Source organism: Poecilia formosa, unplaced genomic scaffold (genome assembly GCF_000485575.1).
Source record: "Poecilia formosa unplaced genomic scaffold, Poecilia_formosa-5.1.2 Scaffold9, whole genome shotgun sequence".
Taxonomy (NCBI): Eukaryota; Metazoa; Chordata; class Actinopteri; order Cyprinodontiformes; family Poeciliidae; genus Poecilia; species Poecilia formosa.
Genome location: NW_006799948.1, coordinates 2,570,663 through 2,810,101, shown reverse-complemented (window position 1 = coordinate 2,810,101; position 239,439 = coordinate 2,570,663). Strand labels below are relative to the sequence as shown.

The following is a 239,439-nucleotide window of genomic DNA, read 5'->3' as shown; positions in this document are numbered from 1 at the left end:
CACACACACACACACACGAGGTTAAAGCGTCACGAGCCCCCATCATTTTCATTTCCCACCTTCAAACGCTACCCTGGTTAGATAAATTGTGACATTTGCTGTGATTGCTCCATCTATTTGGCCAGTGCATAATTACCAGAGAGTTAATTGGCTTTTATACATGCTTTTTCAAATGGCGGTTCAGAAAGTATTCATTACCCAACTCACAAATTCATAGAAACCGACTCTCTTTACTTCAAAGATGCGTCATAACCAGCATGAAAAACTATTAAACTACTCTTCTTCAGACCTTTTATCTGCCTAATGGAGAGCAACATCTACAGGAGGTCTTTTTTTTCTTTTTTTTTTTTTTTTGCAGGTGGATCTGAGTGAAATATTACGAAAACATGCCTGTGGTGAAAAAAGCTGCTCTTACACTGGGGCCATCACTGTAGGTGGCTCTTCCACCATTTAGCAACAGGACTTTAATGTTTGCTAGTGATTAATGAGGGCTACCGTGAATATTGATGGCCTCTGTAGTGCTAATGAATCTAATAGGAGTGACGGCACATCTGCACCACGAGGCATCAAATTTATTTATTTATTTTTTTGTTGCGAAGCTCACCTCAGACAAATAAAAGGACGCTCCTTCTGGCCTTTGCGCGTTCGCTTCTTTTCGATAAACGCCGTCCGTTCCCCTCCCACATCGGCTTCTCGATCCATCACTAAAATGACCACATGCATGTGAATATCTCATTAGCTCCCGCATCGATCCGACCCAGCCGCAAACGGCGCGTCTGCTGCTTCATAGAGGAAACTGTAGTGAGACAAAAGGGGGAGGGTTGATCAATCAGCAACCCAGGAAACCAATCATCTGTTTGGGGCGAAAAGGCTCTTCCAATTAGTGGGGAAGCTCTCTGTGGAGGCGGAAGATTCCGGTTCAGTCTGGGTTGTTTTTTTGTTTTTTTTTTACAACAAGCTCAGTCACACCTACTATTACATATAAGTGGAAATTAATCAGGGAAAATAAAATGAACAAACCTCACATCATGAAAGCATTTCTATGATGGCAAATTTAAACCAATCTAAAGTGATTGGTTTATCACCACCTGATTATACGATACTAGCTAATCAGCAGGACTCAGAAGAGAGAGAGAAACTGGAGTTCAGTAAGACTTCACATTTATTTATTTATTTTTCTTTGACGCATAAGCATAGATGTAGATGTAGGTGACTAGAGACAGAGCAGACATAGGCGAAGGTGTTTCCACCTACGATACAGAAGTTTTCAAGCGCTTGTTTTGAGGAATATTTGACCTATTCTGTGTTTTCTTGCGTTCAGAAATTAGATCTGCTGTGTGTCCAAAGATGAACACGTTGGGTTGACTTGAGATTCCAAACTGTGATGTGGACTGCAGTGGACTGAGAACATCTCCAGGATGTTCGGTGCCTCCTTTCCGTCGCCCTCTGGACAGACTTCTCCTCGACCTTTCGAATCGGCAAGCAGGTACAGACAGTGGTGCTTTGTGAACTATGATAAACACAGACAATAAGACAATTTTAATGAAAAATAAAAATAAAACTTAGAATAAATTGTTACTATTAGGTTCTTTCATTATTCACTGAAAGGGAATCATCTGGATTTCCAAAGCGAAATAATGTCCAAATGTTCTGAGCAGTTGAATCTTACCAGCAGCAGATAACTCTCTTGATATCTTCGTTTAGTAGAGAGTCAGGTTTGTTGTTTCGAGATGCAAAAACTGGTGGTTTCAAAGTGCATTCTGTTTGTTAATATAGCCACAATTAAAAAAAAAATCAATGTTTCTGCAGTTGTTTAAAGAAAAGATTATTACTCCTACCCACAATAAAAGTAGGAGGTTGTCCGCCACCAATAATCTTCCAATGTGAAACACACTGAGTGCACTGTTTTATGTTTGATGTGAGTATAAAATTCAAATTCAACAATAATTAGATATTTAGGCTTTTATGCTGCTTTCCTATAATGTTTATTCACTTGATTAAATATAATCAAGTTAATAAACTTGATTAAACTATTATAGGATAAAAATCCTATAATAAACTTTTTTTTAGAAATCTGCAAGTTACAACTTGATTTACTCTTAAATTGGAGAGTATCGGTTTGTTTTGGAGCAAGGATTTATTTCTCTCTCTCTCTCTCTCTCTCTGTCTCTCTCTCTCTCTCCCTCTCTCTCTCTCTTCTTCCTCCCTCCCCCCCCAAAAATTTACATTTTTCAAATATCCCAGATATAAACCTGACAGATTCTGTTTGCACATTCTGGCATTCTGGTTTAGCAGTAATTGCGATGCAGAAACAGGAAATAAAAGCACATCAATTTCAGCAGGCACATGCTGGGAGTGATGGTTGTAGGAAAAGGCAGACAGGAAGAGGTCTGACAAAATATGTGAGCGCAAGGAAACAGACAAATTGCTTTTGACTGCTCGCTCTTTGACGAGTCGAACTAAATCTGCCACAACATTTCGACTCTTACATTCCCCGGAAACGCGCGGGATAGGGCGTGTTTGGAATTACAATATTCTTCCTCAAAAAATGCAGGCATGTGGGTGTGCAAATACTCATCAACTTCCCTGTAAACACTTAGCAAATGCTCATCCTCTAAACATTTTTATTACAAATATGACACCAAGGTCAATTTCGTTTTATTCCATTAGGAAAAGCACTGGTGCCTATGCTGTCTAAATCATCAAATTGTTTTTTTGTTGTTGTTTTTTTTTTCCAATACCTGTTTATTTAAAGGTTTCTTGGAAGCAAATCTTGGCATTGTATATAGGGTTAGCAGCAGGGATTGTAAATGCATGTTGACATTTTCACTTTTCAGGGGAACGCAGCTGCCTGTAGGTATACTGGCTGGCCTACGTGCAAGTTTGTAACTGTAATAGGCTGATAATTCAAACATATAAAAGTGCCAGCAGCAAATAGAACATTTCTGCTGCCAACACGGAGCCATAAGTTTTATTATGTCTTAGCTTAGATAGAAGGGAAATTGGGTATTTCTTTGCAGGAAAGGAGAGAGAGAGAGAGAGAGAAAGAGAGAGAAAGAACAGAAATAACAATTTAACTGTTGTCGATATAAATCTAGAACAAACCAGAGCCACTGGAGAGCCATTGAAAGTCATTATTTAAGCAGTGCCATCCCACAGTGCATACAAGAAATTAGTCGTCGTAGTAAAGTATATTGATGCTGAGAATTGCAAAAGTGCAAACATTTTTACATTTTGCCCCAGCATCATGTTGCTGTTTGTTCACAAGTGTTTTTCACTTTTATCCTTTTGGCTTTTTTCACTCAGTCACACAGATCAGTTAGAATTCAACCTTTACCTCTAGTATAAGTGATTTGAATACTTTCTAAAATTTGCTACATTTCAATCGTTTTCATTTCACTTTTCATTTAGTAAAGTAGATCTTTAAAATCTACTTTACTAAAACATGAAATAATTTTGGTTCTCTGATATGTCCTCCAATACTAAAAGGAAGCGCAAAACATAACAATTAGTTGGTGATGAAGGTAAAAAAAAAAAAGAAAGGAATAGTAACTTTACGTCAGAATGGATTCTAAGGTGACATCTAAATCTTTTTCCTCAATTATCACAGCTAAGAAGAAGCTCAGAATATCGACAAATGTGACATTAAGTTTAGCGCTGTTGCTAAGCTAGCTAAAGATGTTTACAAACTGAAATGAAATTCTTGCTCTAGCAAAATGCCTTTAACCACAAAGCTTATGACATTTTATAACTAAGTTGTAACAATATCTTAAAGAACACATCAACATTAGCTCTCTTATAAAGCGCACTAATCGGTTGCTGTTTTTCCATGAGCTCGTCTGGTGACGTAGCCTGAAGGTAGCATTATGAAACAGTGAGTTTTTGAGCATGTGTTGTGTCTCTGTATGAGACTCAGCCAGACTTGAAGGACGAGAGGAAGTAGCTTTTGAGTTGTGCCCCGTTTTGTGATGGAGTCGGATAATAATGATCTCATAAGGCTAACTGTGAGAATCATTAGATTCAAATACTTTTTCTGTCAGCATTTTGAATACTTAGCAGAAAAAATATTATTACAGAGGGACCAATATCAACAAAGGCCTCTGCCTCTGAGCTTATTAGCAAAAACCCCAACATTTTGAACATCTTTACTACTTGTGGAGTGACGGACAACAACGACAAAGCACTATGACCATAGCAAATCTGGTGATAAACTCCTGACGTCACTATATTAAGTAATTGCTTTTTAATTTTGTAATTCCTTTTAACCCAACATTTGGAAGAGCTAATTTAGTTTGATCAAGCCTAACCTAATTAATTCTACATAAACAGTTCCTTAGTCTGTTTCTATTGAGTTTAATCAAAAATATTTAGTTTGAATTGGTTAACAAAGTAAAATAGCACATTTTCTCAAGATTTACCCAATTTGGAACATTACATTAATGACTAAGACGTTTGATTAAATTTAAATAATTTAATAAATATTTACTTCCTTCTTAAACTAATTAGTAGCGTGAACAATAAAGGCAGAAGTTCACTTTTGATAACATGTAAAACATGGCAGCGATATGTTTTTCCAGGGCAAAAGCAGAAGTGAAAATGAGTTGATGTCATGAAATGAATAAAGTCAAAAATGCCAGAATATACAATTGAATCGAATCTATATGGTGGTCATTGAACTTTTAACATAAATGAATCTACCCTAAACCCGCGCCTCCGTTTTCTGTGAACTTCACCATGAAATCTCAGCCTGCCTCGCAACGATCCCTGCAAAATTAAAATTAATTCACCACCAGCAGGAGCAGGAACGTTCGTCTCTAAAGCCTCAGAGTGAGCTCCGATATCTGCCTCTCAGCAGATGGCTTCTTTTAAACAGAATCAGGTGGGTTAAATATTTGAAGATTCAGTGAGAAACATAATTTTTGCTTCCTCGGAGCGGATTAAATCACAACAGTTCCGCGGTCCTTTTCAGGCAGGGATTTAACTTTAATCCCCAAAGGTATTTTTTTCTTCTTCTTCTTCTAATATAAGATGGTGTGAATGCAAGAATTCAAACAAAAGAAGCCAACCTATCTGTCAAAGTAAAATGGCTGTCAGTGGAGGAGGAGTATAAACAGCTGCAGGCGGCAGTGAGAGAAAACAAAGAGATCACGGAAATATGTGCGAATGGGACAGACAGCGAGGGAGATGAGAAACGAGACAACACTCGGCTTATTCAGTCATGTATGTAATCAAATCACCAGTTGTGAAGAAAATAATAATAATAATAAAAGGAAAAATATGGCAAGTGTGCACGAGCTCCTTTAATCACAACAAACATGTGGGCTGATGAAGTCATTTCGTGGCCTTGCTGGCTGTCATGTTGTGTTCCTCTGAGCGTGCAGTGAGGGGATCTGAAGCTGCAACACTTCTGTAGTTTTAGTTGTTGAGATGATTTAATGTAGTTCTTTTTTTCTCTTGAGTTTCTGCGACACAAAAATGAGCAATTTTGAATGTTCCCTAAGAGCCTGTTTGTACCGTTCTGCCGTTCATCACATTCGTCACGTAATAACGGCAAAATTTCAAAGTATTTGTCATACATCAGTGAGTGAATCATTGCAAAGTGAAAGGAAAATATGTGGTTTTTAACATGTTGCAAATACAGAAAGTGTGCCAGTGATTTACATGCAGCCCAGCTGAGTCAATACTTAACTCCCTTGCTGACATATTGTTTCAGCATTGCACTATATTTAGTACATTTGATCAACTTCCACCAATGTCCCTGCAAAACAAAAACACTCCAGCAGCTTGTTTTTACCACCTCCACTTGCTACTTTCAAAACAATCTTGGCCTTCTCCAATTCTTCCATGGCACTTTTTTGCTGACTAAATCCACATGGCTTGTTTTAAGCTTGAAATTGGACAACTTTTGAATTTCTTTCAATACGTCTTGTCATTTCTTCCAAAACATCCAGTTTCTGGAGCGCACTCCAACTCTGTGACATGAGTAGTGGTTCTCTGCAGCTCCTGTAGAGTTACCAACTGTTTCTCTAATAAATGCTCTGTCTCTGTTTAGATGAATGGCCATGTCTTGGAAAGTTCATAATTGTCAGATGATTTTGGAAGCAATTGAATACGCTCATGTTCAATTAACTAGAATGTGTTCCAATGAGGAATGCTTGTTAGATTAATGTACCTTTTGAGAATGAAAATTGTTTAAGCAGACATGCTTTTCATTAACACAGTCACTTTTCTGAATTTAAATGTTTTAAAGGCTTAAAATCATCAGGCTTTGTGTAAAATATGTGGATAAAGTGTTTCACTTAGTGACCTGAGTCACTAAAATACATTAACTTTCAATAATCCATTTGAGTGGGTGTGTGTTTTTTTTCTCTTTGACTTCCTTCACTTTTGAATTACTTTGTTTTTGCCCCATGAAAACCTGATCATATTCATGAAAGTTTTGGTCTCAGCCTTATTACACTCTGTGCATATGGTTTTGTACATCTGTTTGCAGAGCAGTCGGATTGACTCTGACCTGAGCGTTACCTGAGAACCACAGTATGTCATATTTTAACTCCCTTTGTCTTTGACAGATGGCTTGGCTCTAAAAGCCTTGAGTCCGCGGTGCTGAAGGCTGGTCTGATGTATGAGTGTTAGGTCCTGTTTGATAAATCCACAGTGTCACTCTGCCTCTGACAGCCATTCATCATGCTTTGCTTTCTCATGTGAAATGTTCTGTGTGCTGGATAATTCAGCGAGACAAATAAAAAGTGAGTCCTAAAGCTCAGGCTTTGCTCATTCCAATTCTGTCAACAGGACACAGTGTCCCTTTCTAAACATGAACAACGGTTGTAGCTGTAGCACAGTGTCTATATTCAGACCAGCTAGAAGGACGGACATGTACTTAATGAGGCAACTAATGACTTCTGGTCCTCTGTTGCAGTGTTTTCTGTTTCCTGTGAAGGTTATAGTGTGACCATCCAGTTCAAGTCCTTGGACCTGTAGTTTCTGGTTGTTGGTCGTTATCAATATACGCTCACGGGTACACACACAAAAATAACACCTAGTTGAGTTCTCAGAAGGAGTGGTCAATTAAAGCCATCATTTTTTGTTAAAATGTGAGCTTGTAATAGATATGTATACGTTTCCAAGTCTAAAATAGGCACAAAAAACATAAATGGTGGCACCACAAACTCAGCAAACCCTGTTATAAGCAGTTCCCTAAACTTAAACAGTCAATCAACACAGTAACACAAAAGTTACAAGACAAAAGAGGCGTCTGGCGGTCAAGGTGAGGGTCTTGCTGCAAAGCCCACATCCATGAACATGAGTTGTTTGGACCCTCACTGACAAATTTTATTTTGTCACAAAAATCTAGTCTCATGAGCAGATGTCTGTGATAAGCACTAGCTGAACCTAGTTGACAGCAACAGAGGACGAAATGTTTTGCTGCCAATAGAGTTGACTGGGAGGGTAGAGTTCGTACTTCGAAAGCCTCGACAGGACTTCAAAGTAATTGGAGGTTCATACAGTGTGGCTTTGTGACATACAATCTGAGGTCATCTGCAATTGTCTCCCAATCCCATTTTTAGTAAGGCACAATGTCAGCTTGGCACAATTGTTCTCCCTCTGGGTGATTTTGCTCGGATGAAACTTCCAAGTGTGCGTCCGTTGCAGAGCCGGTGGCCATCCCTACAGCCCCATATGCTGTACAGCTGAAGGAAACAAGCAATTAGGCTATCAAACTCCACCTTCAAGTTCTGTTATTGCTTCCCAGTATGTCGATAAGCCACCTTCTTGGTCTACTGACCTTCACTGTCTGTTTTAACTGTTGGGCGTTAAAGAAGCTGCGTTTAACACCCTTGCCCTACTCATGATGTCATTACTAACGCCCTCTAATGTCTATTCTAAATTAGCCACTTCCATCCATTTCATGTACCTCCTTTATCTTTACAAGTTCACCAGGAGGATGGTGCCTACAGATCATGAGGGCTGACCACTTTCTTACAAGTCAGAAAATTGACATAGCATGGCTTATTTTCATATTTTCTTCTGCATACTAAGCTGTAATAAGTTACAAATGAAGACACGACATGCTTTACACTATTCCAGTTCCCACTGATAATTAGACACGAAAAGACAAAGACAACTGTTTGTAAAAGAAACAATGACATTTATTATTTTTTCTTAGCGCTTTTCTCGATTAGTTTGTTGTGCCCATTGATCACATATAATACAGTTAATATAAAAATGGCTTTTTGACTTTACACCCAAAGCAATAACAAAATGCTTTCTTAAAATATGTATGCTAAAAATACTGAGAAAGTATTTCCACTAAACATACTGGGAGTATAGTTTCTGATTCTGCAATGATGGCATGATCATGTTTTGCTGTGGTTGACAGATTTCCTCAGTTCCTCTTCCTCCTTTCTTCATGTAGTTCTTGTTGTAGGCACTTACCAGGATTTAGCAAACCACTCCTTCAAGAGACAGCGCATCACTCACTTCAGTTTTAATCAACCTCTCATATTAGTTTTAGTTGAATGTATCCGCATTGTCTCCCAGTCATCGTCGTAATGAGAACTACAAAGCATAAACAGCCATTTGGCAAATCTTCTCTCTAGACACTCATTTCATAGCTGAATTTCATTAAGCTTAATGTGAAGCTGTAATCAAAAGTAGTTTGCTCCTCTCCTTAATTTAAAACCCATTTAAACTTTTCACATACAGAGGATTTGTCATTACATCAACATAATAGAATATATAACAATATTTTCAAGAAAAAAAAAAAAAACAAGAATCCATCTTTTAAATAGAAAAATGGGGTATAGTTCATCAAAAGGCTTACACCATAGTCACTGGTATTCGTCTACTCTACTAAATCTCCTTTCCCATAATAGACAGGTGTTATTACTGTTTCTCTAACTCGTCTATGGATGTTTGACAAAGCACAGACGGTATTGCTTGGGACCACACGGACAGTTCCACGATTCTGAACACATTTAACAGTCAATTACAAGAGAGTTGGCCACCGTCTTCGTCTCGGCTTCCTTTTCTCTGCCTGCGTTTCTGGGTGAATTTGAGCTCGAGTTGGTGTTTTTGCAGTAGAGACCCTTTCCCGTTGACGACGGCTTGGTTCCATGTAAGATTCACAAAGCCACCGCATCGGGCGGGATGCCATTTAGTCCTGTTAAGTGTTTCATCCCATTTATAATTATAAATTTTGCCAGTGTGTTTGAGCTGGGGTTTTTAGCCACAGGTATGCTTTTGAAAGCATAAGTTCGCCTACCCCTGCTTATGGCATTGTCCATTATCTGTAGTTAGTACGAGACGCCATCCACAGCTGGACTTTTTAAAAGGCATTATCAGATACATTTATGACTGTGGCTTTAACTTCCACTCCGCTCGGCACACCCTTACCCGAATCCCAAAGCTTTGTAAAGAAAGAAGAGTGCAGCCCAGTAGCTTCCACTGGTGTAAGCAATGCCTTGGAGTCGTATCTCCTTATATTCCCATAAAAGTAGCGGTTCCTCAGAGACGCATAAAAAAACAGACATGCCAATGAAACCACTGCCAAGAGCACTCCAAAGACAGTGATTAGTGCCGCATCCCATTTTGCTGTGTCCTTGGCTGCCAGCTCTAATCCCTTAGTGGTGACATTGATGCATTTGGTGTCATGGTCGTAGTGGATGCTGCGGATATCCACACAAACTTTGTACTGGGTGGCAGGGTGGAGATGAGAGAGGTTGTAAAGCTGGATGTCCGAAGGAACCCTGGTGCTGAACGCTGTTGTGGGATGATTCAGATCAGATAGTGTGTACCATTTAATACTGGGGGCCAAAGAGCCAGGATGACCTTTCCAGGAAACAAGGATGAAGTTTGTCCCCACTGATTTAATCACAACATTCAGGGATCCACTTGCAAGTTGAGGAAAATATCCATTCACCTCTACCAAAACAGATTTGAGGTCAGCTCCAACCAGATTGTGCGCGACACAGGTGTAAACACCTGCTTCATTTTCGGATACATCGTAGATGTCGAATGTTCCTTCTGGATGCATATAGAATTTGTTAGACATGGAATTCGGCAGGATCCTGGTACCAGACGGGGTAATCCAGTAAATATCTGGCTCCGGTTCAGCAAATGCCCGACAGTGGAGTGACACAGAGCTCCCTTTGCCTGCCTTTATGTGTCCCGGCATACTTTCAGGGGATATTAGCGGCAGGCAGATTTCCATCATCTCCCTGAAGTGCACCTGTCGAACATGTTGACCCTCGTACTCTGGAGGTTCTACGCAGTACAATGAATCGGGCTCCATGAAGCGAATGTTGGTTTTGTTCATGTTCATCCAGCGAACTACACAGTCACAGCGGATAGGGTTGCTGTGCATGCTGACTTCTCTGAGATTCGGAAGAGACTCAACGGTTATCCTGTGGAGGGCGCTGAGAGCATTGCCGTTTAGCATGAGGGTCTCCAGTCGTGGTAGTTTGTAGAAAGCATTGGGGTGGATGTAGGAGAGTTTAGGATTGTTGGTGGCTTCGATTTTGGTTAACTCAGGGAGGTTATTAAGAGCAAAGCTGTCTATGGAAATTAGCTCTGGCATGCTGTTAATCCCGAGTTCTTTCAGATGCAGCATATCGACAAAGTCTCCTCTTTGTATCCGGGATATTGGGTTTTTATTTAGATCCAAAAATTTTAGATTTTTAACATTTTTCAGGGCTGAATGGGGGACTTCTGGAAAAATATTATCATAGAATGAAATGCTCTCCAAGTTATCAAGGCCTGTGAGTGCATTGTCGGGTAGCTGAGACAGGTTCATTCTGGTAAGAACAAGACTGCGGAGGTTTCCTAGAGGTTTGAAGTTCAGGTCGTAAATGGAGAGAACCGGGTTCTCACCAATCATTAGGATCTCCAGATTCGGCATGGGTTCGAACCATTCTCTCTTGATAACCTTCAGCTTGTTAGAGTTGAGATGAAGACGCACCAGGTTACTTAGACCCTGAAAAGCCATTGTGGAAATAGAAGAGATGAGATTGTGATTCAGGTAGAGCTCCTGCAGGTTAACCAAGTCGGACAGGCATCGCTCAGGTAACTCCTCTATCCAGTTCTCCTCCAGATGAAGGGACGCCAGCTGAGAAAGATTTCCCAAATGGATGTCACTGATAGAAGATAGGTTGTTTTGTGATAGGTCTATCTCTGTGATATTAGCCAAGTAATCCAAAGGTTTGACAATCTTGGCAACGTTGTTTGTTTGCAGTAATAGAACTTGTGTGCCCACTGGTAATCTTTCTGGCAGTCTAAAGAGTCCCACGTCATTACAGTCCACCGTCTGCACCTCCATGTACACTGAAGTAGGAGAAAACCAGGGTCTAATTTCACACACACAAAGCTTCGGGCAATCGGGTCCCACCTCAGTGGCTACGGCAAGAGACGCCATAGCCAACCCAATGAAGAGGCAATCAACAAATGACATGTCCTTCATGTTGAACCTTTTTCCCCTCCAACAGAAGTTGGTCTTCTTAGATAAAGGGTTTTCAGTTGTTGCCTTCATGAACAACAACTCATTTGCTGCTGCTGTTGCAGAGGCGACTGACTCAGCCCCCTCACCAAACCCACCACCACCACTGGGTTCCCTCGGGGGGCGGGGGGATTATGTCCTGCTGTATGGGTGTCCTTGAATGTAATGGCCAATAATTCAATATAGCTTCCAGTTTAAGGGTTTGGAGCCAAACTTGCAATACTAACAAAAAAGTAGGAGATGGGGATAAAAAGGGAAAAAAAAGGATAGATCTTACTCTATATGTTAGTATTACTTAAAGATAAATGCCCTCTTTGATTGTCTTCAGTAGCTTTGAGATTCCACAGCCCAGTCCATTCCTACCTGCAGAAAACAAACAAGACAGAGAGAAGAAGAGCTTTTAGTATTGCACAACAATGGAGGTGGTCAAGGAATGTCATGAGAGAGGGATTTGGGCATATTGACATTTGTTATAGGCACACTGATGCATGTTGACATTTATACATGCTCCCTTCAAGACTTAGAACAATGGATTCATATCTGCTTGACCTTCTAGGCTTAATTTCTGAGATGTACCGCATGTGCCCTTACGGTATGCCATTCGGTCTTGACGTCCGGAGGGGGAGGGGGTGTGAGCCTAATATTAGTTAAAGAGAAAGCTCATTAAGATTCTTAAATGGCAAACATCCGAGGGCTAAACCACCAGGCCTTTAAGGGAAGCTGCACTGAAATATGCCAGTCGCTATAGCAACAAGTAAATGGGCATCCAATCACAAACATGATGAGATGGGTCGGTGGTAAAGGCAAACAAAGCTTTTGACCCAGATCCAGTTTGCACCTGTTTGATAGAGGACACAGAAATAGCAGGCTTAAAAGTTAAAATGTTCATGCTGTTCTCTAAATATATGTGAAAGTCACACGGTGCATTGGTGGGCAAATGTTATTGAAGAATAGCAAGCAATAAAGACAGAGTCGCAATTTACATGCAAAATGAAACCATGAATATTGAATACCAAAAGATATGAGATGATTTATCCAGCCAAATATGGTATGGTTGTAACTGTTCAACTTTTACTGGACTACCAAAAGACTAATCTATATTCTACTGATTTTAGTAGTGTATTTTATGAGAAATAGTAACTGAACGAGAAGTAAAAGAATTATTCTTCTCATCATACATCCACAGAGCAATGAGAGTAGGAACGGCCTCTCGGCTGCATTCGCTTCCTGTGAATATCATTGTCCAAACTTTTTGGAGGCTTCTGTTCATTTAATTTATGGCATAGAATATAATAACTGGGGTGGGGAATAATCATTGTTATTCCTTTTATTATATTTTCAAGCCTGATTAATCTTTTGTTGTTGAGAAACAACTGTCCCTGCAGTACAACTAGAGGTTAAATATAAGAGGCCACAAATCTAATAATGCTCAACAAAGGACTCTGCATTAATTTATATTGATGTGAAATGTCTTATGTTTTGATTTTCCATGTCATAACTTAACCCATCAGTATTTTTGATTTTTGCCAAAATCAAACACTGGCGGTGGTTTAATTCATTTTATTTTCTAGAAAACTTGAAATCTATGCTTAGCTGGATCTGAAGTCAGATTTGCATTTTAAGCAAATACTGGTACACCTGTAATATGGTCCTACATTACAATATTGAGCCAGTTTGAGGTTACAGATGGAGCCAATCACTAAAAAAGAAGTTTGAGAGTAATATATTGAGATGTTCAGAAAGAATACAAAACATCCCCAAACAACATGTAACCTGAGAAAGTTTGTAATTTTAAATTAAAATGTGTTCAAGTAGAGAACCCAAAAGTGCTAGACATCTTTTAAGTACCTTTCTACAATCTACATACATTGGCATTGAAGTATAAGAAGGAAATACCGTTTTCAGGCTGTAATTAACTCCTGGTATTAAAACAATGACTAGACAAAACACACAAGACTGTCCCTAGGTGTCAAATTCAATGCTAAATCAAAAAAGAATTCAACCTTGTATTACTGGGGCTGCGGGAAATTTGTATTTCTTAGTCAAAGCTTAGCCTTCATTAAGAGCAATAGAAAGCAGCATCACTTCTCATGTTTGACACACCTGAATCAAATGAATGATTCATTAGCAGCCCTCTACAGAAACACATGACCTTCCCAGGAGTCAATTAAGCCCTTTCAATCAGCTGTGTGGGAGCTGGGACACATGTAAAGAAAAATGCAAGCCGCCATGCCTTCATGTTACAGGTCAGTGGCATGTGGGAAACCCTACACCTTGGAGCGAGCTTTGTCCTCTAAATTCATGCATTGAAAATCAGTTCTGTGATGACAAAAGCAGAAAACTAGAGAAACATTTTTAAACAAAAGGATTTTAAATTACACCGTTTAAACCAGTTTTGTTTAATTTTAATTTTTTGGTACAAAGGACTTTTTTGTTGCCAAGAAGTTAATGAGATTGGTACATTAAAAATATTATGTAAACTGGATTATTAAAATTGGCTCAAAAGATGCATCAAAAACTGCCAAAAGACTAAAAATATTCCAAGTTCCTCAACGACTTTTTCTTCTAAATTAAAAAGTTTTCTTTGAAACCAATACTGTTTTTGAAATATTTTCCACAAAGTGGAGAAAAAGGTCGAAAAATTTTAACCAGAAACAACACTAGCTGCTGCTGATGATGAAATGGTCTGATTTTATATAATTGTAGCAAATTAGTTCAAGAAATGAAGCCATTCTTGCCATTCTAAAATAAGGTACTTTTTTTTTTGTTTTTAACAAAATCAAACTGTGGATAATTTGTATGTTAGTTTTACAAAAAAAAAACATGAGCATTACTGTAATGATGCAACTTTTATAGAAATTGGTATTTTTCTATTTACACATAGGCATTTATTCACCAAATGTTTTTGAAAATGTTTACATTTTTAGATAAATTTCTATGACTAGTTATCATTGCAGAGAATTAATGAGAAGAAAACTGAGTATTTACTTTTTCCTTTCAAGCTGTCTCTACTGGAAGATTGCTTGTGAGGGGATGGTAGACTTGCTACGCAGGAGTTTATATGAAAACAGTTGAGTGGTTTTAACAGAATACCAGTCATTGGACCTTTTATACCACATGTAATAAAACCGAGCCATAAAGTCCAAGATTTTGTTCATCTGACATGTAAAAGAAAATATTTCTCAAGTTTTTTTAACATGTTTGTTTCTTGCAATGTCTTACTTGTTTTATTAGTAGTATTAATATTAGTATTAGTGTTTCTATCTTAAAATACATACCACGGATGCCAGTTGGCTACTTATTTAATCCAGCTAACCTGGCATCTACAATTTTAACATATTGACTACTATGAATGCAAAAGTACTCACAATACATGACACAAAGAGCTTTTCCTATTAGGGTTATAAACCTTTCATTTACTGGTCCCAGTACGCCAAAAAATAATTAAAATGGATTAAGATCTCCAAAGCCCGCCACACCAAACCAATGCAAGAATGACCCTTTTTTGTAATCCTGCACATTAGTTTTGAAACACCAGTGCAGAAAAAGTTCCAGTGCTGAATCTGCACTTTCCAAATAATCGTTTATTTATGTGACTTAGCCATATAAGTGCACTAAAATCAATGTTAAATTTACTACTACTACGAATTACAAAAGAGTAAAGAGAGTCCTCACCACTCCGGTGTCTTTCTTGGAGATTTTGAGCTCTGGGATTACTGCAAATTTTAGAATTCTAAATGCTTTGTCTGATAAAACCTGAACGAATTGATTCTTTACTGAGTTGAGGTTCATAAAACTTGGATGTCATTTGTCAAACCACAAGAGGCTTAAATGAGATTATGGCCAATAAAATGCCAAATAAAAACCAAACAGACATATTTTTTAAGAGTTTGGAATTTGGCAATTTTTTTTTTTTCTCAACTTTGTAAGAGTTGATAATGGTTGACTGCCTTGTTGTTTTAGGCAGGATGGAACAAACTCACAAGGGATCGTTTAGTTCTCAAAAAGAAATTGCCCTCTTTGTTAACGCCTTTTCTTTTTGAAGCCAGTGCGAAGATGCTTTGCATTTGCTTGTTTTTGCTAATGTAGTAAACTATGACCATGAAATGAGGAATGTGCCTTATTGTGATTTATGCCTACCATTACACCCCTATTACCTACCCACTACTCTGCTGCAGCGTTACGATTTTATGATTGTATTCTCTGATTATCAGTAAATGTTTTTTGGCATGAAACCTTTGCCAGTGGATGCTGTTAAAATTAAACACGTCTCATAAGTGTCTTAAAGATGATGAACATTATGGCGTTCTGTTAATTGAGCTTAAAAGTGCTCATCGAACAGGATATCGTTTCAGGAAGTAACTGGAGCTACAATTGCAGCGCGTCTTCTTGATGCACGTTAGGCCTTCATTGTTTCCTTTTAATCGGCCGCCTCTCGCACGCCACGGTTGAAGTGCAGCATGCGATTTATCATCTGTGAGTCTGAGCGGATGGTTTTGATGATGCTTGTGATATTTTGGGCCTAAAAGATCGGGCCGCCGCGTTACAAGGAGCGGTCAAAAAGAGACGGGATGAAATGGGAGGAATGAAGGAAGCTTTGAGAAACGATTTCATTTCATCAACAGTTCTGTTTCCACCTCAGTGGCCACAGGGGAACTGTGTGTGTGTGTGTGTGTGTGGGTGTGTGTTGTAAGGATCGGGTAAATATGATGGCAGCAGAAATGTCTCCCCTCTACCACGTCCGAGCCAACGCTTTATTCCTGGAGCTGTATTCCAGCATCGGCTGGATTCTGGTGTGGATGGGCAGAGGAGGACATGGAGCCAGTGAAATCCGAACGAGGGCTGAGGGGAGCGGTCAATGGGGGTGGTGGTATTATTTTTCAAGAGCGCCTGGCACTTCAATAAGCTTCTACACCCTGAGCATTCTGATAAACAGAGCTTAGCCTCTCTCCCTCAGCACTCGCTCCTCGGTGTAGGTTATGCGGTTGAGCTGCACCCTGAAAGCGCGGCACAGATGCTGTAATTCAGCCGACAGTGTTCGGGTCTCACCTGTGCTCGCTTTGGCTGTTCTTCTCGCTAATAACAATCGCCGGCAGCGTAATGTGGCGGGCTTAATTGTTATTGCTTTGGCAACAATCTGCGTTCACCACAGGTGGCTCTAGCAGGGTGTGCTATTGTTTGCTTAGCCAGGGGTGTTAATTGGGGCGGGGGGATCAATTGTTCCCGAGGTCCGCGGGTCACATTACACCATCAGATTCTGGCCTGGCTGGAGGGACGGACAAGCAGATGATGTGGCGGCCAGTAGCGGTTTTCAGACATGGCAGGAGATTAGGAAAGAGGAAGCATTTGGTTTGCCTGGGTTGTCTTCTGCTTTGTGTAGAGTGCTGGAAATCCATGATTGGATTAGGACACCCAGAGGACAATGTGCCATATGAGGTGGTGGACGTTTTAATGTTGATCAGCTAGGATAAATTCAATTAATTACTCGACGTTGTAGTTCATAACGTTTTCCTATTTTAAAAATGGCTTTGAAGAATCCCTTTAAAAACATAATATAATCCCGTTTCTCATTAGTAGTTGCAAGTAATCAAAATAATCAGTGATTTCTTACGGTAAAACAGCTGTTACTCATTTTTGTCTGTAAATTAAATGTTTCCTGATTCATGCAAACATATCCGTAACATACATATTTACCACTCAAATTGTGCTTTAAGGATTAGAATTTTTATTTTAAGATTACAGAAAAATGTAAAGCTACATCTGCAAGGCGTATGACTAACTTGAGGTTTAATTGTAGTTTCTCTGGAGCAAAATCTTGGTTCGGAGAGAGTCACTGCCTCTGACTTTCCATTAATGCCTCCGCTATAGAAATGTTTAGATGTACATATATCATGCTAAGGTAATGTAAATAAAAAGTGATTACTTGTCACTTTGTTACTGTTGCACAGAAATTCCCCCATTGTGTTATGGTAAGGGATATTTCTATTCTATTCTATTCTATTCTGAGCCACTCCCAACCAACTAAAACCTGAAAGTTTTAAGCCACAGATCCCAGATTTTACAACCCCTATTTAGAATATCAATAAACTACAAGTTCACATACTCAAGTGCACTTTAATCAGTTCAAGTTGAAGTATCCAAATCGTCTCCAGGCGTCTGAGCGCATAATTTGGTGTTTGGCGACGACATTATGCAGAGCCAGGCAAGGAGGCAGTCTGTGTTCCAGAGGCCCTGCACTGTGACTGCTGAGACTGTGGACTTGTACAAACCTATTAGTGAAGGTCCAGTCACAGCCCACCCCGCTCCATGCAACGCTGCCTTATACAGCTAATTCCCACAATCCGCTGCTCGGTTGGCGGTAATTGAGGCAAAGTCAGCTGGGAGGGGGAGTGGAAAGATCTGGAGGACAAAAGGACTTGTAGAGGAGGAACTCGTCTTAGTTTAAGCAGCTGTACAATAACCCCCGGTGGCATTTTAGGGGGGGCTGTTGTTACGCAGAAAGAAAAAAAAGCAATACAAGTGATTCAAAAACGAGTTAAAGAAACGGATAAAACGAGGATCTCCTGGCGGAAGAGGAAAAATGTTGCGCTGTGTTTGGCAGTAAGTGGCTCTGCAGCTGTTTGACAGGGAGAAATGTGGTTAATATGGCCGGGGGAAAATCGAATCCTAAGATGGATGCTTGGGCGTTTGTACGTAGAAAACCTCCAGGTATAATCTTCTGAGGTCCACAGATACATAATCAGCACCTGGAAACGTAACGGAGCCCGTTGGAGACGGGGTCTCTGCTAACCTAATCTCCACCTGCACCAACACATTAAAGCTGAACTGCAGCGTTTGTTTAGGGAGCCCTTTTATAGGTCAGGCTAAGGTGTTCACTCATGGAGCTAACGCGAGTTCCCAGGTGTCAGAGGGAGGAAAGTGGGGGGGCAATCACTCTAACCACGAACTCTAAAGCAACTCCATTACAGTAGGAGGCTGACAGGTCTAGCCCATGGGCTTTTTCACTTTGGCCAGAATTAACCCGTCCTGTGAACATTACAGGAAACAAGCTCCTTGCATCTGGTTTGTTCTGAGGAAACCTTAACTGTGTGAATTGCTGCTGGGTCTGCTGAACACTAGTAGATTCAACCACTGGCATTTGACACTGCCTCCTACTCATAGTTGCCTTTAAATCCAACATAGACAGAATAGATTTGCATTGGACAAGTGTTAAAATCTATCAGGCAGTGCCTTGCTAATGTATTCATACACAATGACCTTTTGTTATACGGTTGCAGTACAAAAAACAACTCCAAAGTACTTAATTGGGTTTTTATGTGAGCAACGCAAAGAAACACATGAGTGGAAAGACGGTTATAAACAAAAAAAACTCTAAAAAGCTTGGCCCTCGTCAGTCTAAATAAAATCTAGTGCAACCTAGAGATGAAGAATAAATCAATATCAATAGATTTGTCTGACAGAATATTCAGCAATTTCACTGAACTCCAATCCAGAACTGCACAGCATTCTGGGGGATGTAGGCAGAGGGAAAATTTTAGCCACTCAACTTCTCACGGGCAGCTAAGCAAGGCTGGCGGCATCAACTGACTCACTCGCTCTTTGGTTACCTAGCAACAACCTGTTGAGGAACTTGCGCAGCAGCAGTTTCAGGTTTTGACATCATGCCTGATGAATGCTTAAAAATAAAAATAAAAAAACAGCAGCGTGGAAGGAATACTGTGGATAAAACAACTAGTCAGTAATTGTCAATATCAACTAATATGAAATGCTATACGTTTTCAGCTGTATTGTCCAACTACAAAATGTAATAAAGTCAAATATGGTAAAGTTCAAGGGGAATGAATTCTGTCGCAAGGCACAACGCCTACGCCTACACACTATTCAACAAAATTCTAAATATTCACGAGCCAAACGCTCCAACATGCAGCTATCTGCTAGAACTACAAAGCCAGTGTAATACTGAGCAGGGTCCCTCACGCCGCGCAAACAGCTCTTGCCCATCCGGGCGTAAGGGAGGCACCTCCGGTGGTGTCTCGCCGTGTCCGGAACAGGGAAATTGAGCTGAGCGCTGCGTGCTGGGACCACGTTCTGTGACCGCTCAATCACATTGGGGTCGGGGGAGTCTTGAAGCCAGGGCGCTGCCTTGGGCTGCCTCGTCGTGCCGTTGCTGTAGCGATCGTCGAAGCTTTCAGGGAATGTCGCTGCCTCACGGGGGGACGGGCACCGAGAAGTTTTTCTAGGTTTGTATCTTTTAGTGGCTGGTATGTGTCAAAGAGACAGGGTTTCCCAGCAGAACAGTGCACTGTAACAAGATGATCAATGCTATTCACTTGAGCTGTCAGGCTATAATGCTTTGGCTGATTGCTGAATTCACCTGGTAGATGCAGGACTGATGGCCTGCAGGAGCTTTCTTTTTCGGTTCTTGTTTGTCTTGTGCACCATTTGAAGAACAAATATTAAAATAAAGAATTATGTTTTACATGTACCTTTTTCCGATGTATAACCAAATGAAATAACTGACAAAAGTGAAACCGATTGTGAATTCTGCCCGTTGCCGCTCAGAACCATTGTTGGGTTTATAAATGGATCACAAATTCTTCACGGGCAGGATGATTTATATATTTTTATCGTAATCAATACTCTCCAAATCAGCAAAGCATGAAACCTTTCTCTGCAGCAGCTGTGCTGTGATATATTTTTTGCCAGGAGCAAGAAATAAGTGAAGCAAAATGCACTTGTCAGATCAATTCTCCAGCTAATTTCCCTCAAAGGGTTTAAGTCTTTGTAATGACAGGGTCATTGCATCAGCGTTACAAGTAGGCATGAGCTGGTTCCGTAATACGCCACAGGTTTAGAACCACTAAAATTTAGTGTCTCACCATTTTTATGGTTTAAAGGATGTTGAAGGCATCAAGTTGAATGGAGCACAAAGCAAAGTCATAAGTTGTCAGTGAGCTTTGTACCATGGCTGAATGAATGCTTTAGGAAAGCGGCTATGATGGGAGAAGTCGGGGGAAGATTCCCAAGTAAATTTACTAATGCAAAGCACATGATGATGTGGATGGCAGTGTGAATTATATTTCTATTTTTATGTCTTTTATGTCTGTATAAATTGCAAAATGAAATAAAAAATGTGACCAAAAATAATATTTACCCACTTGGATTAGGACATGCTTCTGATAAAAACACCATTTTTAAGGTAGCACCTATTGAAAGCAACCTTTAGCAATAAGCTAAGACAGCTAGCATGACTTTGCAGATCCCCCTGAAACTCAGACTCATTGCACACAAAGTGATATCCTCTAATATCATTCTATTTCTGTTAATATTGATGTTTATGGCTCGAAGCAAATGTAAAATTAAAATACTGTATTTTCCTCAAGATGAGAATATGAATCTTCAATGCAGAAGTATTACACACCCAGCACAAGAAAAATAAAAAAAATAAATTACTGTTAAAGAAGTTTGTTGTTAAGAGTACTGGATCCAGGCATATTAATGGAAAGTTGAATGGAAGGAGAAACTGTGGTGGAAAATTGCAAAAGCAACTAAGATAACAGCAACTTTCTAAAGCTGATCCATTCAAGAATTTGGGGTATTGTGACGCAGCGTGGACTGTGGCTGGAGTCGGAGCTTCCTGAGCCGCCACCACACAGACAAATCACGAAACTATCAAACTTCTTGTTTTCCAAGTTAAGTGTGTATATTGTGCATAGGTGTACTTTTTAGTAAACCACATTTTGGGTTTCAATGTGCTGTAAGCCATAATCATGGAAATAAATTGAAATTAGTGAGAAACATTACTCTTTTTTTTTTTTTTCAAAGAAATGCAAACATTATTGCAGTAATGTAATAAAACCTTAAATTTAGCCCAACTCACTACTTGTAAACTGCAACATATTGAAATATGTAACTGTCCATAGGCCCATCGTTTCATCATTATATTTTTTAACGATTAAGTTAGAATAATGTGTCAGAGGTCAAACTTCTGGGCTCTTCCCTCATCAAGGCTGACGTGTTGTGGCCTGATGCTTGTTTTTCTATTTGTTTCCCAAAGTTATTCCTCTAATAACTTTCACAATATAATTTCTTAGCCTGCAGATAATTTGCTCCCATCTGGAGAAGGCGCCGCACTTACTTGGCCAGCGCTTCCTTTAAGAGGCTCACCCCTGCTGTCAAGGTGAAAGGCTTTTCCATTCACATCTTGGCAACGCTTCGCTCGCATCCCCACCAGGCCACCTCCATTATGCTAACACTGGGGCTGCAGCGGACAGTAATGGCACAAATACAGTTTGATTAGAGACCAGTGAGATATGACCACTTTAAATTAATGAGTGTGCTCGCTAAGGGGGGCAGGAAGCAGCGGTCCTGGTGACTCTGCAGTGCTAACTCAGGAAAGCCCGACTCGAGTCATCTGGGCGGCCAAACAGCCGGGCCGAACTGTTTGTTTTGTGCTCTTTATTGAAATGAGTTATAAATCCTCTCCCTCGCTTCACGGCACTTGGATGAGGTGTACTGAAGCGGCGACATGGAGGTGATTACTGTGTTGCAGGTTGGCTACTCATCAATGCGGCACATGGTCGCGAGTTGACCTGTCGCTCATGTGAAAATAAAATCTTGTATGGTACAACGCATCGGATCTTTGGGATACAACGGGCACAGATGAGGGGAACGGCACACCTGCCCTCGGGGGAGCTGATTATGAAGCCTGCACTGTTTAAGTGGCAACAAGGCAGTATCGCATCTGCCGAGGCATTACAATTGCTGTGGTAAAACTGGGTGGAAGACATAAAGGTCAGATGCAAGTGGAAACTGGGGCACAACAGAATTGCCTCCTCCTTTCAGGAGACCAACCGATGTACTGTGGGGATGCTTCACTGGGAATTTTGATCCACTGGTAATAAGCCTTGGAAGGTTTTCTTCAAGTCACCCCCCACCTCTTTTTCAGACTCTTGTTCTGCCTTTTTGCTCCCTCATTCGACTTTTCTTATGGTAATGCCTTCTTTTAGATCTCTGCTCTTTTCCCCCCTAAGCTTTCTCACATTTGTCTCTGCTATTTAAACCCTGATGGTTAAAAAAAAATTTCTCCCGACATTAGCATTATTAGCCATTAGCATCACGACCTGCACAGGCAATGAGCTATGGAGAATGCAGGCGTTGCATTCGTACTTGCGTATCCATGTTTCTGTCTTGTGATCTGCACACTCCTGTCGGCCTAATTCCCTCGACAATGCTTGTTACCACTGCAAGACTGAATCCGTTCTTTTGCGAGAATTTCAACCAATCCCCACGCTGGAGTTATTTCCTTGGTTTTTACAGATCCCAAGGCATTCTCAGGCCAGAAGGGATGTAAAGTCCCTCCAGTGAGTTTTGGGTCTGTGCTGGGGTCACCTTAAAGTGGGATGTGCTAAGAAAACCTCTAAAGAAAGTTTTAAAGGAGAAATTCTTGTCATCTGCACAAAATCTGCACTCTTCTTAGACTGAGTCCAGGTAGCCAACAAATTAAGCTAATTTCAGCTCCTTTTGTTCTGGATTCTGTTCTTTTTGTCATAATTGATACTTCATGAGCATAGTTGAGGGTTGGGGCACAGATTCAACTGGTAAATCAAAAGCTTCAGATGGATAGACGAGGCCCCGTTCTGTCCACCTAACGTTCAACTCCATCTTAACGCTCATAAACAACAAGACACCATTTGAACTCTCTATGAATCAAGTTGTAGAATTGACCCTGATTAACAAAAATTTTCATATTTAAGCAAATGGCACATTTCAGTACATTTGCCAACAGAAATTTGAAATAGACGTTTCTCCTCTGAAACAAGCTGTAGAAAATAGCCAAGGGTTAGCTAGCTGGACCTCTTTGTTTCGTCCATTTTTTTCTATCATTTTTGTTTTGAAGTGGACACTTTAAGGTTTGAACAAATTATTATTTTGTTTTACATTGGCTAAATGTCCACTGTGTTTCACAAAGGGAGGATGTCTTCCAAAACAATATAGAGCTACAGACTGGAGCTGTTCAGTTATGGGGGAAAAAGTCTACCTGCATTTTGCAAAATATAGAAATTGCAAGTATTTTAATATGAAGAACTTCTAATATGGTTCAAATGTACTGATGAAATAGAAAATCTAAAGCTAATTTTTATTTAATTTCTTGATATTTGATTATACTGCTCATTTTTGAACCACATCAAATTTAAATTCTGTTTTTTTTTTTTTGTTTGTTTTTTTATTGCACAGTGAAAAGCATTTGAAAATTACTCCCACAGAGATGTAACAGACGTATTGCCAATCAGTAAAAGCATTTGGTGTGTATCGTTGCTGCCATTAATGGCACAAGCAATTAAATGGCTTTAGGGTGGGGGTCTGCAACCTTCATGCACAAAAAAGCCCCCAGTGAAGCTCAATAGATCTTATTCAGAGCCACAAATGCAGCATTAACTTTTGAAAAAAGACAACTTGGAATTTGTGATAAATATCTACAGTGTAGAAATTTTAATTTTTAAAAGCACTCCCATTTTATTTCCCAGAACCTATAGATAAAAGAGGATGGACACATTTATTCTAAGGGGTTTTGATATTTGTGGATTTTTTTTTTTTCCAAATGGCCAGAAAAAGAGATTAGCAAAAGTATTACAAGTACTTTTCATTTGCAGAAATTAAATGCAAATATGTGGAGGGGGGGATAAATAAATAAATAAAAAATAAAAAAACTGCTAAATCTTTATTTTTAGCCAAAGTTATTTTGAAGAGCCTAAAGAGACACTTGATGCAGACTCCTGGTTTAAGGAGTAAATGCTTTTTCACATAAGGCCATGTTTATTTGGATCAAAACCAGATTTTATTGTAATTATTCTGATCATCTTTCGCTGAATCTGAAACTGATAAATTTGGGACAAAAGGTAAAAACACCATAAATCTGTAAGGAGGCAAATAGCATCCTAAAGTACTGTATATCACTTAGTTATATAACATAACTGTGAATTTCTTTATGTTGGTTTTTGCAGATGTTTTTTTTTTATAGTTTCTGCTTAACACAGAGGCTGAGAGAGGAAGACCTGCAGCTTGATGTTACTAAGTGTATACGTTACAATCATACATTTTTTTATTTAATAAATTCTCCTTATGGCCTTAAGCTGGCCAGAATATGTAGTGTTATCAGGCTCGTTATACATTCACAGTAAATCCGGTATCGGGTGGACGGCTTTACCGTCCCTCCCGCTGCCCTTCACCTCATTGATTTACTATTATACTTTCTCAAAGGTAAGCGAGAGTCCATTAAAGCGAGCCTTCCGTGTGTCTGTGCATAATGAAACTTGCAGCATGTGTCTAAGTTCCCGTGCATTCCATGAGTGAGCTGATGGAAACCTTTACATCCGCGCTTGTGCGGCCATGAATCAGCGGCACGTCGGCTGTTAATGCAAAAATCGATGTTCTAAATTAACCACAGGAACCCCGTCTCAGATTTTTCAGCCCCTCTCCCTGGACAAGACGCGCCCTTGGGGACGGGGTGGCGGGCGGCTGAGCGAGGGAGAAGTGGCAACGTGCTGCACCGGTTCGATGCTAACAGGACATGGCAGATGTACAAATGTACAGACAAAAAGATGCCAACACTACATGCAAAAAAGGGAGGAAAAAATTCACTCATTCTCCTAGTGTATGCTCAGTGCTGCACACAGTAACCGAGCTCTGCACACACAAACACCCCACCCGTCCGCCCCCATCCCGTCTAATTCGCATAGTGCTGCATCCATTAAAATTAAGCCAAGGTATCCAGCTTAAGGCGGCTGCTGATAAGGTCAAAGGCATAGTGAGCATTGCAACACTCATTTCTCCCCCAACATAGTCGGACCTACTCTTGACAAAAATCTGCATAATGTTTCATGTATAGCTGCTAGCCAGGAGTTGAGAGAGGGGAGGCGTGAGGGGAGCCAGTGGCATATCCCTCAAAGTCAGAACCAAATTGAATCTGCAGGTGCGAATGTGGCATGTGTGCTTGCCTCTAAGATGCACAGCTATCTATATTTATATGAATAAAATATGGCTGGTCAAGGGGGCCACCAAGCCTGCAGGGAATAAGTTCCTGTGGCAGACAGAATCAATCATTATATGCCACTGAAATGCGTTTATCGCAGGCTTGGACCTCTTTATTATGATTTCATGGTGTCTGATATGGGCTTTCTCCTTCTGTTAATGTTCCTCGGCTAAAACAGACAGAAGGGCACCGCTTCCGAGTCCGACTCGGGATTTGCTGAGCCGCAAGAATTTATAGCCCGACTCCGACGCGTTTGCGCGGACGCATCCATCTCGACAGAAACGCGTGCGTCGGTCCCTGCGGCTTCATCGATACCCGACAGCTGATCCAGCACCTATTCATTAGCGCGGCGACGTGGCGGATGTGTCAAAAGCGAATGCAGAACAGATGGAGAAGCACAGCAGTGGACTTTTTAGATGTCCTCCTCCTTCTTATGCTTTATGTTTTGACGCTGCAGTACGGGCGTATGCCTCTATTATTCCCACGTTCTGATTATAAATCTGCAACTTAAAAAAAAAAAAACCCTGATTAGGCAGCAGATAAAGGCATTAATTTAGCTTTTTGTTTTTCCTCAATGCATTTAAATAGTCAAAGCTAAATTCCTAAACTGGAAAAAAGAAAAGCAAAGTAAATGTCAGTGGACACAAAGGAAGCATCACATCCTATTCTGACCTTTTGATACAGAATAAAAGCAGCAAAATGTCATGGATGTTGCCATCAAAGCGTGTTTTGATGTGCGGCTCTTTTGCATTCCAGCTCTCCTCCTGATGATTAATAATAATTTAGACCCGGTATCCCGTCCATCCGCTCCATCTGAACCCTGTTCCTCCACCTACAGTCCTGTGACTCTGCTGTTTGCTCTGTTTTGCCGAGCTACTGCGTTTGCCTGTGAAAAGGATGCTATCAGAGCGATCACGCTCGGCTGAACATGCTGATCCCCCCGAAGACGTCTTCTGAATACGTTACGCAGTTCACTCAGAGCTCTGGTAGATCCCCGGGCATCTCGTTACCGCCATTATGGAGGAGGGAGGACATGAGGGGAAGAAGAGAGTCGTGTGAATCGGACAGCACCAGGCTGGGCGAATTACCAGCAATAAAGGTTGGAAGACGTTTTTTTTTTGTTTTTCAAAAAGGCTTTATAAAACCTTTCAGCATTCTCTTCAAATGATGTAAGAAGACAAGATGAGTGTTGGAGAGCCTGGCATTTCCCACCGGATCTACGGAGAATAACATATTTCAGCTTCTGTGCACTGCTGGTCAGCTGGCTGGAAGATGGCTATGAGCGTTGATCAAAGAATTACACTTTGTTCAAGCTGGAAATATTACCAGACCAGACAAACCGAAAATAGAAAAAAAAGTTTATTTTTTCTTAGTTTTGCTTTAGACCAAATTATCATACCCTAATAATCTCATACCAGCAATGCCAACTTAAAACAATCACCATTTTGATAGACTAAATGAAACACTTGCTAAATTTTGTATTAGTTTTCAAAAAAGCATGCTCGTTGCGTAAAACACCATCCAGTTGCTTTGTGCTCAAAAGTTGGATTTTTTTTTTTTTTTTTTAGTTACTAGTACGAAATGCAACAAGAGCGCCCCCTGGACTCACAATTTCAACTAGAACAGCTGGCAGCCAGTCACTACAGTCTCCCACAGGTCTGTATCTTATTAAAAATGGAGTGAGGTTTCAGATTAAAACTATATATTAGGACTTCTGATGAATTGCCACATTGCTTAATGGAGCACATAAAAGTGAGCTAAAGATATGAGGCTTCTATTACTAGCAGCCGTTGCCACCAAAACAAAAGCAACTCATACTGTTGTTGCTTTATCTTGAGCTATATTAAAGGAAAAAAATGCTTATTACACCTAATAGGTACAAAAAGGAACAAAAAAAATGTATATACACCCAAACATATGCAGAAGTATACATATAGTAAAAACAAGTCAACAAATTCATGGTTTCTATAATATTATATTTACCTTGAGAAGGAGTAGAAAGAGGACAAACCAATTTACACCTATTCCCTAGTTGCGTATATAAATTGCGTGGCTGTGTGTTGCTGCTTGTCCAGTTTGTATCAAAACCGATTCTCAGGTGTGACATTTCCAGATCAGAGTTCTGATCTGTCAGATGAATCACATGTATTATAACTGTCCTGCAGTTTTAGAGAGCAAACACAAGCATGGCTGATAAGTTGGCCAGCCTGCAGCCTGCTGCTGAACAGAAATAACCCTTATGGAGAACCAAACTGGCAGTTTTAAAACTTCATTAAAGCTGATGGATATTTCTCTTTTGCTTTCCACAACGGGGAATTGTAGTGTATTCGACAAAGGGGAGTGTTTAGCAGGAGCTACATTTGTCTTTCTCGCCGGTGAAAGAAAATATCTGGCGGCCTGCTGTCAGCCAGCTGACCAGCAGTGCGCAGCGGCGACAACTTTAAACCGCAGACATGTTAGGGGGGGGGGGGATGTGTGACTGTTTAAGCTCTCTTTAAGCCAGCTGAGTGGCAGTGCACAGCAATACTATAATTACCCCTTTTAGCCTACGAAAACTCTGGTTCTTCATTGGCATCTCCGAACAATTTTTTTTTTTTGCAGTTTTCAAACTGACTTTCAAAAATATCAGCATACGTATACAAATACACACTGAAGCTGCATCAGGGAAATAAAAGGATGAAAGAAGGAAAAAAAAAAACACGGATTCAACTGACTTGCACTACAGAAGGTTAAAGTCCTCAAACTCCACTTCCAACCAACTGTGGCGTTCAGCTGCCCACACACACACACACACATACACACACACACTCGTAGGGAACCTGCTGCCCTCTTGCCTATAGAAAGAGAAAAAAAATGAATATGGAACACCCACACTGTGCTGCCTGTCATGCTCGTAGAACCCCCTCCCTCCCCCCCCAGACAAGGCACTGCAGGCAAAACACCTTTTCTCCCACCGCGGCTCTGTTCCCTTCACACACAGATCAATAGGCAATTCGCAAGCCCACTCACTTAAAGAGTATGACTTGTTGTGAACATGTAATATTGATTTGTTTTGAGCAAATGTGGCAAAATTAATGAAGTTAAACCCATCACTGTTTATCACTGTAGAAGAAAGAAAGGGGGGGTGAGGTGGGGTGGAGGGAGGTGATGCAACAATGTAAATGGATGTTGAGGTTTTATATCTCATATTTTTGAGAGTTCACCTTGTAAATATTTGCTTCAGAGGTTAACTTAAAAAACCAAAAACCAAAAAAACAAAACGGTTACAGGTTTCCTGACGAACGTGGGTGCAATCCGTGGCCTCGTGCGCAAGTCCAGGTTATCCCAGCAAAGCGTAGTTTTCATGTAAAAGCGGCTGCCTCGGGTGAGTCATTTGTATCATGCAGGCCAAAATCGATTGAATTCACAACTGAGGAGAAGCAAAAACCCAAATGGAAGAGGGGTGGAGGGAGGGGATGTCATACTCATTGCCCTCTATTCTAAATCAGTATCCCTGAAAGATTCAATAGGATTTCAGTGTGATGGTGTATGTGGGGTGAAGGTGTTGGTGGTGGGAGGGGGGAGGGGGGTGGAATTAGTGGGTGCCATCCCGCTCTCTGTTTACCAACCAGATCCCTGGATGCGTGGACGTAGGAGGGATGATGAGCAGGTGATCAGGTTCGTTGGTGACGGTGAGTGCTTCTCAGCTGCCGTGTTAATTACGTAAAAAGCCAGAGAATCCAACATGCCAGAGAGCGGCGAAGGCAATCTGTCCAGCACGGAGGTGCTGGGAATGCCAAATCTACTTAAGTAGTGTTTTTTTATCATTATTATTATTATTTTTTTTTTAGTTTGTATTTAACAGAAAACAAAAATAAATAAAGAAAGAAAATAAAAGGAGCGAGTGAATTGTGTGTGCTGTGGTGACGGTGGTGGGGTGTTAGGCACCGCTCTATTGATTTTTTTTTTTCCTAAGATGCGTCTGGTAGGCGACACAAGTCTTTAGTTGGTTTGACTTGTTTGCCTCGGCGCAGTCCGAATCTGCATCATGCACAGTTGCGCAAAACAGCGCGTCTACAGCGATGGGTTCGAGGGCCAGTCATCCGCCTAATTACTGTGCACCGCTTTCCCCGCAAGCGCCCACCACCACCACCTCCTCCACCACCTCCTCCACCCTTCTTCATCACTACATGTCCGTATTTTAAATAATAATTTAAAAAATCGTTCTCCTGTGAGCTGAAGCGTTCTGCATCAACTTGGCAAAATGCGCCAAAAGGAAATGACAGAGGGGGAAAGAAAAAAAAAAAAACTTACCCGGTTCAACCATCGTCGCATTCAAAGCGCCGCCCGTCTATATTCCCATCTCAACCGAGTGAGGAGGAGAGGAAAAAAAAAAGAAAACAACAAAACGAGGAGCAGGCAACAATGTGTGGCCGTTTTCACGCCGCTGAAGAGAAATCAGTTCTCTGCTTTCATCCGACAGAGGGGGGCAGGTGGCGAGGGGGACGCACGCAAATAACACGGGCTTCTTTCTATGAGGCAAAAATGTTCCAAAAGCAGCAGCAGCAGGAGGAGGAAGAGGAGGGGGATGAAGGAGAAGTGCGGATACAGCTTCCTGTGTTCCCTGTGCCCTTCCCTTCTCGTCTTCAGAGCGGCCGATCAGCGGCGCATCTCTTCCCTCGATCAAGTGTCAGGCGGACCACATAGATGCGCCGCCGTCTCCTCGGCAGTCATTAATATGAGCACAGAACCTCCACCCGACTCTCTGGCGCAGGCGGCCAATGGCGTTAGCGGAGCGGGGCAAGCTCCGAGCAGCTTCCCCGCTCTGATTGGCCGAGCGGAGCCGCCAGTCATCTTCCCCCAGAAAGCCTGTTCTCTCGTCTGCCTTTCTCCCGTTTGGAGGTGAAAGCCCGCTGCAAAAAATGTCAGTCATCCGAGTCACTTCAGGAGCCTCTGAAAATGGGGTTTGATGATGAGCATTCAAATTAAACATGTTTTTCTTTAATGATTATTTATTTTTTCATTTATAATTAGCATTTTTCTCCTGCAGATATGCAGATTTTTTTATGTAGCTCAAGTATTAGATGATTTTATTATTTGCTAAATAATGAATGTTGCTATTGAGCCAAAGTTATGCTAATGACCAGAAATGCTAGCTCTATTAGCGTAACTTTTGATCAATAGCAACATTTATTATTTTGCAAATAATAAATTCATGTAATACTTTGTGGGCTCCAACTGCAGGATTTTAAGTGACCTATTTAAGAAAATGTAAAAAAGAGCGGAAAATAAAAATTTCATATTTTCATGACTTGTTTCATAACCTGACATTTAGGTTATAAAACTTGGCAGGAGAGATGTTGGAAGCTGTACATTTGTTTCCAGTTACAAGCAGAGCATTTTCTGTGTTTAGTCAAACGTGAAAATTCAACATGCCGACATGTAATGACGAAAGTAATAATTGAAATGCATTACATTTTTGATGGTTCGTGTCGATGCGCAATTGTCTTACAGCCGTTTACTGAATGTGTTGCTACAGCGGTCGTTTATATGCCACATTTGAATGGGTTTCTAAAACCAAGTTATTTAGCATGTCTTTTTTTTTTTTTTAAGGTTTTGGTCTTTTTCTTATTACCTCATAAAAAAAACATAAATTTGTATCATTTAGGGTGGCACATTGTAACCATCTAGATGGCCGATGATTGAATTTTATAGAATATGCTCAGTTTCTGCAAGAAAATGTGGGCATTTGACCATAATTATTATTATTTTTGATTTGAAGAAGAGTTTAATCTTATTTTGTAACATTCTAAACCTAGATTAGCACCTCAGCCAATGAAAACAGAGTCTTAAAGTCTTCAAAAATACTTTACATTAAGTTTTATAATGGAAGTCTTGAGCATTTTTATGATTGCTACCACAATTTATCGGACGTTATTAACTTGCATGAAGGGTGAACTAATATATGAGGATAAACACATGGACAGACATTATTTGTTTACATGCCCAAAGTTGAGTTTTTGGGGGATAAAATGGTAACCATGGGATACTAAATGGAGTACATATTGGTGAATGGGGGCATCAGTAACCCAGAGCCGCCACCAACACAACTTCTAACAACATAACACTAGTTACTGGAACAATGACAATGAATAAACTGATAAATGTATAAATTGAAATAATTTAATAGTAATGTAATAAAATAGAGTTTGGGAATAAATTAGGATTCTTATCTCTAAAAAAAAATACAAAGTAATAATTTAATCTAAACCCAGATGAGGTACAATCCCCTGGCTTCCTGAAAGAGGCAATTTGATGTTCACATTTTTATCCTTAGAAGTTTCTGTTGAAATGAGTTTGAGTGTAAGCCCTTGAATTTAAATTTCATTCCAAGTATCTGAGATGGCTTAGGTTCATTCTGACTGTATTAGAATGAATTAGACTGAATGGAACAAGCTGGATTGAAAAGTAATGAATTGAACTGCATATAATTGGATTAAAACATGACCTGTTGGCCTTTTTGTAGTGTCCTCGAATAACTTCTGGTGTGGATTGGCACTATATGAAAAACAAAACTGAACTGAATTGCATTATTGTGCATCAGTTTTCTTTTGATCCATTTTTATCCTCTTGATGTTTGCAGTTCTGGCAGTGCTTACAGCTGCAAACATGACATTCAATCTGACAGATTCGCTTCATGAAAACACAGAAGCTGCTGTAGCGGACAGCTTCTTAATTAATTATCCTGCTGTCTAGTGAAGGAGGAGGAGGGAAAAAATCAGCATACAGTGTATTGGGAAAGTATTTGCTTTGCTGATTTGATTTAATAAGGGGAAAAAAAGCTATTCAAACCAACCTGGGACAATTTTGGAAATATATTTTCCTCTTTGTTAAACTTTGAGAAAGAGATTAACCTTCTTTTTCAGTTCAGCTGCAGAAGTCACAAACCTGATTGCTGCCCAACTTCTTAAAATACAAGCGGACTACATGAAGTTAGCTTATGGATGTCAGAAATCAACACATTATGTCCCATGCTAATGAAATTCAAGAACCGATCTCAAGCTGGAAACGATTACAATGCTGTTTATTAACTACCAAAATTACTCCAAAAGCACATTTGATAACTCATACAGGAGGTAACTAAAAAACCCAAAGCAACATCTAGAGCTCTCCAGACTTTGCTTTCCCAAAAGTTAAGGTCACTTTTTGGGAAGAGAAGAAAAAAGTTCTTTTGAAGTTGTGCATCCCGTTATAAAATAAAAACACATTTCAGAAAGCTTTCACACATACAGTCGAACATTTTGGTGCTAATGTGATGCAGGCACCAAAACAGATTTCCTGTTTTAGGACCTGGTTGACGTTCTGCAATTGGTGCAAGCATAAATTTGGTTATTTAGCAGAATAACCTGAAGAAGAACATCCATCCCTCACTTTGATATTGAAGCCCAGGCCTGTTTGAGTTACACTTGAGCTTAACTCAAGTGTTGAACTTAAAGAATAGCAAGTTCAACTGTAATAGGCTAAAAAAAAAGAAAAAGAAAAAAAGAAAACGGATTTCAGATTGGCTTAGTCTGAAATTATACTGATATGCCATGGTGTGAACTTAAACAGGCTGGTTATGAACAAATAGCATCCAAAGTGGCTCAATTAAAACAGCTCCATCTGCAGTTAAAACAAGTGCTTGACAGCAGTTGTTCTCTCTCAGGGTGACACAACCTGGTGTTCGGTTTTGGTGGTCATAACTGTTTTACGCAAGGCCGGGTTGCTTTTTCCTCTTGCTTTCTACAAAGTGGTAAATAGATTTTAACACCGCAGGTGACGTCTTTCATTAGCATAAAACGATTCAAGGACTGAACCACATGCTTCTGTTGGCTTTAATTTGTGCCGTGCAAACACAAAATCTGTTGGAGAGGAGCTAATCTTTCTGCACTGATACCACATGTTGACAAATTACTTGACGGAAAAAAAAAAACAACAACAAAGAACAGAAGATGCAAACTGTGGCCATATGGTCGCCAAATCTCCCCAAGACTGATGAGACGCATACGAGAGATCTGGACTCCTTTCTACCACGTGATTTGTGAACTTTCCAGATCTCAAGCAGCCGGGGCTGATATCTTGTTTTGCTGCTTTCGCCTTGACAACAGCAGCGCTTTTGGAGCCGTTTGCCTGCTGTCTCTGGCAGGCCGCTTCGGCGAGACGACGCTGGAGACGGACATTTTTTGCAGTGCGGCAGAACGGGGAAGAGAGGTGTGCAGGCAGGGAAGAAAATGGATATCTGTACCTATTAGCTCCAGAGCTCGGGTCTCAGATCCCGGGAGGATCCCTCAACACAATGTTGTACAAACTGATGTTCCTAGAGGTCAGGTGGGGTTATCTGCACCGCCGAGGAGCAAGACATAAATCATCTGTCACCTGGAAGGGTTCTGATCCAGAATCTGTTGTAGCTGCTGATTTTTTTTTTTTTCTTTCCCCCAAACACTTTATCGATGTTAATAACATGAAACCTTAACACTGATTTTCACCTGTTTTCTTATCTACAGCATCCTGTTTTTTCTTCAGGGAGTTCTGGAAGGTTTTCTAGGCCAGTACTCACTCCTGGTTCATTTTTCAATTTGCTCTACAGACGATTTCAATTTCATGTAAATTGTACCATCTCGTTTACTCGTGATTTTTATGAACAAGTATAGCATAAAACGATTCAGAAACGCCTCTAATGGAATGAATCTCTAATAGATGAATCTCTGCCTCAGGTCATGCACAACCAAACAGGTGATTAACCATATTTAGAAAATGGGTTAATATTTAGCACGTCTTCTCTCTGCATTGTAAATGCTGCATTTATCATGATAACTGAAACGTGATACTTCCAAGTTGCTGTAAGATTCAAATATCCATCTTTAATAATAATACTTGGGTGGAAAAAAAATAATTTTAAAGCTAACAATCCATAGAGTATAAAAGTAGTCGCACCCATTAAAAACTCTACATTTTGTCTTTTAGCTGATGGACAAACGCATCTTTGGGATGTCATTACTGAGGTGTATGCAACTGAATACTTTTTTCAAAATTGCCCAGAGCACCACTGTTTTGCACATGCCAATTTCAATGTAGGTCAGAAAAGTTTTAGTCTCATCGGATCAGAACAACATCACATCTTCTAAAATTAAGCAACTTATCTTTTTCCCGTGCAAGTCAGATTTTTCATGAAATAATTATTCGTTTATGTTCCTGTACTGTAGCCTGGGAACCCTCAATTTATTTATGTAGCAAATCAATTTCCAATAATCTCAACAGATTCTAAACTGGTTTTAGATCTGGACTTTGACTAAGCCATCTTAACAAGTTTCAATCTAAAAGCATTCCTTAGCTCTTGGGGTATGTTTGAAGTTGTCCTGCTCAAAGATGACCAACTGGTCAGAAATGAACTGTACTGCTGGTCATACTGAACCACCTGAGTTCCAGATTTCTGCTGCTCCTCCAGAGCTACAGTGGGCCTATTGGCTGGTGCTTTGATTGAATAATCATGTCCTGTTAGCTTTGCAATGAGGTCAAACCTTTTCATTTTCATACAATAGATTAACCAGTGCTCTACTAACTGTGCAAAGCAATTTATTATGTAAAATGTAACTTTTGTTCTATATTCAGCTGTACATTTGTCATTAATGCCGAATTGTGTTTAGCTGCAGATGAATTATAAGCAGAAGGGTTTTTTTTAACAACTTTCCCAATTAGTTGCGTTTCCTCCATTTTATTTTTTTTTGTCTTTCCCATGTTGAAGAGAAAAGTGTCACAATATGTGTATACCTCAGGGAAACATGAAAAAATAGATTACTAATTAAACGTTCCTAGACAGTCAGACCAAGTCGACGTTTAAGGCAGAATTTACTGTGCTTCATTTATTTATTTTTTTATACTGGAAACAAAATAAAGCAATACCGATTCGTTGACATGTGACCTTTAACCCAATGAATAATATTTTGTCAGTGTGGAAGGTTGCCGTTACAGCAATAAAAGCTCAGTTTCGAAAATGTAGAAAACTCTTTAGCGATTGCGATGAAGTCTCTCCAAAACATTCAACCTGAAACAGGAAAGGTTTTAGCAGAAAGTTTTCAAAATATGAGAAAAGGATCAACACGTGTCGGAGTACGAGAGTGGAATAAATCCGACCTGCTGCTTGTATGAGGTTCAGTGTTGAGCCAAACGAGCTGCTGCTTTTGTTTAGCTTTGGGTGTTTATAAGAAGAAAAAAAAAGTCTAAGGTTTTATTGACAGAAACACAAGCCTTCTGAAGATGATTCATTCACAGATAAGAGGTCATCTCTTATACAACAAGAAAATAAAATAAAAAAATCTTCAAAAGTTACGTTTCAATGCTCTTTATCCTCATAAGTGATATTAACTTCAAGCATGGATTCTTCTGGTGGGCAGAAGTTGTTCAGCTCGCTCCCACTTTGCAGCTTTTGCTTTCTTTTCCGTCAAAGAAGGTCAACATGCTCCCAGGGTGAGCTGCGTACACTTGCTTCATTTTGTTGGAGTGAAGATATACTCCCTGACAGAAACATGGAAAAACTTTCACACGAGCAGGGCTTTAACCTCCTGCACCGTGAGTCATCTTTTAGCTTTTTATTTTCGATGCGTGTTAAGCAGGCTGTGTATAATTGAGGACCCCGGTTTATGGTTTCTTAAAACAGCAGTTTGGCTTTGTTATCCGTGTTTATCCCGGTATAATTGATGAGCAACGCGATCATTAATTCAAAAACTCCTTCTGTTCACAATGAAAGGGGATTTAAAACAGTGATGATTAACGGTATTGCATATCTGCTTTACTTGGATGACAATGTTCAAATAAAACCTTAAAAAAACCCATCTGTTTACATCTTATATTCTTATCTAATTTAAGCTAAGCATAATATGTGTAGCTTCTGATTAGGCTACTGAATTACATACCCATCACTCATGAAATAAAACTTAATCTCTTGGAATTATCATTTATTTTTATTAATCAGGGCATTTTTCAAAATATTAAGCTGATGAGTTCAAATGAAATGATAGTGAAAGTAATTTCTTCCAGTAAGTATTTTATTATTTCTATGTCTACAGAAAACAAAACATAAAAAATAAAGCAAATTAGCTGTTTCGCACAAATTGAACAAGTTTAAAAAAAAAATAAATAAAAAAACTGGAACTAAGTTGAACAAAAGGTTTAGAAGAGAGACGGGAGAAATAAAAACAAAAATAAAATCTTGCCCATTTGGAGCTAAATTCAAAACTTAGTTACAACTTCTGTGCAGCGCATGATCGAGTTTCAGCTTTTCAAAATAAAATGCTGAGAACCAGAAACAAACAGCACTTATTGACCCAGCTGTAATGGAAATAAAAAAAAAAAAACAGTTAACTGTATTTAAGAATTAGCTTTTAAGCACGGACGATATTGGAAATATCAAATATAGGCCTTGTACAGTTTGAAAGTCCTCAATTAGTTTGTACTGTCCTGAATGTTCTAGATGAACGGGGCGGCGCTGACGGTTACTGTATCCCGAGCTGAGTCTGCATTTCTGGCCTCTACCGCCTCTTATATTCTGGAGCTTTTCCTGGAGCTGACCTCTAAGATTTCACACCTCATGAAGTCAGTCAAGGGTACACCCTGCGCATCATAAATCGCTTCCCAAAAGTGCTTTGCAAGAGTCGAGGAAGACCAGAAACGAGACGCAACGTCACATTTCTGGGAATTAAATGTGTTTTTTGTTTGTTTTTTCTTCCTCCTCCTTTTCGGGGAAGGACTTTCCTTCTTTTCTGTTTTCAGCGCAGAGTTTTTAGACCTTTCTGAAACGTCCCTGGGTGACATTTTGCGATGTGTTCCGCAGAGAGGGAGCGAGCGAAGAGGTCGCGGAGGGCAGAGGAATTTATTGACTGCATTTCACGGCTATAAATGAGTCTTTTACAAGTGACACAAAGAAAATGATCCGGCCTTTGCCGAAGTGGCCGAGATCCATAAACACATTCCACACACTCACAGCAGTCATGACAGCAATCACTTCAATTAAATGCAGCCTTACTCAATAGCGTGTGGCTTTGCTTTTGATAAATAACACAGACGAAGCCACAGAAGAGGAGAAAGTGAGTAAAGCGCACCAATGCCTTTCTTTCTCTGAATTCCTTATATTCTTCCTTCAAGCTAAATCTTAAATCCCCCCCAGGCAAAGTCTGAACAATCTAAATTTGCATTTTTGTATTCATCACTATGTTCGCTATCGCTGCTTTTTATATGTTTTGTAAAAACCTTAGATTCGATTCAGCACTGTAGAGGGTCTCCCGAGAGATCCCCGTCGGACCAATCATCTCCAGAGAACAGCAGCGTAGGGGGAAGACGAAAAAAAAGAAACGTCTCCCATATGCTCCACATTGTTCCTCGAACAATCCATATCCCTCTGAAAATCCCACGACGAGATGCTAATGCCTTTTCCTCAGACTGCCGCAGACTGAATATACTGTGATGCTCTGCTCTGTGGAAGGAGGGAAAGCAATTTCTTTTAGAAATGGGGTTTTTACAACGCTACATTGCTTCAAACTTAAAAAAGAGGAGATTTCCTTGCACAGCCGTAAGAGCGGTTAAATAGCAAATGTCCTCGGATGGGCATAGACGTAAAGAGTTTTATGTGAACGTTTGTGGTCCATGTATCTGCAGCCTTATTCTTGCTGCCCTCAGTCAGTCTGATCCGTGTGGAGAGCAGCCGAGAGGCGACTCCAGAGGACTATCGGAGAGCTTAATCGTGTACTCCACATGTCTGAACTCTATGGAAGATGTCCACTGCGGATGAGAAGCATAAAAAGTCCTTTTTCTGTCCTTCTTTTTTCTGTTTTTTCCCCCCATGAGTCATCTTATAGTAAGAAACATTAAGAAATATATTTTGTTTTATACTCCATTGTCAATTCATACCCTCATTTCACATCAACCCATTGCGGTTTTGCCTCAGTATTCTCCCATTTCTTTGGTTACGGTTTTGCATTGAAATGAAGCTCCTCTAAATTTTGATACTTTTCATAAATTTGTCTCAAAAACTTGTGATTTATTTATTTATTTTTTCGAGTGCGCTACTTTTATAACACATTAAGAGAAATGAGAGATTAGAATTAGACTTCAAAACCTATTAAAAACACTCAATGCAAAACATTTAAGTGCTGAATGCTGCTCACTGCTAAAATCAGTGCGAGTAATTAACATTAACCAGTATATGCTCACTGATTAATTAAAGCTAAATAAAAAAGAAAAGATAAACATAAACAAACACCAATCTGATCTGCAGACCATGAATTAAAAATAACCAGTAAACAAGAACTGTGACTCCTAATCATTTTCCAATTCAACAACAGATCAAAGTGGAAGCAGAAGGGAAACTTTTGTCTGGCCTAAGTTTGATTCTAATAAATAACTTGATCTATAAAAAGAAAAACAGCCAAAGGAGATAATTTTTTTTAGTGTCTGAGCCTGTTTGTAATCATCCAGCTTCATCAGCACCAGGAAACCTCCAGCAGAAATAGGCAGGACACAAATCGGTCTTCCAAATGGACAATGGCCCTGAGCAACAATGACTGCATTATAGAAAATGACTTGAAATGAATCCCAGTCAACATTTACAGATGGAGCCCATCAAAGTAGGAAATGTGTTACATAACGGGCCACAGATAGTTCTGACCTGTAGGGTTGGGGTGTAGGAGAACTCTGGGTAAAAACTGGGTACTGTTGTGAGTTTTGAACAAATTTTCTTTGACGACTTCTATATCTGTACAAACCAAATGTGTTCCAAGCTGATCCTTTTTATTTGACAAATTCAATAGTGCTCCAGCCTGCGCCTTTACTTCTCTCAGTGCAGTTTCCCTGTTCCCTACCTTTCATGTCTTACACAAAAACAGTTTTTTTTTTACTTGGAAATAAAAAAAAGCTGCCAGAGTAGGCAAATATAAAAGCTTCATCTATTGAGTCATTTCTCTCTACCGCAGTGTTTCAATAAGGAGTGCAGGAAAATCAGGAAGGTGAAAATCTGATGTAAAACACTGTAATGCCCCATGGCAACGCATCAATATTTTCCAGTGATTAAGTCCAGGCAGGGTCACAATAGCCGCATTCCCTTGATTCCATTCTTAGCTCTGATTTCAGATCTACTTTTAGCTAATCACACCCACTACAACAGCGGTGACGTCAAACACTGGCCCTCATGGGTCCTTCTTTGAATAATACTTCAGAGTTGCAGTGCTGATTTTTGGGCCCTGGGTTAGAGGCGGAACAGACGTGCTGCGCTTCAACGGCCCAAAGAAGGGACAAAACTGGACGTTGTAAACATCAGATCTTCGTATTATTAGCAAAGTCATTTCCCTCCCGGTTGTTTGCATTTTCAAGGGAAATAAAACAAAATCGTATCTACCTCAGTGTTTCAATGCGGATTCTAATCTGACCATTTATCTTCTGTCTGTCTCACCCCATTATCCCTGCAACCAGGACAATGTGTAAAAGTTTTTTTGTCACCTTAGAACCTGAAAATGTAATGTATTTCATTGTAATTCCAATGGCTAGGCCTACATAAAGTTGCACATAATTATCAAAATATCATCGGGACCGCATCACGAGGAAGCAACAAAGAGTCTTGCAGTAACTCTGGAGGAGCTGCATTGAGTCCAGCTCAGGTTTTAAAATCTGAAATGCACGCCTCTCGATGGAAAAGTGGTGAAAGTTGATGCCATTGTTGGTGGGTGGGGGGAAACAGGAATAAGTAGTCTTGTTTCAGACTGAGTAAACATTTTGAAGTGGGTGTGTTTTTTCTGTGACTGAATTGGTGCATGGCGCCAAATATAATTCTGTTCTTTGTGATATCATACGAACATGTCTGAGTGTGAACAAGGGGCTTTTTTTCTTTTTTTTTGCTTTTTGCTCTCTACAACAACAACAACAAAAAAAACATCTAGGCCATTTGTGATTGGCTGTTTATTTTCGCTATTGAAGGAGCTGCGTGCCAACACGTCTCCACGTTCAGACTGAAGCAAAAAACATTTGGTTTTCCTTGAGGAGTTTCAGCACGAGGATTTCTCCTGGCTCGTGCTTCCTCAGACTGTTCTTGAGCATCACTCAGACAGGGTCGCAGTTAAAATGAAAATGTGTCGGAGCAAATGGTATGCAGAGTCTTGACTGAAGTGTCAGTACTGTGGATTAGGCCTAGTGCCCTTTAAAGACGTCTGAGAGGCAAATGTGTCATCTCCTCGGTAATTATACTCAAGTGATGGATGATTCGAGAATCTCCTCGAACGATGACCCTCGGTGATTTGAAAAAAAAAAAAAAGAAGCAGCATGCTATGATATGATGCACAATCGTCTTCAAGCTGGAAATAATGAAAAGATCCTATCCTGTTTCGACAAAAAGAAAAAAGATGCTGAGTCAGATTAACATGTTAAAAATGTCAGATTCTTTGATAAAATGTAATGAAGATTAAAGATGCATCATAAATTGTAGTTAATGTGTCTTTAGATTTTTTTTTTCCTTTGGCATGACATGATAAAGACTACAAACCTGTATTCTTAGATTATTAAAAGGAGATAAAAGCAAAAATTTCAGTAGCATCAAAGTTAATCTGTAAGAGACGAAAATATGAAGTAAAAGTAGGTTTTAAAACGGAACGTTTTGCAAGAGCGATGAAATCCGAGCGCGCTTTTGGTCAAAAGAAATATGACAAAACATTATTTGCTGCATTCAGTCGGATTCAGTGGGAGGGCCAATGACATGAGCAGATTAAGATCTACAATTCAGATCTTGAGTTTGTCTTCACTTTATCCAGGTGACTAAAGCTTACCATGACAGTTTTCCCACACATTCAGCCAAAAAAGTCTTTCCTTAGCATAGAAAGAATAAACTATTTAAAACTTAGTTGAAAGTGGGAATAACCAGAAGCACAGCTGAAAATTTTCAAATTACATTCTTATAAGTACCAGGTCAGATTTTTTTATTCATTTATTTGTTTTGTTGGTAACATGGCAACAACGCTGGAGTTAATAAAGGCTCTTCAACGGATATTATGTAGAGCAGAAGAGTTGCAATAACAAAGACCCTTTTTGATTCAGGAAATAGTGTGAAAGGCATTCATTCAGATTCAATCCATTCTCTCCAAGCAATATGCATAAGTTATGAAAAATGTATTTTGTTTTATTGCTCAATAATTCTCCATTGCCTAAAAAAAAAAAAAAAAAAATATTTTGTTTTATTGCTCAATAATTCTCCATTGCCTAAAAAAAAAAAAGATACTACCTTATTCTGTTGCATTACCTTTAGAGGTTGCATGTGCAGGAGACGGAGCAAGGTCAAGGCCAGATAAAATGAAACTTTAATCACCCGACACTCCAATCCAGCCGGAGTGTCTGCGATAATGCAAGGAGAGCAGACAGGGACAACTTAACTGGTAAAACAGGTAAATGTAACAGATGGACTGACGAGGAACAGAGAAATGATAAAGAACGACAAAAACCCAGAGGACTCATTAGGAGCACACTCAAAGGACTCAAACCAGAAGTGAAACTAATGAGGTACTCAAAAAAAAAAAAAGAACTCAGCTAAGACTACATGTAAAAAGACAGACACCCGAGGAAGGAATCCGTCAGAATGAAACGGCAATACCCAGAAGACGGATGGAAACAAGTGGAGGAAGACCAGGAAGCAAATGAATACAGGAGAGAATAATAGGCGAGAGGTTAAAACCCAACCCGTTACGTCAAATTGAGCTTTTTATGGTCACTAAAGGGTAAAGCAACAACAACAAAAATGTTTAACACACAAGTGAGTGACAAACTGATGAACTTAACCAATGAAATTAGTTTGAATGTATTGTAACATTTAATTACGATGCCACTTGGGGGGGTGGGGGGAACGGCTTAAAGCTACAGGTTTCAAGGGTTTGTTGTGTCAGTTTACCAAACCTTTAATTGTAAATGGAAGGGAAGTTTAACGGAGACTTTGAAAAGGTTTCTTGTCCGAGTCTTGTTTGTAGCAACCTACTGAAATGAATGTCTCCCAGAGTCATTCATCATGGTTTCATTTTGATTCTTTACACTTTAACAAAGATAAATTTCATGTTGGTTGCAGCAAAAGCAAACATCAGACTCGTCCTCTACTCTGCAGGCCGTAGTCGACTGGTACTTTTTAAATTTTCTGTCTTGTTGGATTATGATTTCCACAAATTTTCCTCCCATTTACAGAAGCCTCATCCAACGCACCGTGCAACGAACTAGAGGTGAGAAATCACACTCCCAGGCGATCTTTTATCGGAGATAACTTTCAGCCTCCCTGCCTTCCTCCTCATCGGTTTTGCTTCGGCCCTGTTGTTTTTGCCATAAATAAATTGAAATTATTTTGATTTCTACTCTGTTTCTTAAAGAGGTGAAGGATGACGTTGAATTCATTTAAATTCAGGAAGATATATGAGAATTTCATTCAAATAAGAAGTACAAACTGAGATAGACATCCATGGGCTACCTAATATTGTCGTAGCCTTAACTTTACTGCAGCCACTTCAAATTGGTCATTAGCAACTTTTAAATTTGGTCATTGTGTTTTCTAATATGACCAGTGATGTTATTCACACCAGATGCCTGAAACAACCCAAGTTTTCCACACATACAGCAAAATTACAGCAAATTAATCCTCAAATGACATAATGGTTTAAAAAAAAAAAAAAAGATTGGTATGTCCCACGAAAAAAGTATCACGGCTAGTTTATGGTGCAACAATTTTCTTCCCACTTCCAGATTATGACTCCAACTATGGTCACCGAAACGTTCCAAAGTTTAGAAATTTAACTAACTTTTTTTATGTGTTCAACACTTATTCCCTTTACCATGTCACCTAATTATGCTCACCTTCATTTTATGCGCTAATTTCTTTTGCGTACGTATGGGTTGCTGGAGTTATTGTCTTATAGTGTGAAATTTAAGCCAATAGTCCCATTAAAATAGTTTACACTGAAACAAATTATTTATTTTACCTGCGCTATATACCTAAACACAAACTACTACAATTGAATACTGCTGTTGTGGCTGCTGTGGCCTCGCAGTGAGGTCGCAGTGAAATTACACTGTTTTATCAAAAATTAAGTTCTGCTCGCCTTTTAATTGAAATATATATTTTTTGCAGATAAAAAAAAGGCCAGGAAATAGCTTTTTTTTTAATCCATTGTTTTTTTTTTAATCCATTATTAGATGCAGCCAAAAATGCAGGGCTGCCTCAGGGCAGCATGATACCATAGATGTTTAAAACAAAATTAAGAACAAAATTGAAATACTAAATCTGACATATAAATATGCGTTAGCCACATTTCCAGACTTTTAAGGCAGTGATCTTTGAACCCCTCTATTGCCTTTTCTTGCGTTATGACAAAACCTGGATCATCGTTAATTTGCACCTGGGTTGTTGGAAGGAGATGTTTGTTATTCCACCTCATCCTGGTTGCAGGAATGGAGAGGCAGAACCGTGTGTAGACCCACTTCCTCAAACAAGAAGCAACTCCACTAACGGACCGGAACACGACCGTATCAATATGACTCGAGGCCGGACTCATAGTGCTGCTCACCTTGTTTTCTTCTGACAGATGAGTTTTAAAATGTCCAGGCACGTTGAAAAACTGTACTCCATCAGAGAAATGGCTCGGCTCCGGTTTCAACTTCCAGCCTGGAGGGTTTTCTCAGACTGAGGTGACGACTGCGCTGTCCCTATTTCACAGGGTTCAAAAGTCTTTACCTCGCTGCACTTGCACACCCACTCACTGCCAACACTGAGCAAGCTCTGCTCTGTTGGAGGACACAGCTGTGTCCTGGTGCGTCTCTGGAGTGTCTCTGGAGTTTTTGGAGAGCATTAAAATCAGAACATCTGAACACCGTAGCAATAAAAGAGTAAAATATAGATTTAGTTGTGAGTAAACTTTCTTGCCGAACCAGAATATCGTCTTCCATGTTTGGCTTAAGGCAAATTTTAAACAGGACTTCTTGTGTGTTTTTCCAACAATGACTTATTTTTAGACTCTCTTCCACAAAAGGCCAGATTTGTGGAGAGCAGAGCTAAGCATTGAAAAGGTTCCTATACTAAGTCTGAGAAGGGCCAAAAAAGCATTGAATTAAATTTCAGTATGTTAGTTTTTTGGATAAGTAGAGCGATATGAAACTGTGGAACATTTGTATTTCCAGACTTTATTCCCTTTCTTCTGTTATTCCTTTATTCATTTCCTTCTGTATTTCTTCAGGCTTTCCTTCCTTACTTCCTTTTATCATTTCTCCCTTGTTTCTATTGCCATTCCTTCCTTCCTTTCTTTTCCTTGTACCTTTTCCCTTTTCCTTCTGTCCAAACTTCCAAATTTCCTTCCCTCATTCCTTGTGCTCTGCCTTCTTCCTTTCTATTTATTTTTCTTCTTTCTGTGCTTCCTCTTTATTCATTTTCAGTGTCTGTCCTTTCTTCCTTCCCTGGTTCCTTCTGTACCTGTTCTGTTCCTTCCTCCTGATTTTCTTCCCTGTATTACCCCCCATCTCCCCCTCATGCCCATCCATCTCTTTTTACATTGTTCTTTACAGCCTTCCCCTTTTCTTTCTTTTCTTGTCCTTCCCTAATTTCTCTGGTTTTTCCAGGTTTGATATTTTAAAATTTACCATAAAATTGTAGCGAAATTATTATTTAATATCTGAAATGAATGTTAATAACTCCGACAGTTTACAACACGTAAACTGAAAAGCATGGAAACCGTTTCGTTGTGCCGTCAGTACATTCCTAAGCTGTGGATTTCTGCAGAGATATTATTGATCTCCCAACGTCTTCTCTCCTTCACTACATATATATAATCATCTTTCCCATTCGTAATTATGCGCCACTTTGTGTTGCTCTATCACGTGACATCCAAGCAAAACATCCTCACATTTCAATTATTCAGGTGCAAAATATGAAAAGTTCAACACTTTTTCGAGGCGCCGTATGAATACATTGGTTTCAGTCGATATAACGGACCGAGTGTCGGCACGAGTGAATGAGTGAGTCACGCGTCGTTCCACGACCTACTTCACATTCGAGCGTTGGGGCGGTCGTTGAGTGGAGAGGCCAATTCATAATGATCATAAGAAAAGAGATCGTGACATGAAACAAAAGCGAGATCCGCACGCGGTGGCTACGCAGAACCTTGTATGTCCGAAGCAGTTGCATGCGCACACACACACACATACGCGCGCACAGATTGAAGCAGGAACTTGACAACAAAATAAACCCCCGAGATAAACAGTAATCAATGCGGGGAGATTTTAAACAAATCATTTGTGAGGTCTGCTTGTTTGCTGATTGACTCTCTGCTGAACCCTGCCTTCTATTTCTCTACCTAGAGGGACTCTCTCCATTACAAGATGGCAACCTTTTAATTCAGATGAAAGTTATTGAGTTGCGTAAGCTTCTGCCCCCCCCCCCCCCCCCCCTATTGAGTTGCGTAAGCTTCTGCCCCCCCAAAAGGTGCATTCAGAGAGAGCAGCTGTGTGATCTCTCTATGGGGCTTAACTAAAGGACAGTGTACTTTGATGAGCTTTTTCTCGCTGGTTGCCCTCTGGTTTGGCGCTTTATGATAAAAACGTCCAAACAAAGATAACCTTTGGCTTTACTCCGTTATGTTTTAGTGAGGATTTATGAAGCCAAAGCTTCATAAATTAAGTTTTGGTTTGTTTTATTTTTTAAATCCCAATACTATTTAAATATTAGCGTTGTAGTCATATACGTTTAATGCTAGCTGTTTGTCCTCTCATACATCCTTATTGATTTATTTTAGAGCCGTCATTGGAAAGATGTTGCACAAACTTCCCAAATATCCTGGATCTGTGTGGACGCCGTCGACTGAAGGTACCGGCCAAAACGACCACACATTATGCTGCAACATGAAAATCTGAGCTCAGTCTTAAAGTACGAATGCCTAGATGAGCATGTTTAGTAATATTTCACGATGATTGCGTAAGTAAAGCTCTTCCCCGGCACTAGAAACTTGAATACCACATAAAGTATGTCTTTAAACAATCCATTATTTTTGTAAAATTAATAAAAATATATTTAAAAAAGCTGGAATTCAAAACTTAATATACTTAAATAACTCCATTACATGCATGATTGGATTTCCCAAGACTCTTTTTCTGCTCCTTTTAATAATCATAGCTTGCAGCTAATGGAAACCCAAAAATCCAGGTTGTCAAACAATTAGAATATAGCATACCAATAAGAAGACATTTTTAATGTCAGAAATTTTATGTCAATTTCAAGGAGAGAGACACTGATATCCACTGCAAGGAATGTATTGCTCAACAGGTCATTTCATTAGAAGCCAAGCAGGAGAAAGTTTAGTGGAAGGGAAAACTGTGTCAGAAAAATCTATCAAATCAAACACTTGGAGAGTCGCAGTATGATTATCTATCTCATGTAACACGGAGCATATCTTTTTAGTACTGAAATTTCAGTGTTGAGTCTATTTTTTTATTGGTCTTATACGATGTAACACTTTTCTGAAAAACAGAATTCAAACAATGTCCAAGCTAAATATTTACTTTGAACCTGGTTCACGTCGTTGAGGAATAGTTTACTAGCGTTGCCTTTAGTGGTGCTGGTGTTCCACTCAGAGTCTGCGGCAGCTGCCGAAATGTCCGCGTCAACACGACCGCGTCCGGTGTCGAAGCGAGCGCCCTCCCTCCATCGATGCGTTTTGTAGTCAGAAGGACGGCTAACATTTGTATTCCTCCTCATCCTCAACGCGCTGCACTCTCAGCTAAGCCCCGTCTGCAAGCACAGAGAAAAGTTTACTGCATAAAAGCGAAGTTTTTTTTTTGTGTGTGTGTGTCTTTTCACCGTGAGAGAGCTGAGGCGGAGGAATATCGCCTGCGGATGTTTCATATCCCCACAGCCCCGACTGCACCCTCTCTGCACTTCTTCTTCATCTTGTTTTCTTAATCATTTGTCTTTTCCCTCTGTCTTATCGTACCTCTCCTCTCTTCTCCGGCTCCGTCTCTCAGGGTCTAACCTCTCCTTTCTCTCACTGGTTTTTCTTTTTATCCCCCCACCTCTAATACTGTTAACTTCTCACCCCCTTCCTACTTGCTGTCTCTGAGAATGTCTTCCCCTCTCTTTCACCATCTCTTTTTTTTTTCTTCTTCGTCTTTTCCACCTTCTCCGCCTATCTTGGCAAAAGCGCGAGCAGGTTTCAGCGGTTTGCTCGGCGCCCTCGCTCCCTGTCAGGCGCTGCGGCAGCCAGTGGAAGAGGCAGCGCTGTCACAACGGCCCGGCTCCGTGGAAGACGAGGCAGGAAAACACGGCTCTGAGGAGGTGTACGGGTGACAGGTCCCTTCATTGGGGAGTTTTGTGAAATGAGGGAGATGCAGCTTTGGGAGGAAGTAGAGAGAGGAAAGCTACATAAACAGTTTTTTTTTTTTTTTCGTGAAAAAGCCAAGAGATGGAAGTTGCGCACTCCTTTCCAAAGGTCGGCCTTCCGTCAGCGATTCCCTCTTACATCGGCACCAGGATGCAGAACTCAGGAAGCAGATGCTTCTCATTTGCAGCTCCATGTCTGAGTGCATAATACGCTTGTTGTTTGCATAAGCTACATCCAATCCATCAGACGAAGGCTGTGCATCAAGCCGTAGACGAAAGCGGCTCCTGCAGACGTGCAATCGCTTCACGACTCTGTGCGCTGCTGGCGAGCGTGTCTGTGAGCGTGTCCGACCCGTAAAGCTAAATGTTTTGATAATTCAAACGCAGCAGGCACAAGCAGTCCCTCGGCTTCACCTGAATTATTCATTCTTGGCGCTCGGGTTGTTGTTGAACGGTGATGTTAAAAATCAGCACTACACGCTTCCTGAAGTGATTTATTGGATTTGGATAAAACCAGCCTGAGATTTTTTATTTATTTATTTTTTTGCTAGTCTTTATCTCACAAACTTGGATTGTAAAAGTTCTAAATATATCTAGTTTTATAGAGTTGGACCCACATGTGTATATACACTGTATGTACTTTGATAGGACCAGTGTAATGAAGTCATTTTAATTTGGCACACTTTCTTATTCATGTATATATATTTATGGCTTTGTTGTCTTGGGGACCAAATCACTCATTTATACTCATTTATGAACTTCCTGCCTTTTTTTTTTTTGATGATGAAGCAAACTTATGGTGGTCAAAAATAAGTAAATCTAATTTACAGCAGAATCAAAGCATTATAACTTTTGCTCTGTGTATAACTTAAACAGTTGTCCAAAAAACAAGAGAGCACCTCTGATTTAGCTTTTTAACTGAACATTGTTGTTTTATTCTATGAACTACCGACAACATATCTCTGAACTTCCAAGCAAAAATGTAAGATTTATTTGTAGACAAACAGAGCTGTAGTTCTGCTGTCATAATAGCAAGTAGCAAATACTTGTAATAATATTAATATTGTTCAGTTTAGCTCACAACTTGTATGACATACACGTTTTTCCTCTTTTTTTTCTATCTTAAAAAATGGAGAAAACAGAAATCACAAGTCATAGGTCAATATTGAATTGCATTATCAGTAAATCTGACCTTCAAATGCTTCCTGCTTGTTTTGAGTCCTTGATGCTCGCAGCTTTTATCGATGCTGGTTGAAATGTATTGATCCAGAGGAGCAGCAGTCACTCAGTCATGTCTGGCCTACCTGGGGTAGATGCGCTGCAGCTCCATTACCTTTGATGCACCATTGTGGAATAAGTGACATTCATTAGCCCGGACGACTCCTCCACTAGTTGGACCTGTTGTTAAAAGGCTACATGAGATCCTAGGGGGAGTTTCTCAACACGCTTTGATCTACGCTCAACTCCTGGAACAGAGAAGCAGACATTATGAGGGTTTCATTTATGCAGGTAGCTAATTAACATAGTTTTCTGAAGCCAGTCAATGTTAGTCTAAACCCCGTTCGATGAGACCCGACATGGAGATGCGTTTCATTTTGTAGCCCTCTTAGTTCTGGATGACACATCTTTAAAGTATGCTCGTGCTAGGATATATTAAATAGAATTTGCGTAACCTGAAAATTAAGAGTCAGACACTTAAAACATCTGAGAGTAGTCTCGACACACAGCATCTTCTGTGGCTCCTCAGTGATAAAGCAAAGGTGTCTTCACACATTTTAGGTGTGAAGTTTAACCGTAAATATTGTGTTGTTGTCGTCAGACTGTCGGCGACTACAGACAGAGTATTTTAACCACCTGGAACCTGTGATTTACTAACGTGAGGTCAGTTTCTAACCTCACAGGATCCCAGTTTGAAAAACCTCTGTTAAGCTAACAGCTAGCCTGAGCAGAGTCCATTCCGAAGTCGATTTTTCTGTCTTGTATCTAATAATGTACTAAATTCTGGCTGCAAAACGTTATGAAATCCTTGAACGCATTTTGTTATAGTTTCTGTTGTGTTTTGTATTAATAAAATGATTACATTTTCCTGCAATTTAAAAAAAAAAATTGCAGATGTTGCTCCTTTTAAAGAACATTGTCTGTAATAACATTGTGCATTTTGCAATAAATGACCACGAACCAGTGTTTGAGCTCATCCAAATCAATATGGGAGTAGATTGTACACATTTACGTCTTGACCCTGTGTAGATTAGTCATTTTTGACCAACTCATGCCTTTACCGTCAGTGCATAAATTGGCACTTCTCTGAGTAAGATGATTTTATTTCTATAGTTTTTTTTTTTGTTTTTTTTTTGTTTTTTTTCTGACAGGACTAAGGTGGGACATTCTGCTGCAGGATTTTCTGTTGGAGAGGAAAATTGATGGTTTCAGTAAGTCTAAAACCCACCACCATGTTTTATTTTATCATTGGTATAATCTTTTTCTGATCGGCTGTGTTAGTTTCTTGCCATGGAACTCTTCCATAGATTTTTTTTTGTCCAGTCTCATATTGCTTCATAATGCAAGTGAAGGCTTTCCAGACTGATCTTTAAGCCTACTTCATTCTGTCTGACAGTTTCTGTTAAAGTAGTTTCTTGATTCTGCAGTTAAAGTTGCAAACAATAATGCATACACAAATCCCACGCTAAAGAAAAAGTTAGACTCACCAATTAAATGGACGCATGCTCGTTAAAAACCCCGAGTATCCACTGAAAACCCACGCATTCGCTGGAGGAACATGTGAACTTCACAGAGAACGGCCTTGATAACCTTCTGGCTGTGAAACAATAGAACTTTCTACTGGGTCCAGCCTGCAGCCTCCATGAGAAAACTTACAGCGAACTTAAGAGTTTTAAAAACATAGATTGTGAAATTCTACTTTAACTTGTGAAATAATGAAATGTGCTCCCACATTGCTGTAAAAAAAGAATCATTCACTTACCAAAATCCAAATATGGCAAATATAACGGCAAACATTCATTAAAAAGAGAAGCTTGTGCGAGTTAAGTTAAATGGTACACATTGTGCTCAAAGTCCTCAGACAATAAATCCATTACCAGCATTGTTGGCATTTAATTTCTGTTTGCAAAGTCTTTTAATCAGCAAATCGTTTCAGCTCTACGGGGCTCGTTAATCTCTTATTGCCCGAGGAAATAATAAAATTGACATGTATTGTCGGGGTAAAACGAGATCCTGCGGTACTTTCCTTGCCCCAGGGTACCCTCAGAGGTTAATCCAGCCACGGCAGCGCTGAAAAGCTGCAGTGTTGAACCTTTCATTAGGAGGCTGTATAAGATCCGCGGGGTCCCGTGGGGGATCAAAACACACCTGTGCCCCTGTGCACAGCTGTTAGAGGAGGAAGCATCTTTTTTCTATAAATGCTCCCCTCTCTGTCGTTCATTTACACAGCAGTGCTGCTAATGAAGTTAAATCTGAGACGTTAAATATTCAATCCAGCCTATGTGAAAATCTATATTTTATCTATCCATTTTATTTGTGATGTTGATGTTAAACTTTTTTCACTTTGTGCCACATCAAAATCAGAATCATATTTTGATGTGATTCTGAGGCATGAACATAGTCAAGTACAACTTGGAAGTCAAATGAAAACAATGGAGACAATTTGCTATTTACAAAGTGAACGTCTGACCTTTTACATATTTTTTTTATAGCTACTAAAAGATTTTCTTCCACGGTCAGTCTGTAGATCCACCCACGTTTTTGTCAAATCTGACAAGAGCACAAAACTTTTAGGTCGAAAAGTTTAAAACGCTACGTGAAACACCAACACAGAGGTTGAATTTTGGGATCGTTTTTACCAGAGCTCTTTTTTTCCGCATGCTAACTGTGTCCCCTACATTGATTCTGGCAAACTGCAAATAGGACCCCTTATGGCTTTCCCCAAAATAGCTTTCTTTTTTCCACCCTCCCTTACAGGGCTGATTTTGTGGAGTTCACAGCCGATGGTTGTCGACAGAGCTGTGAGCCCTGCAGCTACTCCAGCTATCTTTACCCTCTCGGCTGCTTCTCTGATTGTTGCTCTCTTTGCCTCGTCCATCTGTTTAGATGGATGACCATGTCTTTGTAGAAGGGTTCCTATACGTTTTTCATTTTTCCAGACTCGAGTTTCAAAGCGTTTTCCCAGTTTCTAAAGAAAAATGCAATCCTGGCATGCTTAAAAGCACTGCTTTTTACCATTTTAGCCAGCTTAGATCAGCTCTGTGCCTGGACTGTTGAAAACAACAACAAAAATCACTATTTTATATTCTCTTGGACCTTGAAAACTTGTATCTCTTAGAATAAAGTATGCTAGGCTCAAGACAGGTTTTATGGTTTGTGACTGTTTGGTGCCTTTTATTAAATTCATAGAAAGTAGCAGTTTTAGCTTTTTACCCAGCTTAAGAAGCACAGATCCAACATAACCCAATTTTTTACTTTTACATTTACAAATATTTCATTCAGTCAGTAAGTGAAAAATCAAAATACTAAATGTTCGAATTAACTTGCAGTGTAGGAAATAAAAGAATTGATTAGACCTTTGACATTTACATTGACGACAACCTTGACGAGGATGAAGGGTAGATACTGATCCAGGTTTTATTGGAGTTTTGATTGCTAAAATCAATATACGTGCTTATTGGTAACATATTTGTTAATGTAAGAATTTACATTAACTGAGGAACTTGGTCTTAAAGGACAAAGAAGAGACGTGTTGGGTCATTGTGAGTCACGATTTAAACTGGACTGTCTTCCTTGCCTCTCTGCCTTGTGACCTTTTTGAACAAACCTCTTTACAATCTGAAGGGACAAACGGGGCCTAGTTAGTACCTATAAAAAGCTGTGTTCCTAAGACCCCGACTTAGTCTGATGCCGAGGTTAATTGACCCCAGGCAGTCTGCGTTTCCTCTCTTGTGCCACGGGACCACTCTGTGGCTCTTTCGAACCCAAAGCCTCCTCCAATCCTCTTCCGCTGATCTCCCTCACACTCCTCCATGCATTTTTCACACCTCAGAGAGATGTGCAGAGGTCTGCTGCCGGGGCTCCACCTGTTTACCAAGGACTCCTGTGCCTCCTGGCCGCCCTCATTAGCGCCAGCATGAATACTGATGCTCCGGATGAGTCTGTTGCCATGTCGATCAGAGCGGGTGGCGCGCAGGGTGTCAATTAGGGTTGCATCCAGGAAATGAAAACCTGACTCAAACAGTTAGTTGGTAAGTGACGGGCAACAACAACCAGTACATCCAAGAAGCACAACACCTGGATGACTATGTAGGAAGCTGATATATAATTCCGTACGGACCGAGAGATTTATGAAGGCTACGAGTTTTGTCTCTGCAATCTCAGTTTCGGATATATGCGAAATATACTACAGTGACACACACGCTGGCGAAGCCTCAGCTTTCCTTTTTTTGGCGGCTAGAGATTTTCAAAAAGCTTTCATTCTCCACTGTGATAATTACCCACGCTGCTCTCCAATGGCGCATTTGCATAATCATCATCAGCCATTCATGGAGGACACACAAAGGATTATAATGAGGCAACAGAGACACAAGGAGCGATTCGGGGAGGGGGGGAGGAACCAATGAGTATTCACCGTGAGAGGGATGTCATTGTCGGTTGATTTTGTTTGGAGAATGCCACGAGACAGGAAGAGGAACATTCCACGATAATCTCTTGAGGTTACGGGAAGGGGGGTCGACATAAACGCTCTGGTCATTTCACCCCGAGACTGAAAGCTACAGCCTATAATGAGGTTGTATATTTAGGTGGAATTAAGGGAGAAGTGAGACAGAGAGAAAAAAATCCTCTTATCCTTTAGAGAGCTTGCTTTTTGCAGCTCTCGCAGAAGGCAGACACAGCAGGAGCTGTCAGCTTTACCTGCCTTTAAATCCATAGTTATTTCTCCAAGCTTTGTTGTACCTGCTGCAGCATAAGCACCTTAGCAGAGCCACAAATGTCAGGTAGACCCTGCTTCTCCTGCACAATGTAGATTAGAGCGAACTTTGCTTAAGACGATGCCTACACACTTCCAAACCTAAGTGTGAGGTGTTGCCAAGCGGGCATCTTTGGATGTGTTCACACCCCTTGGACTGTTTGGCATCTTGTCAAATTACAACCACAAACCCAGTCTGTGTTTTTATTGGGATTTCAAGTGACAGACCAAAACAAAGTAGCACGCAATTGTGAGGAGGAAAGTTTAGGACAGTCACTTACTTAGTGGAGGAGCTCCAAGTAAGTGTCTGTCGGCAGTACGGCGGTTGCTGTTTGGTCTTTTTGAAGGAGTTAGAAGAAGAAAGTCATTGTTGAAGCGTACAACAAATACATGGAAGCAACAGTTTTTCCAAAGATTTTGGACTACACCAACACCCTTACCACACCATCCTCATCGTGAAGTTTGGCGGGAGGAAAGATAACCGAGCTTGTACCCAGATATGGTTTAGATGGAGACATGTTTATGTTTTTACAGTGACCTCGTCAAAATCAAACGGAGAATCTGTGGTAAAATGTGATTTTCACGAAGTCTCTCCAGTCTGTCAGAACCTGAGATATTTTTGCAACGATTTTAGTCCCAAAATGTCCAATTCTGGTACAGATATACCCCTAACGACTTGAAGCTGAAAAGTATTAACTGGGGAGTTAATTGCAAATTCACAAAGTTTTAGAGTTTTATTCGCAAAATAAAAAATAAATCAATCAAAACTACATACGACTTTGTTTTGCAAATATGCCCTACAGCACCGGTCTATCACAAAAAAATAAAATGCACTGCATTGACGTTTGTGCTTATAAGAAGACAAAATAGGATGCAAATTGTTTTTGCAAAGCACTATATGTACACATACTGTAGTTCTTGTGGGTGTAATGCTTCTCTCTCACTCTGGAGACTTGCCCACACTACTTAGACATTTTCCTGGAACGGGCATTGTGGAGGAATAAAACAGCTGAAGTTGAGTGCAGAATTTCATTTTGAAATGATCTATTTTTCATCATTTTAGCGAAGGAAAGGATGCCGTTTCAGAGTGCTTAGAACAATAGGATGAAATGGGAATTCAAGGTACTCCGGTAGTGTAGATCTCCACAGTCATCATGGATGGAGAAACAACATAAATCATCACTCCAAAGGTAATAAAAGTCCATTTGTCAGAGAAGTCAGCAAACTTCCCATAGTTCCTCCAGGTGTCTGGCTCCCTGCCAGAAAAACCAGCAGAGCAGCACAAAAGCTCAGGCTATGATATGTGTATCTGCAAGTATATGACACAGTCTCTTCTCTGGCATTCCTAATGTGATTAAACCGCAGCAGTTAATGCAATAATCTCGCAACAATGCACAGTATAATGCTCCAATCAATGCCAATAAAACTGCAACCTTTCCTCCTCCTGGTCCTGCCAAAGCCATGTAAGCTATCAAGTGTGTGTTTGCTTTCCCATCAAATCTCAATTTCATCTCCAAGCATGCCAGTGCAACAAATGGGAAAGAAGGGGTGGATGGAGGACAGGGGGAGGAGGGGGCGAAATAAAGGGGAAAGCAGCTCTGTGAATCAGATGAAATGTAGAAATATTGGCTTATTTTCTCTCCTTCCAGTTTATTGTCATACAAAAGACATTCTGTACCTTGGCTCCCAGGCGCTGCCATCAACGTCCGTCTCCTCTCACTTTCCTCCCGTCGCTCCGTGGAAATCTGTCAGAGAGGCAGGAGAGAACGAAACGGAGAGACCTGGCAGTGGCGCATACAGAGGCCTGCGTAGATGGCGGCAGGTCTAAGTGCCATTAGGCTGCATAATTATAGGACTGTCTCGGCTGCAGATTGTACTTTTTTCGGCGGTCATGCAGCCCTCCTTAGACATTGACAAGTACGTGAAGGGAATTTTTTTTTTTTTTTCTGCCTTTTTTTTTTTTTTTTTTTTCTGGCATTTAAATTCATTCAATCGCAGTCAATCATTGCATGACAAAACCAAAAACCACCTAAAATACAGTCTGATATATTAATATAAATGAGGAATGCTTTCTCATATGATAGTGGTGACAAAGTCCCCATTTGGAGCCCAAGAAGAAAACATATAATTAGTTGTTTAGAAACATTTTTTGTGTGTGTGTGTACAATAGTCTTTTTTTTTTTTTTTAAAAAAAGAAGCTTGTCCTAGACGAGACGCTTTCGGCCCCAAGCCGATTTCCCATTACAACCTGGTTCCAAAACAAGGTTGCTAGTCTTAAGTTAAATGCCTAACTTTTGCAGGATGAAATCGCACATTCTCATTTATTCAATAGAATTACAACACATACACACACATTCAGTAAACTAAGATATTTATTTTAGGAACTTTATCACTAAGTGAAACACATCGTATAGATTATTTACACACGGATGGATTGAGAATCTTTAATCTTCTGTTAATTATGATTTTCTGCTTCCAGCTAAGTAGAAGTCAGATGAGAATGGGCAGACTGAGATGATATAAAGGCAATAAGTAGCTGGAATATTTCCTGGTCCAATGACAGTAGTGTCAGATTTTTGGGTGCACATTTCCTTTGACTTTATTGCTTTGTTTCTGCTCCGATATGCACCGTCAGCTTCGAGACCAAGGACTTTAACAAATCAAATTTAAACTGAAATGATCGCAGTAGAGCTGCGAGAGCATCTGAAGGATAATCAGATCAAATCTGAAGAAGATGAATACAATTTTGCGTAATCAGATGCTTCAGTAAAGAAAGGTATGCTGGAAAACGATTCCAGAACAAGCCCTAAAGTGAGGAAATTTGGGGGGGGGAAATAGTTCCAAAATCTTTGGAACTAATCACCTGCAGCCAAGGACACCAGTAACCAGCTTCCGGGAGCCAATTTTCTACTTTCCGCTCACAATATAAGACCGACAGGGGACTCTGTAAAAGAAGATAGGAAGACATAATGACACTCGGGTGAAACTGGAAGATGCCACTCACATCTCCGACAAATTGACGCCGTGGCAAAGAACACCTCAGAAGAGGCTGTTCGTCTGTGCACTGCCACCTTGGGTCTGAAGAAGAGAGGGAGAATGGGGAACCCACTGTACTTTCTGGGGGACATTCAGTCACTTGTAGCAGATGTCACTGTTATGTCAAAATGGATGTTTTCCGGTGGGTTGTTCACTGAGGTCTGTCACATTTACTGCTGATGAGTCATATTCAAAAGATACACTGGCTTCAGAGGTATTTTCTGAAGTAAAGGCCATCTGATTCAGGGATAATACTCATTATGTTGCTCCCAGATACTAGCACAGTTGGATCTGAACTGTCAGTATTGAACCTGAAACGTTTTTGCAGCATCTTATTATCAAAATGAACCTAAATGTTTCGATTTTTAGCAAATCTGATCATTTTGACTAATTTTTGGGTCAATTATTGCAATCCAGACCTGATTTTTTTCCCCCCCCCAGCTTTAGTTTTGTTTTTTTTAATGTTTTTTTTATAGGCTTTCATTCGTCGGCAGACAACAATGTGGAACAGGGAGCTGGTGGATGAAATAGTAGCTGGCTAAATATGGCCCCTTCATCTGGCTTAACTCTACAAATGGACCTCATTGTCTCGAGGAATTTGATTTCGTGCCATTCTGTGGCCACGCTGCGCCCTCCGTGGGGCCTAACCGCGGCGAGCGAGGCCCTTATCAACAGCGCTCAGGGTGTGGAAATGAGGAATTGAGTTCTGCCTCAAATCAAACCATGAGAAGGAACGAAAGGGAGTGAACAGAACCGAGAAGGCGGGCAAGGAGATGGGGGTAATTCTCCAGATGCTTCCGCTCTCCAACCTAGACACGAGCCACACACATTTCTGCCTGTGTGCACCTGTTCCAGAATACACGAGTGTATGCACGGCGCACGGGCGTCCAATAAAACTTGTCGTGGACACACATGAAAACAAAATCACTGCATAACAATCGGTAGTAAGCCTATTGTTAGAAGCTTTTTCACTTTTTTTTTTTTTTTTGATGTTGGACCCACAGAGTTCTATTTTAAATTATATTTTGTTGGGATTTTATGTGAATCAAGCTTTTTATTCAGCCTCTTACCTTTGATACTCTTGAATGAAGTGAAGTTAAATTTGTTTAGAAGAGAAACTCATAAGAAGTTCTATCATATGAAACATGGGAGGAATAGATCTGGTCAGATGAGACCAAAACTGAGTTTCTTGGTCTAAGACTTGAAACTTAGACCAAGAAATAGCAACTGTAAACATGTAGCTGGAAATACAACGGATTGGTTTAGATAGAACGGACCAGGTATCTCAATATTTGGACATTTAAAGCCATGAAATATCATGCAAGTTTGTCATCTTTGGATTAAATGAAGAACTCACAGTTACCACTGTCCTCTGTAATAGATTATTTACCAGTAGGCACAAATAACATAAAGGCAAAGTGACTTTTTATCAGAAGAAACAAATCAAGTATAGATCTAACAGTCTTCCAGCTGGGTAGATATGTTAGATTTGCTTTTAAAAATTTTAATTCTGAAAACTCGAAACAAAATTGGTGGAAAAATAACATAGAAATCTGAAAAGACTACATTGCAAGCCAATGAAATTGAAATTGAATTGCTTAGTTGCTTCAGTTCCTAGTTTTGATTAAAGCACATGTATGTGATAGAATGGTCCAGTCAAAGTTTGGACCTTAAATCCAGTTAAATCTGGTGTCAAACTGAAAAAAATGTGTTCACAGATGCCATCAAATCTCAATTAGGTCAAGTAATTTTGCAAAAAAATGTGGATGTTATGCAGGTTGTTGTGCAACATACCTTACAGACTGAAGTGGGCTTAACACAAAAACATGCCACACTTTTCAGATTTTTATTTTTCCGACCTGTTGAAAACAATGCTTCCCTTCCACTTAACAAATAGGCTGTACTTTGTGTTGGTCTTTCATATAAAACCGTCGATAAAAGGCACTGTGAAGGCGGCAATAATTGTGTGTGTGACGGTGTGTGAATCAGTCCGTCTCGCAGTTTGCGAGAAACATCTGAAAAACAGCCATCGCTAATTGGAGTCAAGAGCTAGCAAAGCTGGCAGCTAATCGATGAGACGACAGTGAAGGTGAACGTTTGTTACGTTTAGCGTTTCTAAGTTTCCTTGAGCAGAAACCGATGTGAACCGACCAGAAAAAAGAAAAAAACAATTGATCCAGAAGATTTCCAGTCAAGACTAATTGATCCAAGAACAGTGGTGAAGCAGCGCCGCAGAGTTTAGCCCCACAATTAGTCTTTATTCAGATGGAAAACGGCTCAGATTGGTTCTTTCAGATGTAATCCTGAAGACCGAAGTGCTGGCAGTGATTGCAAGTCGGCGCATTTGCATTTATTTTCTGTCACCAAAACTATTAGCATGAGCTGCTGCCAGTAGGATCATGCTACATGCGTCTTCAGACTGCTTTGGAAAACTGCTGTCACCAGTTTAGTTTTTTATTGCGTTTGCAGCTGGAGTTACTTTAGAACCTAATTTGAGGCGGTCAGAGAGAATGGGTTCGGATTCTACTTCCTGTATGTAAACACATTCGCCATCAGCTTTTTAACTTAAATATGTATATTTATATTTAAGATTTTTTTGTTTTTTTTGTTTAACTATATCATCATAAAACTCATTTACATAGCATCCAAGAGTGTAGTTTGTCACAATTTAAAGTGAGGTTGCCTTCGTTGTGATTGCTTTAATTCTTCTTCTCTGGTTTGGCCATTAAACGGAGCAAAGAGCTCAGAGCGGATCGGCTTTTCATCGAAGCCGTTCTGCGGGGAGAGAGACGCTCCGGCAATGCAAAGCATGACAGTTTAAAGCATATCAACCCACTGATCTGCAAAATAAATCTCACCAGGCCTCTCCCCACACTCCATGCTGATTAAAAGTGTGTTTTAGGTGTTGGAGGCGTTTCAGAACGACTAAATGTTTAGTGTGGTGCCGTTCCTGCGGTTCAAATGCGTTTTGATGAGAAATGTCTTCCCCGGGCGACACCTGAAGGTTTCGGGTCACACCCGACTGATATTTGAATCCGTTGACGATTTCAGCCAGAGAATGAATGAAGACAACAAAGCATGATGCAGCCACCACCGTGGTGTTGTGTTTCGGTGATTATTTTTTTAACAATTGGCTCATTTTGATCCTTTTGGCTTCAGCTAAAGAAAAAACGAGTCAGAAAAATCTTAATCAAATTTTTCTGACTGTGTTGCATACTGATGACATTTTCTGAAAATGAATCAAAAAGTGTAATTTTCATGTGTACACCTCTATGACGCCATTAATATATATATATATATATATATATATATATATATATATATATTTTTATCCCTCCAAATAGCTTGTCAGTTGAATAATCTAAAATTTGCAAACTGATAACAATTAGTCATTGAGATACTCATGTGTAAACCAAGAGAAAGATTTCATTTCAGCTATGCTACTGTAGCAATATGGATGTGGTAGCATTCCAGCAGCACTTTGTCTAGTTGAAAAAAAACAAAAAAAACACAATATTTAGTTCCATTTTCCACTTCAGTCAACCCACAAAAAGGTCTTCCTCACTGTCATCTTTCAACTCACTTCTCCCTTCTTTAGCTTGACACCGCGTGTCCTACCAACCAAGAGAGACTCTGATGGGCTGACAGAAGGGTAGACACATCCAGACTTTACAGGAGCAGAGTCAGCAGCATCAATCTGTTGTGAAGCTGCTGCGCCTAAGTCACCTTGAGAGCGCCGTCCATCAGGACAGCGAGTCAGCGCGCTGGTCTTAAACCACCACAGGGCAGCAGGCCAGCGCATCGGGTGCCAAGGCTATGTTACACATTACGCTACGACACGACCAGCGGTTGTTCGGACGATAAAGAAGAGCTGTCGGGGGCTCGGCTCGGCTCGGCGGCGGCGGCCTTTTCCCCACCGCGCTCTGTGGTTATGTAAAATGTCTTTTCTGCACCACCGGTGTGAAAGCTCCCAATCTCATGCTCCAGAAGCCAAGAAGCAGAGCCTTGATTTAGGACATTGTAAAAAACAAAAACAAAATCCAAAATCATGCCATCTGAACAGAGTGACGGCAGGGGAGCGGCGGAGGGGTGGCAAGATTTAGGGACTTTGCAGTCAAATCGGGCCAGAATTAGTTTCTATTTTGCACATTTTGTGCAATTAGAAAGCCTTTTCCACCCTGGCTGGAGCACATGCCACTTTCCATTTTTAATGCGCTGCAAGTAATATAACAGTTGTAGGTACTCGAATCTAACATCCATCCGTCTCCCTCCTACTGGGCAGCAACACACACACACACACACACACACAAGCATACAGTCTCGTAATGATTTTTAGCTACGGGGTGCCTAGCTTAACACGCACAACAAGCAGCTGCACCACAACAAATGATGGTTCCCGTTTCGCAGACATAGAATGGCGCCACATTGATGCAGCTTGCGCCTCAGAGATGATTGTCGCGCGGGTGAAAGGAGCGTCATGTGATTCAGCTGGAGTGCCTCAGTCCACACAGAGCAGCTCAGCTTTCTGCTAATGTGCATGTCAATGCGGGAGAAGTTTCCCATTGACCTTGACCAGGTTTTCACCTCCATTATTGGTGCGTTTCTTTATATATATATATATACACATATATAACAACTGCTAGTGCTGTACGACCCTGAGTGAATGAGGTGAATGGAAGATGGAGTGGCTGTTAGTGTAGCGTGAGGAGTTTCTCCCTGTGGGCGTCGCTTACATGGTATGAAGAGTTCCAGCGCCTGGTATTCGTACCGGCTGAACTTTTTTTTAGCATTTCACCATGTTAGAACCAAACTTTGAATAACAAAGGTTTACAGTGTCATGAGTTAAAATGTCTTCTGTAACAACAGGGCTTTTGTTCATTCACATTCCACCACCTTCCTTTTTCCTGTGAAGCTCCATCCTGCGCTCAGCTCCAAACAGCTCGAAGGTTAGCAGCAGTAGTCACAGAGAGTGATGTTTGAGTTCCTTTTTCCTGAGCTCATCTATTTTTTATTTATTTCTTTTTTGCCAAGGAGTTGCACATTCGTGCGGTGTGTTGGACTGCTGTAGCTTGACCAGCTAACAGGGACGTTTCTCTGTCTCTATCTTCGGTAAATCTCACAGGAAGCCGTATTTCAACCCAGGATTTCAGAGAGAGAGAGAGAGAGAGAGAACTGCCTAATAACCAGGAGTTGCTCTCTGGTGAAAGTAATTGTAGAATAGCTGCAACAGAGAAAAATATACAAAGCACGAGCAAGCACACTCTGGAGACAGCCATACTTCAGAGGTTTGTTGTTCTTGTAGTGTGTGTGCAAACCCACCAAGAAGCCTTTCCCAATAGAATTAAGAAACACGACTTACAATCTTGTCAGATTTGGTTGTGTTAAATGTTTTTGTTTATGTTATAAGCTACGCTACATTAATCTGAGTTTTTGTAGCCTCCCTGCAAGACCTAAAATTTCTCTCTTTGCCTTGCAGTCTGAAGAGAACAGTTGTTGTTTCAGAGGGACCTGCAGACAGAAATGCTGTTGTAGCGGAGACTATCATTCCAGCCGAAAGACGGAGGTTGGGGAAAAAATCCACCTTAGCACAAGCAGAAGTTGGTTCTGTGAGAGTAAACAGAAGCGGGGAGCCGCTCTCCCGTTGGACGCTTGTTGGAAGCTGATGCATGAAAAGGTGCTTCTGAGATTTTGAATCTTTTGATTAGCATTAGCGCAACTGTCAAAATCAACCGAACTCATGTTCTTAGACTTCTGGGAGACAAAATAAATTTCGATAAATGTTTCATTTGTTTGGGAAGTATCCTCCACATTACTGCCAATCCCATTGCAGTCAGTGAGTTTAGAGTAGAACGAATGTAATATCTTTGTTTTTATCTTTGTTTGTGCATTTTTTTAAGCTTCATTACATGACTATTAATTAGATCTTAGCATGAATAATTTAATTGTTGTGTTGCTTTCAACTGTTCCCTGATTTGCAATCTAGTGTAATAATTCTCGATAATCAGGAATTCAGGAAAAATATTCAGATATCTGAGAAAGAGAGAGCAATCTATAGATCCGTAAATGTGTGTTGGAGACCACTATGAATAGGTAAAGCATTCATCCTTAAAATGAACATTCACAGCAATTGATGCATCTTTTCCTCTCTGCGGGACTCTATTGGTTTTACTTTATCGTTCAGGGTGAGAACAAGTGCTACAGAAAAAAAAAAAAACTCAAAACACTTAGCAGCTTGGATTAGTCAGTAAAGTGCGGTTCCTGTTAGACGCATTCATCAACTTTCAGCACCAAGTCGAGCTCTTAAAAGCAAAAAAGCGAGAAACTGCAGGGGCCCGCCTCTAATGACCATTTGGTTTCGCTTAAAAGCAGGTGTAGCGATGATCAGGGGGGACATCTTGAATAAAGTGTGGAACTGAGTCACAGTCTGATTAGGAAGCATATCGTAGCAGTAGGCTGACTAGGCCACTGGTGTCGGCCCCCATCTGGAACCAGGACTGACTCATTCTGATTTGCATACAAACTAAACTGAGGAACTGTAAGGCAGAGAGCAGCAGTCAAGAGCTGTTGGCCCTGATGATGCATAAGGAGCGCAGATTGTAGGCTAAAAAAATATCTGGATGTTGTCATTTGGGGCTGGTGGAATATCTTTGGCTGCGATGGAGTATTTTTCATCAATATGATGTAAGTTGGTTGCATTCAGGGAGGGTCCTTCATGTCAGATTGATTTCGCAACAGACATTATGTTCTGAACGTTGCCAGAATTAACCGTGTTCAGGTCCTGGATTATGTAGAGCGGCGGTAACCGTGATACCAACGCTTCCTTTTGTTTAGCTAAACTAAAATAGCAGAGTAGAAATCAAACAGATGTGGCTCAAAAAGTTAGAGTAACCCGGATCTGTGGATGCTATCAGATCGAACCTGGTCATGTTCTGGATGCAAGTTGGAAAACTGATTTATACCAAATCAGTCAGCAGGGTGGTCACTACTAGAAGCACAAGCTAACAACAATGTGTTTCATCGCATTTTATGGCTTTCAATGCTAAATAAATGTGTCGAGAAACAGGTTAGATATGTGGTTATATGTGAAAGATTTGATGAGGTTTTTACTGCTCTTCGTTCTATTTAAAATGTAGCCATATTGAACCGGTGAGAGAAGTCGGTTTTTAAGTCTCGATATTCTGTTCTTGGTATAAAAAGTTTGACATCCATTCCCCAAAGGAATTAGTGATCTGGGCATCAATTTGGTTGCTTGGTACCACAAATAAGAAATTTAGGAAATATTAGCTTAAGTTTTCTGTTGTTTACTGTCATGTACAGTTGGCAGGAAGTGGACCCAAACTTCTCCTTTGTTGCACACCGAAAATGTCAGTTTTCAAGAAATCTGTTCGATTAGCTTTAGTCTAAAGCTAATCGAAGCTTTAAACTAAAGCTTCGATTTAGTTTAAAGCTTTAAAACTAAAGCTTTATTCCAGTTCCTGAACTGGAATAAACCAGTTCAGGTTTATTCCAGTTCAAGAATAAACCTGAACTGGATTATTCTTCACTAAAAAGTGAATCTTTATGCACAGTTTTAGCGCAGTGAAACAAAAACAGCATTTGTAGGCATAAAGTCAAGCCTAAATGAGACGGTATAGTAGACCAGTCAAAACAGGGCTAGATCATTTTACACTGATTAGTCTTTATTAATGAAAGGTATTTTATTATTCGGGAGAAAATGACTGGAATTCATTCTCAACCCTGATGGTGAAGGGTGCTATTCAAGCAAGAACAGTTTGAGAGTTGGACAAAAACATTCACCAGCACTAGGAAACGTTTCCAAACGCCAATTATCACCTGGGGTTTATGAGGCTCTTCAATGCAGTCAAAGCACAAACTTGGACAAAGTCCTGCAACCCGTCTCGCTTCTTGATGAAAGCTCACCTATTTGTTCCTTCAGCAAAGTGACCGCAGTTAAAAAGCCTGAAAATGACAGCTATAATCTGGCTCCTTTACGGTTTTTATCTTCCTTTTTTCTCTCACCGGAGGACAAGGTGTGACGACGGCACAAAAACATCTATTTAAGCAGATGGCCGTTGTTTTATTTAACGGGCACATTTCATGGGAGTGGCCTGGACTTGCTGTGAAAAAGCTCTGCGTGTCTTTGAGAAGGTTGAGCTCCCCGCTGCTGACCCAAACCTACTGACGAACTAAACGAGTTGCTTCCTAAAACGTGTTCATCACATCCACTGGCACGCACAGGCAGCTTCATATTATGCCTCAGACAGATAGAGGAGCTTCTAAAGACATGAGAAGTAATGAAAGTACAAAATGTATCTGTGCAGACTTCAGACGCCTCTAAAAAGAATAAGGTTTTGTGTGTGTACTGTGCATTTTGGAGGGAGTTAAGGATAAGTGCCAGCCAGTCCAAAATGCATTTTGGTTTATTTTTTTGTTGAGCTGCAATTTTTCTCTCTGCATTAAATGCTTGCTTTGAGGATAACCTTTGCTTTTAAGTGGAAGTCCAGTTTGGTGGAAAAGGGGGGACTTATTTCAGGGTCAGAAATGCACATAAAAGCTTCACTAATACCCAGAGTTGTTGTTTACAGCAGTGGGAGAAAGCGGCTGATTTTTTATTTTTTTTTTTTCCCTCCAGGTTTGAAGCTTATGGGTCTTTGATGCAGAAAAGATAAGTTTAAACCTTTCCAGACAACATGAGGGAACAAATATGGGGAAAGAAAAAAAACAAACAAAAACAAGCAACTTACCGATGAAATAATGGACCTCTTTTTTAAAAGTTAGCCTAAAAAAAGATAAATAAAAAACTCTGTGGCTTTCAGATAATCCACAAGCTGCCTCTGTAGTCGGTCATACCGGGTTCATTTCTGGATGGCAGAGCTCTAATTCATTTGTCTTGTACAGGGCAATGACTTGACCTTGTGGATGGAGATTAATGAAGAGCTTTAGTGGTGATGAAGGCTATCAGGCACCATGTTCCCTTCATTTAATAGAGCAAGAGTTTTACATAGCCAATTATGCCGTTTGCATTCCGCTTGTAAGCACAGCTCTGTCAGGAGGCGCTCAGTCAGCTGTGGTGTATTTGCAGTACTAAAATATCAGTGTCATTCAGACAGGCAGAGCCCACGGTTTTGTCCTGGTTCTCATTTTAGCTTCACTTTCAGCCGGTGCAATGAAGAAATGAGTTGGGGAATTAACCAGTTTGTCAGGATCTGTAGGATGTTGTTTTCTTGGGATGATTGCAGCTTCCTATTTGAGTACGAGGCCTTCTAAGAGGCCGTCTTTTATACAGAAGGTTGTTGCGTAAATTGGCCCAAATAGGAGTTGGATCCAAAACAATTGCAAATATGACGTAAACAATGTCCTGATATTTTCCAGGCACACAGGGCACGTCGAACTTATAGCACGATCGAGTAACAATCTTACCTTCAGTTGTTAAGTTGTTCAAATTTGACTTCGTGATTTGACGCCTTGAAGTTGGGTATGTTTTTGATGAGGGAATGGCATTATAACATGATACGAAGCCCAAAATAGTCGACTTTACATAATAACAATATGATTTGAGCAATTTTATGATTCCATCTCCATAGTTAATTTAAAATTTAAAACCTAGACTTACACTAGTGTACTAGAGTACACTAGTGTAAGTCAGTGGGTTTGTAATGAAAGGAAGCTGGAATAAAACAGCACAGCTATAAATTAGCCCGTACTTGAGCGGTTTTCTTAGTCTTTTATGCTTTGAGTCTCATACTAGCATTTTCCTTTTCACACCTGGTCCTGTTTTTCTTTTTTTAAAATGCGTAATTATTAAATGCTGAAAAAGTACTATTGACTCCTTTTACCACATCAAATCATCGTCTGTTTTGCGAGCTCACTTCATGTCAGCTCCAGTTTTGCTTTCCCCTCCCTCAGCTTCACAATTTTGATTTATGTGACTGGACTCCCTGCCTTTGTGGTGCCTTTTTATTTATTTATTTATTTTTATTTTTGAAGAGTAAAAAGCCTTTCCCCCCTCGCTGCCTGCCTCTGCAATCTAGATCTACTGTCTCTCGCTGCCCAGTTCCACACATCTCATGACAATGTTTCATTAAAAGTCAAACCAGACCCTCATGCAGGAGCTGACTCTCTGAATTCGTGTGTGTGTGTGTGTGTGTGCGTGTGCGTGTGTGTGTGCGTGTGTGTGTGCTATTCTGCCATTAAATGTTACTGTAAAAACGTCCACACCCTTAACAGGCTTTTTGATCACAGGGTACGGAGTGTAAAAGTGCAATTGTGAGCCATTATGACTCTTTACTGCAATTATTGTCAGCCAGGCTCTCTGGGTGTAAGCGCTCCGCTGTGCTGTTATGGGCCGAATACAGAGGGTAATTTTTGATTCACTAAAAACAGGACATAAAATTTTGATCTGTGGGGCACTTTAGCTTCACTATCCTGTCATACGAGAGGGGCCTAAAGAAAGTAATAGATGGTTGCTATACCGGGAGGATGGAGAGATCTGTAATAATCAATAAATGTGTAATTGGAAACTGTCAGTTAAATGTTTTAGTATCCCCGCCGATATCGCTGCCTATGGCGTTTTTGACATAAGATAAAGCAATTCGATTCAAGCTCGTTTGATATACAAGAGCTATTTTCTATTTAACTACGAAGGGGGATTGGAATTGGGTTGCATTTAAAGAGACAGGACACTTTTTGTCCGTGAGTGAATGCTGTGCACTCTTTATATAAATGCACATTTTATTTATTTCTTGTACTACTTTTAAAAATTATAATAAAAAAAAAATATGACGATAAAGACCTGTCCGCACAGACGCGAGTTTCCAAAGAGTGATGCTGTTTGTCTGGAATACCAAAGTGGGATATAATGCATAAGATAAAACTAGTGAAAAGAATGTCTGTGAGAGTGTAAAGTAAAGATTAGCAGCATATGAAGATGATGTATCCAGTGGAAAGAAGGACGAATCAGTGCAGTGGCTTGGAGACTTAACTAACCGGCACTATACAGGGATTTAAAAGTGTTCTCTGACAAACGCAATTTACTTGTAATTCAGTAGTAGAAAATTACTGCTTGTGACAATTGATATAATTTGAAATTTTGTTTATGTGATGGTATTCAGATTAGATTATACAATTTCTACTCCAGTTCTGACCAGCATCGTGGCCAAGTACCAACAATCCTGTCCTCCAAACCTCTGTTTCACCAGAATCTCATTATATTTCCAGGGATTGTTGGGACACTGTCACACAACCCAAACTCAACCAGTCTGGCTACAGTTAGCTGTTGCACAACACGCTGTTTGGTCTTTAAAATTCACATCAGTCTAATGTAACGCATATAGTGGCAGAAAGGAAATAAATACTAAGCAGCACAGTCCCAGAAAAAGTATTACTAAATCTAACTATTGATAAAAGAAAGCTGTTTATTACCTGATTAAGAGTTATGCCGTTATAAATCCTCTTATTACCCATATTTGGTAGTTCTGTCAGGTTTTGATTTACAGATCAAACTGCTTTGTTACATAAAAGTGCATTTTGATAATATTTGCAAGCCAGTGGAGGATATTCATGAGGATATTTCATGCTTTGATGATTGTTTTGGCTTCTTGGTTCTAAAATGTAATATATGCTCTTAGAAATTTAAACCACTACAACAACTAGGCATCCCTTTCCTCCATTGTATCCGTTTACACTTTGTTGATTTCCTTAATGAATCCCTGAGCGTTTTGGGTTGCACACTAGAGTGCCTAGAGAGAACCTATGTTTTAGCAGCAGAGACCCATAGCGATTTAGCATTCTGTGGCATTTTGACTGTTACCATTTTGCAATTAGGCTAATGGAAAATGTCCTCAGATTAGAAGACAAGAGGGACATGTTCCATTAAGCTCCCCATAATGTATTTATATCATCTGGCTTTCACATGTTTAACTCTGGCCATGTTAATGGAATGCCAGATGATGCTGAGGCTGCACTACATTTAAGGTGACATAGTTATAAAACAAGGTTCTGAGTCAAAATGCAACAAAAGGGAAATTTGTATATGCAGAGATACTCTTTCTTGTCTAGAAAAAAGTGATTCCTTGTGATTACACTAAGTTGCGTTGTTGTTGAAAGTTATCTAGCAGGATCAATACCACTTTCATGTTTCTGTGTTGAGTATTATAATGAAGAGACACAGGCAGAAGATAATTACCGTAGTCTGGCAGCAAGGTGAAAAGCTTATTTGCTTCTACTTAAAGCCTCTTAAAATTAAACATTGACACCATTAACAATAAAATGTAATTTGAGCATAAATTTAACATTCATCGCCTCGTCACTAATAGCATTGCTATAACTTCCTGTGTCACATTCCAAGTTAGCTCAACTGATAGTAACTATAAAATGTAAATACAGAGCAATGACCTGTGGTTAATCAGGCCACTGTCCATAAAATCTCTGTTACTGTGAGTGACTAAATGCGGTTGTTTGCTCCCAACCCCAACCACGGACTTTTGTTGACTAATCCCAATCAGCAGCTGTCTTCTTTCTGTAGGTAGACAACACCGACACAGCAGCGAATGCACACATATCTCAATTTTTGTTGACTTTACACAGAGACACGTTTATCAAACCGGCATTTTCTCATCGCTCTTTGAGCCCAAACAAGTCAGTCTGTGCACAGTAGCCGTGGGAGGCGATGAGAGATTGTGTGCGGGTCACTACTTGCAGCAGGAAACGTGCATAGGAAATGTTTTACACTGAGTGGTGCAGCAACATGACTTCCAAAGGGTGACTGATGTCAGGGAAGCATATCAGAAACCTGGTCAGTTCCTCCCAGCGCTGGCTTTGCATCAACGCTGGCTCGCCTTCCTCGGTCCCTGTAGATGGGGTAATGCTCCAGAGCAGGCTCTTAAGTGGAGACTGTGATGCTGGCATCAACCTCTCTGCACTGACAACACACTCTGCGGTTGGGAAGGCTTCTAGTGAGGGCCCGTCCCGCAGCATCTGCTCTTTCCTCTCACTTACTGGATGATTTCTGGGTTGTCGCACTCGATCAGTCTCCGCGTAACCGTGCTGGTGTATCTGCACCTTTCTACATAAGCAACAATTCCTGTCTTTGCATCCCCTGTTGGGGTTTCTGTCACTCACAATTTCTCCACTTCTCTTCACATGCGAGTGCTCTTGTTGTGTCATCGGTTTGCGCTGCTGCCTGAAGCGGTCACTCCGAGTCTGTTTCTTGATTTCAACAACCTGTTCTCTCTAGTTTGTGCTTTCATTTTCAACAACTTTGCCCATTTTCACCCCTTCCTGTGACAAGTTCATTCTTGCATCCTTCATCTGATGATGTAACTGGAAGGAAGAGTAGGAAACTTTCAGTCTGCTAGATTCAAACTCTTCTTATTACCTGTTTGGTATCATTGCTTAAAAGATCTGATATCTCTTCGCAAAGGTAACAGCCACATCCTCGAGGCGTTCCTTGGGCCGAAGGTGCATAGGGTTCCTGAAAATTCTCCGAAGGGAAGCTCCCAGGAGGCTTCCTTATAATTAATCTGTCATACTATCTTTGGCTAGACTCACGGCTGAAAGTCCTTGGGCGCTTGTGTCTGGAGACTAAATGGTTTTGCTCATTGTCCTTTGCAAAATAACTCAACCTCAGTCCAAATGGGTTGAATGTAGATTTTCAGTCCTTACCACAAACTCCATTGGACTTAGGTCTGGACTTTGTTTGGACTATTTGACACATAAATATGATTTGATCTAAGCTATTCCATTGTAGAACTGCTTTTAGTATTTTGCTTGATGCCTTGTCAGAAATGGACTAATCCCTAATCTCAAGTCTTTCGGAGAATCTGGAAGAGTTTAACCCAGGAATATGGAAGTAGCTCCATTTGTCCTTCTGTCTCCCACCATCATCTCCATCCAAATATGGGCTTTTTATTTTGGTCAGTCACATGAAATCTCAATAAATGCACTGAAGTTTGTGCTTCTGTCTTGACAAAACATGCAAACGTTCAGGAGGTATTAATACTTCCATCAAGTTACTGTTTATTGCCAAGGGCTAAAACATAAATCAGCTCTTTTTTTCACCAGAACAGGCCATGAACAATACACCAAGCTACTTGATGCTTTTCCCTTGACGTAAAATGTCTAAAAAGGATACAATGTAAAATCGTTTCTTAAAACCTCTGTGTAAAAATACATTGTGATGAAGGTAGGAAGCATTTAAATTCTCAAAAAGGATCGGTGGCCACTCAGGATGCAAAAACAAAACAAAACAAAAAAGAAGCGGCAGGGCGGCAAAGGGTAAAGGACCTTCTAATACAATGAGAAAGGAATGTATTCAGGTGGGATTTCTAATTCTGCCAGACTGCGATTAATCCCATCAATAAACAAAGCAGAGGTCATCGTGTTTTGGAGAACTCCAATTAGAAAGTAATCACTGCTAATCAGACAAGCTGCTCACCAGCATCTTGGTGATTTCGGCAGCAAAGGGCCCTCTGGTGAATAGCCTGCCCTGCAAAATGAGAACGACCGACCCACACTCTGTGATCCTGTGTTAAGGGAGTGGGAGGAAAAAGAGAGCGAGAGAGAAAGGGGCTAATTAGCGTTGCCATTCATTAGCGACTGTGTGTGATGTGTGCTTGGGTGGGCTGGTGAAATGTGAGTGTTTTTATGATGTGGAGAGAGTGCCAAAAGTCAATGCGTGAGCGCTTGAAGCTGCTTTATCCAAGCCAAGGAATGGCTTAATTTGCGCACCGCCTCTCCGGTCAACCTCCTGAATACGAGTCAAAAGAAGGGGACAGTCACCTGCCTGCAGACCGCCGCAACGTCAGCAGCTGAATATGTAAATGAACAATGACTCAGTGTTTTTACCTAGTGGCTCATAAAACGCTCCTTCCTGCTTAAAGCTAGCCCTCCAGGCTACAGGCCTGATGAGACAAGACTGTCCGCCAACTGATGGGAGGCTTTAAGCTTGCTGCGAGAGAGGAATCATCTTCTTGGCTTGGCAACCGTGTGGTGACAACGAGGTGTCACAACATTGTTGCTCTCGCCAAGAGCCGGTCTAGAGCTAACACCCGGCAAAACTCTTGCTTTCTTATCAGATTAACAGCATTTGACTTGTTAATTGATGAGCTTTAGAGGACAGAGGCGAGAATCTTGAGGTAATACAGCTGTAGCAGAAAGGCGGTTTAACCATTCCTTCAGCCGTTGCAGTGCTTGCAGATTTCTTTATGCATTTTTAAAAGCAGTTTTCAGAAGATTATTTTATTCATGACAGTAAAACATTTATCCAATCTGAAAAAGTAACTTCCTCCTAAACCCGATACAGTGGACACCTGGTATTTGTGGGAGTGCAGGAGATGCAACTGCCTGCAAATAGCTAAAATCTCCAAAAATGCATAGGGCGGCCAATTTTTGGAAATGGAAGCTATCGCAGAAACTAATACAGACTTTTTTTTTATCTCTACTGATAGCTAACCAGTATCGATGGAAATAAACGGCACTTCTGGATTAGCTGATTTTACCCCCAGCCAATAGTATGTCAAGTAGCGTATTTCATTAGTGTATTTCAGCTTCCTAAGTTGGGTTTTGTTTTGAATATTTTATATGCTGTACAGAAAAATTCAAGAATATGGAGTTAGCTTCCACAGAAAAATAAAGGAATAGGTGAATCCGAGAATACTGGATTACAAACAGGTGGGGGTCACAGAGCATGGTGGTTCTGTCTTTGGCAGCAACGACTTTAGTGGGTGTAACTCGCAGTCAATCACTTAGCCCGCTGTGAAGGAATTTTATATTTTTTGCAGAATTCTTTATGAATATCTTAAGATCATGTCATAGCACAGTCAGATCTAGGAGTGGACTTTGACTATACTCAGTTTTAAGCCTTTTTAGCGAGGAACTCTGTGATGTTTGAGCTTAAGTTCATATTCCTCCTTCAGGATTTTAGGCACAGAATCCACGGTTCCTTCTACTGTGGGGAGTATTTGTGCCCATTTTTTGTCTGTTTCTTATTTATTTTAAATTGATCTTAACGAAGACCGGTGAAGCCTACGGGACTTTTTGATGTTCTGGTTCTTTTGTGACCTCCTGGGCGCATCACTGGAACTGGTAGGTCAGTCTGCCCTGGGAAAGTTGACCTCCGTTTGCACCATTTGTGGATGATGACTGTCACTGTGGTTATCTGAAATCCCAAAGTATTGAAAAAAAAAGTCTGTAACTCTTTGCAGACAGATGGATGGTAATGACTTTGCTTCTCTTATCTTCTTGAATTCCTTTAAATATGGGCAGGTTGAGTGGGTTTTTGAGTCTACCTCATGTTGTCAGGTAAGTTCTATTTCAGTGATTTCTTGATTTCTTAACGTTTTTTTTTTTGTTTTTTTTCTTGGATTGGACTAAGTCGGCCTGGATTGCTTCCCCCCCAAATGTAGTGAAATAATCATCTGAAAGCTGATGTGAAACATTTAAATGCGACATCAAAGCAGAAGCTGAAGAAATCTGTAAGAGGGAAATACTTTTTCACAGCACTGTGTGTTCTTATTGATGGATCAACAGCACAGTCCGCCTTTTATCCCCACTCTCCTTTTTGCTCTAGCAGCATGAGGAATCTGTAGGGAACCCTAATCAAATAACTTGCAGGCAATCACGGCTGCCATTTCAGTCATTTTACTGGAATAAGCACAGATGCTGGCTGGGCTCCCTCCTGGGCTATCAGACCAAAACCAGCGTTGTAGGGCCTTACCCATCGCCATTTCCCGTCTCGGCTTCTCAGACGTTTATAGGCTGAGGGGTGCGCGGCAATAATGACTTTTTGTTTATTGCTAACGAGTAACCCGCCAGTAAAAATGGCAGATACTAAATGATTTGCGAGTTTAATTCCTCCACCTGGCCCCCTGATGGCCTATCGTCCCCCACCTACGCTCCAGCACACATAAATAACATGTTAATGATTGGTTTGCGGATAATGGCTTCTGTGGGCAGTGATTTGCTATGGCCATTCAAAGTTATTAGTGAATCATGCCGTAGAAAGTGAGCTGTGATGGCTTTAACACAGATCAATAGGTGTTTTAAGGTTCTTCTGGGCCCTTTGCCTCGTCTGCGAGACGAGACAGAATAACAGGATTCTGATTTTTGCCTTTTGGCTTTTTGAAAGGTTTCTGATTGCGCTTCATCGTGCCATCGACCTGGCTAGATTAATTTCGCGACTCCTTTGTTCTGAGAGAGGTTAGCAGAGGACGGATGAGTGAAGTGACGGTAAACTGCACATACACAGGCGGGTGTAAGACGGCCTGTAATGACATGACATATTTGGTGTAAATATTCTTAGCGTGTCTAAGTTTACGTTGGTTTTGTTTGCCACTAAAAAAAGACTTTCACATGAATTATTAATGATCTGTTTTGATTTGAAATTGACTTGGTTTAGTTTAAAATGTTGGTATGTACATAGAACCAGCGTGACTAACTGAACAGAAGTATTAAAAACTGGAGAAAAGCATGATTGGTTGCTCATGCAAACATAATAACACGATTTATAATAAGCATATAAAGCAGCAATTTGTAGCTTTTAAGAGTTGATGTAGCAGAACTGAGCCCAGACAGCCTCAACTCGTACAACACGGAGCATGTTCCGAGTTCTTTTATCTAAGTTGTTTGAGCGTTTTGTCCACCTGTGGCCTTCATTGTATGCAAAGACAAAATAAATTTAGTACATTTTGAAGCACAAAGATCTACTCTCTTTTTAATATTCCCATAAAAAAATTAATAAATAAGCTACTGAGGTCGGCATGTAAATATAAATACCGTCATGGAAAAACATCCATTTCATGATTGATAAATCAGCTAAAGTGTAAGATAATCCTTCCTTATATGAATTTAACACTTGCTCACAATTTTCCAGGTTAATTTTGACCTCTTCCATCAAATATTTTCAATCTGACTAATGGCTGGACTTTGACTAGATCATTGCAAAACCTTGAGATTTTTCCAGTTTAGTCCCTTCGTTGAATGGTTGATAGAAATGCAGGAAAGATGATCAAACTCTTGAACATTTGAACACCCAAATAATCCCCCCTCTACCACCATGCTTGATACCTGGTATAGGATAATTTGTGCTGATTTGCTGTATTTCTTTTCACCAACCCATGGTTCTGTGCATTATGCCCAAACATTCTCCTCTTCGTTTAAATGAAACATAGCGAAATGACATTCCCGTTGCACAGCGAGGCTAATTCCCATTGCAGTAATTTAAGTAAATGTTCTGAAAGAAAAAAGAAAGGGCAGAGTCACAAAATAATTGGCTGACACAACACTCTTTTCTTTTTTTCTTTTTTTTTTTCATTTTGTTATGTTAGCCAAATCCTTTCCCTGCAGGAGAGTAATGCTTTTCAGCCAGCCGACTTGCTTAAAAGGCTAAAAAGAAATGAAAGAAAACAGAGACTCCTCTTGGCTAGCAGAGCTTCCAGTTGCCTTCTAGTTCTAGCTATTTAGAGCGACGTTGCCATGAAATTTGAAGGCATTCCTTTGGGAAAGTCTTTGTCGCTGAGGGAGGAAAGGAATCCTTCCATCCTTCTTAATTAAAACATGATTTACGCTTAGCCCCAGCTATAAAGTTGCCTTTGATGGTTCTTTTGTCAATTAAAAGTAAGTCCAACAGAAGATTACAAAGCGCTCATTACAAGCAGGTTATTCTCAAGGATGTGCTAACAACTCTGGCTTTCAAGCTGCGGGGCTGCCGGGTGGGTTGGAGCAAGGACACGGAAAGGGGAAGATTTCATCCCTTCACATTATGTAACTCCTATTGAGGGCTCATCTCTCACCTCGCGTTTTCCTCCAACCCTCCCGTCCCTCTTCACCTCCCCAGCGCCCCTCCCGCCCTCCTAACAACCCCCGTGTTTCATGCTCTCATCAACACAAACAAAAGTAGACGTTTCGTAGCCGCTCTCGGACTCGCGCGCCGTGTTTTCCCTTCATGTAACAGACACGGCTGTTATCAGCTGGGAGGTACGCCAGGAGAAAACCTCACGCTCCATTTACGGCCCACCGTCAAAATGCCAATAACAGCACTTATGCACTTTGGAGCTAAAAAAAAAAAGAATGTTAGCCTGTCTGAAAGAGAAGGGCAGCATCAATATTTAAAAAGGAGAAGCTTTTTTAGATGCGTACAGCCAAAAAAGGTGAGCACAGCGAGTTTGGGGAATTCTTCAAAATATAAATTTTTCAAGAATATATTCCGTAGTATTCCTGTCTGAAATTAACACTTAAAGTATCTGGTCATTTTAATCCACAGTTTAAGTTTAAATACAAAAGTTTTCACTAAATTGAATTCGGTTATTTCTTTTAAGTGGGATGGAATGATGTCCTGACATGTTGCTAAGTGGATGAAGCAACAGATGACGGGTGGGTCAATGTACGGACTCGACGCTTAAACTCTGGAAATCCGTCTCATTTTCCCTTTCAGTCCATTTGCACAACTGGAAAACGTTCCCATCATCTTCCGCGCTTCATCAGATATTAATAAAGACTGAGACCAAAAACAAGACGTCGAGCTCCATTCGTCCCCACCGCTGTACCCACAGTGTTCACTGGCCTTAACAGCATAACTGGTACATCCCACAGCGAGGACCACTGGAAATATTCTTCCTGTTAAAACCCACATAAATGGCCTCGCGTCTGAGATTTCTCTGGTGTGAGAGAGCTGTACTGTAATTACTCACATCCCTACATTACTCATACTGTTCGCAGAAAAAGTGAAACCAATTTATTTTCCCCGTTTCTGTGGTTCTTCCTGTTTCGGCTTTAATTGCCCCCTCTGAAGATGCTATCGGATTAAACGTGGGGGGGAGGGGGGGTACTCCAGGAGCTGCTCGATATTCAGCCGCGGATTCAATATTGCTAATTCCCCTCTTGGCCGAGAGAAAACGGCGAGCCATGATTCAGACTGACGGCTCAACAGGAGAGTGTATATTTGAATGAGACAGTAAAATATAAGAGCTCCTATCTCCTGACATCAGTCACCTTGGACCCGTACAATCTTTGACAGCGCAGCCTCACCACTTTCCGGGGGTTTCCTGGTCAGGACTGGCCTCCTCCTCCTCCTCCTCACCTGCCACCCCACCCCCCCGCCTTCACTTTCCTCTTGACGGCTTGTAGATTGAAATGGAAATCGACAAGATCAAATGGGATCAATTACTAAATCTGCTGTTTGACAGAGGAGGCAGCCGGGCTGCCTGAGCAGAAATGGAGAATGGAAAAGATGAGAGATTTCCCGGAGTGGGGCAAAACATCTTTCATGGCTGAGAGGGAGAGAGGGAGGGGGGGGGGAAAGAGAGAAAAAAACAAAAGATTTGTGCACTCGGGTGGGTAAAAGAAACAAGCAACTCACTGGTACGATTGACAATTTATTTAAGGCGCCATTAACTTTACATACGCAGCTTCCAAAAGATACACATGCGCTGCTTTTTAAGACCCCGAGGCTTTTGATTTCTCGAGAACCAGATGAATTGAAAACATTCCGCTTTAAAGCAAAGACATCTCTAGCACGGCGTCGTTGCGCATTTCCCCAACTTGTTTGCCTAATAGAAACAGGAAGAGTATGATGAAGGTGTGACAGCTTAACCTTTTGAGCTTCATGTTAGCCTTTATATAAACCGCCTCCTTACTGTAAGCCGTCTGACTTGTATACGCGTCATGTTGTGCGCGCGCCGCGCGGCATGAAACGTGAGCGTTTGAAAGTTGGGGAAAAAAGTTGTTGGAGGTCAAAGCCAGAGGTTTCCAAATCGGTTTAAGACGTCAACGACTGACCTTTGCTTTGGAGTCATTCTCTCATTCGGGTTTACCTTTTGTTATTTGAATTTGGTTGAAACGCTGGCTGACCTGGGCCGGGCTCCGCACTGCAAAAAAGACCTTCAGATATAAAGATGTTTTTGGGTTTTTTTGCAACTGGCTGTTTCTTATCTACCGTGTCAATTCGTAATGCGAAGGAAGGAATGGTTTCTACTCACTTTAGTAAGTTTTCTCTATTGTGTTTAGTTTTAGCCAACAGTAAGCAAATGTGGTTATAGGACTCCAATGAATAGGATTTGTATAGCAAGAGGGGACATAAAATTGTTTATGTTGATCAGGAAGTCAAAGTCTTTTATATTTAATAAGAGTTAAATTAGGATCCTAACAGATTTCAGAAAATCATCATGTAAAATTACATTTATATGTGAGATTTGAGCGTTATTATGACTATTTATCTTGAGAATATGCGAAAATTCTCAAAACACAGACAAAAATAAAAACCAAACGAATCTCCAATCTGGTACAAAATAGAAGAAAGACAACAGATTAGTCAACTTCCACAACTGAAAGTGACCATACAAAAGGTTGCTTATGTTTTATTTCTAATTACTAATGTTTTATTTCTACCACCTACAGGTGGTAGAAATAAAACATAAAGTATCTAATAAGTCTCTTCTTTTAAAGTTTCCAACATGGACCTCTAATCAGAGTCAGAGTCCTCCCTTTAGAAGGTGATATTACTGCCTGTTTTTTTTTTTTGTTTTTTTTTACATTTTCTTTTCCTGTACATGTTTGAATGAGGTTGGAATTAAGTCAAGGGTTTCCTGGCTCCTTTGTTCCGTCGTGTCCTGCTGGGTTGGATAGAGGACAGGGCACTGAGTCAGCACATCAAGACGGCCGGATGGAAGAGCTGATTTAAACCATGGCCGAACCAGAGCTCAACTTTCATTAACCGTTGTCATTATTCCCCGGCTGCTGTCTGACAGATGGCATTGTGGGAAATCGGATTTTATGGCAGGTCATCTTTCATATCCAATTTCTCTTCCCGTTTGATGAGAAGTTCTCGCTCCAGTCAGATTCATTTTGCCGTTTGAATATTGATCGCACTATGGACTCTTTCTATTCTCCAGCCCTGGCTCTGATGCCTATTTTAAATTTTATTTTTTATTTTATTTTTTTTTAATACTAACATGTACTGCAAGACTTGCAGGACTAAATGTTCTCTCGCTCTGATTTTGGTGTCTGTTCTTAAGTGATGTGAAGCAACGTGTTATAAAAAAAAAAGAAAAAAAGTTGTAAATCTTAAACCCAATTAACTCCTCTGCACTTATTACTTCACAATTTTCAAGTTTGCATAAATACAATCATCGGTAGTAATTACTGTAGGGCCTAATTATCAGAGTGCATTTAAATTAGAGAGAGTCAGTTATGCAGTACAAACATGTCTAATGAGATATAAGAGTACAGCAGAGCCACAGCACTTTTTTGTCTATCTTTTATGAGCAAATACATTGAGGGCTGTTGCAATTAGCTTCGGTCTACATCACCATATCACTTCCAATCCATTGGGAGAACATACAAATCTTTGCAAATAGTGTTCATGCCGCTTAAACTTCTTCCTGTTTTTTTTTCTTTCTTTTTTTCTTCAAACTGTAGCCGTAAGTGTTATGCGCCTCCCAGCTTTGCGCGTCTGGAGACTGGAATTCTCAAATCACGCCACAGATTCTCAATTGGATTCAGGCCGGGACTTTGACTAGGCCATTCGAAAACTCTCTGGCCGAAACCGCCCGTCCAGTGTATCCCAGCCCCATGACGTTTGCCACAATCTCGAGTCATTTGCAGCCTTTACAGGTTTCCTTCCAGTGTTATGTTTCCCACCTCATGCATTACACAATTACAGCGCTATGGAGAGCTGCTGCAGTAACGGTCTGCTGCATCCTAAGTACACAAACGAGCGTTATCGATATAGACGCTGTAAACCATGGCTGCTCCAAACAAACACTGTAAGCTGTTTATGCTTTCCTGCTCTTCTTTACGAAGGTTTTTGTCATATTCTTGTAAATAGTCTGCTTTTGCAAATACACAAAGTTCACTTTTTACATCGTCTTATTACTTTTGTAAATTTTTTAGGAATCTGGTAGGCCAAAACTGACAGCTGAGCATTAAAAAGATTCACCCACCTGAGCTGTGTCTCTCTAAAGCTCCTCCAAACTCAGCCTTTTGCTTTTGTTATTAATTACCCTAGATTAGATTCTTTCTGTCTTTATTAGGTAGATGGAACAGAGTCTCGTGAGATGCAAAACGCTTGGGATTATAATCTAACCTCACTTCAATCCTCTTCACAACTTTATCGTTTTGTGATGTTTCATTTGCCGACTTTTGTTTCTCTGCCGTTCAGAGCAGTTGTATTTAGTGAATCACATAAACATGGAGACTCGTTTACGATTTAGCCAGTTGGTTGCTTTGGATTATATGTGGGATCATTAAAACCCGTATCTGTCACATAGAATCTCTATTAAGTGCTGCGAGCTTTAAAAAGTATAGAAAATATTAAAATGCTTGAAGGGTTTGGATACTTTTTTTTTTTTACAGCGCTGTATGTCAACTTGTCAACATGTCAACTGCAGCCGGTGATAAAAGCGTGCTCCAAGTTTGCTGTGACAGAACCGCTGCCGGAAAATGGACGACCGTAATGAGGCATTAAAATTTCAGCATCGGTGGTAATGAGATGATCTTGTTCTACAAGCAGTGCCTCAGATTTTAGGACATTTGTACAGAATCGCTAAAGCAGCACACATGGTACTGCATTCTGGCTGACAAAATGTTCATACACTACAAAAACAAAAAAAATTACCAGGTTTTTTTTGGGGTTTAGTTTTTAGTACACTTGAAATAAGACAAATTAGCTTACAAGTAACTTTGCACTAAGATATAGAAGCTTGTTTTAAGTCAAACAAGTACATTCTTTTTCTACTTTTTCCACTTATAACAATGCATTTTCTCCCATTTTTATAAGTGAAACTATTACTAATTTCACTTATAATACTAAAAACTACAACTACTATAGTACTAAAAACCAAATAAAATCAATATTAAGGAATTAATCACTGAAAACAAGCTCTTATATTTGGTGAAAATATATTTATATTTTTTGCTCTAGAAATTAGACAAAACTTGCTAAGATTGTGCGTTTTAGCAGTGTGAGGAGCTGTGTCTTTAAATCTAGCAGGAGCCTGAGAAGGTCTTTATCATGTAAATATGAGTTGCTTCAGTGAGGCTTGGAAAAATGGGGCCTTTGGTCAGAATGAGCTTCATGTCATATTAGTGTAAGCGATGGCTCATGTTTGAAGAACACAATTTACTAAAACAACCAGTAAAATGATTTTTTTTTTTTTTTTTTCCCAGTCAGGCTCCGAGTAGAACGAGCCGCCACCGCGCTACAGCCTGTGGGGCGTGACGGGGAAAATTTGTCTTGACGAAATATCGCAATTTGAGGGGTGATCAAGCATAAGATAATGGAAACCTCAATGTGAAAATGCTCATTTCTGAACCCTTCGCTGCTCCGCTGGGCTATGAGGCAAACTGCCATCATGGCGGCACAATGTGTTGAGACAACAACACTTGTTTTCTTTTCCGCTCCCATGATTTCAGTTTCAAAAAAAAAAAAAAAAGCTCAAAGATGGAACCTTGAACAAACTCAACAGGATTTCTTTGAATAGCAAAATGTTGATCTTTTTTTGTTTTCTGCTCTTGACCTTTCTGTCGAATGTTATTAATTTGCATTGGCAATCATCGCCCTGCCTCTGTCGCTGAAAAAGCATCAGTCGGTCCATACAGATATTTCCCAAGCGTTCAGATATTTGTGAACCTGCAGGATTATCCACTTATGGACAAAACTGGCAGGGGTCAGTTGTAAAGAGCCCTCAGCCAGCCTAACAATGCATGAAATACAGAAGTTTCCTTGGTCGACTGGTCTTCCCTGGGGCTAAAGTGGAGGGTGAGCATCACACATAGGGGGAATTGTGTGTGTGTGCGATGCAGGAGGGGAGGGTTTCGTCTGTCTGCTGCACAGGAAAAACTCAGTTACCAGGGAGACCCTAACACCCTTCCTGAGCGTTGGGGCGAGACATCACAAAGTATGTAACAAAGTAGAAATGAGCCGCAGTGGGCCAGAAAACGTCCCCCCAGCTTTGTACCACGGGGGCGGCGCCACAGCTGGATGCCAGGCATCGTCATCCAGGGAAGAGTTAAGAGATATGGGCAAATAAAAGACTTGGATTATCCCACTGTATGCTTCTGTTCCAACTCTCATATTATATGTGTTAATAGAATAGTTTGGCATAGACGGAAAGTAAAAAAAAAAAAAAAAAAGTGGTGAAAATCCAACACATTATATAAAACATGGGTGCACCAAAACCGATGTTCCACAAAAATGCATTTCATTTCTCAGGTTTAGAACCAAATATTACTCGGATCTTAACTGGATGGCGAGCGTGGAAATGGTGTGATAACACCTTTAGTTTCAAGTGTTTCAAAATGTTTGTTTTTGTCTGAGGGGGTAAGCGTGCAGGAAGTTCTTTAAGTCAGCTCGTGAGAACTCCGGTTAATTCTGGGACTTTGAACCGCAGGAACGGCGCAGCAGGAAAATTCAGCGGTTCTGACACTGTTGCTTTTCAAAAACATGGGTATGCTTTACTTCCAGACATGACCTCTGCCTCGTAACAGTGATGGTGGTGTGCATGTTTGGAATCTTCCCACGCTCTACCGAAGTCACGCTGCAAGGCCCTTAAAGGATTTTATATTTAGACATCAAGCACAGGAAGCAGCTCAAACTTCTCTGCTGAGTCATGACTGGATCATGGTGCAGGTCAAAGACTTAAATTTGAAGTTTTACTAAAAATTATTCGTGGAGTTTATTAGCATAAGTGATAAAAAAAAAAACCCATGCATTTTATTATGCATCTTACAGTTACAATGACCTTATCAGAGGTCATTGTAACACTGTTGTGTTGCAGTAATGTAGATGTATCTTGAACCAAAAGACTGTGTATCTGGTGCCTGACAGGATGTGTGCTTTATGAGGGCAAATGCCAGCAGCAGAGAGACCTCAATGCCCAGCTGTCTGGACCTTTTCCGCTTGCCACTCACCTGCTCTGTCTCCATATTTTATTGGATCTTTGAAAATGAAAATTAAAAAGGCCATGAGTTTTATTGCCACGGCATATCCTTTCTTTTAAAGAAATGCCAGAGTGTTAGTGTCAGACCTGCAGTATTTGACTTTGAATAGACGGCGTCGCCACAAAGTATTTGGATCTCTCCTGATTTTGTTTTCTCGTTGAACTTGCCCGTTTAGATCCGGCAGCTTTCAGAAGCCGTAGAAATTGACGTCAGCGGCTTTGTAGTAGCTGTGGAACAAGCAGACAAAATAAATAAATAAATAGAAATTGTTTTATAAATTTAATGTTTTTTCCTGTTAAATCTTTTTTTTTTTCACCTGAAACATTTAAGTGATATAACAGCAAAAATCTGTAGAATGGTAATAGTTGATAATAAGCTGCTTTTTCAGAGATAAATGTATGATTGGTTTTTCAGCATATGGCCGAAAAACTTAAAACCTTCAAAATGTGATGTTGTGGTTAATTGATTCACATGACAACTTGGAGTCAGTATCTTCAAGCTCAAGCAAGGTGTCGTGGAAAGCGACGTTTTCTCTCAAAAGAGAATCTGGATGAATCCTTGTTGGAAAAACATGATAAACGCAATTTCAAAAAGGGAATTTTAAATAAAAGGCAAAAGTGTATGGGTGAGCTCGTTTTGATCTAAAAAGAAAAGAAAAAAAAAAAACCTTTGATAACACCTTCATGATTTCTGACCTCCATTTTGATTCCATAGATAACATTTGCTGCGGTGTTCAGGCTGACTTTGAAGTAAGCTTAGTAGTTCCTACAAAAAAAACCCCAAAAAAACAGACGGATATCAAACCCCGCAGGATATTTTTCCCGTCTCTTCATCGTTTTGGTTTAAATTGATGTTGCTGCGACCTTCGAGAACATTCTTTTTAGTTAACTCAGAAGTTTACAGTCTGTAACAGCTCTTGGTTTTTTTTTTTTTATATATATATATATATTTCACCATGTTCTCCTCCTTGGCTGCCTTTATGCCGCAAAGAATTCACAAGACAAGCCGCCTGAACTTCGGTTCAGCCATCAACACAAACACTTGCTTTCGGGCTGAGTCACTCGCCGAATCGCAGAGAGAGAGAAAGAGAGAGACCCATCAGTTTCTATGTGTAGGAAGATCATCTGGCGTTAAAACAGAGGATTCAAAGGAGCCGCGGCAAACTTTGCAGGAATTTTTCATTTGAAAACTGGCACATCCACTGAGGTGCTTTTAAAAAAAAATTGCTGCTGGGGCTAAATAACCAGGCGCTGGTAAATATTTAATGATTAAGTGATTTTAAAGGGTCTATAATCTTCTGGAACTGTGTAACTGGTGCCAGGGAAACAGCGGGACTGCTTTGGGAGTCATAATAATGATCTCTTAAACTGAAGTAAGGAACGGTGGATTTTGCAGCGTTATTATCTGAGTTTGTCTGACAAATACTAGGCAGAGACGTGGAGAAGGTTTTGCTTTACGTAATCTGTTTTGTTTGACAAACGCAAGGAAGCGACAGAAATAAATTGACCTCAGGTCACCGGTTTCACACGCTGACACTTGAGGTCAATTTAGCGTAAGTTTGCGAGAGAAGAAGAAGAAGAAAAACGGCAAAGTGCACACGAGAGATCTCATCCAAACTGACAGAGGACTTCGTTAGAGTAAAGAGACAGGGCAAACCACTGAAGCCCTTTAAACTGAGGAACAGACACAAAAATCTTCTATTGAGATTGAAATATTCCTCAGCCTCCCAAAAAATGGGATACAGATTGGAAAGAGATGAACATTTTTATCTTCTGTACTGCAAGAACGACGACTAGAAATCGTAAAAATAAAAAGAGAAAGAAAATGCCAGTTTTAGTCCTGAAATCCGAAAGTTTGAATCCGAAAGTTCCAGTTGTGCCTTAAATTGAATTGCAGAAGTTTTGAGTCTGGGGAAAAGTAATGAAATTTCCAAATTAGAAATGTGTTGGAACACCAATTTCCTGACTCGTGAAGATCAAACACACACACCTGTCTTACTCAAAAAGCACGATCTCTTGTCTTTGCCGTTTTGACAACCAGCATAAAGAAATGAGCCTCTTTTGTGTCATATTTAAAGCCTGGAGTCAAATTTATTACTAAATACTAATTACTACGAAGCTTAATGTTAAAAGCTAAAGCTTCAACTGAAACTGTCCTTCAATTATAATTGTTCTTTCTATGGTATTCCCAGATTATTCAATGCATCCTGTTGGCTTTTCAAGTCCTGAATTTTAACATGTAGAGAAAAAGAGAAAAAGCTAACAGCGGCAGACAGGCAGGAAACTCACAGCTCGAGTGCCACCATGCAGGGGTCGTCTTGCATTTTTACAAAATGTGCTAAAGCTATAGATCGGCCTTTTGACAACTTCTCAATGTGAAACTATGCTACTGCAACACAAGATGCACCAATTTTAGAGCTTTTTACGCATCTTCACCAAGAGCATCAATAGTTATGGAGCATGCTGTGTGCATTTACATAATTATGAAATATCAATTCAATAATTTTGCCAATCGAATGTTCAAATCTCTTCAGTGGATTGCTAAAAGGTAGCGACGAGTCCATCTGATTTAACAAAATCTACTGAAATAAATGTAGGTGTAGAAATAAAGGTGCATTCAAATGCAGCAGGAATTCTCTAATTACATCTGTGGGCACTGAGCTACCTGAACTAGCTTTTAGCACTTTTCGTGTTTCGGTAAAGTTTAACTTTCATGCACTGTTATTTGTAAAACGCAGCCTATCGACTTACAAGTGGTACGGCACACACACTGCCTTCTAACGCTCCCGCTTCCTGACATGTTAGCCATAGTACAATATAAATGAGTACATGTGTGCACCATATCTCCAATTACTGTCCAAGACGGTAAAGGGTGGCAGATGATGGACAGCCAAGCCATCTGCCAGTAAAGGATCTGAAGCTTGCAGCAGGGAATCGGGGAAAATGGATTCAGGTGCTGAGGCAGGTGAGAAACATGAGGGAATCTCACCAAACGGGAATTGTCGCAAGCGACAAATCAGCGGCGGACAACACAACCACTCTATCCGTTAGGTGTCCTCGTATTGTGTGGTACACGCGTCACATTGGCGATTTGATCGACGACAGCTTCCCCTCTCCCTCGGCTGCGGTTCTTCTTTCGAAGGGGTGGAAATAAATGAAGAAGAAAAGCACACCAATAAGGACCCTGGTTTCCAGGGCATTTTCAAAGCCAAGACAGTTGGTGGCTGTTGGCACGGCAACGAAGTGTTGCCCCCTTCCAAAATGTGCTGCGTTGTGAATTTACCCCGCTCTCAACATCAAACGGTGTTCTTGGAGAAGGATCATAGAAATCCAGATATTCACTAAGGATGAGTCTTGATGATGGAATAAGGCCACCAGGAAAAACAACACAACGAAAAATGACAGCTATTGATGCTGAACCAACGCATAAGCCCCAGAATATCTCTGCATTAAGACAGCAGAAGTAGCAACCGAGTGGGAATTGAGGTCTGAGTCCACCACTCCCCCTCCCCACTGGTAAGAAAATAATAGTGTTGATTGAAAGCGACTGATACAGAGATGCCACCGACATAAACTGATCTACCTTCCATTGCTTATATAGAACAGTGGCTTCTTGCCAATTGTGAAGGAACTTCCTGTTAACTCAAATTTGCGGTCTAGAGTTTCCTGGAAGCAAATAGATTTTTCTTTTTTTTAACACTTAGACATAATCGTCTTTGTTTCATTTTCTTAGAAGCATTTTGCTGATTCTTACACTTTTTGTGTTAATTGTAAACTGTATTCAAAACACTTCTTATTTTGAAATGGAAACCCATACTTTCCATATGCATCGTCAAAAACAATTTTGACATTGTTTCCTTTGTTTCATTTGACCAAAAGCCGCCTGCTAATTAGGAAGACAGGTAAATATTTATGACTGATTCCATAAGTCATTCAATCCATACATTTTTTAAAACAATTTCCACCTGCTTTCATTAGTGTGAACAGAACAAAAAGTGCTTTTTATTTGTAGTCCATACATACATGTTTTCATAAACAGAGTGAGGACATTAAAATGCAGCCTGTGTAAGCCCTTCCACCATAAACTGCCTATTAATTTTGTACTTTTCCCGAGGCATCATTTCTCTCCCCCCCTACTACCCAAATGCAGCCAACATCGCTACCGTAAATACACCTTCCCTCTCGCAGAATTTAATTATTTTGGGGTAAATTATCACATATGGCATGTGCCCCCTCCCTCCCGTGTTATGTAAGTTGCTCCGTATCCGTGGTTTCTCGGATCTCTCTTACTCAAACTACTTGCTTTGACTCGAATCAGGAGGGAGCTGGTTGGTAGTTGTGGCGCTTGCTGCTGCTGCTGCTGTGTGACAAGAATATGAAATGACATTCAGAACCGTGTTGTGCCATCCTGGGAAGCATCCAACACGTCGTGCCCGTCTTTCTTGCACGCGCCAACCCCCCTAGCGCCCTCGCGCCCCCTCAGGAGACGCGATTATCATGGCGAGCCTTTGCACGAGCAGACAGGAAGCGTGTGTGCATGTGTCTGTGAAGGGATCCGGGTGTTCCCCCGTCCCGGCGGGGATTTCCTGAGGTCAAAGTTATCGCAGATTCGAGCAAACTCGCGCCACGTGTCCGCGTTTCGTTTAGCTCGCTGTACGTCGAATGGACGGTTTTTGTTTCCCCCACCTCTGCTGGTTTCCTGTAAAAACATAATTTAGAAAATGCAGCGTTTTATCTCCCTATGCGTCTGCTGCTACGAACAAGCATTTAGGCCATTTAGCTCAGCAGTAGATCAGATTACCTTAAACATAAACACTTCCAAATCTGTAATTACCTTTGTTTTAATAGGCGAATCACAGAACCTAAAACACAGTAACCCACATATAGAAAATTCTCTTTCTTTCATGCAGGTACGTAGCAAAGCAAAACAAAAACCTACCCAGGGTTACAAAAAAAAAAAAAAAAAAAAGCTGTCCCCACAGTTTAATGTACGTCGGGAAGAAGAAAAGCAAGCGTAGCATTTCCCGTTTATGGTCACATTTCAACGTGCGTTTGTCTCAAACAGCCTCCCGCCACGGCTCGGGGGCCGCATGTGAAATTAAAAACCGCAGGTGACGAGACTGATGCCGCAGCTCAACATGACTTTCAACTGTTAAGCATTGGAGTCATTCATTTGGAGATGCCAGATCCATTATGTGCATGAATCATCATCAGCATGCATTTTCCATCACATTTACTACTCTGGCTGAAATGTGAGTTTTTCTATTTAAGTTTTCCATTACTTTTTTTATTTATTTATTTATTTTCCACGCTAAGGTATTATTTCTCTCCTGTGAAAACGATTTAAATTTTGCAGGACTACATGTTTTGTCCAACAAAAAAAAAACAACAACAAAAAACAGATTGAGTAGTGGGTGTAGTGATAAATTTGCTATAGCGAATGCTCGAAAATATAAATAAAGCGAAAGAAATATGTTGCAGCTGCTGTTGACAAAGCTAACACTTTTTTTTTTTCTTTTTTCTGTGCTGCTATCCGATGTTTCCCCGGAGTTTCAATGAGAATATAAGGTTGCTGGTACGCTATTTTACAGCGCGATATATGAAAAGCTGGGGCCATTCCGAGAATGTTTGCTGTGCACCACACAGAAACCTGCATGAACGTGTAAAATAACAAAAATGCACCACAGTATTTCCTTCTCTTCCCCCTCACACGTTCCACACTCGAGATTCATCCCAGTGGGTGGACAGACTCACTTCCTTATCCGCGCTGCCTTGCATAATTTCCCTCTGCACTGCGTGGGGGGAGCAGGCCGTGCATCATCAGACACAAACTGATCCAAGAGGGGGCCTCCCTCAGATGCAAACCTCCAGAGGAGGCTGCTCTGCCAATCCCCCCGGCGAGTCATCGGCCAGCATTCTGCTCCGAGAGGCGGCATCTGCAGGCGTAGACCCCTACAGCTACAGTTATACAGATCTGCGTAGAGAGGCTCCAGTCAGACGAGGCAGGCCGGCAAGAGGGATGGATTTCTCTCGAGGTCAGAGCTCAAGATACTTGGCACAAGCTCTGTTTCTGCTGCCAGCAGGGAGCTGACCTGCAGGGCTTCAGAGAGCGTGAACTCCGTTGGTCTTTGACTTTTTGTGCACTTGGGTAAAAAAAAATAAAAAAAACATAATCCGTAACACTTAGAGGAGGAAATGGATTTTTATAAATGGAAAACTTTGTTAGCTCCTCTTCCTGTGTTGCTTCAGTGGATCCAGCCTTGCATTTCTTGCTACTTGTTACTTACCATGTTCAGCTTATTTGGGGGTATTTGCCCGATCCTCCTGTTCTCCTGATGTTTTGTTACTTCTCCACTCAACTCCAAGAGTTAATGTTCCCCAAATCTTCTGGATTTGGTGGGGGGAAAAAATTGATGCCAAGAATATAACAAGATTCTTAAGGGCTTTGTGAAAGAAGCGCAGCCCACAGCATCATACTCAACAGTTGTCATTGCTTTTTTTTCTGAGACCCAATTGGAGCACGTTCCATTTAACCTGCTGTCGATTATTGTCATGACCATATCTCAAACCACCACACAACCAAGTGATGTCGATGGCAACCAATGCCTTTCGAGTAAAACTCAACATGTTCATACCAAGTACAGCATTAGTAGCTCTTTGCTGCTTCCTAGTAGTTTTATGGTGTCTTCACGCCTCGTAGACCAGTAGACTCGGTTTGATTGTTGACCAAACTTGCAACATTTCACACTGCACTGTTAGAACGATCCAAGCTAAGTGAAAAGCCTGTTCCCACCCTCGCCTGAGGTGGCGCTGCATCAAAAAGTACCGATGGAAACGACAAAAAACTCCAGACATGAGTGCAACTTCTTTCTTCACAAAATGTCGACAAAAAAAAGAGAAGTGTCAGATTTTAGCAGTTGAAGGATTTCTCTTTTGTCTGTGGTAAAGGCACACAAGCCATTTTTCCTGCTAGCACTAGACATGTGCCTTTGTTTTGGATATATTTACCCAGGATACCCTGCGCTTTAATTCACTTCATGCTTTTGGAGCGGTTATCTAGTTTGCTTGCATCCTCAAACCACACCAGAGTTCACTTCAACTGAACCAAGACCCAGGTGTTTGGCGGACCGGAGTTTTCTATTTTGGTTCTAATCGGATCAATTGTGCGTTCACGTCTCCCAAAACGAAACAGATTTTCTAGGCAAATGAACAGGAAGGAAGTCATGAGTTACTCACAGAAAGTTGAAAATATCAATGAATTAAAACACATTCCACGCAGGCATAAAAATTAGTGCAAAAGGTTACTGTACTCCAGCAAAAATGTTTCTACATCCACATCATTTGCTTCAGTCGAATGTACTAAATTACTGTCAACATATTCTCTTTGCTCGCTGCTCTTTTTAGCTTTTACGCCGGCCGTCCGCTGAGAAAAATTGGAACAATTGGCGAGTTCTGCCGCGGACAGGCTCAATTAGCTGCATAACACTTCCTGCTTTCGCCGCATTTTTTAGGCAAATTTCATTTACCGAAATGTCACCCAGCAGTAAAAGATAAGAATTAGCATGAAAAAAAAAAAAAAAGATCCATGAAACAACTGGACTGATGTTGATTTTTCTCCACCAAATTATACAGGTCTCTTGATTAGATGTAGTTTTATGCAAAGGAGCTAAACTTGTGAATGCTACGCCGAGATTCGGCAATAGTGGGAGGATAAAAACCGCTTTTGTTTTCTAATTTTTATTACAATCACAAATTTGCATTGCCAGATCTGATGAAACCAAGAAATAATAATAACCACTGCCTTATTTAGACTAGAGCACGAACCTTGAATTTTAACTGTAAGCTTAGCCAGATGGGTTTTTTTTTGTTTTGTTTTGTTTTTTTACCTTGAGAGCAAGAGGTATGAATTGTGCAGCTAAATATTAAGTTGCCTTTTATGTTTTATGTATCTGATGTACTATATAACATAAAAAAGTCGGGTCTTCATCTTCAAAGGAACTCTTTCAGCCGACAGGCATCATAAAGAAGATTCACAATAATAGCTTTCCATCAAGCTGGCAGTGAATTCGTGTTGTCATATCTACAACTATCCATTAAACACCTGCTCGCAGCAGTATTCTTAACCTCTGCTTGCTTATACAGGCAACATCGCTCCCCCTCCATCAACATTTAGCACAACAATTCAGCTCTGTCACCTGTGATAGATGCACGTGTTAAAAAAAAAATGCAATATTGGCATCCAAACAATAGGAAAGGCCCTGTAGTTAAGTATTTCTCTAGAGAAGTCTGAAATTGTGCTGTCTCTCAAGGACACTGCAGAGCGAGCGTATAAAAATCAGAAAGAAGAGGTGGGAGGAAAAACGAAAACGGAGATACTAAAATGGAAAGGTGAGCGGGAAATTGCAGAGCATCCCGTTTTGCTCCCCAGCTGTTTACACAGTGCCGCAGAGGTTGTAAATTTTAAGGAGCCGAAGCGTATTGGGCGTCATCTCCGGCACCCATCATTCCAGAAATTACCTCTTTTCTCTTTTCCCGATCTCTCGGGAACAGTGCACATTTCATTCCGGGGATCCCTTTGGACTGTCACTTTAGTGGTGACACTTGAGGGACCCTGTGAAAAAAAAAAAAAATTTAAAAACCGATCTGCTATAGCTAAGGCAGGAGGTGGCTTGGATTGGATGTTTGCTTCCGCTGCCGTATAAAGCCTGGTGACATTTGCCTCACATGGACCCTGCTGCGCAAAATCAAGAGACTCTACAGCAAGAAAAGTCGCAAGATGCCATTTCACTTTCCGAAACAAACCAACACTATATGGAGAGAGATAGATTTTGACCGATGTACACATGGCATGCTAACACTAACCTACAAATTGCATTTGCTTTGACATTTTCTTCACAATTTCTAAAACAAATTTATATAAAGACTGAAATTATTGCTGTCTGTCGAGTGCTTTTAAACTTTGGTTCCATAAAAGGTGACTAAGTTGAGAGAAGCGTCAATAAAACCTGCTAGTTTGAATGATTAGCTTAGAATAGTTCGTCCTAGAGGTCTCTCTGTTTTGCTTTTATGGTTATTTACATGTAGAAGTAGAAGTTACAATATTGACAAATGAAGTACATGAGTAGGGCATTAATTTTCACTTTATATTCGCATTTATTTGTTACAAAAGTTGTTTTTCCTCTGAAACAATAAAACACATCCTTCTTATTCTAGAAACTGTAAATAACTGAGAATTAAAAAGTCCGATTTTTCTTTTCCAAGTGACTAACAAAGGTTCCAAATGTAGCTCAGATGTAAAAGTAGCTCATGAAAACTATTTTGATAAGACAGCCCGTCCTACCCGGAGCCAATCTGTCAAGTTGCCCCGTCAGTATATCTTTTTGATTGTTAATTCTTCGCAAGGTCACATAGGAGATCTGGGCCTTCTTCCTAATGGCTAATTATCCTTGCAGCATCTTTTATTCAATCTGACACTTTGAAGGGCTTTCTGTTGGACCTGTTCCGCCTTCATAATAGTACTGTTTTCTTTTCTTTTCTTTTTTTTCCCACCAATCGTATCTGCGCCTTACATTTAAAAGAAAAAAAAAATATAATAATAAAATGATGCCAGCCAGCTTTTTATTCCCTCCCGTTCCCATCAACCTCACGGGCCCTCCTCTTTTATTCCTGTCCAAAGCGTTTCTGGGGCTGGCAGGATGGTAACTGTAAACACACATCTTCTGGCTCGGCAATTATCAAAGGGGGCAGAGTGGGAGAAGAATTGATCCGCCGGCTCGCAGTACAGTAAACAAAGCCTCTCTGTCCCATGTGTGCCGAGCAATTATGGAGTGCTAGAAGTAGCAGGTTTTGCATGAGCTATAAAAAGACAAAACAGTTGGAGCCGAAAGGTGTCAAAAGCTTAACTTTAACGACGCGCTGTGGTTATTTTTAATATTTTAATTTTGCTTTTAATCTTTTGCGCATCCTTGGTTTGTCGCACAAATGGGACAGTCGTTTCTTTTTTTGTCTGTTTTTTGTTTTGTTTTCAAGGATAATATCATCCGCCGGTGTAAAGTGAATAGCTTTAAAAGGAAAAACTAAATGTTTTTGCCAATTCCCTTGTCGCCTACTGTTCTTTTTTTTTTTCTTTTTTTTTTATGAATTTGTCACTTCAGTCTCTCCTATCCGCCATCTATGTCATTGCATTGTCTTTGGCCCCTCTGCTGAAGCTATTTATGCAATATTTGATTTAGATTGCGATACGGGATGTCCCTGGGCGCCCGGCAGAGATGGATATATAAATAGCATTTAGGAAAATAAATTGATCTTTGATGCTTGTCCTTCAGGGGGAGATTATGTGACATTGGTTACTGTCAACAGTCTGGTCTATTTCTATTTTAGCTCAAACGCCATGGGTGAAAACACAGTCGCGAGGTCCGTCGGAATCAAAACGAAATGGGCTATTACCCTTGAATGTGATTTTTCTGAGGCGTTGGAAATGAAAAGAGGTCTCTCATTTGTGCCGCACTGATCTGGTTATGGCTCTGATGCACATAGTCGGAGAGAACCAGTGAGGTTAACATTTATCAATTGTTAAATATGTTGTGAAATAACAAAGTAGTGAAGATGAAAGACGAAGATGGAAAATAAATAACTGTGTTCATGACGATAATCAGACAGTGTGTGGAGTAAGGAAGATGAAAACAACGGATATTTTAGAATTTTATCCAATGTTATTCTTCCTTTTTTGTGTGCTTTCTTTCTTCCTTCTACACCTTCTTCCTTCCTTTCTTTTTTGGCCCTCCTTTCCTTCTTTTTACATCAACTATGTCTTCTGTCTTTCCTTGTGTACCTCCGTCTGTCCTCCCCTCCTTTCTTTCTTGTCCTTGACTTTTGTTCCTTTCTTCCCTTTTTATGTTCCACCTTTCTTCCTCCTTCTGTCATATTCTCATTTCCTTTCATCCATTAACCTTTGCTCCCGTCTATTTCTTTTCAACCTTCATTCTATCTTTCCATCCTTGTCACACCTCTCTTCTTTCTTTTGTATCTGACCTCAATACTTTCATGTGTTTTGCCTTGTGTCCATCTTCTTCCCTTCTTTGTGTTTTTTTTCCTCATTCTTTCCTTATTTCCCTACTTGTATCCTTCTTGTCTTCCTTGTATCCTAACTTCACTGCTTCCTTCCTTGGATATTTTCTTTTCTAACTGGGTTGCGTCTTAATTCTTGATTCATTCCTGTTCACTGTCATTTTCCCCTTTTTTGTGACCTAACTTTCTTCCTGTTAATGTCTTTTTTCAGGCTTCATACTTAAAGCCAGCCTGTTTTAGACCTTTCAACTGTAAATCAATCATAACCTTGATTGATTTTTATCTTAAGCATAATGTAAAGAATTTGAAGCTACGTAGAAACCCTGTATGTCAAAATCCTTGGTACAGTTATGCTGAAGAAAAGCCTGCCCACAGCATGATGCAGCCACCACTTGGGGAATTTAGAGTCACCAGTTAACCTTGACATGTGATTTTGCATTATGGGAGGGAATAAAACAGCCTAAGGGGCCTTTTCCTAATAAAAAATGGTGCGAGAAGCACAACCTAACATCTGGAAATCCAGTTTTCACTTTTCGGGATCGATGAACCTTGAACGCCTCGTAGAACCTTGACACATGAATGCATAAGAAGAGCTCTCGATATGAGCCCCATCTGATCCCCGCCTCCTCTCTGCACATAAGTAATAGAGATCATCTCTCGCCAGAAGATCACCGTCAGCAGAAAGGCATCACAAGGAGCGCAGAAATTTCAATTATCAATATGCCATTTAATACATCGCCACCAGGCCAAACAGCCCGCCGTCTCGACAGGCCCAAGATGGAGAACGTTATTTCTCAAAGATAGCCGCAATTTGGCTTTTGTAGTGCGGCGCGGCGCTAACCGGCCTCCATCCATCACGCCATACTTTAAAACCTTTTGCTTTCGCATGGCCGGTCGAGCTGCGGCGCTCGCCGTGTGATTACAAAAGCTCAGCGGCCCTCCGAGAGCCGTGTTTGATGTCTGCGATCAAGGAGTAACGAGCACTTTCCTGGAAGTGACGGCGTGGATGCCTTTGATTTCTCATCAGGATGTGGACGTCGGAGCACCGATGCGATTCCTCTTGGACTTTACCTTGGCTTTGAAAGAAACACTAATCCACAATTTGGTACGTGTTGTTTAATCTCGACTCGCCAGGTATTGATCGGCCGTTGATCCAAGAGAACCAGCAGGGTTTTTTTGAGTGGCCTTTTCATCTTTTTCTTCCAGTTTTGAGCTGCGGCTTTCAAGGGGAACAACTACTACCACGCAATTGGCGGAAGATGACAAACTGATAAATTTATAGATCTTAAGGTAAAACAGGCTTCCTTGGTTATATTACTGCTGAACAGGGAAGTTCCTCCATCAAGTTCTACAGTTTAAGAAATACTACACATTCTTAAGGTTAATAATCCCAATTTTATGACTTGTGTACTCTGCTGTAAAATCATATTTTATAAAAAAAAAATACAGGTGATCTAAAATAACACAGAAACCCATCTCATTGAACAAAACGTTTTAATAACTTCTTTAGAATCAAGTAGAAACCTAAAATCTTTACGTTCCTTCTAGGGAAGGAGTCTTTCCTAGAAAGTCAATGTATGTTGTAAATTTTACTAGGATTTTGAATGTTATTGGGTGACAAAACTTAATTTTTGTAGGCCAGCTGTCATCTGGACTTTCTTTATACCTTTTTGCATTTTGTTAGCGTACTTTATGTTGCCAGATAAGTTTAGGAAACTACTTGGTTGTACAGGTCTGGCGGTCATCATGTCCTGGTGGAGCGTAATGTGGGGAGCAATTACTTTGTACATAGGGTCAGGCTATTATCATTGAAAAACTTGAATCATAATTTGAAAATCTGCTTTTATGTTTGCTCAGGTCATCTTTGTTGTTTAATTAAAAGTAATAAAAAGAAAACAGAAATGAAAGAAATGTATGTTTTTGATAGCTTTGTATGTGGCCTGGGAAGATTTTTGACACCAGGTGCTCTTATTTCTTCACATTTAGGTGCCGTTTTTTTTTTTTTTGCTTAATTAGATGCAAAACAACACAATCTGGATGGACATTGTGAAATTTCCAGTCAGCAATTAACTTTAGTATTTGGAATTTTGGTGGAAACCCGAGTACCTGGGGGAAATAACGCAGTTCACGTGCCAGTGTCACGTTGCTAGAAGCATAACCAAAGCTACAAATATTTAGTGCAGCAAAGCAGTTTTAAAAAACACAAGAGCTACATGAATACTTCAGTTCAAACATAGAAAAACAACCGCAGCTAGCTCGTTTTGGAGTCTGGCTGCTGCCGCGCAGCAGAAAAGGCGACGAGTGGAGCGGTAAGTAGCTGCACTCAATCAAACATAAATCCTTTAGGCTGAAGAGTGCCTCCAAAAATTGCGGCTCGACACGACAGTGCCGCATCTGTGGAACACTGAAAGCTCCTCTCTCATAACATCTTGATTAGCTAGAGGTATCCTTTCAGGATAAGGAAGGAGAAAAACACCTGAGCTGCCAGGGGAAGAGAAGCCGAAGAGGAGGAAGGAGATGGGGGGAGGCAGAGCAGGGGGGCTTTGTGTGGAGATCTGAGCGTGTGTATGTGTTGACAGGTAGATGGACAGGTGCCTGTATTCATGTGTCTGAACTTGTCTGTCAGCTGCTTGCTATTCTGGTTGGAGTGTGTAGCGTTTTGTGTGTGTCTGTTGGTTTGGGCTGTCACCACGCTCTGATCACGGTTCCATCTCCAGACTTAAGCCGCCACCATTATGCAGGGAGAGGATTCAAGCATCCGCCGTTCGAGTGGGAACTTTGAATTTTGCATGATTGTGTAACAAAACCACACTGTTTGTACCTCTTAAATGTGTAATTCGTTGCTGCGACTTGCTGTGAAAGTTGAACTGCAACTGAAAAAATAAAAAATAACGCTGGCGATGACTAATGATATAAATATTCATGATGAGAACGAGGAGAGTTTCGGTGCCCGGTCTCATGGTGATTCACTACTCACTTCTGAGGCTTTTCTCTAGAGGTTAAATTTTAAAAACATGCCGGGTTTTTTCATGAAGCCAGAGAACCTGAGCTGTAAGAATTCACAATCAAGGAAACACTGACGCATGTCGATTGTGCCATTCAACGCTTTCCAAGTCTATTTTTGTGGAGCCAAGAGGTCTTTTTATTTTATTTTATTTTTTTTACTATTATTATTACATCTTGTGAAAATCATCATTTCTCGCTAGTCATTTCACTCTGTGCCAAATCATACCCTCATTTTATATTGGCGCGTTGCAATTTCCTCCCTTCCTAGTCGTATGTTGCACCTGTAAACAAACCATTTCGGTGCTCATGTGTTGCAGTTGGGTATTTCCTTGAATATAGGGCGATAAATGCTTCTAAAAACGTTCAACTCTCAGGTGTGATTTCATTCAGTTGAATATTGTTGTGTGATCAATTGGGCCTGTTGACTCTTAAAAGTTTTAAGCTAAAACGATGCTAATTCATTTCCTGGTGGTATATATTATTTATTAGAGTTATATAACCATATTTCCTTACAAAAGAATACGGGTAGAATGTAGAAAATTACTTTTGGGGCAGAAGTAATTAGTTAAATACTGACATACCTTCAGATCAATAAAAGGCCCATACCTGCAATATTAGTAATACTAAATCACCCAATTAACAAGCATATTAATGTTGATAACCTATAACCAAGTCCATATTGGCAAATGGTAACCATATTAAGTGAGGCTTACAAACTCCATCTGGCCAATCATCGCATTGTATGTCACGTATCACGTACTTTCTCCTAAACTTGTTTTGGTCGTCACCTTTAACTGGGCTTACCTCTAAGCCTCAGATGCAGCCTCGTGTCAACTTAGCCCCCAAGGCTAATCATCCGCTCTCCCTGTTCATACAATCACCCAACTCACTACAATATTCAGTCACTTATCCCTTGATCCAATATTCATGAATATCTGGCGCACCAGAGGTTCTTAAATTAACGGACTCATAAAAATAGAATGAGATGTGGTTACCATTTTATAACCTCGTTTGGCATTGATCTTTCACTGGAGAGAGAAGGGAATGCTTACATGCATTTATAATGAAGTCTTGTGATGTGACTGTAGCAAGAATGAGGGACACTGGTCTCCAGACAGTTTTGGATCAAAACCGTAATGACAACTCTAGGTTCAGCTAAAAATAACAGTGATATATGGTCCATCTATGTCTGTTTTGTGAGGTCAGCTACACGAAACATGAATTCCATGAAGCAAGAACTGGTCCAGGTTTTGATTGATCCCAGCTGAAATTTGGGGATGTAAATTAATTATGTTGAGGGCTAAATGCATGCAGTGAGACTAAAGTTTTGCTCACTAACTGAGCCTGAGCCTGGTGTATGTTCAGCCTAACCACCGGAGGCGCCACTGAGCCCTCGTCTGTGTCACGAAATCCATTTCTCAGAACCTGGATGGTAGATTGACGTTTTTTGTTATCATTTTCCAAATTACCAACAGGAAAAAAGACTTTGACTTGGGTACTTTTTATAACTTGGAAGGTAAATAATTTTAAAAAATCACATTTATATTCAGGAAGACTTTTTGAGCTACTCCCTCTGAAGCTCCACCTACATTACATTATTGATATGTGAATAATGACATTCTCTATGCCAATGGTTATCAACTGAAAATTGGCTGTTTCCTTTCTCACACAGACGCGCCATATGACTGTGAGTGTGTGGAGGGGTGGATTTCTTTCCTTCCACAATAAACCGTCTTTGATAGCGATACTTTTTGCCCCAGGCATGCGAAACAACTGGAATCTTGGAGGGAAGAAAGAAGCCAAGCCTGAGGGACAGAAGCACAACAGAGTTCATGGCGCAGTTACTACAGATAAATCTTGCCGAGTCAGCAGCCAGATCATCAAAACGATTCCTGGGAATTTTCTCAGGTGAGACGGTGCCTTGTTTTGCTGAACTTTTTTATATTTTATGTTCTCTACCAAAAGAAAACGTCTAATGGCACAGACCACCTTATGAAATCTCTCTAAATTTAATCTAAAATTTTATTCTCTTCATGTCTGAGCCAAAAGATCAAAAGACTTTATTGCAGCACTTCTACTTGGTTTTAACCATCACGTATGCAGCGCTGGCATGCAGTGGCTTTTTAGAGGCAAACATCAAGTTGTTTTGTAAAGACTAACTCTAGGCAGGCTTTGAGTTTGACTTGTTTTAATAGTTGCATCATAATGTGCAGTTTAAATCTTAAAAAAATCTTTTGAGTGACACACGGACTGATTGTGTCCAAAAACTGAGACTTTCAACTACTTCCATTCACACAGCTGCTTTTAGGAAAGAGTGTTTGAGTCTCTACCTATCACAGCACCACAGGTCATCAATCGATCGACATCCAAATCCAATCCAACTTAATTTAATTTTCAGGAAGCTGCAGCAACCAGTCCAGTCTCCCTGTTCTGATCGTCATATAAAAGAGTAGAAACACCTTTGTGTGTTGTTAGGGAACACCTTCATTTATCACCTCAAAATTCGTTATTTTCCGGTTTTGTAGTTGATTTCGTCATGTGACTACAATGCGTGGGACAATGTAGAAGTGGGGAAAATCATTTTAAATTGTCTGTTTTTTGTCAATAAAAAAGTTTTGATTTTATTTTATTTTTTACTATTAGGTTTTTGTAAGATTAAATTAATCCCAAAATTCAAGTTGGATTAATTGCCCAACCAAAGCTGCATGGTCTTAATTTCAATAATGAACGAGCATTGTACGTCATAAACCCAGGCCTGGCTGAGTCATCTATCCATCCACGCCGAACTGGATCAGGTTGTTGCAGTAGATACTTCTCCTTCTTCAGCGTCTCCAGGTCGACCAATACCAAAAGCGTTTCCTCCTGTTGCGATCGATATTTTTCACGTCGACCTCCGACGAAGCGACTTCGCCTGCTGTCTGGTGCCACAAGCGCGAGCGTTGCTACCTCTGCTCCAGCTCCCTCCGAGACGAACAGAATGTCTTAACTCTGCCAAAGACGGAGCGAGTGTGGGCGGATGGAAGAAGAACCCGGTTCGGAATGTTGGACAAGAGTGACCAATGTGAAAGCTGGTTGGTGCCAATGAATCAGCCGTCTAACGCTGTTGTGATGCGTTGTTATGTTTTGCCAACATCTGCTATAAAGACTCAAGGTTGAATTTGCCTCTAGGGCAGCCGTAATTGCTGTGCATATGTTGTTTGTGCGTTGTGCTGGAGCAAGTTTAATAATAAAAAAAAAAACAAGAGAGAGCCTGTCCTGGAAATAACTTCAGTCACGCATTTGTAGTTGAGTGGGGTAGTAAGCGGTTAATTAGTAAGAATAATTGGTTTTGTACTCATGTTGCTCTTAAGCTGACTGAACACTTTTGACATTGATTTTGCACTGCTTTATGTGTATTTTTACCCCATTTTGCAGCTATAAACTGCTGCGTTTTATTGGGATTTTATGTGACTCACCAATTGAATTTGTAAACAACCCCACTGAGTCGATGGATGGATCTGCCATGATTCCTTACCTGTATGATGCCAATTGTTCCCCAACATTTTCACAGAACGTCAGAATTTACGCTTTACGTTTAAATTACACACAGCCACATCCTGTTTGCTATTAATTTGACACCTGCAGGAAATTGGCTGCACTGGATTTCATACATGGTAATCAGAGTTAGATACTAGACTGGTTTGGAAATTTTTCTAAGTGGACTTTTTTTTTTTTTTTGAAAACTGTTTTGTTTTTTTTGTTTTTTTATTTCTGTCAACATTTGCTTGGGGGTCTGAATCTTTTACGCTCGACAAAAACACAAACTGAGGAGAAATGTAACAAAATAATTAGACTGACGTTTCTACCAAATGAATCCTCACTGCTGCTGAAGCTGAGCGTTGGTGAATGAAATAAAGTTACTGCTGTAGAGCCTACACTGCTAAAGGAAGTTTCACATTTTTATACTTTGAGCTCAAATATAAAACACTCCAGTGGAATCCTAAAATACAAACAGTTTCATCTGCAGCAGTAAGTAAAACCCAATGGTGCAAAAATTCAATAAAAATTCGTATCTTTAGATGTGATTTTTTTTATGTATTTATATGTATGAGCACAGATACATGCGTCACAAGAATCATGCATTAACTAAAGTATTTTTATCTTAAATACTGTTTTTTAAATTAATTTTAATTGCTAATTACACATAGCAATTATGAATTTGTTGAAAACATATTGAAGCTCCACATTACCAAAATAATCCTTTTTTCTTATACGAAAAAAGGATTATTTTTTCGTATAAGAAAAAATAGCCTCCGACTTCTCACTTGTCAGATAACTAAAAACAGTCTGTCAAGAGTCGCTGACATTTTGATTTAGTCCCGTCTCCAGATGTTACCCCGAACTCTTCAGCGTCCCCTTGACCCTAAACTTAGAGTCGTACAGGGCTCAAGTTTTGATTAGTCCTTTAATTTTAGCTACTGCACTGAGTCATTTAAAAACCTTTATCAGCTTGTATTTGAATTACTACATATAACGGTGTAATAGTGTAACAATTAATGATTTTTTTGTTTATTAGTTTAATTTGTGTCACCTAGCATGAAGATCAAATACAAATTCAAATTAACAAAAATGCTAAAAAAAAAACAAACAAACCTGGAGTTGATGTGGGGAGTGGATTGCAGGAGACGTGACTCGAATATGAATCAGAACAGGCGGTCCATCAATCACGTCTTTGAAGAGGTAAATATTAGTTACACAGTGTCATGGACGGGGGGCCCGCCTCCAATTATCTGTAGACGGGCCGGCTTGGCTGTCAGCCGGCTCTGTCCCCGTCAGAGCCGAGCACGAATCCCTTCAGAGAGCCTCCGACTTCTCACTTGTCAGATAACTAAAAACAGTCTGTCCTCGGGGATGGCCACCATCATTCTAATATATGCTGATTTGACTTTATGTTCCTCCGCCAAGGACAGAATACCACCTGCTGGAGGATCGGCTTTCTGTGCATGTTTACGGGCATCTCGACTCCAGGGGCCTCAGCGTGAGCGAAGTCTTGCTGCTCCGCAAGGAGAAACCTGCCCTGCCCACTGCCACACCTCTCCGCTCATTTATCATAGTGACAAGTGAGCGAGGGGGAGCGCATCCTCACTTCCTCTCCGCTCACAGCCGGGCGACATCGCCTCGCTGACAGATGGAGAAAATGAAACGCTGCAAAGAAAGAATGACCAGAGTGTTGGCAAAACCGAGAGTCGCTGACATTTTGATTTAGTCCCGTCTCCAGATGTTACCCCGAACTCTTCAGCGTCCCCTTGACCCTAAACTTAGAGTCGTAAAGGGCCGGGGTTAAAATATTCTCCAAGAAAACGGGGGATTGCTCCAAGAAGCTGGCGAGAATATTTTGTGGAAGTATTTGCTTTTAAGCTTCTACACTTTATCCCTGACCTGTCTGCTGTGTTTCTTACTTTTCAAAAATAGTAAATTTGCTCCCAATAATTTTCTCTAATCGTAGAAAAAAGTATTGCACACCGAGATTCTGAGTCTTTGGACCTTCCACGATGGCTTTTAATAACTTTGGCAAATAATGAAATATGGTTATTTTTAAAAATGTAAAAGTTGCGTTTTTTTCAAAAGGCCAAGTAACCTTCTTTTTTTTTTTTTCCAATAGTTCATGCAACTCCAATAAGTTTTTGTTTGGCTGGACAAAGGGCAAAAAAAAAAAAAATCTCTTTGGATTGCAAAAGTTATAGACCTGTGTCTTTGACCAAAGCAGTTTTGAAATCGTGACCAAAAAAATTTTTTTTTAATTCAAAATAGGATGGAAACATTACGTATTGATTTTTCCTTTATTTTTTTAAACTTGAATACATCTCACAGCGAGTCTAAAGTGTTTTGTAGATGACCTTCAAAATGACTTTGTGCCTCACTTGCAAACCAACAAGTTGCAGAAAGCATTTTTTCAGAGACTTGTTTGCTGACAATAACACCTACATCTTTTTAATTAAAATATTTCATATTTAGTTTTTGAAAATGTTGAAATGTTTTTTTCCATTTTAGTAAAAAATAAATCAATCTTTTGTGGCCCTCAAATACTAAGTTTGCATACCACTGCTCCTATGATAGTGATTTACTTTCTGAATTAGTGTTCTAACACAACACAGTCATTTTACTTTACTGTTTTTAAACCATAAAAGATATTATGTAGGTCAGATGGAAGGTTAAATTCGTCTAAAAGTATCTAAAACGATACTTTTCAAGTTGGTTTTCGTATTTTCTCTACTTTGTGCCTGAGAAGCAGAGATTTGGACTCGCTCTATGGCAGCGCTCCAGAACCAGACATCAGAAGGTTACATTACTTGTGCAGAACACTGCTCACAATGTTGTTTTTATGCTTGTTCAGGAAGATTGCCAATAATACCAAATGGGATCAGTTGAGACGCCTGAGACGAGACAAGACGACAAAATAGTTTCCTCAGCAAAGCTGGCACGAAGGCACAAAATGGAAGTGCAGTAGAGTTAACTAGTTGGGGAGGGTGACACAAAAAGTATGAGCAAATTAACCTCGAGTCAACAAGTTGAAAACAGTTCACTAAATGTTGTGCTTTTATTTTGAAATGGAGATCCACAGGTTAGTATTAATATTCCACATTATTGAGAATTTCAACACAAGCCTTACGTCACCCTCTTATGCTCCTTTAGGTCTTCATCTTAATGCACGGCATTTACCACAACAACCCTACAATAAACTTACCTCCACGCTTTCTGAGATCACATTACTGAGGTGGGCTGACTTTGCGCCGTTTGCACGCTCTCAATGGCTTCCCCCTCTTTTCCTCAATGCTCCTCTGATCGTTTGAAATTCAATTATGCTAATCAGGGCTAAGGTCGGGAACATACAGGCTCGCCTGCTTCTCTCCTCCTCTGCTTCATCTGCGCGCCTTTGAGAATAATTATTCTTAAAAGCGTATCATTTAGGCCTCTTTAGATAGACGGAGTAATCGGTGCACTTTGGAGTGCGGCGGAACCTGCTGCGCATAGGAAAGAACCGAATCGACTGCTTGCGGAAAGTTGTAAAGCAGCAATAGGCATTCGGGTTCGCCGATGGAATTTAGTTTTTCTCGATATTTTTTTTGTGGTGTAATGTTTCCAAAGTAGTGTGGAGAGCAGCCACAGTAAGAGGAAATGATCCGTCTTTAGCCCAGATGGTGGTTGCTTGCTGGATTGCTAGCTTAAATATTCTATCATATTCAGTTTTCATTGATGTGTTATTGTTATTTTTAACTACTTATACAGTCATTTAACCAGCTGCTCTATCCCTGCTGAAGAAAGGAAACCCAATAACATGATGCGGCCACTACCGTACTTCATGCTGGGAGTGTTCTGAGTCTCTGTACCAGAAATTTTACTTCAGATATTTCTCACTTGACATATCTCCATATCAATTTTCATCCAACTGGAGGTGAATGTATTCCTTATTACTTTTATCTTGTGCTGCTATATTTAGTTTTGCATACTTTGTGTAATCCTATGGTAAATTTCAGGGAAGCTTTTTTACTTTTACTTACTTTTTTGTCCACTTTAGCAATTTTTGAAGAAGAAAAAACTGTTATCTTCATGCATTATTCCGAGCTATGTAATATGAAATGGTCTTAATCCTGATTTTAAAACGTACGCCACCGCTTGATCTGTAGCTACATAGCTCGAAGTAACACTTGGCGTCATTTTCTCCCTGATAAATAACTGTATAAATCTAGCCTTTAGTTTTCACATTAGGTTGTCAGCTTAAAGTGGTCTGCCAGCCTGAAATGCCACCGGTCCACGGCGCTCTATTTATATCAGGATAAACATATATAATATATATTCCGGGGGTATATGTTCTGTAATATTATTATATTAGCCGCCACCGCGTTTCGCCTTCATAATCATAATTCTGCAACCCCACTGCTGCTTCCAGACCGTGGGGCTGCTGCCAACTGGCATTTCTTTTCCACATTTGGAGGTAATGTGTTGAATATATTTGTTTAGATCTCTGAACTACGTTCAGGTCCTGTGACAACCTAAAGTGCCACTTGGAAATCCATTCCACTACAAAAAATTTAAACAGATAATGAAGGAAATAAAATAACTCGCTGCATCCCAAATTGTTAGTCTGGATGTTTTTTTTTTTTTTTTTTTTTTTCTGATCTCATGAAAAATAAGCTGCAAAGAAATTCTCCAGGCTTCTCTGAAGGCGGTGGCTGGTTCCCGGCGGCTTAGAGCCAGCAGATTAATATTAGCGACTGTCCCCATCAGTGCGACGGTGTTGGAGTCACTCAGGATCGAGACAAAGAACTGTACTTTTCTTATTATTTTTTAAAGAGGTTGCCCATGTTCGTCTTAGAACGTTTTTGTCTTTTGTTCTGGGAAATGAGCTCAACTTTCGCTTCAAAATGCTTTGTGTATTTAAAAATTGATCAACTCTTAACTATATGATCATTTGGTTCTTTAGAATATATTATTAATATGACTTGTAATTGTTATCGAACAGTTTTTTATGGTGGGGAAGCTTTTTAAAATGTACAATTGGTTTCAGTGTTTTGCAAAAGTATTCACACACCTCCATGCATTTTATAGAGATGTTTTAATATATGGACCAAAACAAAGTGTAAAATATTTGTTTCGTGGAGGGAAGATGATATGCGATATTGCTATGTTTTTATGTTGAATCTAAAAAGTGTGGCCTGCTATTGTATTTAGCCTTTTAAAACTCTGAAATTACAGCTGCAAGTTAATTTGGTTGCAGCACTTTCAGGTTTGAAGGAACATTGTGGATAAATCAAGAAAGGTCACATCACCAGTTTTTCAGATATTTAAAACAAACAAAAAAATAACACTAATCAATAATTTCCTATATTGACTTACATGAAATGCTTATGTCGTCATATGTTTTTCAGTTATATTGCCCAGCTCTATATGTAAGGTTTTGAACCTTGATCAAAGTTTTACATTTTTGCATTTTCTCACCAGAGCTGCTGCTTAAAGTTACTTGAGGTGTCTACTAATTTTATTTAGGTGTGTCAGACTTTAAGAGGCAAAAACACAAATGTGCGCCACACTTTTCTGAACTTTTTCACTAGCTCCAAAAATGCATTGAAGTTTGCGATTATCACAAGTATAACTACTCCGGCACGCAGCTTGGACATTTAATCACCGGGCGATATGTTGTGATATGTCTTCCACAGCCATCATCTTTTATAGCATTTTATTCCTCGAGGGAAACCAGACTGCAGTAGTAGATATCCACGCAAGGCCAGCTGTTTCTGCATGGATTCTTTCTAAACTCAGTGGTCACTTAACGCGATTTATAGTAATGTCACTTATTTACCTCACAGAGCCATGCCTCTTCCTCCTGCTCCAGTTGGCCACAGTGACTGATATCGTTCTGGGTTATCCACAGAGCGGTTAGGCAAGCCGAATTGCCTAATGTACTGTAGAGAACAAAATGTTTGTAAATGTATTATTTGGCTTGATGAGACTGCCTCGGGCGGTTGTGTACTTCCATTGTTTGCCCAAGCTGTGGCTTTCTGTCAGCACTTTGAGTCCATTATCGGCCCTGTAATTTTCAGCAAATAACAAGGAGTTAATGTACAGGCGAAAGCGGTAATGTGGCCAACATGGCAATATCAAATTTCTCAAAGTGAGCCCACTTTAACTGAGTATCTGCGACCGTATGAGAGTTGTAAGCAGCAGTGCCGGGATGTGATGACATTTACGGAGGTGGAAGCTTTGGCCGGGTTAAAGATGCGGAGGTCATTCATGGTGAGTCTGGGCCGCGCGTGCTCAGACCTCCCAAGAAGCAATGACGACTTCAGTAACTCGGCGAATCAGGGCTACAAAAGACAGGAGGAGGGCTGTCCTTGGCTGTGATGGATCGAATAAAGTCAGCCTTACAACAGGGTGATACACTGGCAGTCGTTTCACACAACACTAAATTGCGCCAGCTGACCAGAAGCCTGAATATTTTACAGTATCAGTCACTGTTTGGTGGCTTGCAAGTAATAATAGGAAAGGTTTGTTTTCATGTCTTTCAATGAAGCAGTAAAGACGGAATTATATATGTATATTCTTGTTGCTTCTCTTGTTTAAGGGGAAAAGTAGCAGCCAGGTGTTGCTGTTCAAAGGTACTTGATTGTTCGATGTTCAGCCAATCTGACTGCCAACGTAAAAGCAAGGAGTTTGGTGGTCTGGGGCAAGCAGGCATGTGTTAACAAAACACCACAGTCACTGATTCCACAATCGGAAACGGGTATTTAGAAACAGTTTGAGGTCTATCATTTCACAGGAAGAACGATTGTTCAGTTTGCTGGTTTGGGGTGTACAGCAATGTTTAACACAATGACAAGGTGAAAAAACACAACGGGCGATTTTTGGAGGACAAATTGCTTCTAGCCACCAGTGTAGCGAAGGTTATAAGGATTATTCAGTTTCCTTGAAACACACCAGCATGTAATAAAACAATGACAAGATGGGAGGGTATTGACAATAACTTTAAAAAAGAAATTGTCACCGGCCCATCAGTCTGAGAAGGTTTCCATATAAGTTGAAGGCCTATAACTCGAGGCCGGACTTTAGAAACCTTAGTGAACAAGTTAGAGTTCAATAGAGAAAGATTAAACAGTTTACTTTGATTCTAATCTGCTGTTCCACCTCTTCTACAAGTTTCATTGGATCAAGATCTGGTGACTACAGAGGCCAGTGGAGTATAGAGAACTCATTGACAGGTTCAAGAAGCCAGTTTGAGGTGATTTGAGCTTTGTGATACTCTGCTGCAGGGGGGCATCAGGAGATGGGCACCCTATAGCCACTTTGGCTGTAATAGGTGCTCCCATAAGCCACCATTTCCTCGGCATTTACTCTGACATCAACAAGGCATTTCCACCCACTCAACTTGCCACCCTCAGGATATTGTCCTTACACTTTTTTTTTTTTTACTGACCATTATCTGTAGAAATCAGCCCATCTGATACCAATAACCATGCTCCATTCAAAGAATCTTTATTTCTTTAATCTTGTGCTCAGCTTCAGCTTCAACAAGCCCACTTCTTCTGTATGCTGAGTAATGATTGGCTAGTTTGATAAATCAGCTGAACAGGTGTTCCTGGTACAGTAGCTGGTGATTGTGTTGGATTTCTGGGTGGATCTTTCTGCGGATGCTAGAGGTTGGATTGGCTTAGAAGTTTAAAGAAAAGTCAGGAAAGTGAGACATGTGCTTCGACCACTGTTGCTGTAATCACAGTATAACAAATCCATCTAGGCAGGATTGGCATGGTTAGCAGTAAAGCAGATCGTTCAGCTGACAATTTGACATTTTAAAAGTTGACGCACAAATTGGTTTATGGTTATCTGTAACAGATGAAAGTTTGTGAAAAGAGACATACGTGATAAAATCGGGCGATTCCACATGTAAAATATCAATTAAAAGTGTTACTATTGTTTTTCTTCACTGGATAAATGAATTCAAGTTAAAGGCTGTGTTAGGATTTCCTTTAAATGTTCAACAAGGGAGTATATTCCAAAAAATAAAAGCTATGTAAGCAAATCTTTAACAATGGTTCCTAGAATACTCCAGTACAGTCTTTTACAACAAACTGCTATGATACAAACAGGTTTTCTGCTCAGACCAAGCTTCCATATTTTACTTGAAATCCAATAACTCTGGGGGAAAAGAAAAAAAAAACATGTTTGTGGTTTTATTTGATTTGCAGCATCTGGGAAGACTGGTGACTGAGAAACAGTCATGGGTTTCTATTCGTTCTCTCTGAAAAATCACTTTCACCTTTTTTTTTTTATTCCTTGTCATGTAGATTCCTTTGAGGAGAACTGGAGGACCCTTTGAATTTATTAATAATGTTAGAAAAAAAATCTCTCAAATTTTTTTTTGATGCAAAAGTTGCAAAATCAGGTGAAGCAGAAAATAATAGTTATGTGATGGAAGGGGAAACTATATCTTATCCTGTTTATCCTTTGTAGAAAACTAACTAATGATCTGGAAAAGAACATTACAACAAACCAAAAACAACATGAGAGGCATAGAAAAACAACACATAGAAAATACAGTCATATTGAATCAAGCAGCATATTTTTTTTTTTGCATGTTTGTGGTTTGGAGATTGTGTCTTTTAACACCTTACTTCACGTAGTGTCAGGATTGCTGTTGGTCCTTGTCTTGTTAGGACCTGTCAAAACAAAAGCACTTCCTATTTTTTCTGCAACACAGAATTGAAATTAACTAAATAAAGTCTTTTTTTTTTCCATTTGAACATGTCGCCACTTCCGCACGTGCCTCCACATGCCGAACATGTAGAGACATTTTATTTCAGCTGTGGACTGTTGCTCGATGTCGTTGCTTGGATACGATGATAAAAGTAAAAAAAAAACAAAAAAAAAACCAAGATATTACGACAACCATTGAACAAAGTGGAGCCGTGCAGAACAACACCAGCCTGGCTACCTCTTCTCAGTCTGGCCTACAGCTTGGTCACTCACCGCTGTGGAATGACATCGCATTCCTCAACCTCCATTTGTTGCCAGTCAGTGCAGGTTGGTATGTGCATAGAAATTGCCTTCCCTAGGTTTTGTTCTCTTAGTAAGAAATACACAGCTTCATGCCATCGCACTTCCTACACGAAGGGGTTTTTTTTTTTTTAGTACTGCAGAAATGATTTTAGAAGTTTTGTATGGGTAAATATGATGAAACGTGTGCATTTTCCTTTTTCAGGTGAAGTAAAAAGAATATTACAAATGTCTGAGATTTATTGCCAAGAATCCTTGTTAAAACTATAAAAAACAAATCCCATAAGAAACTTTTGTTTTTTTTTAACCTTGTAATACAAATATTTAAGCCGTCGCTGAATGGGGCTTTCCCAGTATTTCAGCTTTAAATTGTAAAATCACAACGAGGTGTCTTTCACAATCTGGCCACATGGGGGTCAGAGTACTTTAAATGCATTGATACCATGACGTTTTTTCTGATTGTGTGCTAAATTTTGCTGCATTTTCCTGAATAGCTGATCCACCAACATTTTTGCAAAGTCTGCCAATGCATTTACGAAAGCTGGGTATGAAGAATACAACAATAAATTCCTGTTGTTACTGAAATAAGTAATTCCAGAGTACCAAACGGAGTCCTTCTAAGCAATTCTTTGCATAAAGTTATTTAATGACAACTTGCATGAGCGCCTAAGTCCCAACCACAGATGGCAATGGACCCTCTTTTAAAAAAAAAAACCCCAAAAAAACAACCATTTCCACTGGATGTATAATAATTGGTATTTAATTACCTCAGTTTTCCCGCAGAGATGCATAGATCAACCATGAAGAAATGAAAATTTTCTGTGACGTTTGTGAAGCCTTTATGCGAGAGTTCCTCCATTGACTGGCACAGAAGCTAATTTAAAACGAGCAATTCTGAATTATCCATGGCCCAGTGGAGTGGTAAACATGCAGTTTGTAATTGGGCAACAATAACGAATGCTGCATTAAAACTCAGGGGTACATCATTTTGTCCGCCCCTGATAAAGAAAAGGTTTGAATTAACTGTAGGGGAACGCTTGGAAAATGTGCTTCCCACGACAGTAAAAGCAGGCAATTTAGCAAGAGAAATGCCAACGCCAGTGAGTGACAGAGGTATGTGTTAATATCGTTCTAATGCAGCGTGGAGGCAATAAAAACTAAAATTGGATGGGGGCTAAATTCATTTCAGGAAGTGCTGAAAAGAGAGATCTACATCCAAAATGTCACAGCGGATATTGAAAGAAGATGGAGTGTCAAAGGCAGCGCGACCTTGTCAACTACATCAAGGCACCTTGAGTCGCCGGCTATTAATGTATTCCAAACACAGACACGGTTTCTCAGAGACCAGCTGTCCCTGGCTGTAGTCCAGCCGCCAATCATCTCCCAAAGACAAGCGGATTCAGAAGTTGAGCCCCAGGCAGAGCTGAGCCAGGGAACGAGCGTGATGGAGAACCCGCTCGGGGGACATAGCAAGAAACGAGAGGAAATAAAATGTTGATTTCAGAAAGTGAAAGATAGGCTTCAGTGGAGTTAAAGCAACCGAGTCTGCAAGAGAAATTTTGGCCTTTACAGAAACATTAAAAACAAAAAAGAGAAGTAAGTGCAAACAATTGAGAGTTTTATATCAGCATTAGCTTAAAGGACAATCAGAGGAAGAAGTCATTACTCTAAGGGCAAAAAGAAAAAAGCTAGGTTATAGTTTGCACGTTTTTAGAGACATCTTGTGGTCTGAATAAAATTGTACTAAAGGAAAGAAAGAGAATCTCTTGTAACTGAAGACAAAATCCAACTTGCAAAGTATAAAGGTGGATGTATCATTATCGGTGGAGTTTTGCTGCAAGAGTGAGTGTTGCACATCTGAAAAATATGGCAAAATCAGGAAAAAAAAACTTACGTTTTAACATCTCAAGACATCAGCCAGGAAATTCGAGCTTGGCAACAAACAGATCTTCCAAATGAACAATAAGTCGCACGACTTAAAAGGCAGTTTTACCATCTACAAAAAATGTACGCACATCTGACTGTGAATTAATACATTTTATTTATAAAGTGCTTTTCATGACACTCAGAGACACTGTTCAATAACAGAAGCAATAACATGAAATCAGATAGATATTCAACATTAAAAGACATTTTAAATAGGTGATTTTGAGGAGTGAAGTAAAGGGAAGAATTATTTGGCCTTCAGAAAATACACATTTTTGTTGGGAAACGGTACAAGTTTAGCTTGATTTTGTGGTTTTATGTGTGTGCAAACATCTGCTTTTTTATATTAGTAAAATTGAATCAATAACTAAAATGGGGTTAGTCACATATATATATTATTTTCTGACCACCATGTTTTTTTCCTCCATAGCTCTGTCGTGTATTTAGATCAGTAACTGCCATGAGAGTAATTCCTATGTTAAACAGTCACTCCACCATGGTGGTGGTTCACATTCTTGCTCTATTTACTGTTTATTTTTTCAGTTGGAATAAAAGAAGAAAAATCGTCATCGCAGACAGAACTGCTGTGAGACATTTAACTCAGATCTGTCAAAACACAAAAGTATGTCCCCGTCGTTTCACCCCTTGCAAACTGGAAGCGGAGGCTGTCAGAGACGGCAGAGAAGAGGGAAACGGTGCAAACCAAACCCTGAAAACAGGCAGTCTCCAAACAATAAAACAATAACGCTGCAGAGGCAGGAGGTCAGACTAAAACAAGAAGCTAAACATCCTCTGAGCCACGGTTTGAAATTTAATCACGCCTGCGTTTTTTTTTTTTTTTCTCGGATGCGACTGCCCACCTTTCACAGGACAATCCCACACAAGTTCAACCCCAGGCAGATAACGGCTACATTTTGATTTTCTTCAACAGTATCGGCATCTGCCGTGTTTACAGATGCTGTTATTCACAAAGATGGAACGCAACTCAAATTTCACTTTGTTCCCAGAATGTGATTTGGTTGCTTCTCCCGTCTTAGAGTTCAGGATGAAAGTTCATACATAATACAAGATAACAGATAAAATTATTGTATAACTTGATTTTTTTTATTTTTTTTTATTTTTTTTAGGATATTTTAACAGAACAAACTCATATCTTTTTTGGGGGGAGGGGGTTAGTCAGAGGACAGGCATCGAGGTTTTGAACCTGTCCTTGAAACCAGTAGCAATAGCTTCAAGTGGAATGTGACACGTGTCTCGGGGGTTTGACGATATTAATCCATCTGCCAATCACCACAGGCGACCGGTCCACTGAGGAACCCCGAGAGTGTTTATTAATTAAGACGCTGTCACGCTGAGCGTAGAAGTATTTGGTGCACAACAAGACAGTATCATTATCCCGGCCACTAGGCCTGTAGCTGAACGCTTCTGTTATTCAACTCACTTCTTCTTTTTCCCCCCCTTTATCTTGTTGTTCAGTGACATTTCAGGCAGGTTGGTTTATGAAGTAATGCCATCTGGCAGCAGGAGTTTTTCCATAACTGTAAAATAATAGCGTTTTAATGACATAAAAAGAAACAAACGATTTCTGTTGCACAGACATTAATATTCCTCGCTGTTCCGGTCTGGATTGTCAAAGAGACGGTGAGATGTCAATATTTCAGAGAAATGGAGAGTCTTTGATTGAAGGAGGGATGTTGGAAAAGGACATGAACAGAGAACATTTGGATGAACAAATGCCAAAAAGAAAACACAAGAAGATCTTGAAATACACTTGAAGAACACTGAAAAACTGAGTCATTGCAGAAATTCCATACATTAAGTGAAACTGCGTTAGATCAATTTGAACACCTGTTTCTAGTTGTTTTCATTTATTACGCAAGACCATAAGGGAAAAAAATCTTATTCGTTATACTAATGTGTCATGTGTCAACTTTTGCTGATGATATTCTGAAATGCATTACAACATGGACAAAATAAACATTACTTTAACTTAAATTTATCTTAATTTAACACCAAAATCTTAAACTAACTTTGTTGCTTACAGAAGTGATACCGTTCAAGTGTCTACTTGCATTTGAACATGGAGGATGCAGCACACTGAGGACAAAAAGCCCAGTGCGAACCAACTGACTGTTTCTGCAGCTGAAGTGTATAAAGAATGATTTTAATGTGACTCTGTGACGGGGCCTTGGCAGAAAAATGAGGCTACCTTCCCCCCAAGGGTTTCTGTGTTTCAGCTGATAATTGAAAATAATGTAAAAATAGTCATGGACTGCGGACATGGGTTAACTCTCGGAGGACGGAGGACTAAGGTCAAACTCTCTCCTTTTACTTTTAATTTCCCTGTGATTAATTAAACAGCCAGAGTTGGGTGGGGAACATGTTTTACACTTGCTGTTGGATGTTCTTCATTGATTTCAAAAGTCAAATTGATTTAGTAACAAAAGAGCGTGGATTCCTGGGGGTGAAGGAAATTAGACACAAGGGTTACACATAATAATGGTAATTACAGTCTGTCCCACATTAATGGAATGTGATCAAACTTTATTTTTATTCCTTTCTCTTTGTAACTTTACATCTTCGCTCTCCAGATCAAAGCTCTCTAAAACGTCATAAATGAGTGTTCGCACAGGCACGTTATTGCCTCGTCTCCATTGTCTGGGTTTCACTCATCAAAGTCATTAAAAAAAATATATATATACAGACTAGCAAAATATTCTAATTAGTGTTTCAACCTCTAATCTTCGTTTCTAATCTTTAAAACCTTAAAATCTGTGATGCAGCCAAAGTAATCTTGCTTTAATTCCCTCAGTGATCAGCGAAATGTGTATCTGAGTAAAAGCTACAATAGGATTACTTTCTTAATGAGCATAATTACACAACAACACTGCACTCTTCCCTGTAATTGAATTAAAACATGTGATGTAGGCTTAAAATCTGCAACATTTTTATTCTGTCTCTGGAAATGTTTTTTTTTGTTAAGCCACGATTAGAAAGTTCCATTCAAGTTGTTTTACTCTTGTTTCAATCTGCTTGATTATCAGAGTAAGAGGCTTTCACACAGTGTAAGCATCATAATTGTCAGACAACGGAAGATGCACAGTGTGCATCTATAAAACCTAAACAACGGCAAGGTTAGCTAATATGAGAGAAGCGAGAATCTCAACATCAAACGTTCCATCAGTCATCCACATTAAAACCATCCCACCGTTTTGCCTCTGCTCAGTTATGCATCGGCTCAACAAGCCCTAAGGTGCTCTGCGGTATCCGTCACCGAGCCTGATTAGCAGCAGATGCTTTCAACATTTAGGGTTTTCAAGTTCATTACAGCTGATGTTGTTTTGGATTAAAAAAAAAAAAAAAACGTAAAAAACTGAATCAAAACATTGCTTAGTTTGAGTAGAGTGTGGCGCCCCCTCTGGCCTGGACAGAAGAGACAGTTTTGTGCCAAACAGTCATACAGCCATGTCTTCTTCTGTGGTGGGTCTGCCTGAAGCTGTTGTACCTTAGCTTGTCCGTGTTTAATTGGATAATGTTTGGGATACAAAGGTGGCGCCCCAACACGATGCAGAAACACACACACGGTGTTTCGGACGGGGGCTGTCTTGTTGAAACGGCCCTGTGCCAACAGGGTGATAATAATCAGTACCAGGGGTTCTGAGGTCGTACGCTCTGATTTCCCCTATAAAAGGGTAACAAAGCGTCGGTTCCTCCACAATGTCAGCAGAATAGGTCCTTCCCTATTTGGGCATGATTGTTGTCATGGTAATGCAAGGTTTATCCTTGAGAATTACTTGTAGCCAGCTCTATGCTGATGTTTGAAGGCAGTCTTGGGGTGAAATAGTGACCTGATAGACCTACTGATGTCAGTAGATGAGAACAGGGTCACAAGGGTTGTGGAAATACATTGCTGTGAGAAAGTATTTAGCGCCTCATTGACTTATTCTGTTTTGTTACAATGAAAATTCAGTTCCTAGATGACAACGTCATCTAATGAAGCTGCAGTATATAACTTTTGTAAACAGTATATATGTTTTTTTTAAATATATTTATTGTACCTGTTGCCATGTCATGACGGTATAACTTGATAGATAAAATCAAGCTCTTCTGCCTCCTCCTTGTAGTCCCACAGCAATCATCAGAAATACCCCTCTCCTGGTCAGAAATAACCAATCAGAGCCAGGAGGAGGGTCTTAGCACTGTCAATCATGTTTGTGTACGCGCTGGTCAATGTGCTAAAAGTGGAAAAACAACTTAATGTTACAGGAAAACTGCTTGTCCACAATGATCTGTGGCCATGCTAACTCGTCTGAACATTGGCAATGTGGGGAATTAGCTGTAGCATAGCAGAGAGCAACGGAGAGGGTGTGAGCAACACGTTACACCAGAATGATTGACTGCGCTAAGACCCTCCTCCTGGCTCTGATTGGTTGTTTGTAGTTAAGTGGTGTATTGAAGAAGAAGTAGTAGTATTGGAGTATTGGTCTCATATTATACTGTGAAAGTGTGAGTCAGATACATAGGTACTTGAACAGGGAGAACAATGATTGTGGGAATAACTACAGTTCCATATCATTTGCAAACATTACAGTACGGGATGTAAAATGGATTTATGATGTAAGGTGGTTAGAGTGTGTGAGTATGTTAGCTGTTAACTTGACAAAGTAGTTTAAAAAGGCAACATTTTTCTAAGAAGTGGCTTAAAATGTAACCCACAACATAAAACAGTAGCAGAATAATTGTAAAACCTCACACTTTCATCTGTTTGGTATTGTTTTGTGGTGCTGTTAGTTTGTCACAGCTGGAGAAAATGCGGTTTGTTTTAACCAAATAAGTATCTAATAGATGCCGCCGTCATGAAGAAACACTATTGCTATGCATAGTAAATAGCGCACAGAGATGCTGAGGGTGATTGTTGTTTCAGTAGACCGTTGTCTCTCATTCCAGGGACGGACAGGCTCCCTCTCCATGGTGTTTCCCACACCTTGTGAGTTAATGAATAGACTCCAGCACCCGGTTGCAACCCTGACTAGCATTAAGTGGCTTTAGGAAATGAATAGTTAGGCCTTCTCGCCATCTCTTCCCCAGGAAATCAGTGCATACTTATTTAGCATTGGACTCATTGTGACAGAAATAGTCACCGAGTTGACAATTCCGTCCATCGCTAGGCGATCCAGTTCAGATTTTCACATCCTTATGGCAGGGCACATAATGTCCTGAGCAGAGGTCAGCATGGTCAGCCTGACCCATCAGCAGATATATAAAAGGCATAATTGAAACTACGCAGCTCCTACCATTTGGCCAATTTTCCTGCTTTTACCGCAGCCACTTCAACAAACTGACCGATGCCATTCATTATCGCCAGATGTTTTAATTCTGTTGGGAGATTGTTAGGTATTTCCAATTTGTTATAAAATGTGTAATTAAAAAAACAAAACAGAAAAAAACAACAAAACTCGAGCCCATAATGTCTGTGTGATTGACATGAGAAGTTATTCATACACTTTCAAGGTCTCTCAAGCATTTACTCCGCAACACTTCAAAAGCTTCCAGAACACACTGAGTGGGTGCATGATTAATGTCATTTACCACTAACCATCCTTACTTCCTAATGTACGCACTGTAATGCACTCTAACTCTCTGCTCTCATGGAGTTTAAAAGGCTTTCAAGTTGTTGTATTTGATTTCCGCAGGATTTTTAATGTGCCTGCTTTCCAGTGGCAAGCCGCAAATGCTCGGGCCCCCGCTGCCTCGCATTAATGCAGCCTCTAAAGCTGTTGTGAGCCTGATTGAGCAGTCCATCTTACTGCTTTTTTTTTCTTTTTCTTTCTTTCTCCTCCAACATCTCTCAGGCTTAACTAATGCAGGCAAGGAGACATCATCCTTGTACAGATCATAGAATTGTATGCAGCTGCGCGTCAATCCCGGTGTGGTCGAAGTAGCGGTCACGCCGGTGACAGATTCGATGTGCGGACAGAGGCAGAATGGAGTGTAAAGGAAATAATGCTTTGTAAGTGGTTTGGTCTCCGACTTCCAGCAAGATCTGTCAAACTTTTGAAGTTGGCGAAAAAAGAAAAAAAAACCTTTCCAATATCAACAGCCTCTATAATCTACAAACACAGCAGACTGAGAGTTGCTAGCGGGAGCCACTGCTGAGGTGAGATCCAAGGCAACTTCTGAATTGTCAGCTCAGACACACAAACAGGAACCCGCGTACGCACCGACCCTCCCAATCCTTGTAAGATGTAGACTCACCATCAGGCATAACTGTCCCTCCCCTCCCTGCCTGCCTCACTACCCCAAAATGTCTCTCTTCTCATGCAAACTGTAGCAGATAGACTTGTGGGGTTTATTGTCAAGATATCACAAAGACAAAGAGTCAGCCCCCTCTTGGGATGACTGAGCTTGATCAAAGCAAAGCTTTGTTCCAAGTCGAGATCACTTTTCAACTTCTTGAGCTAATGAACAGTTTATACAGCCTAATGAAGTCATCAGTGGCTAGCGAAAGTGACAGTGTTTTTGGTGTTGCTAAACATCACATTCTCAGAATAACATTGTTAAAGTATCGCTTTGCTAGGCGGCGGCGGGGAATGAAAAAGTGGGAAATGATTTCACACTCTATCTCCGCTCCCATCACAAGAACAAGCATGTCAAGGATAATCAATGTTCGCGTGTCTTTGGATCATTTAGTTCCTCCCGTATGCCAGTCGGTTTATGAGAAAATGTCAGATGCAGAAATGTGCAGATGATCTGCCTCCCACATGCTCAGAGCTGTCGCTGTGCTCCCCACCGCCTCCCCCAGCAGTCCACTTGGCCATAATGTTAATGTGAGACAAAGTATAACTGCAGTTGTCCATTAATCTAAGGTTGATCACCATTCATTAGGGGCTGCATACAGGGAGCCCATTGAAACGGTCTCTGTGTTGTATTACAGCATATTACACAGCAGCTTGATGGCCGGGTTTACAAGAAAGCTGCGCTCATATTAATATAATAATTCTTATTCAGATCGGAACCTCCAGCTGTACCAAAATGAACAGTTGTTAGAACAGTAATTATAGTGAGAAACACATTTTATTTTGTAACCGATCCATTTAAAGTTCTATATATGACAATGGATTGTGATTACGGAAAGCAATGCTCTGTTTAGAGAATTAGCTGCCGCAGTTGACTGTGCATTAGTTTAAATTCTAGTAGAGACACCAACATGCTGACTGGAAAGTTAAACACAGATGTTACTTTGGACTAGCATAACCATGCTAACATGATAATTGTAAAGTAAAAGAAATGTTAAAGGCCCATACGTACTCTGCAAGAGCTTTGAAAAGTTGAGCCTTCTTTCTTAATGCCGCACATGTTGATGTACGGTTTGGTTATCATTGAGGGTGGAAAACAACGGACGATGGATGCAGCAGTCCGCATCATTTGTAGACAAGACAAGAGCTACATCCTTTAGCAAGATGTTGCTGACTGATTTCTTTTTGCCGTGGCAAGATGGGTGTTTTTAAAAGGCTTTCATGGCCACAGATGTCAGCGCAACTACTTTCCCCCACAAAATCTATAATCCTGTTGGGTACAGGGAGAGTGACGAAGAATTTATTACTGGCAGATTCTTTGAAGTGTTGCCCCGACTCGTTAAAACCCTCCATGTGTGCAGGGACTAATTCTGCTGCATAGTCCTTCACAGAGGATAGCATGATCTTGTGGACTTGCATATGGGAAGTATACTACTAAGGGCTTCTTGTCCTGCTAATCTGTGTTCTACTAATGTTTGGTATGTCTTGGCGAGCCATGGTATTTTTCTGACAGTAGACTTAAGTGAAGAGTTGTACATTGTGTAGTTCAGCTACTTTCTGGGTTATCTCTAGACTGGACTGTGTTTTTCATCTAAAGGGCAAAAAGATACTGTAATGTTTTTGGCTGTGTTTTTGCAACACAACCAAGCGCATTCTTCTTTTGGCAATAACATGCATTCTCTTCTGAGCTTTAGGAAATCTGAGGAAATCATGAACAGTTCGAAATACAAGTCAGTACTGACCTAACACCTTTAGATATTTTTCAGCATCACTCCGAGTCCCAGCTTGGATCGAGGTCAGCTAAAGAACGGCTTCACCACGAAAGAATGTATGTCTGTGATTGGTCAGGTCAGGCTCCAGAGCCTAATCTGACAAGAAATCTATGGAGTTAACCAAAAAAAAGAGGGCCATGCACAACAGATGCCCTCACAATCTGATAGATTTCGAGAGGTTTTGCGAGGTAGAGTGTTCAAATACTGTCAAAATATTGGATGCCGACAGACTGCAGGGGAAGGAAATCGAATGCCGAAATTGAATCAAAAGGTGATTCAACAAGGTATTTGTTTAAGGATGTGAAACCCGGTTATTGCAGCTGTTTTTGTTTATTTGTATTTTTCCTCCGGGCAGATTGGCCTGTTTTTCAGTTGAACTGTCCAGGAAACGCATTCATTTAAAGGCTACCTGACGATGACAAACTTTTTTTAAACAAAGATGTGTTGACTTCTGGGATCCACTATGCAACAAATTACGCAGCGTTGTCAAAGTGCGTTAATTGGAAGAACAAAAACCTCTTAAAATTTTACTTAACCGTTTCCAATTCTTATTTAGAGCTAGCTTATTTTCAGCTAAATTCATTTTGACTGAGCCTAAAACCAGTTCTAAAGTGTAAACGGGTTCGTTGACGGTCTCAAAGTCAAGTCGTCCATGACGATGAAGCGTGAAGCAAACTCTGCAGTTGAGGAAAATTAGACATCTTCCATTGTTGAGTCATGCACCGAGGATTAAATATGGAATTATTCAATTAATATCTTTGAAAGTCGATGGAGTGAATCCAGAGCAAAGGACACTTTGTGCAGATCCCGTCACCTCTGTTAATGATTTCATGTAAGCCTGAGTTGTAGCGGCTAAACTTAGGTTCGTAAGAACTAATCTGACCTTTTATTAGGATACCAAAGCACAAGGGAATTGTATCTGAATATAAATATGCACATCAGCTGTTCCGATCTGACCTTGTGGGATGGCTCGCCCCGGCAATATGTTCAGCACATATGTTCCTCTGGCAAATCTCGCGAGCATATACAATGCGTTATGCGGCGCTCTTCGAAACACCTTAAACATCTCTGTCATGGTGAGTGAGAGCTGCACTGTCCTTTGGACAAACAGAGAGCTGTACTGTAAGGAAGACTCTGCGCCATCTGCCAATCGCTTTCCTGTAATAAAAGTGGGGCTCGCTCAAACAAAAGGCAATACGTGCTCTCTTCACCGCACTGACATAGCAAAAGAGTGGGAAGTCACAAATCACTTATGGCCGAGAGACAGGTTTACTGCAGCAGTAACTCTCCCCCCGCTCTCCACCGAAGCACACACACCGACGCTGCAGACCGATCACAGCGGCGTAGTTGCTAGGAAACACCTTGGGGCCAGCTCCCTTAGTATCTGACCTGATTAGTTAATTGCAAAAAGTGAGTAAGTGGCGAAATTGCTCTAACTGTCGTCGACTGGCGCGGGCTGAAGCTTTCCAGTATTTTAGCAGGTGATTGATGATTAAAGCGGCCTCGCCGGTTAGAGCGTTTAAACAAATTAAGGCCAAGGAAGAGAAATCATGTACTGTGGTTTGCTGATATTAATATGCATCAGTGCTTCAAGTTGGCAGTGGCTATGATGAGGTGAAAAAGTCCATAAAAAGCCTAAAAGCATTAGCTATAAAACTGACACGGTAGAATTACTTTCAGCACATGTTAAAACTCAGATTTGATCATGTTTAAAAGCTAAAGTAGTGCAGCACTCTCCACTGCAGCCACATTAAGTCATTCATTGATTTGATGGGTTATAGATGCTGTATAGGAGGTGATTCAGGGCCTTTATTGGCAACGTTTTAACTTTCATGCTCACACATGACATTGTGGTGTTTACACAGGAGCTGATATACAATTTACCATATGGGCGACGCAATTCCACTTACCAAAGAGGTCGTAAATGACTGTAAATGTCACTTTCAGGGCGGGTGTGATTATTTTTTTCTTTTTCTTTTTTGCCAGACTCATCCTTCATCAGCGTTCCTCTAAAATATGGGCGGTAGAAGACTTTGACTTGTGCCAGAACATGACCTTTTGCCTCAGAAAGGAGTCATTGGTAACCCAATTAAAAGCAAATGTCACGCTGGTAATTGCGCCTCACAATGTGAATCATCCACGTGGGGAAGCTCACGCTAAGCCCAGGGACAGAGTGATTTGTGACATCGAGGTTTCACCGTCTCATTGCTGCTTGCCGTCCCTCTTGTCTGTGGTGTATACAGTCATTGGTCGTTCACCCTTTGCTTACCTGAGTCTTTGTGTTTTGTTGCGACGGCGTGCAATTGATTACAGTTGCATTGTAGTGTTTAAGAACATCTAGCTGGACAACATTTAGCCTCCTCTCTGTTAATAACCAATAATGTTGTGTTGGAACCACAAAGATGGCTGAAGGAGCCATATAGACAGAAATAATAGCTGAAGCATTATGAACTTCTCTAAACCTTAATATCTACACTTTTTTCCTGCTTATGTGTGAGCTTGCATTAGCACTGTAGCGCAGCTATCTACTATGGAAAGGAAGTTAGAAAAGTCATAACTGAAACTCAAATAAACCATCATTTCCAAGTTACAGATTTAAAAAAAATGATTTGTTTATGATTTAATGTTGCCAATTAATGGCCACTGTAAAAAAAAAAAAAGTTCCCCAGAATATTAGTGATGCTATTCCAAATCAAACCTCTTATTTGTATGAATAGCTAATGGAAAGCATTTATTTAGTAAGAGTGAAAAAAAGTTTGTGTGCCACCAGCTACTATTATGCGTTGACTAAATAAATATAGTACTGAAATAGCCTAAAGTAAAAAAAATAAAAAATTTAATGATTAATTTCCATCACAGCTTATAAGTATGCTTGTCTGTTTTGATGTCTTTTTGTTAAAATTTCCATTCGTAAGAATAAATTAATGTTATGAAACATTATTTCTCTACGTACTGTAAGATTTTATTTATACTTGCCATTCCCAACCACTGTTTTTGGTGGTTATGTCTTGTTGTTTCGACTCTTCATGCACAAACAGATTAAATAGTAATAAATGCCTGATAAATTTGTAAAAACAAATTAAATTTTATTTTTTTCTGGGACACTCTTGCCGCCCCCACAAAATGCCGCCCTGGGTGGCTGCCCATGTCGCCCATCAGAATATGTTACTTCCTTAATACCTTTAATATATTTGAAAATTTTCCCCAACAGTATTTCTAAAATGTCTTCTTGTTCTTGTAAAACCCTAAATTTTTTATCACCCCGCCTTGTCAGATGTATGTATTAATGCCTAATTAATGCTATTTTTCTTTTTCACCGTAATAGTATAAATACTCATGATGGCCTCATTGTGAGGCAGGACAGATCTGATTAGATTTGCTTTTTTACCCTCTCCTCACATCTGATTCAGCCAAAATTATGCCAAAGTATGAAAGGGTTTTGAACCCTGCAAATTTCCTACTACATTTGCCAACAATGCTAATATTTGGAATTGAATGGGTAGGAGCAGTGGTTATGGCCAACACAGTCAAACAGCCTGCGCCACATTTGCTCTATAATAACGCCACACAGTTATTAGAATGTGTCGAGCATTGAAAATGAAAAAGGAAATTACTTCTTCCCTCTGGCAGATGTATTGGAGGGTATGTTTCGCACAATGTATATTAAGTTAAGCCGTACCTATAATAGCAGACAGTATAATCTTGTGCTTGTTATCTGGATTGTCTGTTTCTCAGAGCTAAATGCAAATGTTAAAGCAGATTCGGGCACAGATGGCTGCTCGCCTCTGTCCTACAGCACAGCAGATGGGAGGTATCAGCTTCACAGCCTCACATTCATTTTGCTCTCCATTCCAGTTGTAAATCAAACTTGGAGGATTTTTTCTTTTCCTTTTTCTTTTTTTTTTTTTCCCTCTGTCTTCCTCTCCCTGACACGTTTGTAAAAACCTTCCATTTCTTTTTTTAGCTGGGTTGGCACACATCCTGCTGCCTCATAAATTACTTGAGAAACACACAGCCCTCCAATATTGCATCCTGACTTTGTATTTTATTGTCTCATAATTGCAAAGTGATGATTTAAAAAAAAAAAACAGAAGAAAGAAAATGAATTGCGATACAGTTTAAAGGTTTGGTTTTTTCTAGTCACAGTTGTTGTTTGGGTTTATGAGACCAAAGATAACAGATTGATGTCCATAAAATATGTTGGCACCAATGAGATGATAGCTAAGAGCTAGAAACTTGACCTGCAGTTTCTCAGGGCTTTGCTGGATTATATATATATATATAAAATGCATTTAAAGTACTGTTGATGTGATAGATCACTTTGTAGACATGAAACGTTTTTCTTGGTTCTTCACTTGTAAGACCAAATAAAAACATTTCCGTATTTTCCTAATCTTGATACAGTTTTGGGATCGGGAACCCAATCTGACTTGGCAAGACTATTAAACAAGACAATATAATGACACAAAATAAGACTAGATATTAGGAATGTTTTTGAGAAAAGCTCTTTATTTTTCACAGAGTGAAGTTGAATTGCTCTGTGTATGCCTGCCTCATTCTAAATTAATCCCAGTGCCAAGAAAACAGTAATATTCTATCATGAGGTTCAGGTTTTACCAGCCCGATATGAAATTGTTTACTAAAAATGACACTCCAAACTTATTTTTTTTTTAAATTGTGAAATATTCCTGTGGTTCTGCATCAAAACAAAGTTTTGTTTCATGTGGCATAGTTCCAAAAGTTGCATGTCTAAACATAGTTTGAAACTTCAGTTCAACTGCTATCCGTTCTGCATGCTAAGAGGTTTAAAACAACCCTACATCTGTTTGGTACCGATCTATACAACCCAGAAGGCCTTTTACTGAAATGTTTCACCACGAATACATGCTCTGTTTCACATCTACCTTGAAGCACGCAATAACTTAGACCCATCTCTGTTGTTGTAACTGATACCTTGGGAAGAAGGCACAGAAAAGGAGAAAACATTGACTTTTCGTGGAGTTTTGCACCTTTAAACTATGGAGTTGCACTTTAAATATTGCAGAACGCCTCGAGAGTTTAGGTGTTGGTGTCGATGCGGGGAATTCGTGCTCCGATTGAAATGTTTTGATAGCTTTAGAGCACAACAGGAGAATCCCCTTACCTGGCAGGTTTTGCAGATGCTGTGTTGAACTTGTTTTGAGGAAAATCTAATAATATCTTTGAATAAAAATAAAAGAAACATCGTTTCAGTGGTGTCGATCACAGATGTCCGCAGCAAGCATCCATGCCTTCTCGAGCTGCAGAGCAGCCAAAAATCTGGCGAATGCGCCGGGGAATCATTCAGCGTGACATTCAGCAGACATGCTAATGCTATTTTAAAAGCTAATTTACTGATCATCCAAGTTTGAAGTGTGAAGGGAGTTCTGTCACAGCACGCTTTTCTGGTTTCCTCCAGGTTTTCACTGTGAAAGCAGTGAGCAGTCAGAGGCAAACTTTGTTAATATTGTGCTGGAAAGAAAAAAATACGTTTTCACACCAGTCAAAGGATGAATTATTCTATCAAAAAGTTGCTTTTTTCTCAAAAAGCAAAATGATCTGGCCTTTTGATATCCTGTACTTGCAGGATATATGACATAAAAAACAAGTAATACAAACAATTAATTCTGAAGTACTGACTGAATTATTAAGATTTATGTCCAGACTGTTCTTTGAGATGCATGGATTAAATCTACAGCCACTTCACCACATTGTAAAAGTACTATAACTCATGCTAACTTAATAATTTATCCTCATGGTGACACATGCAATGTTATTCACACCATTAAAAGACTTAAGTTTAGATAAATCATCAGATTTTACTTATACATTCAGATCTCCAATCTGAATGGAGCTAAAAAAAAACTAGGATGATGAAAGACGTGGAGCTCATCACTAAAGATAAAACATCAAAATACCACCGGAAACGTACAATAACGCTGACAGCAATTATAAAAAGGGCTAGATTGCCCACTAAATGTTTTCCAATGATTATTAAAATATGCATATACAATGTTTTGCATGCATTTTTTAAGAAAATGTAAGAAAAAAAAACTAAGAAATTTCACATTTTCCTTAATTATTTTTCTTTTAAGAGATGTCTGTTTCATTTCCCGACAGAAAAAAAAAAACTACTTTGTTGCTTGAAAAATGATTCAACTCCTCAACCTGCCAGGGGTGTGAATACTTGTATGCTTTCAGTCCTGTTGCAGTGGTTTCAGAAGAGATGAAAGTTCAGATCCATGAATCTGAGGAATTAAATACCATTTACTTAGCCGGAGACTCTTGAGCGGCTAATTCTCATTAGCTTTGGCATTAGCCCCTGCACAGATGAGAAAATAAAAATGATTGGAATGCAAATTAGAAGATTCCAAAGCGAAGGCCAGGTCCGTTTTACCTCACTTGATAAGGAGCGATTTTGGAGGATGGAAGCGCTTTAGGATTGAAGGGGGAGGAAAAAAACTAAGCTTTGCCCCTTGCGAGAACTTAAGTTTTATTTACCTGCCATGGTTATCAAGATTTAATGTTGGTTCACCTCCTTACATTAAAGCAGCGATAATCTTTCTGACAACTCTGGCATTAGTCGGAGGGAGTGTCAGGGAAACACTCTGCTGAATTCGTCTGCAACTGTAAGTCTAAATCCATCTGCTAGAGCCCTGCCATTCTCCTATCTAATTCCTTATCGTCTTGAAAAATGAGGACTCGATTTATCGGTAAGACATTTATCCCTTTAAGTGAAGGCCATTGTCATAAGTTTCTTTGAAAGAAAAAAAAAAGCTGAATTTGACGTTATTTGTAGCAGATTGCCAATTTTACCATTTAGTAATTCAAGAGAAGTCTCTCAAGCTTATATTCCTCGAGATTTAAACCTCGGCAAAGAATTTTATCTTCGCTGGCTGATTGTAAATGTGGAAAAATGTGGTAAATGTGGATTGTAAATGTGGAATGTCTTTTGAGACTGCACTGATGAGCCCTAGGATGGGGACTGGATCTTGATGCCGTTTTATCATCCAGTGGAGTGGTTTTAGCCGAGCCGCAGCTCTTCTTCTATAACTTGTCCAGATATGCTCAGCACTTCACTACCAGGCTTTCAGACCCCTAACTTAAACCATTTGGTCACTTCCTACTTCTATTCGAAGCCCATTAACAAACAATATCATATCAGATCAGTTGCATATTAGTTTATTTTTCTATGGATTCACTAAAATGCTAAGATTTTACATGAAATAATTTTTTGTTGTTTTTGTTTCTGCAGTTTTTATTATCTTGATTGCGATTCTGTTCCCCGTTTGGAGAAGTCAGATTTTCTATTTAACTGATAATCAAATAAAAATTATTCTCAGCACCCAAATGCATGTAGATATTCATTGATGTCACCAGTACTACTTGTTACATAACACATTACTTTGGTAATGGAATGTACTTATATATATGTAATATAAAATATTTTCTCGGATTCACATTTCAAGTCTTGATTTCTTGTAATTTTGATGATCACGACTTAAAGAAAAAGAAAACCCAAAATTCAGTTTCTCAGGAAATTTTAATATTACATCGGCATACGTAATAGAAGCCCGGGTTACTTTGATAGCAGCCTTTAAGTCGTCTGCATTGTTGGGTTTGGTGTCTCTACGTCTCCCTCTCCACAATAAACTCTAAGTTCTGTTTGGGCTCAAGCTAGCTTGATGCTCATGGTCATTTCTGCCTGTTGCCTTCAGGCTTTTCAATGCCCAAGTCTGTGCTAATTGATTCAATTTTTTTCTGCGCTCATTTATAGGGTATGAGTGACAAAAACTGATGCTTTTTCAGTCATTTTTTTAGATGTCCCTGTGTATGTAGGTATGTAGGTCCCAGAGGGACGCGCTTGTGAGACTTCATGGTTGCATTCTGATCCAAATGCTTCAGCTTTCTTACTTCCTCTCAAAATGGAGGACCCGTCTCTGTAATCTTGCCCTGAAAGATGGGGTTATCTGATCTCAGTCACCCTACATGGATAATGATCATAGGTGAGGTTTGGAAAATAGATGGAGCAGTAAATCATGAGTTGCAGCCTTTACTAGGAGGCTATTTTGTGACAAGAATGAAGATTAAAAAGTCTTTAAAAACATCCTTGGCTTGCCACACTTATACAATACAAGCTACAAAAGGTTTCAGGCGACACAATCATCTTCTATCAATCAATCAAGTTTATTTGTGTAGCAGATTTCAGCAACAAGGCAAACGTTGCATCAGTCCTAAACTTGACGAGCGCAATATCTTCCTGTATCTAGAAACTTTAAAGACTTTTTTAAAATTGCTTGATTTAACTCTCCAAGATATGGATTGGTTGTGGGAGAGTCTAATAAACCACGGTAGTTCTGAGATGTTAACTTATTTTCACTGAACCTTTTATTTCCGATAGCGATGCACTAACATTCGTGTTGGACAACATTAGTCATTTTTTAACAAATCAGTGTCGGCCCATAAAATAAAACTGGACGGTATGAGCAACCAATAATTATTTTCATCTTGTTCCCATTTGTTTCTGGATGGGGAGAGGACGTTATGTGGTTGGTTTTGGGGAGTTTAACTGAAGCAGGAATCTTTTTTTCAAAGATTATAGTATATCTATTGGTTATCGGATATCGACGTCGGCCCAAATTTTTATATCGGTTGTTTTCCTAATTTCCAATATAAGAGAACATCCAGAAGTGGAAAAAAAATGCAGTTCCATACTTGGCCTCAATTTAGCTGAATAGGTTTCGATGATGATTCTTATTGCTACTGGTTCTTTGGGTTTGTCTTTTCCCAAAATGGTTTTAGATCATGGCTTGATAGACGACGAATCATCCATAAACAGACACACAATGGTGTGTGTATAAGTGTGCTTCTCATGCTGAATCCACTTTACACCTACTCACCAACCTGACTCTGTGACTACTTGTCTTGGCATCTTAGCTTTTTTAAACTCATAATGTCTGTACAATTCAATTGCACTACAGTTAGAGGGAGAAAGAAAAGTTATTCAAAAAGTTGAATAAGTGTCCGTGTGAACTAATACTTTATTGAAACACATCTTGATTTAGTTTCACCATTCATACTTATTAGGATCCTACATCTTGACTTGATGATATTCGTCCCCATCCGACTGTGATGAAGTTTTCCAAACCTATCAGATTGTGAGGACATCTTGTCTTTCTTTGTGGGATCTTCATCTTCCAAACTTGATATAACTTCCCCCCAGTAAGCTCCTCTTGGCAGAGTCATCTGTGCAAAGATATATTTGCAGGTCAGTCCAGATATGCTAAATTAGGTTTAAATCCAAATTCTTCATGCTCCTCTCGGGGACTTGCAGAGTTTTCCCCAAGCTGTGGGATTTCTTTTTTTTTTTTTGTCAGTACACTGTGTGCTTCTATTCTTTTTCAGATGTGTACCTGTGTTCCAGCCTGAGATTCTGGCTTATCAGGTGAAAGCTTTTACTCTATTTTCCCTCATCCATCTTTCCCTCTGAAATCCTCTTGGAAAGACGGCTGTAGGAATTGCATGAATGGGGAAACTAAAGGCCCTGTTGACATGCTTGGCACTCCTGAGGGATGAGATTAATTATTACAATTTACCAGTGTGGTTTTATGAGCTAAAGATTGTCAGGATGTGTGTGTTTTTTTGGGCGGGGGAGGATTAGTAAGATTTATGTCTATCCACGCTGCATGAGTGATGTGTTTGCAGTTCATAAAAAGGTCAAACATCGTGATCAAAGCTCCTTCCAACATTCTGCCTCGGTGCCACAGCTTGAGAGTAATTTTCAGCACAGCCAGCATTCTGTGCGAGTTTAATCAAAATTTGTCCCAAAGATAACATATAAATCCAGGCACATCTAAAGGATCAGGTACAGGTGTGGAGGAATTTAGAACGGGAGGCTTCATTTCAATATTTGAGGCGATGGCATGCTGCTTTTCTGCTGCTTAACGGACCCATCAAAGGAAATTGTAAGGCAGATATCCATTTGTCAAATGAGATCCAATGCTGATTTTGAGGCAGGGCTGCTTATGTGTCCTTTGTGATTTTTATCTCGCTGCTCTGATGTGTTTCAATAGGCGTTCATTCGCTTTCAGTCCCGTCCTGCCTGAGACTTGATGGAAAGTTGGAGAATCCAGTGTGCCAGAAACAGTAGTCTCGCTTCATCTTTCATTATCTTTGCTCGTCTTTCCACCATCTGTCTATACCTCCTTTTAAAGCGGCCTCTTTCTCATCTTGCACATGGAACCCTTGCAAATCTAACCGTCTTTTAATCTCAGCAGCGCAGCATAATGTGTAATAAGTTGAATCTATTCAAGAATGAGCCCATCATCCGTCTACCAATCCAACCTTCTATAAGTTGTCCATCAATTCATCCGTTTTCCTGCCGTTCATCCATCTATCCAAGAAGAAAAAAGTTCACCATCTGTACATTATAAACTTTGGAACTTAAACTACAGTCATTTCCTGACTATAAACCGATGCTTTTTTCTTTTTTTTTCAAAAGCTCTGAACACTTCGGCCAGAACAACAGGTTTGTGCGTGATGAAGAGAACAGCACAAGCCGAAGGGAGATTTGACCTCCGGACGAAAGCGACATTGAGAGAGCGACAACGAAAGAGAGACTGAGGAAGTGTGTGTGAGGCTGTTCGGCTCAGACACTGAACAAGACAACTTTAGTGGTTTTAGTGCGCAGGAGGGAAATGAAGATGGCGACTTATTGTTGTGTTTACATTACAAACATGCGCAAAACTTTGTTGCTGTCCAGCTGACGTTGAAAAGAACCCAATTTTGTGATTGCGTTAAACAAGAAGTGCATTTAAAATCTGAAGTGAATAAGCTTTTTTGTGCAGTAAGTCATTAAAAAGCAAGCTGAGCCGTGATCCTCCTACCACTTCCTGTCGACTTCTTCGTTTCTCCGCCGGTAGTAGCATCCGGTTGTTGATCACATGAGTCTTGTGACGCGAAAGAAGTCTTTTCATCGAAGTTTTGCAAAATGCAGTAATTTCAATATGGCCAAAAAAGGACATTTCACACTCGCGGCAAAACTTTACATTGAAAAAGGAGAATTTTTTTCAAAATGGATGCGTTTCCATTAAGCAAGTTTATTTTCAAAATGTCAAATTTTATACTTTTTATAAAGGGTGTTTACAGTATGTATTTGTGTATGTTACCAGTACATACAAAAAAAATCTGTTTAAATATCTCAGGTTACAACATGCAGTATAGCGCCCCCTGGGGATATGGGTTGGGTTTTTCCTTTTGCTTCATCTCACAAAAAATATTGCATTCTGACAATACTTTTACGATCCCTCACACTAATGCGTTTGCTAGTCAGTTCATGCTGCATCTTGAATTATAGACAGACTTTCTCCTACAACATAAGGTTTTTCCATCTATGTTAATATCTCTCTTGTAAAATATCTTAAGTTTCATATCTTTTTACTTTGGGAAACAAACACACCACAAACTTATGTGGAAAATGCTTGAGGCGACCTATTTTTGTATTTATTTCTGCCTTATTAAAAAATAACTTATCAGGCGTCCTCTAAAGTCCAGGAATTATGGTAATTAAAAAAAAAAAAAAGCAAAGTGTGGAGATCTGGGCATGGAAAGGTTTTGGAGTTATGACATAAAAACTGGAAGGAAATTCTTATCATTCCACATAAGTGGTGTGCTGCATATTCATACAAATATACTCGAATATGAATTGGTTATTACCGTTCAGTTTACATTAAAACATTATATCCGTAACACTGCAGAGTCAGAGTTTAATTTAGATATTTTTAAGAATTACAATTCACCTGGCAGTACGCTGTCAGATAAACCATCAAAAGGCTTTTAAACACTATGTTAATTTAAACTACCAGCCCACTTTATCCATTAACCTTCAGGTGTAATTTGCTTTGGGGGCCATTATGGATTGGTTGTTCCCAGAACGCCCTCCTCAGTGGATATGTTCATCTTAACGGTGACGTTTCTAACCTGTGGCAATCACCCTTTGCTCAGTTGTTTAATTTTGCTTTAATGGTCTTAAATGGCTTTCATTTAATTGGCAGAGGGAGCCGATGCCCTGGGCAAGGCTCTTGAAACGCCGAGCCGAACAACTTTCTATCAATAACTAAATTAGGCTGAGGCGCACCTCTAATGAAAGTCTTGCAACAGTCTGCACAGGAGATTGCAGACGCAGGCCCTCGAGTGAAACAAAGAAACACGGGGCAAAGGTTTACAGTAGACTTTCAGTCGTGACAGCTTCGCCAAGACAAATCATTGCCAAGTGTTTTTATCAGCAGCTGTCGCATCGCACATCCATCTCAGTTTATCTGAACGCTGTCGCACATTACACGATGAGAGTGGGTGAGTGTGACAGGGAGAGTCGGCTCTTCTGTTGGAAGATGCAGGACCTAACGTGTCCAAAATATTAAGTAACCATCAAAACACCTCCGCCGCAATGCAAACTGACGTGGAGCCGGAACATGAGATCATAACTGCTAGGAAATTTTTAAACGAGGGAATAAATCAAGGGAGTGGGTTTTATTCTAACTTAACCGACTCAAAGGTGGAAAGCATTTAGACTGAAAACGCAGTTTAGACTGAAAACAACCCTATATTTCTGCAGATGTTGACTTTTTGACCTTTTGTCAACATTTACCCCTCAAACGTCGCCCTGACGACAGACGAGGCCCTCTGTTTGACCTCTGCCTTGCGTCACTAGTCCGCCGTGCGCTGATTACCAAACCGACTTGGTAAATTGAACTAATCGCCTTTGATTAACTACAGACTTGGGGCTCGCGTTACAGCGCAGACAAAGGTCATTCTTCGTAATGTGATGTGACGTCGCAGCTTGAACTGTCGAGGCGGCGCGCTGCGACGCAGCTCGTGCGTGGACAAAGTGACGGGGTTGGAGGAGCAGAACAGTGATTGAACATCAATCACCGGAAAGAACTCAAAATATTACCTCCTGGCATGAAAGCAGCGTAAAATCAGTCGGAGTTTGTTCAGATTTTATGAAGGCTTAAACATAACTCTGCAGTAGATGCATTATTTATGTAGGAGGATGGATTTATTGTACAGTCAGTTGATGGCAAGCTAGCAAAACAATGCATGAATGGTAGGTGTTTAGAGGTAGTTGAGACAGTTTTAAGGAGAAAGAGGGTTCCACCCAGCAGTAACACAATGTACCAATTAGTATAGACCTTGTAATACAGTGGATTCCCAGTATCCTTAGGGATTAGGGGCCACAGTGGCCCGCAAATAGCTAAATTTTGCAAATACTTGACGCCCCCTATAAATCTCTTATAACTTCCTGTTTTAATAGTTCACATACCAAGGATACACTACTACACATCAATATCCACTGTGAAAACTGTTTTAGTACTGCCGCTTTAAGCCAATACCTGCAGTTTTCCTTATTTCCGCTCTTGGAATTACAGCCAATAAGCGGCAAGAAAAATAAATGCTGCTCCTCGGTTGGCTGCTTTGCAATAGCCAACCGAGTAGCTTTGGGTGTCAGTGGTGCAACAATGAACACCCTCTACTCTGTTCAGTATACTAGGCATACGAAAGACTAGTAGAAACAAAACCATAAAAGTTTGAAAAGTATTGACACAGCAAACAAACTCTCCAGGTATCTCTTACATAAAACAACTGGGTTGAGGCCAATTACAGTATTTACTGTAATCTAAACAGATTTTTCACAACATGAGCACAAGTAGAACAAATAAGTCCTATGTCCTATTAAAACCATTTGTATTTGCATAAAGAACTGAAACGGACTCGGGATATTCTGATTTATGCACAGTATCAAAACATTATCCCCGTTTGATTTTAATTTTTATGCCAGCCTAAGCTAGCTCTCTCTGGTCAGCTTCTTCTGTTGGCAAAAAACTAATTAAGCCCCTTCTGTTATATAATTTCATTGTCTATTATTGTATTCCTAATCTGCATCCAACACAACACATTTTGAAACTACTCCAAAGTTTTAGTTGGAAATAACACACAAGGTAAAAGCTAATTAACTTATAACCCTGAACAAATTGCTTTCTGTCTGCTCCAGATCCAACGATTAAAAAGGGGGGCTTTTTGTTGAAACATTACTGTTGCGGAGGTGCAGGAGCAGCAATGCCAACCATGGGTCTTATCACTCCAAGCACTCAAAGTCCATTAGCGGGCGCAAAGACTTTGAGCTGATTAATTGATTTTTAATTGGCTGCAATGATGGGGCCACTCCTGGCACAGCATGATGGCTTTATGAGGGGACAATTTCACTTTGACAACATGTGGCCGTTGTTATCCCCGACGAACACCCACACAACTTCATCCACACAGACACGGCGAGCTTTTCTGCTCCCCTGAGTGTGGTTGTAACGATGTTAACTGTGCCTTGCTGCTTGTCAGGTACAGGATTATCATCGAAAGTGTACACAGGTTTCCCACCCCGCCTCGATATGTTTCTCTCAGGGGGCTTGGTTGGTGTCGGGAGCCCTTTTCTTCTGTCAGAAGAGACTATTAAACAATCCTTTATTGGACAAGGTCTCAAAGAACAAGAAAATATAGTCTGAGATACCAACATGCGTTATTGGTTTCGTTTTTGCATTTATTCTGCAATGCTTGCTCGGCATCGTATCTGCAAAGCCGCATCTCTTGTCTTGTCCCCAGCATTGTTATCTGCCTGAGCCGAGCACATGTATGCACAAATAAAAAGGCACAAACAATATTTTATCTCCTGACTTTGCGAGTCCAATCTGCATACGCCAAACGTCACCCGGACTAGGGGGAGGAGTGGGGGGTGTCATGTCGAGATGAGTCGGGCACAAAATGAAATGCGACTGAACGCGCCTCGCTATCTGATGCCTCCGAGGCTCTTCAAGGATGCAATCTCTGAGGTAAACGCGAAGCCGAGACGTGATGGTAGTGAGAGCCATAATTCATCACGGAGATGTACGGCGTGGTGTGTGGTCAATTATCAGCGTGGAAAATAGGCACACGGCGCCGACACGCAGGCCGAGGTGAACTTTGAAGAGGAGGTTGTTGGCATTAGTCGCACGCAAAGAAACGGCATAAATAACCACAGTATGCAGGAAATTAGCCGGTGAAGGGAAAGGAAAACAAGCCTTTACAATAATCATCAAGGGCACTTACTGGCGGGGGTATTCTTCATTATTCATTCAAAGAGGATAATCGCGCCTTAATTCCTCTGTACCTCAAAAGTATTGCAAAAGTATTGCTTGTACTTTAACTTTCATATTTTGTCACATTAGAACTGAAAACCTAAATGTATTATTGGGGTTTGATGCGATGGACAAACAAGAAGTAGTGCATAATTGCTTTTGGTAAACACCATATTTTTATCCTCAAAATAAACAAAACAGATAGCAAATTAGCTTAGGCTAGACACGTTGACACCAAATGATACCTTTAAAAAGTAAATAACCAAAATATAACTAATAATCTGTACTAATAACATGGCAATTAGTTGCACTGGATTTCATTAAGGCCTGCTGAAGAAAAATGACAAAGTTCAGGAAGGATCAAATCAATGTCCTGTATCTCTAAAAAAAATGACCTGCTGTTTTTAATATTACTAGTAGCCAATTCCATCTGCTTTGGTACATATCTGAGCTGGAGAACATCGCTAAGTCATAATTACACTTTAAGGCAGCAGAGCTTAATGGCTGAGCGCTACAGAAGCAGCAGAAGCAGAGCGAGGGAGGCCGGATGCCTCTCAGCATTAAGTATCTCTCTTGGAAATTGTGCAAATGAAAAGGATTTTAGCCTTGCCAGAACCTAAACGGGTTGAGGTAAATCACTGTGATCAATAATCCCTGACCTAAAGCAGTGCTTAAACTGCAGCGACATAGGTGCTCACATAGACTGATTTCCCCTGATGCGAACTCCTGCAAATTCACAGTTGGATCCCGCTTGGTTGTTCTTTTTTTTTTTCTTTACCCTATTGGGACTCCCCTCCTCCCACCTCACCCCTTTCCTCCCTCCATAATGTAATGGAAACAGCTTTCTAATCCCTATGGGAGGATAAATTTAGGACACATTCCCATTTGGTGCCCTTCTTATTATCACAACTGGAACTTAATGTGAAAGTTACACTGAAGCGGAACACTGTCGATCAAGAATACCAATAAAGTGCTCTATGTGTGTGTGTGTGTGTGTGCATTTTGTGTCTTTTTGTCCATGTAATTGTTACCGGCATCAAACACACATCAGAGCTGAGGAATTACAGCAGCCCAACAAGTGCTGTTGGAAGAAAATCCTCATTTCAGCCGTCTTTTCCGTCTGCACTCGGCTTCTGCAGGAACTGCCCTGATTTCCATCTTTTCTCCCTGAGTGGGTTCAACATTAATTTTGTTTTTGCGGTGAATATGGATTGGCATTAATCACAGATGATAGAAATTTGCAAGTTTAATTCTGCCCTCTGAAAACTCAGCTGCATGCTGGCTGCTTATGATTACCAGCCCTCCCCTTCGCCACACTGAATTTTTGCAATAAAAAATAAATATGACGGGAAGACGAAAAAAAAGTCTTGATGATAACTCGCTGATTTCAAGTGCTCTTAATGGTCTATTGTCTAAATTTGTCAAGCGCTAAGAGTTGTTTTGTTGTCTCTTGAAATGGTAATTAGCCCAATGCAATCTGTCCTCAAACACCGTATCTACATGACTCAGGCATTTCAGCCAATTTATCTCAAGCTTGTCACAGCAAATGCAGAATGATGAAGGAAATGGTTCTAGCTTTTTATGTACACACAGAACTGCAATCTTTTTTCACAGCAGAACAAACTGTAGCTAATGATTGTTTCTTTTGGATCGCAACCTGGCTACTTTTTAAAAGCTTTTTGTCAAAGTTTTTACATTGTTTTTAAAAAATTGCTCCAAAATAGTGTTAAAAATTCTCTATTTGACAATTAACCCCTTTGCTTTAGTTGGTCAGTTCACCTCCGTATGTAATGTTCTTAGCTAGCGGCCACTTTCCCACTTAAGTTGCGCTGTTAGCTAAACACCAGGTGTGTCAACATGGAAATTCCCTACTTTTAGATACATTTAAACTGTTTCTCTGACATTTCTGGACTTAGTTTTCAATAGAATTCCCCTTTACAGATGTTTTTCTGTTTTAGTTTTATTGATTTCTGACACATCTCAACGATTAAGACTCACTTAAAAAGAATCTGTATGACTAGCTGAAGCTAAAAGATCTTGAAAAGCAATCTGGTGAAAAAAAATTAACAAACTGCAATTGAACTTATTGACATCTGGAATGGGACAACAGAGAATTAAGAAGCATTATCTGCAAATGGACAAAACTACGAAATGGTAGGGAACCGTTCCACATGTGGGCCTGCCAATCAAAATTACTCCGAAATGGAAATATCCACTTTGTGGATATTTCATCCACAAGGTGAAAATATAACCAAGAACAACATTCAAAGCACTGTGGGCCTCAGTTGTCTCGGTAAAGGTCAATGTTTATGATTAAACAATAAAAAAATAAAAAAACAAGTAAACACACCAAAAACCTTTATTGTAGACCAAACTTAGAATCACAAACCCTTCACTGACATTGCAAACAAATCGATGACTCTTTACAAAATCAATAAGACAAACAGACCCCCTGTTATCCGGTTCAGACAAGAATTACTCATCTGGTCACGCTTCTTGTTTCCTATCTATCCTGGCAACTGCAAATAATATATTGGCTGTTCATATTTAAAATTAGTGCTCACATTAGTAGGGAAAATTGACCCTAAGCAATTGTCTGTTTGCTTTCACCTTCGCGTATTCTGATTGTCTGATAGCATTTTGCGATGACACATGCCAGCTTAATCAATCATAACCACTATTATATAATTGCATGACTGCCAATCACCACTGTTGTTATGAGTACAAATATAATTTATGTCTTGCACGCATTTTATTTATTTATTTTTATTTGGCTGAGCGTCTGATTTCCTTGCAATGTAGATAAGACGGATTTAAAGGAATACAGTCGTCTCCATCAGGACCTCCTGCTTGTACCTACACAAAATGTCAAGGTTAGTAAGTATTTAAATGTCAGGATAATTTATCTGGACTTGATTTACAGTTCTTTTATGTTTGATTAATAGGTTCCGTCTGATAAGATTTGATAAATGACAGCATGACAGCTTTATAGATGTTAACGTTTAAATGGTTTATTACACTCCCACCAAGAAAACTGCTTCTAAAATTAGATGTACTTGGTTGGAAGACTTTTTGGGGGGACTATTAATGGATGAAATGTATGCAAAAAGTCTGAAAAGTGCAGCCTGCATTTGCATTACGCCCTTAAATTAGCACTTGTAGAGCAACCTTCCAACTCAGTTACAGGTGCGTGATTTGTGGGGGGTATGCCTTTGCTGCTCCGCACATTCAGGGACTGAATTCTTGTCCCCATTTTAATTAGATTTATAAAATACCTCAATTGAGGATGTGATGTTTTGCCACAGATTCCCAAATGGTTTATGGTTTTAACTTGGTGGGCCATTCTAACACCTGATTATGCTTTGATGTAAACCGTTCCTTTGGGGCTCTGGCTGTCTTAGGTCTGTTTTAACCTCTCTCATGTTTTAATTGTCAGTATTTCCTCTTTCTCTGTTTATCTTTCTTCCAATCAAAGTCAAATGAGCTCCCCAGCCCCTTTTGAATTATTCCTGCAGCATGTTACTGCAACTATAATGTTTCCATTGGGGACGGTGTGTTCAGGGTAACGTTCGGACTTAGTTTTTCTTGATTTTGCAGGGTCCTTTGTACTTCGCTTATTACGGACTTCAAATTATACCACTTAAGGATTTTATTCTCCATTTACCAGCTCATCTGCATTGCAGCTTTGAGATATGGATCATCTCCCGAAGAACCAAATCCCAATCACAAGCTAATTGAGATGTCCCGGTCCAGTAACCGGGATAAAATCCTAAAGTGATTGTGTTGCTCAAATCTGGGTTTGGAATCCTAAGAATAGTTATCCACTGTTGTTGTTTTGTTTTTTTTAATCTGATTTATGGTGAGTGATACACCAACTCTTAAAAAGCTGATTCAGATTAATTTTAGCTTTCTTGCCCATACCTGTAAACTGTCCAACTAAATAGTCAAGCTGAGATGATAGGACTTTTCAAAACCAAACTGTGGCATATGGGCTCAGTTGGATAAAACCAAGAAGAGGCTGGGGTTTTTTTGTTTGTTTTGTTTTTGTTTGTTTTTTTAAGTTATGTAAAATAAAAATAAAAAAACAGTTTAATAACTTAGTAAATTTGAATTGCAGCAGGGGGTGAGCACATTTATTTTGAGTCAGAAAATTAAGGAGCAAAAACATATGAGCTTGCATAATCAGTGTCGTGTTTCCTGCCCCGCCAGTTGCACTCGCACTGAGGGGCGAAGCACACGCTTTTGTCTTTAAACTTTTATGACTTAGAAGTAAACACTAAGTTTGTAAATACCTTCTTTGCTGAAAGTTTCTGTGCAGCTAGAGCTGCACAGAAATGTGTCAGAGTAAACATGCTAACATTAGCCTAGCATTTCAGCTAACCGCCAGATGGAAGGATTGTCAGCAAGAGAAAGAAATGTTTAGTGAAGAGATGTGAGTTGAGTTAGGTGTGTCTTTCGAAACTAATGATGGAGCTATGAACCCTTTATGTGACGGATAGTCAGAACATTAGAGCAGCTTTTATAACCAAGTTAGCTCGTGTTGGAGCTGCGTCGTTAGTCCGCTCTGCAGAAACGCTGATTGGTAATAAATATCTGTTCTTGTCAAGAAACAGAGGAGGCTGCAGAGTAATGAACGTCATTAGTGTGAGCTGAAGTGTAACGATGACAAGTGGTGCATCGTCGTACTGCACTGTAAAATTGCCTTCAAGTTTATTAATTTTAATGAATCATCGGCGTGTGAATCATATCAGGCGATGCCTGTTATCAAATTGCGTGTGCTTGTTATGGTTTTCGGAGTAATTTTCACCCACATAAAGTAAAACCCTCAGAAAACACAAAGACGGTTTTAGGCCGATACTTTAGAAAACACCGTGTTTTCAAAAGTACTGGACGGGTCTTTTATATATTAATTAAATATCTGCAAGGGAGAGAGAACTGCAGATTGAATCCGAAAGTGTGTTGGTCCATGTTGTGGTGGAGAGGCGAGTTATTTCTAGAGGGTCAACAGAGAGTTGGAGGGTGGAAAACAAAATGCAAGTAAGTGTAAAGTTTTGTTACATCTTTAGTGAGGGAAGGAGCTACAAAGGACATGGCTGGGTGAGTAATCCATGTTAGAAAATTGTTTGTGTTCTTGATGATCTCCAGAGGATTGTCTTTCAGGAGTTGATGAGAGGAGCTTCACTAATGAATCGTGGAAGAGACCAATAAACAGCGAAGTGTGAAGAGAGGAAACATAAATCAAAGACTTACAGAGGGCTTTGGACTTCCACTTAGGGTCTACATTCAAGTGCAGAATGACTGCTCCCTATAACCAGCAGCTCCGATGGGTTGCAGGTGAACGAGGTGCAGCTCTGACAGGAAGTAAACTTCCGAACCAGACAAAAAGAATCCAGATCCCAACATTTCTACAAGCTACAGACATAAACAAGTGGGTGAGAAGATGAGAACAATGTCCTTGTTTCTCAGAATTGAAAGGAATCAGTAGTGTTTGTTCAGGGCACCTACTACAAGAACCCTTCACCATGGTGTGGCTTAACCAGTTCTTTCCCAGCCAACCCTGTTCAGATTTGTCGCAATTTGCATATCCTGCATAGTTCCTTCTTGTCTTTTGGAACCGCCTCAGGGGAGGTAGAAGGCAGACTAGCTGGAAATTGCATGGAAGCGATTTGATTGGCAGTAGACCGCATTCGTGGAATCTGTGAGGGGACTGTAGAAGTTGGCGAAATGGCGAGCTGGCAATGATCAAACCTTGAGGTAAAAACCTTTTTATCAATTGTGGCGAAAGTGAGGATACAGTGTCAACTTGCAACCCATAACCGACAACTACACTGAGAAATTTCAGAGAAACTGCCCGCTCAAGGGTACATGCACAAAATTACATCAGTGTTGACCACAGCTCCTGCTCACTGCCAATGGACACAATCCAATTGGCTAGAACCAAACTAGACATGATCCAGCTAGAGTTAAACTTGTTATTGGGTAGCGGTTCAATGTGGGGCCAGTCAGACTTGGAGGAGACCTCAGGAAATAGCCAGAACTTCCTGGTGGATCTTCATATGACGGACGGATGGATCTACTAATCCTATCTATGCTTCATCTTCAGTCGATCTCCTTGTTTTCAGTATTAATAGGATAAATGCCGTGCCGCCTTCAAATTCACATTAATCCCTCAGACTGCGAATGGCTTCGTAGCTCGGCGTTCGTTTTTCTCAAGTTTCACTCCTGCTGATATTTAAAAACACCTGAAAAAGTCAACATGAGTGCATGCGATTCATTACTCCCACCCCTGGGAATATTTGACATTTGTAAATGATGGCTGCCTTTGTTAAAAGCGTCAAAGCCGAGGCGTTCATTGTTGTATCTCTCGCTTTGTAGCGCAACCTCTAATCTCCTTGAAGCACTTCAAAACCGACGCAGTGCCGCAGGTTCGCCATCTCTCCCGCTGCCTTCCCTCTCCTTGCTCAGACTTTCCTCTTGTTTCGCCACAAAGTGACACAGAGCCCCCCCTCATCGCTAGCAGATTGTGTCCTGCAATGGAAGGCAGTGGCAGCTGAGTCTTTTGGATCATTTTTCAACAGATTAAAAGCTTATTCAAATTATGTTTCTGCCTCTCTTATAAACAAGACAAGCTTGGATTTCCCCACAGAGAAGTGCTGGTAAGTAGCTTTGTAAACATTTGGGTCTAGAAGCGCACAAATTGAAGCCTGAGTGATCTACTTCTTGTTTGTGGAAAAAGAAATTAATAAATGCCCACAGACATAAATGGATAAGTCGTTTAGCTGCATTGTTGTAATTGTTTGTGTAATCTGATATAGATTTAAAGTAAAAAAAACATTCCATCATTGCATCAGAAAAACGGAGGAGCGGCACCTAAAATTAATTCGCTACCACGCTAATGTGCCTCGAGCGCTTCTGAACATGGTAAAGAAAAATGAGTGCATTAAGACCCATTTTGCTGAAAACAAAATGTGGCCGAGCAAAATTGCATTTCACAGGCACATTTAGGCCCCCGTGGACCCCTATTAGCTAGGAGCGTAAGAAGGCAATGGACGGAGGAAATTCACAACAGTTCGGAAGCACGAATGCATTAAATGGAGAATTTCTTTGATCGCCCCATTTGTAGGCGGCTGAGCACTCGGCTTGTTATAAAAAATGAATCACGTGTGCTTTTCAGTGGAACAGGCTCAGATCTCCACAATAGCTCAGGCTGTGCTGTACCAGTTTTGCTCCGCTCGTGCGTTTGGCAGCTTGGCAAGTCCCCGTTCTTTGCATATTCATGCGGCGCTCGCAAAGCTCTGACACCTAGCTGCAAACACGGCTGAGGGAAAGCAGTAAGACACTGGTCCTAAGAATCAGGCTGGAGATGTGTTTTGTTGTTGTTGTTGTTGTTGTTGTTTCTTCTTCCACTGTCAGCTAGGTTGTCTGAGTCAGACTGACTGCAGTGGAGTTCAGAAGCGCTACGGTAACAGGAGGCGTCATTGTGCTGCTCCAGCGATGGCTGCTGCTGATGAAAACGTACGCCTAAGAGACGGGAATTGTTTTTAATGAGGTGGAGTCATCCTCTCCCAGGAGAAATCACTAAAGTCTTTTCAGGATCTTTCCCCCCCACTAGGTTTTTACAACAAGAACTAAAGACAAACTTCTCTGCATGAATTATTAAAATATAAACCACTCAGCTTAACCATATTTGAACAGCACCTCTGGAAACCAGAGCAGGAAAAAAAAGAAGGAAAGACAAATTTCAAACTTGTTATAAAATGCAGCGTTTCAACAGAAACTTGAACTGCATATTAAAATAATCAGACTAAGTCTACATTTTTTCTTGGGTTTAGTTTAGGATGGGAGCTGGATAACTGCGCTGAAATTAGCATCTGAATCAAGGTTCTGATTTGGCGCCAAATTTACAGACTATTTTACATTTATTTGAAACTGGATTGTTAATCACCAACTCAACACTGTCAACACTGGACAGAGATTAAAAAAAAAACTATCATGTTTTTGGAAAAGAGCAATTGGAGAATTTTTTATGCTTCTTTTGGATGGAGGGCCACCTTCTATTTATGAAAAACAAAGTGATCCTATAAAAGTACAAAAATATACTTCAATATATGCTGGGGCTGGCTGCCCTATTTCTACCTGCTCTTTACCAGTCTTTTTGCTCTTTTGTTCGAGAGCGAGACATTTTACGCCACCTCTTGCCTGCATCTCTGCAGGGCTTGTGCCTCTTGTGAGATGCTAATGCATCTCTAGCTTAAATTTGGAAACAAATTACACTTTCTACCCATCGAAGCCTGTTATCACTCTATGAGGAAACAGAATAACCCGCTATTTGTCTCTCAGCGCGGAGATTGAATGGAGGGCCGAGTTGGGGAGCGAACGGCAAAGGAAGTTTGAGAAAACCCACAATAAAAAAAAAAAAGAAAAAGGAGAAAAAGACAGAGCGAAGAACACTTGACTGGTAATTTTACTGTCAAACACCCACACTTGTGTGCAGTTTGGGCACAAATTTTTCCTCTAGACACAATGATCGTATGCATGCAACGTTTATGACCTCATTAAACTGGTTTTGCTTTGTGGTGTTCAGACTATATACTTACAACAGCCTGATGCTCCTCTTTGACAAAATTCTGTCACTTACACAAAGACAAAACCAATAACGGAGGAAGAGAGAGAGTGTGTGTGTGTGTGTGTTTTCCAAAGTCTATGACTCAGCTGTTCCTCTTTGTCATACTTGGAAATGTAGCCACCATGTTTGGGAATGTGTAGCAGAGATAACGTAGTTGGAGGGCTGCTGTGCGTGCAACTATGACTTTGGCAGCATAGACAAACAGTAAACCAGTGGGTCTGGTTGCCTTGCAGTGTAAGTGGCAGATTTGGTCCAGTTTGCTTTGGCAGGATGGGTCCAACGTGCTTCAGGCCACAACATTCATAAAGGAGACAAAGACGAGGATGATGAGAGCGAGAAAAACCCTTACAGGAGTCAGAGGTAACCACGGAAACGGCAACAGGGACAACCAATGATAAACCAATACTTTAAAGAGTTAAATCTGTCTGCTGCACCCATAGCAAATATAACATCTACCCTGTTAAATGTTAAGTCTGAAACAAATCAAAGTTCAACATGAATGAAAGTGAGGACGGTGATTTAATTAGAGATAAAAAAAAAACTGAATCAAACTTTGTTGTTTTCTTTATTTAATCAAAGGAAGTAGTTTCGACTCCCTACCACCCGACAGCTGGTCTTACTCCCTTTAGTTGAATTAACTTCATTGAGACGCCTCTTGTAGACGTCTACCAGTCTCTGACATAAGTCTGAAGAAAGTTCACTTTCTGCTCTCTTTGAGCTTTGAGTTTCGACTTTTTTTGATGTATTGCTCTTTTCTACTCACCCCACAGCATCTCAGTGATGATGTGGACTTTGAATGAGCCCGGGACTTTATTTCTTATTTCTCGGCCGGTCCTTGGCTGACTCCCTGCTATGTTTTAGGTCATTGTGATGTTTCAGGGTCCAGGTCTGCTTCAGCTTTAATTTTTTTAAAACGCTGTATTTGGTTAACTTTCATGTAAAGAAAGAACAGCCTGCTTTTGGGGCTATTGTGACATTTCTATGAGGATTTGAGTTTTTCTGCATGTTTATTTTGGTCTTGACAATTTCACTGTTTTTGGAGACTTCTTCTAGTAACTTCCGGTCTGCTTTCAGGGCAAACTCACTTTACCAACCAGACCTAAACATTTTGGCCCTGGTTTTCAAATTATTTTGACATCTCTTTAAGTCATTTACCAAACTCATGAGCTACTACAGTTGTTGTAATGGGCAGAGCACCTCTTTGGATCTCACTATGATGTTCACTCTGTCGTCAGCCATGGCCTCCAAATTTATTGTCCTTCAAGATTACATTCTGTGTACTTCTAGCCATTTTATCTGGGGTGCACTAATATATTTCAAGCCAGAAACTGCATTCTTAAATTCAATTTTGCAGATATTTTTTAAATTTACATTACTTAAATTTCTCAGCATGGGCATATCAATGTGTCTAAGTGGATATGTAACACTTTGCAGGGATGCTAGTGGAGTGCCCAGTTTGCTACCTGGTGTTGGACATAAACTGTATCCAACTTCTACACACAGGTCACCTTAAGGAGTGTTTAGTCCTGTCCTTGAAGTGCATTCGTATTTTTGTTCCTTGATATGTATGACCTAAAGGCATACATATCAAGCAATCTTACAAGACACCAAAGCAGGAGAAGAGAAGCAATTTTATCACTCAATTCAAAGCCGTTTTTATCTTTATACCACATAAATTACATCAATGTGAAAAGTTATTTAATTTTCAGCCCCTATAAAATGCAGAGACAGCTACTTATTAATATTTTATCAGTTTGCTAATGGGTTTTATCAATACTTTCTGTCATTACCAGCCATTTGAGGACATTCATGATCTTGATATGGCCCAAAATAAAAGTAAGTTTAATAAGAAATCACAACATATTCATGTGTTAGCATGGCCTAGTCACTCGTCTGTCTCCGATTGAGATCCCTTCAGTGTTTAGAGACAGCTAACAATGACCTAAAGACATACATATTAAGCAATCTTACAAGACACCAAAGCGGGAGAAGAGAAGCAATGTTTGTGCTTTCCATATCCGGATGACGTCCACTTTGTGATCGGCGGCACCGTGTCACTTCCAGAAAGGCGAATCAGCCTCTATCACCAACGCCTTGTCACCTCGCAGACGCCGTCGCTTCGGCGTACAAGCCGATCAGACGTGTCGCTGCCACTCCCGCTTTCCAGTGCCAACAGACGCACACCTGGCAGGTCTGAGTGACAGCCGCACGCTCCGCATGAACACCAGGCAGACGCAGCTGAGTGACAGGGACGTCACTCGCACAACAATGCAATTAAAAGCTACAATAATTGCCTACATGAGAGTGAGCGAGGCTATTATGCTGTCAAGCGGCTTGAAGGGTTTAAGACAGCGGAATTTGTAAAGGCTCCTGCTTGATGATGGGGAAATCAAAAATGTTCACCTCTGCGGTGGAGACTGCAGCCCCCTCCTCGGCGCTCGCGTTTGGACAATGCCTCCTCTTTATAATCGTCTTTAACAACTGTCAGCAGTGTGTTTACAAGGCCGCTCAATTGAAATAATCCATTTCCTTCTCTTCCCACAAGTGTTGGAGCCCCTCAGAGCCATCTGGTGGTCAGCGGGAGAACTGCAGCGCAGGAAACTTCTCTCCAATTGCAGTAAAAAGCTTCGTTGTGCACCACTGAGCACTTTGACTCTCATTCTTATGAATTATACAGTTCCTTCTCTTTTTTTTACACTTCTTTTTCATCATGTGCCCACTAACAGTAATCCAGCACAACAAAACATCCCGGAATGTACCTTAATTTGCAAAGACTATGTGAAATGGGGCTTGAGGGCTTAAGTCACTCGTGTGCAGTGAATCAATACACTTGTTGGCAAGATTACTCATTGTGCAGCCTGATCATACATATGCAAATGCTCTCTCATGATCCCGGCACAGTGAAAGAATTACAGCGAGCATCCGTCACACTGAAAGACACTGTACCGGCCCATATAATCACTCAGCTGAATTGAGGGCAAGCGGAAAGAAAGGAAGTGTTTTTCTTTCGTTCCCCCATCATCAGTCAAAAGCCGGGGTAAGAAAGTGCTCCCCGTGTACTGCTGCACAGATGCTTATGAATCATTTTCAAAGACTTTTTTTTTTTTTTTCCCCATTTCAAACACTCCATCCGCTGCTGCCCCCTCCTCCCCCCTCCGGGAGCCGTGATCGGGTACAGCTTTTTTGGTAAATATTTGATGGTCCTGGCCTGGCGTATTTGAGAAGCAGAGATCGTCCACGTGGAGTTGTTTTTAGGTCATTTCCGAGACCGTTCCTCTTCCACTTCTTCTCGCCTTGCTTTTTTTTCTTCTTCTTCTTCTTCTTCTTCTTCTTCTTCTTCTTCTTCTCCTTTCCAGCCTTTCAGCTTGCTCCCAGTGAAAACTGCAAAAGGACAGGATGTGATAGGCGGGTGGAGATTTGTTTGAAATTTGCCCCAGTTCAGAGAAAAGGGAATCAAGCATGTTGTCTGTAAGTGTGTCGGGAGATAGCGGAGGGGAAGACTCCTGCCTTTCCATTTCCTCTCAAAGGATATGCAACTGATTCAGGGCTTTTTTTCCCCCCCCTCCTATCTCCACATTAAACAGTGTGCCAACCTCTGTGATAAAGCAGGAAGGTAGAGATAACCTTGAGACAAATGCGGGAAAGGAGCTGAAAATCCATTGAAAAGTTGTAACGTTGTGCGATACTAAAAAACTCAAAAACGTGCCAAACCAATTTACAAAGGAATGACGTGCGCAATGCAAAGAACACTTCAGAGTTGACAGTCATATTTCAGTCAAGTTATTTTCACTCTCCTTTCAGAGCACATTTTAAGCAATATTCAGTTCAACTTTCAATTTGCAACAAATGCGGTTCAATTCAAATGCGGTTGGTTTTATTCCAAAACAGCCCCTCTATGTCATCAGATTTAGATGCAGTCCCACACAATACAATCCAAAGCACATTTTAATAAAATGGTAAATTTCTGGCGATTAGTAGAAAGTTATCCTTGAGGCTGATCAGCTGATTGCAGAGAGTTTATGACTTGGGGAGCAATCCTAAGCAAGCATGTGGCGACGGGAATAGAAACATTCCTTTATAACAGAAATAAACATCCTCAGGCTCTGAACGAACGGCCATCTTTGAATGAGCGCTAGAAACGAGACAGAGTCCGAGTTGTTTCTTACAGAAAATAAAATAAATAGGCGGTACAGAGTTAATGGCTGAAATAATTTCGTTTAGGAAGGAGAGACGGCTAAACACAGAAGCGCTGAACCCGGAGTACTTCCCACAGCAAAGAAAACAGAGTACACATACAGCAATTAATGACATCAATACCTTGATCATTGGTTTTGTTGAGAAAGGCAACACGTAGAAGTGCTTCCTTTGTACAGGAAAGAAAAAAAGCAAGATTACCCGTCGTCAATGGCAACAACCGTTTCATTCAGCACTTCACTCGGTAAAGAAAAAACACAGAGGCCTGGGACATACTCACAATTCTTGGCAGCAATAGTTACAATTAGGGAATAAACACCCAAACACTAATCTACAGTTATTTTCTATGTGAAAGAGTATTAAAGATGGCACATTAATGGCTCAATTATGGGAAATTGAGCCAGTAATTAAACATGGGAGAAGTGAGCCTCCTTCTGTGCAACAACAATTTTATCTGAAGTCAAACCAATCAGACCACGTTTTTTTCCAGGAAAAAGCTAGCTCACTTCACCGCTTTGTTGTCAAACCACCTTTCCTTATTAACACTAAAGACATCCAGGATGATGTATTAAGGCTACCGCTTTCATGGCTTGTCAAGTACCGAGAACATAAGGTGCGCCGTAAAACAGAAGCAAACTCAAAACTGCTACACAGCTTTAATCCTGGAGTCCATCAATCAGTAGAAAGCACATTAAAAAGCAGGAACTGATCTTCCCTCTTTCTAAGCTCTTCTTATCTGATGTTAATGATACAATGCAGCAAAGTGGAACATTTTTTCTTGCTTTCAACTTTTGACATGCCATTTTTAAAATTAACAGGTTTTAAATAATTTGCCGAGATACAAGAATGAGGTCTGCAGTTGGGAAGAAGTAAAATCTAAGGGTGTACTTCTACAAGCACCGTGTACAGGTGTAGACTCCCTTTGGTCGGGCAATCCCTCAGGGCCGGCTGAGAGAAATCCATGTGACAGTCTGCAAGCCAGAGAGACGCAGAAGGAGCGAGAGAGCCAAGAAATGGGCTTTGTTTTGCTAAAATCTGTTAGGGTTTACCTGTCAGCCCCTAGGCAGAAACAAAGTGGGTACCTCATTAGTTTAAAGGAGGAAGTTAAACAGCACATCTGTGTCAGATTCAACTCATTTTTATATTATATCTAAATAAAGGAGCCTAATAACCCTAATTCGGTGGGACAGCTTGACAGTGTGTGCTGAATTATTCTCTGGAAGCAACATTTCTTCTGATAGGAATTAAGATGTCTCCAGAAGAATCGATCCCTATGAAAGACAAGTATTTGGTTTTCAATCAGATATTGTTTTTGCATCTATTAGAAGTGTTTGGAAGATATTTAACAGCATCATCTGGATTTCAATAGCATGAAAAAAAAATATTTTAATGAGATGTGAAACCTGCATTTACCAGAACTGAATATTACCAATGATCTTCTAGCATTTGTTCCTGCTTTGGTTTGCAATCTACGCCATTTAAGATCTGGAATGGACAGTCAGAAACAACTTGAGTTGCTTGGATCATCAACGAGCTTGAAAAGTGCTAAGTTCTCTAATCTGATGAAAAGACTTGACTCGACGTCTTCCAGGCAAGGGACGAGCCATACATCTTTTGGTAACACTTTATTTGAAGGGGTGCACAGAAGACTGACATAACACTGTCATAAACATGACATAACACCTGTCATGAACGTAAAGAAGTCTTTATGAATGTTTACGACAGTTGTCATGAAGTGTCATTTGGTAAATAATGACACTTTTAATGCAAAGTTGCTCTAAAAGTTGCATTGAAAGTCCATTAAAAGTGCCAAGTTTGCATTAAATTATCATAATTTACAAAATCATGCAAAGTTGGCACTTTTAATGGACTTTTAATGCAACTTTTAGAGCAACTTTGCATTAAAAGTGTCATTATTTACCGAATGACACTTCATGACAACAGTCATAAACACTCAAAGACTCCTTCATGTTCATGACAGATGTTATGTCATGTTTATGACAGTGTTATGTCAGTCTTATGCACACCCCTTCAAATAAAGTGTTATCCATCTTTTGTTGATGTAGTCTCAAGGGTCCTCTAGATCCTCCTTTGAACAATCATGCTCAGCCCGGGACTTTGCTGACCGTGTGCGCCAATAACAATTGTCTGACAAGGGAGAGGTCTTAGCAGTATTGCCTGATAGGAATGAAGTTGGCGCCTCTGTCGTTGTGTCCTTGGGCAAGACACTTCACCCGCCTTGCCTGCTCCTCATGATTGGGAACTTTCTCCAATCTTTCTCCAATCATTTCCAAACTGCCTTTAAAAATGACCTTACACACCCTGTGATGAACAGGTGATCTATGCGAGGTCCTCTTGCCTCTGACCCACTGACCATGAGATACACACCAGCTACATCACCTTTATTTAAGGGTAGAGAAAAGCTGGCAAATATGCAACAAGCTTTATCAAAGAGGCTCAATGTGGCAGCAAGAGAAGAGCTCATATCATGTTGGTGTGAGGAAAAACCATTACCATGCTGAAATCTGTTGTCCCATGGGAGGACTGCACGGGTGACGAGACGAGGGCTAACACTGTAGAGGTAGTAGACCAATTTCCATAAAAATGCAGCAATTGTTCACATTTCACCCAAAATCGCTGATCTCACCGGTCCTTTGATGGAGACTCTGTACCGGATTCAATCTGGGAATTTCTCACGAAATGGAGTCATTGAGAGAGTTTCTGATAGGAGAAAAAAAAAAAAAGAAAAAGAAAAAACAGACATTTCGTCAGGATGACTTAACACTTCTTGACGGCACTTTTTACAGCTACATTACCATAGTTATTCACAGTGTTGCTTCTTCTCGCCACCCACACTTCAAAGTGAGGGCGAGAGAAAGAGAGGGATGAGATGGAGTGCATTCATTTTATGCGTGTCTTTGTAAATTGACGTTGCAATATGCTAGCACCATGAGATAGGTTAATGAAAAATCATTATGTAAATCCAGGCAAACACAAATTAGATTCAAATGAGCCAAGTCTAAGGTATGGCTGAGGAGATGTTAACATTTATTTGCATCATGCACTGTCACTGTTTTTGTACTCATTTCTGACTGAATCCCAACAAAAAAACAAATCTTTTTTTGTTCTCTTTCTAAAATGTTCTCGCTTTTACTTCTGTTCAGAGCAACAGCGAAATTGTCTTGTGTTTGCAGATCGTGGGCCGTCTGATTAGGTGCCTCAACACCTTAACTCTGATACATAGCAACTCTGTGTAGGTGTAATGTACAGTATGTGTTTGTGTGAAGACGAGAAAGAAACAGACCTTTTCTTTTCATCTGTTCCTGTGTTAAACATTCGTCTACCACTAACCGAGTTGGGATTACTAGACATATCCAACCATTATGTCATCATCTGTGCTCTTTAATTTAAGAATCCCTGTAAATATTTACATGTTCTGTTGATTTCTTTTGCTTTACTGCATGGAGGAAAGATCCACACAAAGTTGTTACTTTTTGCAGGGTCAGGAAGAAAAATGTTGAGCACAACTGAAAAAGTGACGAAGTGTCTGACATATTGTACAATTATAAATAAAAACGAGAGCTCTGGCGCTGGTGTGGCAATCGCACTGCTTTAATCAGAGAGCAATGCAGTATCTGTCGCTGAAAAAGGAAATATGAGCTCATCTTAAAGGCAGCTTAAAGAAAATAGTCCGGTGACGAAATAGTTTTTTTGTCTTATTTGTCACAAATGGATCGAGTCAGAGATGCTCTCTCTGAGAAAAGCCATTTAAATGTTATTGTAAGGTTACGGTATAAATACGGTAACATAAATTTGTCATCTTTTTTTAAAAATAGAACTCCAAGCTCTTTCGGTCATTGTAAATGAGGTTATGAATGTGTGAATTAAGTATACATACCTTGAAGTAAGGTATTATTCACGGAGGCTGCATACTTCCTCATCACTCAAATATTGAATGATTTATTTTACTTTCCTACTCTACCTTTGTTCAGGGTTGCAGGATGGCTTGGGGCTATCTCAGTTGCTGTCAGGTGAGAGACAGGGCAGGTCAAATGATGATGATTTTATTTAATAAGCAAAAAACCTATGCAAACCTAGCTCCCGCTATATGAAAAAGTAATGTTTTTCTTGTTGAATCATAAATTAACTGTGATTTAGGGTGTTTTCACACCTGGTAGATTGATAGACTTGGTGCGATTGAGACCAACATTTGCTACATTTCCAGTTGGTGCGGTTTGGTTTCACGCTGCACTGTCAAAAAAACGACCAAGAACTGCTGAAGGAAACGAGACGAAAATCTTTGAAGAAGACATGATCTCAAATTTCTTCTTCACAAGATGCAAATAAAAATGGAGTAGCGTCAGATTTGAGTGATTGTAGGATTTCTCGTTTGTCATTGGTGAAAGACCATAAACGTTTTTGCACGTTAGCACTAGACTCGCACATTTTGGGTGACCTGCGCGACAGTTAGTTTACATCCTGTTGGAGAGGTTGGCATTCGCATATGTATTCGAACTGCACAAGAGTTCACTTCAACCGAAACCGAGACCTAGGCTTGTAGGCGAACCTTGTAGGCAAATGAATTAAGAGTTTGATTAAAGCGGTATGACTAGGAAAAAGTGAAATTATTTGTAAGTTGTGTGTCCTGTTACATACACATAGGTGTCAAATTAGCATAATAGTAGTCAAACATAGTGGTGCTAACAAGATGGTCTGGGGCTGCTTTGCCTCTTCTTTCCATAATCCATAGAGCCATAAATTCTGTTTACCTAAATCTCAAGCTTACTTGAGTTTTCAGCAGAACAAAGATCTTAAGGAGGACAGGGCAGTGAAATGACGACAGCATCCATTAGTGCAAAATGGGCACAGAAATAGCGTCTAAAGAATACCTCTGTAGTAGCAACTCTTGTGACGGAAAAGAAACCAACTCAAGCAAACATTAACGGAAAAGATGGGTACAAGTACCTCTCTGTCATATTTAGCAGTGGTTCAAGTATACTTGAACCGTTCAAGTATACATGCGTATGCACATGCCAAAATCTATCAGAAATCTCTGAAAAAGACTGACATCCAAAGGCTTTTTCCATAAGCTGATATTTCCTGTCGGTAAAGTCTTTCTTTAAGCCGACTGCTGCTGGCGCATGTAGCTTTCTGCACCTGCAGCATAATCAGATGTGATGGTTGAAGGCTATTTGTACAGCTGCAAGTGGTGCATGCTATACTTTACAAAGTTTGCACACTTGGTTTAGCTTGTGCTCATTGGCTTGCATTAAGATTCTGCGTCTGAAAGGCTTTAGAGAGAGCTCATTGACAGACGTTGGAGGATGGTCTGCAGGGAGCAGTTCAGCTCATGCAGAGCAGTGCTGTGGGACAGTATTGGGTTACCCTGCATCACTGCACACAGACAGCTGCGGAGCAGTTATTTTTGATCACAGAACAAAATATACCGTAGGTGGATGGATTTCTGCCGCACCAAAGCGTTGAGCACATCATTTCTCAACAAGTACTCCTTTAAAGCCGATCCTCTGTGTATTGGACATGCGGAGGGAGGAACGGCACGCCCCCGTCCTCTTTAATGTCTCGCGTTAAGAACAACGAGGTCAGACACACGGGCGCAAAGCTTCGGATGCGCCTCTTCCCTGAAGGTAGCGACACACGTCGAGCAGCTGGGCTTTTCCCTGCAGTGAGCTGAAATCCACCTGTGATTAACCCCACATTACCGAACCCAACGTGTTATCGTGTGGAATCCAGAGCCTCCGGGCCTGCACTGACTCACAGTGTCGCCTCGTAAAATGCACCATTAAACAATTATGAGGCTCTGTGAGTGCTCCCCCGGACCAAAAACACTATCTACACTATCGGCAGGCACTGTCGTCTTTGGTGGCGGGTAAATGGAGGGGGTGGGGGAGTTGGGTTTCATATAGGTTTCGACTCCTGGGCTGATTATTGCCAATGGATTATTGACTCATAAACTCTGTGCTTCCTGGATCTCCTTTTTAGTGCTTAGAGAAACTCCAGAAAGCTTGGATGCTGTCCAGTATTGACAGCTTGCAAATATTGAAGTTGTACAGGTTACAAGAAAAAATATATCAACCAATCAAGTTTATTTCAGCAACAAGGCAGTTCAAAGTGCTTGTGGATCATTAAAACCCCAAAATTAAAAAACTATAAAACATCATTCAATTGAGAAATTGGCAACAAAAATATAACATTTTGTCAATGATTATGGGTTAAAAGAAACTCTAAACATCTAGGTAGTTTTTTAAATAAAGCAACTTCATCATTTAATAACTTGTCCCTTGACTTGAAGATATATTTTAAAAATACAATATTACTTCCATGTAAAGGAATTTAGGGTTTTGCCGTGTTCCCATAATGCCACATTAAACCAGACGTGACTTCAGTTTGTCTGCGACAGGATGCATCATTTTAGACGTCCTGCTCGTAGCAATGAAGTGGAAGCATTTTGCATCTCCTCAACACAATGTGTTGTTTAGTGAAGATGGAGGACAAGAATATTTTAAACAACTGCTCTGTCTCTGCCAGTGAGGTAGTGGAGAAAGTTCATGACTGCAAAAAATTTCTACTATTACCTTAAGTCTCTGAGTGTGTATTTTGGACTCTTTTAAGCAACCAGACTGTAAAGTTAAAAAGAAATGCATCTGAACTGGCAGACCAAAATAGTTGCACCCTTTCTTATAAAGGAGACCAGACGCTATGTCCGAATATGTATGGATGATGATTCTCTACCTCCCTAATAAAGCATAAAGATGTTGGAAAGAGAAGTTTGGCACCAGATTGAGGGGGCATAACATATTTTTACCTAGTGTTTGGTAACTAGACCAGCTTGAAGGGATAACTGTCACCTTTTCCATCAGGAAATCTGTTCCTTTCCAATCAGACTGAGTTTTTCCTGCAATAGCTGGAATCACCATGATTTTGTTAATTTCATTCATGTGGCAAAAATTCCAAGTTTCCAGAAACTCCACACTTCAATCAACTTTACACCGCATTTTTGCTTTTGTACGAAGCACTCAAGAAGCTTCTGCAGATAGAAAGGACATCTTGGCCTGGTAGAGTAGGTAAGAGGCAGCCTGAATAAGAATGTGCCCCCAGTCCAACTGAGCAGCTGGCGTTGAGGATTGATGTCTTGCTTCAGATCGGGAATAAATGCTGCAGTTGTCTAAAGCTTAGAAGTGCACACTTTTTGAGTTCGTGTTCCCTAGTATAGACGGAACAGGTTGTATTATTTATGTGGAGCTGTGCAGCGCTGAAGGTTTTGTAGCAGTGTGTTTTGGTGAAAAGCTAGCTGATCCAAAAGAAAAAACATTCCTGCTTTAGCCTACCAATTTCTGTCTTAAACTTGATCCTTTGATACTCTGGATGGTGATTGAAAGGATGACATCTCAAATACAAGAAAGGTGGTATTGAAAAGAACTCGAGGTGAAAAGGAAAACTATGAAGGCCATAAAATGTCCCATTCTGAGTTTGTTGCTTACTATGTTGATGATGTTGTGAGCGGCACATGAATGCATACCATAATCAAAGCTGAAAGTGGTTTAAAAAGATGAAAACGATGAAGTATTTCTGAGCGTGTCGGTTCAAGGTGTGTATACTTAAGCGTGTGCTGGCGTAAATTTGAATGCATCCTTCAAAAATGACACAAAAGCTGGCATTTCAGTTACACAAAGACTTCAACATCAGATTTACACTGACATGGATATCTTATCAATTTGATTCAGTTTATTTACATGGCGCAACTTCACAATGAATGCCGTCTCAAGGCCCGTTAGGAAAAAAAAAAGTCAATCCAGTCCAACCGTATAGACAGACTTTTTTTTTTTTTTTTAATTAATGCAGTCGATTTCAGTTTATTCAAATTGGTTAAAAGACTTTCTAAAGAAACTCAGCGGACTCCTAGACGAGCACGTAGCATTGGTGAATTGTTGCTTGCATCGAGTCCTTGACCCTGACTCTGAGTACGCTATGCTAAGTTTTGAAGAACTTCTATTCTGTCACCAGTTTTCAATTCATCATTTTGGGTGTATTCTGCATTTTAGTACATCATCGTATTATTCTTTGTTATTTTTACCCAATTGTTTTGGATCCCTCTGCTGTCAATACTTGCTTATGTTGATTTTGGACACTTTGTTTTATGACCTTTACTTTCCTTATGGTTTGGCCCGACTCCTGTCTGTTTTAGTGTCTTCCATTAATAAATGGTGTGATATGGAGTGGCTATAACTTATTTAAGTATATAAGTCATAATTTGTGACATTTTTTATGAATACCAAGAATATGCCAATTAATTATAGAAAAATAAAAATTGGCAAGATGTAAAATTATTCAACAGCCTGCTTTTAACCTCGCCTTTGCAGGATCCTTGTGAGTTTTAGCGTGAGAGATGTTTCTGCAGCCAAAGCAAAGCTTCAGTGGTTAGTGTAGCTAAATCATCTTTAAACTATATTTCTGGCATTTGTCTGAAGTCAGTTTCAGAAGTAAACACCGGAAGCAGAACCAAATCAAGTTTCCAGGGACTTCTAAAGCTGATGAAACTGTTTTTCGGCTCTTCTGTGTTGCTGTACTTCTGGTTTTGTACTAACAAACTGGATCATTCGCCTGTTATCACCGAGTTATCACTTTAGCCATTAGTCCCTTCATTTCAGGCATCAGCGGTGACGCCCACAAACGGGTCAAGTCGTTGCAGTCGCCTGATTGCTTTTTGAATTTGCATTTGAGTTCCACGTTGCTGGCACAGCACCTCTCTGGGTCTCTCAGGGTGGTCCAGCGGCTCATATCCTCCTACATTATCGGAGCTCGTAATCCTCCCGATAATGCACTATTTTATTGGTGTCAGATCGCCTGCTTGTAAAATGGTATGTTGCCTTCATCACCCCTTCCTCTGCTCCTCCTCCGCCTCTTGTTCTTTATTCATTTGCGATATAAAACATCTCTGTATTTTCTGTTTTGCAAAGGGAAAGAAATGGGTTTTGCGGCTTTCCAGCGACTAGTTGTCATCTTCGTTATGAGAAAATCTGGACATTGTGAGAGAGTGTTCAAGGCCCGTGGGTGTATGCATGTGGACGTTTTAACTCAGAGGAGATAATAAGGTCAGCAGAACAATGTGTAATCATGAAGGTCACAAGTTCAGACCCAGTGCGAAATGTCACGCTGGTAACACTAAAGTAGATGGCCTCTTAACTCGGCAGCGTTGTGCAACTCTTTGGTACAGCAGACACCATGACTGACGCCTTATTATGCTCCCTAAGCCTCAATTACACCATGAAATCTTATCTTCAACAAGTCTCTCCTTCAAAACATCTGAAGGGCAATCGGCCACACAAGTTAGCCGTGATGGGAGAGGAACTCAAAGAGAGGTGGCTGTTTTCTATAAAACGTCTTCACCTCTATTTTTTCTTTTTTTTTTTTTGTTTCCATCATACACATGATTTCATCCACAGACCCTATTAACCCACAGGATGAACTTTCGTTCCCCACTCCGGTCCCCTCATCTCTGTGTGTGATGAGGGAGGAAGGGTCAGGTGTTTTTATCCTGAGCTCAGTGAGGATCTTGCCATGCCGGTCCCCAGAGAGGTGGCGGTAATCGCGTTTTTGAGGGAGAAATCATGGGGCGAGGTGCAACCGGCAGGTCAAGGTCAGCATGTTGGATCTGCAACTAGTCTGCCAATTGAGACTCGAAGACCGCGGCGTTTTGAGAATCCGTGCTCCCTGCACGGTCGGCTTCTTCAGTTAGTTGCAAGGAATGCTGAATTAGAGCCGATCACTTTCGCTCGCGTGTCAGTGGATAAAAAAAAGGCAATGATAAAAAGGTAAGGTTGGATAATTGTGAGACATCAGAACGCAATTAACATATTTATCTGTTAATGACCTTGTTGAAAATTATCTCGTACAGATGCGCTCATGTATCACAACACCAATAACTTACAAGTAATTTAATCACATAATTAAATCTCTTGATCATGTAATCAAAACCATATGGTGCATTGGAACAGCTGTGTATTGTAAGCCAGCCAGTTCCTTAACTCACTGTGTTGGTGCTCCACTAGTGGGAGATGACCACGAGGGGCGCTGCTTCCCCCTTCACACTACACTGTATTTGAATCATGCATTTCATTAAAAGGAATGCTTTAGTTGTTGAATTAATCATCACCAGTGTTTTTGATGTTTCTGTTTGTTGTTCACATTGGGCTATAGTGATAGTGGAGCTGTCATTCTACAAATTTCAGCTTATTTTAAGTCTTAAGTGTCACTTTCTTAAGTTTTTTGGTTGTGTATTCTTCAATGTTTTGATTTTTTTTTTTTTTTGGTAAAATGACACATTAAGAGCTTAAAATCATCAAACATTGTGTCTCTACCAGCTGGTTTTATCTTTGCAAATTCATATGAATTAGCTATTTTATGTATTTAAGTTGTGTAAAAGTTTTACTGAATATGGATTAAATTCAAAAAATGTAAGTTGTGTGCTTTCTGTAGCTGCAACATTAAAGTTGCGTTTTAAATAATCTTGGTATTTGGCAATAGACATGTACTCGCATAAATTAAATATTTCAAAATTAATGGAGTTTTTTAGTCTGAAATAGAGATTTATTTAATTATTTGTCATATTTTGGTAAGGTATTTGTTTTGTTGGTTATAGGGTTGTTTGAATACGTGCTTGGTTCGTTGACCTATGGGGTAGTTAGTGGGTTTTCTGGGTAGTAAAGTTAATTTGTGTCCTTTTGTTAAATTGATTTGTGGATAACTGCTCTCTGTAATCCTTTCCAGACTGATAGATCTCAATTGTTCCTGAATTTCCTTGAATCTCAGCATGTCCTGATTGAGAACAGGTGTGGCAATCATTATGGCTGGGTGGCTAAAGACAGTAAACTCAGGTCATGTTTCAAAAGGTAAATAATAAATACCTTCATTTAAATACTGCATATTCTGTTTACTTTAATATTTAAATTGACTTTAATATTTAAATTGGTCGGATGTTCTGAAACACTGAAGGTGTGACAAACATGCACAAAAATAGTAAATCAGGAAGTGTTACCAGTACTTTTTCACGACACTGTAATGTACTACAGGAACAGGAAGTTGAAAGAGATGTGATGTGAATTAAGTGAGGTGTTATGTCCAATGCAGCGACTTCCAGAGAAGGAAGGAAGTCTGAACGCAGAACTTCTCTGTTGGTTCTTGGATGGCTCTTTCTCTGTTAGTAAATGAAATCATAATTTGAAAAAACGCGTTTTAGATTCACTCTGGTTATCGATCAAAGACATTTTCAATAACGGCAACCAGCAAAAGAAATTTGTAAGCGGGGCAAATACCTTTTCATAACACTGACTGAAGAAAAAGAAGAAGAGCAACAAGTCATGTAAACACTGCAAGCTAAAGGACAAAAGTCAATTTTTGCCTCGTGGGTTGTTGGGTGTAGTTCACGATGTGTTACTTTAGTTTTTTTTTTTCTTTTAAGAAGGTGATGATTTTCACTGCTGACTTCTCAGCACTATAAAAGGTTGTGCAAGTGTTCTCTGGCTGAACTTCACGAAACTTGAAAGAGAGGTCGAGCAGAAGAAAGGGAAGAACCCAATAAATCATGGATCAGTTGCTGTTAAAACCAGGAGGTACGGTATTGGTCTTGGTGGTGCTCTGAACCTCGCAGGTGTTACTCTTGTTTGGTCACACAGCACCTGTTCATTTCCGAGATTAAACCTTCTTGACCCAAACTCCTCTCAGCTACTCGTAAAGAACTTTTGTGCCACCTGCACAAAGGGTTTGGTATTCCAGCAGGATGTTGATCCTGAACACATTTTGAACGGGTAGGTCTGTGATAATACAAGGTGTTTGAAAAGCCCTGACCTCAGGAACAGATTTTATTTTTCTGTTTCAAATTTTACTTGCAGAAAATATAATTTTGAAATGAAGTTTCACAGGGAAAATGAAAAGGTAAACACACCTTCGCCTTAATAAGTGGACATGGCAGCCTGTTGGTGATAACTGGCATCAGTTCTAGGCATGTTTTGCCTTTTAACTGTATTTTTTTTGAAGGGCTAAAGGTCATGTATTGGGTTAAAATTTGGCTAGGCCATTCCAGGGTATGACTGAAATGCAGGTGAATTCTAACATTAAGAACAGGATTCAGATCACTCTTTCATTAAAAAGAAAAAAAAAACTTTCTTTCTTGAACCAAATTCAGTAAATTAACATTTTACTGCACCAAAGCCTACTTTTGGGTAAATGTCACTCGACAGATGTGAGCATATTTATTATAAAATCACAATGAATGCAAAGAGCTTAGTTAATAAAAAAAAAGAGAGAGATAAAGCCTTTACATGCATCAATACTGACCTTCACTGAGGTAGATGAGGTCTGCGGCAATTTACATGTTGCTTTGAGATCTCTTGTAACTTCCTGGATGAGTGATTTTCATCCTCCTAGAGTACTTACTGTCCACTCCTGCTCCATGTTTTCACAGACTTCATGCAGGTAGCGTCAGGATTAGCTGCTGATGAACAACATCTCGTCCTGCTTTATATATCACTCTCTTAAAAGTCAGCTCCAAAAACGCCCCGCAACTTGTCTGCTTTAAGGCTGAGCGAAATGCAAAAAGCCGAGGCTTTTACATGCCATTTGATGAAGAATAATTTCCTTCTTTCCTTTTTATTTCTACCCTGTAGCAGTTTAAAGGAGCCCGAGCTGTCAGAGGCGATCCGTAAGGATTTACACTAAGGGACCGACACGGTGGATGACGAGGGTTATGATATAGAGGTGAAGATGACCGAGAATGAGAACAAGGAGCTTGTCTTTGTAATGGAAATGAATAGAAGTTTAACTTCATTTTTTTTTTCATTTCGTTCTCTCTCTTCTGAGCTCCGGCTACGCTTTTCTTTACCCGAAACACCAAGAAACCCACCGACTCTTTGAAGATCAAATGCAACGCTCCCATTCTAATCCTCCTTCTAACATGATATCTATTTACATCTGCAGTCACACCAAAGCCAAATTAGGATTGCTCACGTACTGGCTGAACTCTTTGCGAATTGCAGAGATCGGCGTGAAAATCTGCGCGTCACGTCAGGTGGCCTTCTGCAAGACTTTGTGATCTACCCTAATATGGAGAGGAAACACAGGGCAAGTGTTTTGAATGCATCATGCCGCCGATGCATCATACCTGATGTTTTTCTTTTGTTTCTTCCCAGAATCTGTCATTAACCTGTTGGAAGACTTGGCAGGTGTCTTTCAACAAAGTCCACCAGGTTTTTTTTTTTTTTTTAGCTAAAGTTTTCTTGTATTTTAAAGAGTTAAGGATGCCGTGTGCTCTTAAAAAGAGCACATTTTCCAATGGCACTTTCTCTAATTTTTCCAATTTTTTTAGAGTGGGATAAAAGACTCATGGAAACTTTTTTAATTGCTCTGAAAATGGCAGGTAAAACGTGTGTGTGTAAACCTGAGTGGTATGTTCACTTGTGTTTCCTAATTTGAAGAATGGCTTATAGAAATCATTTTTTTTTACCATCAAAAAAAAATAGGTCGTCAGTTAAAAGTTGGTTTATTTAAGCTTCAATTAAGATATAAGTAATATTTACTTATATATATACTATACTTTACATATACTTTAAAACACTTTGAACTTTTTTTCTTATACTTTCTCACATTTTAATAGATAGTTCACTTCAACTTTTGCTTGGATTTTGCTTCGTTTCAGTCTATTTCGGCCTGCTACAGGCATTAAAGGTCAAGGTGCTTTCACCACAGCCCTAAAAATATGTCACACTTTAAATATTCACTTTATTCTAATCTCCACCAGGGGCTGTCCAAGTATCACCCTCCATTCACTCATTCATTATTCACCGGTGCATTAATAAAGGCTGCAGGACAGAAGGGAAGCCACGACGTCACATGTTGCTTCACTCCAGTAAAAAAACAAAACATGGTTTTTAAGTAAGAGTCTCTACTCACTTTTCTGTTCGCAACCTGTAATGAATGTGCAGAAACGTTTGAAATCAGATATTTACACACGCTGCATAAAAAATAAACATAACTCTTTAAATTTTCTTATTCTCTCACATTAAATCAGACTAAACGTCTCTGGATCGATTTAAAAAAAAAATTTATTTGCTAAAGGTCTGAGTAAAGATCAGAACAAACTTAAGAAAAAAAAAATTTCAAACAAAGTTTATTTAAAGTAAACTATTTACTTTATTCTTTGCGAATGGGTACAATTTCTCACTAGAAATATTTTGTACCAAAACATTTTCATCTCTGGGTGAATTAACCAATCAGAAGCTTACAAAGCACAACGTCATGACTTTGGCTTTTCCCAATTCTTAAGAGGTAAAACATTTCCCCCAAGTCACTCAATGTCTAGGTCAATTCTGCCAAAAATACTAACGAAATTTATGTAAACGTCTGAATATGAAGAGATTATTCTGGCATTTGGCAGGTGTTTAGAAACAACCATGGTAACCCTAACTGACACAAAATATGAAAAAAATTTACTCCAATCTGTCTCACAGTGACATGAAGCGGTTTTCAGTAGTGTATTTAGACATCTGGTTTATAACATAACTATTATAGCTAAGTTATGGCAACGTGAAGTATAGATTATGCGCAGAACATGCACACATAAACACAAATTTTCTCCCGTGTCATTTTTGTGTTGCTTTTATACCGAACAGATGGCCCTGCTGTCAGCGGACGCAGACATTTCACTCAGCGTTGCGTTTGCCCCGACTTTGACTCTCGTGTGGAAATCATATCAAACATCTATCGGCCAGCCGCCGCCGCCTCCTACGTCTCCCAACAAACAGGAAGTAAGCCGTGACGGAGATCATTTGGTCGTAAATGTCTCGGCTCCGTCCAGACCCCTGATATATGTGCGTCTTTATGGCTGTTGATGCGGCAGCGCCGGGTATCATGGGAACGGCTCGGCTGAACATCTGTAATGGGAGGTGCCAATTATTTCCCAGTGAAAGCTCATCTCTAAGGCATCTTTCTTCGCCGTGTCCCAAAGCTTCATCCCTGGGCTCACACATTGCGTTTTAACACTTTATTTCCTGCATTACATCATGTTTTATGACCAGTTACCATCTCGGTTTCCGTGGAACGAAAGTGTATTTGCAGTTGATGTCTACAGCTAGTTCTGATAGCTCAGGTATAGTGCTTTGTTTTCTTTTTGTTTTCGACAAGTTCTTCCTTTTGTAGACTCTGTGTATTTGGAAAGCCTGCTCGTCTGACAAAGGATTTTGGTTGTAATATGCAAGCCCCGAGCAATAAATAATTTCCACTGATGCATCTTTAAAGAAAGAGCGAATGCTATATTTCAGAGTAATGATGAAAGAATGTACAAACATTTCTCTTCATAGGAGCCGAATTCAGAGTTGCTTTGATGTCACGAAAACCTGACGTCAAAGAGATTTTTACCTTTAAGCCACAATTCTTCACAGAAACGCACTAAGCCAGACTTTTTGACAAGGCTTCATACACTCTTGACTCGTTTCAGCAGTTTGCAGCGAAGAACATCAACTGTGTTTGATTTGTTAGACCCAAAGCTGATGTGACTGATTCACCTGGGTACTGGTTACGGGAGTCTGAACATGTCAATCAGAACCTGAGCCTGGTGAGCCGCAGGAAGAAACCAGATTGTTTTGTTCCTTTTTTTACTTTTAATCTTCCAAATATTGCTCGTGATTTATGGAAAGACGTAATTTTGCACAGTTGAAATTGTCTCGCAATGTTTACAAGCAGTTGATGTTTATAAAATATGTTAATAAAACTCCTAATTTTAGGAGGAGCTTTTTCTCCTATTGCCGATTTCTAGGTTTAATCATGTAGTTCAGGACATAGATCAGTTATTCTAATAATAATAAGCAACAATATCAGACCTGTTTATGAATCTGCAACAAAATAATCACGTAATCTATAAATCTATCAATATGTATGTTTATGTAAACATATTGAGCATCTGATTAAGACATAAACAACATATCTACAAGATGTATGCACTGAATTTATTCCACTTTAAACAAAAAGATTTTCGACTTTAAATATTATACTTTTTACTTCATAATCAAATTCAAAAACACTTTACTGATCCCAAATGGAAATCAAATGTTGTAAATTATATTATTCAAGATTCGTCGAAGCGTATCTGTAGCATCTCCTGTAGCAGTCAGTGTTGCAGTGAATATGAAGAAGCTTCTGACTGAACATACTTTCTTTGACAACCTTACGTAGACAATGCTTAGGTTTCTCCACAATTTCCTTAATTTTATGTATATTCCGTGCGTAATATGAAGTTCTGTCAGATAATTTGCATCATTTGATGCAATTTTTGTTATGCTTACAAGAATATTCATACAGGATGAATCAAATAAAGTAATTATACTACAAACTTTATTTAAAGACAGTAAAAAGTTTGTAATTTTACTGTCTTTAAATTAAAATTAGACCACATTTTTTCATCTGTACAATTGTTTAATCTAAACTGGACTGCTGTAATCTTACTAGGATGTTGCTCCTGGTATAAAAGCAGAATTTATTTTTGCTATTATACCAGGAGAGCCAATAAAACTTTAGATTCATACTATAACAGCAGAAAGCTTTGAGTCATTGTAAACTATAACAGTTGACATTGTAAGAAAACTGTGCATGAAAGGAAAACTTAAATAGAAAGCAATAATTCCTCTTTATTTCCCCTCTCAGAATGCATCCTTCGCAGGTGCTTTTTTTTTTTATTTTTTTTTTTAGAGACACTTAAAGGGAAGGGGAGAGCGATTCGGAGGATTCAAGCAAGTTTTTACTCAGGATGCCTCGGGTGTTTGGTATGTACCCCAACCGGCTGAAAATCTGAGATACCACTCATCCATCATAAATGCACCAGAGTCAGGCTGCAGCAGCCATTAATCCCTTTCAACACAGCGATAATAAACCTTATGGTGACGCCGGCTGCACGCTCTACGACTGAAACTGTGCAGCGTTAGCTTCACGCAAGATGGCAGTGGCCTCTTTTATCTAATTCGAAACAATATGATGAAACGAGAAAACATCGCAGCTTTGTTAAAAACATCAGTATGATGTCAGAGCCGTCATAATTACTTCTGATGGGTTTTCTCTGATGTAACACTTTGGAGATGCGTAATACTGATAAATATGACAGTATGGAGGTTTTTCTGGCCTCAGGCTGTAAAGATCTGAGAAACCTTGATAGAAGCTACAAACTGCTCGCAGAAAGCAAAACAGCCAAAGGCCATAGTGCCCCCCGCTCCTCTTCGTTAGTATCCATATGTACCACTTCTGCTGGTATAACAGCCTCTGTCCAGTTTCTTGAAAACTGTTCCCTCCCCCCCCCTTTTCCTTACTTTCAAGCAAGGCCAGAGCCCTGAGGGGGCGGAGCAAACCAGAGCGTGTGGTTCAGGTAAACACCTGAGCTCACCATGTAAATATAGCAAATAGGGGCATTGTGCTGACTGTAAACTTTTCCCCGAGCCTCTTCATCATGTCGGGCAATCAGACCGATCCACGGAAGGATCCCGCACTCGTTTAATGGGTCTTCCTGAGGCCACGGCGTGCAAAGTGGAATGGCAATAAAAGGCCCGAAAGTAAACAAGCGAGATGAAGAGTGTCGGTTTTATCGCCACATTCATCATCATTCAGAGGACCGGGGGAGATGAACACGTTTTCAGATGAGCGGAACAGGCTGCGCTCCTTTTGCTTCCCTTCACGCCGCTCCTCTTGTTCACTTTCGCGCGGTCAACGTTTCTGTTGCCTCGCCTTAAAAAGAAGCAAACGTGTAGAAAGAGATCAGGAGAGCGCATATGGTGCTCGTTTCTGCATCAGCGGACTAATGCTCTTAAGTTCCCCCCTCCCCTTTGTTCTGAGTGTCATTGTTTTAAAGGTCGAGACAAAGCGGGGCAGTGTCTGTGCGCCGATGCATCATTGCAACAAAAAAAAAAAAAAAAGTAGAACATTGCGCCTATTGTTAGTCACCTCATAACTCCCTGCAACCTCAGCAACATTTCTGATGGATGAAAGGTCGTATTTGGAAATACTTGCAATTCCGTGTGGAATAAGGAGAACCTGTTAGCTTACGGGAATACCCCAAACAATTGTTGTTTTGTTTATAGTTGAGGTGTAATGAGAGGTTGCGGAAAACACACATAATTTTGCTGCCAGTTTTTTTTAAAGAGAAACAGGATCGGACCACAATATTGTGCAACTTTTTAGTTGCATTTGTGGATGTATTTTAAGACAGCACCTCAAACACACCATCCCCATGTGATGGGACATAAAAATTGTGTAAAGATGGAGGCTGAAAGTAGGTGAAGTGAGTGTATTTATCGATAATGGGCTGAAACGCCGCTCAGAGACGAAGAAGCCATGAAAACCTCCAAAAGCAAACTAAAAAGATGGATTACAGTTTGCAAAGGCGCTAGGGAGCAAAGGGAGCAAATGCCTTAATTTGCTCCTGTGGTGTGATGAAACTAAAGTTTCTGGGCATCAACCGGAGAACACAATCGAAACCCTGAAGGGAACGACTGCCTCATGCTGCCAGGTGTTTTGCTACAAAAGGAACTGGTGCACTTCCAAACGTAGATGTCATCATGAGGAGGGAACATTCTATAGAAATATTGTCAATATCCCAAGAAATTCAAAAGGAAAATAATCCTAAACCTACCACCAAATTAGTTTCAAATTGGTATAAAGACGATGAAACCCATTGCCGATTTGTGAGAAGAGATGAAAAGGTTTATGACAGCAGGTAAGGCCTACAGACCTGACGTGGATGCAACAGTTCTCTCCAGGCTCTAGAGGAATGAGCCAATTTTTATTTTTTATTTTTTTGGAAACTACTCTGAGAAGTTTGTGAAAGGATACCAAAAAGATCGTACTTTAAAAGGCAATTATATCAAATACTAAGGAAGAACATGGGCTTTTGAATTTAAGGAATTGTGATTGTCTTCAGGAAAGTTGAAATAATCCAACAAAATCCTCACAGCATTCATTCAGTAATCCTAATTGATCTACGCTGCTGCTTTGTTTGCTTATGCCTTGGGCCTTTTTCTGATTGAGTTATTTTAATGTAAAATGCACGCTAGGCCTGTATGTGGTCTGCTTCTTTTTTTGTCTCAAAATGTTTATGGAAGAAAAGCAAAGACCTTATTTTCTCTTTAAACTCTTTCAGATTTAAGGAGTTCTGCGTAAGTTTTCTGTGGCTATATTTCATGTTTTCATTTTGACTGCAGTGAGTCTTTGCAGGAATTTCTGCAACTTTTTTTCACGTTTTAAAAACAGACTGAATAGCTCGGCCCAGACAAAAAAAAAACGTAGATGGCGATTATGTCTTCTTAAAGGGAGGGGCTTGAACGGGGTATTCGGTGTGGTTTTAACATTGAGTGTAGTAGAGGATCAACTGCAGACTGGCTCCCCTTCCTCTCCTCTCAACCAAACTCCAGAGCTCTACTTTTATCCCGTTAAAGATCCACAGGTAAGCCCCGAAAACACTTTCACTAGCGATACAAAACCTATTTTTTGTTAGCGGAAAAAAATACACAAACAGAGAAAAGATGATGCGACAACTTTTTTTTTTTAAGCAGCAAAACGAGGGCAGACTATCCCACCGTTTCTAACCAGAACATCTTTTGTTTGCTGTTTTACGCCACCGCGGGCGAATTAAAGTCATGTGGCGGCGGCGTGTTGAACTTTTTCGCGTCCAAGCAGCGAAAACGCACAAAGAAAGGCGAATGTCCGCCCCTTTAATGCGCGCTCAGCTCTTTCTGATTGTTATCGAACAAAGTATGAAGGCGAAGCAAGGGAGGTGGAGGGGCTAGAGGGGGCTGTCTGCGACCAACCCTGGACAGCTAGTGGCCGACATGACGCTAAGCTACTGCTACATTCCTGGCAGAATGTCGCACAATGATTTATACTGTTTAAATGCTGTTTGGGCATCTTCCAGGGTTATTGTCCTACAACGGAGTGTAGTTAAAGGGACCATCTTTAACCACTGTAAAAGATAGTCTTGTTTGTCATTTGTAAAATTAATTTGACAATAACAACACAGGTGGGTGTTTAGATGTGATAGATAGATAGAATTTCCATTACAGGATTACAAGAAATGGGCAAAGAAAAAAAAAAGAAGGTAGATATTGCTTTGTTTGTATTTGGGTTGACGACATCACAAGAGGCAGAGGGGGGAAAAGGAGAAAAAAAAGCACCTCCTGGTTAATTCGACTATTAGCCAGTTTCCTACCAATTTTAGATAGATTCTACAACTTTTCTTTTCTATTGTGCATTATTTTCGGACAACTTATTTCCATTTAAAATGGTTATTTTCCCAGTTGTGATCAGTCTGCTCTAATGTAAAATAACTCTATGATCACTGATCAAATCAAAATTAGTTTCAGAAACCTCTAGCTGGTAGATAGTAAAAATTGATAAGGGTGAATGGTATCAGGAAAATGTTTACCTGGAGTGCCATTGGTAAAAAATTGTAGGGATTAACCAACATTTTCCTCACCATTGTCTTCTGTTACCACTGCACAATGTCCCCACCACTCTCTGTGACCTTTAGCCTCTCAGCCAATAAAGCTATACATCAGATGTGAGCTTTAAGGGCAGTAAGAGTCCATCCAACTGGCCAAATATATCATCACGGTGCAGACTTTAAGTTTGTGACATTTGAACTATGACAACGTAGCAGATATTTTGTCCTTTGCTATTGTACTATCACCACAGTGACACAGCAGCAACGACTGCCGGTTTTTATAGATTGGAGCTTCGATTTATTTTTAATTGCATAACTGCAACGTCCCTCAGGCAATACAAATTAATGCAGGACTGGTATTGGCAAACAACTCCATTTTATTTATATTAAAGGAGTCTAATTGTACAGACTACAAATTATGAAGGTGATCCCAATTTTTTCCATAAACATTATGGCACATAAACGACTTTTTATAAAATTTTGGCATTGATTCTGATGCATTAAAATAGTGTTTGATTTGCAAGCTTTTCAACCCAATGTGTGGGACAGAATATTGACCTCTATGCCACAGATAGCAAAGCTATAGCTAACGGCAACAATGATAGTGTTCAGAAATTTTACATAGTATCAGTTTATTAGTATTACTTTGTGAATTGTGCCATCCGTGCATATTTGTCACTCATAAAGTGAACAAGTTCCCGCATTCTACTTGTGTCACCTAAAATAGTTACATGATTTGCCACTACAGTTGCACTGCTTGTAGCCTGAGCTCAAACTATCTTTATATTAACAACTTATCTTGTAGACAGCTTTGCAAGTTGCAACAGCTTTGTAGGAAACAATGTTGTGACTTGAAAATCATCTAAGTTGTTTGGTAACCTTAATTTTCGGTTACCAAGCAATTTTAGGTAAACTGGTCACTCCCCGGTATCTGAAAGACCTTTAAAAGGTTTGAATAGTGTGATGGAACATCACTTTTGCAGTTATGAAAAGACAACCCTCTGAACGCCTGGATATGCCTTTGTACTTGGGATATCCACATGGCTTTTATAAACAACTTGGTTTGAAATGATTGCTGGATATCTCTGACATCTGGCTATTCCAGTCTGCCTTGGTCTTCTTCAAAAAACACTTGTGAAAAACACCAAGGAGTGTTTTATAATTTCCTAAGTTTTCCAGAAATCCATGTAATATCTTCCAATGCAGTTGTTGCAGGGTATTGAACACCTGTCAAGGAGCATTTTTTTGTTGTTGAATTCATGCAGATAAAAAGGACAAAACAAGAAAAACATAATTGAAATATTTTTAAGTTTTTTTTTTTGTTTTTTTTTTTCCATTTAACTGTTAACAGTACATTGCATTAAATAAACAAAATGCTGCTCTGTTGGTGGGAAAGTGTATTTTACAATGAATTCGATTGACTTTCAGAAAGTCTCGATTGTTGCTTTAGTATCTGGGAAATGTGAAAAGAATGCAGCTAGAAAACCACGGATACGTCGGATGTTTCTGAAGGCTTTTTGGCCTCAGAGTACTGATAGTTTTTTGTGTTACTATGTCAGATAAGTTGAGTTGGGGTTTGGAGAAAGCCCCTCTACTCCTTATAAGGTCCAGCTTGGTGACAGATGATTGGATCCATCTCTGAAATTCAGTAATTTTTTAGAGTGGGTCAACATTTTATATCCCGATAGTCTGTGCCAGGAGTTGGTCATTAAGGCCAGTTTCAGACTTTACTGTGTGAAAGAAGACTCCAAGTTCTTGATAAAATAATTATCATTACTCATAAACCAACTTGAGGTTTGTACATTTTGTACATTTTCATCTGTTCCCCCTGATCAAAAGTTGTTGGGAAGTAGTGTAACAATTGATGAGGTGATGCACAGTATTTAGGTCAAGAGAATGAGAGGTTTTAAGAACTTTTTTTGAGAAAGCTAGGAACCTCCCTCTTGTCCATTTTCACAAATATGTAAGGCTCAACATAAAAAGCTGTAATCATTGCAGAATGTTCCATATGTAATATTTATGCCTCTCTAACTCCACATTAGCTCTAATGTCCATCGAAAGTAGTCTAATTTATGTGGTTTTTGCATTACATCTTGTCTGTCCCTCTCAGTTTTTAATTTTTTATTTTGACCCCAGTATCTCGAATACTGCTCCACCGACAACTGAAAAGTGGTTGGGGTTCTGGGTGTTAAGGAGTTCAGTTCAGATTTTATTAGACTGAAGGTACATGCTGTGCACAAGAAGAGAAATTTCTTCTTTCACTTGAGGTGGCAAGAACAAAGTTCTTTCTGACCAGGACGTTTCATACTTCTCAAGAACTGAAGTGCAACATTTGTATAAAATAATTGTCAGACACAAGATGAGAGAAAAGTTCTGTCAAGTGAAAAGAATACATTTTTGTTATTGTGGAGTATGTGTAGTTGTTGAGTAGTGAAGACTTTAGAAAATGGAGAATCCAATGCAGGATATAGACCCTTTAAAGAAACTGTAAAGTTATGTTCAGAAGTTTCAAGGCTGTTGCTAACGTTAGCATTGTCATTAGGTAGCGTTTAGCTGATGGTTTCACAGCTGCTACACACAATATTTAAGTGGTTGGGGCTTCTTGTTGTCAGTTTGCTTGATGAGCAGTTTTTGTCAGTCAACACAATTTGACCATGTGTCAAGATAAGAATTGCAAATATAGATACAACAGGGTATGAACTTTGAACGTCTTTGTCGAGGCTAAATATGGACGGCTAAAGAAAAAAAAAAGGGCTGTTGCTAACATGTTTTTGTCCAAATAAAAACAAGAACTAGGTAAACTTTTGTAGCCCTTAAGATTTCTTTGGAATGTGTAGCTACTTAAATAAGTATTATGTTGGGTTTTAAATTTTTTTAACAAGAATGTGCAAACGCTAAGTACTAAAAAAAACAACAACAAAAAAAAAACCTTTGCTTCGCTGCTTCTGTTGCATTTTGTGAATATACCAAAAATAACCCAGCAAAGTTTTAAACTAGCTAGCAACTTTCCACACATTGCATTTTGTTCACACACCACTTCCCTTATATGTACAACACAGCTGTGAGTTCAACAAGTGCTACTTTGAGCAAACGGTTTCAGTTGCTTACAAGTGACTTTTAATTATAATTTTCTTCTAAACTGTCTTGCCAAATTGCTTATAATTTTCTCCGTGGTAACATGTAATTTCAAAGAAGCTGACACAATATTTCGAGATCCGGTATATGTCATCATTAAATAAGAAGTTTTGTTTTGAGAAATGAGAAACTCTACCCTATTTGCACAAGCACCATCTTGTGGCCAGACTTTGTTTTTTGTTTTTGTTTTTTTGCATGCACAGACCTAGAAGGCTTCCCCTATACAGGCTTGTGTTAAACTGCAAGGTTTTAGCTCAAACCTGTGTTGTACTTTGTACTCAGAATGGGATTGTATAATTGGCCCAATATGATCTTCGTGCCGTGGAATCTGGAGGTAATTGCACGGAGTGATAACAGAGGTTTGGCAGTGTGGGGGCGAGGGCCTGGGCCAGGGTTAGGGCTGGGCGGGCAGGATGTAGGGAACACAGCCATGCATTTCCGGAGTCTGGCTCTGGACTGCCCGGTGCGGTGAGGCCTTGCATTTATTGTACGTAGCTTACTTTTTTCTCCCAATCTGCATTTTCCATCCCATGTTTTCCTTTAATTAAAATTAGACGTCGGAGTCTGGGTTATTTTGCCTCATTCTCATTGCAATCAGCAAGTTGCAGCGGCATGAAGCATGTTTTGCATGCATGAAGTGCATGTGGTTGGTTTGTTATACTTTGATGGCTAATTGAATCCAATACAGTATCAAGTTCCAAAGCAAGAATCCAGCGTTTTTCTTGCAAAGCAGTTGTTGTTTCACCACCACTGAGCTAAAGCAGCCAACCGAGCGGCGTAGTGAAGTTGAAAAATATTGGAAAACTGGCAGAAGGAATCATCCCAACACAAATGACTGGACTGTTCAGTCCTGTTCTTAAAAAAATGGATGGTGAATGTAAACTAGATCCAGCATTAAAGCTTTCCAAATGCGATTCTTGGTATCCTGGCGATTGCATGCTGAGATGTCAGTTCAAACACACATTGTTTCTACACAGCAGGTGCCAACAGACAAGCGAAGCAATGTCAAGCATGTTTTACGTGCTGCGGTGTAATTTCGGGAGGATTTGTTTGTCGTAATGATACGGTTTGAAAGTGATATTCGGCACCACCGTGTATACCGAGAAACGCAACAAATGTGTACTTTTTATTTTATCAGTCATGTCCTTGTCGTCCATGAGCTGTGGTTATTTTGGGAAATAAGTCAGTTTAAGGTTTTAGGGCTGTGTTTTCTGGACAACAGACAGAAGAGGAGAGGGTTTTGGCTCAGTCTTGACTGACGTGCCGCTCAAGCGGCTTGTGGGACCTTGGCAGTAGACTTGAGGCAAACTGCCTTGGAATTCTATACCATGTAATTTGAACGAGCAGCATCCAGAACCGCAGTCTTAAATTGTGTAATATGGTGAGCTTGGATGTACCAGCAGATGTTGGGGCGAATAGGAAATTCAGCACATCGGGGAGCAACGGTAAGCAAATGCAAGGTTGGTAGGCAAAAGCTGGTAACCTTAGATGCATGAGATCCTCACAGTCTGCCACTGTTGAGTAAAAACACCACGATATTAATACAGCAATTTAAAACAAAATGGACAACACATTGTAAATGCTTCTATTTAGGACTTAAAGGTATTAGTTATTCTCATTATTAGAAGTAGGAATAACAAGAAGCACTCCTGATTTGGTTTATTTATTTTTTACCAGTTCATATAAAAATTTTGGCACAAATGTTGTCCAGAGTCCCTGAAAAAATATGAAATGTATATGTTTAACACAACAGGAATAAAGTTGCCAAATTTAGCAATGTTGCCAGTAGAACTGTATGAAAGATTGTAAATATATTATTGTTGTAGTAGTTGTTAGTATCGTAAAGAACTGAATGGACTCCAGAAAATCTTAATTTTATTTGTATCTTATATTCAAAATACTCCTTGTCAGTCTTTTTATAGATGATTTTTTTTTTTTACAGAAAAACACGTAAGCTGGCAAAGTCATTGAGAAACTACATTACGCCCCTTATTAGTGAACACAGAAATACCAACCCTGCTGAGCTCACTATGAGTATTGCAATTCATCGTTATCCCATGCTGTGTTAATATCTTGACCTAATTAGTTTAGCTGGTCTCAGTATTTTCAGAGGGTCCTACAAACTGCATCTTGTCTGAATCATCGTTGGACTCAAAGCACTCACCAAACAGCAACTACATCAGGAAGACCAAGAAATAGCTTGGTATTTGAATATTGCAAGATCTCATCTCATAATTGATCTTTGATTAAAAAAGCAACTGATGCATAGAGTAAAGCTATGTGTTGCTATGTGTCTAGTTAATTAATTGGGCATCTCCTCTGGTAGCCTAACATAAATGTTCCTTGAAGCATTATAGCTGTAGCGTATGCAACCCAAGAAGGCTCTGGTTTCTCCAGGACTCTGTAGAAATGGTTGCTTTAAAACCTTAACTTTTACAAACTTTGGTACACCCTTCTTATTTTCCTTGCAGTTGAGCATGAAGCACCCATACCGGGAAGCATGGTCCAATTGGATGTGCTGGTATTTTCTCAGACTCTGGGACAGGGAATGATTGCTATGGTCTCCTTTTTTTTCCTGCCCTATTATACATTCACCACCAAATCCAGCCTTATTGAATCAAACCACACTTAGAGTAATCTTCTGCAAGCCACAATTCAATACACTGTACAGCATGAAGGCCTTTATAATGATCCCTTCTCCGTGATCGCTCGCTCTCTCTCTGTTTCCTTTCTTTCCCCTAACAAACTCTTCAACTTTGATCCTACTGGCTAAATCAGTCATGTGGACCCAAAAACCTTTGTTTGAATTCCTCTGGGCTTTAGTCACACTCTGATGGAGAGAGTTTGTTAGATCAGCCACTCGCTCCTTTGGTTTTCTGACTTTAAAGTGTGATCATTCAGAGCCAGATTGCCTAATAGGCAGCATGGCACGCCAGTGTTGGTAATTGGCATTTCGGTCCACCATCTGCTAGTTGCCAGATGCCCGCTTTGCCAGAGGTTTCATAGCTTTGGAAAAAGAAACAGACAATTCTATTACTGTAGCTGCACTTTTATTGGGAGATTATTTAATTCACGAGACGGCCTTGGTTTCTATCTTAAAAAGTAAAAACTCCACTCAGAATCACGTAGCCCGGATTTCAAGTGGATGATTGATTGCATGCGAGTGAGGTCAGTGCTCCTGAGCGGCACGTCTGATGTCATCCCTCAAAGATGCATGTTTTCTACCCTTTGTTTCCCAAAGCGGGTTACCCTGAGAAATGTGCAACCTTGCTGAGAGGGGGACATTTAGCCTTTAGGCTTCTTCTCATCTGATAAAACAAGCACAGGAAATGTCTCTGTTAGCTGATTGGCCTCGTGTTTTCATTCGCCGACGTCCCACTGGGACTTCAGATGCGCACAGTGTGTCCCCGTGGCAGAGAAACCACCTTACACGTCTTTCTCCAAGCAGCTATGCTAACTTCATCTTTGCCTTGCTCTCTCTTCTCTGATTCATTTCCACATCTCCTTTTAATTTTTCTGCTTATTCCCCAGTCATTGCTAAAACTAAACAGGAATAATCAAGAGCCTATCAAGTTGGTGTTTAAAACGCTCGTATTTTAGGGTAATGGGGTAATATGGTCATGTAAACCCCAAAGGAGTGTGTGAAAAATACTATTCAGTATGTACACATGACTAAATGAGGTCATGCGTTTACAGAGTTTGGAAGTTTAACCGTTCAATGAATGGAGCAGGAGTGAAAAGAACAGACAGGCGGTTTTCAGGTCTGTTAAAGGCCTGCTGGATTTATACTTGTGGCTTTTACTAATGTGTTGAAGTGTGCACGGTGATTGTGAGGGACAACGCCGAGAAGTCATGTTGGACGGCTGCCACCATGGGAGCGAAAACTGGCAAGAGTGAAATTGGACTAGTATGTAGTAATGATGAAAGTGGGGACTTACCTCATCCACATAAAACAATCATTGTGTCCTTAAATGGGAATTCACATTAGTCGGCCCTCTAATTCTTCCCGGATTTAACCTTTAGATGAGCATGGTTTCTGTTGTAAGAAATTGTTTATTTTAGGTCTTGGAGTAAAATGGGGTGTTGTAACATGTTCTGAAACAACAGCAGGCAGTTGGTATTACATTTATTAGGGATTGGCCATCTTAGTAGTTGTGTCCTTGGGCAACACACTTCACCCCCCCTTGCCTACTCTTGGTGCTCAGAGGGCCTGGTGGTGCTGATTGACAATGTTTCTTCTGTCCGTCTGCCACAGGGCAGCTGTAGCTACAATGTGGCTTACCACCATCATTGTATTAATGGGTAAATAACTCGGTTTAGTGTTAAGTGCTATGAAGTCGTCATACATAATAAAGTGCTATATAAGTGCAGGCCATTTAGCATTTGTGAAAACAGAAAGACAGAAGACATTTACATTTGTAATTGTGGTTTTTGACTGGTCTAGTGTTGCTAGTAAGGCATATGGAGTATTGTTTGATTGATCATATACCTTGAAAAATACTTGAGTCATAAATTTAACCTCTAACTGATGGTGTTTGCAGACCCTAAAACCACTGGTGAGTGCAAATAACGTACATTGCTGTTTTAAATTCCTCGTAGTAAGTTAACCTTTTCTTACTGGTGCTTTAAATGGGACTGGCCTTGGCTAAACAAGCTAATAGGGGCATGTATGTTAGCATGACTACTACTACATGTTTTAAACATGAACCCATGTTTAAAACCTTTGCTGGAAGTTTTTCATGTGATGCTATCAATGTGGTTTTTATTAGTTGTGACTTTCTATTAGGCAAAATGAACATTGATCCAGTCCATTGTTTTTAGATTTGGAAGTATGCTAAAAGTTTTATTTCTTGGCTAACTCCTGCAACAGTTAAGGTTCTTTGTTTTTCAAAAATGCTTGCTAATAATGCTAGCGATAACCATCAATTCCAAACTGGTCAACGGTGGAGGCAGGGCAAGTCTTGTGTTGGCAAAATTACCATGGTAACGCTACCATTATTGAGTAAAACTTGACTAAGACTGCGATTCATTGTGGTCTATTTTGATACGAAGCTTTCTAATGTTAAGCTATGAGTAGCAATACTGTTAGTATGCTCAGCTAATTACCATGATTTCCAAGCTTTTTGTGACAATCACTAATTCTTTAAGCCCCATTCTAAATTATTTTGAAAATGTCCAAAACCATAAATAAAAATTGTGTTGTTACATCTAAACATTAGTGGAAAAAGTGTGCAAACCTGCTACAAATTGTGGGGGGGGGAGCAATCTGTCATGGATATGACGGACAAGACGCTATGTCATGGTTTTAAAAACCATGTTGACACAATTTTTCAGTTCCTAACCACAGGGATTTGTTCGTAGTTACAATGTATTGTGTTGGCATGTTTTTATGTGATGAAGAAATAGACTTTTTTTTTTTTTAGCTTTTAGTATGGTGGTATTCCAGTTCATAATCCAGCTTTACATCCATATCCACCAGCTACAGCTATTTATAGTGAACAGGACAAAAGTTAGAAACTGAGGGACTTCCTTTTACCTCACATTATTCTGTTTCCTTATGGAAACATCTGGCTTGCTAGCTGCTAAACCCTTAATTTCCTTAACTGAGAAGTTGCTGTCACATGGACATTTAGTCCAGAAGTTGCTACTACCACAGTGTAGCAACCGTATGTAGTTTAATTTTTCAACACATTAACTTGCATAAAACAAAAGTGCTGAGGTTAGCCAAATGTTATCTGCTGTCAACAGTACAGTTGTGGAGTGTTTATCTATGTTAATGTGAAAAACAAAGGCCTGTAGTCCCACCAGAAGGTACTTACACCCCTTTACTTTTTCCAATGTTGTTGTTTTGCAGTCATTTTAAAATTGGCTACTGTAGAGTATTACTTTTCTGCGTCAACTAGTAGTGCCCCATAATAACTAGCCAAGAGCAACTTTTTCGAAATATGTCCAGATTTTTCGCAGCCAAGGCTTAGTATTTTCTCCAAGCACCTTAGGCAACTGGGGCAGCCTCAGATCTTTTTAGTTAAGTCTGTGCAAACTTTGTACATCTGTTTTGGGGTTATATTTTCCCATTCTTTTGTAGAACCTCCCAAAAGCTCAGTCAGCTTGGTCTTTCCAGAAATTTACAGGGCCACTTAAGGATATTCACAGGCTGTTCCTGAAGCAACCCCTTTGTTTCCTCGGCCAAGTTTTCAATCACACAACAGTCCTAATATTTCCTCAGAAATTACCATAATAAAAACTGTTCATGCTTGCGTTGCTTCCAAAAGAACAAAGAGAAAATATCCACAATGTTTGATTATTAGTATATTTTATTGATGTGCAAAGAAAACCTGAGAAAATAGAAAAGATGCACTATTCAAATCTTGGATTAATTTGCAACAGGGGAAAAAATGATCAAAACTATCCTGACCCCAAGTGCAAAAGTCACTGCTCTCATTGTTACATGTGGTGTAAAACGAACGCACTGCTTTAGAAAATGAATATACCAACAGTGAAACATGGTGGTGGTAGTAAGAGGATCCCTATGAGGATCTTTAGGATGTTCCGTAATTGAAGGACTCATTAATTTTGCTTTAACCACACCAATAAGTCTGTGAATGGCAGATTGAAGTTCTGGAGTGGCGTAGTCAAAGTCTGAGCTTGTATTTGGTTAAGATACACTGGCATTACCTCAAACAGGCTGTGTTTCCTTAAAAGAAAAAACAACCAAACTCTGAAGTGACTGAAATTCATCCACAAACCTTTGGTCCACACTCAAAGTGCTTCTTTTACAGCTTAATATGAACTTTGTTGGTTGTTTAAGACTCAAAACATTTTAGCAAAGAACCGGCATTAAGTTTTCCTCGTCCTGGTTGGCGCGTCGGGCAGCAGCCCTGTCTGGATTCTGCGTCGGAGTTGCGGTAATTGTTTAACAGTGCATTTATGGAGTGTACTCTTAGTGCCTCCTAATCAGAAGCATACCGAGGTATTTACATATGAGCCTCAGAGGATTGCTCAGGAATGTATTACAAGAGAGAAGTAGAGAGCCGGCACTGGTGGACTACTCCATTGTTGGCCCTTCTTCCCACTTCATATGTTGCTGTCCGGTCTGGTTAAGAGAGGAGGAGTGCTCAAAGAATAAATGAGCATGAAAATGATTAAGGTTGAAGATGGCACGCGCAGAATAGCTAATGCAAAGCCATTTCGAGCTTGACACTCAGTACCGAATGCGCACGGGGACACTGAGAACAAATTTCCGTTAAAAAGCAGAACTCCATCCGTCTACCTATCCGGAGGCCCTTTTATAGATCAGATCGGTTTTGCGGATTCATTTCGGTATGTATTGGGTAATTTGTCAATTTTTCCCTTCTGTACTTTAACTTGGTTCTGGCAAGGTTACAAGGAGAGCAAAAATATAGCCTCAGAAAACCATTTTAATCAGACGGCGCTCCGCGGGGACAGCGGCTGGCATTGGAGTCCTCTTTACCTCATCAGAGCTCTGCCAGCGGTGATTGGGAGAAACACTCAGTCAGGTTTTTATTGAATAACCCCGGCTCAATACCAGAGGGGCTTTACTGTAATAGAGCAGCTCTACAGCCGCCGAGGTGACAGCCAAATGGTACTTATTAAACTAAGGGCTAATTCATACTACATGCCCCTGCTGCAGCTTTAACCTTGTTGGAGGGTTATGGTTTGGTTTAACTGCTAAAGTCCGGACGCTCTGGTAAAACAGACACGCATGTGTGTGTGATTACCCCCTGATCAGACAAATCTAATGTCATTATTTTAAAAGGCTTTGCTAATCCAGCCGGATTCCTCCTTCTCTAGCTGCCGTACATACATGTCAGTGGCTCGGATGCAGCCCTGTTCGAGGATAACAGGCCGTGGGTGCCATCATCTCGGCTTATTTACACAGTACACAGCTCTGTGCACAAATTGAGCATGACATCTAATGGAGTGTGAGCACAGATTAATTACCCCCGCATTCAGACTAATGGCTCCTTTCTTCATGATTAATGATGACACCTGTCACAACGGAGCAAAGCGAGGCCAAAACATACCAAAGACTTTTCACAATGCCGGAATGAGAGAGCTGAAACAAAGAGGCATTAATTAAATTTTTGGTGATTTCCTATAACAGAGTGGGATATGCCTTGGACTGAGACGCGGTACATTTCATATGTTGTCATGCTGCGATTCACAAAAGGTAAACCATAGTTGAAGAAAAGGACAAATTGTTTCTGAAATCTTCTAAAGGCAAAAACCTAATTCCATTTGTATGCCCTGTCCTGAAAATTGGTCTTCTTATACAGCAAAGGCTTTTTCTCACTTATTTATTTAGGGGTAACAGAGTCAACGGACCTAAATACAGATGTCTACAACAATTCTTTTTTGTTGGAATACACCAGTAAATCGTCCCGGATTTTCCTAATTTTGCGAGACTGACAATCGTCTCATTCTTACATGTGAAACCAATCATATCTACCTCCATCAACCGTTATAATAACCCATTTGGTTAACAATGGTCACCTCACTGTTTCCAACTTGGCAAATTTGCTGCCATCTTTATATTTATATATATATATTTATGTTGCTATATCTAAATAACAATAAAACACAAGATGGTAGTAAAAAAAAATTTAAAGGGTAGTACTTGATTTGGAAGGCAATGTAAAAAAACAAAAAAACAAGTCAAATCTGATGACCAAAGTACGCCTGGTAGAGTTTGTCTGAAGAAGTGGGCGTGGCGCCCATTCTGACTGCCCTCATTACACCCGCCTTAATTGGAAACGACGCAAAACCACCCTCCACCCACAATTCCAGTGGAACAATGGGTTCTTGTTACCAAATAATGTGCATTCTGCGTATGGGTTGAGTCAGGCAAAAAATTTTATTGGACTCGGTGTGCCTGCAGTGCCAGTCGCTCCTGCGACAGCCACCTGGGAGACCACCTCTGGAAAATAAGCCCCTATTAGTTCAGGTTAGACTTAATGGCCAGTAATGATACCCTGGCCAAGCCAAACTGTGCAGAATGGCTTTGGGCAGCGACGAAATGAAATACCAGTCACTCAAGCAGCGAACATAAACACAAGATGGGTGGCGGGCTCAATAGGTGCGTCTGTATTTGCATTTATCTGTGCGTTTGAGAGGGGAGGAGAGAAATTTCCCCACCAGAAAACATGGGTGACCCCCACCCCTTCGCCTAAACCCCCCTTAAGGGGAGATTAGTGCTGGAAGCAGAGGAGGAGGGGTGCGGAGGTTGGATGTGGTTTTGGATGTTCTCCAATTTAGCGCTGCTGCCTTGCTGATCCAAATCTAATTTCCACTTTTGCCATTAAAAGCTCAGCGCGACCTCGTCTGAGCGACCAGTGAATCCTCCCTAAGAGCAGCTCTCAATTATTTACAATTTCATGCCTGTCGGAGATATGTGTTATTCTAATAAATTTAGGAATTAAGCAGACTTGCGAGCCGTGCATATATTAACCCTCCAAAGCTGAATTTTCTCCCTAATTTAGTGGTAAATGCCACATCGCGCCTAATGGTATTGAAAGATGATTGCGACTTCCGACGTCTGAACACTCCGTGGTGGAGAATTAACGCGGGCGTCGCAATGAGAAGCGGACCGATGCGAGGCAGTCGCGATGAGCAAAGCTGCGGCTCGGAGGCCTGCTGAGGCAGACTCGCTGTAGGAGACTCATACAGAGGAAGAGAGGGAGCTTTGTTATGTCTCATGAAGCTCTAGGGTTTCCTGGAATTTTTGGCAATGGATCCCGAAATCGCATAACCGCTGAAAAAGAGAAGAATGAGGCCGATGTGGGGTAACTCTCCTTTTAAAACCAAAAAAAAAACAAAAACCAGGCAATAAAGTCTGACAAAAGCTGCAGAGTGCGTTGCAGGTGTTAAGATGACACAGATAATGCATTGTGTACGGACATATTAAGGCCAGGGTAATTAGTCTTGCAAACTCCACCTGATGCAATTATGCAACATGCGTGATGCTGTTTGGTGGAGTGTTTATTTTTTCCTCGACGCTTTATCCCTGCATTTAGAAAGGAAAAACAACAGAACCGTCTAAAGTTCTGCAGTGTAGTAGTGATTTCAAAACTACTGAACTTTCAAATTGTCACGTATTTTATTAAGATTTTATGTTTTGTATACAATGTGACATTAATTGTACTTCACTCTGATAACCCTGAATGAAATAAAGTGCAACAAATTACACAAAAATAAAATTAATTGCCTCGATTCTAAACACCAAGTCATAAAACGTCTGTATGCGCCATCTGTGTGGTGAAGCATGGTGGTGGCAGCATCATGTTCTGGGATTATCTTGTTTTCAGAGACTGGAAAGTTCGTTGGATGACAATACTGGAATAAAATATCTTTTTCTAATGCCAGAATCATAATGCAGTGTTTAATAACCTCTGAAAACGGCCCATTCAAAGTCTACATTCAAAACCTGAATCCAGTTAAGAATCTTTGGCACGACTGACAGCATGATGATGCCACCACCTGAGCTACATTGGAATTATTTTAGATTTTAGTGCTCAATATTTATAATAAGAGTTGAGGGTTCAACGATCAGTCGACAAATTGATCCAATTTCCTTAAAGGCCTGAAAATCTGCCACTGACACCAGGTCACCTCTGCATGTCAGTGGTTAACAGTCTGCCCGCATTGCGACTTTGTTGCTATATTTAGCGACTTTCCAGATTAAAAAAAAAAAAAAATAAATCTATATCAGCCAAAAATCTGAATGAGCGGACTGGGTTTTTTAAAGATCGGTGATTGGCCAGAAAACTGCAGTCGGTGCCCCTATTAAAAACCGCTGGACCGCTGTTGTATCACTGCAGCTTGAAAAGTGAAAAAAGTTAGATGTTTGGATACTTTTGCAAAACTGTAGAAAAAAAAAAGAGAAAAAGGAATCGGCTCTGTAGTGGCTTCACGCTGCTGTCACACAGCAGGAGGCAGCGATGTGTGAAATATGTCCTCTGTAGCTTAAAGCGTCGGTACACCTGTGCAGAGCTTGTTCCAGGTCCTAAGACCCCCGGCTTAAGTGTATCACCTCGAGGGAGGTTTAGCAGGGGCAGAAGACCCGCTTGTGTCCAAGCTGGCTCTCATAACAACAGTCAGCACAGCCATGCACGAAAACGAAAGCGTGTACGATGAGTGAAGTTCAGCCTTGTCGAGCCTCGAAAGGATCAGCGGTATGAGAAGAGTGGAATGTTTTTTTCTTTTTCCTCTTTTTTTTTTTTTTTTCCTCACAGGAAGGGAGTGAGCTCACTGCCACTCAGAGAATCACTGATTCTAGAGCAGTGTTGAAGATTTGATGACTGTTGGTAAATTATCTTAAAGCTGAAGTTGGTGGAATAGACCTTCCACTTGATCAAGGTGATACAGAAATATGTAGTGCAGGTAAATGTTGTATTTTTAATTAAAGAAACTGAATTTGATGAGATTTAAATCATGCAACGTCTTACAAGTGTGTGTGGAATCTTTCTGCTGTTAAAGAAGACAACTGTAATCAGGCTAAAAGGAAAATGTGCTGAAGTAGAATTATATTGAGCAGATCACACAAAGTATCTAATTTTTATATCAACTGGATGTCGTTTTAAGTATGGGATCCATTTAAATTTTAATATCTTAGCCCAAAATATATACAACAGAGGCATTCAAGCAGATTTAGACATATTAGCTCAAAGGTTTCTACACGTAGAAACCAGGGGATTGTGTTCATTGCGAGGGGACAGTGGAGAGGAACAACCACTATTAACAGGAAGAAACCTCCATCAAAACAGGGCTCAGTTTGGGCTGAAAGCTGGCTCAGCCGGACAGAAACACTGATGTTGTTGGAGAATGCCTGCCAAGACAGAAAAGTCAGTTTTTGACGGCGGCAGCATGTAGTTATCTGCTTTTAAGGTGATAGTTTGCTTTGAGTAGAAACATGTGCCTTAAGGGCAAGAGGTCAGATTTAAAATTTAAAAAAAGGCAGACGCACAGTTGACAGGTTATTTCTTTGAAAGCGTGTTGTGATGAAAGCCCCCTCTTGTGGTGAAAATCAAACAAGCCACTTCTTCCTCAGTGGTTCCATGGAGGCAGTGGGCCACACCATGGAAATTCGAGCAGAAGCAGAGCTGACTGACATTTCAGAGCTCCTGCTCTTAAAGTCTAAACGACAGCCCTGTCTTTTGATTCAAAACGAGCAGTACACATCCCTTCAGTGTGTACTGATGGCACATTTTTTGGTTCTAGTCCTTAAGTGGAAAATTTGCAAACTCCTCTGCTTAACTCTGATAAGGCAAATATATTATTAGCCTCATTTCTTTTTACAAGTTGGACTGTTCCGTTTATGAAAAGTGATTTGGCTCTCCTATCTAGAAAGAAGAGAAATGGAAACGTATAAATGTCTGAAAGCTGTTTAAAATGTATGTGACAAAATGACAAGCAGCTGTGGACAAATGGTAATCCTGTATGCTGAGGTGTAATGTGAGTTGGGACTGCAGGGAATTAAAACTGGATGCCGCCCAACCCTTCAACGCACATCCACCACGTGGCAGCTTGGGCCCGAATCTCTTTACTCGCATCCAGTTTTGGATGAATACCGCCGTCTCTCACTAGAGCAAGGGTCTTGATCTCAAATCTATCAGGTTTCCATGCACAATAGGCTTTTCACATAAATAAAAACCATTTTCATAGCAAGACGGAACTGTGTACTTGCTCCACCGTTCCTCACCCAGTGTGAGTAATAGGCCTTCTCAGTCAGGTCATCTTGATGGTCCAGCACCCCACTCACCACCCACCCCACACTTTAATCTCCTCCTATCTTTCTCCAGGAATGCAGGCCCTTATTTTGAAAAATACCTTGTCATGTAATACCCTTGAAAAGGCTTGCAGAGTACCTAAAAAAAAGAAGAAGAAGAAAAAATGGCATTCTACCGCGTGATTTACTCGTGTGCTAAAACAAGGCAGGGAAGATGAGGATTTATGGCATTTCAGGGTAATTTTTAAATAAGTCTTTTTTTCCTTTCTTTTTAAAAAGGGGCATGCACAAAAAAGGCAATACTGTGTCAGGGTCTTCACTCAGCTGTCATGTTTTCAGCAGACTCTCACAGTTTGGGGGCATTGCATCATGCATTGCAGCCTCATGCATGTTTCCATGTAAGGTATGATAGGAAGACATTCTGCCTTTGTGTGGGTTTGAGTCAGCCTCATAAATCACTTCACTGCTTACAATACTTTTTTTCCCCCCCCTCCCTCCCAGCCCTTCCGATTTTCTCTTTTCTTTCTCACCGGATTGTAATTTCTCTCCAGGCTGACGGGGGGAGCCGCCTCCCTGTCCGACGCGAGCAGAGCGCGGCGTTTATAGGAAGCGTGTCAGAGTTGCTCAGCAGATCCATTTTGTTTCCACTTTCTCCTGTAGGGAAACGCATAAGGAACCTCTCAAGCTTTATGAGAAATACATTTTTATGTTCCACTTAATGATTCCAGCCTGTCATGTTATTGCCAATAAACCAGAGGCGGTGGGGCTGCTGTAGATCCCCCTCTGGGGGTTCTTTTTAGCGGTGGACAACAAGGGAAAAAAGTCCGATTTCACCCTCTTACGCTTTAGTTTTGCTTTATTGCCATCAGCTGGATGATCTGTTCTCTGGCCACGGTGTCAGCAGTAGCAGAGCTTTCAGTGAAACTCGCCATATATCAGCACTCTGGCTCCTCCGGTCTCCTCGGTCAGCTCACTTGTAGCAGATTGATGTCCTGTTGTGCAGATGCAGACTTCTGGCCGGGGCTCATTTACTCTGACGGAAGGCAGGTGTCAACGCGGGCCGTCCCGGAGGCGCGAGCCGAGGCTTCCGCTCTCCGGGAAATTGACATGAAGAAGGGATGTGACAGCAGGGACGCAACAAGTGCCAACATGGGTTTTTTGTTTCAGAGGAAAGAGGAAATTAAACCATTAAATGTGCGTCTTAAAATGTCTGGCCTTTTTTAAAATTTTATCTTTGACTAGGTTCGGTTTCCAGAGTGGGTCTCTTGCTGTAGAAACGGTGCCTCTGTAGGCTGGGAAAGTCTGGTTTTCCAGATCTGGATAAGTATGGAAATAAAACGGTATGAGGAAAATGTTTCTATTTCCAGACTTTTACCCCAGAGTTTATCCTATTATCTGAATGTGATGACCCTCCTTCATCACTCCATCATATGTTTCTTTCATTCTTTACTTTCTCCTTGGTGCTTTTGCTTCTTTACCACCTTGTCTTCCCTTCGTTCCTTTCTTCTGTTCTTCCATTCTTGTCATACGTTCCTGTTTTAGCCTTTCTTGAATCCCTCCTTTCCTTCTGTTTTTCCTTAGTTGCTCTTTTTTTTGTCCTTTCTTCCTTTACCTCCCTTTTTATTTCCATGTCTTGCATGACTTTTAAAAGTCTCCTTTTAAAAGACTTGGGGTAAAAGTCTCCTTCCTTTTTCATACCTTGTTTCGTTTTGTTCTTCTTTTCTTCCTTCCCTTTTGTCCTTTCTAGCTTGTGTCCTTCCATTCTTCTTGTTTTCTTCCTCCTTCCCGCGTCCTTCCTTCCTGTCTTTATTTCTTTCCTTGTCTTCATCGCGTTCCTTATGTCCTGTTTATTTTTCATTGTCCCACCAGCTTCCCTCTTGTCTTTTTGCCTTATTCTTATATTCTTACCTCATCTCTCCGTCTTTAATTCTCTCTTTCCTCACTTCTTTGTTTCCTAATCCCCTCTCTTCCCTTTTCTATCTCTCATTGTCCTCAGTTCACTTCTCCAGCTTATTTGCGACTAGCTGTCGGAGCTCTTTCTCATGGCAGCATCGTTGCATCACTATTACAAGCAGGCATGAGCTGGCTTCTGCTTTCAAAATACTCCTCAGTTTTAAACCACTAAAATGTGGCATCACACAGCTACGGCGCTATGAAGTAGTTTTAATAAGACGCCAAAGAGTAGAGTGCAGCGTTTCCTCAGTTTGTATGACGCACATGAACGTTGTGGAGGCGTCAGTCAAGATGAAGTTGGCTGGATGGAAGAGTTTCTGGTAGTGCCATCATTTGTAACAAACAGCCATCGGAAATTAGCAAAGTTAGCATGACGGTCAGCTAAAAGAAGTCTGTTTTCCCCTAAAACATGCTAACAAGCTAACATTAGCCTGTCAGACTTTTCCCTTCTTTCTGTGGCTCCTACTTGTCCAAACCTCTTGAAGCTTGCACAATAATGTTGAAAACCGATCTGTGAACTCCAGTTAACATGGTCCGTATAAACTAAGAACTCTGGGAAATTGAGTGTGGAAAAGTCTGGAAGCACTTTAGAAGTGTGTCGGAACCCCTTCACACTTCTAAAGTGTTTCTGGACACTAGCTTAAATTGTTTCTTCCTGAACAGCTAGTCTTTTCGGATTCGTTTAATACAAAAGTTTCGCAGTATTCTTCATCTACGTTGCCAGGCTCTGTGCTGCCTGAGTGTACTTTTGTTTTCTGCTGGCTTAAACAACAAAACAGAGAAAGTTCCAGATAATTTGACAAGTTTCTTGTAAAATGGCATGCCCACACAGACATTTATTTTGTTGCAAGAGGATGTCACATAGCGAGGCCAGGGAGGGGAAAAGACTAAACGAGGGGGTGGGGGGAGTCCGATAAACAAGCTGTCTCCAACTTAAGAAGAGGACTGTGGCGTTGCAGACGGCCGCTTTTTCACTGAGAGGAATGTGAGGGGCTGCACAGACTCGGGTGGAGAGCTCATATGTGTGAGAGAGAGAGAAAGAAAAGCTTTGGAGTGTGTGTTTTAAGAAAAAATATATATATAGAAAAAATGAAATGTCAGCGACGTGAAAAGATCGGCGTGCCTCTCTCGCGCTTCTCTCGGAGTCGCGCAGGTGTTCGCGTTCATGTGCGCGACCGTGCCCAAACACAGAAGTGTCACGGCGGGTCCAACAACACCATCAATCACACTGTGTTTGAGAGGAAGCCAAGGCTGTGGCCACTATGTAGTGAATGTGAGAGCTCTATCTTGCTGTGCATGCAGCATGCAAGAAAACCTTCCCTCCTTTCTTTTTTCTTTTTTTTTTTTTCCTTTTTTCCCCAGTTTGGTTACGGGAAAAGGCAGCATTTTTTCCTTCCATATTTGGTCATATGGAGCACTGCCAGTGAGCAGTAGCCTTTTGATGCTGTACAAACATCCCTATTTTGTGTGGGATCTGTTCTTTTTGGAATGCTCTTACTCCAATTTAGCCTGATTGTGGGTGTAGCATCTGAAACTGCACTTTTTAAAAGGGACACAAACCCTTTAAAAGTCAAACACTAGAAGGAGATTGGATTGCATTTTATTTCTCTTCTACGGAGAACTTTCCTCTTCGCGTGATTATTTATGATTTGGACCGAAGGAATCCAACTCCTAATGCAAATGTCCCTCTTAAAACCAGCACTTAAAAGTGAGGCAGCGTTTCATAACCTGCTTTTTCCAGCCAGCGGCTACATTGTCTGCTCTCGGACAGTCACTTTATTTGGAGAATCGGATCAGCAGCTGACAAATAGGAATTTATCATTTTGGGTCGGTGGCAAACTTTGGAGATGTTTAAATAAGGTTTCAGAGTTGGCTTTAGCTTTAAAAAGCGTTTGTTTGTTTTGTTTTTTTTTGTTTTTTTTTTGCATTTTAATCTAGTTAAGAGGTGATACTGTGAGTAGTTTAAATAAAGAAGCTACTCTGAGATTCAGATGATGAATATGGTGCAATAGTGAATTTTATTGCAGTTTAAGAGTGACAGCTTTAGGCGTGGTGCTTAGGAACACAATAACAAAAGTGCTTATGATAGTATTTATATCGCTAACATTGTCATAGTTTTACCCCAAATTTTTATGGGATTTTATGTAATAAACCAACACAAATTCAGCATAAAATAAAACTTGGAAAATTGGAAGTTACCAGATTTGTAAATTAGGTCCATCTGAAAACTGACACCAAACATAAACCTAAACGCACACACTCCTTAGTGTAAAGGATGCATCATGCTGTGGGGAGGCTTTTAGTTTTACCACAATTAGATTTAGGTCTACGCTTTGACTGGGACTTTTAAACACATGAATATTCTTGGATATAAATATCAGCTACCCAATGATTTAATACAATTAATCTGCATTTTCCTTTGTTTTAGGTTGTTTTTTTTCCCTTCATTATTGCCCCCACTACTCTTTGTGAACGTTCGTATCTCAGCCATAAATGCGTGCTGTTTAAATTCACTAATTAATGTGACTATGCTATTTGATAATGGCTAGCTTTTAATTTTTTAGTAATGTTTGTGTTCTGAATGTAAACAATGATGATTTTCATTAAAAAAAAAAGAAAAAATACTTTGGCTAGCTTTGAAAAACTTTTAGCATCATTGCAATAAATGCCACAAAGCTATAATTCTAAGAATTATTGAATCCAAGCAGTCTATCATAACTACAGTCTGGGATATATGGGTATTGCAATGACAACTGTGATTTCATTGCATTAATCACTGCATTGTAGCTCTGCATACTGAGTATATTTAGGGCCTTTGTCATCAGACCATGTCTTCAGATTCCACACTTTTTTATATTGATAACTTTTAAAACTGTGTCCATTTCTTCCCATTTCCCAAATATGCACTACTTTGTACCAGTCGTTGACGTAAAATTCCAGTAAACTGCATTGCTTGTGGTTTTATTGCGGGTAAATGTGAAAAAGTAAATAAGTTTCTTTCAGCTGTCTCCAAAAGAAATAGAATCATGATGTCTCTGAACACAAAAACTGAAGAGCAGAGGAAAAAATATTCCAAAAAAGAAAAAAAAAAAGTGAGTCACAATCTAAATATACAGAAGATTATAGCATGTGAAGTGAAGTTGAATTATTTCCCGCACTTAAATACAGGATTAAAGTGCTACATAATAATAATCTGTTTCAATCAAGGCAGTGCTTAAGAAGGTATGTAACTACAAATTTCCATCCAAGAAGAATTCCTTAACTTGACAGATAATTGGCAGAAATATTCCTCATAACATCAGTTTTATCAAAGCGTTCGCTTTGGGAAAGTAAGATGGCGCCAAAATAGGAACAGCTGATTTTCATGGTCCTTTTAAGGATATTTCCAGTGTGTAGGACCTCACTTTGCGTAATTTTAACCATAATTTGTCTTAATGTTTTGGGCCATGGTTGGAAGGTCTGTACAACAAAACATGATAAAACTGGAAACCCAATCTGGCTTAGAGCAGATCAGTGCAAACAAACCCAACATTTGAACATCAGATCAGCTAATTTTCCCCAACTTGTCCACATTATTGTTAGGATCGTGGTGCCGTTTGTCTTCTAGGCCACTGATTGAGTGTTGAATTTAACCCCAGCTAGTTTTGTCCAGCGTATAAAGCCTCCGCGGTATTCCATTGAGACTCTCTTGGCTTTGTGTGTGTGAGAAGATAAACCTCAATCCGCCTGTCTCAGCACATATGATTCACATGGCACAGAGAGGTGCTATGGAATGTGAACCATTGTCTGGGAATGCAGGAGTCTCCTTTTTCCTCACCAAATGGAAACTTGACATCTTTAACCTTCAGGTCTTTTTCCTCATCTTGATGTGAAGTTTTCCTTTGCTGGTTGATCTTTTTTTGTATCAGCTTAAGTCGGCACAGAGGAAACCGAAGAAGGATTTAATGGAGAATTGCGTTTTAATCACTAGATCCTGATGACAATTCGCCTCGGGCGTTCATGGTTGCATTTCACTTTGCGTTGGCATTACCCTCTCAGGTTTGCCTGTAAATGCCGTAGGCTCACGCTTGGTGAAAATTTTCCCCATTTCAGCTGAAGCTTCTGAAATTTGTTTTGGAAGAAGAGCGGATGTATGCGGAAAGCAGATGGCAGTGAGGCCAAGCTGAGCGCTGATGCAGTTGGCCACCTCATATGTTGCATACAAAGTACGGTTGCAGCTGAGGATCCTGGCGTTGGGAGCAAAAGTTTGTGGTTGACATTTGCTATGACAAATCAAGAAAGAAGTTTGGCTCCAGCGAAGGCTTAAACCCTGTAAATTAAGCTGAGCACTCGAGTTAATTCATAGCCAACCATCCCCGCCTCTCTTCATATTTTAGCTATGCAGAGTGTGCAGCTGTTGGTTTAGCTGTGGCGTTGTGGTCAAAGCAGGAAGGACAGTAAGAGAAGTGTGTGTGGGAAAGTTAGAATTAAACTCTGAGCAAAGGCAGTAGAGTTTTGACACAAAAAGATTTTAAAACCCAACACAAAGTGATTGTGAATGTAGCTCAGTGGGTTGGAGTGTTGAAACAAAAAGTTATTGGCCTACTTGACATAATGATTAAACCACAACGCAGCAATTCACAACATGTGACGAGTGTAAATTAAGGTAAAACATTCAGTTTTATGATAAAGAAAAAAAATTACATCTACATTTTTCTAATAAATTAGCATGGTTGCTATGATAAACTTAAACTGACAAGGATTTCAAGCTAACATAATGTAGATAGGAATCTGAGTTGTTGGACTAAAAGTAGAGCTTGATATTACAAAATAATTGAAAGTCACACGGTGTGATACATTTTTAAAATGAAATTTAGACAAAGTACAGAAATAACAGTTTTATAATGAAGTAAGTAAATGGCATTAGCTGTCTGTGAATAGCTAAAACAGCTTAAACCCATTAGGCAGTCTAAACCTAGCAAGCTAACACAAACAACAAATTAGAAAGAAAAAAGTGTAGGACTGTGTCTTGAATTTGAATCATTTAAGGTGTTAATGAAGAAATAGTCTCTCTTTTGAAAAAAAAAATACAATATAAGTTAATAAAGTGTGAATGTACACATACTGAGTATATTAGTGTTGCTTCAGATTGTATTTAGAGTGGCCTCATGAATTTGTGGCCCAAAGGCTGGTGGGAGACTTATCAATTAAAATATTTTACTTTGGAAAAAAAAAAAATTGACTTTTCGCATTATAATATATAAACCCCCTTACACTTGTTTTAACAGCTCTGAGACTACTCTCAGGAGACTCCTTACCTCTACAAGAAATGATACATTTACCCAACTCAAACTGTCCCCAGAGCCTCGGCCAAAACAGCTGTTAGAGCGCACTACCTACCGGCATGAAGTGTCTTCCTCTCATTACGCCTCGTCTTCTTTATTTTACTGCCAAGGCTTTATCTGTGTGATAAAATAACCATAAAATGATCATTCTTTCTTTCCTGAAATACACTTTCTCAGCTTGAAATGAGAAAGATCACTTGCCCTTGCTCTTCCACTTAGGCCTTTCTTTAATATGTATATATACTTTGGTCATTTTCTCTTGAAGGGCTGTAGATTTAACTTTAGTAATTAGTGCACTCTTGCTTTCCTGCAGTGGAACTCCAATTTGAACTGAAATTTCCATCATTGTTTCTATAGTTTAAATTCCAGAGAAAGTCTCCAAAAGAGTAACCCAAGAGGGGTCACCAAGGAACTCAGAACAACATCCAAAGCTTTTCTTTCCTCACTTGCCTAATGTGTCTGCATAAACCTCAGAAAGTACTTAGCTGCACCCCTGTAGAATAATCCATCTTAAAGTAAAAATACTGTCTGAATATTTATCCTGTCAGCATGATGGGGTGCATTCACACCAGTCCTGTTTAGTCCACTTTAGTCAAGCAGCAGTCTGGTTTGTTTGGGGAGGTGTGAATGACTAACTGAACTCTGATTCTACCAAAAAAGGGAACTCTGGCCCGCTTAAAAACCTATGTTTTGGTTCAATTAAAGTGAACTCTATCTCAGTTTGGATTCACTTGGCATTCATATGTGAATGCCAAGTGAACCGGAGACCTCTCCAAAAGCAGGAAGCAAACTATAGCGCAGGGCATTCTGGGTCAATGGAACCAAAACAAAGGCAAGAGTTTAACGCTAGCAGGACAAACGAGAAATCCTACAACTGCTCAATTGTGATTGTGCTCCATTTTTGTGCTTTGTGAAGAAGGAAGTTGTCTTCCTGTCGTCTTTGGAGGTTTGCTTGTTGTTTCCTTCAGTAGTTCTTGGTGCTGCTCCTCTACAGGCCTCTACAAGCGCCTCTACTGTGCAGGCCCTGTTTTACTCAACCAAAACAGGGCATGCACACACAAAGAAGAGGAGCTTTATTGAGGGGGGAAAGGGGCAGATTTTTCAATTAGTTTGAATCATTTGGCACAATGCAGTATGAAAGTGAACCACACCAGCTGAAAATATTAGAAATGTTGCAATTTCTAACATAGAACTGGGTCTATGAGACTATCGGGTGTGAAAACACTCTTTAATGCAATTAAAAAAATATTACGTTGGTTTAGCACTGACTTGTTGATGCACTTTGTCACCTTTGTTCCTTTTATTAACTAACCGCACAGCTGGAAAATCCATAACTAGGCGTAATGCTGGTTTTTGCTCATCCAGTTCGTCTCAGCGTAAACCCCTGCACACACAAAGAAGAGGAGCTTTATTGAATGGGGGAACGGGCAGATTTTTCAATTAGTTTGACTCATTTGGCACAATGCAGTATGAAAGTGAACCACACCAGCTGAAAATGTTAGAAATGTTGCAATTTCTAACATAGAACTGAGTCTGAGACTATCGGGTGTCAAAACACTCTTTAATGCAATTAAAAAATATTACGTTGGTTTAGCACTGACTTGTTGATACACTTTGTCACCTTTGTTCCTTTTATTAACTAACCGCACAGCTGGAAAATCCATAACTAGGCGTAATGCTGGTTTTTGCTCATCCACTTTGTCTCAACGTAAACCTCTGCACACACAAAGAAGAGGAGCTTTGTTGAACTGGCATGTGAAATAAGAAATATGGAGTCTCTTTAAAGTCCGTCTGTTAGAATCAAAGGTGAAATAACATTCCTCACATAACTTCATGACTCTACCTTGAAGATTAATGTGTTTGTGAAGAGATTGCAAGAGAATAGCAAGTCCTCTCTTGTGATAGAAGTTATCCAATCTTGGGAGCATTTCCACAGAACCCGAAGCCATTTTTTCTTTCCCAATCCAACCTCTTCCCTTTTCTCTGGTGGTGCCTCATTCGAGCAACAATGTTCTATTGTTTCAACTCAAGACTTTCGGTGTGTGGAGTCATGATGTGTAATCCTAGTGAATGTGAGGATCGTATCAGCTTGGGTCTTAAGGGCTTTCAAGAGACTGCCACTTAGACGGTGGGTTATGTGCCAGGGTCTGGCGGTCTCGACGGCTAGTAGTTTGACTGGTAAAAAAGCCATTATTCATAGTAAGATAGAGAAGGCAGACAGGGTGAAAGGAGAGGCGAGGAGTGGATAGATGGCGGACAAAGATGGAGAAGGGAGATGTTTTACAGCTGACAGGCATGGGCAGGTTCAAAATGTGACAAAATGTTTACTCTGGCTGCCTCGACTTTATGCCTTTGTTAACTTTTTGCAATGTGTGGGTGGTCCCTTCAGCGATGCACACTACAGTTACACCTCTTGGTTGCTGTAAAGACCCTTTCTCTGGGGACTCGGGTGATTCCTCAAAGGGACAGTCGTATGCATTGCATTTTAATAACGGTTTATTTTATCGCTCTATTTTATAGCAAATTCAGTACAATCCAATCACATCGCCATATTCAATGTTCAGATCATATTACTTGGAGTTAGTCAAATTCGGTTGGTCATGCAATAAAGCCCAGCTAATTACACTGAATGGTGACTTTTGGTAGCACTGAGCCAGGTGAACTTTCTATGGGGAAGAAAATGGAGCTAACCCAAAGTTAATAGCTGCAATAATTAGGAACAATACATATATTATAACGATAAAAAGTTTTTTAAATGGTTTTATTCCCTCTCCCCTTGTTTATTACTCGATAATACTTTACAACATGAATCTCAAATCAACTTACAATGTATTTGTTGCGTCCATCTGTTGATAAATGACAGGTCTTTAAGTCATTTTTTTAAAACTGTGCACATTGAGCAAACAGGCTTGCACCTCAGTTGCATAAATCAAACATTATGTGTAATAATAAGCCCAAATTTATATTTTTTGCGTGCTCGCACTGCTAATATGTTCTCCCTCCCTGGGTGTTTGGCGGTTTATGGTAAGCGTGCGGTGAGGACGGCGAGGTCCTGTCAGGTTTGGTGGTTGTTGTTCTCATCTAGTCTCTTGATTACGGTGGTGTGACTGGCCGTTTCCTACCCTCATCGTTTTCACAAATAACTCCAAATGCAGAGCTAAACATAGACTCGTCGCTCTATTTATTGCGTCTCTTAAGACTAGGGTAAAGCTGTACGGAGGCAAGGTTTTTGTTTACTCTACAGGCTCGCGTGAAAAGGGTTGACGATGCAATACGGGGGGTGGGGTGGGCGAGAGTCTGCAGGTGCTTTTCATATGCATGCATCTGTTTCTGGTCATTAGTATGTGCAAGCACAAAGTCTATAACGCCTCTCCTTCTTGCCTGTTTGCATATATACCTGGGTGGCAATGTCTAATGTGGGACCACAAATGGGAAGATATGGAGGCATAACTCGCAGCATACAGGAAGCTGAGAAGGAAAACAAAGTTTAGCCAAGCTCTGACACGTCTGTAAACAACACGGGAAAAAGTTTTGGAGCAGAGACGGGAGGACAGAAAGAGGGAGGGGACAACTAGGAGGGAAGGAGGAACAAGCAGGCATTTGCTTATTTCTGTCAAATGATTCCAGCTTTGGGAGACATTGTCGCTTTGCATTTTTGCTCGGACAAACGTTACAAGTTACTGGTATGGTGTGAGGGGCAAAAACAAAAGACGTTGGAGGCTAATTCAAGGTACGATGCAGCTCCTTCATGGCTTAAGTCTGTTTTAAGAATCTTATTCTCAGCACCGTTGGGATTTTTTTTTTTTTTATTTTTTTTTTGCTACACATTATTAAAATTGGTGTTAAGCCGCAGCCTACATGTAGCCTGCCGGTTATAGTTTGCTCCATTCCAGTTAGTCTTTTCATAAGAATCATAGATATGATTCAACGGCTCCTGGGTGGTCTCAGGACTCAGCCAGTCGTGTACCAAGTCAGTTTTTTTTTTTTTTTTCCTTTAGATTTACTCCAAACTGATGATGTTAACATCCTGTCTCGGCTTCATCTTCTCTCTCTCTCTCTCTCTCTCTCTCTCCATCTCCCTTGTTTTTGTGCTCAGTTGTATGCTTTTTTTTTTCTTCCTTTTTTTTAGGTTAGCTCCTCAGCTTGCTGACGACTAATGAGAGCTGTGTGTGCAAAATTATAACCCCATTGAGAGAGGTAGCAATTAAAGTTGCACATCGTGCTGTTTAAGTCCAGTGTAGTATTTAAACATGAAATGGAAGCACTATCTGGGCTGAATTGAAAACAACTCTGGCAAATGCGTGTAAAAAGCCTTTAAAATAAATGTAAAATATCAATATTTTATTTTAGTAATGCATTGCTGTTAATGGATTCCTTCTCTTTTCCCTTTAAATGAACTTAGCTTAGCAAACATGCTAATTTGACTTGGCGTCTAGCGGACTCAGTGACTTCCTTTAAAGACCAACTAAAAACATATTTTAAAATGTGTCTTTGCTTCTATTTTTGTGCATTTAATTAGTTTTTTTAAGCGTTTGTAGTTTTTGTCTTTAATGGTGCTGCATATATGAAGTTATTATTGATCTTTTTAAGTCAGGAAATAGCTACAAGAAAATACATGCAATCCCACGGCCTGTCACAATAATAAATTTAGCCGGATTATAACTTGTGAAATGATTGTGATAATCAATGATGTTATTTTGAGACTACTTTCTACTAAAATAAATGTAATGACATAATGATGCAAGAAAACGTTCTTAGAGGTCAATAAAATGTTAATTTTAATGAATGTTTAATACAGGAACTGGAAGACATTTTAAATATCCAAAATAAATAAAGAAAACAACCGAAATGACAAATAAAATAAATTATGAAGAATTTGTAAGCAGAATTGTTGCTGTACAAACATGAGACTGATGTGAGACTGAAGTTTTGTCATCCAGTTTTTTGGAAGAAAGTGAAAGAAAAATGATAAAAATGGAAATTATTGAACTTTTTTAAATTCATCATGTGATTAATTGATTTATTGCTTAATGCAACAGGCATGGTGATATCTACAATCTTTTTTTCTAAGTTTCCATAACAACAATCAGGCATTTTTTTTACATGGGTAACTGCAATAGAACAATAGTTGGAGCAGAACCACGTCCAAAACATACGGGACACTGACTGGAGCGGTGGCCCTCTGCTGTTGAGGTTTTTATACATCTTTTTTCTTTTTCCAGTAGTGCCAATAACTGAGGTCAGAGCTGTAAATGAATGCTTTTCCATCCTGCTTCCTGGCCAGAAAGCGAGCAAATGAACATATCTGTGTTTGATGATGTCTCCGCAGAGCACCATCATGGAGGACATGGACTTTGAGCGGCGCCGGGAGCTGAGGAGGCAGAAGCGGGAGGAGATGCGCCTGGAGGCTGAACGGTGAGACGCGTCCCGGGTTGTCTCTTTTAATATATGTATTTTTATTCAGGCGTTTCTCCGTGGGCTTAAAGAACACCTGCGCCTCAGAGGTGAATCTGCTGCTGTTGAGGATTTTTTTTATTTTTATTTATTTTTTTTTTATGGATGTGGAAGCAGTTTCTCTTGTGCGACGATTCCCTGGTTGTTAATTCTCTGCACACCACCTCTGATGCTCACGCCAAGTTAGGGGAGGACGTTAGCCAGGAGCCGGGTCTTTTAAAAACATCACTCAGCAGATATTGGCTTTCCCTAAAGCAGGCAGGAAGAAGAAAGGCTTGATAAGAAATCTGATACGCTCTGTGATGACCTTTAATGTTCAATCGTGCCCTGCCTCCCTGTTTCCAATTTTGTCTCCCAGATACTATGGCCTTTTGAACCCTCTTTTATTTAGTGGAAGAAACTGATTAAACTAAAGTTGGCTTCTGCAAATTGATTCAGCCGCAACCCGCTAAAGTGGACTAATCAAAACGATAGTTAAAAGGCGTTTTTTATTGCGAGGGTTTTATACAGAGTGCGACAAGAAAGCGTTTAGACTCACTTTTTTTTTTTTTAGTTTTCTAAAAGCCCTCTTCATCTTTAGAGCTAAGGAAGAGTCTGATTTGGATGCAGATAACCATCCAAGGTCACTTGCTGCTTAGAAGCCTTTATATTAGAACCAGCATCACTTATGGAAAACAAAGTGACACCGGGTTGAACTCTGCAGAACGCTTAGATGGTTTTTCTCTGAAAATTCGTTCTGAGACATTATGAATATGCGAGTTGTTTTTTTTTAGTAAAGAGTGAGGCCAGCTGCTCAAGGTGAAATTGTTTATGTGCAAAGGAAAATCTGCAGTACACTTGAGGTAACATGTAAGGCACAGTCATTTCAAATTGGTGTTAAGATTAAATCTGCTTTGCACCTGATAAAATGTAATGTTTTGGTATTGCTTTGAATTTAGGGCTAAATTTTTAAAACTAAATTTAAATGTGACCAAGGCTGCTTTACTGCTTTAATAATGGTCTTTGGCCGTTTAAGTCTGCAAAAGAACTACTTCCTTTATTGCTTCAAAATAAGAGTCACACGTGTAGATTAAAGGATGTCAAGCTTATATCCGGTGCAAAACAATGCTGTGAATTTAAACAACAACTAGATATGGCCTTTATGATGGACTTCACTTAAACGAAAACACGTGATCAACACTTTTAGTTCTCCACTGAGACTAAATACTGCATTGCTGACATGCTAGTTGCTAACACTGTGCCAATTATCTGATAACAACCTAATTTTTCATATTTAGGTTTTAAAAATCTTTCTGTGGATGGAAAAGTCTGTTTCATGCAACCTTTGAGGTTCTTAAAAAAAAGTGTCAGTTAACTTTCTGCCTACCAACATGGACAGAGTGATGTCCTACTATTTTAAATTACTTTTTAAAAATGACTTTACTTGAGCACTTGTAAACTTTAGCAATCAGATATCAAACAAATTATCCTGGGAAAGCATGTCGTCGCGGTAAGATGGGCTTCTTATGTATGATTACAGTCGTCAAGGCTTCTGCACTTGGTTTTCTGCCTGTTTTCATTTGGACAGCTGTGTATAAAAGCCAGGTGTTTTAACCTCTATCAGCAATTGCTAATTTAGTTGTTGCATAAGAGGATAAAATATGTCTGAATCAAACTATGTTGATATTGGATTTTCTAGAGACACGGTGCGCTTGTGTTTGGTTTTCCTCGGCGAAGGTAAGTGGGGATTGCTCTGGAAGCCGAAAACGATGGCGAGGATAGCACTCCTCATTCAATTATAGGTTTTTAGATTCAAGATCTCTACAACCAATTTTTGTCTGTTATGCAGAAGTAATGTCTTGAGGGCCTCTTTTAATTTCCACCTCTTAGACTTTCATGCCTCATTTCCTCAGATGCACTCTTAATAGCTGATTTAAGTGAAGCTTAATGGTTTCACATCTCCCTGCCCCCCTTCTCACAGTCCACTGCTTAGAATTATTTATACATTTTTCAAGTGTTTATGTTTATAGAGGAGATGGAGTTGGACAGAAAAATCAGACTAAAAGAAAAGGCAACGGAAGAGATCAAAAGGGTCAACTGTGAGAAAACGTTGAAGCTTTTTGGGAATTCATTTATACTTTGTCCATGATTTTATGTATCAGGCAACACAGATCTCTTGTTGTTTTTTCTGACAATACATTAAAGGAAGCCATATTCATAGTGTTGTTGTAAAGTATTTCCCTCTTACTTAGTTCAGCAGATTTGTCTTGGATCATCAAACTAATCTTATTATTCCACAGTGTTAACAAAAATGCAGTTATCAAATGATTTCTTTTATTAAGAGGGGGAAAAAGCTGTACTTAACCTCGCCCTGTGTGGAAATTTAGCCACACGCTAAGGCTATCCCTGTTAGATCAGGGAATCGGGAAATTATATGACAACATGAGGTAGGAGAAAAGATGCCAAAAAGCAGCTCATCAGGTCCCAATTTAAAGAATTCATGAGCAGATAAGAAATGGATATTGACATCTATTGCGTGTCTGGAAAGCGTTAGAAAGCATTTTATTTTAAGGCTTTATGGCTGAAATAAACCACAGCAGGAGGCAAGAATAGGGAAAAAAATGGACGAGTGACGAACCATCCAAGGAGATGCTAGGCTGCCTAAATTATTCCCAGAGCACATCAAGGGACTCATTCAGGAGGTCAAAACAGAACCAAGTACGACGTCGAGAGCAAGATCGGATCGGTGTTTGTGGGTAGACATGCAGGGCGATAACCGCACCTGAAAACAAAAAAAAAAAAGAATGTAAACCCTCATCTTGATCTTTATCTTGATCTTGATGAGCTCCAAGACTTTCGATGACATCTTGAATGAACTGACTAGACAGAAGCAAAACTTTTTGGAAAGTGTGTGTCCCCGTTGCATTTGGCATGAAATTACACACTTTCAAAGAACCACAAACGGTGGAAGGCCGGATTTTTATCCGATTGAGGTGCTGTAGCAGAAACTTGAACAGGCATTTTATTCTGGAAGATTAAAAGGTAGAGTTTCTCCTCAGAGATCTAAACGGCCACTGCCAGTCTTTCCAAACCCTAGATGCCAGTTGTTTCTCTGAAGGATGGCACAAACAGTTATTATCTTTTTTTCCACCTGAAATAAATTAAATAATTATTTGAAAACTGTATTTTCTTTTCTATTTACTCAGGGAATTGGTACCATTTGGAATAAAATTGGTTTGATGATGACAAAAGGTAAAACCAAATCAGTAGGGAGGCATTTCAGCTCTGAGTTTCTTTGAGGAAGAATGTGGGGCCTGTAGGGATGCTAAATTCCTGGCTATTATGTGTTTACTGGCCAGCTCTCCATTTACTACATGCTTGGTCTCTGCTATTGTCTGTGCGGTAGAGTGTGAGTGGTAGTGTGGTCAGTGGGTGTTTGCATGCTGCACTCGATCATGTTGTGCTTTGTGTGGGGCGAGTTCCTGCGTGGAGTAGGTTTTCACTCTGCGTGTTTCACCTCCAGAGGTGATGAAAGCTTGACAAGCTGCGTTCAAGATTATTATTTTTTTTATGTTGAATCCATGTTTGGTTATGTATGGCGTGGAAGACAGGCAGCCAAGTCTTCCCTGTTCTGTTTCGCATCAGCCTCCGTTGGTCGTATGGAAGTCGTTGCTGAGACAGAGGTGCACGGAGGGCTTTCATTTACTTCTCAGGTTTATTCAATAAAGCCACAGACGTCCGCATATTATTCCTCAAAGCTTTCTCACACGCTCGTGTTCTTCAATTCCCCAATCAATGTTACTCATCAGTGCCGGAGTATGTTTCCCTTCAGCGAGAAACACTCGCACAGGAATGTCTCCAAAGAGCTCATAGACATGGAATTTTCTCATTCGATTCTGAAACCATGCCGCTTTGACTGAAACTGGTCTTTCTTTGTGTAGAAGCATACGCGAGTCAATAAAAAGTTAATAATCGTCAATTTAAGTGTACAAACTTTTCTGGAGTTTGGTAGAATTTTAACTTTGCTGTTCAGACAGCTAGTATGTGATGTGTTTAGATGTATATTTTTTTAAATAAAGCTGTTCATTTTCTGATTACATATTCTGCTGTAACATTTGCATGTTACAGGTTAAACATTCAAAAGTTAAACCTGTTTTTAACAAAAAGAATTGGTGAAAACCACAAAACTACTTGTTTTTCATTTTTCAACATGTTTAGCTAGCAAAGCTACCTGTTAGCTTTGTGCTAACAAGTCAGCTAATCATCTATCTTTGCAGAATTTTCTGACTTATAGCATATGAAAGTAGTCATTGTTTCTCAAGCTTTTCTGGTGTTGTCTTGAATTTATTTTCCTTTGCATTAGCAAAGAAAAAATATTAGCTTTTCATTAGCTAGCTATTTGCGTTTAACCTGGTTGAGTTCTATGCTACAAAATAGTGGCACATGTTCTGCTAAAAGTAAAAATAACTGATTTTCAACAAATGTTGGATAAGATGCTATATCTTATTTATAAAATCTGTTTTAGTTTTTGTAATGATGTTTGTCAACATCAGCTTAATTTTCAGACATTTCAAGCTAAAACAAAGCTAGCTGGTAGCTTTATGCTAGGCTAAAAGGAAGAGTAGATTCAAACTTTCTGGAAAATTTTTACATGAAAATAGAGAAAAGGTTTAATGATGATCAAACGTCCAGTAATGTCTTGTTGCCACAGTCCAGATGTTAGGTCTTCAAAGGTCTTCAAAGGTCTTCAAAGACCTAACATCCAGATGTTAGGTCTTCAAAAACCTAACATCTGTTTGAAATTCTGAAGGATGTGCAAACTTGTACTGGAGAAGAGTGGCGGATAGTCATACTCTGATAAATCTTCCTTCTAATGGTTTAGAATACCCACAATTATTTTATTTTATTTTTATTTATTTTTTTTTTTGAGAATTAAAGACTAGGGTTACCATGAGTCCTACAATGTGTTAACAGAGACGCACCCTGATGAAATCCACATGTTGGATTGCTTCAAATTCAAGGGAGCACAGTTGCTCATAATTCTGCTGAAGAACAATGCGTTGAAGGGGAGGGGGGACCAAAACGTACTCCAATAAGCAAGCATTTTTCATTTTGAAAAGTCATTTTCTAGCAATATGAGGCAGCTTGTCTCAAGACAGTTTTAGTGAAGCGTCTCAATGATCACGCGTCTGAAATGAGAAAACGCTGAACTATTCCTTCATCTTCTCTCCATTCGGATGCAGCTTTCTTTCTGCTGACCTACTCCTACCCTTTCCTCTTCATTCTTTACGCCTCTCCTGACACTCCCCTCGAGAGACCAGGAAGTGCTGAGGAAATAACACCCATCCCCTGTGAATGAGCCATGTCAAACAGTCCCCACCCTGGCTGAACACCACTCCAAACATGACCCGATCGTGCTTCGTAAAACTTCGACTTCTGACAGGAACACGGATGGACATGGACACATGGAAACCTTCCGTAGACGGAGAGGTTGCTACCTTGCTTTTTAACCCTCGCGTGCGACGTTTATCTGCGAGTAGGAATAAATGCGTTTGGGTGGGACTTTGTATCAGCTAACGTTGTGTATCCTTGGAGGGACGCAGGGAGAGTGGACTGTGGGCCGGCAGTAGGAAGGGAAATGATCCAGGGAGACCAGCGTGGGAATGGGTCAGCATTTCTGACAGCCCAGTCCAAGCCCCCGCCCTTCACTCCCCCCCAACCTCTCTACCATCCTTAATTCCTCTACCCCGCTCGTCCCTGCAGCCTTTCTCTTTTCACTTTCCTCCCTCGCATCGCTCTGTCCCACTGTTGCCACGGAGGCTTTAAGAACCCCTTTCCCATGGGCATTTCACAAATTATTTTCACTGACATTTCTGGGATATTTTCTTGTAATGATAATATTTGGACATTTTTCTCCCTAATAAGCTCACTGATGGCAATGCTATGTCTGCAGACAGTTGATTTTTTTTTTAAAGCTCACTCAGACCTATGCTGTATTGCCTTATATTTTCAGCTGTAAACTCATGTCAAACTGCTGTGTCTTGAACTTTTTTGTTATGTTAGAAAAAGCTTAGTCTATTTTTTTTTTTTTTTTTTAGGATTTCACGTGAACATAGAGTTGTGCATATTTGTGGAGCGGAAGGGAAATAAAATCATTTTTCCTGCCACGTAACAATATCGCGCTGCAAAGTGTTGACACATCATAAAAGCATAAAAGTTCCACTCACAGAACGCGGCTGTAACGTTGACAAAATGTAGGGAAGTTCAAGAGGTGTGAATACTTCTCGCTATAAATATGTAAGATGTCACCTTGTGGTTTCGAATGTTGTTTCCTTTACATTCTGTGTTTGGTTTCCCTAGAAACGGACATCTGTTGAAGGGTATACACCGGCAAACGCACTTAGCAGCAGCTTCTAACCGTGGCTGCACATCATTTTGTACAGGAAAAGTTGGCCGTGATAAAATCTGCAGATTACTCCTTTTTCCATTATTGTGCACACCCTTTCCTTCCCGTTTTTCATTTCCCGCTTCTCCTTTTTGTCCCTGCTCCCCGTTTTGCTTGCTCTCTCTTGTCCTCTGCTCCCACCTCATATTTCTGTCAGTATGCTGATAGAGTTTGGGGCCCAGGTACGGAAGGAGGCGGTGGGAAGGGGAGGGGATATTAAATCAGAGCTTTGCTTAGTGCATGCGTCTCCAGCCAAGGCTGTGATTGACGGGAATGCTAATTCAGCTTTTAGGAGTTTGCTCTTCTCTCCTACTGGGGGAATCTTTAACCCTGAGATCGTCGTCGTCATCACAGCCACCAAGGACCCTTTTGTTCCATATTTAGCCCGTGTCTTTCCCTTTTTCTCATGACATTCGGTGCCGTTTCTGGGGCGGACTGGTCCCCTGGGAGCTACGCCGGTTGTTTCACAACTTTTTTTTTTTTTTTTTTTTTTTTGTCTGTAAAAACATCACGTTGCCATGGCATTTTAAATGAAGGTTAATGTGCTTTCTATTAAAGGGGTGTATAGTTAAAGAGGATGTTATTTAGAAAAGCATATATATTACTCTTTTGAATTGTGGCTGAATGTAAGAGCACGGGACAGTTTTATGAATTTGTTAGGCTTTTCCTGCAGAGAAATATAATAAAATGTAAAATAATTCCTAATATTCTCAATTCTTCCAATGTAACTTATTGCTAGTGTCACGAGAAAATAGGTTTCCTTACAGTCATGGGGGGAAAAAAACTAAGTAAGTTTAGGCCCACTTCTTTTGGATTTAAGAGAAAAAAGGAACATCCAGGAGCTGCTAATCAATCGTACTTGATTTATGGCTCAACAGCAAGTGTGACCACATTTTGGAAGCCTGCTTAATCAGTAATGAAATGGAGGAGTCCTCTGTGTAAATACAATGCCAAAGCAGGAAGACATCAGCAGTAACCTCAAAGATGCAACTGCTGCTGCCCGTCAGTCTGGAAACGGGTTATAAATCCATTTACCAAACAGTCGAACTCTTGTCTTCCTACCGGGGGGAAAATAGGATTCTTGGTCTGCTGATCTGAAGCATAAATACTTGCTAACACAATGTGAAGCTGGAAAGACATCAGCAATGACCTCAGAGCAGCAAGTGTTACTCCCTACCAATATGGGAAGAATGTCGGGCTGTTTCCAGGTTATTTCAAGTCTCTCCTTCGCTGGTGAAAAAGATTATTCCCAGATTGTTGGGCTAAGGGATACAGATGTGTATTAACACAAAAAAGAGCTGGTTTCTGGATAAGGGGGGTAAAAAAGGACATAACTGAACAAACCGGAAGACTTCTCGAACACATCCTAGTAGAGATGTTTGGCTCCAAAGCACTTTGTCGTATTGGCTGAAGCCTGAACCATATCAGCTCAAACACCATCCGAGATCTAAAGAGATTAGAACGATGGCAAATTTAGCATTTTGTTTTTTTTCAATTTTCTTCCGGCAATTCTTGTAATTAAGTCAATTTCATACCCCAAAGTTCCCCGACTTAAAGAATCACACACGTAAAGCGCTGCCTGACATCACCGACGTCACCGTCCCACAGGCCTCGCCTGGGCGTCAGCAGATTTATCTGCGCTGTTATGACAACACGGCCCATGTGGGAGCAAAATTGGAGCCAGAGCCAGAGAGACGGGTAGCAGCCGAACGGGGCGAAATGAAGGGAAAAGTTGTTCACAAGCTGTAAAACTTTGCATAAACCAGAGCAGCTTTGGCTCCGCTCACCACACATGTTGCAATTAACATGCAGAGGCATGCTTCGCTGGCTGACCTCAAGAAGCTGCGCTGCGATCTGCGGTAGCTGGGGTGTGTGGTTCGCAGTGGGAGTGTAAAGGTCAGCCAGGGCAGCGGCGACGAAGCGTGGAACTCTGTTCATGAACGTGAGGTGGCCCGATTTCAACCAGAAGTCCTAAAATTTAAAGTGGGGGTGGGGGAAACACCAAAATGATGACTTTGATGTCGGGCATCCATATTTAAGAGGTAGTTTAGTATCGGAGGTACTTGGAAGTGCAGCATCTTCCATGTAAACTGCTTATTGTAGCTCACGTTCGGTCGCACCTTCCTGGATCCCGTAAGCCGACACTGGCCCCAGAGGAAGGCCTGGACTTGTTGCTTTTCATCACATCTTTAAAGGGAAATAGACCGTGAACTTTTTTATTACCTTCTTATGATGTCTTGTTGATGCAGGGCATTAAATAGATGTAACCACAGTGTTGTTCTTTGCCTCTTTTTTTTTTTTCTTTTACAACAGTACATCCTTGGTAATGTCTGGGCATTGTAGTAAATAGAGCAAGAAAGTTGTAAAACCTAATTCAAAATCCAGATGTTTACCCATGTCCAAGACTCGACCTCCTCTGGCCGTTATCCCATCTGCTGGAGGCTTGACCAGATACCTCCAGGTGGAAAATCAGCAGCAGCTGAAAAGCTGCTGTTGTTTTTTTTTATTGTTGTTGTTTGAAGCAGTAAAATGTCTTTGATTTTTATTGCCTGCACTTCCCGCCGCTTAATCGGCACACTTGTTTAGAAAACAGTGTGAAATGTAGAAACATTTGAGATTAAATTTTAAAAAACGATCTAAGAGTGGAAAACATATTTTTAAAGAAACTGATTTTTTCCCCCCCTTTTTACAAAATTACTAATTTCACTATTGTTTACATCATAGATTTCAATAAAATAAGTACAACTGAAGCATTGTTTTAAGTGAAAGATGCACCAAGAAATCAACTCATGATCAGAATTGACTTTTTCTTTTTTCCCCTTCTGCCTGCCTTTTCTGGTGGTCGAAAAATCAGATATTGTTTAGATCAGTGAATGCAGCATATCTACTACGTCATGCAACACTCTTCGGTGCGGAAGTTGTTCCAGAAGGATTAGCTGTGTTTTTCTGGAACACATCACCAGGGAGTGATCCTAACTAGGTGCCTGAACCGCTACAAGTCTGACTTACTGCCGTCAATGTGGACCAGGTTCTGATGGTGGTCACACTGGAACCTGACAGCACATATAAAGGGGTCTCCATGTCCATAAAACACATGTGGACTGGTTGGGTGAACTTCCATGCACCTTTAGGATCCTGCTAAGGGTTTTCCATGGCCTGGATGAAAACCAGAGTATTCCCAGGCTCACCATTCCAGTTCAATTAAAGATTAAATAACGTGACGCTTTTAGCATGCGGATAAGTGCATCCCTTGCAAAAACATACAAGATTATCACTGCTGTAATTGAATTAATGTACCTTTGACATACATGTCTATAGTTACTGGCTCATTCCCGTCATGTCAGCACAAAAGAACAACTTGTCTCTTGATTTTATTTCAACTTTTCGTTTAATTTTGTTCATGTTCGAGAATCCCAATTCCTGGTTTTAATGCGTTTCTCAAAAAATTAACTGTTAAGATCGCTTATAATTTAGACCAGATTTGGACAATCCCGAAACACTTTCATGGCTCTCTCTTATCCGCAGCCAAGCGAGGTCTCAGGCTGAGTTTTTATCGCTCGTGAAAACTGCAGCCTCGATAAGAAGTATTAGATGTCTCACAGCTGACAGGTCAGCGTGATAAGAGAAAAGGAGTGGGGCGGGGGGTGTGAGGGAAAAAAACCCCCCGAAGCAAATCCATCAGCTCTGGTCACTGTGGTGATTACAGTCCAATTTAAAGAATCATTCACTTTGAAGTTTCTGACTTGGAGGTTTAATTGAGGAAGGGAAGAAGGGTTGAAAGTTGGCTTAAGAGGGGAAAAAAAAAAAGAAGAAAATGTCCTTTCGTCCTCTCACTTGGCTTTTCTTCTTCTTCTTCTCGCTGCCCTCAGCATGCTCAGGAACGATGACGACGAGGAGGAGGCGGCCCGGGAGAGGAGGCGCAGGGCGCGTCAGGAGAGGCTGAGGAACCGGGAGAGCGAGGAGCCCAGCAGCCAGCCGGACGGCGCCGTCTTGACCAACAGCCACAGGTGACGCTCGCGCTGAAACACGACTGTACGAACTTCTTGGCTCCCAGTGTCGCTGTTAAATTAGGGCTGGAAACAAAAATGCAAATTATAGCGAACGGTTCAGCTCTCCCTCAGCAGGGGGGAAGTTTCCTGCTGGTACAGAGTTCAGCTTTTTAAGCCACAAACTAGAATAGCTGAGTAAATGGCGCTTCTTCATCTCAAATGAAATGTCGATGACCTAGATAGTGAATAAAGCAAGCAGCAAATTGGGAGGACTTCCTTTCTAGAAGAAAAAAAAAAATCCATGCTTGGTGTCTCAGTAATGTATGATCTCATCTGAAAAATAGCCAAAAAGGAAAAAAATCCATTGCGTTCCATTGGTTGTTTGATGAATCGTCTTTGCAACAGTGGAAGTGGTGGGATGAACTGACATCCAGAAATACAAACGTCGCTTTGTGGTCATGAATGTTTCCTCCCTTTGGGCTCGGAGATGCATCCGGGGCTGGTCAAACAACAAGGGGTCTGTGCCCGAGGACGCGGAGACGCGACCAAGCAATAAACCATTGTTGATCGTTTGCAGTGAGCGATAATGTTTGCCAGACGTTTTAGGCCAGAGCAGTTTGAGTCACGCTGGTTTTGAGCGAGGTCGGAGGATATACACTTTCAGACGGTCTGTTTGTGTGTTGGCTTAAGATTGATTACGCGGATGTAGGCATTTGTTTTGGACGTAGGTGTGTAAATGTAAAGTAGTGATTTATTGTGTCCTACCTGCAGTCACGGCAATCTCAGTTTGGAAAAAAAAAATTAAATATTCCTGTTAGCTAAGCGCTAACCAGAGCAGGGTTTCCATTCAGGAATTCATTTGCAACCTTAAAAAAGTTTGAGTTTAATCATTAGCTCTCTATTAATTATTTATATGTTATATATTTTAAATCCTTATAGCTGCTGTTTAACTGAACAGTGTCCGTATTTCCACGTTTACTCGCTGAAACTCTATTTAATCCGTCTTGCCACAAATCTAGTATTACTTCAGAATTACAATTAAACAAAGTAACTACAAAAATGGGACAGATTCATAATTAATAATTACGTAAGCCAAATAGTGATGCAAACCTTGATTTCCATCACTGTCCATTTCAGTGTTAAAAACCTAACTAATTGTAAAAACATGGTAATAAGAGAATAACAAAAAAAGTTAGCTTTTGAAAAAGTTTCCCTGTTTACTTCACTGATGCACAAACTTCTTTTATTGCTAATTTTTACATAACAGACCACACCACAAAAACTCAACAAACCCATTTTCTCTCAATTCTTGTGCATCCTGTCAGATTTGCCCTGACCCTGAAACTGTTCGATTTTGACCTTTTGCTGAAAGGTTGAAGGACTGAGAGGAAATGGTAAACGGTGTGCAATGAAAAATATTTCTCATCTACTTCGCATTATTCGGCGGCTATGCTAAGAATGTTGTGCTTTAGTATTTTGATGTGCTTTATGTGGTTTTGTTTAGTTTCTCCAGCTCTCCATTATAAGCACATTGATTTACTTTTGAGTCCATATTTTTGGTACCAGATGCTTGAAAATAACGCATCTTAAATGTAATCTTCATTAATAACAAACACAGTGAAATAAACACAACAAAAAAAATTACAAAAACTGTAAAGTGCCCTATAAACACGTTGTCTGAACAGCCGCCGCCTTCTCTGACGTAACGCAAAGATCCCCCGCAGTGAAACAGTTTGTCCTCTTCCTCTCCCCGTAGCGTGACAGAGTCCGTCTCTGTGAGCAGCTCCTACGGCGGCGGCGGGGACGACGAGGAGCTGGCCTTGCAGGAGCGCATGGCCAAGCGCGAGGAGAGGCGGCAAAGGCGCATGAAGGAGGCGCTGGAGAGGCAGAAGCAGCTGGAACCCGCTGGCGACGGCGACGGCCAGGAGAAGAACAGCACAGAGGAGGAACGGCAACCCTGGCGCAGCCGCCGCTACCGTGACACCGTGGAGGACGAGGAGAAGACTGAGAGCAGCAGCTCGAGGCGGGAGGAGAAAGAGCAAGAGGAACCTAGAGAGGAGGAAGAGGAGCCTGCTCCTGAGGAGTTAGAGGAGGAGGAGGAGGAGAAAGTTGAAGTTGTGGAAACCAAACCAAGAAAGTCTAATCTGAGAGAACAGGTCAGTCATGGTCATCTGTTTTGTAGTTTTCAGGCATTAACACCAACTTTTTAACATTACAACATATTTTATTGTGATTTTATGTGACAGTTGTGGATAATTGTGAAACAGAGGGACTTTTTTTAAACTCTGCTGAAGAAATTGATGATTGTAAATCTTGTAGACAGCTGGTGGCATTGGATCTATTTCCAGGGGCCAGGTTAAGGTTTGTCAGGTTTTATTTTTAAATCATGAGCATCTATCATATAAAATCCCAATGGAACACATTGAAATTTGTGGAAAATTCAGAAAAGTTCACGGGGTTAAATGACTTTTTGCTGACAAATACCTGCAAACACGATGCTTGTCTCTGCAGGCATCAGCAGAGGAGAGTGCAATGCAACACAAGGTATGCCAGCCAAGTCCCTTGGAGATTTCTTTCTCTTTATTTTAGCACAAATCCTTGAGCGAATCCCAGATTTGTGCTTCAAAGAACTGCTGTAATCCCTTTTCTTAGGATCTCATTGAAGACGAAACCCATTCGGTAGTCAGTGAGAGTTCAAGTCAGGCCAAGTCAGCAAACTCCGAGGCTGAGGAGGATTCAGTAGCATCAGGGGAGGATGAAGAGGTACCTGAGGATGATTATGTAGATATCCCAACAGAGAGCAAGAGTTTATTACTAAATGACATTGAAGAGGACTTTGAGGTATCTGATATACAGCAATCAGAGGATAATGAGGTATCATACACGCGGTAAGAACTACAGTGTAGGTGTGCTGCACCGCTTCAAACGAAAGATCTTCCTGGGTAACTTCAGCGTCACAATCAGACTTCTTAAGGAGTTCGGTAAAGAGCAAAAAAGAAAAAGAAAAAAATGTGGTGCGATTAACCGAGCGGGACGCTGAAATTACCCGAGCACCTGGTGTCTGTGGCGTGGTCCGCACCGTAACCGAGGCAACTCCGTTACGTTCCACAGAGTGGTGGTCACTGTGTTCCTTCTGCAACTCTTCCACTTCGACAACTCGTCACGTTTCAGTCACGTCTTATTTGGATTTTGTTCACAATCGACCACTCCCTCCCTCCTTTCTGCGTCTCCGCCCCTTTTTTAACCTCATGCCCCTCATTGTCGCTGTTGTCGTTTGTGTGTGTGTGTGTGTGTGTGTGTGTGTGGCAGCAGGTGAACGAGAGAGAAGAGTCTGAGGAGGATCAGAGGAAGCATAACGGAGGACTGCATGATGAGGCGGCTCCCAAACAGCACAGGAAACCCGAGAGGACCCTCAGGTGCGCACCTGCTGCGTCTCTGTCTGCTTCTCGTGCCGACGATGCGGTCGTCTTAAATATTTCTGAACTTTTCACCAAGTTGAAACCGGGTTAATTAGCCGTTGTGGGACGTTTGTGAAGATTTCACACTGTATAAAATATGTTCCTTTATGAAACTTATCTTATCCAGTGTCAGTTCATTACTTTATTATTAACCGATTTATCTTTATAGTTAATGTTATCCATCACCTGTTTATCTGTCCATGTATCCATCTATCTGGTCATCTCTCCATCCATTTCTGTTGAGCTGTTCCTCATTGACTGTCTGCCTAAATAACATTATTTGCACATAAATGTCTCAGAAATGTGGCCTTTTATTAATAAAACAGGAGTGTTAGTATTGTTAGTATTGTGAGAGAAAAGCTGTACTCAGTTATATCACGATAATATAGTAGTAGTGTTCTGAAATTGAAATTGTATAACATTAAGTTGAAATACTAGACTGAAATTACATTACAATAGTAAAATTGTAATGATACAAGAAAAAACATTGTAATGTTAGAATAGTTGTAAGACAAAAGCTCATATTACGAGAATAGATGTATATTACCAGAATGAAGTCATAATATTAGTAAAATGAAATGGTAACTTTACAACTTCCGCATGAAAAATAATTAAAATGAGGAATGTTGAGCGTCTTGTGAAGTGATACTTTGGTAAAGATGTGTTTAATCTTTAAACGCATCAGCATCAAATTATTATCAGCAGCAGGACTTTTGTTTCGAAGAAAGAATCATGGACTTGATGAGCAAGTCACAAATCTTTGCTACTTTCTTGTAATTTTACGACTTTATTCTGCTAGCATAACTTTATTGTGTATTCGTCAACACTTTATGGAACCACTTTTTGTTGCAATTCCAGCTGCAGGTCTTTTGGGGGAACAACTCAATCTGCTTTGCGACTCTAGCCAGAAACGTTTCGCAAGCAGTACTGTGTGTATTTTTTATGTTCTCTGAGAGAAAATCCCTCGGTGTCTGTGTTTAAATATTAAGCTCAGATCAAATGTCAAGCGGGTAACCCTAGTCGGTGTTTTCGTGTCCGCCTCAGCCGCGGCAGCGTCCGTTCCCCCGAGGTGTCCGCCAGCGACGAGCAGGACGACGACGCCCGCCTAGAGGCAGAGCGCAAGCTGGAGGAGCTGAAGCGCAGGCGCGATGACGCCGAGAGCGAGGAGTTTGAGAGGATGAGGCAGAAGCAGCAGGAGGCCGAAGCCGAGCTGGAGGAGCTGAAGAGGAAGCGGGAGGAGAGGAGGAAGGTGCTGGAGGAGGAGGAGAGGCAGCGGAAGCAGGAGGAGGCCGAACGGAAAGCCAGAGAGGAGGTAATGCTTCACTGACGGTGCTTTCACCTTTTTCTTCTTCGACGATGGCAGACTCTAGATCTGCGCTTCACACTGAAGTCCTCGCCCTATTTATTAACTCTTAATCCACCGTCTGTCGCTCTTTCCTCTTCCCCTCACCACGATGTCTTTCTGTGAATCTTCCTTTGTGTCGTCGTGTTCGCCTAAACGGAGGCGTCATCGCTTTTTCCTTCCACCCGAGGGCTCCCGCCGTCACCCGGGCCGGCTCGTCTTTGTTGATCTTGGCACCGAACGTGGCGGCCCGTCTCTCGCCATCGGCCCCCGCTCTCTTCCTCTTGTGTGATGTTAATGAGGCCTTTTGGTTAGTAATTAAAAGATGGCCCAGAGATACAGAGGGACTAATTAACCAAGACAAGGAAGCTGGAAAGGGTTGACACTCTGCCAAGCACAAGCCATTGTCTGAATTTACTACAAACGCCTAGTACGCTAATTGGTTTTTGTAGCAGTTTGTTGGGTTGTTGTCCAAAATGGGCCGTTGTCTGACGGAGGGGGCGAACTGTAAATAAGAATATCTTCTGAGGAGCTTAGCAGGTCGGTAACTTGCTGCAGTTGGTCAACTAAATTGGTTTGATTCGTCTTTAATTGGTTCTGATTGTCTGATTGTTTGACACGTTGTTTCATTTTCCTGGCACCGTCCTTGGATATGAATATATTTCAAGAACATACAGTTCAAAAACAGATTGCTTTTGTTTTTGCTTTTTCATCACACAACAAAATTCATCCAAAGTTTGGATTAATCCAAAATCATTTTTATAAACGTTTACTTTGGTAAAGATGTATTCAAACTAACTAATTCAGATTCAGACTTGGTGGATGTCACAAACTCATGACATTCTCCTAATGGATTTTATTCTACAGAGCAGAATTCTTGGTTCCATTAATTACATTAAAAGCTCCACATCATGACACCGCCACCACCGTGTTGGACTGTCATGTGTTGTTCGTTTTTCTTAATTGATGTTTTGTGGCATATATGCAGGGACTCTCACCTTTTTGAAACATCCTCCTCTGTCTCGTCAGTTCTCCAAATGATTTCCCAGAAGTCTTTGGGGTTGGCGCTGCGGTCAGTGTCGGCTTTGGCCTTGGAACGTTCAGCTCCCACTGAGGCTATTTTTGCCCAGTTTCTTGCTGTTGCACACTGACCCTTAGATTTTCTTGAGGTCTTCAGTTGTTTTGGGTTCATTTGCGACCTCCTGGGCAAGAATTTGATTGGCTCAGCGAGAACGTTTGGTAGATCAGCGACTCATGGGATGGTTCAACACCGCTCCACGTTTTCGCCATTAGTAGATAATGGCTCTCACTGTGGTTCACTGAAGTCCCAAAGCCTTAGAAATGGCCTGGTATCATTTCCCAGACTGATAGATGTTTATGACTTTGTTTCCAAACCTTTCTTGTATTTCTTTAGATTGCGGCTTATGAGGATAATCTGTAAATTTTTGATTGGTTTTGAAAGCTTATTTCCCTACATAAATTAAATAATCACTTACAACCGACAAAAAGAAAAAAAAAAGGTGCAGAAACCGATGAAATCTGTAAGGTTGTTGTTTTTTTTTCCTCTCCTATCCTACAATATTACTTATGAAGAGTTTTAGTGGATTGCTGGTTTGACAGTGTCCAGCAGCTTCAGCAATAACAAAACGAATGTAAAAGTAAAGATCAAGCCTGCCTCGTCTGTCTGTCTGCCGCAGGAGGAGAAGAGGAAGATGAAAGAGGAGATTGAAAGGAGACGGGCCGAGGCTGCGGAGAAGAGGCAGAAGGTGGACGACACCGTGGACGGGGAGGGGAAACCGTTCAAGTGCGTCAGTCCTCGAGGCTCTTCTCTCAAGGTAAGCTCACCTTCTCGAGCTGTCACTTCAAGCTCACATTAATTATTCTTTTAAAATCGGCTCCATTCCTTCAAACCTCTCATTCCATGATGGTGAACTCAGGAGGAAAAGTCCTCCAACCACCAAACCGATCTGGTTAAAGTAAAGAAAACTCTGAGGGCGGGGAGGCTGAAATGTATCTTTAAACCTAAAACGTTGTTGCTTGATTTATTTTTTATTTTATTTTTTTGGCTTCTATATCTGTCTCCATTAGGGACGGACTGGTACAAGATTCTCACGGTATGTTGTTAACCTGCAGGGAAAATACCATCATATTACAGTCTAATCGAGTGTGAGCATGGTCTAATTACCCGGCATTCAGGCTACAGGCTCATTCCTTCATGAATAATGATGACACTATGAAGCCAAGCAAGGCGAAAAACATGAAGATTTTTGAAATGCTGGAATTAAAATTTTGTCCTGAGATCTTTTATTCAGTTGTGTTATGATTTCTGGTCGGATATAAAATAGTTTTTCTTGTTGCAGCAGGTAGAAACTACTTGCTGCAACCTGTTTTGTTTTATAACAAAACTCACAACAAACTCTGAGTACAAGTTGTTTTGTAATTTCTTTAAACGTTTTTTTTGTACATGCCAAAGATCCTAAGCCGTTGTTGAAACGGCGCCCCTGGTGGCCAAAAGTGAGACGTTTTAATTTAATACAAAGGTACAGCTTTAAAACTTACTCTTACAATCACTGCTCTGGATAGACAAATAGTGAACAGGTACATTTTCACAGCGTTGCATCTTTTGCCTAAAATCTCCCTCATCTGGCAGTACTTCAAAGTTTTTACTCATTATCCAAAATGTTAAAAGATTAAGACTTCACTGCACCTCTCGTCCTCTTTAGGTCTTATTTATGAAGAGTTATCTCACAAAGATCAAGCATTTCGCACAAATGAAGAGAAGTTCAGTGACTCTTTAAAAGTCTGCAGATACCTTATCCTGTTTATCACAAATAAACATACATAAAAAAAATCCCCATTCTGTGTCCCACACTTCCTTTCCTCTTCATAAAGCTGTCTAAGTTTAAGTAACTTAAATGTGAATAAATGTCTCCAGTGTTGCCAGAAGTCAACTCCCACATGCTGAAAACCGAGGGGGATTTTCAGCGTGTGGAGAAAATCTAATTATGGACATTTAGCAGTAATATGGTCCTGGCCCAGAGAGACCCCCAGACTAAATGAGGGCTCTGATGGTGAGCTCTGATCACACCAGAGTCCTAAATGTCGCCGGGTTGTAAATAAATTTCAATTCTCCACCTTTCAGACACAGCCTTACTTTGTCATCATGTTCACTGTAGGTACTGTTGTGCATGTGTGTTGGGGGGTGTTTTTATGCATGTGTGTTTGCATGTCGTACAAGATTGCTAATGAAGGAACTTAAGGTTGTGATTTTGTTGGAATGTGTGCATTTTTACACAGCTGCACTTAGAAATTGTGGCTTCCAGCAGTTTAAACATCTATACGGTTAATGTTCGTATTGGACATCACAGAAATGTGCGACATTGTCACTGTCATTTTCAACGTATTAAAAATGACAGTTCTAACCATCAGAACGGCTAATAAAAAGTTTTTCCTGCAACTTTCACTATATGTGGGAATGTTTGGCAGCCCCAAACCTTCCCACTCAGGAATCTGACTTCAGTGCAACAGTTTTCAAAAAATGAATCCAGTATTATCCGAGGGGCTTCTTCTTCTTAAATATAATGCTAATGCTGTCGCATACTACAGCCACGGCATCAGAAACAGTCGTTTTAACTGAAACGCTAAACAATTTTTTTGTTTAATGACAGGCAACAAATATCTTTTGAAAAAAATAACCAGAGTACAGTTGTTGGCTCCTTAAAAAAAATTGAGACATAAATTTGATCACATACCACATACTTTTAAGATTATGAATGGTAAACAGATCCTTCAGTTGCAAATCTGCTATCTAGGTATCTGGGCAGCTGGCTAACAAAAGCAGGCTATTTTCTCTAGCTAGCTAGTCGGCTACCTAGCTAGCTAAAAAGAGAGATTAAAAAATATGTTGTTTTTCTGTCTCTTTAAGAGTAGCAGAGGAGCTTGTGTAGGAAATTCAACAACAAAAAAACAGTTCAGTTTAACATTTGTGTTAAGGAGCTAGCAGCTAAGAAACAACTGGAGAGTTAGCAGTAATGTGTACAGATTGACTAATACAGCTTTATACTTTTTTATGGCCTTTGTGATGTCTTGTTTTCTCTTTTAGGTGTACCAGTCCTATAAATGGAGGCAATGTATTAAAAAGAGTTGAATCAATTTCATCTAGCTGCGGTTGTACCATGTAAAATTGCACAAGCTGAGATATATTGGCTTTTTTTTTTTCTTTTGTTTTGTTTTGTTTTGTATTCCATCCAGAAATTGAGCAATTTCCTGCTCAATTTATGTGCTGAGTGAATTTCATGCCTCAGTGAGACCTGTCAAAAGCCTATTTCAGATTTCAAAAAATACAAGCATGCAATTGAGAATATACACTTTTTTCCCCGTTTTTTGACGACGGCGATTTTTATGCATCCTGTTACATTAAAAGCATAGATAATTATGCCTCACTGCTTGGAAAAAGCTCACAGCGCAACCCGCATCTCCAAGTGCGCGCATTTCCGTTATCAGCCGTCAACCAGCATAACCCTGGTTTGTGTTGTAGATAAAGCAGAGACGGACAGCAGGCCAAATGAAGGACAGGCTGCAGGGATGTGCAGGAAAGCGATTAGGGTTAACAGGATTACTTTAACTGCGTTCGGGTGGATGCAGCTCTTTATAAAAAAAAAATAAAAATGCGTCTGAGAATGGGGAATTTCCTGTTGGGAGACTATTTTTGGAACTTCAACATTCGGTAGCAGTCGAGCAAAAGGTTTGTTTTCACAGAGAGAAGGGGGGGAGACAAAAAGAAGGGGAAAACGAGAGCTTTTTCTGAGCATTTGTCTTTTGTCCATCTACAGAACGTTGTGACTGAGGAATGCGGTCCCCTCTTTAAGTCTTCATGTTGTGTATATCATAAACAACCCTCTGAGATTCCCACAGTTCTACAGCAGGGAAGGGAAAGAGCCTGCTCTGTTTGTCTTGTGTTTTCTGCATGTGTGTGCTTGTTTGGAGAGCAACTTTTGCACACAGAGGGGAACAATGAGGGACTTTTTTGATGAGCTCAATCAAGTTTTGGATTTTAGAATTGTCCTCGATGTTAACGTGAGAAAAATCTTTCATCCACAATTAGTAGGGAATAATGTCCAAGTCAGGTACAAAAGCAGTATTTCTAACTCGTTTGGATCTTGTTTTCCAGATTGGAGAAAGAGCAGAATTCCTGAACAAGTCGGCACAGAAAAGGTAGGACTTCATCTAAAAGTTGCCTGTTGGTTATTTTTGTTTGATATTAAAATTAGCTCGATCTGAAATATTTGGGTGTGACATATTAATGTCGTCTCTGCAGCTCTGTGAAGGCCTCTCATTCTCCTGTGGTGTCCAAGATAGACAACCGGCTGGAGCAGTACACCTCAGCTGCTCAGGTCTGTTGTTTAAGGCTATTTATTCATTATTTACGGGGACAAAATGGCACTGGGTGGGTACGAAATCTTGTCTTTTTAATAAAACATGGCTCAGCCACGGCTACAGCTGCCATCCCTGTTTAACCCGGTCGCTATTCGTCTCCGCAGCGAGAGAACAAGGAGTCCAAATCCCCTCGCTCCACCGTGTTGGATCTTCCCATGGTCACTGACGTACGAAACATTAAGAGCATGTGGGAGAAAGGCAACGTGTTCAGCTCACCTGGAAGTGCTGGAAGCACTTTTAAGGTAAAAGAAAGAAAACTACTAAAACAAAAAGATATTTAATTAATATTTTAATTTTGCCACCTCAATTGAAAGCCTGGACAAAGTAGTGCAGAATTATTCTTGAGTTTTCATGTATCAACACTTTATAGAACCAGCTTTTGATGCAGTTACAGTTATTTTTTTTATGGGATATTTCTCTATCAGCTATGTAAATCCCTTTTACCCTTCTTTATAAGAAGCAAGGCATTCTGGGAAAATTGAAGGAAAATGTTTCAGACCTCCTAGTCAAAACCCGACTCTAGAGACTTACATTTTTGTCTTTTATTAATTTATTTATTTTCGACTCAATTTATTTGAGACTCAATTAGATTGAATGGAGTCCATCTGCAAGCGTCACATTTCAAGTATTATCTCAATAAATCTTCTTTCCTGTTCTTGTAGTACAATATGTCCAAAGCATAATGCTGCCACCACCATCTCTCACTGTAGAGATGTTGTGTTTAGGGTGTTGTGCAGTGTTTTTTTTGTTTTTTTTTTCTACCACACATTGCATTTTACTTGATGACTAAGAGCTATAACTGGACACATTACTTATTAGGTGATGGTAAAAGGCAGGAACATTTCACTTCCTCATCTATCAAACTTGCAGCTGAAACATGATGAAACGCCAAGTGTGAATACTGCTGAATGGCTAGTGATTACTGCAAGTTTGGCTGACTTTTGACCTTGTTCAAACAGGAAGCAGCTGTTATAAAGACGGGCGTGGCGGGCCGCATCAACGACTGGCTGAATAAAACCCCAGAGAGCGGCAAGACGTCAGGAGGAAGGCCAACGGTAGGTCACTGCATCTCCAGCCCAGCTCAGAGGCGCTTTCAGTGGTTTATAAACCGCAACATTTACACAAGTATATTAAGAGAGAAATGTCCTGATCAGCTACCTCCTGTGGGTTATGATTCCTCTAGTTTCTGGGCATCGGTTACATTATATAACAAAAGATTTGAATTGGAACATTTTTTTTTCTTTCTTTTTGTCTATCCCTTTTTTTTTTATCTAGTTTTGCAAGAGAGCTTTCATCTTGCAGAATCTAATCCCTTTCAATAAAAAAAAAGTTTCTGACTCTTCCCTGCAGAACAGACTTTGTTTCAGGAAACAGTCTGGTTGTCTAGTTGGCGCCACCTGGTGGCCACAGATATAGTTGTAATTTCAACATACAGATGGAAATTGCTGACAGCAGTTGGGTGCACTCTGTCATGCAGTTTTAAAAGTTTATTATGAGCCAGTGGAGAATTTGTTTTTCATTATGCGGTTTTATCTGATGATAGTTTGTTGTTAAACACACAGGAAAAAATTAATCTTTCTTCTATTTATGCTTTTTTGTCTCAGTAAAATAAAAAAAGTGGTTTTAAAAGGATGATTTTATGTATTGAGAGTAAAAGATTTGAAAGGCAAGTTGATTATATGTGAAAAAATTAATTGCCGCTTTTGTTAAATTCTGAGTTATCCGGTTGACCCAAAAACCATCAGTGTGGCTGAATTAAACAGCTCTGCAAAAAATAGTGGGCGAAATTAAATAAACTGTGACGTAAAAGACTTTCTTTGTTGGTTATTATTGGTCTGAAAATGTATGCGCTTACCACACTGCAAAACACAAAATCTTACCAGGTATTTTCTTTTGTCTAGTTTCTAGTGCAAATAAGAGAAAAACTAACTTACTAGAAACTTTTCGGCAAGAAATACAAGTCATTTATTCCTTAATGTTGATTTGAAAAAAGTACTTGTTCCACTGGCAGATTATTTCACTTATAAGGAGACATTTTTTCCTTTTGTATTAGTGAAATATTCTGCCGATTGCTGAGCAATATTAAGGAGTTGTTGACTGCTATTTCTTGCTGAAAAGTTACTTTTAAGTTGATTTTGTCATATTTCAAGTGTACTGATAATTTATCGCTAGGTTTTTGCAAAGATTTTGTGTTTTCTGGGAGATCTGTAAAGGAATTAAGAGGAGAAGGAGGATATTCTATTGACTTTGTGTAAAAAAAAAAAAAAAAAAAAAAAAGAGTCTAAAAAACCCGAGAACAGAGTTCGAACCTCACAGCAGATTCAAGTAAGATGTGTTGGGTTTGGAATGAGGTTTCCGTTTTTCCACTTCCTCTGAACAAACAAACACTCCTCCAGCTTTTCCCTTCCTCCTCACTCTCCCAGCTATCTGTTGCTTCAGTCTAAATCAAACAGATCTACAGTTGCCGTGCGCCACAGATAAATTGCTCTGTCCCTGCCTTTTGTTCCCCGATTCACTCCGACAGGACCTGAAACCCGTTGATGTCACCAACAAGAGGAGTCTATGGGAAAACAAAGGCGCCACTCCGACAAAGGTAGCTCCTATTGATCTCCGCTCGTTCTGTGTCTTCTTCTAACATGAGCCGGGTGATTAGAGGACCAGATCGGAAAAGGGAAGGGGTGGGGGAGGAAAAAAAAAAGGCTAGCTGAGCATTACAACATCCAGATGAAGTCTTAACTATGCCATGAAGTGGTTTGTGGTCTTGGAAAGCTTTCCAGGCTTGTCCTCGGTGTCCAGTTGTTGCTACTCAAGAGAATGTTTTGCTAAAGAGGAGGCGGAGGAGGCGGTGGGGGGAAGGAGCCGGAATCTCACGTTATTTTGACCCCGCCGTAGCAGGAATGGAAGTAACCATCACTCGTGTTTGTTTTTGTTTTAAAGAACTCTCACAGCTAGTTGACCTCGGCATTCAATCTGGAATAAGCCTGGAGAGGTAAAGGAGTAATTAATCTGCGTTTCCTCAACACGCCTGTCCTAGAATGACCCCACGCTCTGCTGTCACGCTGTTTTGCTCTCTTGTCACGGACACAGCTGCATTCTGTTCTGCTTTGTTTGGACACCACTGCTTATTATCCTCGAAGTTAGCAATAAGGCGCCCATGAGTTTCAGATATTTATTATGGGCTTGATTGGAATTTAGAGCAATAAAAAAAGAGTCAAAACGTATAAATCAAGCCCAAGTCCGGTCATCTCGACACCCGTAACAAAGCGGATTTATGCGGGTCCAGATTGCCGCTGTGACTGGGTGACCGGTGTCCAAACGCAGGGTGTTCACGCTTTTCATGGGTGGCTTTGTCACGTCGCACTGCTCCAGCTTCTGTTGGCCACGAATCACAGCTCTACGCTCAGCTTCACTGAATGTTTTGTTGCCAAAGTTGGTGAATTTTTTTTTATTTTTTAATCTGCACCCTTACAGACTTCCTTCTACGATGATCTGAAACATTTTGAGTGAAAAAAAAATCTGTAAGACTGCAAATACCGTCACAGCATTTTATATAAAACTTTTTTTTACTGCAGAAAGAAAAGTGTGTGTGTCGAGGATATTCTGCAAAGTGCCTTGGTCAGTTTTTCATACTTGGGCAACAGCAGACCCATCTGCTGTAATGAGTTCTGTGGTCTGGGCTGTGGAGAAGCAGGGTAGTGGTTAGCGAGCTCATCGTTAGCTTACAGTGTGATGTAAGGAAAAATGATTCGACAGGAGAGGTGGATGTATTTTTGTAGTAAGTAGTTCAGGTATGTTTTTATTAAATTTCCATGTCTTTGCTGCTTTATAACTTTCATTTTGTTGTAAATTTTTTTCCAGATGGCAGGCAGAGGAGAGACCAAATCAGTCGCTAACGGTGAGTCTTAGGTAGGCGATATAAATGTTAGCTTGCTATTGCAAGCCTAAAGGGTTTTTTAACAAAACAATTAGTAGTTTCTTCAAAAGATTTTTATTTTTTGAAAGAGCTTTTAACAAGAATTTGATCATTTTTATGGCTGTTTTGGAAATCGATGTCCACTTATCTTGTTAAATTAGCTAGCATTAGCATTACAGCACGGCTAGCTAAAAAATTTGTAGCGCAGATTAATGTGAGTTTGAAATGACATATACTTGTTCTTGTTGATATATAAGCATCTAAATAAGCTAAAGAAAATAAGTGTAAAGTCTTATTTGTTGATAAAATGAGAAGCTAGCAAAACATTGTTTTCGACAGGAGGAAAGAAAAAATTACAAAATTAATCTGCTGTTACAGAAAGTAAAAAAAAAAAAAAGTAGCTTATATCAGTTCCTAAATATAAGTGAAAATATGTATTTATACCATTTAGCAAAAAAGTGTGAAGGAGATTTTCTGGAAGTTAACACCCAAAATAAAAAAAGTTTATCCACGTGTAACCTTAAAATTCTCCTGTTAAATTTAAAGCAGTTTTATCTCCATTACCTAAAATTTCGTGCCTCATGAAGGACTAATATGTTTTAGTCCTTAGACCTGACAGATCTGGTCAGAGAGCACCAGATTTATAAAGAGCAGAGTGGGCCTATTCTTTCTCCAAGCTGTCACTTTACCCTCTCCAACCAAAGAGGGTTGCAAAGTGCATTGACGTTTTTTTTTTTTAAAGGACCACCTTTTCCCAGTTTGTTTTCCCCTCGAATGTTCACGTGAAGATTAGTGACCTTTTTGCGACACGTGTTAAATTGTCGACAGAGCTCTGATTTACACAGCACCGTGTCCTTAAAACGAAAACTGGCCACACCACTGCCCTCCCTGCTGTCTTTTTCCAGGGTGCCATTTGTTTGACTTCCACAGCCTTTTAGGATGCCACCTAAACATTGCTTGCTATTTTAAAATCGGATCGCAGCCCCTCACTCTCCTCCTCTCCTTCACTCCACCGCCACCTCTGCTCCCCTCCGGCAGTCAGGCAGGCGAGAACTTTGGCCTTGATGGATTCTGTACATGTCGATGTAATGCGCCGCTTGTTCGGTGCACAGGGGGACAACACACATGCATGCTCCCCTCCTTCCTCCTGCTTCTATAAACACACTCAGCAGCCATTGTGACGCCACTCAAACCTTTTAGCTTTTTCACTCACGCACAGCTCCACTTTTGCTGCTCTAGACCCGATGAGTGTTAGAAGCGGAGCTCCTGCCAGGCCGGTTTTGTCACATTAATGGCTGGTATGTTGCAGATTAGTGCACCATTTCAGGCTGACTTAGAGGATGACAGAGGATTTGTACAGATTTCGGATTTCTCACCCAGAGCCGGCTGCAGGACCTTGGTGGACGTTTGACGCTGCAAAACACACACACACACACACACACACACACACACACACACACATGCACACGTTGGCAGCACATGTGGAAAAATAAGCTTTACTGGAAATGGTTTCATTTTGAAAATATTGCTAGCTTGTCACAGTTAGCATTGCTCATCTAATAATATCTAATGATAACCTTTTAACATTTTCACGTTTCATCATGTTACATCCACAAACGTCTGTTTATTTTGTAGAGCCTTCATGTGCGCGATTAAAACAAAGTAGCACATATTTTTGAAAAAACCAAAGTGTGTTTGTATTCACCCTCACTCAAGACGGTACTTTGCAAAACTACTTCTATTGTGTCTCTGCCAGATTAGAATAACTAAAGAGTAGACGTGTTCAATGCAAAGGATTGATTTAAAGACTTGGAGCACATTCTCATTGGAATTTAGGTCCAGACTTTGACAGGGCCATTCTTACAAGTGAAAAAGAATTGATCTATACCAAGGGACGGCAACCTTTTCAATTCAAAGAGACACTCTTACCCTCGCAAACTATGAGAAACATTTGTCTAAAAAGATAGATTCTGTAAATTAGATGTTTTTGATTTTTAAAGCTAGTGCAATTAGACTACATTTTTTTCAGATTTTAAGAGGAGAAAATATTGTGATCTAACTTGTGTAAAGGAAAGCATGATGCTGCCTTCACCATCCCCGTGCATGGTGTTCAGGTTGATGTGGAGTTTTTGCATAGTTTTTCTCATGCAACGATTGCGACATGACCAGGTGTATATCCTCCAAATTGTACGGCTAAAATCTGTTCCAAAAATATCAAAAATAAAAATCAAAGCACGTTAAAAAGAGGAATGCACGCCACATTTTCCAAATTTTACTTGGCAAATTTTTTTTTTTTAAATATCGTCTTTCCATTTCAAAGTTATGGATTAAACTGTCCGTCACCTAAAATTGCAACAAAATACACTGAAGTTTGACCAAATGACTCCTTTTTTCAAGCCGCTGCTTGCGTAATGTTGCCCTCTGAATGGCACTTTGTCTGCATGTAACTACGTGACTCCAGCTCCTCGCTGTGCTCTTTATTTACTTCGACCCCGCGTGTCTGACCATCAGCCATTAACCCACACCTGTCTGCCACTGATGGACTTGTATCGTGTCTTTCACCAGGTATGGGACACTAATGTCTTAAAGGAGCCACTAAAGCTGGGGACCACGACAATCCAAGATTCTACCTTTTGAACAATTTTTTTTTTCTAAGAACCAAATGACGACCAGATCCCTACGAAGAGTGACACCACACTGTACTGAAAACACCTTCTGCATTTTGACCAAGTGTAGTACTTTTTGCACAATGGGTTAGGTTCTGAAAATAACAGAGGGGAAAAAAATAAAATAATAAAAAAAAAAAAACGCTGTGAAATTTGGACATTTTTACACCCGAATGAGTTCCCAATCAGCATTTTAGATTTTTAGATTCCTCCACTTTTTAAGTTTCCTCCCCCGTTCCAAATAGACGAGTGAACCCAGATCTCTCCCTCTTACAGATTACTGTCCATCTCTCCTTATTTTTTTTTTTCTTTTTTAATTTATATTTAAAGAGACGGCTTCACACATCACTATTTTATACTCAGCAGCCACCTGTTCAGGATAGAAATGTAAGCACTTCTAGATTTTAGCGGATTTCACTTGTATTAATTATGTCTTAACAATAGCAGAGGAAAGGTCTGAGTAATATAAGTTAGCACATGTGACGTTTTGAGTATCATTGTATCATGTATAACATCTCTATGCTCATAGAAAGTATTTTTTTGCTTTTTTTAAATTTACGATGGAAAACTCTTCACCAACAGACGGTTAATTGTGAAGGTGAAAGGAGTGCTGAATATTCAGAAGGCCATTATGACTTATTATTATCCTTTATGTCATTTTAATTTAAGTTTTAATGTGGTTTATTGTATCTGGCTGTTGTTTTTTTTTTTTTTTAAAGCTTTTGTTGATCACTTTGTACAGCACTGGGAAAAGTGTTTGCCTCCTTACTGATTTCTCCTTTTTTTCATTATTGTTGTCCCACTTAAATTCCTCACATCAAACACAAATGTAATATCAAAGATAACCTAAATAAAGGTACAAAATGAATTTTCCAAGCAGTGATATCATTTTTATTTTTATTTTTTAATTTGGGGTAAATAACCTTATCCAAACCCAATTGTCCCTATCCAAAAATGTAATTTTCCCCTTTTTATTTCCTTATTTATTTAAGTGCGACAAAGAGAGTAAAAAAAAAAATGGAGCAAGTCTCTAAGGGGGGAAATCCGTTACCACAGTGCTGTGAAAAAAAAAAAAACAATAAAAAAAATCTTCCTACATTCCTGTTTGAAATGCTCATGGTGCCTTCGCTGCTTTGAAGCTGTGCTATGTACGGAAACTGTGCAAAGAAGACCAAGTTTTGTATTCTGCCTTTTACAGTAATCTCTTCCACGCCTCTTCTGCTCGAGCAATGTAACGAGTTAGCAGTTTAAGGATATTTACCACTATGTAGAACCTCTCGCCTTACGATTGCAACGAGAACGTTTCCGACCGCAACAGAAGATGAAAGAATCGCAACGAAGATTCTGTGATTATTTTTTTATTTTTTACTTTTCTCTCTGACATGTTATGTAGCTCATATCGTCGGCGCGGCACAAGCTTTGATTAGTACATGATCGGTTTGTCGGGGCATTAAATTGATTAATGTTACTGCTCAACAGTCTGACAATCACATTCCTTTGGCTCCTCTAAAAAGCAGGGGGCTTGACCAAAATATTTTATAAAGAGTGAATTAATGTGACTTTTTTTTTTGTAATACAGTGGTTTTATTGTGCTGTATTTTTTTTTTTGTTACAATCTCGTCCTTTTGTTTTTTTGATGTTTTTTATGCTTTTCTTTTTCAATTTTTAACCAGGCACTTGTTTGTGTAGCGCCAAGCCTATGCAACACACACATCTGTACTTGTATCTGATTCTGTATCTCGGTGTCATAAACGTGGATGGATGTTTGTAACATTGTACCATGGACTGACTCAACTGCAACAATAAAGACATTGAGGTATTCCAGTTGAAGTCTCTTGTCATGTCTCCCATGTGTACACGTCTTCCACATTAAGTATTCAAGCTTCTCGTTTGTTTCATAGTCGCTATTTTTTTCCCTTTGGTTTACCTGTAAGCTGTTTTTACAGTGTAAATACCAAGACTGTGAAATATTCCGTGGATGAAATGGATTGTAAAGCCAGGATTCCTTCACAGTCAGGAAAAGTCTGGAATTTTCTTTGTCCTTTCCAGGTATGGACAAACAGAATACAACATTTTCCATTTCTTAAATTTTCTTCTCCCTCTCTTCTTTCCTCCTGCCCTCTTTTTGCCATTTATTCCATTTATCCTTACCTAGTTCCTTTTTGTTGTATCTTTTCTTGTCTTCTCTTTCCTGACATTTTTCAAATTTTTATGTTCAGTTCTTCCTCTGTTTGTCCTTCCCTTCCTTGAGTTTTCTTTCCTTTATTTCCTTCTTCCTTCCTTTCTTTAGTCCCATCTTCTGTCTTTTATTTTTTGATTGTGCCTTCCTTCTTCCGTTGTGACCTGCTTCCTTTTTTCCCATCCAGCCACTCGTGTAAAACCTTTCCTTTCCTAATTCCTTCTTTGTGAATTTCCTTTTCTTCTTTGTGCTCCATATGCCCTACATTGTTTCCTTTATATATCTAACCTCCCTTCCATCCATGTTTACTTCCTACCTTTCAGTCTGTTTCCATGTTTATAAAGTGGAATTAATATCTGTTTTTGATACTTGTGTTTTTTCTGAAAGCCTGTTTCTGTGATGGAGGGGGATATCTTCCTTTAAGGCACCATTTTATTATTTTCAAAGTCATCCCAAAATTACATCAGAACAGTCAATATTTGTCATTGCCCAATGCATCAATATCCATGATAAAAATAAGGTATTTAAAATGATGGCTAAGTGTTAAATATGCCTATGCTTATTATAATTTGAGAAGTAATTTTGAACTATACAATTTGAACTAATTTTGAAATGTTTAACGTGCATTACGTAATCATTTTATTTACCAAAATGGTACTCTAGTTGCAGCTACTTGGTTAGCTAGCTAGCTTACTCAACATAGTTAAAGGTAAATTCATTATTTTATTTATTCACTGACTGCATCATTAACTTCATTTTACACTATTAAAACAAGATTATTGTAAGTGGAATTTTTAATTGTCATATTCTGTTAGCTTGGTGTATTGAAAACTGAAGTCCCTTGCTAGCTAGCCTAGATTTTTCGTGTGGTGTCAGAATGTTTGTCATTTATTGTTTAAAAAATACGAGATTTTTTTTTTTAACTTTTTAATTAAATTCTATATTTGTATCACACAAATAGTGGGAGGACTGAGGCAAACGTAGAGGACTATGGCAAATGATACAAGTTTTACGTGTGTGGGGTCGGTTGGACTCCATTTTCACATAAGAGGAGTCGGATTACAAAGATCCTCTGTCCAATCTATCTGTATTATCTATATTATCTCTTCTGTCTTATTTTGCTACAACTCTCCACCCTCCCTTCCTCCTCCTTTTGCCCCCCAGTGCAATTCATGACCAGCATGTGAAGGCTGTATTTAGGTCCAGGTACGTCTCATCTGACTTTTGTCTCCAACAATAGAAGGGACCGTCCCAACCAGTCATTGCAAAGACATGCAGTCACGAGACCCCCAGGGCTGTATTAAGTTGTGCCGTTTGGTTGGAAGAGAGGATGACTGAGTTTGTATTTGGCTGGATGTAGAAGAGGAAGAACAACACTTGCCCTAAATCCCATCGCTTCTTCAGGGGACGCATAGCGTAAGAGGTAAGAGTGGCCTTGACCTCAGGGACAACTAAATGAACATGACTGTAAAAGAGAACTAAAAGATAGCTCTCGGCGTGGTTTTAAACACGAAAGACATTGGTGTAATATCTGATGTTGGCGTGACGTACCAAGTGATTTTGCACGCAGTATTAAAAAGCCAGAAATGGAGATATAACTAGATCCGACGTGGCCTAAGCTGGCTCTGGTGGGGATTTTCTTCCTGCTTTTTGTTCCGAGTGCTGCATATGTGGGTGAAGAAGGTGCTAAGCTCGCCCCTGAGACCGCTGTGTTGGTGGCATACTTTGCAGGCTTTGACTTAATGCTCCTTAATGCTGAAAGCAGCACCAGCAACATTCCTGCCACTGTCAGACGGTGTGCTGTTCCACGGTTTCAGCCAAACGCCAACTGACCGTGTTCATTGAACCAAATGCGGATTCAGTACCAAGGGTCTCCGGGACTTCCGTGCGTTCCACTCTGATGTATTTAAAGCATCTTCTGTTTTTTTCCCGTATCCCACTGCTTTTTCCCAATTCCTCCGACCTTTGACTTCCCCCGCTCTAATCTCTACTGGCCCCTATCAAATACCACAGTGTTTGACTTTGAGAACCTAAATGGTGAGAAATACCAAGTCTCAAGAAGAAATGCCCAATTAGATTCAAATGTGCATTTAGACCTTCAACGTTCAAACTTTTACAGTATTGGAAGAAATCTGGCTTGTTTCAAAGTCAAAATCACCTTCTCCTCAGCTCTATTGTTGTAAAAAATGTCCCCTCTCCCCATTACTGGCAGCTGGCTGTCAAACCTGCAGCAACATAAATAGCCCGCTGAATGTTTGGACCCGGCCCACTGATTTACTGGAGTACAGGCGAGGTGAGCCATTGTCTGGAGGAGCTGCTCCGCACCTGTTCAAGAGCTCGTCCTATTATTCTTAAAAATAGACCCTCGCTCTCCCCTTCGCTCTTCAGCCATTCTGACATTGGATTTTATGATCGTGTGATTTATAAGCCTGTGGAAAAAAAAAAAAATAGAAAAAAAACCTCTGAAGGAAGTGTTGTGTGCAATCAAATCTTGACATCTAATCCAATGACAGAGCACGCTGATGCAGTCTGCTCCTGTTCACCTTGATCTCCAGCAGCCAGAGGTCACTGCTATGCTTGGATCAATGTCTGAAGCGCCTCTGCTAAAAAGGAACATAGGCTGTATATAAAACGGAGTGGTTAGAGGTAGGACAAGGTGGGAGTCGTAAAAAGCACATTGATTTATAAAGTTCATTTTCTTTTACCTTTCAGGACTTCGCGACCTCTGGTCATTGTTAAATCTTAGTCCGTATTCACAATTGGACACGAATTATGACCGACTTGATTTGTTGATTTGTCGGTCACTTTACTGTAATTGTAGCCCGACTATTTCACCAGCTAACGTTAGCTTGTTTTAGTTATAATATAAAGAGAAGAATGAGGAAAAAAGTGTACAATATTATGCATGCTAGGCAAAAAAAAGCAAAAAATGTTTTGTGAAAAAATAGTTTATTCAATAGCAGGGAACTGTTCACCTTTTCCTCTATAATCAATATTATACAGAGTGAACTTGTACTCATTTTGGCACTTTTAAAGCCTCAAAATTCTTTGTTTTGCTAAATTGTGATGGGGGGGGGAAGGGATGCATCCATGTTTTCCAAATCTACGGAAGTCCTCTGCATCCAAATAAAAAACCAGCGTGACCAATTCATTAAAAAAAAAAAAAAAAAAAAAAGATCTTAGTAAATTTAGAAGTTGAAACGTCTTCACCTACATTCAAATCTAGCATTCCAGGCTGGTTGGAGTTGAGGGAAGACAATCCTGTAAGGTGCTGCAAAAAACTTTAAGCTGGGTGGAGCTTCACCTTCAGAATATGGAGGCAACAAAATAAAATTACTATTGTCAACTTTTATTGTTCTTGAGCTATTTTGTAAAGAAGAGAAAAACTTTAATCTCTACTTGTAATGATTTAAACCACAAGTCTAATCATAAATATGCACTTTCTGTTCGATTTAATGACGGGAAATCTGAAAACTGGGTGCATCCCTTCCAACAAACTGCTTGAAAGCTGCTGTCTCTGCTACCTGATCAACTAGTGTGAGGATTAAAAAAAAAAAAGCACATCACGTCTTCAGATGCGTCAGTGGATCATTAAAAAATTCATGCGTTCCCTGCAGTTTGAGCGCCACTCAGGCCTCCGTCGGCTGCCTGCAGCCTTGATCAGCGCCAAGAGGAAATGACTGCGGATTAGGCCTGGAGCTGTTTAACACCCTGGGCCTCAGCCTGCAGAATCATTTCTCCCTCCACCACTGTTCCAACTTCACAGCCCTACCGCCAAGATATTTTCTCTCTCTCTCTCTCTCCCTCTCTCTTTATTTTTTGTTGTTTGCACAAATGATAAAAGGCTCTGAATGCTGGGGAAGAAAGGAACCATCTGTCAAGGGCTTGTTGTAACATTAGAGTGATTAAAAACAGGGAACCAGGTAAATAATCGCAGCAGGGAAACATCTGAGAAATGAGTTTGTTGTTGTAACTAATCAGATGCGTGGAAAACGTAAGCCATTTAAAAAAAATTTTTTTTAAATGTGATAAATGTGAGCAGTTTCTATGAACACAAGGCGTTTGCACATCCTTAAAAAGTCTTGAATCAATGCATCTAAAATGATGGCCTTGAAATGTCTTAAATTCAATCAAAAACATGCAAGTTGGCCTTAATTAATCAGTGATTAAATTTTGTTATGACAGGACTATTTCATCTTGTATTTTCTATGTACATTTTTTTTTCTCATGGGAAGTTTTCTGTCAGGCAAACATTTGAGTCATACTCAGACGTCATCTGTGACTCGAGGTGGTTGAGGCCATAGACATAATATAAGAATTATATTATATTATGTCTATGGTTGAGGCTACTGCTAACTAGCTGCTAACATACCCTTGCTAGCTAGCTAGCTAGCTACGTATCTTTTTGCGTTTTTATCATCAGTTTTCTGGACGGACGTTCGTCTTTACCACCGGCTCACCTCTCTTGCTAAACCGTACGATGCTACGTTTAATCTGCGCAGTAACATCTTGGCTCTACGAAATATGCAAATTCTTTGGTACAGTTTTTGTCGTCTTAAAAAAAAAGTTTTAAATTTGAAACCCTGTAATATAATTGTTTGTTTTTCTTCGGTTTGATTAAAGAAACTATCAGCTAAAATGTCTGAGGAAGCAGTGGAGGACGTCGTCGAAGAAGTTGTGGAGGAAGAAGTAATTGAAGAAGTTCTAGTGGAGGAGGTGGGGTAAGTAAAATCCACTTCTAAAGCTTTTTATCACAATAAAAAAAATCTGATACTCTGATCATTTCAAATCTTTACCTAATTTCTTTTCAGGGAGGAAGGTAAGTGACGACTTCTGAAGTGGTTTGACGCTTCCTTTTTGTAAAAAAAAAAAAAAAAAAAAACTCGTCACTTCTAGCCTCCATTCTTAGACGCGGCTGACCTGATTATGTCAGCTCAGGTAGAAGACGAAGCAACGGGAAGGCGAAGGCTTCACGTGTGCAAGCCTCTTTGTTGGAGTTACATGCCTGCTGTCAGCCAGGAAAAGCAGACAGCAGGATTCGGAAAGCTAACACCTCGCCTGTCAAGCGCAGTGATGGCTGCATGCTTTTAAAGTGTGGAAAATTAACAACTAATTTATTTTAAGCGGGTTTTTTTTTTTTCGCACATCTTTCCAAACAAATGTGCGTGTACTTTTTCCAAGTCTGTCCTGCAGCTACACGTCAGCACAGAGCTGCTTTACCGTCTGAGGCTACAAGTATCTATTGGGGCGGGTTACAGACGGCTCAGTCGGTGATCTAAGCTCATCCCTCCGTGTTTGTACCTTTGCTCACGATAAATGTCCAGCACTGCGTTTTTGTGTTTTTTGTTTGTTTTTTTATGCATCCCAAGAGACAGTGATATGACAGTGTGCAGAGTGACCAGATTCCTGCTGGGAGCTGTTTGCCGAGTCCCATTGATCCACTAATCCATATTTGGTTCACTCAGTCATAAAGGCTCAAAGAAAAGAGGGGGGGGAAAAAAGGCTCTTTTTTTTTTTTTGTCTGTGAACACAGTCTTTTTATTCTGCTCTGTGCTTACCCCCTCGGGTCGTATAATCTCAGCAAAGTGTGTTTGCGTGTGGGTGTTGCTGCAAGTCTTTTGTCATGTCTGCAATAACAGAGCTTGACTGTTTTTTTCTTTCTTTCTGTTTTTATTTTTGTTTTCAGAAGAAGCTCCACCTGGAGTAGAAGGTAATTCTCGTCCTTTAAATACTTTATGGTTTCGTCTCTCTTTTTTACAAACCGTAATAACATTTACGACGACGACCGCTTAATTTGATATTATAATGGCCTAATGTATGGCATTCTGCCGTTTGCAAATAACGCAAACAGAGCTGACTGAGTGAAATCTGTGAAAAGCAGCCTCCACCTGCAGATTACTGTAAACGATGTTGTCTTTTCATAGCTGCTCATTCGTTTTAGTCCCATTAGCCGTTTTGAGTCCAGTCATCAGTAATCACTGCTTTGTTTGGCTGCTCAGCCGGTGCCTGCAGAGTTAGGATCAGATGAATTTACTCTAAATGAGATATCCATTTGTTTGTGTCGCTGAATCCACTTAAGAGACATTTGCCGTCTATGTGCAGGAATAACTTTAAGACCAGGTTCATTTATTTCCACTTTTCACATCTTGAGTGGAATCAGAGTAGTTATTATATAAAATGTCAACTTTTTTTTTAATCTAATGTTTGTATTGCTGCTTTTTTCCTCAGAGCCCCCTGTCTCCACTACTGAAGGTAAAACAAAAAATCCTCTTTTTACTTATTTTTGTTTTACCATGAACTCCACAGAGCCAGCCAAAACTATAAGACCTCCACACCACAGGGGGCCCCCAAGAGCACTTGAATTTCTACACAAATAATCAAAATGTTTCATTTGTAGTCTATTATAAGAAGAATGAGCTGATTTCTAAAATCACTTTGAGATTTTCTGGATTACAAATTTTTAAAAAATCATGTGATCTGATTTATGTGCCGGTTTTAAAAACAATAGGCTAATATCTGAGCTGTTTACAAACAAATCTAGATAAATCCTTCCATCCATTCATGTCAACTTAGCCACGCAAACAATACACAAACTGTGGACGGTCAAGCAAAATGTAAATGGGCCCCACAAAATGGAAATATCCTCTGGGCCCCATAAAACCTTTGGCCGGCCCTGACTACAGATTAAAAATTTTCTTGCTGGGAGTTTAATCAGTCTAAAAACCTCAAATATTGTTAAAAAGTTCCAACCAACATGTCCTGAAATGTATAATAAGGCACGAAAAAGAAACCAAGAAACCAAATTACATAAAATTCATGTACTGAGAGTGATCAGAGATCTGTATAGGCACTACAAATACATTAACATTTTTATCTGGATGTTCTGTAGTTATTTTAGTTAGTAGAAATCAAAGATCTGAATCTAGATTTGTTTTCTGCCTTTCACCTCAATTTTTGTGCGTTTGCAAGAAACTTTAAATGAGTTTAGAGAATCTGTGCAGATTATGACAGTTTTTCCCCCAACTAATAACGTTAATTACTGCAGTATATTTCTGTGCTCCTGCAAAAACAAAGATGCATTTCTCTGTTATTAAAACCATTTCTCAAGAAAACTGTCCCATTCCATGTTTAATCTTAAAAAAAATCCACTCTGCTTCCATAATTCCAAAATTATTCTTATTACACCGACTCAATATTGTGATGTTTACCCCAATATAATTAAACAATCAAAGTCGTGAAAAAGGAACTGAAATCTTTAAAGTGAGAAAAACATTTATTTATTAACTTTTGTGTTTATTCATTCTGCGCCGGTTGAGGCTACAGTCTTTAAGCAGCAGGACCATCTGGAGCAATTCATCAACGCTGGTAAAGGTCAGGAACGTAAACAAGGCAACTTTTCAACATCTGAGAGGACGAAACCCCTTACAAAGGGGTGGCAGTGTCATGATCTGGGCCTGTTTTCCTGCATCTAGCTTCCTTTATCCTTATATGAAACTTGAATTTAATATCTTGTTATACACGCTCTTGTTTTCTTGAATGTAGAAATCATTTTCTAAGCGACCTGACTTGAGCTGAGCCACGTTTCTTGATGATGTGTTTTCCATTTCATGCTGTCTCCGACGATTACGTTACAAAGAGCCTGCAGAAGAAGGTACTTCTTCTTCTAAATTGTGTTGTGCAGACTTGCAATGTTTTTTTTTGTTTTTTTTTCTGTTGTGCAGTTTGGACAAAAAGACATTAAGAGCTGAGCTGTCTGTTGATATCTGAAATACTAATTTTCCAATCTTCTGTATGTTGTGCTATGGAAGGATTTACTCGTAAATGCAAATAGCTTGTTATTTTCCCCTCTTGGCTTCAGATTTATTCTGATGGCACACTTTAATAGAAGAGCTGCCTTCCTTTATCCAAAAAAAAAAAAAGATATGATTTTTGTGCCTTGAAACCCTGGTGTGACATGGCATACAGAATGAGTTCAGGCTTTCCATTTCACCCTCTGACATGCAAGAAAGGTTTTCACATTGGAATATATAAAGTAAATATCAGATCTCGGTAATGCGGGGTTTGGAAGTAATAAAAGGAAATCCATTTATATTCTGCCTGTTGATGCTCTAACATTTCCCTCTGTCCTGTCTTGTTAGAGGCTCCAGCTGCGGATGAAGGTGTGTTTACAATATTATAAACTCTCAAAAACACGATGTCAAATGAACTGGTTTTAACAGTCCACTCTTAATGGTGGATGTTCTGGGATCTACTGTTTAACTTTACGGGTGGAAAATATATTTGCTGACACTGATAGTGTTTTATGACTGAGATTTGTACAATTGAGTAGATTAATAAGAACTTTTAATAATGTCACAAATTATTTTTACCTAAACGAAAAAAAAATATGGCTTTAAATATAAACTTATATACTTTATATATAAATATACTTTATATTTTCTAGTAAAGAGTGCAAAAGTATTTCTACCAATTTTTACTTTAAGAGAAGTAACTCTTGGAGACCAGTTCTGTGTATAGTCACATAATCATATAAATATAAGGATAATCTTTGGTTAATATTGGTTAACTTTGCAAATTCTTTTACTTTCCCACATTGGAGTATAAAAACCTGTGACATGCTTGTTTGCATAGTGGTGATAGTGTCATGATTGGGGCCATGATGGCTTACATGTTGCACTTATTATAATTAGAACTGTAATTTAAAAAAAAAAAATCATGCGGAAACTTTGAAGAAAATGTCAGAAATATTTCTAGTCATTGATGAATGCAAACACCAATAATCCCTTTGTCTTTTGCTTTTTGACACACTTACTTTTCCTCTGTTCTTTCCTTTAGAGCATCCAGTTGCAGATGAAGGTATGAAGTACGACCGATGAATTCCTCATTACGAAACTGCAAATTCACACTGTCAAAAAAAAACACAAATTAATTAAAAAGTGCTGGATGCACTGCTGCGCTTTATTAAATTAATTGAATGTACTATAAGGGCCGGATTGAGTTTTGGTAGCAAAACTCAGTCATGATCGCTGAGCAGCGTTTTATATGAAGCAAGAGATTAGAAAGAAAAGGAAAAATGATGCATTAGAACTAGATAAATTAACCATTTTTACCCATTTATAGTATTTATAACCCAATTTATTTTGCGTGGTATATGGGCCTTTTATTATTGACTCTAAATAATGAGTACCATCAAAGAATAATGTATTAGCATGTTATGCTAACGTATAAACAGCATTTAATTCGCAGTAAATCTGTTAAAAAAATGTAACAAAACTTATACTTTTTTCTTTTCCTGTTATAACAGATGAATCCAAGCCCAAACCAAAGTAAGTTTTTACCACCTTCCTAAATCTAATCGGTGTACAAATTATTATTATTATTATTATTATTATTATAACAGATGTGTTCCTTCGCAGGGCATTCGCTCCGCCGATCGCCGTTCCTAAGATACCAGAGGGGGAAAAAGTTGACTTTGACGTGAGTCAAGCTGCTTTAGGTTGGAAAAAAATAAGCATCTGGTGAATGGTACTGATGTTTAAAGCTACCCAAGTGTCAATGAGTGGACGTTTTGAGTGGAGGCCCATTTGAGTGTGTGTGTGTGACCTCCTTGTAGGACATCCACAGGAAGCGTCAGGAGAAAGATCTGTCTGAGCTGCAGTCTCTGATCGAGGCCCACTTTATTCAGAGAAAGAAGGACGAGGAGGAGCTCATCGCTCTTGTTAACAGGATTGTAAGTCTTCCATGAAAGCACGCACCGCTGCCAAAGTGATGTACCACCCAGCAAACAATTGCGTTTTGTTTGTACGCGCGCGTGTGTGTGTGGGTGTGGGTGCGGATGATTAGGAGAAGCGTCGTGCTGAGAGGGCTGAACAGCAGAGAATCCGTGCCGAGCAGGAGAAAGAGAGGCAGAATCGTTTGGTTGTGAGTACCTTTTGAAGCTGCGGTTAAAGTGATTTTTGTAAACAGGAGAGGAATCTCAAATTGGTCCAAAGTTACTCAAGGAAAGTTCTGGATGGCACCAAAGAAAACTTTAATCTGCAGGAGAAAATTAATTGTTAGAGACGAGTCTGAATAATCAGGTGGCTGGTAAAAGAAAATTCCTCTTTCACTTGTATTACTAAATAAAAGCTGTGTATTTTTCCTTGGATTGGTCTGTATCATAAGTTGTCAATGAAATACATTGAAGTTTGTGGTTGCAACATAAAAAGGGTGGAAAAGTTCAAGCTCAAAAAGCATGAACATATTTGCTAGGAAAAATATTAGCATATTATTTCACGCTTTTAATTTAAATTACTTCATGTTTTCTCAAACTGAACAATGTTTCTGCCTGTTGATGTTTTATGTGTGACATGCTCAATTTTTGGCTACTGTCTCTTTAAGACTAGCTTGCTCTTGTCAAATGTGCCACAGCACAGGTGATTCTTGTTATGTGGTCAAGGATTTGTTTAACACATTGAGAGAAGGAAAACTGACCAAGAAAAAAATAAAAAATATATATAAGCATTTGTTATTGTTGCTTAGTTTTTTTTGTTTTTCCTGGGCTTTTTTGTATGAAAAAAGCAGGTTTGGAGTGCAGTCAACGGGTGTAAAGATGGTGGATTTTTGCACTATTTGCTTCACAGGAAGAAAAAGAGAGGAAGGAACAAGAGGAGGCTCGTAAGAAGCAAGACGAGGACGCCAAGAAGAAAAAGGCCCTGACTAACATGACTGGTGGCCAGCAAAGGGTCAGTTACCGTTCAGGATTTTTTGTTTTTTATCTAATAATTTAAAAAAAACCCATCAAAGACAACATCCTGCACCTTTTTTTGATTTTGCAGCAAGATGGAAGGAAGGGAGCAAAGAAGCAAACGGAGAGGGAAAAGAAGAGAAAGATCCTGGCAGAGCGGAGGAAACCGCTCAACATCGACCATCTGAACGAGGACAAGCTGAAGTGAGTCCGAGGCAGGACATCATTAATCAAAAGCCATCTGTCGTGTGAGTTTGTAGCAGGTTTTGGTTTTCAGCCGCTGATTTTTCTGCCTTATGTTTAAAAGGGAGAAGGCCGGTGAGCTGTGGCAGTGGCTGATGATGCTGGAAGCGGAGAAATTCGACTACACTGAGAAGCTCAAGAGACAGAAATATGACGTGAGTACTGACCCGACAACCTAAAGTAAATAACACATTATGTTTAACTTTATTTATAAATAATCGGTGCACAATTAGCTAGCATCAGAGAAGTAGATGCGTTTGATTAAACCTTTGCTGTCTGCAAAGATTATTTGCTAAATAATCAATTACATACAGAGGAATATATATTTTCCATCTGTGGGGTCTTTATTGTCCCACAGATGGAAATACAGGTAATATTTCATATTTTTATATAACCAACTTTTGGTTTTGACATGATCTGGAAATTGTTAGCTCTTCTGCAGTTGTGACAAAATCAACATATACTACAAATTTTTTCCAGTAATTCACATTACGCTTTTTCTTTAACATTTTTCCAACAAATTTACTTGACTCTAGTTTAAATGCCTACACTAGACTTTCTGAGCCAAGGTAAATACTCTTTTTCATGATTAATAAGCTTGTCCATGAAATTAGCTTTAGTGCTAATTATGCTAACGGTATTAAACCCGATGGGCGTCTTTTTGAGACATCTGCTCGAAAATCAGCAAAATGAACTGAATACTTCACGAGAACTGCAAGGTTCCTGTGTGAATGTTTCTGGTTATAATTAAGGTAACACTTCTGAGAATACACCAGAGGTCTAAGTTACTGAGTGTTGGAATTGGGCCTTGAAACGGTTGTGAAAAGGTTGTTTGTCATTTAGATAAGTGGAGTGGATATGCAATAATGTTAGCATGAGCATAATTACCTAAATATTGATATTGTTGAGGAACACAAAAGCATAATTTCTTTTTTTTTGGCCAAGCGGTGTATTTAAATCACTCTTAATGAAAATTCCTATTTTCCAAATACATATCTTGCTGACTAGATCTTTAAAGATATACTTTATGCAAATATCTTAGTTGACATTTAACAAGTCACTTGCTTTTAGTGTGTTTCTTGTTCACCTTTTTATATCTTGAAGGCATGCCGTCTCTCTCGTTCGCTTTGAGCTGAAATTATTTTGTCAGACGGCGCTTCATTCCTCAGCTGAAGCGTCATTTTGACAGCCAGTGATGATAAACATTTCATTTCTGAGATCTTGTTGCCTTTTTCTCTCTGATTTTTCTTGATGATCGAGTTCAGTCAGGAATTATTTAGACGTCCATCAGTGAAACAAACAGCGTCTCAGTTCTTCTTCAGCACCACCAGATTCCCTCTGGCATTCAGTGTGACTTTAACTAGTCCGTTTGTCCTTCACAACAGATCAACTTGCTCCTGAATCGGGTTCAGGCCACCCAGAGGTAAGCTGTAGCCGTCTGTAAACTCACACACTCGTCTCTTGAAAAAACTAATTCTACGGGAGCATGTTTTTTTTTTTAATAGACTTAAAACTTCAAAAAATAAAAAGTTAGGGTTTTCTGTTTAGAACAGTCATTGTCTGCCATGTAGTATGTAACACAGAGCTCCTAAATGCAAGATTTACATCAGTAAAATAGAGCCAGTCTGCATGGACTAGAACGCATTATATCATGAAGAAATATTGGGGTTTTTTCATGCTAGATTTAAAATGCTAAATTTGAATCATTTATTAGGGGGGAAAGCTGTTCCAAACTAACAATCTGTAAAGTTTGCCTTTATTCATTTTTATCCACGTGTTTGACAACTAAATTAATATATTAACTAACGTTTTGTTTTTCTTTCATGTAATGTGAATTAATCCCTGAGTGTCCAATGCTAACTGTGATGCTAATTAGAATAGATGTGCTAACATTTCTGTCTAACTTGCAGCGCCAAAGGAAGAGGCAAGGCCAAGGGCAGGGTGAGATAGACGGCCCCAACCAGACAAGACGCCTGAGCAGGAGTTTGCGGCGCAGCAAAACACAAGTTGACAGAAATAAAGCACCATTTCTGGGTTTAAGAGGGTAGTGTGTTTTGTTGTATTTCTTAAAAATCCTGAAAAAAACTAGATTTTAATTTCACCAAAATGTTTGTTTTTTTTTCAGTATGAGATTGTTGCTGCAATAAAATATTTATTTCAGGGTTTTTACCGAGAATTACCCAAGAATGTAAAGGTCTGATGAAACAGGTGAGATTTTACTCAAAATAAACGAAGTATACAATGTGCTTGGGAACACTTTGAGCTACGTTCACAAAGCAAGTCTTGTTGACAAATTTGTAGGGTTTTTTAGGAGTTAGGGGGTGAAAATGAAATCAGGCCGTATATATTATTTTCGCATACATGTATACTGTGTGTCTTTTGACATCATTCTACACTGTCATTTGACATCATACTACACTGTGTGTCATTTGACATCATACTATACACTGTGTGTCATTTGACATCATACTATACACTGTGTGTCATTTGACATCATACTATACACTGTGTGTCATTTGACATCA

At 40.0% G+C, this 239,439-nt stretch overlaps 3 protein-coding genes across 17 annotated transcripts; 2 read left to right on the top strand and 1 right to left on the bottom strand.

The window, feature by feature from the left end:
* Positions 1-8,341: 8,341 nt before the first annotated feature.
* Positions 8,342-30,284, bottom strand: LOC103156501 (leucine-rich repeat neuronal protein 3). Of its 2 annotated transcripts, XM_016664094.1 has the most exons (3): positions 29,823-30,284; positions 21,636-21,758; positions 8,342-11,860 (listed from the first exon to the last, which is right to left on the bottom strand). In XM_016664094.1, exon 3 carries the CDS (start codon positions 11,528-11,530, stop codon positions 9,332-9,334), a length of 2,199 nt encoding a protein of 732 aa, XP_016519580.1. In that variant the 5' UTR covers positions 11,531-11,860; positions 21,636-21,758; positions 29,823-30,284; the 3' UTR covers positions 8,342-9,331. The 2 variants fall into 2 exon arrangements, with proteins under 2 accessions (XP_016519580.1, XP_007578646.1); XM_007578584.2 differs by lacking the exon at positions 21,636-21,758.
* A 68,423-nt stretch (positions 30,285-98,707) lies between these two features.
* Positions 98,708-225,590, top strand: cald1a (caldesmon 1a). 9 transcript variants are annotated; one of them, XR_478147.2, is made up of 17 exons: positions 166,808-166,931; positions 196,414-196,499; positions 206,832-206,969; positions 208,708-209,107; positions 209,463-209,495; positions 209,604-209,714; positions 210,261-210,367; positions 211,454-211,721; positions 213,449-213,586; positions 216,922-216,965; positions 217,069-217,144; positions 217,292-217,429; positions 218,147-218,242; positions 219,712-219,780; positions 220,125-220,176; positions 221,046-221,082; positions 223,666-225,590. XR_478147.2 is itself a non-coding variant. In XM_016664054.1 (16 exons), exons 2-16 carry the CDS (start codon positions 196,423-196,425, stop codon positions 223,677-223,679), a joined length of 1,746 nt encoding a protein of 581 aa, XP_016519540.1. In that variant the 5' UTR covers positions 98,708-98,829; positions 196,414-196,422; the 3' UTR covers positions 223,680-225,590. The 9 variants fall into 9 exon arrangements, 8 of the variants coding, with proteins under 8 accessions (XP_016519540.1, XP_007578604.1, XP_007578588.1 ...); XM_016664054.1 differs by lacking the exons at positions 166,808-166,931; positions 220,125-220,176 and adding an exon at positions 98,708-98,829; XM_007578542.2 differs by lacking the exon at positions 220,125-220,176 and having other exon boundaries at positions 210,264-210,367.
* Positions 225,591-227,210: 1,620 nt separating this feature from the next.
* On the top strand, positions 227,211-238,957 carry tnnt2e (troponin T2e, cardiac). 6 transcript variants are annotated; one of them, XM_016664072.1, is made up of 18 exons: positions 227,211-227,368; positions 230,369-230,483; positions 230,558-230,666; positions 230,757-230,764; positions 231,632-231,655; positions 232,174-232,197; positions 233,582-233,596; positions 234,084-234,104; positions 234,781-234,801; positions 235,250-235,271; positions 235,362-235,422; positions 235,559-235,675; positions 235,789-235,866; positions 236,568-236,669; positions 236,763-236,875; positions 236,979-237,069; positions 238,300-238,337; positions 238,825-238,957. In XM_016664072.1, the coding sequence occupies exons 3-18, from the start codon at positions 230,584-230,586 to the stop codon at positions 238,862-238,864; spliced, it is 858 nt and encodes a 285-aa protein (XP_016519558.1). In that variant the 5' UTR covers positions 227,211-227,368; positions 230,369-230,483; positions 230,558-230,583; the 3' UTR covers positions 238,865-238,957. The 6 variants fall into 6 exon arrangements, with proteins under 6 accessions (XP_016519558.1, XP_016519561.1, XP_007578560.1 ...); XM_016664075.1 differs by lacking the exon at positions 230,369-230,483 and adding an exon at positions 228,158-228,238; XM_007578498.2 differs by lacking the exon at positions 230,369-230,483 and having other exon boundaries at positions 230,569-230,666.
* Positions 238,958-239,439: the final 482 nt, after the last annotated feature.

Coding starts and splice junctions, on each gene's coding strand:
- LOC103156501 (XM_016664094.1), bottom strand. CDS start 11,530: ATGAAGGCAACAACTGAAAACCCTTTATCTAAGAAGACCAACTTCTGT.
- cald1a (XM_016664054.1), top strand. CDS start 196,423: ATGGAGGACATGGACTTTGAGCGGCGCCGGGAGCTGAGGAGGCAGAAG. Junction 210,368..211,453: donor AAACCCGAGAGGACCCTCAG/GTGCGCACCTGC, acceptor TGTCCGCCTCAG/CCGCGGCAGCGTCCGTTCCC. Junction 217,430..218,146: donor GTGCTGGAAGCACTTTTAAG/GTAAAAGAAAGA, acceptor TTGTTCAAACAG/GAAGCAGCTGTTATAAAGAC.
- tnnt2e (XM_007578498.2), top strand. CDS start 230,584: ATGTCTGAGGAAGCAGTGGAGGACGTCGTCGAAGAAGTTGTGGAGGAA. Junction 234,802..235,249: donor GCATCCAGTTGCAGATGAAG/GTATGAAGTACG, acceptor CTGTTATAACAG/ATGAATCCAAGCCCAAACCA. Junction 235,272..235,361: donor GAATCCAAGCCCAAACCAAA/GTAAGTTTTTAC, acceptor GTTCCTTCGCAG/GGCATTCGCTCCGCCGATCG.